At 40.7% G+C, this 217,919-nt stretch overlaps 7 protein-coding genes across 10 annotated transcripts; 4 read left to right on the top strand and 3 right to left on the bottom strand.

Annotated features, from left to right (window-relative positions):
• Positions 1–41,568: 41,568 nt before the first annotated feature.
• Positions 41,569–50,615, bottom strand: pigo (phosphatidylinositol glycan anchor biosynthesis, class O). Its single transcript, XM_038734052.1, is given in 12 exon segments — positions 41,569–42,364; positions 42,832–42,902; positions 43,126–43,310; positions 44,193–44,396; positions 44,512–46,108; positions 46,290–46,355; positions 46,357–46,473; positions 47,725–47,884; positions 48,194–48,317; positions 48,605–48,748; positions 49,697–50,175; positions 50,455–50,615. Coding segments are annotated over 11 exon segments (3,276 nt in total). The 5' UTR covers position 50,175; positions 50,455–50,615; the 3' UTR covers positions 41,569–42,234.
• A 665-nt stretch (positions 50,616–51,280) lies between these two features.
• On the bottom strand, positions 51,281–56,300 carry stoml2 (stomatin (EPB72)-like 2). Its single transcript, XM_038734210.1, has 10 exons — positions 56,141–56,300; positions 54,068–54,220; positions 53,864–53,963; positions 53,703–53,761; positions 53,498–53,599; positions 53,247–53,381; positions 52,926–53,070; positions 52,746–52,825; positions 52,519–52,647; positions 51,281–52,350 (listed from the first exon to the last, which is right to left on the bottom strand). The coding sequence occupies exons 1-10, from the start codon at positions 56,183–56,185 to the stop codon at positions 52,258–52,260; spliced, it is 1,041 nt and encodes a 346-aa protein (XP_038590138.1). The 5' UTR covers positions 56,186–56,300; the 3' UTR covers positions 51,281–52,257.
• Positions 56,301–57,652: 1,352 nt separating this feature from the next.
• LOC119914513 (protein unc-13 homolog B-like) lies at positions 57,653–134,331 on the top strand. 4 transcript variants are annotated; one of them, XM_038733853.1, is made up of 41 exons: positions 57,653–57,906; positions 68,757–68,786; positions 75,646–75,745; positions 78,898–79,015; positions 79,439–79,562; positions 83,118–83,191; positions 83,507–83,564; positions 85,002–85,215; positions 99,291–99,584; positions 99,692–99,782; positions 111,709–111,755; positions 111,972–112,050; positions 112,325–112,330; positions 112,959–113,033; positions 114,129–114,348; positions 114,617–114,844; positions 114,967–115,108; positions 115,364–115,533; positions 117,438–117,553; positions 118,150–118,313; positions 118,740–118,890; positions 119,080–119,148; positions 119,581–119,670; positions 119,868–120,005; positions 120,179–120,309; positions 120,550–120,635; positions 121,898–122,024; positions 122,221–122,317; positions 122,563–122,706; positions 123,129–123,206; positions 123,457–123,534; positions 127,872–127,960; positions 128,078–128,224; positions 128,533–128,656; positions 128,771–128,824; positions 128,952–129,029; positions 129,588–129,735; positions 129,948–130,004; positions 130,771–130,863; positions 130,979–131,138; positions 131,783–134,331. In XM_038733853.1, the coding sequence occupies exons 1-41, from the start codon at positions 57,885–57,887 to the stop codon at positions 132,060–132,062; spliced, it is 4,791 nt and encodes a 1,596-aa protein (XP_038589781.1). In that variant the 5' UTR covers positions 57,653–57,884; the 3' UTR covers positions 132,063–134,331. The 4 variants fall into 4 exon arrangements, with proteins under 4 accessions (XP_038589781.1, XP_038589782.1, XP_038589783.1 ...); XM_038733854.1 differs by lacking the exon at positions 112,325–112,330; XM_038733855.1 differs by lacking the exon at positions 129,948–130,004.
• On the top strand, positions 108,248–110,608 carry LOC119914514. The gene has a single exon (XM_038733857.1). It carries the CDS (start codon positions 108,308–108,310, stop codon positions 110,588–110,590), a length of 2,283 nt encoding a protein of 760 aa, XP_038589785.1. The 5' UTR covers positions 108,248–108,307; the 3' UTR covers positions 110,591–110,608.
• A 13,289-nt stretch (positions 134,332–147,620) lies between the features above and the next one.
• LOC119914499 (phospholipid-transporting ATPase ID-like) lies at positions 147,621–167,356 on the top strand. Its single transcript, XM_038733828.1, has 28 exons — positions 147,621–147,984; positions 149,461–149,544; positions 149,740–149,798; positions 149,970–150,083; positions 150,424–150,522; positions 150,706–150,767; positions 150,911–150,983; positions 151,577–151,647; positions 151,766–151,848; positions 153,098–153,256; positions 154,127–154,215; positions 154,812–155,005; positions 155,127–155,335; positions 155,446–155,489; positions 155,597–155,762; positions 156,203–156,391; positions 156,617–156,732; positions 156,844–157,008; positions 157,430–157,541; positions 158,133–158,238; positions 160,455–160,605; positions 161,293–161,476; positions 161,593–161,816; positions 162,299–162,382; positions 162,528–162,773; positions 163,003–163,141; positions 163,363–163,493; positions 165,230–167,356. Exons 2-28 carry the CDS (start codon positions 149,490–149,492, stop codon positions 165,494–165,496), a joined length of 3,591 nt encoding a protein of 1,196 aa, XP_038589756.1. The 5' UTR covers positions 147,621–147,984; positions 149,461–149,489; the 3' UTR covers positions 165,497–167,356.
• Positions 167,357–174,425: 7,069 nt separating this feature from the next.
• Positions 174,426–185,737, bottom strand: stbd1 (starch binding domain 1). The gene is made up of 3 exons (XM_038733208.1): positions 185,320–185,737; positions 182,461–182,822; positions 174,426–178,032 (listed from the first exon to the last, which is right to left on the bottom strand). Exons 1-3 carry the CDS (start codon positions 185,597–185,599, stop codon positions 175,618–175,620), a joined length of 3,057 nt encoding a protein of 1,018 aa, XP_038589136.1. The 5' UTR covers positions 185,600–185,737; the 3' UTR covers positions 174,426–175,617.
• A 4,534-nt stretch (positions 185,738–190,271) lies between these two features.
• LOC119914145 (heat shock protein 30-like) lies at positions 190,272–191,240 on the top strand. The gene has a single exon (XM_038733207.1). The coding sequence runs from the start codon at positions 190,540–190,542 to the stop codon at positions 191,206–191,208; it is 669 nt and encodes a 222-aa protein (XP_038589135.1). The 5' UTR covers positions 190,272–190,539; the 3' UTR covers positions 191,209–191,240.
• Positions 191,241–217,919: the final 26,679 nt, after the last annotated feature.

The following is a 217,919-nucleotide window of genomic DNA, read 5'->3' as shown; positions in this document are numbered from 1 at the left end:
AATGGTCCAACTGTATAAAACATACAGTTAAAAATGCAAACAATGAAGCATAAATTGAACCTAGTGGCTTATCCAAGTAAGGAAGCTAAACAACCATCTAGCCTATATTAGAAAGTCTGATCTCACATTATCACTTATTGTACTTACTGACATACCTATAATACTAGGTGTAACTAGCCTTACGCTGCAATGCTTTTTCTTTATTTGTTCCTATATGTCTTTCATGACACAGCTACCCAGCATGACTTTTTGTCTAAGGCGTGCATGTAGCTATCAAGTGCTTGTTTATCTTTTACAGGGTTCTCCACTTAAAACTGGAAACATCAAAAAATCAGAAATTGACGGTTGAGAGAGCAATTTCAACCAACCCATCAAGCTAGTGTTACCCTTTGGTTTGAGCATTAGTCTGTGGATTGAAACCTGAACACAGCTTAGAGACATTTGACAGACAGCGTTCCATACCAGATGAACTGTGGATCCCGGATGGAGACGATGAAATGATGGTGGAAGACATGACGAACCATGTGATCAGTTTGGGGAGTTTCGGGACAGCCACAGTCTGAAAAGCTTTGGAGAAGTGAGCAACTACAGCAGGGTCTCTCTCATCAGCATGTTTTTAATCTTTCTGTGTTGTTGCTGCCATTACCTGGGGGATTGAGTCTGCAGTGAGGGAGGCCCAGCGGTCACAACCAGATCCTGGCAATGGACCTCAAGACTGTGTGTTTGTGCCAGATGCCAGATTTTTACTCAAGTGAAATCACTCATTGCTGGTGTACTCCGTCCTCTGCCAGTTCCAAGTTGACCGTTGTCTCGTATAGCCCTTGATTTTGTGACTGGGTTACCACCATCCCAGGCAATACAGTCATTCTCACTATAGCTGTGGTAGAAGTTGGCAAAAGTGGAGCCGAAGTGGAAAGCCACACCCAGACAGACATACACACAAGCAAAGTCAGAGAGACACACACAGGGAAAATTCACAGGAAAACACAGGGGAGAGGGAAGCGGCAGGATAACAAAAGGAATGAGAGCGAGATATAGACCATGACATTATCTCTTTAATTTCTCAGCTCACGTAATTGAACAACATAGAAAGTCAAAGATATAGAGGCCCAAAGGCAGTAACAGCTGTAAATGCCAAACATTATCTACACATTTATTCAACATTTTACAGAAAGATCTTGACTGCAGGGGTTTAGCATCAGCCAGAGTGAAGGCTGTGGATGTTCACTTATTTTGCTCTGTTTAGAAATTTGCTCTTTTTCATGTTTTATAACTTTTGGCCTACTTTTATCATTAACTTCATAGCCTACTAAGGAATATTTACTTTTCATTCAGAAATCCATGTCGCATAGATATGGTTGTCATGTGTAGTCTCCCTGAGCAAGGCTTTAAAGGCTGTAGGCAGGAAAAACCTGTTGTTGCTAATGCCAACACTGTTGCCAGGCAACTGATCTGTCTTGCAACCGATTTAGATCCACTTCAATTCAGCCAATTTTCTGTTCCAAAGTTTGAGAGTGTGAGTTTAAGATTTTCAAAATCAGTCAGTCAGACAACAACTCGTCTTACACAGCTTTGTCTCTCAGGAGAATAACTGCAAGTCAAGCCTGCCTTCACACTTTTTCATCAAAATTTGTGTTTAGATTGATTTAACTTCCCAGATGTTTCATATATTGGTAAATGTAACAAAGAACTTGGGCTTTAACTTGGGAATTACATTCTGAAATTATTTGAAAATGTTGTGTTTATGAATTGTGTAGCACGTATCATTTGCAAGCAGAAAAAAAAACAACACAAGCCATTTCAAGGTAAACAGCTTATAAACATGAGCAATCTGCGTTGGCGCAGGTACTCAAATCTCTGAGGGGGAGGATGTTGTGAAGATCATACACCTCCTGGTTCCAGGTAAAAAAATGTCTGTATTCAACATGTGCAATCTTATATACAGTATATATTATGGCCTCTTTAATTTGTGCTGTTTTCTAATGCATTATACTACATATCTCTATGCTGAAAATGGAAAAAATTAAAAGGGTGATTTTTGATAATCAGTCTGATTGCATTCCCATAAATTGGCAACATTAATATTAGCTACAAGAAGGAGGTGACAGCTGCACAAACAACCATTTCTTTTGGGCAGTCATGTTTTTGCACAGAGGATGTCATTAAAACATTCCAGCAGGGACTTCTTCACTTTTTGAGTCAAATCAGGTCAGGTTAGGACACCACAATAATATATGGCATCAAACTATAAATCTGAAATAGCAGTCTCTATTGCGCCACCAGATGTGTTGAAGAAACAGACAGCAAAGCCAGAAAGTCGTAATAAATAGAGGCAATGGGGATGTTGAACTAGATTTAAAAACTGGCCTTATCTCCGACCCATTTAGTTTTGTTCTGCTTCTCTCTGCACTGTGCCCTATAGCCTTAAAGCAGTGATAATAAATATTTTAAATGGATAGTATGATAGCTTGTACATTTAAAGAGTTGCTCGTAGTAAAGAACTGACTGCCCTCAACTCTGCAGAGCTTTATAGCATCTTTCAACTTAGCTGGTTTGGTTCACTGTCACTGCTCTGACCAACTGTGTTTCTAGACTTAGCAGGCAGCTGTTAAGTCTGTACTGACTGTACACTACATGTCCAGCATCAAGTTCAAAAGAGCTAAAAGAGAGTTAACATTGGATTTACATCCGTCAAGTGACCAGAAACAAATGAATGAATGCTGGACATGTTAACTGTTTACAGCTTGATTCCTGCTGCCCCAATTGCCGATAAAATCAGTTAATACAGCTTTAAAGGCATATGTATATATTAAATAAATATTTGTCTTCCTGTGCAATTGTTTTAGTAATATTTATGCTAATTCGTCCTGCACTGGGGGTGTAGACATACAACGTATCCAATCAAATGTGAGTCTGTGGCAGTCAACCTTTCAAAGCCCAGCAGTGCACAAACTCAAACAGCGTTGGTTATTCCATTTTTTTATTTTATGTCATCTCCAAAACCTTAAAAAAGCTCTAAGTACAATTGGTGGCTAAACGTCCAATAGCTGTCCAACATAGAAAAAGTAACAAAGAATGGGCCGTGTTTACAATGACTCTGTTAAGTAGAGGGTGCCATCCAGGTCCTGCTTGTTATGGTTATCCAGAGATGTCTACATCATGCTGCTCACACACTTGTTTCACTCAGAAATACATCCAATTACAAAAGCTTAAGTTCCAAATTATTTCTTCATTGCTTTTTAAATGCAAAAATGACTGCATATTGTAGCTTTAAATTGTATGCTTGCACCCTTTACCCCTAATGTCTCTACTTGGAGTAGCTTATCCCACACTCAGAAACCCCTGCATGAGATGATAAAATGAAGTGATAATTGGATTTCCAGCCTCATGCTGAAATCCGATAGACTGTTGCCAAATGCTAATCTCTAGTCTGCCTGTCCATCATTGTAGAACAGTATGACAAAGCAGAGATGAAGAACACTGACTCCTCCAGAGCACAGCTGCGCTTTGTCACACTGCGGAGCTCATTCAGCGACATGTGGTTTACCTCCTGACTAAGCACAGTAAGTGTGAGTTTATCCAGATGCTACCTGCAATCTGATGCTGTTAAATCAAGACCCAATAAGACCAAACCCTGTTTCCTTCTCCTTGTCAATCGAAGGATTTGCTCTGATAGACTGAGCATTGTTTACCTCTTGGTATAGCAAATTGGCCGTCACGTGTTATACAATTTTATATCGTTCTCTAAAGTGTGTACACGGCCATTTCCTCAATCCTCAAGGTTGATTAATGATTTAGAGATGTTTTCTCTTCTACAGACAATTTGACGTCTCCGCCTGACAATGCAGATTTATTACCAGATCTGACAAAGCCCCATTATTCAGCATCAATCCCCAGTGCTGACACAGTGGATCTGGCACCGAGGCATTATGGACCACAAGCATCCATTAGGATCAAAAAAAGGGAGGGCCAAACATAATGTCTGACAGCTTGAGCTTTTGAATTTAATTAAATGTGTCACAGGTTTCTGCCTATTTATGGCCTGGATGGAGTAATAGGGACAGGCTATAACTCCTGCGAGCACAGCAAAAAGATTTACCTCATTTATCTCCCACAGAGAACAGAGAGCTACATACTTTCAAAATGTGAGCACTTGAAACAGTAGATTTACCAAGGTGCCAGACTTGTGACATAAATTGTTAGAGAGAAGATAAGAGTGCTATAAAAACACAGTTTGCTCCTGTGTGTGCCAGCTCCTAATAACAATATTGTACTCCTTAACAGAAACTTAATTTAGTGATTTAAACTCCTTCATACTCTGGAGCCAATATTTGTGAATAAAAAGCAGCTCCACAGAGCCATGTCTCCAAATTGTACCAGAAAGCTGCACAGACAATAATAAATCAGAGGGAGATTTTATGGATCCATATTACATTTGTCTAAGTATTTGCAATGAAATGAACTTCATTTTCTGGCAGCGATTATCAATCTATGCAGAAAAGAGGTATACATTATCCCAGCAGATTCAGGAGCAGAGCAAGCTTTTGTCTCTGTCCTAAGGCATAAAGGCTGAATAATGGTATCTGAGGATTGATAATCGTTCATGTCTTGCTTTAATATCATGCATTGCACTACGCAGTGTGATTTGATATTGAAATGTTGTGCTTTGTCGTTTCATTTTCATTTAATTTAATGTTAATTTGATAGGGGCAGATACAGTATGCGTAGAGAATTTCAATTATTGCAATAATTATCCAATGCAATGTGTCACATCATTTATAGCTACTGATAAATTCCATATCCACCCCTAGAAGGGCCTTTAAAATAACATGTTCACAGAATAAACAGATTCTGTGTTTTTCACAACACATTCCCAACTTTTGTTTTCGTCATAGGGGTTTTTCTTACCCCAGAAGCCCTGGTTGATAAACATTTGTGCTTAGTCATCCTCCTTTCATGGCCTAAATCTAATTTAGCCTGGGTTTGTATCGATGACCTACATTTGAAGGCTGTATACTTTTCACTTTGCCCAAAGTTATGCAAAATCAAAAGCTTGTTGATGCAATTTTATGACAAATTGGATGTAAGAGCAGGGACGGCAGCTGTAAGTGGAAACAGTGGACACGGCATTAAAGGACTGATCTGTAGGATTTTTTTATTTGTGAAAACGATGTGCACCCTATCACTGCATTGAAACTGAGATAAGATCTACATTAAACCATTGTGAATACATTTACTTATTAAAAACATCATCTGTACATGAAGAGTTAGCAGAAATATAAAGCATGGAATGACCATAAATACCTCAGTAAAGAAGAGATGTTTATCTACTCCACCATCACCAGGAGTACTCTCTGCTTACACCAGCATGCGTAGAGATGTAGTGTGAGCAGTCGCTACCAAGGTAACCTGCTTCTGCTGCAGAGGGCTCTGAAAGGACCTGGCAGGGTTAATTAATTAGACATGAGGTGACAGAAACAGAAACAACCACCAGAGACAACGGGCAGAGTTAGGTTCAGCCTCCCAATTTCAACAAAGAATGGGAAGTCTTCAGAGAGGTTTCTTCATCTCTGAATATACGGAGGTTCATTTCTGTGCACTCCGAGGAAGGCAGTAATGAAAGGAAAAGCCATTAGCTGTGCATAAAAGAACCACCTCCCTGCCGCTTTTGTGATCCAGATCTTAGAAATCAAAAGAAGATAATGTTTACAAATGACAGCCCATATTTCCATGGCAGCAGCCCAACAGAGCATTTTAGCACAATTTTAATATTTGATAGGACCCCTTGATGGGGGAAGAACACAACAGACAGGATGTGTTCAGCAGTCTGGATGTCAGCTACAAAAACAAAGAGGACAGACAAAGTAACCACAAGTCATCTACTTGAGTCAACACACATTTTTGGAGCGTGCTGGTGGGGGATGGTGTCTCATGAGTTGTTGTTTTAAGGGGTACAACGTGTCATTCCTGGCTACATGCTCCAAACAATTCGTGGGCAGTACTGTGAAAGATTTAAGATGGTGTACAATTAGACATGCTTAAAAAACCTTGCATTGTCCTCAAAAATGTATAGCGAACTTTCCAAACTTCCAATCTTGCCTCATCTCATAACAGTAATGTCAAGTGGTTACAATATGGTGAACTCTTGATTTGTGGCGTCGGCCTATAGTTTACGTTATAGCTTGCTTAGCTCAGTTTTAGCAGGACCGTAGTAGCAAGAAAACAGCCGCATCAAAACCATATATTGACGCCATTTGGAATGTTTCTCGGTACGGTTTGCGTTGTCAGCAGTTGCACTAAAGGTGTTACTTAACAGTTCGTTCTTTTCTTTGCCATGTTTGTGTTTCTGTGACACTAACCAGGGGCTGTAAATTACTTCCAGCTTTTTATCCTCGCATCGCCAGACCTATCTTCACTCCACCGCACTCAACTTGACAGGCCCTCGGGAGCAGCTCTACTTCTTCGTCCTGTCATGTTGGGCAGACTGGACGCTACAGTCACTCACTCTCGTCTCCCGAGGCACAAGAAGACAGGACAGGTTGGGGCTAGCAGGTTAGCGTGCTAACTTCAGTAGTCTCTGCAACAAAATCCACAGATGTCTTTGGCGTGACGTCAACATGGTTACTTCTTCACATTCTGTTGATCACGTTAGTTCATTTTTTGAATGTTTTAAACTAAAATTCTGGCCAGATCTTACACATTGCACCTTTAAAGCAAGAAAAACACAGACAGATACGCCATTGCTTGAAATCATAGCTGTTCTCCAAAAGCACCCCATGGGCATTGTGTAGAATCTATTGGGACACCCAGTGCATATTAAACAGATCATCATTCAACGCTCAGTGAATGATCATAAACAAAGAAAATTTAATTGGACTATATGGACTAAGAAGGAGGGATATGACAAACCCATTTAGAAAAACTGATGAAAAACAGACAGCTGCAGGCAAAACACAGCGTCTCAATGATCTAATTACTTTCTTCCGCACATCCTCCACAATTACATACAGCTGCCTCCCCAAATCACTGGGTATGTTAATAAGTAAAATATCTCATGCTACAACTCTATTACATGGAAATAAAGAGAGATGTTGCTGTCTAAGTAGGCTGGCTAATTTGAGCTCCCAAAGAAGTCCTTAGGTGTTTATAATGTATTCTTTAAGGTATTTAATTTTGATATATTGTGTGTTACTGTTTCGTTCCAACCAGACAATGTTAAATGTTAAAAAATTAATATTTCCTAAATCTGCACTGGGGGAAAAATAAGATAATCAAAGCCTACTTAGTTTCAAATAAATGAAATATCAATGCTTAAGCATAAAATCATATTTTTGGCGTCCACATACTTGTCCAGTGCAAAAGAAGACAAATAGTCTGTAGCCATGCTAGCAGCACTCTGAGACTGTACTTTGTGTTGTGACTATACCTAGATACTAGTAACACATGTATGCTAACATGCTCACAATGGCAACGCTAACATCATGATTGTTTACCATATTCACTAGCTTTTGCTAATCATAATTCTTGCAAAAAGCATTTAGTAGAAAACAGAAAGTACAACAGAGGAGAATCACATTAGTTCTGTAGATATTCGGTGGCTCTAAAGGAAAAGTCGGGGAATGAACATTTGGTGATATGTCCAATAGTTGCGACATTTCACTAAAAGCCACAAATGTCTACCTGCTGGTTGTTATACAGCGTGCAACCAAGTTGAGCTTCTGCCTAAGAATACGGAAGTTATTTGAAATAAAATTTGTTCCAAAGGAAATGGCTAAAAAGTACGTTTTGCAGACCCTGTCCACAGCAGCACATTGTTTGTGGCTTCCATGCCAGTTCAAATCTGCTTCTCCAAACTGGGGACGTGAAGACCGCCATCTACTGCAGGTAATGCATTGACTATGGATAAATAGCTCATACAGCCCCACTTAAAAAACCCAAACTATCCCTTTAACATTTAAGACTCAAAAACTAATAATCAGCATCATCAGAACTGTGTGGGTGTGGTTTGATCAGATTTGATTGACAGTGGCTTGCAAAATACTGCACTCAAATCAACTTAATTGTCATCAGATTTTGATTCAAATATTGCTAAATCTTAATTGCTGTGTGGATGTTTTCAACATCACCTTTTTCAATATGAGCTGCATCCTCTAAAAAAAAATGTAATCTCTCGAATGAGTACAATTGTGTAAACATGGGAGAATGTAGGTTTTTAGGGCTTTTAACATTATCATTAATGCCAGGATTTTGTGTAGCTTACCAATCATTTTGAGGTAGTCTTTTCAGCCTCAGTGAGCTTGGCTTTGGCAGGATCACTAAAAATGTATTGTGGGTCACATTTGTAGGTTGATGAAGACTACAACTACTCATCTCTTTTAATTAACAAATGAGTGAATAAACAAGAGGATTCCTCTTGACACTTAGTCTGACCATAAGTAGGAGAGAAATAAACCATGATGATGACACACCATCATTGTACACAAACGCCTTGGCGCCTTGCTATATCAGCCGTGATGCTCTCATGTACTTGAGTAAGAAAGGCATGCTTAGCTTGCATGCATAATTGATCAAGTCACTGCGTTAGATGAAAGACGGATATGATGTTTTGCACAATGAGAGGCGGAGAAGAACGTTTCCCTTTGGCCCTAATGTGAAAGGAAATGGACTGCCACTTATCGCAGATGCACTGTTATTGATATCTTGTTTCTTGGGCAAAGCCGCTCTGGCTGTTGCTAAAATGAATACATGATGGTCAAAAGGTTAAGAAGGATTTATAAATAGGACTGCGTATCAAGTCATATGCAGAAGATTCAAGCACTTATTTGATTAAGAAGAGTGCTCTCTGGGTGATGCATCCACCATGTTGCTAGGCCTTGAATTTGATTGCATATCATTCCTCAATCTGTCCCAGTCTGTCCTGGATCACTCGAATTTCCAATGTTTTGTCTGCATTCTGTCTTGGATTGGTGTGGTCTTTTCTATGCTTTGACAGACAAGGGACACTCATCCACAATATAACCTGTGATGCCTTTTTGAATAAATTATAGCAATTTGATGTGAGTTTTTCTTTAGCAACGTAGCTGTTTTGATTTACGGACATCTATCAGATTAAAAGCTGACAGAGTGATGACCCTTGTCACAAATTCACATTACTTTTGATTAATGAATGACTTGGAATAATTTCCCTAATGATGTTTTAAACTTTTTATGGACAAATGTATGTATGGTGCTTCAAATAGTTCACTTTAGTTCCTTTAATCTGCCTCTAGACACCGATGGGTCCCTCTTCCCACTATGGCATTTTAATTTTTGACATCTGAAAGAAAGAGTTCATACAGCACTGTTCATCTTTCGCTGCTTCATCCTGAAAGTTTCATTTCATGTTTTATTGAAGCTGCTTTATTGCTATTCTATGTAATCTGTCATCTTTTGTGCCCACCAGTTCTACAATCTGTCTGTATAATGCTGCAAAAATGGATTGTGGAGGCAAGTTAGTCAGACAGCTACTTGAATAAAACTCTCAATAGCATCAAAAAGTTAGACAGCCGCAGTTTTCCCCCATCCTTTATTTTCTTCCTGAGAGGTTTGTGTACGGCACGTGGCTGTTGTGTGTTTTTGTATCATTCATTGGAAATAGTACAAAAGGGAAATTGTGTTTCAAAAGAAATTGTGTTTTTATAGTTATTCATTGCGTCTGACTGATGACTTTCAGATAGCAAAAAAAATGCTGCAAACAATGGCATTTTGCCTTTTTACAAACCCAGCAGAATACAGCAGCCATCTGGAGTCATCTGCCTGGCCACCTGATAAATGCAAGTCCAATATTCACTGTCTTTTTATTTCAGATTCTGTGTTTTTGTGTCTTGCATGACTACATGCTGTTTTATGCATTTACTATGTATTCATTAAATTAAACATTACATTATGATTAAAGTACTTATCGTGCTTTCCATTATAATGGTAGAATTTTAAAAAAGCGTGATTAGTGATTAAAAAGTGTGATTAAGGGACCAGCCCTACTTAAAATTCCTCTTATAGAGACATGACACTCTTGCAGATATCTGATAGATAATGCTATATTCATATGGACCGTCAGATGACACTGTTTTGAGAGCTTTTAGCAAGAAAATCAACCTGAAATTATAAAACTCACTTTTTCAAAATCAGGAATTAAAAAACAATTATGCCCTAGCATGGCAGCTTATTTATATTTTACCTCAGAAAACTACCAGAACTCCTTGGCCAGGTTTACTGTGTGCCATTAGTTTAAAGAGGTGGTATTATGCTCATATTCAGGTTCCTATTTAGGGGTTGTACCAGAACAGGTTTACATGGTTTAATTTTCAAAAAACACCATATATTTTTGTCATACTGCACATTGCAGCTCTGCTTTTCACCCTGTGTTTTAGCTGTGACACATCTTGTCTCTAAATGATCTTTGTTGGGAGTTGCACATGCGCAGTTCCTAGTTAAGGACTAGCAGAGAAAGGCGGGTCAGCGAAAAGACGGTAAACAGCTTCGATTCAGCTGTAGGCTACATGTTGCCAACCAGTTTGGCAATTTGGACTGGAGCAAGAGTTTCAGAGTGGTGAGTTATTAATCTGTAACAAAAGTATCTTTCATCCATAAAGTTGTAACTGAGCTGTTTTCAGGCAGTTCAGAGCAGTGTTTTCTGTGGGAGATGGGAACTCCCTTTGGGGTGGACTTTGGGCTTTTTCACTTTGCAAACCTAGTACATACACAAAAAAGATAGAATGGAGTTATGTAAACTGAGGTTCAGGAACAGGACCACGCCTCCCTCACTCATTCCATCCACCTGTGCTTCAAAATCCAGTCACATGCACTCACGTATATAAGGCGTCTAACCCGTCGTCTCTCCCATTTCTCAGTTACCACATCGTCAGTTCAGACTTAGACGCACACCAAAGTTCTCAAAAGTGCTTGCTTACCTTAAAAACAGATCACGAACCGATGTCAGCCCCTCCGTTACGACGACCTTGGCCGGTCTCTAATCTCCTCCGTCCATAGTTAATTTCACTCCCATGCGGCCAGCCACTCGTCCGCTGCGACAACGCTCCATCATCCAAGTTCTAGACACCGCATCGTCCAACTTTCTCACCCAGCAGCTCCTGTCTGACCCCACCGAACACACACACAGGCCACAGCCGACTTCAGGTGAAGTCGTGTTTTTCCAGACGCCGACTTCCGACAAGCCGCACAACCGAACCGCGGCCGCACACCGGTCAACCCGATTACGGCTCCGTCCAACGCCATACCATCTTCAACAGACAGGCGCCTGCCTCCAGCACGCATTCTAGGAAAATACCTTTCCACCCAAAGTTCCAGCTTACCCAGGCACCTTCAACAGCCTCCAGCACGCCGTTCACTTCCGCATTCCTGATGCAGTGCCACGCCACCTTGATGACGTCAGGTCTGCGATTGCAGACTCCAGTGGGTAATCAGGGCACCTTGGGGCACCCAGGGTCAACTCTGGACCCCGTTTATAGGCATTCTCCACGCGCCACATGCAGGCAACCTTACAGCTGACACAAATATCTGTAGAGATACATACATGCGGAATAAACAACACCTTCCTCCCCTTTCCCAATCCACCGCACCAGCCATCAGTATCACCACCAGGACTACCACGGCATAGACTCATCTCCCTTTTCCCCCTGGCACCACTACGCCAAGCACCAATAGCCCCATCCTCAATCCCATATTCCAAGCACCATGCAACCCACCCACATGACACCAATCTCAGCCTTCTTGCCAACCAACACTCGTTTGGCCAATCCGTCACTACCAGCACTTCCCTGGCGTCGCCCATACAACCAGCTTTCCTTCTTTGAGCATTCTTAGAATGGTCTTACTCAGTCTTCAATCCAAGTGGGCTCTTTCTCTTCACATCGAAGAGACAAATTTATTGAGGCCAGCAGAGGCAGATAAGACACCTCTGCCAAAGCAAGCTCTTCTTCTCTTCTTCAATCTGAAGACAGAAACGAAACCTATCAGCTAAGCCGACCTCACTAAGATGGGGGCCCGCCTGATGGTCTCCGTTGATACAAAGGACCTCCGTTTTTGTACGGAAAACAGCTAGAACAGCGAAAATCAATTACCTGGTCCAGTACCAAGAGGTTAATCCACTCCCTTTCAAGCCACCTTCCCAAGCTCACATTTCTCCATACATCCCAAACTATCTCCCCCATCGCACTGGTGTTATTCCAAGCACCTCTTTCTCTCTCTCCATTGGACACCTAAACTCCTGCATCCGCATCATCCCACAAGGCCGATCTGTTCTTTCCCACTTACCGCAACTATCTGCCGCAGTGCAGTCCGTCCACGATCACACAGTATCCAACGTCACTTCCTTCTTCTTGGAAGGCATCCCTTTCTTACGAAAACCACTTAGCCCGACACGAAGACATGACATTACACAGAGGCAGAACCCTCACCATCGCCGCGGTGGCGATGCTCAAATCCGAGCAGCCACCAGAACAGTCATCACCCTCCTCCTTCCACCACCCTTTCGAACCGCTGCCATTTTTTGGGGGGCACGAGGTCCTGCCATCCTGGCACACAGACAGCCACACACTACATTACCAGACCGCTCTGGAACGGCCACCTTCACCACTGAATCAGGCAGAGCCGTCTCACGCTCCTGGTCGCCATCTCTGCCTATCCCATAATTCAATATTCTTCGGACCCGTACCCCGGTCACTCATTCCATATCGGGCACTAGACCACACTGCCGTATTCTCATCCGTCTCTCTTCCCACGCCTACCATAGCTACATCCGCAACAACCATATAGACGTTCTTTGAACCAATTTCCGTTCAATCCGTCATTCTTTTGGGGTTCATAAGACCAAACTGCTTATCGAGACGAGCCCCCACCCTGAATCTCGACTCCTCGGGTTCCTAGCCGCTCCGGCCACCAAACCCTAAGCAACCTGCTTGACCCCTTCATCCCTCTTCTCTCGACCCCTTCATCCTTCTTCTCTCGACCCCTTCATCCCCCTTCCCTCGACCCTTTCATCCCCCTTCCCTCGACCCCTTCATCCCCCTTCCCTCGACCCCTTCATCCTTCTTCTCTCGACCGCTTTTTATCCCTCCCCTCTCAACCCCTCCTTCCATAACTATTCATCATAATAAACAACTATAAAATCTAACATTGGCGTGGTCCTTGTTAGTGAAATGGAGTTATGTAAACTGAGGTTCAGGAACAGGACCACACATTCAACTGCAGCCATTTGACAAGTTGTTTTGAAACCAATCTCTGTCTTAAACCACTAGCCAAGGAGTGTTTTGGAGCACTATGTGACTCCACTTACCTGGTGTTAACACATGACTTAGTTAATTAAATTGTAACCAGAAAGCACTTAACCAAAAGGAGTAAATGCACCAAAGGCACATCGAGAATGGAGTGCCCACACTACCTCCAGAGGTGGTCAGGGACATATTATAATGTACAATTTAAAAACGCTGTTTCTCTGAAATCTGATATTGCTGAATGTAATACAAGAGAGACGTGTATTATACAGTACAAGGACAATTTTGCATTAATAATGTCTGACATGTAATCTGCTCCTCTCAAGGTAAACTCTGATAAGTGAGGGAATCAACCTTCTCAATTGTCAGGCTCCTCTTCAGTGCCAAGCTTATTAAGCTAAGCCAAGTGAAAAAGAATAGTCACCAACTGTGTCCACCAAGAGGTGTTCATGAAAAGTCAGAGTTTGGAAATAACAACTGTATATGAAGGAAAATGAGTCTATTACCACTGTGACATGTTCACGTGTGTGAACTATTCCATTCAGGTAAGTAAACACTACATTTCTGCTAACTTTGGGACAAAAAACACTTTTAACATGACAACCATACACACTCAAGATGGCAACGGATGTAGCCTAAAGGTGCGTTCAGATGGAGAAAGATGTGTGAATTTTTCCATTCGCGCAAATTTGACCCCTGGAGGGTTTGTGTTTATTTGCCCTCAACAGCCAATGTACCAGCTCTACAGACATCACACATGGGGGGGTTGAAACTGCAGTTCTTTATGTAATTTACCTCCAGTTGCTCTCCTTTTTCTTCTCTTCTGTACACACACATTTTTCAAAATTTCAACTTTCATGGTCTTTGTGTCTTTGCATCTACTCGCATGTTGTCACAGACTTTGTATACAATCACACTGCCTCTAAAATCAAATGACAAGAACAGGAAAAAAGCCAGTTTTTTAACTTACATTTTTAGCAAAAGACCAACACTAAAACTAAATCACAATCAGCCAGCAAACTATACACTGGTCAGTACCAAAAAAGTACTGTGCTTTGATATTATATTCCTATAGAAAATAAGAATTTTACAATTACTCTTTATATATCTCTTCTACTTTTTTGTGAATATTGTGAACCCTATATTACATTAATTGATTTTATTATGTCTCTGGCCCTCTTTCAATTCTTCCAGACTCTCCTGACTAAACGAATTTTGTCTTGTCAAATCATTATTCATCATTAATCATTACTTCAATTTGCAGTTCTATTATAAAAAAGTTACTGCTAAAAATATCAATACCAGGTATGGCAGTAAAAATTCCCATTACATGATGAAATAAAGGAGTTAAAAGCTTCCTCTGGCTCAGGAAAAGCATTAGAGATATTTTCAACAAAGCGGAAACAAGAGAAAGAAAAAAACGTTAAAAACACTGTCCTGCTCTCAGTGTAAATGATACCTCTCCTCGCTGCAGTAAATCTCACTAATTGTATTGATCTTCCTCCCATCTGGAAGATGGGAAGAAGTGACTGAGGTGAGAGAGCCTCCACCATGTTGTTTTGCTCTCACATCCGTCTGTGTTTCCTGTTGGCTGCCTACAGTTGCAATAATAATATAAATGTGACAGACTGCTTCAGGCCATGTTGGCCCCAATTCCCAATGCATGGATTTAGATTATGATTAGGCGTGTAATGATACACCAAATCTATGGTTCGGTTCAGACCTCGATTTTTGAGCCACGGTTTGGTTCATATACGTTTATTAATAACGGTGAGTTTATAAAATGTACTGCTGATGGAGAAATTCAGCAGAGACACATACAGGGAGAGAGAGACAAAAAGAGGCGGGGCCAGCCGGCGTGTTTGCCGTGAGAGACCAGAGGTGCTGGCTCGCTGTGTGTGCATGTGTGAGTGCACTAAACACTAAAACTAAGGTGGAAAATTACCTAGAATAACCTAATGTCAATACAAATAGCGTTTCTCAGTCAGCAAGTCTACATTTGAGAGTGCAGGCATGGATTTGTCGGACTTGGGTTTGCAATCCCGATCATTCGCAAGTTTTTGCTGGGTCGGGCAGCTTCTGAGCATTTGAGATCCAAAGAGTTTGCTTGCCAACCATTTATGACTAGAATACTGCAGCAGGACACACCCACATCTGAATGTCTTTCTGAAGGTTCAAGTCTTTTTCAAAGTTAAAGTGCTCACAAAAAATCTCATCTATGTGCCTACAATCTCAATTATCATATCCCCGTACTGTGGACTAGTTTTTTTCATACCAGTGTGTTGTATTTCCACCCCACCTATTTTGAAAATGCTGTAATGCTGAATGAAGCCACAGCCCATAATTGTATCATTATTAATAGCAGTATTTGTTTCAACCATTAGTTATTTGAATCCAACATGGAGTCGGATCAGATGACACTAACCCAGCCACCCTGTATCGGGCTCATTGGAGTGCAACATTCTGCTCAGAAGTGACAATGCAGCAAGGGCGCTAATACCCTATTGCTGGCTCAAATCTCATTACCCAATTCCTCAATGCATGCTCAAATCATCTGTTACACCCATTATTCTTGCCTTTCTCCAGCACAAATTCTGCTCTTACAAATCCGAGCCTGTGCTCTCTCAAGGTTTGAATTGAAGAATGAGCAGCTAATTTGTTTTGTGCTCTCTCAAATTTTTTGTCATCACTATACCTCCATATGCACCTATGCCCTAACTTCTTAAGAGCCCTTAATTTAATTCACTGACCTGCAGTAAGAAAAATTATTTCCTATGGTCCACTGCCCCCATAACCTTTGACTCCTAAGTATAAGGCATTTAGTGCTTCTTAAAGGTGAGCATCACTCTAAAAGCCAACAAGTATGACTAACTAACATGCCAGCTGGATGACGAAAGTGCACTTTGAAGGTTGACAAAAGAGATGCCAGCCCATTATCACACTGGGCAACAAAAGCAGCCTATTCCGGTGATTCTATCCAACTGTGGCTTTGCAAATTATTCTCATTAAACCGTGGGACATACATGCACCCTCCTGATCATCAGTGAAAGCTGACGAGCATTATCATCAATTCAGAATCCTGTTTCAGTATGCCAGTGTGGATGTTATCCTTTCTGCCTCCGCTGCCTAAACGGGTTAGCCACTGGGAGTAAAATCAGGGGATGTTACAGGAAGTAAGAAGCTGTCATAAAATGAGCTCAACACAAAACTCATATCAAAGTCTGGCTACAAATGTTGTTTGCCTTCCATGAACCCACAAATTGCTTTCATGGTTAAATATGGGTGGTGAGGGTGCAGTGGATAAGACAGATGCCTTTGGTGTGAGAGACTGGGGTTCAACTCCCCACTGTGACCATCCACCATTGTGTCCCTGAGCAAGACACTTATACACATATATGGCAATTGTAAGTCGCTTTGGATAAAAGCATAATGAATATATATATCAACCAACTAAATATATAAATCAGCTTTCCAGAGAAACTGCTTCAGTAGAGTATCTGTTGTAGCCCACCTTGAATCAAGGTGAATCTACCTTTCTAATGGAAATGTCACCAAAACTACCAACAATATCAACAATATCAATAATTCTCCTCAGTTTACAGAATCCCGTAAGGCCTCTATTGTCACACTTCACCTCTAAAATAATGTGATGTCTCATGATGCTGTCTTTGCTGAGATGACCAGTTTGCTGGCTGATTGTGATTTAGTTTTAGTGTTGGTCTTTTGCTAAAAATGTAAGTTAAAAAACTGGCTTTTTTCCTGTTCTTGTCATTTGATTTTAGAGGCGGTGTGATTGTATATTTACCAGTTTATTAGCAACTTAAAAACACCTTTGCATTGTTTACAAGCGGACAGAATATTTTAAAGAAAGACCTTCAGAACTTTTCCCCCCCAAAGATTCCCACATTTTTACGAAACCGGACACTTATGTGACTCCAATGTAATGGTAATGCAGGAGAGGCACATACTGGGGTAGAATGACAAGATGCTGCAGAAATGGTTCAAGTTTCTATGGAGGCTTTGATGTGCATTGAGACTTTATTGCCATGAATGCAGCTTTGAATCTCACTACAGCTGCTGTCCTTCACGAAGGAGCAAGCAAAACTTTTCAGAACCACCTTTCAAACCTGAAGGTGATGACAAATATATTTTTGGTGGAGTATTCCTTTAAAAAAGCACTAAAGAACAATGAGGGCTGAATCTTTTTACACTCCTTTGAGTTTCATTATAATATTATTGCATTAGGATATACCAACATTTTTTCAACGAAGGCTTCAGTCCATAACTGATATGAACCTTTCTCAGACCTCAGACTTGATCTCCTTCAGGAGAGTTTTCTCTTTGAAAAAGCACCCATAAAAAGCATCCCAGATAGTCTCTTAGGGAGGATAGCAGCCTGCCTTGACTGGATGATACATTAGTGCGCAAAGGTTGTAGATGGTATTTGGAGGCTGTGGGGTTGAAGAGCAGTCTATTGGCTTCATCCATTAGCTTAATGTGTTCTTTTCTACTCAGTAGCTGTTCCCCTCAATGCCCCAATGATTACTTTGTCATCTGCTCTTCTCTTTTCACATCTCTGTGTGTTTGAGGAGATGAGATGCATCCTTGAAAAGCCAATAATGGGTCAAAGCTGGCTGTCTCATTGCACCTATAGACTGGATGTACATATATCTTTTGCTAGTTTAACTTTATCCTTTTATTCTCTTACTTTCACCACAAAAATCGTTTCCACACTGGCTGGTTTGATCTTTCCCCCAGACACGGCTGGCCCATCAAGTAGAAAATGCAAATGTTATAGAAAATACAGTTCGTACGATGACTGGCGATTCTATCATCATTTTAAAGCTGCTAATTATATTTGTTGCACATCTTAGTTTTCAGTTAGAAATGTAGTATCTGTTTGTCCCAAATCCACCGGAACAAAGTAATGGGCCTGAATCTGTCTTCGTTCATATGCTAATGAAAGTGTCTTTACCATCAAACGGCATCCAGTGGATGTGCCGCTGCGTTAGCTGGCATCTGCCACAGAAGCATATGCCTCACAGCTGTCAGTGCTGCTGAGAGGTCCAGAGCCCACTCCAGGTTTTATGCAAACCTGCATGCAAGGGAGAATGGGAGAGACCTGACACATTTAATGGTATAAGTGAGAATATCCTGCTCACAAGTAGAATGTTACTAAAATCAAATTTATTATGCCTGATAATGTGCTCTGAAAGTAACGTACAGTATGAACACAAAAAGGCAATTTGGTCCCAGCTGGAGAAATACTGTAATGAACATAGGTTTTGAACCTGTAATGAAAACATATGAGAAGGTTTTTAAACATTCCCAGGTGAGCAATTTTTAATGTTGACACTAAATCTTATTGTATGCTTTGCAGTAATTGGGTGGATAATTATACTAATGTTTGAATATACTGTATCTGTAATATCACACAGTACCGTACGGTAAGTTAATATCAACCATAAATGTTTGTGTTTCTACCTAAAACCTGCTTTTATGTTTTAGCTATGCTAGCAGTGTGGCTTTAGGGAAGGAAATCAATCACTCAGTCAATCTGTCGGTTGGTCCAGACTTAAATACATTAACAAACTATTGAATTCTTTGCACAAAATTTGGTACAGATATACATGGTACCCAGAGGATGAATCCTAGCGATGTCCTGACTTTTCCTGTGGTCACAGTTTTCACAATCTGGAAAATATCTTAACATCTACAAGATGTTATACAGACAAATACAGATTTGTAGAGACATTCCTGGTTCTCACACGATGAATGCTACTTTTATGAACCTCTGACTTTTCCTGCAGTGCCACCAAGAGGTTTGCATTTGTGGTTTTGACACTTACAGAATGGGTTGCCAGGAAATTTATTTCATAGTTTGTGATTGCAGGTGATCCTGCAACTTTTCATCTAATGCCATCATCAGGTCAAACAGTCCATTTGTCCAATATTTTGATTAATGACTACGTACTTGCAAGTACAGTGACCATCCCATCAGTCTGTACTTTGTATGTAATGCTTATTAGCAAATGTTAGCATACTAACACTGTAAGCTAAGATGGTGGACATAGTAAACATTATGCCTGCTTAATATCAGCAGATTAACATTGTAATTGTGAGTATGTTAGCATGCTGACATTAGCATTTAGCTCAAGTACAGCAGCTGGCATGGCTGTAGACTGTAGATTATTTGAATCAAAACAAGCATACCAAGAGGACACACACCACTTACATCCACAAACAATTAGACAGTGCTGCTACAGCGCTACACGGTATGTCTGAAAATAATGACTGTCATTAGCTAGGTTCAGCCTCCCATTAGGCGACAACCAAGTTGTCCAGGTGGGCAAGAAATGGGCTCCGTATATTTGAGGATCTCTTTAGGGGTTTAATTATCGTAAACCTGAGTATTTCTGTTTTTGTAGGATTTATATCATCTCAGTACAGCGAGCCACCTCTGGAAGCTTAGCTGAGCATCAAAGATTGTTGTGCAGCTGTAGGCATGCCTACGTCTGTTACCACTCCCTGGGTGCTCTCTATGGGTCCATCTGTTTGTCATATCTAAATCGATGATCTTATTTTTATATGGTCTGAAAAAAGTTTAAGTAGAGTTTAGAGGAGATCTCGCTGCCGTATGTGCCCCAGGCAGTGGAGAGGCATCTGAAGTGCGCTTGTATGTGTGTTTGTGAGTTCATGCTGGAGGAAGCCTGGGATCTCAGGAGCCACGGAGAAGAAAAATATTCCCCCAGAGAAGAAAGACGGACAGCTGAGACTAATTTGTCAGATTACCTAGCAGCTGGGGAAAAAGTAACATGCCAAATAACCCAAGAGTTTTGCTGTGTAATTGCTTTCATTTGCAATTCATATTTATGTGTGGGTGAGGGGTGGAGTGTGGCACCATGTCTTTCACAGGTGTCATTGGTTGCAAAAACAAGACTACTTTCCTTGTCAGTTTGTCAATCTCAGGAGTTTTCTGCCTGCCAGCATGATAGACAGACAGTCAAATCAAGCATATTCAACAACATGCATCTGAATGAGGCCAAAGGTTTTTTTTGCCAAAAGAAGAACAGCAGCACCAGGGTCATTTGTACTGGTACAGGTGAGATTCTTTACTTTCAACCATGGAGTAAACTCTTAAAAGCAAAAAAAAACATCTTGAAACATGTGAACACTTTACAAAATGTTTTATACAAAAATATGGATGGAAATTGGATTGCTTTTTCTTTTTTCTTTAAAGTATTTAGTGGGATTGTTGGGCATAATCACAGTCTGATTAACATCTTCTTGCAGCAGGATATAAAATCTAGTTGATAATTAATATAAACTGATCAGTTTCTTAAAAGAAATCTTAGTGTTTTTCTATGAAAATAAGGTAAAACCTTATTATAGACTCATTCTTCCAGCATGATGGACAGCAACACCACCAACTGAACGTACGGTAATTTTGCTCCCATCATTTGAACAAAGCACAGTATTTCTACCAGAGGACAGTTAAGTAAAAAATGTCAGTATATAAGAACTTTTGGATTTGTGTATGTACATGCAAAATTTAAATATGTATAAAATGATCCATTAAACTGATCTTCGTAATTACACCAAAAAAGGGGTCTGGACCATCATCAGCATGATTAAAAAACAAAGAATCAGTCACAAATCAGAGTACAGTCAGACATCTGTGAAGCAGTTTACAGTTATTTGATGTGTGGATTATGATTGTCTCTTTGAACAGCCCACAGTGGAGGGATTGTTTTTATATCAATGCAAAAGGCATGTGAAAGCCAAGAATGACAGGTTGGACCAAGGCAGGCTGGCACACAGATAACTGAGCCCTCCATAACACAGCATCTCTCAAACAGCTGGTGCCTGGCTGCTCCGTCCTGGAGTGCTAAGTCACTCCTGTAACTGCAGGAAATGTTGGTTGGTGATTATCTGATCTTTTCTGGCATGATTAGATGATGTATTAAAGGCACAGTATACGTGTAATGGATTCAAACTATATGGGTTAGAGTGCTCTCTTAAACTACATCTACTGCATACTAAACTGTGCAATGCATTGCATATGTTATCACAGGTTGTCCCTGGATGCACATGCAGAAACCTCTATAATATTATAATTAGTGTTGCACATTAGTTATACACCCACTGTGCACTGCCTCTAATGTTATATCAGTTGATAATAATTGAAGCCAGCAACAATCAGCTCCCATAGGGCTAACCTCGAATAGTCGAAGATTCGATGCTTCAATGGGCGGAGCCTGATACGATTGTCAGTCTCACAGTTGAAGCTTCGCAGCGGAACAAGGATCATGCCATTTTGGCGATATGGGAGTGCTCATGTCTGATTTTACATAGAACTACCAGTTTTCTCCCAATAAGTTAATATACAGCCTATTAGAATATACATTTCAAAGTTTAATGCTGTAAATAAACATGTCGACTATGTAAATCCTTAGTGGGTGACAGCCCTTGAGCAAAAACATATTTGATTAATTTGGGAAATCTGTCAGCATCACCCACCATTAAACAGGCCAGCTTGTCTGATCAGGAGGTAATTAAGGCTGTTTGCTGCTATAATACTGAGAAACATCTGCATCTACAGGTGTTTGTGTGTTTATGACTACACATCACATTGCTTTTTCTTTCTCTTTCTTCTCTCTGTCTGCATTATTGGATGAAATGAAAGACACTGATGTATTCTAGCATACACCCCAGAATCACTCACAAGCGTTCTCCATGCTCTCACTCACCTCATGGAAACACTAGATTGTACAATAGCAAACACTATAGGAAGACTCTTAAGACAAAAAGAACCAGAAGATAACATCAGTGACAATCTACCTTCAGAAAACTTCACATTTCCAGAGTTCCTCATCTCACTTCCACATCAAATAGTAAGATTTCATACATTTTGGCCTGGTGTCTGGTGCGTGCCTCCATCTCATGCATGAACATTTAAACAGTGGGAAGTCAGTCAGTCAGTGAGGGACATTAAGCTTGATCAGCCCACTGAGTGGCCTGGAAAAAATGGTACTTACATTATCTCCAGGATAAGGAAGGCTATAATGTAGTCCATTCATATGGTCAGTATTATGGTCATATGGTCATATGGTCCAGTGTCTCTTCTACCTTTTTCATCCAAAACTATTGAACGGGCAGTATTCAAACAGGTCTCAGAATTCCTCTCAGGGAATGACCAGTCTGGTTTTAAGAGTGCCCACTCTACTGAAATGGCTCTTCTGTCTGTAACAGAAGCCCTAAGGTCAGCTAAAGCTGCAGCCCAATCCTCAGTTCTTATCCTGCTTGACCTATCAGCTGCCTTTGACACAGTCAACCACAGGATCCTGCTATCCGCTCTCTCAGCAATGGGCATCTCGAGTAAAGCCTGGTTTTTGATCAGCCCAAAAGGACTCATGTCACTCCATTACTCAATGACCTCTACTGGCTCCCCGTGGCCTCCAGAATCAAATTCAAGTCACTAATGCTTGCATACAGAGTGACTACTGGGTCTGCACCCATCTACCTAAACTCCATAATACAAACTTACGTTCCTTCTCGGCCGCTACACTCCTCCAACGAACGCCACCTGGCTCTGCCATCCCTTCACACAAAGCAATCCCAGTCCCGGCTATTCTCATCTGTGACACCACGATGGTGGAACGAGCTACCACACGCCATCAGAGCAGGGGCGTCCCTCTCTAACTTCAAGAAGCTCTTGAAAACTCATCTCTTCTGAGAACACTTCCTCTTATAACATCTCTAACTCCTAACCTCTAACATGCACTTCCTGTGCTCTTCTTCTTCTGTCCCCTACAATGATCTTGTATTGATTGCACTTTTTGTTTTGATTGCACTTTTTGTTAACTCTTACTTCCTTCCCTAGGTATCTACCCCATTGATGTGATATGTACTGTGAGCTCTTACTAGTATTTATTGCTGCTCTTACTAGTATGTATTGTCAGTTTTAGATCTGTAGTTGATGCTCTGTTGATGCTTTTATGTTGTTCCTCAAATGTAAGTCGCTTTGGATAAAAGCGTCTGCCAAATGAGTAAATGTAAATGTAATGTAATGTATTACAATCAATAGGCTAAGCCCTCATTAATCTGACTCAAACTCAGTCATCTAATCTGAGCCCTTTCAGGCAAACATGGCTATCATCCAATGCAAGCAGAGTGGAGTGTCATTCCAAATATAACACTACATCGCTGACAGCAGGCACGTGCACACATAGACATCAAAGGGGGCTTCAGCACCTACCCTTTTTCTTCTTCAAGAGAAAGTGCCCTTTTTTCTGGGATGCTTTTTAAAAATTTTTATAAATGAATATACAGTATATTTATTCCTGTTTGCAACAGATTCCCTGTCAAACAAATATATTTATTGGGGAAAAAATCTAAATAGGCTATCACGTCGGAAGATGAGACTTTGGAGTTCCGATGCCCTCTCTCTCTCTCTCTCTCTCTCTCTCTCTCCCTCTCGCTCGCTCTGCATCTCACTGCGCAACCAGAGCGCAACACACAGACAGACAGCAGCCCCTCCAGCTTCTCTCCCAGCACAGTTTTTCTTGGCTTGTGTGGAGGTGAGTGGTGGGTACCAAAATACTAAACTACCAGTGCCTCGAGTTTACCGCTAATTAAATAGAAGATAATATAGGCTTAGGCCTGTGTCTTGCTAACGCATGACTCATGAGTTGAGCTAATGTAATAAGTTAGCTGAAGTTTAGCTAAGGCAATATCTCATGGCCATACAACCTAATGTACTGATGGAGACACTACAGGTGAACACAGTAACATTTGTGTCTAATAATGTCATCACAATCGCCACATTGATATGCAAATTAGATGTTAACTAATTAAAATAGGGGAGAGCGGGGTAAGTTGTCAGGTGTGTAAGTTGTCACACTGCTCATAACTCCAACACTAGAGGCTCTATGTCAAAAATCAAATAGCCATTTTGTGTGACTTCTTTTTCTATATTCAACTTCCTGTCCATTTTTTGCTTCAAAAATACATTTTATGTATTCCAACCTTATTAGGTATGAATGTTCAAAATGATAACTTTGCACAAAGTAGAGGAGACAATAACGTGTCTTTTGATACTTCAGCTGAAGTGCTGTGTTAAGCTAACCTTGAGATTTAGCCAACATTAGCACACATGTTAGTTTGGGGCAAGTTGTCTCAATGACTTTGGTACAAATAAACACATAGAAAAATGTTCAAAAAACTATGTGAAATTGTGTAATTACCTCTGACACTAGTATTAAAGACAGAGAATGACAATAAACCACCTGACATAATGTTAAAGGCAGTCAGGCAGGTCACACCTCATGTCTGATTAGTCAGATAGTAGTAGGTCGTACAAAAATTCACATTGTTGCATTAGTGTGTTTAAACACCACATCTGTTAGTTAAGAACTTATACATTTAAGCAAGTTATCTGCAGCATTACATTCACTTACCATAGATCTATTTGCACTCCAGAGAACATTTGATTTTAAAGTTCAAAGAAAGAGGTTGTCCCACTTAATGTCTGCTCCGCCAACATTTTTGTTTTGAATTAAATTATTTATTTTCCAAGTTCTCTAGGCTTGATTGTTGATTGATTTTACTTTTAGTTCTGGTTACAATTTGAAATTGAAATCAATATTCACAATTAACTGTTTGATAATCCAGTGTGACAACTTACCCTATGCAGTGTGACAACTTACCTGCCGATGGGGAAAATTGTCACAAGTGCACACTCTCTATTCAACAGTCTACAGCTCCATAATGAGATGAGCGCTGAAGATGTAATGAATACAAAACTTCTCCCCAAGACTTCATTCTTTCATTTGGTATGACATTTGTACCATTGTGATGTACAGTGCTCAGTAAATATTAGATGGTGTGAAAAGTGTGACAACATACCCCGTTCTCCCCTACGCCAATTTGCACACATACCGCAGAACTTCCCCAGTTAATGACTTACATCAAGAGTTGTCTATTTTCCTCTGAAATGTGCTTTGTAAATATGCAGATTAGCTTGGGTAATATAGAATAAATCTACAGATGCAAATAGACCGAGGGTATTAGGCTTAAAACCAACACCATCTAAAAGTGTATTCTTGAAGTTTTATTTCCATTAGAGTAAAAGAAGACATGGAAGCAAAATAGACCAAAGTCTCAAAATTGACCACTCCATGAAAAAGCACCTTAAAGAGTAACTTCATAATTTTGATGATAGGCTCCTCATCTAATAACTCTCCATTCTATTAGTTTGTTGTATGCTGATAGATCCTTATATAATACAGACAGCCCTCCCTCAAATGTGAAACTAAGAACATGTCACCATCAGTAATTGTGTATGTGTGTGTGCGCATGTGCATGGTAAAAGTAATATAATAGAAACAATAATAAAGTATTTGATCAATATATTAATGTATTCAGGCAATTCAGTATTCTGTTGCTTGGCTGTGTGAAGCTGAAGGTTATCTTTGCTCATTTGGCATCTTGCTTGTGAAACAAAAAGTAAAAGTATTTAAATAACATTTATTTTAATTATGCCTGCAGCCCAATGCCACAGTTTAGTGTGAAGATGTATGTGAAGTATTATATATTCCAGTAACACCAAAATAATTGAAACGATATATTGCCTTGTGCAAAATAAACAAATTATTAATGAAACTAAGTCATAAATATATACTTGAAACCAGTAGCATAGAAAACATGCACATTGTGGCATAGTTTGCTTTGCTGTCGCCTGCTCCTGTGATAAACCTAGTGAATACTAAAGAAGACCGTGGTCTCTGTGTGAACTGATTATTCTGTAGAAAAGTAAAAATGTTGTTGAGTTAATATATTTGTCTTGTTTTAAAAAATGCCCTTTTTTTTCATTTGAGCCCCAGCCCACCAAAATGTCTGTGCACGTCCCTGGCTGACAGTGATCCCACCGACTCCTTTCAAATTGAGACACTGAGATATTTCACGCAACCACAATGGTTGTGCCGTTCGCCCATATGACAGGAACTTAAATTTTGGCTCCTTCTTCCTCATGTGAAATGGTACGTTGTCAGAAAAACTGGACACTGAAGTCACCATTTCATATGTAACACATACTGCAAAAGAAATGTCCGTCAGAAATCTTCCTCAGAAATATCAGACAACATTATGCCTGCATAACATCAGCATGTTAGCTTGTCAACGTGGCCATGTGAGCATGCTAATGTTAACATTAAGCTCAACTTTTCAGCTGTGTCTGAAATCCTCTTTCCCTTCTTCGCTATTCCCTCCATGATTGAAACTGTAGTAAGCAGTAAATGGAGATATCTAATCGATCACCATCATTTTTGTGTGACATCAGTGACAGCTATAGTGTTGCGGTGCCATGGGAATTTTTTTTAAAGGGCACTATATGGACCACACATTTCACAGTCAGTATTCTGACACTAAATGGAGTGCTCTATAAATGGAGTGCTGCATATATTACATAGTGATTTCAGACACCACTTTCGTCTGGTTTTCTCTTTTCCCAGTCTGCCAATCACTGCTCGTCAGGGAAAAGCACAGGCGTTAACTGATCACATTAAAGGTGCAAATGAGGCAGCTAAATAGAATTCAGCCTGCATGCATTTTATTATTTGCACCTGTGTTTGCTGTTGCATCTCAAAATGCATTCAGTGAAAAACAAGGCCTATTTCAGAACATGCCATTCCCTCCCTCTTCCTGCACTAGCCGTCAGTGTACCTCTTAGTAGGTAAGTAAGTAATGTAAGTAAGTAAGTAAGTAACGTGTATTTGTTATATAGCACGTTTCACAGACAAGGTCACAGAGTGCTTCACATAAGCAGAAAGAGAGAAAAATAAAACAAAAGACACAGCAGCCTGAATATAGTAATAAATAATATCAGTCAAGCAACAGCCACTTAAAACTGTTAAATGATCAAGCAATACACTTAAGCAACAACATATATATTATATTACCACCTGTCACCATCATCTCATCTCTACACCTGCTCCCAGTTCCTTATTCAAACCCCCAGTATACATAGCTCTATGTCATATTGTCTATTTGTGCTGTATTCCAGCCTTCTTGTGCCGTTATCCTGCCTCTCTTGTTTTTTTGACCCTGTCCTCATGGGCTTGGTTGCCTGTTCTGACTGTGTGCCTTGTTGCTGACCTCTACCTTGTTTTTTGACCAAGTAAAGCTTTGCTTCACCTTTCTGCCTGTGAGTCGTGCTTTCGAGTCCTCACTCTGTGTTAGTTACTGAGTCGTTTCACATGATAGTTCAGGGAAGATTGGAAACAACTAAGGTGTGCAACTGACTTACTTTTGGAAATGTATATCACGTCAATAGATGCAAACTATTTCTGTTCTTGCATTTACTTATATTTCTGATCATCGCTGATATTAATAAACACACTGCAATGCCAAAAAATGGCATTAAGGCTATGTCTTTGTGATTTTCATTTATGCCAAGCCTTTCTTTCAATTGTGATAACAGATTGAGAGATCAGCACTGATTAACTTAATGCACATACGTACTGCTAATTTACAACCACAAAACCACAGCCAGCTTTCCAGTTTCTTGTAATCCGAGCTGTAGCTCAAGGCTTGTCCAAAAAAAAAAAATTCTGTACGCCCCAAAGGATCTACGGTGTGAGAAGTCAGGGATATCCTTAGAGCGCTCTGAATCATGACTGAGTCAAATACTGGATTCTGTTTTAAGGTGGAAGTGCTTTTATCATCCAAGGAATAATGTCTGGTAGCATGGGTTATTTGTTATTTGGAGTTATTTGGAGCTCAAGGATACTGAATCTATTTGATTCATATGAAAGGAACCTGAAAACACATTCCTCATAAGCAAGTCAAGTTTGGAATTAACTTGGGTAATGTGCAATACCACAGTAAGTGGAACACAGGAGAGTTGATAGTGCTGTATACCAAAATTATTCAGTTTTATATAAATAAATAAATATGAAACCCACCACTACTGATGAGTTAAATGTTATTGATTTATAAGAAGTCTTCAGATTTATGGAAAAATGTGTGTATCATTAAAAACTGAACTTGCTGAATTGTTTTCTCTCCTGAAGAAATAGTTTCAATGTTACAAGAGTGTACAGTCAGTTATGTGCATTTACTTTGGGAGTTTTTACTTTACCTGAGCTCAAGCCTTAGCAACCTAACCTTTGACCTTTTTTCCTCTGGAGGATGAATAGGGAATCACGAGGTCACTGTAACCAGCAACTCATCTATCTGGTCTTTCTTCCACTTCAGAGCACCAGTGGTGAAGTAAAATTGCCTCAGCGGTTCCTTTTTGGCAGCTATTCGGGAGTTCTGTGTAGAATCTTCACCGTTCTGTGACCTTTTATAATAAGTAGGGCACAGACGCAAGACAAGCTGAGGTCTCCCACGAGCATGGAAACCTTTACCAGCTTTCAAAAGCAGCAATGAAATCCTCTTTCATATTTACACAAATAACGTTGGAGTGGCGCGTTATCTTATCACAGGCAATACTTCTCTTTCACACATCAAACGCCTACAGGCAATATCTGCTCGAAGGACGGAAACACAGCCACTGACCTAATCTTAAACCTTTTGTCAATTGTGTGTCTGTTTTTGTTAGGTGTTTTTTTTTAGTTCCAAATGATATCACCATTATCCTCCTCCTCCTCCCGGGAAAATCAATTTATAGTATGGCTCTGTACACTGCGGAGCACAAGGCATGATCAACTGTGAACATAATCCTGACTACAAAGATATGAAAAAAATATTAGAGCTGTGGAAAGAATATGTTGAAAAAGACCACATAATTGACTGATCAGAGAGGTGAGACTTTGTCAACTTCCACAGGATGCTGACTTAAACTCTCACAGTGGGAGCTTTCTTGCAGTGTCCACTTGATGCTTTAATGCTAAAGGTCTTTTGCCACTTTGAAGAGGAATCTCTTAATGTTCATTATCAAGCAGCAGCCAGTGGCCTTGTGTGTGTTTGGTGCCAAGTGGGCAATAGAGCATTTGCCATCTGTTACATCAAATTCACAATGCATTAGCATCCCCAACTCAAGTCTTGGCCTCCACCAACGTCTGAGGACACCATCTGGCTCATTAGCTATTTGTAAATGCTCTGCTATTTACACCTGCTAGTGGCTACCTTTGTCAGTTCACAGGACAGGTAGCATACAGTGGGTTTATAGAGTTAAGAGCTTTATCATCAAAAACAGCCGCCTGCTATGGCTCGATAAGTCGTTTGGTGAAAGTGAACCATAACAGTAAAGTTACTGGCTGGAAAACCAAAATGATTTGCAAAAATACACTGGTAAAGCACAGGAACTGCAGAATTGGCTATTGTCAATGTTAAAAGATATTATTAGTGCAGCTTTAGTTAACCTTTTAACTCGGTACATTCTTCATCATGGTTACTCATGGACAGATTTAAATAATGGACCTGGTAGGGATGGGGATCGATTCACGGTTCTAATGGGACCCGGTTCCAAAATGTCTTAAAACCCGAAAATCGATAAGGTCCAAGCTTATCGAAACTGCTATCGAGACTAACGGGTCCTATAATGTAACATTGCGTCTCGAGCGTCAAATCTGGTTTAACTTTAAACGTGATGGATAAGAAAGCCAATGTTTTTTATTGATGGCACCGAAATGCGGTGTTAAACAGACCCAGGACTGTTTATCATCAGGCTGCAGCCTCAGCTGCTCTCTTTCTGCTCCTACATACACAGACAGCGGCAGCAGAGCAAGACGCCGCTCTGTATGTTTTATACAAGCACAGCTAACGTTCACTTGGCATTAGTCAAATGTTACAAACAAGCTAAATAGAAAGCTGTCTGTCTGTAGCATAGACTGGTCTGTAGTAATTTGGCACATTGTTAAATACTCAGCTGCTGGCTGAGACAAATCAGACGATCCTCCTTCAACCTTGTAACGTTACCTGCAGGCAGTGAATAACAGCAGAGAGGAGGAGGAGGAGGCTGACTGAGTTTTTATTCTTTCTAAACGTCACTCAGTGTTGTGATGTCAGATACTGACTTTATATCTAGTGACTTTGCTGTCGTAAACATTAATGTTGCTGCTCTAGAAACAACATTTCGCTGTAATTAAAATATTAAAGTCTAATCGTATAAATCATTTAAAAACAACCAGGCAGTTAATATGCACACTTCAATATTTGTTAATTTGTTGCAAGTGATATGTCACCTCAATATATAACAATGTTATCGCAGATTTAATATTTTCCTCATACCGTGCAGGCCTACCTCATGCCTGTTGGGTCTGGTCTTACCAAATAACTGTGACCAAATAATAGTAAAGTATTGATAGTGGTATCGATAAAGAATTGGATCATTAAGCAGTCTCAAGGGTGTCAATATCAATAAAAATTAACGATCCCCATCCCTAGTACCTGGACACATTTAATTGACACGTTTTATTGGAATTCTCATGTTGGACTTACTATGTATATCAGTGTAACTATTTTTAGACTACAATTAGTATAATCTTATACAGTATTGTAGTATAATCACATTCTAGTATTTTTTTCTTTTGTTTGTTATGACTTTCTGATAATTGTTTTGTAATAGCCATTTTTTGCACTGTTGCATCCCAAACCATCCTGACATTTCTTCCATTATGTGCACATGTGCTACTTTTTCCTAGTTTTTCCTTTTCCTTGTTGCTGTAGTGTGTCTAAAAGCATTGCACACTGTGTGATATTAGGCTCTAAAGATAAACATGATTTAACTTGACTTGAGTTAATGTCTTCCCAAAGTGAGGCACACTTTTTTAGTGCATGCACTGAAAAAACCCACACCTACTCCCACAAAGTAGTTTTGGGATTGAAGGCTGAAACCTATCGAATATTCATCAGAAAGTTTCTAAACTACCTTTGGAACTTTGATTGCAAAGTTGTCACATTTTACCACGTGTAATTATCTGAGTCTCAGAAAAAGTAACTCTGCTAACTCAGAGCATTCAAGCAACAAATTGTTTCCCTTACTGGATAAACACATATACCATTTTGAAAAGTAATATATCTCCCTGGCTGAGATTCAGCTCACTGAGGCAGATCTCACCTACAGAAAGATGCCACAGGGCCAAAGCCAACAGAAGTGCACTCGTGCAAAAACATCGTATCTTATAGTTCCTCTGTGTATGTCTTTCAGTTGTTGATGTGTGCGGTTGCTGTGACCCAGCTGATTGGTCAGGTCCCGGCATGCTGCTACAAATCCCTTCAAGCGCAGAGCTTTCACTCACTTGAGAGTCAGATTCCAATTTTGTGTAAGTCAATGCCATTAACCCTCAACTGGAATAAATCCAGTTTATTTTATGGTCTGTCTCTCTGGGTGCTGCATACATCTGCATTTCTGAGTAAGTAAAGTATTACATACAGTATATTTGTACATGTGCTTGGCAGTGGATTTGCCTGTCTATTCTGGAGCCTGGATTATGTCCATACACTGGTATGCACAAAGAAGTCTTTTCTGTCCATTAGCTCTTATCTGCGGTTGAGTATTATGTTTCCATTTCTTACTGCACATGTATTCACATAATTACAGTAAACATGTACATTTTATATATTACAACTTGGTTGTACAGTATGTATACACATGAATAATTAGAGATGGGGGAGATCTGTAACTTAAAAAAATAACACAATATGTTTGTTACGACTTGACATATTCTTCCTTAAGTCAGTCTTTCAAATACTTTTTAAAGACTTTTCTTTGGCGGACCATGTAGTAGCAAGATATCAGAATCGGTCAATAACCTAGAAAACGTTGTACCTTGTAAAGAAATATTGATGTAGAAGAGGGAAGCACATAAACCTTATTTGATTTTTAGTTATTGCTATCATGACAAGTTAAAATTTCCCTTCTTATTTCAATGTAAGTTGCTGTATCAATAAAATTATTACAGTTACATTGGTAGTAAAATTTTGTTGGAACATCAGAGTTGTGTGAAATGTGAGGGTCAAAGTGTTAATTTTATGTGTGTGTTCTAGTTCCTTTAATTTTGCCAGGGCCATTTTTGTTTCTTCAAAGGACTGTTTGAGGGGTAAGACTTGGTTTTATGGTTAAGTTTAGAATTATATTTAAATAAAAGTTAGGGAACTCATTATGTCAGTGAGGGTCCTCACAATCCTGCTGTAGCGATATGACATTATCGAGTAACGTGTTCACATATTCACATCGTGGCTTGATGTATTTCACAGCCTATTTCCTGCTACCCAACATTTCAAGCTTTATTCTAACTGCCCCTTTTAGAAGCAGTCAGCCTTTTACTTTGAACATGTTGCTTATCTTGAGTATGTTGAGCCCTCTGGCAGGTCTGCTGACATGATAAACCTCAGTGGCATCAGTTTCAGGTATAAAAGTATATAAACATTATCCCTGTACACTGAAAACAGATTTAGAGAATTAAACAAATAAAACTGTATGAAATTCTATTCAGTAAACATATCTGTAACCAACAACTTCTGTTGGTTATGTAAATGCAGGATAATATTTTCTCACTAGGAGCTCAAGCTAGAAACAAACTTTACCCACAAACAACTTTTTAAAGGGTATTTATCACAGCAGTGTACACTGCATTATTACTCACACAGAAAACAAAGTTATAGTGAAATTGTTTTTTTTTATTTAAATTTACAAGTCAGTTTTTTTTAAAGGCAAGATCAAACAATCAAACAAAACTGAGACTGTTTTACTAATCTTGTGCAGCTTATAAACATCCCCCAAACTGTTTAAAGTGATGTATTGGGGGCGGGGGGGTCCACACTGAACTGTGCTCTGTTCAAAAAAAGATCTGATACATGCAGGTAAACTTGGTTTGGAAGAGAAATTAAGAGACAGATTACTGATTATATACTGTATAAAGTGAAATTCTCAGTGACGGAGGTTTGTTTTAAAGATGGGTAATCCAAACAGGGTTAAATTAGTGGCAGCTGGACTTTATAGAAAATACCTAAAGATGTTTCCCCTCTCATTCAAGAGGATTCCTTAGTTCTGACTGGCAGGGAGTACCAGGAATTTAATCCTCTGTGGGGTCATTATCAAAGTTATGTATACCACTGATTCTTTGGTGCTCCTGGATGTAACAACAGTTGTTGTGTTGTTGTGGTTAGAGTCACCTGAGGCGAAGTCTGAACAACTGTTGCTGGCATTGTCACGTTAGGCCAGATGTGAGTGTTTGTTCAGTCTCCAGGGAAGGGATGAAAGGACAGCATTTTAAGCGGGAGATAAGTGGTGTTGCAAACCCATTGAGCGATGGCTTCCTTCACTCCTTTTTTAAACCATCAGTCTTCACCTGAGGAGTTGGCCCTTCAAAGCTGAGCCATGCATTTGGGTAGTGGTTGTTTACTCTCCCAGATATACGGGTCTGTGCATTCCCTATGTCTGTTCATTTCTTCAGAGACATATTGAGGACAGGGTTTGCTGTAAAAGTACAAATTCAGATACATTACATCCTTGTCATGAGAATTATATGCTTCTTAAAGCCTGCAGATTAAGGAAGTGATTACTCAGTCTCTGTGATTACATAAATCCAGAAATGTGTATAGAGTGACGTTTGAATATTGCAATTTGCAATAGCGTTGTAATCACCCAATCACCCATTGTCCACTATCACCATCATTATAACTCATGATGTTAAAATAGGATAAATGATTATATCCCTAATCACACAATTCACTGCTACAAATCTGCTGACTTCAGATATGTTTAATGTGTATAATCCAATAATTTATTTTCAGACACACATAATCTGATTGTACAGCCTTTCTTCTCTTTCATTAAAATAATTCAAAAAGGCTTTTACAAGACACCAGAAGACCACTACCATTGGCCTACTTAGAAATTTGACTCATAGCCTGTATTTCTTCAGCAATAGCCATTAAATATATTTGCATTCTGTAATAGAGTCCAGCATTCCCCTCTTTGACTTAAATGCATGCATGTAATTCAGTGTTACTGTTTGTAATTTGATCTTATTTATGCAGCCTTACTGCTTAATGCTGACTCTCTCACAGCCATATCAGAGCTGTATTAAGTTACTGCTAATGCAAACCCAACATTTCCCACTGTTTCTGCCACCATCAAAATAACGCCAATCATGTACTCTTCTCCTCTCAGAAAAGCAGAAAACGTGTCCTTATCCACAAATAAATTATGTGATTTGTTTGGCAAGCAAATGTTAGCCTGCTATGCTGAAACCATTTAGGATGATTCAGTCCTAAAAATGCAGAACTGATTGGAAAGAACTAATGTAAATTTACTTTTACTTAAGTACAAGCAACAGATAGGCTAATGGTACTTTCATTTTGAAAGACTAGCATTTTCCTATTTCAGAGGGAGATATTTTACTTCTTATCAGCTGTTAATGCTGGCTGCAGCTGTCAGCAACTTTGCAGGCAGAGGTTGTAAAGCAATTTTCTGGAACTTTTGCTTAACAGCAGCCACTGCCAATAGTTGGTGCCAAGTGAAAATTATGGGATCATCGTGAATGCTAATGTATCAAAAGTTAGCTAACATAGACTGTATGCTAGTGGTCACACCAGGCCAATTTAGCAGCCAATATGCTTGAATTAAGAAAAGGCATGTTTTATTGCTTATTATTTGCAAGAGCAAGATATGGTTTTTTTTCTTTCAAAAGTTAGTCTCACAATATTAGATACGTTAACAAAATAATCACTTTTAGCCACATAAAATGTCTACCATACTATCAGCTTTACGGACAATTCTAAAATTCAAAAAACTACACAAAAAACTTATGCATTACTGATTTCTACACTTGAATACCTACATTTTACTGCACACTCTTGATTTGTTTTACTTTAACATTTACAATGTAAGACTAGAACTACTAGCCAAATGGTATTTTTTCATTTTGGTAGGCTATTGCTTTAAAACAAATACACAAGAAAAAAAAAAACTTCTGAGAAGTGTCCACTTTGACTTTTAGTTCACTTCCTATGTATGTCAACTAATGTTTGACTTGCTGTTAAATATTCTGCCAGAAAACTGAATGAAGGGTTACTCTCATTTTGTGTGTGCTGAGAGAGTAGCTGGTTGGGGAAAAAAAATATTACTCTTATTATGAAACAGGTTGTTCAATTAATCTCAGCTGACTGGACTGGCATTTTTCTGAGGCCAGGTTTGTGCACTCAAAGTTTGCCTTTAAAGATCCAGTAACTGAGCCTTAGTAAGCGGTGTACTGGCTGGAAATGTTAAGCCCATAAATTCACTCTGAGTCTGCACATATTCATTCTCATTGGAGGAGCCACAGAAAGTTATGATGGATATCATCAAAACAATGTTATGTCGAGTCCCCTGTGTAAAGATCAAACACTCTCCCTGAACTCAGAGCACAAACATCATACGGCAGCTGGATGATTTTCCATCCCCATCACACAAATTAGTCTGACTTTAATAGTTGATGCAAGCTGAAATGTGGGGATTGTTGTCCAAAGGCCTGCTCATCTGAAAATGAAGAGCAATTACAGAAGTACTAATGCTTTCAATGAAAGCTTGGCAATCTGCTCCCCTGCTTCATAGTGATAATGGTGTTTCACAACCTGAAAAATAAGAGAGCCAGTTCTTCAAACAGCTAGTGATGTTTCCTAGATGTTACTGTGAAGTATTTTATATGGATAAAACCACTTAGTGTTATATCAATAATTATAGATAGCACATGCTAATATCCAAACACACCACAATGGGATGAAAACAAACTTTTTAAAACTACTTTTTGGTTGTTTTTTGTACTCAATGCAACAGAAACACAACATATCGAGTTGGTTCACTTTTAGCATTTAGTAAAAAAACAATACAACAGTCTAACATTAAGCCTGGGGAGTGATGGTAAAATAAAGAGAACTATTAATAGCATTTTACTGTCTGAATACAATCTACAGAATTAATATGGTGAGCAAGGCCATTATTGCTGGAGCCATTTCCTTCTACATTTCTATCTTTAAAGCTTTAGGAATGTGAATTATTAACATAGATAATTCCATTATCACATTTTGCAAACCCATTCATCCAAAAGGAAGCATGTGTGGTGGTATCCAGCATCAACTTATACTGTTGTTGCTCCACACTCAAATGTGCGCCTAAATCATTGTGAAATAATATTAAAATTAGTTGCAAAGTAAAATGAGTGAAAACACAAGTCTAAGAATTTGTATTTTCTATGTTTGGCATGAGTTTCCTCCAGCAGACAATTAGGATTCTCTCCCTTTAATTATAACAAAGTTTGTTCATATTACACAGTTTTATATGGCTGTAACACCAAAGCCATTTACCTGAGAAGGAAACGGTTTTATAGAAGTCATATTATGCTTTTTGGCTTTTCCCCTTTTCTATATTTTGTTATTATGGGTCTCAAGGAGCCCTGCGATGGACTGGCGACCTGTCCAGGGTGTACCCCGCCTTGCGCCCAATGTCAGCTGAGATTGGCTCCAGCCACCCCGCGACCCTGTATGCAGGATAAGCGGTTGACGATGGATGAATGGATGGATGGGTCTCAAGGAAGGTAGTCAGTTGGACTGCTATTATTTTTTGTAGAGTTTAGTAGAGTTTAGAAATAAGCCTATAGTTCTTAAGGTCGGATGGGTCCAGGTTAGACTTTTTAAGTACTGGTTCAATGATTGCATGCTTAAAAGAGGTAGGGACCATGCCACTCAGGGTGGGGGTGTCACTGAGAGCAGGATTGGAAGGAGTTTGGGAGACATTTGCCCTGATATCTGCAATCCTATTTACAAAGAAATTTAGAAACTCATTGCTGTCAGTTTTACAAAATACAGCAGCTTCAGGGATAGATGGGGAAACAATAGTATCAGTGGTGTCAAACAACATTTTGGGGGTTTTCTTATTTATCGCTATTATGTGGGAGAAGTACTGGGTTCTTGTGTTCGTCAGCAGTTCATTTAGTGAAGCGATTTGGTCCTTGAGGTGTAGTCTATGAACCTCAAGTTTCGATGTTTTCCATAGACGTTCCACCTTGCGACAGTTTCTCCTCATTAATTGTATGGATTCGTTCATCCAAGGGCAATGCTTTTTGTGAACAATCTTGGTAGGTGTGATAGGTGCCACTTTATCTAAAATGTCTATGCATTGGTTGTTAAAAGAGTCAATAAAAACGTCCACATCGAGGCATCCCAACAACATACCGGGTTCAAACAAGACAGTGAACTTCTCGGTGACATCCTTATTTATGATACGTCTTTGGGCCCTGGGTCTCAGGGGCAACGGGTCCAATGGGAAGTTAAGATGAAAGAATACACAACTGTGGTCACTCACATGTACATCCTCCACACAGACATTACCTATCTGGAGGCCAAGTGAGAAAACTAGGTCCAGGGTGTGGCCCTTAATATGTGTGGGCCCTGAGACATGTTGAATAAAGTTAAAAGCATGTGTTACAAGCTGTGTTACATATGACATTGTCGACATTTAAAATCTCCAACTATTAGAACCCTCTCTAGTTTAATTATAGTGGATAAGAAGTTGTTGAAGTCCGTGAGGAAGGCACCTGCGGGGTCAGGGGGACAGTAAACTAGCACACAGTAAAACATATCCTTTGAACCTATTTTAATTATCTGTGACTCAAAAGAGGGGAACTTTCAGAACAAATTGTTCTGCATAGGAATCTGTCCCGATACAAAGCGGCAAGACCTCCACCACGACGTGCCAGTCGGGGCTTCCCAATGATAGGGCAGCCTGCTGGACAGTTCTTTTAAGTGGACAAAATCCTTGTCTCTTTGCCACATTTCAGTAAGGAACATGAAATCCATGTTCTCCCTGGTAAACAGCTCATTTAGAACATGTGATTTATCAGAGATGGAACGTGCGTTGAGCAGAGCAATGTGAAGTGGTGGTTCCTGGCTTGCAACCTCTGAAGGTGGTTGAGGTGGGATTTGCCATAGGCACCTTATATGATTTGTTGGTCCCCAGCTGCATCTACTGGTCACTCGCGGGTCATACTGGGCAGAGGCAGACCCATACAATGACGTGTTCCCGTCAGCACAACGCAGGGACAGGAACGATTCCCGACCAATAGGCGGGCAGAACAGGTGGTGAGGTATCAGGGGAGGGTGACCACTCGTGTTGTGGAGTGAGATAGGCTGTAAACATTGGGTCCACTCAACGTGATGTGGCCCAGACGTGTTTTTGTCGACTCTCTGCAGCCCTCGATCGCTTCTTAGGACGACCAGAGCCCCGGCTCGTAAACAGGACCTGGTTCTCAGGTGAGGAGGGCGGGCATGTACAGTAAATGGAGGCGGGAATGAATGTTTGTAGCTATCCCGGCTATCAAGAAGACTTTCCATACACACTCTGATGTTCAACAGCGTGTGCCGATCGTAAGTCCAAGCAGCTGAGGCGTAGGCGTAGGATGGCAACACAAATGACGAATGCAAACAACAAAAAAATCGCCGGAGATGCAGGGGAGCAGCGGCCACGCCAAACACAGGCGCCATCTTACTTCTCTCCACAATCAGTTCCACTTAACAGCACCAATGCTCACCTAGCGGCTAGTGTGGCACGCCCTCAAAAACACTGGTGGAGAAACACACTGAGTTGCAGCACACACAGTGACAAGACGTCCACTCGCTGCCTCCCCTCACCCTCCAGGGTCAATGGACATACATTTATTGCTGTGATGTAGAGACAGTGCACAGTTAAAATGTTACATCTGAAAGATCAATTTGTTACAAATTAATAACATGAACATATACGGTGTCAGAACCAAAGCCGTGGTAACCGGCTGAATAGAAGTGATATGCTTCACTCAGTAGCTAAAACGCAGCGGTCAACACACAGGGTGAAATGAGGTGCTGCAGCAATGTGCAGTATGAAATAAAAATATGGTGGTTTTTGAAAATTAAACCATGTAAACCTGTTCTGGTACAACCCCTAAATAAAATTAAGAACCTGAAAACGAGCATAATATGACCTCGTTAAGAGAGTTTCTTCAAAATGTAAAAGTCCAGTCATTTGATGTTATCATTTGCGCTAATTTTAAAGAAATTATGTAGAAACTAAACCACATAATAATACTAATACTAATGATAATGATAATAATAATGATAATGACAGACCACAGCCATATAATTATGAGCCTGCTACTCGTCTAATAGACCAGGAACAGACAGGAATTAGGAGAACTAAAGGCCACAGGCAGATTGATTAATCATTTGATTTACTATACAATTAGAATAAAAGCCTCGTTGACCAAGGTAATAAAGTACATATTGATGCTGAGTGTTCAGCAGTCATCTAAATCCAGAAGTCACTGCTTTTATTTACGTATCAGCAAAGACTTGATCTCAAGAGGTGTCTCACCCACATATCCATCCATCCCAGTGTTTGTCTCCAATAGCCAAGAGATAACCATATCTCTGTGGTGGTTTTAAGACCTGATCAATACAAATAACTTGATTGTTACCTTGGCAGGTACTTTTTCCTACATTCTGTTTTCACAAAATTTCATTTTTGTTTTGCTGTAAACTGAAGCAGTGCCAGACATCTGGCTGTTAATTGCAAATCAAATTAGTTGTAAATCCTTTGTCACACCTTAAATTTGATCGAGTCATAATTTCACACTTGTAAATCATTTTTTTTATGTACTTTCAGTTGCACATTGTGAGCACAATGAAATATGGGAACATTCAACCCTGTCCAGTATATATATGCTCTAACCATGTACAAATCACAGTCTGTAATTTGCATTTGAAGGGTGAAAATGTAACAAAACAAATTTACAAATGAATTAGAATAAGGGTCATTCTGCATCTCAAAGTTGGTCAGTAGTCTTTAAAACGAGTGTAATTTATTTGCTTGGAAAAACAGGTTTTTAATTTGCAGCTCACTCTCACTGTAGGGGCCCATTTTCTCAGTCATCAAAACGTGTCATGTTTCAGGTTTACCCATATGGATCAAAAGCAGATGAATGAAAATGGGCAGCTGAAATAACAACCCATTGTTTAGAACAGATTTAGAGGTACATGAAGAAGTGATGCTACTTTTTGCAGTTTCTACATGAAAGATCACGGTGTGCCTTCATCTCTCATGTAAGAAATGCAATTTGAGCCGCTCCCTTTATAGGCAGGCTGAGGCATGCTTAGAAAGTTTTTTGAATTGGATCCTGTTCTTTGCCTGTTTGTACAAGTGAGATGTTTGATGACTAACAAACTTATGGGAACTGGAAATGTGGAAAGCCCCAGTGAATAATGAATGAAGCACCTTGACTGATGGACATTAAAACATATCTCCCTCCATCAAGTCCTTGGATCAATAAGCAAAACATTAATGATTACTTTTATGAACCATAGAAATAGTTTGCACTGCAACAATAAATAATTTTAAAAGTTGAAACATAAACCACAACAGGGAATATGTTGAGACGAACCTAGATACTTAAATATAAGTGACTGTGAGGTCAAGATGTCATGTAAAAAAGTTTTATTACATTTTTCAACAGAATGTAAAATAATTTTGATTAGTCAATTATTTATATATTAAACATTTCTGAACAGGAAAAAAACAAAACAAAAAAAAAAAGTGTCCCATCATCACGCAACCTAGCCAAACCCTCTCATGGGCTGATGTCAGCAGCCGCTCTAAATCACCACTCACTCCCATACATCAGCCTGAGAAATGCAGTACTATTGCATTGTAGCTATTTCAACCTGAGCTCAACAACCCTTCGATATCATGCATTAGCTAACGAGCCAACACTGACTCAGACGTCCTGCAGAAATAAATTAACTGACGGCGTTTCTGGAGGTCCTGGATTGAATGACCCTGCCAACTTAATGACATCGCACACACACGCATACACACACAAAAAAAGTATTACTTAAAGCTAGGCACCTATTTCGAGGTGGAAAAGGTGTATGAGGCCTAATTAAGACAAAAGATTAATTTGAGATTAACGTACCATCCGTGATTTAAAAAGTGAATGAATTATAAATAGGCATTAGAGTTAGGAATCAAAGACCAGGACAGATTAAGAACCCAAAACTGTGTAAAAAAAAAACAAAAAACAACAAAAGAACATTATATGAATTGGCAGTAACCAGACACGCTAGTTATTTCAATAACTTGAAAATACAAAAAAAAATTAAAATGGGGAAAGTTCCTCCAGCAGATACTTAGATGATAGACAGTAATGCACTTGTCCATGTGGAGTAGACCAGCTTGCAAATTGATCATGAAGTAGCTCCAGACATTGGGTGGCAGATTGGCTTTGAACATGCCATCCTGTAGCTAAAGAGTCACAGATTCAGTTTCTGCAGTAAGACGCCGAACCGTCATCTGCTCATTTATTGTAGTTCTCTGTGGAAAAACAGCTTAATGGCTTCAGTGTAAATTTGACTTTTTTTTCCTCATAATATTAAACAGCCATTCTGTTGCACATACATATGTCAGCCTCAGTTATGAAGTGAGAAAAAAAAAGTTAGTAATAAATGCTGAAGTTGCTAGCCAGCTGTGACAGGCATAGCTAGTGTAAACTGTTTATCATTTTGTGTATTTAGTGAAGCTTTTTGACTGCTGCACTATGAAGTACTTCATAACAATAATCAAGATTTCATTCATGCTGTAATTTAGAAAACAAGGGTTTTGGGAGAGACATTCAGAAACTGCTGTCCTCTCTCTGACTGCAATATGACCTCATCAGCTGAGTGAGGTGGTTTAAAAAAAGAACAGATACTCAGAGTTCAAAATTGGACATCCCTCTGGCTGAAAAGGAGGCAGCCCTCAGTGTCAGTAGTGCCCCCAAAAGAGTTACAGTAAGAGGCAACCTCACATAATCCACATGTTTGTGGGGATCCTTGTGTGAGACACCGATGGCAATGTCTTTATATAAGAACTTTGCAGTGAACACCCTGTCCATTTTCTGGGGCACAGTGAGCTCTGGTGGCCTTCTGTGGAAAAGCAGCAGCAGCAGCGGTGGCAGCGGCGGTGCCGTCGCTACCTGGATGTATCAGGGAGAAGTCTCTTAAACCAGCGGCCCACGGCCACGTCTACTCTCAGCACTAATGTGACCCCGAGCAGCAGAGATGCGCTGCCCACCAGGAACCCTGAGGCCTCAAACATTAACCTGGAAGGAGAAAACAGGGGACTGATTAGAATTTAAAATCACCTCCAATGAGCTTTGTACTAATAATGGCTGTGCAATACACCTACATAACAATATGATGATATAGTACATCTTAACTAGATAATAAGCAATTACCAATCATACAATGCAGCTCCAAGACTACATTTCTGTAACATATTTATTCAAAATACTTATCTATAAATCTTTTGCACAATTAAAATTATTTGGACAAAATCTTTCAGAAAAAAAAGAAAGAAAACAACACTGCACCTTCACAAGCATTCACTAAAATTCACTGGACTGGGAATAACATGCACAATAACATTAATAAAAATAAAAGAAGGAATTGCTCCTTTGAGATAAGCAGCTGAAATATGTCATTTTGGCAGTTACAGCATGTCCATATCCTCAGAAGCCTTTACTGTTAGTGAGTTTGTGTGAGCTGGAAAATCCATTCAGGCACTTACTTGGGTGCAAAAACCTTCCACACCATTAGGTGTCTCCTGAGGATAGCAGCTGCACAGACTGAAGCAAAGAGCTGTGAAGAGATGCACAGATACTGACTGGTGTGATACACAATGGGGGGGAAATGAACAAAAGAAAGAACAATAAAATAAAACACTAAAAAGGGACTTAATCCCAGGTCATAGGTTCCTGAATTAAAACAAATGTTTCAGATTGGTGACCAAACAAACAGTTCACAGACGATCATTTTGTGACTCTAATGTGTGCATCTGCACAGACCGAAACAAACGACGTACCTGTGCTCCGTTGATAAAGAGGTAGCGTGTGGCGAGCTGTAGAAGAGCAGAGCTGAACTGCTGGGGGTTTTCTCTCAGTCTCATCTCCATCACAGCGTCCTCTCCTTCGTCCCCGCATGCTCTTCCTCCCTTGCTTCCGCGCACCTCACACACCAGGGGCCAGAACAGCAGAAACGGACAACCCACTGAAGACAACAAAGACATGGACACGGATACAAATCAGTGAGCAACATGTTGGTGGATTCACATCAACTCTATACATTTGCTGCTTTGTTTGATTTCCTTTCTTTTTAGATTAATTCCATTTGCTCTCAAGTTTTTATATTTCCACAGCGCACCGTCTACTTTTCTTTGGTGGGTTTTCTGGTTATAACAAAAAATGAAGAAGAAGTGGTACTTAACTTAAGATCTCTGGTGTAACAAACCCATGCTTTACCAGCTGAGCTGAACTCAGTGCTGCAGTCGCCGTGCAGGTTCACTGAGAATTTACACAGCTGTGGTGCATGATAGCACGCTCTGTTTGTTTACGCTCCTGGGGACCAACCATCAGATTAAACCTTTTACGCAAATAGACCTCTAATGTTCCCAAATACTGCACTTTAATGTCCCCTTTAATAGATTTTAAACATTGATGGGACAGTATTTATCATAACACTTAAACCCACGATGCCAAGCTTGCACCCTTACACCCAACAGAAAATCTTCATCATTTCTGTAAGTGTCAAAGTTAAATTCTTAACTTGATCTTGACCTCTTCTTACAAATATGTTCTCTCATTTGTATTTTACAATGACATTTAATGGTTCAATGTGTTACATTTATATTATGCTAAGAGACTAATAAAATAATACTTTTAGAACATTGTATTTTATTTAGATTTAAAAAAAAAATCTAATTTATTTTAAATATTTAATCTTTTATATTGCTTATTGTATATTCTAATTATTTATTATATAATATCCTTAACAGCCTAATTTCCCTAAAAAGGACCATGATTTTTTAATCATATTTTTTAATCATATTAAACTTACTAATCCACTTATTGCTTCTACAATATTAATAACTACCTGCGAACAAGATGTGTGAGGCAAAAGTGTTGAGGGTAACCAGCGAGGCGGGCAGTATGGTGCCTGTGTGCCCATCAGGGAATCCCACGAAGGCAGCGCCCCACTGGATGGAGGGGAAGGTAGGAAGGTGACCTGTGGCGTGGAAGAACTGGGTGGCAGCCAGGGACCACAGCACTACTGGTGTCCAGGGCACATTAAAGCCACCTGAGGGAAACAATGAGAGGTGGCTGAGCATTGCAGATTTGTTTGTTTTGTTAGATAGACCACATCATAAGAGACAAACCACAAGTGAAAAGATGTGTGATTCTGAGACTCTCACCAGAATATGAATCATTCAGGCCACTGAGGGTAGTGGAGGAAGCGTGAATGTGCAACAGAGCTCCCATTTCAAGCAGCAGCAGGAGGAAAGACAAAGCCATGCCCTCTGGGTGCAGCAGCAGCAGACCAATTCCCAGCAGGCCACAGAACAGCAGCAAAGGGGCAGAGTACACAGTTCCCAGTCCGTAGGCCTTCACAGCGGGCGTGTTGTCCACCTCACCACTCCCGCTCAGCTCTCCGTCGTCCAGGGAACGGCGCATGCGCTGGTAGATCTGGGGGATGAGGTGGTGCAGCTCAGCTTGGGGGCTGATGCCGGTGCTCGCTCGGTAGCTGGGCGGGGGTAGAGACGAACTTCGGGATGACGCTCCGGACCTGGGCTTCATGAAAACAGTAAGAGGATCTAGCCAGATCAGGAACAGCCCAAGTCCCAGGAGACAGAAGGCGGCCCTGGGGAGGGCCAGCTGGGCCAGGCTGATCAGCTCGGCTAGGTTCCTAAAGCTGTCCTCTGAGGTGGCACTAACAGCCCAGTGCAGCCCCAGGCACACAGACAGCAGTGGGAGGATCCAGCGGGCCGTGAACACCGTCCCACCTGAGGAGTTGAGGTTACCGTAGTGGCGGAGGCAGCGTCTTAGCAGATATGTCCACAAGCCCAGGGAGAAGACAGAGAGGACATAGTGGAGGTTCTTCAGCTGGCTGTCCTGCAACCGGGAAAGAGGAGACAGGAACGGGGAAGGCTGGCAGGAGCCCTGTTCTTCCCGACAGCCGTGGAAGGAGAGGGAGAGGTAGAGGCCGCCAACAAGAAGTCCTAAGCAGGCTAGCAGGGTGCTGCTTTCTTTCCTCACAGTCGATGGGGACAGGGTTGCGGAGGGCAGGAGTCCTGCAGGCTTCAGAGGGTCGTGGCTTGAAGGGAGGAGCAGGCCATCCCAGTTGAGATGGATGGGAATACAGAGAGCCAGAGAGAACAGCAGAAAGGTCACTGCACGGCCTTCAGCGATCACGTAGCTATCTGAGAGCAGGGAGGCACAGCGGAGGAGCAGCACCAAAATGGGGGGGGCGAGGAGGCGGCATGGAGTCAGCCAGCTGGCACACTTGAGAGCTTTAGAACCGTTCTTTGCCACAGTAATGATTCTGGATTGACGAGCCCTCCAGAGAAAGAGAAGTTCAGAGCTGAGGGCAGCAGCTGCCAGGCACCACGCTACCTCCATGTAGCCCTGTGTGAGCAACTGACCAGCAGCCATGCAAACCCCCGCTGTCAGCGCCACGATAACCGGGGCCTTCAGTCCGGGACCTGTCTCCCTGATCAGCACAAGGGACAGCTCAGACAGGACGAAACACATCAGGCAGGCAAACGCCAGGATGGCTAAACCTGCCACCATCTTGAGTGGGTTGAAGCGAGCCCAGGTAGCTCGACAGGTGTCTCTGACGGAGGTGAGGTAGGCCTGCAGGGAGGCGGCCAGCTGCGGGGAGGGTGACCTACCCTCTCGAATCATGGTGAGGTACTCAGAGGAGAGGCGGGAGAATTCATCTTTCAGCTGAGAGAGGCTCTGTGGTGGGATGTCTTTGGCCATTCCAGAGTACGTCTCCAGGAAACGGTTGACCTTTAGAAACACAATGATCACAGGAGGAGACATTATATGCACAGAAAGAAACAAAAATACACACAATTACTGAACGTGCTCCAGGATATATCAAGTTTGAGGTTGTTCTTGTGTGAGGACATAAAAAACACTGAAAAAAAAAAACCCATTGTGGTAGACAGCTCCTAACTGAGCAGAGTACCTGTTTTGCGTTGATCCACAGTGCCTCCAGCTGGCTGAGACCTCTAACTGCGCCCTCTGTCTGCCCCGTGAGGAGGGAATAAAGGCAAGAGCACCTGCCCCACACTGCTGTACGGGATGGGAACTCCAAGCAGCAGAGCCAGGGTGGGCACCAGGTCTGTCTGGGGCACCACATCTGGATCACTCTTCAAACATGAGAAAACAAAAGTCTACTGTGTTAAATCACTACTGCATTTATCTGCGATTTAAAGGGCTGCTCTGACATTTTAGAAGATCCTCTGTGTAATGAGAACACTTCAACAGAGTGTAACCTTTGAAAAAAGGAATAAGTCAGTCTTCTTCTTACAATGAAAGGTTCATTTATAAGCAATAAAAATAACCCTTTTGGCACTAAAGCCCTACTTGGTCAGGTAGGACCTGTCGGTCATGATGGCATGGCTAGCCGGACCGCTATGTAAAAGCATACACAGTTGTGGGATTATGCTAAAATATTTTGTTTAGTATGAATGAGCGAATGAGGCATTTTGACATTCTTTAATATTTATTTGATCTGTGTGTGAAAGCGGCTGACTGTATTTTATTTTGCTGAAGTTCTTGTACAGCTGCTTGTTATCCAGCCCTCATTAAGAGGACTGGCAAAATAAATGTTAGTGAATTTCTTCACTCCATGTGAAAAATAACTCAATGGATAATAAGAGAGTGTCTCAGTGTCTAATAGGACGTCATGTATAATAATGTCGCCTTTCCTTGTAGTAGTGCTATTTCTGAGTGTATTATGTAACGCTCCAATAACACTGCAATTATGGAAATCAGCGCTGAAGTTCACTTTTCTAGTATGAGATCCAGTTTCATCCCTGAGAAGGCGGAGACCACCTGCCAGCATCAATTAAGCGGATTCAGGGAACTGCACACCCGACGATGAACACAAAAAGATAATGCATGGAATGGTTGGATGTTTCATATTGATGAGCCAACTACTCTGTGGATCTGGCGAGGTAAGCATGATATAAGTGGATATTTGCTGATAAAATGTTAATACTAATAATTGTCCTTAATTAGCTCACTGTCAACGGTTTGTTTGCCTGTTCTGTTAACAGTGCTTATGTCTCACTCTGAATTTCATTTACATCTAGTTACTGATTACTGGAATGTGGCATTTAGGGTTAGAGACAGATTAGGAAATCCAGTCAGCAAATCTAGTCTAACTGAGCCAAGCCTGGGCCTATTATCAATTAGATATGTTATAACTAGGGCTCACACCAACCTACCGTAACCCCCCTTCCCGTCGTTCATTCGTTCGTTCAAAACATGGTTGGATACGCCACCGGAGCACCAAGAGAAATATTATACTTTTTTATCATCACTGTTTATTCTTACTACCTTAATTTATAACTCATCTCAAGTTAAAAAGTGAAAAAGGTGGCTACTCTACTGACCTGTGACGGCGGTTGAGGAAACAGAGGGGTAGGACTGTAGAGGAAGATAGCAGCATCGGTCTCCTTCTGACTCTCTCCCCCATGATCTCCGGTGTCCGTCATCCCGTGGTCTCCCATCACCACCAAGAGGGTGTCATTCTGCAGACGGTCAATGACAGACCTGGAGGAAAAGGATAAACAGGGTCAAAGTTCCTGCAATTGAAATCAATGATTTTGAAGAAGAACTTTCCAATTTTAATTATTAATTAAACATGAATTTTTAGCAGCGCTAAAATGGTGACTTGTGCATTCTGCAGTCACTGTTAGCAGTTTTACTCCTTAAAAAAAAACAACTTCGAGTACAATATCAGTGTTACTAAGTGACATGACATATCTACAACACTACAGGTGCACTATGACAGCACACGATGGCGAGTGCAGCTGGGGGATGCTGTGAAACAAGCTCGCAGCAGCTGTACTGTCGTCTGACCTGATGACTCCATCCATCTGGGTGAGCTTGTCGGCCATGGCCGGGTGGTCGGGACCAAACCTGTGACCGCAGTGATCCACTCCAAGGAAATGAGCGACTAGGACGTCCCAGTCATCCCCAACCACTGTCAAAACCAACAGCAAGTGAGAGATGGAGACATGTGAAGAGCAAGTACAACACAAGACGGGCACAGACGTACAGAATAGCAGTGGACCTAATTTTACAATTCTACTTTGCATACCATTAACAATGTGTCAATTGCTTATGGTCTTGCATAGCTCACCAGTAAAAGTACTGTTCTGCCAGGAGTTAGAAGTTTCTTTCTCACTGTAGCCAGCACATAATGCACGTTAAAATGTAAAAACGTACACTCTCATGGCACAATAAAACCCATAGTAAGTAAATACACACTAGTTGTGTAGAGGTGCTGGAGGATCCCGTTGTCCACAGTGTGCAGGTCCTTGACATTGAAAGAGGGGAAGGGCAGAGAGCGGTGGAACTTCTTAGGGAAAAGACTCTCCCACGTGTCATCGCCCATGAACACCACTCGCTTGCCTGTGAGGGGAAACACAAAATCAGACAACGGTATTAGTTTGGTCAAACACATTTTCACCTAGTTTTTTTAAACTGGGTTTGAAGGTTTGTAGGCATGATTAAGCGTGATGTAAGCGGGGGGGGATTACAGTGCGACTGTCTAGATGCTTATTTTTCACAAGTAGCATCGAATGTGAGATAACAGTGGGCCAACATCAACAACAAAAAAACAAAAAACTAAAGAACTCCTCTCGTTCACGCTTTTCAAGACTTTCAAATTCCAAAACGTTCAACTGTGAAAATTATGAAGTTCAAAGTCTTAAATTAAGTTCATCTTATTCAATATTGTGATAAAAATCTTTACTTACCCTCTCAGTTGCTAAACTTAACTGAGAGGAAGCCTCTTTTGCAGGAAGTCCCCAGTCACATTCGCACAGTTACACATTCACACCTGGAAGCTGCCTAGTACAACCACAGGCTGATCTGCTGGCCACTGAGCAGCTCCACTGGAGCAATTGGGGTTAAAGGGGCATGCTCAAGGGCACCTCAGTGGTGGTAAATGAGGGAGGGCAAGCACTGCTTGTTCACTTTTCCACACCCACATTTATCCTGCTGGTCCAGGGATAGAACCGGTCACAAGCTCGCTTCTTTAATGACAGTGAAGACGAGGTATATTCTTCTTTTCTTACTGATATCTTAAACCCTCCACTGTTCTGGGCAGTTCAGCTAAACAGTAGCCATTCAGCCGACGTTCAGGTGACGTTTTTCCTTCAGCTAATGGAAATACATGCCCTGATGTCCTTCACTGTGGTGTGGGTGAGACCTTCAACATGCTTTAAAGTTTAAACCTATAGAAAGCAGTGTAGCAGCAGTGTTGTACACTTTGACAGTCACTACTTCACCTCAGCTGTCTAATAATCATAATAATGAATGAGTGTCTTTTAGTGTACCCCCTGTGTAACTACTCACCCACTTGTCCAAACTGGTGGATGAGGTTGTCCTCCAAGATGGCGCTGGATGCAAAGTTATTACCTACATCCACGAAGGTAGGCAAGGAGCCAGTGGTGAAGCCTTTGATCCTCTGCATGGTGGTCGTAGGGGGGTCAGCACGAAAAGGGTACAGGCGGCTGTGGGAAGGCCTGAATGAGACAGTCTCCTCCATCACAGGCAGCTTGTTCTCGTAAGGTCGGGGCGCCGTGTTGTCGGGGTCAAACCGGGCGAAGTCAATCTTGAGGGCGTCGATGATGAGGAGGACAACCCTGCGGAAACGCGGCTGGGAGCGGCAGAAGTCCACCGGCTCCACTCCGGGCTGCAGCACGTCTCCGCAGGTGCTGGTCCTGTTCACTTCCAGCCTCACTAGCAGGAATCCACCCACGAACAGGTAGATGCCCACAAAGTACACCGCACACACCCAAAGGAGCAGGGACAGCACTGGGAGCCCCTTCATCCTACACACACAGTCCACAGCAGTACAGTTAACATTCAGGCACACCTGTTTCACACCAAGGTAAAAAATAAAAAGGACCAGCTATGGGCGACACCTGCTACAAGAGATGCCGGTAATGTGTAACTTGACAGAAACCTCAAGTAAGGTACACTTAAACCAATAAACACGACACGCGGCGTTTGGACGTGCCAGGTAATATTAACTAGCAAACATTAAGGGGTTAACGTTGGTAAGTTAACGCTGTTAGCCGAGGCTAGCTCGCCTCGCTCTTGTCACTGACCTTGTAGCAGTCGGGTTTTCGTCCTCTCTCGGCCGGAGGGCGGACGTTAATGTGTGCGTTAACAACACGGACACCGGTGTCTCAGGTGGGTCAGGTAAACAGAGAACGACGCGACACCACGCTCACCTTCATTGGGGCACTGTGCAACCCGGCAGGAAATATGGGGCGGACGTTAATCTATGTAACACCTTATATTGGAAGACTTTGCCCTGAAGTTAGACTCTCAGGCACACCTTGCGCTAACCTTTAGACAGTAAAACTGAGAATAAAATAGTTTTTCTTTCTAAATGGCCTAATCAATTTCGAAACTCATTAATTTGATCTAAAATGCAATAAAATACAATATCAACAAAAAATAACAGGCTCGCCTCAAGCTGTTCACGTTATTGTGTCCATATCGTCTGTAAGGCAAAGACGAGGACTCAAACAACCGCAACAACGGAGAGGCGAAAGAACCAAAACCTTAGTAGTGTGTGGATTATAATCTTGTGGAAGTAAAATCTAAAGCAGATCTCTTTTGTTAAATTAATAAACAATAAATAAGTACATTCTATGTAAAATCTGTACTATCTCCATTATGGCACCCTGATTATTATGCACTTTTACGTCTTCTCATATGCTGCCAAACCCTTGTCTGCAATTTTTTAATTAATGCTGTTAAATACATTTGATACTTTGGAACTCAAATAATGGTTTTAAATCATAATATGCTGAATTCTGGTGCTTTGCTTCTCCCGGTCATGTTCTTGTATCATCATAGCTCTATGGATTTAAAATCATAGTGGATTTTTCTTTTTTTTTTTTTTTTTTAATAGACACACAGACCTAGTAAACCAACTTTTATTTTATTTTATGGTAATGTAACATGGCTGAACCCAAACAAACAGTGACCCAAAACATGGATGTCAACTTTAATATCCATTTTCAAATCATACTGCCAATGTTTCTTCATCAACAGTCAAGGTCTAACAAACTTTACATTTGAAGTCCAGTAGTTTTTCATGAGTTGTTCCACCCCATCTTGTTCCAACATAACTGTATATTTAGAGAAGTACTTTACGGCATCCCATGCCACCACGTAATAAAACTACTCAAGTCACTACTCTGTGAAAGTTTCAAATGACACATATGTGCCAATTTCATTTTTGCATTATTTTTCATAAACCTTTAAGCATCAGTGAAGTCATTGAAACGACACGGTTGCTGTCTTCACAGAGAACCATGTAATTAAACAAAAATATTCCATAAGCCTTAAGAGGTAAATACACCACCACCAAACCTGACAAGAGTTATTTGGGCCAGCCTTGCAAAAGTAAAAAAAACTGGATGTTTCACTTAAAATCTCAATGTAGAGCAGTCAAATTCAAAAGCTTTGCATCCAATTCTATTAGGATTTATGCAATGATACACAACTTATTTTTGCATCAACTTGCCACAATGGCTGATAAATCAAATTCTCTTGTGTTTGTCTGCCAGAGTCGCTGGTATGCGAATATTTGGCTGAAGGCTGGCGTTAATTTCCCAATCGGACAATAATAATAATAATAATAATGACATAAACAATGGTCAGCGAAGACTAAAAATCCTCTTACAAAAAGGGGTGGTTTTCCCAGGACTCCAAGGCAAAACATCCCAGAAGTTTGTAAAGTTGTTCCTTCTGTCCTGCTAGTAGAAGGTTATGAGAACTTTGCTCAGCGATGCATTGGAGCCCCGATAACTGAAACATCATCTGCTTCTTCTGGTTCTGTGTCATTTTACTGCTTTGAGTTCATTCACTGAGTCCTCTTGCTATTGAGATGGTGCTTATTGGTTCACAAGCTCTTCGCTCTTCTTCTCCACCACTCCTGGTGCCACATTTGGGCTCGTCTTTGCCAACGTGCCGTAAATGGCCATAGCCTGTGAGTGCAGGAAAACAAAGTGAGAGCCATTATTGTCATGACTGAAGACATCCAAAGGAACAAAGATACTCCATCTGGTCGCAACTAACATCTAAATTCAAGAAGAACTTATAAAAAGCAAGCATGCTCTAAAAATAAATACAGAAAATGATGCATGTATACATACCTGCGTGACCATTCCGCTAATGTCACCAGTATTAGAGGGCAGGAGGATGGTGTTTGACTCTTTGGCGAGGTTGGAGAAAGCAGACACGTACTGTTCGGCCACGCTTAGCGAGGCCGCTGCACTTCCATTCTGTACAATGCACAATAAAAAAAATTCAGTAATTTTTAAATGAACTCTGATGAATAAGACTGTGGTCAAGGTTATGTCATTAAAAACTACTACTTCACCTGCTCAGTCAGAGCCTCTGACAGCATTTGAATAGCCTTAGCTTTTGCCTCTGCTAAGGCTAAGACCGCCTGGGCCTCACCTGAAGGGAACACAGTAATCGATTAGTGATTGATTGATGATATATAACTTGTGTTACTACAGAGATTAAACAGCTAAACCTTGTCTCTGAGTTCACCCACCAGCCGCTTTATTGATCTGCTCTGCCTTTTCACCCTCCGAGGCCAGAATCTGGGCTCGTTTGCGACCCTCAGCGACATTAATGGCCGCCTCCCTCGACCCTTCGGACTCCAGCACTGTGGCTCTCTTCTTGCGTTCGGCTTCCACCTGCACAGGGGGAACAAAAATGCATGTTAAAACCCTTTTTGTAATTAAGACGTCTCTCTTACATTATTTACTAAAGGCGTATGATGAGTTTACAACCCTTTATTAACTGGCATGAGAGAAAACTTAGCTGTCCATTGTTTATCAAACCAGCAATATATTCATTCTGTATGCCCCACCTGCATCTGCATTGACTCTTTGACACGAGGAGGAACATGTATATCCTTGATTTCGTAACGGAGGCAACGGATTCCCCACTCGTCTGATGCTTGGTTGATGGAGTGGACCATGTTGGCATTGAGGGACTCCCTTTCCTTAAAAGTAAAAAAAAAAAAAAAAAAATAAGAGAAACACAAATTTAAACATATGTGAAATAACCTTTTAATTACAAGTCTACTGAGTGTGAGACACAGCACTAGTCTGTCTTTACCCTGAACACTTTGTCCAGCGTGAGTTTGCCAAGTTCTGAACGCATGGTGGTCTGCGCCAGCTGTGTGACGGCATATTCTGGATCCTCAACACCGTAGCTGGCCTGGGAACAAGCAGAATTGTTTATTTATATCAATTGATCTGAGTATAACAACACAAAGAAGCACACAATCACTCCAGCATTTTGAAGCATTTCTGATTCTTACCTTAAAAGGGTCAAGGATCCTCAAGTAAAGCACGCCATCAATCTGTAGTGTTACATTGTCTGTTAAAACAAAGCACATTTATTTTAATTATACCGTATGTCTGTTAAATTATGTCACACAAGCTTGACTGTACATTAATCATCAGTTTGTGGATCTCTCACCTAGAGATACAGCAGACTGCTCTGGGACGTCAATGACAATCTCTTTGAGACTTTGCACATACCGAACTCGGTCAAGTATGGGTATGAGGAAGTTCAAACCCTAAAAGAGAGGGGGGTTATTGAGCTTTTGAAATGTCCTACTGTAATATTTGACACTAGCGCTCTTTAATGAGGACACTTTTAGGGGGAAAAAAGGGGTGGTACCGGCTCTAAGATCCGGTGGAAGCGGCCCATTCTCTCCACCACCCAGGCTTCCTGTTGGGGCACAAACAGGACCACGGTGTTCATGGGCAGGCTGGATGCCCATCGCTGCTGGGCTGGTGTAACCCACAACCTCGGCACGGTCCGCTGGCTTTGCTACAGAGACACACGGTTATGCCATCAGTATAACTTGATGAATTAATTTACTATTTTCAAATCTATCCTTTAAAGAGGTGGTAGACACTCCCTCAAAAACACCAGAGGAAAAACACTCTGAGCTAGTGATCTTCAAATCTCGTTCTTTAAAATGAACTAATCTTATTTGAGTTATTTTGTTCATTTGAACTAGGCTGGTTATTGAGCGCAGTTCTCAAACACAAAACGCTGAAATATGTTGTCAATAACCTGCCAGGCTGTTCACCAGTCGAGATCTGTGAAACAACAGCACGGCTCTGTTGATAAATAAAAAGTTATGTTACGTTCTCTGGCGGACCCGGATCAGCTGTTAGCTGTCAACACACCACAGGGCTGATGTTAAGGTTGCTATTTGGCTATGTTTTAATGACGTTTGTTTTGGAAAGGAGACGACCTTGGAGGTAATTCGGCTCCAGGTAGAATCCTGTCAGGGCTCTGAAGTGGAGCGGACCCAGAACAACTCTCATCGGCTGTTAGCTGTAAACACTAGCAGGACTAAAGTTACGGTACGACTGTGTTAAAACTAAAGCACAACATCACTCTGCTGTAATAACATTATGCGTTATTAACTGTCACATAAATAACAAAATAGATATATAATGTCAGTCCAGCTGTTACCTGACAACCGACTTGCCTCTCATTCTCCGGCGCTGGCAGTAACTCAGCCTGCCGAATGAACGAAAGCCTGAGGACCCATGTGAGCGGTGAACGAATAGTTCATCCCTGTTCCACAGTAGCCGAGCTGTCACGTGACAAATGAACGACTCAAACCCAGAGACCCACAGTTGAGAGTCATGAACTTATCAATACGGTTTGCTGCTCTGATGGAGCCCATGCGGCTGCCATGTGACGAGTGATTGTAAGAGTCCAAGACTATTCACGCATGCCTGAAAATGAACAAATTACTCACTCAGACTACCCGTTCCTCCTGAGTCATATACAAGATTAGGTCAAATGAACGAAACGTTCTTTGAACGACGCAACACTACTCTGAGATGCAGCACACATTGACAAGACTCTGCCTCTCCTCTCCCTTCCAAACACTAGCTACCCTCCAGGCAGTCAATGGACATAAAGTTGTTACTGTGATGTAGAGACAGAGCTCAGTTAAAACTTTATGGATGAAAGATGAGAAAATGAAAATGAGCAAAATATGACCACTTTAAACAGGCTATTCAAAGCCAAGTCCTGGCTGAAAAGATTGTCACTTTTATATCATTAAAGAAGGCTATTCTTTTCATTGTTCTTTTTTGATTCCTTGATTAATCGTTTAGTCTTTAGAAAATGATAAAAACAGTTTAAAATGCCCTTGTCAAGAGCCAATTCTGGAAATCTTCAAATGGCAATGGACTTAAGCGTAATCACTCCAATTCTAAAATAAATAAAACCCAACCTAAATAGAGAAATAAAAAAATCTCAACCTGAGTCTTAACAACTGCTCTGGGAGGTATAAACTACACACAAAAAAACATTGAAATAAATAAATATCAATTCAGAACCACTTATTATTTTCCTTCTGTGCACTTTTCTTATTCTTGGTTAAGCTCCATGCATTTCCTTCCTTTAAAATACAATACGTTATGTAAGTACGTTATGCATGTTTCCATGCATATTTATATAATAGGTAAACAGTGTAACGTTAAAGGTTTAACATGGGCTAATTGTACATTTTCGACCCAGAATGAATTAACATGTCAGTCAGTGGTCAGCTATAAAAAAAAAGGTGCTTCCCTTGTTAACTTAGTACGCACTCAGTAATATTTCTATCAGGATAGAGTGAAATTTCGTGAATTATTAACACACTGAATGACACCAAACGGCTTTGGAAGAACTGTAAGCACGAGCTAACAAGCCGGAAATTATTATAACGCTCCCATTTACCTGCAGGAGGGCCCCGCCGGTCCTACACAGTGTCCGTAACATCATTTCAACAAAGCAAAGTGATTGTATAAAGAAGATTCAGCTTCGTAAAGTGGTTTGTAACTAAACTCAGCACTCATGTGTATGACCCTTGCCGATCTGGAAATGAAAGTTACATCATTGGTGCAACGGTGTAAAAACTCCGCCAGTGCGGGCAACGAGGACCAAATGGCTATGGTTCCGCTATTACGTTAATGATATCTACACGACTACTACTACTACTACCAATAATAGTAATGATAATATTAATACTACCATTACTATTACTACTACTAATAATAATACACTTTTTTTCTTCATAATTTCCACCCTTGTTGGACACTAACCCTTTTTGTAGCAAGTAGATATTCTAAAGCCAAAACATTAAATGCAAAGCCTCATTTCTTTGTTAGGTCAAACCTTAAAAAGCCCCATATTTGATGGGAAGGGAAAGGAGTTAAATAAAACTGATAATCTGTGTAACAGTGGCATAGTGTTACTAAAAATAGATTACTACATACCTCAAAAACTCGGATTTAGGCAAAGACGGCTAACAGCAGTATATGTGAATCTTTAGCACATATAACTTTGAATTCGCTCTGTTATTCAGGTTGTTGTCTTTTTTATCCATTTCTTCCATAAATGATTCAATCATCATCAGTTTTAGGATCCAATGTAATGACTCTCTAAACACACAGGGTGGTGATGTTGGTTTTGTTTCAGCTCTTAAGACCTTGCTCAGATTTACTCTATTCTAACTTCTGTTGTTTGGAGTCTTTTGGTTTATGTCATGGCTTTTCAAAACTCACACTTTTGAATGGGGCATATATATGAGTCAATAAACAGTATGTTGTCAAATGGGAAGGAGGTGTTTTTCTGTTGATTAGCGGATGGGCTGCTTTTCTTTAAGGCTCTTTGAGATGAAGGGGTTGATAAACCTGACCTGACTTGCCACTGCTGCTAAAGCATCTAATCAAAAACACTGACAAAAGCTTAAACTTAAAATAATCAAACCAAAGAAAAGGCTACAGTAATGCTGCAGATAAAATACATGGAGATAGTGCATTGATAAAACTGAGAGTAAGCAGAACCATGATCTGAGAAATTGAGAAAAGAATTGAGAAACTAAGAAATCACAGGTGTGACACATGTTGCAGATACATTAGGAGAAGTCAAAAACCCGTAATTGTAGTCACAATTCACATTCTAAGTAAAAAATAATTTAATAATAAATAACAGCTATCTTGTTTTAAAGACACGAAATAGCTAAAATTTCACTCTTACAAAAAAGTTACACGTATTTGGTCCGTTTAGAATCCGTGTGCGTCACCTGTTTCTTCCTCCAACCTGTCCCTCTCAGCGATTGGTCGGATTTCATTAAGCGGTTACCCCCTTCAGCGCCGTACTGTATTCTCATTGGACATATCGGACGCCAGTAACAGGTGCTGCTCTACCCCGCCTTCCCCTGTCTGTGCCCTCAGGTTGTTCGTCGGTCAGAAAACCTGTGATGAGAGTTTTAACAATGGCGTGGCCGTGGCGGGGGGCTGCCGCTCTCTCCCCAAGTCCGGCATCACAAAACCACCTATAAACATCGACTTGCAGCTTGTCAGCGGTTTGAAAAGTAATTTTATGGAGGTACAATGATACCGGACAGAGTAAATCTCCGCTGAGAGGCTACCCGACAAACTGTGTGAAACTACTGGAGTGTGGCTGGAAGCGCTTTGCCATGTCGTTACTGTGTGTTAGGGGTAAGTTTTAGCTTTGTTTTTATTTCTTTATGCGGTCAGAAACGTTTTTACAACGTGTTAGTTACACGTAAAACCCGAGTTTGTTGAATTCCAGTGTCAGAAAAGGTTTTGATATATAGATTGAGAAAATGAAAGGTTTTTGATTTGAACTTGAAGGATAAATAAATCACATGTACAGCAATGTTAATGGAACTAATGGGTTAGTGTATCTCTAATATTTGCTAATTTAGTTTGGCAGATATTTCTAATGAATATATAATAAGGATAAAAGTTTTTTCATGTATTATGTATTGTATTTCAATAAAACCAGTAATAGTAGTAGTACCCTAAAATGACTGAGCTTTTACTATCCCCTCAATGTTATCCTCCCAACACTAGCAGTGTACATTTGTATCATTCAGGGGTCCCTATTGGGGAAAATTTATTTATTTTATTATATGGATAACTGTTATCTTCACATTTTCAAACAGAAATACAAATAAAACAGATAAAGTGATACATTCAAAAAACCTGTAGGTGTCCAAATGATAATAGCAATATATTAATAATATAAAACAATGTTAAAGTCTTTACATGGACACATTTCTGGGCTAAGACCAGGCTAAAGCGAGCCAGCCTGGGGTGGAGGACAATCCTCGCTTGCTCTAGCATAGTATACAGCAGCAAAGCACATTATGCAATGTTGTATTTTGTGACAACAGCACTAATTTGCTCCAGAGCTGCCAGAACGGGGGGAAATGAGACAGAAAATGATGTTGCAGAGCTGCATGGGTGACTCCATCATTGCAGATGTAGCCTACATGTGTGCATACATGTGTGGTTAAAAGAAAAGAAACCCACCAAACTAATTGTAATAAATATTTTTTATATAAAATTTGGCATGTTATTAAATAGTATAAATTTTATTTGGCTTATGTTATCAAAGGGTGGTTTGGTGGTGCAGTTCTCCCCATGTCCACGTGGCTTCTATCCAATCCAGGGTGTACCCCACCTTTCGCCCGAATTGGTTGACGATGGATGGATATGATTGTATGAGTATAAATCACAGAATGAATTCCTTGCGTAGTTACCTGAAGTGGGCAACAAATATCCATCCAGTTGTGTTCTCTGTGATAAATGGAGACATCACATTGAAATGGTGATGCCCTTTGTAAGGGTTTCAAAGACTGATACCCTGACAGCAGAACTTTCAGGCCTCATTTCAAATGAATACGTTGTGTGCCCATTTATCAAAGAACGGCCATTATTATAAACATCATAACAGTGTATTTATACCTGTCGGTCCTATCTCTCATCTATAGTACCCTTTACTGTGGTAGTTTTATTACCTTGGCTGTCAAATTGATGATATCCTTTTTGGAAATGATGCATGAAATATCATCGAGCATTCTTCATAAAGTGAAGTTTTGTTCGTTAGAGGACTTGAGGTCGTAGTGGACTTCAAGTTTAAACTGCTGCTAAACCTTTAGTAGGATTTGCTACTTTCTTTTGTCTCAAAGCAGGAAGTATATTCCTCTAGTTGTTTCTCTTCCCGTCACAAAACTTCCGTCTTCCCTGAAACAACAAAGCCAGCATCCGTACAGTTGACAAAGAAGAAGGAGGTGAACATATGGAAGAAAAAACAATATGTTTTAGCATGTCATTTTTATTGTATTTTTATTGCTTATATGATTTTACCTGCAGGTGCTAGCCACAGACCAGGCACAAGTCTGTTTTATGTTGAGAATAAATTATACACTTGCTGAAATATCCTGAACATTTCTGAAAGTTATTATTGTTGGGGTGTTAAAAGCTCCAAATTGTGGCTATTTCACGTATGAGTGAATTACTTACCGTATTCTATCCCACCATCGTTTGAATTAGAATAGTTTCCCGAGGTGTCAGACTTCATATCTCATCACAGACAGGTAATCCTGTTCAAACATCCTCCAGATACCTCCACTCGTATGTGTTTACACAGTCAAGCAAACACCTTCTGTTGTGATCGGAAGTTTCTTTAATGCCTTTGCAAATCTTATAGAAGTCACTGTCACATATATGGTAAGATAGACATGCAGGGCAGGAATCCGTTGAAGTAGCATAATCCTAAAATGATCTTGCTTGTGCGTCTGTCTGCACATGCCTGTCTGTGTTTCTGATAGTTACTGGTTAAGTCAGAGAGACAGTTATCTAGAAGTAAGGTGGCTAATAGATTCACTCTTTAGGTACATAGGTACATCTGTTCAATTGCTTAACACAATTAGCCAATCACATGGCAGCAAATCAATGCATTTAGGCATGTAGACGTGGTCAAAACAACTTGCTGAAGTTCAAACTGAGCATCAGAATGGAGAAGAAAGGGGGTTTAAGTGACTTTGAATGTGGCATGGTTGTTGGTGCCAGACAGGCTGGTCTGGGTATTTCAGAAACTGCTGATCTACTGGGATTTTCAAGCACAACCATCTCTAGGGTTTACAGAGAATGGTCCGAAAAATAAAAAAGATCCAGTGAGAAGCAGTGGTGTGGACAAAAATGCCTTGTTGATGTCAGAGGAGAATGGACAGACTTCGAGATGACAGAAAGGCAACAGTAACTCAAATAACCACTCGTTACAACCAAGGTGTGCAGAATACCATCTCTGAACGCACAACATGTCGACCTTGAAGCAGAAGAAGTCCACACCGGGTGCCACTCGTGTTGGCTAAGAACAGGAAACTGAGGCTACAATCCACACAGGCTCACCAAAATTGGATAATAGAAGATTGAAAAAATGTTGCTGGTCTGATGAGTCTTGATTTCAGCTGCGACATTCAGATGGTAGGGTCAGAATTTGGCTTAAACAACATGACAGCATGGATCCATCCTGCCTTACATCAACGGTTCAGGCTGGAGGTGGTGTAATGGTGTTGGGGATTTGTTCATGGCACACTTTGGGCCCTGTGGTACCAACTGAGCATCGTTTAAATGCGACAGCCTACTTGAGTATTGTTGCTGACCATGTCCATCCCTTTATGACCACAGTATACCATCTTCTGATGGCTACTTCCCGCAGGATAATGCACCATGTAACTCAAATCATCTCAAACTGGTTTCGTGAACATGACAATGAGTTCACTTTACTCCAGTGGCCTCCACAGTCATCGGTATTCAATCTAATAGAGCACTTGTGGGATGTGGTGGAACGAGAGATTCGCATCATGAATGTGCAGCTGACAGATCTGCAGCAACTGCGTGATGCTATCATGTCAACATGGACCAAAGTCTGAGGAATGTTTTCAACACCTTGTAAGTTACGATGAAGTTTGCAAGTCATGTTCACAATTAAGTGGCATACTGCTACTCAGGATCCTTTTATCCAATATTAGTATTTTGACACCATTAACTATATAAAAGAAGTGAACTTATTCTCTTATCACCCATTGTTATTTGGACTAACGATTGGAAGGTGCATCTTTAATTCCTGACTGTGATAGTAATTGGGATGCTAACTTTGGCTGGCAAAAACAGACTTAAAACTAAATGTAACACTTAAAGTGTCTTTTTGTACAACCAAATGCTAAACACTATGACATTTTAGGTGACCAAACTGCTACAATTAACTGCCATGAATTTAAAACAGACTGTGCAAGGGTCAGACAAGCCACGACCCAAAAACCCAAAAACAAGTTCAAGGCTAGTTTAATGTACACAGTGCGATTTGCCTCTATCCTAATTGACTATGTCTATGTGGTAGAGACTTGTCAGTCACAAGGTAGCCACGCCCTAAAGCATACCCTGCTTTATTGTTTATTTTACTCTACAACTATAATTTACGAAGTGAACATCATGCTGTTTTGGAGAAGACTTGAAACTAGTGATTGAGGCCATCAACTGATTAGGAAATGGTCACTGAGGTAGAAATAAATCAAGTTAGAAGTAGGGTCCAATGCAATTGGACTACTTTTTGCAACAAGCGGAGTTGCCCACTGCTGGGCTGCATTAGAAATAATGCAGGTTGAGGGCAATTAAGCATTGGCTTTACTTTTTCAGACTTGGAGGTTCATGCTTGTTTGCACCTCCAGGTTTTCTTTTTTCCCAACATTGCATCATGCTGCTCTGATTTAGTTACTACAAAACAAACTTGATTAGGCTAATCAGTCAACTGCTGAGCTGAATCAGACAGATCCTGACGTTTTTCCATGAAGCTTATTACACCTAATGTTAAATTTCATAAAAATTTTATAATTTCTTGTGACGTTAGAGAAAGCGCTCTTTATTTGAGGCTGAAACTGTCCCGGTGGTGCTCGCGAGCTGACGAAGTTGAATTGTCTTTAACTTTTTGTACGTGACGCGCAGCACAAATCGTTGGAAGAGAGACCGATCCTCGCTATTTGTGAGTTTCTAAATAATAATTCTAAATAATCTTAATAATCTAAATAATTATCAGGACATCCACAGGAGGGAATTCGAATGGCAGAGCATCCCTGCAAAACTGGATGTAGGCTTATCTGGTAAAGTTATGTAGCCTGTAATTTTAATTTAAGTTAAATAGGCTACACTGTGTAGCGCACAGAAGCCGTTGCCATGGTTACTGCCGTTAACTCGCGGAGGGCTGTCTTGTGTGTGTGTTTGTGTTCTCCCTCACGCTGACGAAGCCTCGCTCCACTGCTTGTTTGGGTGGGTGATTTGCAGGCTGATCAACATCCCACCCCTCCTGTGACCCATAGTTTAGACTGTTTCAAAATAATAATAATTTAAAAAACTACGTTAACGAGCAAAATTATTATTATTGGCTGCATTAATTAATTAATGCGTTAATGGGTTAAAGCATTAACATGCCCAGCCCTAATTCACATATATCAGCCCCTCCATACATGGCACAAAGATAACTACAGATATTCCGTTAAGGATGGGCAATTTTAGATCATCCTGACATCACCATTTCATAAAAAGAAACTACTGACACTGTGATCATTGTTGCCTTGCAGCAGAAAACCCAAAAGCTTTTGGATGTGTGTGGAACATAAAATCCAAAAGACAATCAAAATCTGTCTATTTCTTCCAAAAAATAAAATAAAAGAAACAAATCTCTGTATTTCTTTTTACAAACTGAAGACCACGAGTCTCAGAAGTGATTTGGGCATCAATACACCAAGCTGGGAAAAAGAGAGGCTCATGGCAGGAAAAAGGTCACAAAGAGGCAAGTCAGTTTGGTCCCACTTCCTTCAGAAAGTTCATCCCAATGGCCCTGGCAATTAAGAGTTATTGTACAAAATGGGGCCTTTCTTTCTTTCTTTCTTTCTTTATAAAGCTTACACATTGTCCATTTATTGATTATGGCAAATGTAAGCTGGTAGGAGTTCTGCAGCCCATAGATAACTGGGAAAAGGGTGCCTGAGCAGGGCCAGTATGATTAGCTGATGTTGTGACTCATCCCGTGGTAGCTCACCTCGACAATGTTGCTTATTTATTGCTAGTCGAGAAGCTTCATCTCCATGGCGATGTCTTTACACAACAGATAAGTGGTTGCCCTTATAAGTGGACATGTGGGCGAGACTCCTGCTGGGGATCAGGGCAGGGGCGAGTGGACACGTGGCTCACATGGACCCCATTATTAGGTACTGGAGGTGTGCAGATGCTGTTTCAGACATGTGATCACTTTAGTGACAGAATACCTCGTGTTTTTTTTCTTAGGCAGGAGAGTGGCAGGTTACAAACGGATGTTTCTGGTTTTGAAAGAGGAGGAGTCAGGCTAAGTTGGAGATCTCACATAGCTACCGGAAAGGGAGCTTTTTTTTTGTAATGGTTGGTCTTAAGAGAGTCATGTGGTCTCCTGCGAGTTTGTGGACAGCGTTAATGGCAATATTTCCTTTACTGTCTATCAACCAGTATGTCCTGCTGTGCATTGATGGAGGACAGCTAACAGTCAGTGATGTGCTCACAACGCCCTGGAGGTTTTTGTTGGAATATGAGGCGGTGGCAGGCAGACGTGAGCAATTAAAGCAATTAGCAGGTTAATGTGTGTTGTGTTACATGAATGTTTGCCAAGTGAAAATGAATCATGACTTTAATGTGTTGGACTGATACTTGGTATCAGATGATAAAAACTTTTTATCACAGATAAACTTCATGTTGATTGACCCGATTAATCAACTAATCGTTGTAGCAGTATTTATCAGTGAAGAGCTTCTCAGCTGCATCAGATGCAATTGTTTGGTGGTGGGGGATTGGCTCCATGCTTGCTGCATCGGCCCCAGGGTTTTATTGCTGGCTGAACAGTGTCCACACAGGATGTTGAGCTTGTTTTATGCATCATCGCGCCTTTTGTATGCCGAGTCTTCTGTTGACGTACGGTCAAATTAGTTTTACTCCTCAACTGAACACGATGATGTGGCACGGCACACACTCCTGTCACGAGTTAAGAACGCCGTCACAGAAACTGCATCGCACTAGTTATCACAAGTGCATAAACACTGTTTGCCCAGAGCCTGCTTATTTGCTCTGCAGCAGACTGAATAAGGGAGGAGATATTCCAGGAAAATAATTTAATAAAGGATGAGAAACAGAGGCCCTGCAGGACTAAAAACAACCAAACTGCTGGCAGAGTGGTGGAATTATGAGGGAAAGAGGCAGAGTGAGACAGAGAGAGCGCTTAGAGATTGTGGGAGTAATCCCCTGGCCATCTGTTGCTCTCTCCCTCTTACATTGGCCCCACCTGATCAGATCCAACAGCCAGCACAGAGCAGAAGCACACCACTGCCTGTAGCAGGTTCTGGTGTCACTTCCTGTTTCTACTTTTCCTGCTTCATGCCTGACCTTCTAATGATGATTTCCTTTTATTTGGAACACGTTTCTGATCAGAGTCCTACATGAATACACAACTTTTTGCAGCAAGACACTTCTGTATTTGTTTTTCCTCTGTGCTTTTCTTCCTGGTTTGATGACAGTTGTACTTTGTTAATGTTGTCAATAAACATAGGTATGCAGTACCTATGTTTATACACAGTAGGAACACAGTAGTTTAATTATCTTGTCTAAAACTTTTGCTTAAGAGACTGAGAGCTACCTAAAGGATAGAAGGTAATATTGTGGGGGGGGATACAATTTAAGCTGTGTTGGCTACCCCTGGCTTATATCATTTTAAGGCCTGTAGCGTTATTTATGATATGATGTTATCCACTTCATGTCTAAAGCTAAACAACCAAGGAGTGCCTCAGAATCAACTACGGTCAAAACACGTGCCTGCTTAAATATATTTAAAACAAGTTGCAGGCATGCTTAGAAGAAAGTAAACATACTGGGAAAAGAAAAAAGAAAGTGAGCCCAATGGCCTCTAAAGCCATGGAGGTCCCAGGACAGAAAATGATAAGCATCAGTTTCCGCCATTGTGGCCCCCTGCTTTATTGCCCTGTGCTCTGTGTACCAAAGCCCTAAATAACATCATGCAAATTGGTACGTAAGGCCACAGTGCCAGCTCATTTGCCCCAGTGACAAAGAGAGGGAGCCATGGCTGAAAAGCCTTAGTGGAAAAAAAACAAATTTCAGACAAGCTGCTTTCTCTCCACATTTCCACTGCTCCATTTCCTTCTCACAGTGAAGTGTGTACAAGACAGGAAACGCTTCGGAAGAAGTGACAGTTTTTTTCCCTCGGCTCCTCCTTTGTGATAACAAAATTACGTTTTTCCCCCCTATTGTTATCCTACAAGGCAACACTGGCAAACAGAACAAACTCTTTGGGTTTTCTTAGCTTACTTTTATTTTTGTGGATGTTTGTGGCTAAATTGTGACATCAGGGAATCACTACTGCATGTTACTGTTTAATTCAAATAATCAAAAGTGTTAGTCAGACAAAACGGAAAAAGAAATAAATACTTTCTGCCGTGTAGTCGTTTTGTTGTGCACACAGAGAGAAGACAGACGTTACATGAAAATATGAAAGCGTCATTTGTGCCTCCATCATCCCGTCCTGCCCATCTGCCATCTCAGGCTCCAGAGGTTTAGTGGGCTAAATGCCTGAACACACAACCCTGTCACTGCAATCACAATTAATCCCCTCCAAAGCTCTTCGAAATCCCATAAACGTTATTGTATAGATGCATCAAGGGGTTAAAAATTGCAGATCTAAAAATAAACCAAAACACACCAGAAAGCATCTATCACTTGAAATAATTTTTTTAGGTTGTTGAAATGGCTGTTGACAAACCTTTTTTTGTTTTTTGTTTTGTTATCTTAATACCCGTCTGCCCCGGTCCACTTTTGCCATTGTTTGTTTACCAGCTGTTGTGTTTTGTGATACAGCTGTCTAGGCTTATGCTTCTTGATAATATTAAAGAATATGTTATTATGAAAGAGAAAAGGTGAAGAAAAAAAAAAAAGATCATGAGTGGTGATGTTTGTGTTTTTGTTCATCATAAAGCCTACCAACCAGGCGAGGTGACGCATGAATTTCAACAAAAACATTGGAGTTGTTTTTTTTTAAATAACATTTTGACCACAAAGCTGCCCACCACAACAAGTAGCTCATCTATTTTAATCAACCTGGACATGAAGTGTTCCTGCTCTTGCAGACAACAACGCTGATGTGTTTGTGTGATTCAGCTCATGGCTCTCTTGTGTGCATATAAATGAATTTGCCAGGCTTCAATAACATATGTTTACATTTCTGACCTGTTTTTCCCTACTGGTTCATCAGTGTATATATTTATGATTACACCAACATCCGATGACCTGGCCTCTATGTATATGGTGCTCCTCTCAGATACATTGAATCATCTTGCCCCACTCAAATCACGTAGAACGTCCTTCTGCCACTGCGTTCCATGGTTTACACCAGAGCTATGCAAAACGAAGGCTGCCGGTCACCAACTAGAGCATGTCAGCAGGAAAACCGGCTTAAGTGCCTGTGTATTAACCTATGAAGATCAGGTTAAGGACCCTTACGTCAGCCCGGCTAAACAATTTCCTGTTGCTGCTTCTACTAAACTATGCTGTGATTTCATGGACTTTCACAAAGCAAAATCACTCAAGGACTATCATGCGTCTTCTTGACCTCATACCTACTCATTTTTGCTCTGACCCCTGCTGACACAAATCATGAATCCATCTCTTTTATCTGTCTCCATTCCCTCAGTGTAAAAATCGTTGCTGTTACCCTAGTCCTAAAAAAATCTCCAATTCAAATGGGAGATTCGTTCCCTGTGTTAGTGAGCACTTCTTTGCCGAGATAATCCATCCACCTCACAGGTGTGGCATATCAAGATGCTGATTAGACAGCATGGGTATTGCACAGGTGTGCCTTAGGGGGGCCACAATAAAAGGCCACTCGAAAATATGCAGTTCCATCACACAGCACAATGCCACAGACGTCACAAGTATCGAGGGAGGGTGCAATTGGCATGCCTACTACTGGAATGTCCACCAGAGCTGTTGCCCGTGAATTGAATGTTTATTTCTCTACCATAAGCCGTCTCTATAGGCGTTTTAGAGAATTTGGCAGTACATCCAACCAGCCTCACAACCGCAGACCATGTGGAACCACACCAGCCCAGGACTTCCACATTCAGCATCATCACCTCCAAGATCGTCTGAGACCAGCCACCCCGACAGCTGCTGCAACAATCGGTTTGCATAACCAAATTATTTCTGCACAAACTGTCAGGAACCGTCTCAGGGAAGCTCATCTGCATGCTCGTCATCCTCATCGGGGTCTCGACCTGACTCCAACTTCAGCCATTGAAGAAGAGACCAACATTCCACAGGCCACACTCAACAATCTGATCAACTCTATGCGAAGGAGATGTGTTGCACTGCGTGAGGCAAATGGTGGTTACACGAGATACTGACTTTCCGGACCCCTCAATACAGTGAAACTGCACATTTTGGAGTGGCCTTTCATTGTGGCCAGCCTAAGGCACAATACCCATGCTTTCTGATCAGTATCTTGATATGCCACACGTGTGTGGTGGATGGATTATCTCGGCAAAGGAGAAGTGCTCACTAACAGATTTTGACAGATTTGTGAACAATATTTGAGAGAAATAAGCCTTTTGTGTACATATACAAAGTTAGAAACTTAGATCTTTGAGTTCAGCCCATGATGAATGGGGGCAAAAACAGAAGTGTTGCGTTTATAATTTTGTTCAGTATACTTCGTCGAGATGCCTTTAACTTTTACTGTTATGCAGACGACACTCAACTCTACATACATACCAAGCCTTTGGACACCAGCCGCCTCTTATCGTTTTTATGTAGCGCTTTAGCAACCGCATTGGCTCCCAGTTAAATACTACCTTTGTTTTAAAGTACTTCTTGTTGTTTATAAATCTCACCATGGCTTTGCACCTCCCTACTTATCCAATCTTCTCGATCCCTATGGGGCGGGGATGGAGAAGGGCCGGCTGTGGCTCAGGAGGTAGAGCAGGTTGCCCACTAATCGGAAGGTCGTGGTTCAATCTCCAGCTCCTCCATTCTGCATGTTGGCAACATTTGGAACCATTTGTGCCATCACTATTGGAATGTGGGTGAAAAGCACTGTGAGTGGTCGGAAGACTACAAAAGTGCTAGATCACCATTTACCTACAACCCCAGATCCCCCCCCAGCACTGCACTATGGGTGATGGGGCCTTCAGAGTGGTCAGTTTAGTGCTTCGGAATATGATATATTCTGATATATGCCATGTATGTGTATTTGGTTTCTTGCCACTTCTATCTTTAATTGTATTAACCTAGTTTTTGTACTACTGTGTAAAGTGTCCTTGGGTGACTTGACAGGCAACAAGTAAATATATAAATAAAATGTATTATTATAAATTACATCTACAATTATATCACATTTCATTAATTTCCAAATATGTTTTTCAACTAGCCTAATGATTGTTTTTTGTGTGTTACAGTGAAAAAAGCTAAGCTCCAAGGACCTTCAGGTGAGTACTTTTTGTATTCTCAAATCTGTTACTTTTTATGAACATTTACTGTATTTATTTATTTTTTATGTCCAGTGACAACTACAACTCCCTCACTCAAAGTCGAGCTGCTGGGAAATTGACCCTAAATCCCAAATAATGCGGCCATTTGCAATGTATAGAGCCAGACATCTTCACAGTTCAACTAAATGCAGATTTGCTTTTTTGTTTTTGGAAATATGCTGTATGCACCCATTTTCTGATGTAGGTTAATCAGTCAAATTCTGGCAAGTCACTGAAAGCTGGGGTTGATTTTGCTTTATGTAATCCTGTGTCCTTCTATGCCAGGCCGTGCACAGGTGAGCTTAGATCATTGGCGGCTAAGTCCAAATCCCCACACACTCCACCTAAGCAAATCCCTCTAGCGTTCGGCCTCATGCCTTCCTTTAAGCTCTGTGACGTTTCTCGCAAGAGCAGGCAGCGTGGACACAAAGTCACCGCTACTTTGGATCTGCTGGTGACATTTCACTCCCTTTTTCAGTCTCCACTGACCCTGTGTTTGTTGAAGATAATTGTTAAAGTTAATTCTACAGCAGCTCTCTACATCTACTCAATGTGTATTTTTCTTAGTCCCTACTCTTCATCTTTGGGGAAAAGTTCATCTTTTTTGAGAGGTGTCTGCGTTGTGTGACAAGCAGCTCTGTTGCACTATGATATTGGTTTTAGATTGTCAGCCTTTGCAGGCCGTCTGTGATCTCCCTCCCTTGCTCTTGTCCCAGAGCAAACATCAGGGATAATTCAGTTAAGCCTGTCGTCTCTCCCTTAGTCGAAATGTAAACATGAGTCGTTTTTTTTTTTTTTGCTTCAGGGCAAAGAAGGATTTGATCAAACATGTCTCGCATGACATTTTGAACACCAGAGGTTTTGTTGATATTTTAAATAATTTTAAATATCAATTTGTTTTGCAAATGCTACTGTAGAGTGGAGTTCAATGAGCCCTGTGTGTATGAGAAGCCAGTCTGCCTTGTTGCAGTGCTGTCATTCGAGGTAATTTTTTCAGGAATGGCAAATAACTTAAGACCCTTCATACAGCTTATGGTTGTCCAGTGCTTCTGGAACTCACTGCAGAAATCAGCAGAATCTATCTGGCAGTGTATACCTAAATCATTGTCACTGGAGATGTTTTGGTGGATATTTTGCAGATTTTAGATGTTTGTAAAGAGTCTGTCATTCAGGTCATAGTAATCCAAGGTGGGTTAATATCAAGGGAATATAGCATTCTCACGACAGAACACAATTATTTAGCTAGTATATACGTATTAATGTAATTTTTGGTGGGCAATATTTCAATATTATAGTATATTTACTTATATATGTATGTTCATATGAAAAATCGTACCATTTAACAAACTTCTGTTGTCCGAACTAATGATTGCAAGCAGGTTCGTTATATTAAGTTGTACATATGTGAAGAGACTTTTGTCTGATCTAGTGATCAGCAGTAGAATACAGTTCATCGCAACGAACATCAGTTAAATTATTTTTGTGTTTTACACACTCGTGCGCAAATGTTTGGCATATTGAAAACGTTTGAAATGAGCCTGAATAGGATTTTTATGAAAGGAAAAAAAAATCAACAAATGTTTGTCTCATTATTGTAAAGCATGATTTTGGCACATTTTACACTATAGTCAGGTATTTTTAAGAATTTTCTGCCATGCAGATCATTTTTATCCAATTTCTCCTGATCCTTAGGCCACATAAAGTCTGGAGGTAACAGATTGCTGTGTAGATCTGCACTTTAATCTTCTCTTTGGTTATAGGAAAGACATGTTGCTATTAGATTACTGGAATTCATGCCATTTTTTGGGACATTAGGTCATCGTAATTTTCATTCTTGCTGGAATTCAGCCTTTGTAAAGACCTAGCCCTTTCCCTGTTTTATTCAGATTTAAGAATAAATTAGGCAAGGCAACTTTATTTGTATAGCACATTTCAACAGCAAGGTAATTCAAAGTGCTTTACATAAAACATAAAAGCAACAGGGAAATATGAAAAAGTTTAAACGCAACATAGGGAAATTGAAAAAAATACACATTATAAAATAATAAAAGTGTACAATCAAGGTTAAAAGGTTAAATCGAAAATAAAAACAGGCTGAGGGGTTCAGCAAATAATTGAGTTACAATTATTCTGAAAAGAGAATAAACAAAGAAGTACACTTAATCTACTCACTCTAGCTAGTCTGTACTCGGGTCCATAGCAATCTTTGGGTCCGCTGAAACTCCAATAACCCTCAGACACTACAGAGAAACCAGGACATGTCTGTCAGCAGGCCACTTTGATCCAGTTATACTCTAGACCAACCTGCGCTTTTACAGGTGGACAGAGGGTCCTGCAAATCACTCGGGCGAGAGATTTAAGACCACTTCCTTCACTCTGTTCAATCTCACTCTCATTATGTTTTCACTCAATTACCTACTCATTTCTCACTGTGTAAATATTTAATTTAAAGCAATGGTAAAAAGCTAAAAACAAAGAAAAAGAAAACAGGACAGTAAAAGTTACAGTGCAGTGTAACTTATTAATCTACTAATTTTTAAATTACTTATTTTAATGACAGGGATTTATTATGAGTTTACATAAGACTAGTATGGGATGTGCGTTTGCACTGTGTTTTCACCACACCTTCAGATGGGTAGCTTTTAGGCCTTACTTTTCTGGAGAATACTGTAGAACTGAAGGTGACCTTGGGTGGGCAGTGGCTAGCTGTCTGACTTTCCACTGATTGCCACAGGAAACTAGGGCTTGATAAGGGTTGTGTTGCTGGATTTGTGTGTGTGTCTGCCTGCCCACACATTTACTAGGTATGTAAGAATTTAGATTTTGTCTCAACAATTCTAACAGCAGAATACCAACCCAAGTTATACTGTTATGTTCAGTCCAGAACTCTATGTACTGTAGATGGAGAAATGTCTCACGGGGTGGTCCCAGCAATGGTAGGAAAGGTTTATGTCTTATGTTGCATGCAATATTGATGAGTGGTCTGAATTTGAAATGTCAGCCTTCCAACTGTCTGCATTTCCCTGACTAATTTATTGAAAAAAAACAAACTCATCATCAATCAATAATAGGTGAAGACACTTGACTGGGGACTCAGGGTTGAGTGGGTGGTTCACAGGCAGGAGCAGTGAGTACTGTCTCAAACATGGACAGGACAAGCAGCCACTATTCACCTCAGCTGATCCTTCCTCTTTACAACACACTGTCACACTTTCACTCTTTAACCTTGTGTGTATTTTGCGTGTTTGTGTGCCAGGATATTGGGAGGGCCAGTATTATCAGTCACTGTTGCATTATGGATATCAGTATGTATATGTTGTCAAAACATAGACGCTGCATGTTCAGTATAACTGAAACAAACATTTTGTAGAAGGATTCTTTAAGCAAATGTAAAAATATGTACAACTAAGTAGAATATTTTGTATTTGAATTGCTTTATGTCCCAGTCAAGTAGTAATAACAAAGTTTCCAGTGAATTTTCCTGTTAAAAGTTAATTTACTTACTTAATATGAACTTTTAGCCAACTGTCATTCTTTATAAGACCTCTGCACAACTCTTTATTGTTGTGTAGAGGTCTGCATCCAAAGTGTTTTGTGTTTATCTTGTTAATGTTACAGGTGAAAGAAAGTCAACATTTGTATCAGCCTGACAAATCCAGATTCAGTCAGGCTTTTGTGTGCAGGCATATACTTGGTGTTTTTACAGGCAGTTATTGCTGCTTCCTCTTCAACAGTGCAGATTGTATCAGCCATATAGTGGACAGCACCTGCTGTAAAGGGGCCACAGCCACTAAGTGGCTCTTATCTAATCCATACATCCTCTTCCCTTATCTCATCTCTTCTATTCGTGGGAGCTGGCCCCAATGTGGGACAAGGCATGGACTATCTAATTAGGGAAAGGTTTGAGCATCCCCCCGGCTCCTCTGTAATAATGCCTGTGTTTTGTTGCTACTGTCCTCTCGAGACACTAATTAGGTCTGTGTCCTGTCACTCATAGTACTTGTAGGATGGATGATGCTTTCAGGCGGTGTCACAGCAGTGGGGTCTTTGGCGGCTTTCAGTATAGCTTTTTGTTTTGGGGCCTAATTAAGTCTTTATGTTGTTTTGTCAGTGGAATGTTGTAAGAAACCACCTGTGTCAGCTGTTTATTGTCTCATTGTATTTACTTATCTGGCCGCTGTAGTAAAGGCTATGTGCAGAGTAAATGTTTCAATATGTTGCTGGGGCAACCAGGAAAATCTTTGTTTAGTGTGGTCAGGTGATCAGTCTACATAGGAGCAGCTGATGCCTTGCTTTTATTTCCCATGGACCAAAAGAGAGAGTGTGTGCACGTGTGTGTCTGTGCATGAGTTTGTACTGTACTGTACTGTACTGTACTGTGTTTGCCCTTGGGTATGACCGTGCTACCAGTTTTTAATAATGGTACATATTTTGTACTTTGTATGCTGAAATTTCAACATACAAGCATGTGTCATATCTTGGTTTTAATTTTTTCATTATCAGTTTTATTAGATATATCTTAAACTGTTCTTACTATCTTTTATTGTATCATGTGTATTTTAAATCACTATTCTTACTGTGGTTTGTAAGATTTAGAGCTAAAAGGATTATTCAATTAATTTATTAGTCGATCGACAGAAAATGAATCAGCAACAATTTTGATAATCAATTAATCGTTGGTCATTTTTCAAGCAAATCTAGTTACAGCTTTTCAGCTGAGAGGATTAGCTGCTTTTATTGGTTGAATAAAAACCCAATGGGAACACCTCACTTTGTTATAATAACGTGTGTGGAGACTTTACTGATACCAAGGTAGTTGTCCCTTTTAATGTCTCTGAATGTGCTGCGTCATTGCAATTAACAAATCAGTTAGCAGTAGTACGTCAGTGTGATGGATCTTGATTTATCAGGTATTGAATTCAGTGGATCAGCCTAAAACAGACATCCCCGCCAGGTTATTTCATCTATATGCAGTTTCACAATTGAATTACCCGAAAATTTCCCAAATCATTAGGGTCGGGTATTGTTTAAAATTTTACCATACCAGCACTAAAACCAGTATCCTTAAAGTGACACCTGAAGCAGCCGCAGCTGCAGCCTGAGGCTCCGTGAGTAAAATCAGCTGATCGATCTATGACAAGTGATGTGAATAGCAAATAAAAATGTACAGAGAAGTGTTAAATGATACCAGAAGATGAAATCAATGGAAAGCCAAGATTGTGGTGATAAACTTGCAACAGTGACGAACACGCCTGAGACCGTAGCCGAAGGTGAAGCGGCTGTTAAAGCCATAATATAAAATTTTTTGCCATGATCTAGTTATAAAAAGTATCGAATGAAGTACTGGTTTGACTGGAGACGTTTAGATTCTACTTGATACTGGGCTGTTTCGGTCGATAGCATAAAGGTATCGACTAAGGATACCCATCCCTATAAATCATACTATATTTATATGAAGTTACATATAATGTGATCCATCCCAGTAAATGAAACAACCCATACTCAAGATCAGCATTTCAATCTAAGCTGCTGCTCCAGCTCCTCCAGATGCTCTTACACCCAGGTAGGGGGTAGGATTTATGCCGCTAGAAAGGGCTAGTATCAGGGAGGACCACTGGCGGTGCAGGGTTGGTAACTACCAGAGCGAAACTGAGCACATCAGCAGGCACGTGTTGACGCTCCCTCGCCCTACTGTGGGAAATGAAAAGTGGTGGCTGTGTCACGGGCCGCCTAATCCCCTTTCACCCCCCTCACCCACCCAGCATTGACAGCTGGTGCAGATGGTCGTTGTTGCTCCGCTGTTAAACACTACTGGCTGAGAGGAGGCTGACGGAGATCACTGGGTGTGAAAGTTGTCTATGCAGACTGACAGACTGACAGATGGACAGACTTGAATCCATGTCTCCACTCCCAGTTTCAGAAGCCAACAGAGTTCCAGCAGTGATCATTTACACCAAAAATAGCCAGCTTTCATATTTAAGCTTTGTTTGTACATCACACTGTTTGCAAAGGCTGCTTTCACCTTTGACCTTACTAAATTTCAGTTTTAGTCCTTGAAGGTATCAGGAGCGGACAGAGACCTTTCCGCAGTAGTAACAGGTCAGGAGTGACTTCCACTTCATTACATCATCAGTAGACCTCCGTCCTCTGTTACATTCTCTATGTTTAGAGGGCAGTTATTAAGAGTAGATTTAAGAGAAGCTGTAATTCAGACATAGCATGCAGTTGGATCCTTCTCCATGGGTTTGGCTCTCTTTGGAGATTAACAGGGTCAGGTTCCTGCCCTGGGCTGGCCGGGGTTGGCTTGGCTCTCACTAGAGCTCCTGATGTATTTTACCCCTACACAAAGCCAGGTTAGTATGGCAAGCCGTTTTAATACTTCTTTAAAACTTACTCGTCGCTATTTAAAAGCTACTAGTACTTATTTATTAGTTACTAGTAAGCGAGTGAGTTAGTTAGTTACTCGTAACTGTAATAGTTACTCGTAACTAATAAGTACTAGTAGCTTTTAAGTAGCGACTAATAAGTTTTAAAGAATAAATGTTAAAAGGCTTGCCATAGATTAGTGGCCTGGTTACTATTACTTCTATCAGTTTGAGTGGTCTGCCTGTTTTCAAGTGTGTATTTTGACTCGGTTGTGACTGATAAATGACCATGCAGATATATTAACACTGTACTAATCATCTGCATCTTCTCTACCGCTCATTTACTCATTTTCTTTGCAATAGCCATACATAATTATCTGCCTAAGAGGCCCCTCTATGATCTCAGTGTATTCCTAATTTAAACTATAATCTCCCCTTTCCTTTTATTTCAGACAAGTTCAACACCTACGTGACGCTGAAGGTGCAGAATGTCAAGAGCACAACTATCACTGTGCGTGGGGCCCAGCCCTGCTGGGAACAGGATTTCATGTTGTAAGTTATTAAACACAGACACAGCGGGGTCAGGCTTCAGGATTGATTTAAGAAATTCAGTTTTAATTGTTTGAGTACACTGAACACTTCAATACAAACTCCTGCTCACTGTACTAGACTGTAATGTCGTGAAAATCAGGGGCATCTTTCCTTCACTGGGAACACAAGTTTTTGGTGAAATTTCACTCCTTGGATGTAGTGCCCTTCACAAGACCAGTACTTGGTGCGTCCTTCTGGGTCAGATGCATACAGTGTATTCACACCATCCCTTGAGCTCTTCAATAAAAGCAATTCGTCAAACAGATCCAAAATGGAAACGGTCCAGGAGCTCTGAACCCCAGTATGAGCTATGTTTTTTGGGAAGGTGTCTGTTTTCACAAGCTGTGCAACTTTTTCTAGGAAAGTATCTTGATAAACAGCTGCTGTTAATTTCCTCCATATAATTCATTGGTTTAATTTCCTCATTTTCCTTTCCCTGTGAAAGGTATCTATGGTAACGAGGGAGCCAGCGCGTTGTTGCATGTGTGTCATTGTTTGTCTTTTGTGAACTCCCTCATTGCAACAATGTTTGTTTTTCCAGACCTTCATCCTTCTACTGTCCATTAATGATGTGTTGGCTAGGTCTAATTCAACATAAAACACAATCATTCATCTGCGTTTCCAGCAAATGTTCAGCACCACCTGTTGCAACAAAACGTGGCTGTTAAACATCAAGAGATGATGACTCAGCTCAAGTAACCCCAACAGCTAACTTGCAGCTACTTCTGTTGGATTTCAAAATATGCTTGAAAGAATTTACCCCTATCTTTTCTGAGAATAATCTAATTATTGCAGCAGCAGTTGCAACATTTTTAATGTGAACGATGTTAAAAACAGCTCGATCCTTTTGACATTTTTCATGATTTTCATTATTTGTCTTTTGGATGACATTTTTTGGAAAACATAGCACATAGTTTCTTTTTGGTATCAGACAGAACAACAGAGAGCTTTTTAAAGTTAAATGAAGAGTTTAGTATTTTGGGAAATGCACGCATTCGCTTTCTTGCCAAGAGATAGATGATAAGATTGATGACCACTCATGTGCATACAGTAAATATGAAGTAACCGCCAGCAGCCGGTTATCTTAGTTTAGCACAAAGACTGGAGTCAGATGGATATTGCTAGTATGGGTCTGTCCAAAGTGATCCACCTATCAGAAACAATAAATCACACAAATGAACATGTTACATTTTGTATGTTTAATCTGTGTGAACAGTACAGTGTCAATAGCACAAGTAGTGGGTTTGGATCATGTGGTGGACTGTCTCTTGACCAGGAGTATTGACACATGCTAGTCCAGCACATACCCTCAGCTTACAAACTTATGAACTTGTTGCTTTTATACATGTTCCCACAGAGATATAATGTGTTAATTACTGAGCTTTAGTGTTGCTGGTAGGCAAATTTTCTTATCTTCTGACAAAGCCAGGCAGGCTGTTTCCCCTTGTTTAATATTCAACTAGTTGTAAAATAGTCTACTAGTATGAAATTATGACTATAGTTATTAGTATATTAACACTAACAGTGTGCTATTGACTGAACATTATACTACATACTAACTTTTTTTAATGTTATAATATTATACTACTAATTTTGCAGTGTTTACAATGTTGCAAAATCAGTATTTTTGGACTGGTGGCAAAGAAAAAACTTTATTTCTTATGTTTGTTTAACTTTGATTTGACAAATACACATTTCAAAATGTCAGTATATTTGTGCATTTTTCTTGATAAAGAAAGGAGACGCATTATTTTTATAATAATATACATTTATATCGCAATCGCAATATTGTCCACAAGAATCGCAATATGACTTTTTCTCTAAATTGGGAAGCCTTACTTTGTGCTAAGTTAACTGGCTGCTGTCTGCAGCTTCGTATGAAGCATACAGACATAATAGTGGTATTAGTCCTCTCATCTAACACCCGGAAAGAAAACGAAAAGTGTACTTCCCAAAACTATTCTTTTAAATGTTAAAGTAACTTGGGCCAAAAATAAATACATTTAATAAAAACAGTACTGTATTGCTTTGATTATATTTAAACGCCATGGTGCAATTGAACATAGGAAAGCAGCCTGTATGCTTTCATATGCTATGCAAATTAGTCCCTTTGTTGTCATGTGACTCATTAACAGCTTGCTGATTGTCTGCTTACCTAACTCTAATTTTAGATGTCGTGTGTTTTATTGTTGTTCCAATGGCTCATTTAACATCTGGCCAAGGGACAACAGTTTGAAACTAGCCCTTGTGTTGTCCCTGGAAAAAAAAAAAAAAAAACAAATACATCAATGCGTTTTTGAAATGAATAAAGTGGTTTTTAAAGTGATATGGAAATGACAAGTGAGAGACTGCTTACTGTCAGGTGGACATTTGCCAGTTGATTTTAGTCTAGACAAAAGTGGATTTGCATTCTTATTTTATTTGTGTTTCAATAAAATAAAAGGCATGGATGATAAAATGATGAAATAAAAATATACCTGATTGGATTACAGAATCTAAATGACACCTAAACAACAGAAGTCTCTATCTTGCTAGATTCATTAATTCTGGGCCATTTTGAATGAGCACATGATTTAGATATATCTATGCACCTGGACACCCTGGATACTCAGCACCCCTCCCCTGCAATTCTCTCAATTAGCTGTTCTCTTTGATTATCTTTTCTCTCATCTTCCTTTTGTTTGGCCCGTCGGTAGTTCGAAACTGCCACAGATGAGAATATGCAAATGCATTTGTCGCGCGGCCCCTTTTAGATTTTATATGGCATTTTATTGATGTCATCAAGCTGTTTTTGAGCCCTTTGAATAGCATGGTGAATGACAAAACAAGGCTTGAATGGATTATGACAGCTAATACACAACAAAAAGAGGAAGTAGCCTTTGTTATCAGCCAGTGGTAGGGCCTGGCTGTAATTATGTAGAAATTTCTGCTTGATTGAGCGTGAATTGAATGACATACTGGAAAGTTTTCTCCCCATTTTTTTAATTCTGATAACAAAGCCTCAAACTATAAAGTTTCTCTCTTTTTATCCACTGACATTTCCCACACTGTTTATCACGAAAGGTCTTTAACAAAGCCCGACATTGCTTGATACCTGAATTCTTTTTCATTAGTGAAATCAACCGGCTGGACCTCGGCCTCATTGTGGAGGTGTGGAACAAAGGCCTCATCTGGGACACTATGGTGGGGACAGCCTGGATTCCTCTAAAGAGTATTCAACAATCAGAGGAGGTTGGAATACGCACCCACACACAAATCACACAGTCTGGGGGGGAAAAAAATTTAAAACGGGTGCTTTTTTGAATTTCCCTACTGACATTACTAGGTTTCTCATTTGTAAAAAAGGTACAGCGTTTCACTTCAGCATTCTTTTTACCTCCACAAAAATTCAGATACAGTGGGGCTTCAGTGTTAACTAGCTTCAAAATAATAATACAGAGCATTTGTTTTATTGATTGCTGTTGGGATGTAAAGAGAATTTCAATAAATATAACAAAAGTGCTTCTGAAATAAATTGCCCAGCTTTCATAAGACTAGCTGATATACTTGCATATTCCTCTTGGAAATTATAATTATGATGTAGGTAGAAGAATTGACACAAGGAAGGTCCAATTGTCTAGCAAGGTAAACATCAATATACATATCTAATTGCAGGAGGGCTCAGGCGACTGGATCTTTCTGGATTCAGAGGTCCTGATGAAGGCGGATGAGATATATGGCACCAAGAACCCAACACCTCATCGAGTCCTACTGGATACTCGCTTTGAGCTGCCTTTTGGTGAGATTTTATGGTTGCCAGTCCCTTTTGTTATCCCGTCGCTTTGTATTTTAGCTGCACATTGAACTTCCAGAACGAGGAACACCACATACCAAAGTTTCAGGTGATTATGTGATAGGGTTGGGCTGCTGCGATCCATCAACAATGGTGAAAGCCCTTACTTTCTCCATCAAAAGTATGTTTTATAAAGTCGGCCAAATGACAGAACTCTCTTTTTTCCTGAGTTGTCAACATCTGTTATCACGGGAGCAGGTGAGCTGTGTGTCAAACGATCAAAACCAACATCTGCATGACTTAACCCCCCCGAATTTTGTGCAATTTTGTAGACATCGCCCAACCCTATTATGTAAGATGTTTCGTAATGCTGTCATCTCAAGTATCTACTCTGTCAACAGTGAGGTAGAGAGAACATTAGTGATTCTGGTTACCGCAGGGCAAATCAAACCTGGATCCACTGAGCTACACAAAGGCCACATGTATTTCTTGGTGAAATGTCAGCAGTCGGTTTCTGAGGCTACACAGGAAAACGTATCCAGCCTGAGGCACTGTGTAAAAAATCGGTGATGCCTTGTAACCTGGTGTCCAGTAGTCTTATGCAAGCGTACCTTGCATTGATCCGTTAACTTGATTAGAAAACATAAGGACCACATGGACAACATACAGTACAAGCAGTACATGCACTCTACATGAGTAGAATATGAAGTCATATTTACATAACATACATAACATTATCTCATAGCATGATGTGAAGAACACTTATGTTGAAAAACTAATGGCCAGAAACAGGGCACTCTCAGACATTCGTCTTACTGTCTAATGTCCTCTATGTGGTTCCATTTGGGATGAGGAGTTTCTGTTCTGCTTAAATTGAGGGCACTGACTCATCAATGGCAGATTCCTCTTTATTAACTTAGGTTCAGTAAATATAATTTTGTCTTTTCCAGGTTGATCCATTGTAGCCAACAGGATTCAGGAACCATTAAGAATGCTTTTTATATATATATTGCTAACATTAGGAAGAGGAGAGTATGTCTGTGAGAGAGACACTCAGTCCATTAACCACTTACTCGTTGGTGTCTGGAATCACCCACAGCAACATTTGCTGCATTTATTGTTTTTGGGGAGGATTTCTGACTTGAGAAAAGAAGATCCGCTCTTGCTGAGCATTATCGATCATACTAACGTTTGAGTCCCTTTGGACATTCATCAAAAGGGTTTTCTGACCAACTGGGGCCAGAGGAAGTCCACAACAAACTGACAGGCACATAACTATGACATATTTCCTTCTTGTAACAAGTTGTTACATGTTAGCAATCAATTGCCTATTTATACATCCAGCAACAATAGCATTCATTTGGAGATGTGTCCACCGGAATAAAGTAACATTATGTGTGATTTTGCACCCTTGCCATTTCAGAGTATAATTCACGTCTGTCGTAAATAAGGACAGGTGTACACATGCATTGATCATTTATTTGTTATGATGATACTTACTTACACAACTTTGCTAACACAGCCAAACATCAAGAAAGTTTGACAACACAAGAAGCAATATCACTTACTAGTGCAACAGAAAGAATGCCATCTTGGCATCTGTCTTGCCGCCTTTTATTTCATGAAGCTCTTGGCAACGTCCAGAGGGCCCTCGCTTGGTCAGTCTCATTTTCTTCTTAGATTCCTCCTTCAACGTTCTCTATGGTCTCCTCACCTCTGCTATTAGCTGTCCATACAGGCTGCTGGGCCCGGTTATGTTGCCTGTTCGCCTTCCTCCGGCACGACACCAGTGCCACTCTCCACCAGCAGCAGCATAATATTACTTCCAATTTGGGTGGCAAGCAAGCCAACAAAGCTAGTCAGCAACCGATGCAAAGCCACATAGAGTATTGTTACTTATGTCAGATTGTGTTATCTAGAAACTTTGCTAAGATCAACTTGAGGTTTGTAGTCTGTGAAAACTCTGGCTGATTTTGGCCGAGTTGACAACTATGCTAACACATGCAAACATCAAGCAAGCTCAACAACACAAGACACAGCAAGCCAGCTGATTAAGCAAGTTATTACTTACGAGTTCAACAGCAAGAAGGCCAGCTCTGCATCTATCCTGCATCCTGTCGGCCCTTTTAGCTAACACCGAGTGTATAAACTCTTTATCGGTCTCTTGCTTTCTCTTTTTCTCTTCTCGATTCTTCGTACGTCTTCTTTGGTCTTTTTGCAGCCTCTGACATATATTATACTGAGAATACCAAGCTAGCTCCTTCCAAAGAAATTGCATTGTACTTTATATACACTCTTTGCTCATAATGTTGCCTTAATGTAAGATCAAAAGTTAACTCTCCCTTTGTTAACTCTTTTTTTAGTCTCCACTAACTCCTGAGAAAACTGTCTGGGTCTTTAGCTGTTAGATGTTCTTCTTTCTTCACCAGCTAGCGGTTAACATTGTCTGTATGCTGTTTGGTGCTGGGGATTTAGTGTATGGTGAGTTTTATCAGAGCTTTTTTGCTGAAAACTGCTGCCTGCTGTTTGAAACATGGCCATAAAATAAGCCATAAAACCAAAACAATCAGTTAAAAATTCACTGATTGTCAATACAACCATCCCCTTTTACAATACATGTAGTAATATGATTTGTTGTTAATATATAAAAATATTGATCAGGAGAGCTTTCCTGTCTTCCGTAGTGGTGGCCACAACCCACTCACTATACCTTGTTGGACTGCATTTATCAGCCAGTATGTTAGACCCTATAAATTGATTAATGTGATAAAAAGGATTTCAGGTTAAAAGTCCTGTTGATAATTAACAGCATGAGGTAATTTATGCACTTAATTTCATATCATAAAAAATTTCCCAGGGGACTATTCAATGCTCTTCAAGGGTGAAATGTCCCCTGTGCTCTTCCTGCTCTCTGTGTCTTTCGACCACAGGTCTACCTATATATCTAGTATCGGCAGCGCTGCATATGGAGCTCAAGCCTTGTGATCAATAGGCATCAAAGTTAAAGCAGGGTGTCTGTCCACTGAGTGGGAGAGGGCCTCTTCCTCTGTTTTAAGAAGAGACCTTTCAAGGTTGCAGGAGGCCACCATGACTGTCTGTGCCACCAGAGCCATTCATTAAAGCTGTGGGTCGGTTGTCTTTGAAGCCCTGGCCTTTGTGTGAGTGGCCTTTAATGTGTATCTGTCTACAGAGCAGCACAAATCCCCCTATAAAATAGGATTGGTGAGAGTTTTTTTTTTTAGGTAGTATTTATTATTATGTGATACTTTACTGTACTTGTACTGCCTTGTAAAATGTGTTTGGTATGGACATTGGATCTCTGTCGCTATGATGAAATGTTCCTGACATTTCTGATCCTCCTCCCCTTAACAGTTTGTGGCCACTGCTAACTAACTGTTTTCATTTCCTCACTCCTGAGAGGCTCATGAGAAATTAAACGGGCATCCATTTTTCATGATGGCATCCTGGAGTAGGATGCTTGAAATCAGAGGGAAGAGGATGTTGACTTTAAACACAGTTTCACATTTATGTGCGTTTGTTGTCTGCATATTTCTGTACCAGACATCCCAGATGATGAGGCACACTACTGGACAGGCAAGCTGGAACGCATCAATACCATGAGAATCGATGATGAGGTGAGGTGCAAATTACAGAGATTTTACTGCTTTTATTTATATGAAGGAATAACAGAGCATCAGTGTGTAAAGCAAAGTAGAAGAAACAAGCAAAGTACATTAACTCAATACAGTTTTGGTATCTTTTGAAAAACAAACAAAAAACTACTTGTATGTTCCTGTTTACTACTACTACTCTTGTGCTAATGACACACAACTGCTATAGTTATTTTTGTTGTTAATGCTGATGGAGTCGTGCTAGGAAATTATTGTGGTAATAATAACAACATGAAAAACATACTCGATGCCTGCTGTTTTACTCTCTCTCGTCTGCAGTACCCTCTTCAGGATGACGTTCAGAGTCGCCCACTGCCATTTGCGGCTTCCCAGTGCTGTGAGTGTGTCTGCCCATGCTGCTCTCGGCCTCTAGATGGAGCCAATTCTCCACCCTTGTTCTACTGTCTAATGCAGTAACAGTTGAATCTTCTTAATCGGAGTTGAAAATTAAGACTGTACATTTCAAATTCAGTCCATATTTTTACAAACCCAAATTCATGTTAAAAATGCTCACTTTTTTTGTTTTCCATTCTGAGAACCACTGATGGGGTTCCCTCATCCTCCCACTATTACAGCACAGGGACACTTTTTTTATGTTTTCACATCCCTTACCTCCTCTGACTGTACCTCTCACTTGTAACGTCTGCACTTTCACCAGGCAACTATTTCGGATGGGCTGATCCACTGAGTATGTAAAACAGATTTTGATGAAATTCTCTCCCTGGCCAATCCTCAGTGCCCTCTGCATGTCCCAATGCCCCATAAACCCCAATAACTTGTACTCTATAAAGGTTTCCATGCATTTTATGATCATTAGTCACTTTAACACTTGCTTTTATTCAGTGTTTTCCTTTAACTTCCTTTCCTGCTGTTGCTGTTTTCCTATTTTCTATGCCCTGTGCTGATGTCATATGACCCATGTATACTTTATCCAGAAATTATTGGTTTAGCACTCATCCTAGAAAAAGAAAAAATAGTCAGGACAACTCATCAACTCATCAACTCATCGTGTTTTTTCTCTCGGTCTGAAATGGTGCTCCACACAGCTTTTCAGAAACACTTTTCAAAACATCTTTGAACATGATTAGTTACACCTATATAAATATTTCTGAGAGTCTGCTAAGCAACAGGAGCCTATATCAAATCTTTTAAGTGTAGAATTGCAGTTGCATCACTAAACTGATAGGTGTCAGTATTTGCTAAACTATATTTAGACATATCACCTTGACATTTTGTTGTTCTTACACTTTACTCTATATCAGCACAATCAGTTTATCCTTCTCCCTCTCACTTTTGAAAAGCGCTTTGAAAAGATAAACCCCAGCTGGCCCCTCCAGCAGACACCAAAGTCATGGGTAGCTCTTGAGAGAGGTTTTCTAAGGGCCATCACTGGGGCTGGCAAGGTCACAAGTGTTATATGTAGGTGCTCTTCTTATGACCAGCACGGGTCTGTTGTTATAACTGTGGCAACAACTGCATTTTATGATTAGAAGAGTACTAAATTATATACAGTTGCAGCTATATCAACAAAGTCTTCCATTAATAGGAGAGCTTGCATGTATAAGGGGCTCTTTTAAAAGTGCATGACCTTTGCCCTCGCAGCCACCCTATTAACCTAGCATTCCAAAATTTGGACTGAAATCCGTCAGCTTTGACATGGATAAATGATAAGCAAGTATTTTTGAAATATGCTTGCTGTCACACAAAACTAAAAACACTAACTAATGTTTCTGGGAAGATTAATTTATTCAGCTGATCTTGATGCCTGTTGCAGCTCTGGATGACCAGGACAGCGCTGTAGATGACCGGGATAGTGACTACCGCAGTGAGACGAGTAACAGCCTGCCTCCGCGTTACCACACAACGGCTCAGCCCAACTCCTCCATGCACCAGTATCCCATGGGGGCACGGCAGCAGCACCACCCAGACTCCTGCACAGACTCTATCCACAGTTTTGACCTGGAATACAGGGACCAGAGAGAAAACAGGTACACTGAGTATACACAGACCCATACACACCTTGAAACTCACTTTGTCACACGGTCGAATACATGTATTACGATGTAGGCATGCTTTGCCCACCCCCCTATACATACATGAGGGAGACAAAGGGTTAGAAATGCTTCTCCATATACACTCACTGCCTACTTTATTAGGTACACATTTCTGGTACCAGGTTGGACCCCCTTTTGCCTTCAGAAGTGCCTTAATTCTTTGAGGCTTACTTTCAACAAGATGTTGGAAACATTCCTCAGAGACTTTAGTGTGAATCTCCCGTTCCACCACATCCCAAAGGTTGCTCTATTAGATTGAGATCTGGTAACTGTGGAGGCAATTGGAGTGGTGTTGTCAACCCGGTGTTGTCTTCTGCTGCTGTAGCTCATCTGCTTCAAGGTTCGACCAATTGTGCTTTCAGAGATGGTATTCTGCATAGCTTGGTTGTAACGAGTGGATATTTGAGTTACTGTTGCCTTTCTGTCATCTCGAAACCAGTCTGCCCATTCTCCTCTGACCTCCTAGAGAGACAGAGAGAGCAGAGGAGAGAAGCAGGGTGCTCGTAAACGACACGTAAATCAAAACATTGCAGTATAGTTTTTCTGTTTGTTTGGCTCAAATGTTGTGAAAAAGACGCTTATAATGATGGGGAATCACATTTTAGCAGATTCTGCGACATTCCGTGTAACATTATTTTATTATTTTAAATTATAGGGCCCTACCTGAAAGCATCAAGTTGCTGCCAGGTGATTGGCTGATTAGCTATTTGAGTTTACAAGCAATTGAATAGGTGTACCTAATAAAGCGGCCGGTGAGTGTATGTAAAATAACAATGAATCAACACCTCTGACACAGCGTCAGCAAAAACTGAACCTTAGTGGTCATTTTAATTATTGCAGTTTCCTTTTGAATAGTTTGCCTGGCCAAAAATCCAACATGGCTGGAGCTTTGTGCTTTCATTTTTTTGTCTGTGAGCAGGCTTTCCTTTGTGCCATAGTAGATGGTTCACTCAGCAGCTTCTCTAGAGGCTGAATAGATTTTGTCACACCGTGGATTCTCAGCTTAAGTGCTGGAGTATATTCAGCTCTTTCCAGCTTTTTAGTTAAAAATGTAAAATAAAATTTATTATTGTTGTTCTCTACTGACTTGACATCAGGAGACACATCAGTCTGTTGTTTAGTAATATGAATTAAGTCAGAATGAGTTGCCATTGTGTCTTTACGAAGGAAATACTACTGCTATTACATAACAGTACATTGTTATTATTTTTATTATTACCACTACACAGATATTTTGAGGCCAATTTTGGTCCATAAGACAAATGGTCTCGGCACAAGGAGTCTACTTTTGTTCAATCACGGATTGTCATGGAGTACATGTGTACCAGTGAGACTGCTGCAAATCTGCCTGTGTGGACTGATAGGGAGTTGATCCGGATAATTCTACATTAGAAAAAAAAATGGGACTACAGCCAGGGAAAGCTCATTGTTTGTTTTTCTTTTTGTCATGAGGGTCTGTTGTGTTGGTTTAAGTTCTTGGTTGAGTTTTAAAGGCTCTGAACTTGGTTAACCATTACAGAGGAAATCCCTATATCACCCATGGAGGGAGTGGGTCAGCAGCATTCACACATTTCTTTGGTGATTAAAAACTTATTCAATGTACGCCATGTGGTGTTGATTAAGCAGGCATTTCTCATGAACACTGGCAGTCAGAGTGTTGAAGTGCTGATAAGCATGACTATTGCTGCAGGGATTTACAAAGGTCTATATTCACAGAAGCGCACACTACAGTTTTATTACTCATGCACACTAAAATGTGCAACAAGGTATTTTAGGCAATTTCTCTTATTAAATTTTTTCCTTAGTTTAGCTTAGCTTTCTGATGACAATGTGTAATAAAGCTGTCCCCAACTCTTATATATTTCTTTTATGCTTATTTGTCCTGTAATCTGTTAAAAATGTTGTAATATTATTACAACATTGGTTACTAAGTAGAAGAGCATAATTGTTTCATTTGCATGAAACTGTGATTGTCTTAATTTCTCCATTTATCATACTGCTTAACTTGTGTTTGCATTTTTTCTTCTTGTTTGTTTGCTTTGTCTTTTCTGTCCCTGTATCCTTTCTCCATTTCCTTTCATCCTCCTTCAATCCATTTTTCAACCTAAATTAGATCATTAAACCAGAAAGGAAGGGTCAGAATTATACCAGTAGATTCTGGCATGGGGGTCGAAGATTGGGAAAACAAATACAAAGGGCAGGGCAAGCCTCAGCTGTGTGACTTTTTAGATGAGGAGGAAGACAATGTTATACTGCGAATGGGAAAACCCTACCCTGAGCCATCACTCGCGCCCATCCGTCAAAATACTCAACGTAGTGGTTTTCTGCCTGCCACCTACCCTGAGGGATATGACACTATTGATCGTCGGCGAAAGAAAAAGTTAAGGGACCCAGGAGGGTTGCTCAGTACAGAGGAAGACAAAATGAGAGAAGAGGCTTTTCCCTCTGATCTTGCACTTCTCCGTGAGAAGAGAGGGGAGCTGTTTATGCGGCAGGTAGCAGAGATGCAGGAAGAGGAGGAGCGTATCACATCATGCCTCAGGCCATACAATGGGCTTCTGTACAAGACAAGGATGTGGGCTAAAAATGAGTTGGACAACACTTTGGAGAATTATGTAGCATACAAAAAAGAGCAAGATGCTAGAATGAGGGCACGGTTTGATTTTGATTTAGAGTGTTCTGAGGATTTGCACTATTCCATAGGAGCAGATGAGGATATTGATGACATTGCCTTTATAGCAGACGACTTTAAGCAAGAGAACGCATTACATTACAAAGACAGGTATTCCTTCTCCTATGAGGGCCACATAAAGAATTCTCAGGGTTTTCGAGAGAAGAAGTGTGGGAAAGCTAAAATTGGAGGATGGGCTCCAGAGGCAATGCTGTCTCCTGTAGAGGAACCAAGTGATGAATATGTAGACCCAATGGATGAGCTCCAGTGTCTAGTTGAAACAGTTTCTGAATACCTTGCTGAGAAAGAGGAAGAAATCAGCAGGTACGGTTCCCTTCCTAAATCAAGCAAATCTAGGCTATCATCCCAGGGTAGCATTAGAACCGATTCTTTTGGAGAGGACCAAAATAGTTCATCAAAGGATCCTAAAGGAGAAACCCAATCACACACTCCTTCTGACCAGAACATCTCAGGAGTTAAAAATGCCATGAGCTCATTATTTAGTTCTCTCACTGACAGAGTTGGAGGATGCCCCAAACAGCCTGTCCCATCTCAACAAGCACCAACAGTACAACCCTCACAATCTGGACTAACAAAACTGTTTTCCTTTATTCCTAAATCAACTAGCTCTGCACCTGTAGCTGTTGTATCTCCAGTAGAATGTTCTCCTGAAAAATCATTCAGTATTTTGCTTTCTAAGCCACCATGTGATGCCAGTACACAAGGTCATAATCAAGAAACACAAACGAGTCAGACTCAAACAAGTACAAAAGAACATGAACCTGAGTTTGTAAGCAAACCTCAGAGTGGTCCAGGAAACTCAATCATGGGCAAATTGAATCCTTTAAACCTTTTTTCAGCAGGAGATAATAGTCACTTAGCTGAATACAAACAGGGACCAAAGTCCAGATATCCTCAAGGCAATATACAGTGGGATGAGAAACATGTTCATCAAGGTAAACAGTCGATGATCACAGGAGGAGGTGGGAAATCAGAAACAATAAGTTCATCACAAGAGAAACATTTAGGACAAAAACATGATGAAAATATAAATGGCAGACAAAATCCAGTGAGTTACAAACAAGAAAATGTGCCTGTTCCGGGACCAGCAAGGCCAGCTGGCCAAACACAATCAGCAAACACTCGATTCTTTAGCCCTTTGACAAAGTCATTAAGTTCATTGATCACACCTGCTGTGCCCGTTCCACCTCAGGGAGCTCCACCTGTGGCAGTTTATCCAGTGTTTAGATCCACAGAGGATCCCCGACTAGATAAACTAGCTGAAGACCCATCATTAACTAGTAAGCTTAAACTGCCTTTCCTCTCCTCTGAAAGTGTCTCCACTCAGCAACATCCTAAAACAGAGGGAGGCATACTCTCTGGTTTTTTAAAGTTTGCATCCAGTGAAGATGTTAGTGCCTCCGTGAACACAGATAATACTGTGCAGCCATGCCATGATTCAACTTCAACAACCTCCACCACATTTACACAGAAGTCTGCTGTGCCCCAGGAAAACACTGAGAAAGGATGGTTTTCCAGCATATTTAACCTTACCTCTGCTCCTTCTGGTTCAAACCAGAATTTTACTAGTAATCAGCAATCTCAGAACAGCAAAACTACATGTGGCTCACATGCACAGCAAACATCAAATCAGAAACCGACAGCAGCCTATCATGGAATGCATCATCAAGCTTCCAATCAGCCTGAATCACAAAGTTATTTGACAGGTCTTTTTAAAGGGAGCTCAACTGAGGACATGTCTAATATGGGCTCTAATCAACCCAAACAAGGAGGACTTGTCTCTGGACTTCTTAAATTTGGCTCTACCAGTGACCCATCTGGCAGTTTACCACAGCAGGCTTCCCATAACAATCAGCCACCCAGGAACAGTAATTCCCCACAGTTTTCTCCTCCCCTTCACCCACAACAACATTCTTCAGCTCCACAGCTAGGGGGCCTTGTCTCAGGGCTATTGAAGTTTTCATCAAAAGAAGATATACCACAAAATGTACAACCTTCGGAAGCTGAAAAGCAGAGGAACATCCCTGGCATTTACTCTGGTCAGCAACAGACGTTAGATGAATCTCAGCAAACACAGCCTCAGCAAAAGGGGCTGTTATCTGGATTGCTTAAATTTGCATCCTCTGAGAATATGTCAAGCAGCCAAACAGTTCAGCACCAACAAAGCACTGTTCAACATAATCAACAGGATTTCAGCCAACAGAAAACTCTAGGTCTGAACCAAGGACCTCATCTCAGGAATAGAACATGCAATCAGCAAGTTGTCCAACAGGAGACAAGTAAACCAGGCTTTACTCGTCAACAAACTGTTCCACTTCAGCAACCACAATCCCATGGTCTTTTATCTGGTCTTTTTAAATTTGCTTCAGCAGACAACATAAATGCACAAAAGCAACCATTAGATCAAAATCATGGAATTACCTCAAGTAAATCTAGCCATGAGCAAACGCGACCAAGGGATATCCCAGTTTCCAACCAAAATCAACCACCCAATAGCTCAACACAAAAAACAACTCAAGCAAGTGGTCTACTTTCTGGACTATTCAAATCCCCCTCAGAAAATATGTCTCAACAACAGCAGGCCAAAATAATCCATGAGATGAAACAACAAATCAAGGTGCCATGTAGCCAAACTGCTGAAACAGAGCTAGAGACAGCATGTCAATCTGGAGTGTTCTCAGGGTTGTTTAACAAGTTAACAAAATCACCTGAAAACATTGACACAGCCTGCCAGACATCAACAGGACAATCACTGAATGAGAAAGCCAATAATTATACAGTCACAATGAAGACCCCACTGCAAACACAGTCACGCACTAATTTAACACAACAATCCTCTCAAGAACATGCAGTGACAGAGAAGAGGATTCCACAAACTGCCCAGCAAGGGTTTTTATCTGGACTGTTTAGTAAAAATGTAACTGAGGATCCTTCTACTTCTAAACAAGTAGACACATCAAGTCAGAATACAGAACAACAGACGCACACAACTAAATTCACTGAGTTACATTCAGACATATTAAAAAGTGCTTCCTCAGACTTTAGAAGGGACAGCTATCAAAGAGACTATCTCAGTCCAGGACAGAGCAGACATGCATTAGTCCGTCCAACTACCTCAATTGATACTGATAGTTTAGACTTAAGAACCTCAGCTACTTTTGCAAGATCTCTTCAGAGTCAGGCAACATACTCCTCAATTAGCACAGGTAATTTATCTCAGTTATATTATTCTGGCTCACTACAGTCAGTTCACCCAATGGCTTATAGTACAGGAAATGTTCATTCCCTTTTACAAAACCATGCAAGTTCTTCAGTAATGACTATGCAGCCATATATTGGCAGAAGTAATTCCTCTTTGTATGGATCTACAAGTCAAAATCTTTACCAATGTCAGCTGTCCCCTTTTGGAACAAGTCCTTCTTATGATGAAAACCAGTGGATCCGTGAAAGTGCTCTATGGCAGCAGTTTCAGAATGAATCACTGAATTATCAATACCAGGGAGAGGATCAGGTCTATACACAGAGCTGTGAAGATGCGTCATCTGCTCTTTGCGGCAACTCCTCAAATGTATATCAACCATTTAACTCACCATTGCAAGGTGTAGTTTGTCACCAAGATCAAATTGGACCATATCAGTTGGAGGGACACAGGAACGATGATCCATATTCCAAAAGGAAATTATGGAACAGTTATGAAGACTTGGGAAACATGGAATATTTACCAAATGAGGAGGGTGCTTTGAACTTAACTACTAAACAGAGTAATGCAAAGTTTGGAAAATGGCACTCGTTTAATGATGGTAGCACTTACAGCTTGAATGGAGTTTCATATCATGAAGGTTATTACGAGGAGACTGCGCCAAGCTTATCTTATTCAGCTAACTGGCAATATGGAATGGATAATGCATGCCGACCAAATGTTCATAGTGGTGGCATGATCCATCAGAGTCAGTTTAATTTGAATAGACCTGTAGATTCAAATTGTCCTCCAAGTACCACAACTGATAGGGAAGACTCCCTGTACCTCGAAGACACTGAATGGTATCAGCAGTGGCTTGCACTTTTGGAGCAAGGAATGTGGTGGCCAGCAGAAGATGGTGATTGTGGCTACTTTGTTTACACAGATCATGAGTACATTTATGCCTTGCTTACAGATGCAGCAGGTGAATATGTGTATGCGTGTGCCCCTGAAGGCGAGTCTTTAGATGGTTTTCCCAGTGCTTGGCTGTATAATGAAATGGTTTTAGTCTGTGGCTTTAAAATTCCACTTTACAATGAGGATGAGCTTATTTGGCTACCTGGTCAAGATCAAAGTAATTCACAACTTCTTAATGCCCCCCTGGATTTGTCTGCTGCTTATAGAAAAGGAAATCAGATCATGAATTTAAATCTTGAGCAGTTCTCACAAATGTTTGAAAATTCTTTTCTGTCACAAGCGCAACAAGGTGTAGATTTGACATCTTACAGAATAAACAAGGTCAGGATGGATCCAAGACAGCCCAGTTATATATATGAAGACCAGTGCAAAGATGTTATTGACCTTTCCTGTCGTAATAAAGACCACATTGGCCCGTATTGGAATAACCAGGAAATGAAGACATTTCTTGCTCAAAAGGTTTCTGTTTCCCTAAACTCTACTCCTACTGTGAATTCAAATCAGCAGCTACTTTATAACTGTTATGAACCTAGCCAACGGCGGCGTTCATCCACTGGGGTTACAGTGAAGCATGTAGATGATGTATTGGAGGAAGAATGGAGGAAGAGAGTGTCTCCAGGAGAAGTACAACCTAATCGTCAAGTCAAAAAGATTTCCTCCCTCATTTCCTCTTTTGTGGGCAAAACATCACAGGTGGAATACAATAATACTAGCAAATCCTCCGGTGATCAAGCTTCTGATAAAAATTCAAAGAACGTTCTCTCAGCAGGTTTCCAAAATCTGAAGTCAAAGATCATCAAAGAAGAAACTACTGCTGTTGTGACTCAGCCAGAAAGTGTTAAACAACAAATGCAGAGGCCAGCTACCATGCAGCAAAGAATTTTGCCCACAGTACCAACAACTGCTCATGTGACTCACCCCCCAATACAATCACATACAACTTCACAGAAACCGAGACTGTCACGTCAGACTACCATGACACAACAAGAAACCCCACCACCACAACCCAATGTCACAGTGCCTTTAGGATTAAAAGAATCTCTTAATAAATCTGGTCCACCAAGACAATTTACAGCTGATAAGTCAATGGATATACCAGTGGAGAAACCATCTGAACAACCACAGGCAGGCTTCATGAACTTTCTGAAATCTGCAGTAGGAATAGAAGAACCAAAGCCAGATCCCCAGAAATTTTCTCAGACATCTTCCAATCAACAGAGCAAAACTGGTAGCACTTCTTCCTTACCAGACAGTGCTCCTGCAAATAAAGAGGCTACAGGAGTTTCAAATCTCTTTGGATCAGTAAGCAGCCTATTTAATACTGAACCCTCCCCACCACAGCAAATGAAACCTAGTGTTACAGAGGGTTCACTGACATCAGCATCTAGACCTAAGAGTATACAAAGACAACAAACAATGGATCAAAGTGGTACCCCTCGGCCCGCACAGAACCAACCCCCAAACAAAAGTATATCCCAAGAATTTCCTCCCAAGTCTTCCACAGGCCCTGCTACAAGTAGATCAGAAACTATGCCACCTACACAACAGACAAAACATGAAACGGGAACTAAACCATCTGGTGGACTGTTTGGATTTTCAATTGGAGAAATGCTGGCGGGATCAACAGCATCTTCCCAATCTGGACCCACACCTGCACCAGCTACAGCTCCACAAGAAGAATCACTGGGTAAAAGTATATTCTCACTGTTTAGTGGGACAAATCCTCCGCAGGCTGCACCTAAAACCGGACCCATGCCTCACACACATTCACCTAGTGCAGCCCCACAACCTCCCCAACAGGAATCACTTGGTACAAGTATATTATCACTGTTTAGTGGGCCAAATCCTCCGCAGGCTGCACCTAAAACCGGGCCCTTGCCTCACACACATCCAACTAGTGCAGCACCACAACCTCCCCAACAGGAATCACTTGGTACAAGTATATTATCACTGTTTAGTGGACCAAATCCTCCGCAGGCTGCACCTAAAACCGGGCCCTTGCCTCACACACATCCAACTAGCGCAGCCCCACAACCTCCCCAACAGGAATCACTTGGTACAAGTTTATTATCAATGTTTGGCGGATCAAGTCCTCCTCAACCACCTCCTCAAACCAAGCCTGCTGCTGAGGTACCACAACAGAGAACTGTTCCTCCAAAAGATCCCCCAAATACAGGATTCCTTTCCATGTTTGGTGGTCCCAACACGCAACAGTCTCAATCCCAAACAGGATCTCCTCTAGGGGGATTTCTGCCTGGGTCATCAAGTACAACTGAAAGCCCAATGAAGGGACTGTTGTCAATGTTTAGTGATCCCAGTCCTCCACAGACTCAACCACCAACGTCACCATCTCAACAAAGAGTAGCTCAATCGCAAACTCAACGACAAGGGGAACCTCAAACACAATCTAAACCACAAACACAGCCTCAAGCACAAGGGCAGCCAGTCACCTCTGTTCTTGGGGGGATATTTGGTGGCTTGTCTTCCTCTAGTGAAAGTCCAAGAAAAGCTTTGTTCTCCATGTTTAGTGGTCCCAGTGCTCCTCAGACACCAGGAGCTGGTGGAAGTGCAAATATGTCTACTTCCACAGAGACTGCAGGACCCAAAGAACCTGCAAAGAGTATACTCTCTGTTTTTAATGATGTGTCACCTCCACAGCAGACTCCCAGTTCATTATCTGCTATTGTTGGCAATATTAAAGAGCCACCAACTACTAATTTCCAACAAGGTTCTTCTCAAATGACATCTGTTTCCAGTAGCCATGTCCCAGAGACAGCAGGTACCAGAGAAATATCAAGTGAAGTGTCTGTTGGGCCATCCACTGATACTACTATAGATACCACACTGGGTCCCACAATTAAAAGCACTGCTATTGCTTTGAAGGAACCGAATTCAGAATGTGTCACAGTGCAAAAGGAAACAAGCATAGAAGGTGTACCCCAGGATCCTGCTCCCTCTAAAGATCCACCAACTTCCGGACTTCTGTCAACGATCAGTGGATTAGGCTCACAGGCTCCATCCTCACAAGCTGGATTAATTTCAGACAGTCCAGGAAAAGGTTTGCTTTCATTATTTTCTGGGCCCAGCACTGTAAGTCCTTCACCCACAGGGTCTGCACCTGGACCATCAGGTCCCAATGACCCACCAGCCAAAGGCTTGTTCTCTGTGTTGGGAGGTTCTGCCCCTCAGCCCTCTTCTCAGCCTGGAAGTTCTATATTAGGGGCAATGTTTGGAGGCTCTTCACCCCAAACAGCTTCTCAAACGGGGGGATCATTCCTAGGTGGTTTATTTGGAGGTTCTGCTCCCCAGGCTGCTCCTCAAAGTGGTCCCGCCAAGATTGGAGGCCCTGCTCCTCAGACAGCAGAACCTCAGGCAGGGGCATCCTTACTTGGAGGGTTATTTGGCGGATCTGGTCCCCAGGCTGCTGGATCACAGACTGGAGGGTCTATTTTGGGTGGGATTTTCGGAGGATCAGCAGCTTCAACTACAGCACCTCAGACTATTGGGTCCTTTGGTGGAATGTTTGGTGGGGCAACCTACCAAACTTCAACATCCTCAAATAGTAGTTCTAAATTTGAAGGTATTTTGGGGGGATCATCATCTCAAACAGTTACTGCACAGACTGGTGCATCTAATCTGGGTAACATTTTACCTGGAGCTTCTGCTCCTAATAAGACACCTGATAAAAGTTTGCTTTCAATGCTTGGAGGATCTGCTGCACCTGCAACTCCCACTGCAGTAGCTACTCCAAATCAACCAAATGATTACGGCAAACCTGCTCTAGCTGGTCCTGAAACATCTCTAATCGACACTGCTACTACAAGCAAAGAGCAGACAGAAACACTGCAGCGACCTGACAGTTCAGTTCAGTGTCTCGAGGTAAGCTTAGCCAAAACTCATGGCAATGCCATCAAAGAAGTTCATCGCCAAGATGCCACGAAGCCAGCTGGTTTAGTTGATGATATTCAGTCTAAACAATCTGAAAATTGTGAACAAGAAAAAACACCTGCTAGACCAGAGCTTGTGAGTGGTCAGTCGAGTCAAGATACAATACCACCTAAAGTAGAAGAGGAAACACAAGCTGCTCAGTCAGCAAGTGCTGTGGTCGAGGGACCTCAAAAGCTTCCAGAGCAAGAGAAATCTGTTGGTGACTCGTCTGTAGATACAGTTACAGGCTTTATGTCCTCCCTTTTCAAACCAACAGTTGCTCCCACTGAAGGACCTCAGCAACAGCAGAAGAGCTCACTTTTTGGTCTTGGAGGAACAGCACCCCAAAGTGCTACTGTTCCGCCTGGAGCATCACAATTAGGAGGAATTTTTGGAGGGCCTAACACAGAGACCGCAGCTCCCCAGACAGGGCTGTCATTACTGGGAGGTTTATTCAAGGGGTCTGCTCCTCAGTCTGGTTCTCAAACCACTGCCCCTGCCACTGGAGGGTCAATATTAGGTGGGATGTTTGGAGGAGGATCCACTGCCAAGTCTGTAGGTCCCCAGACTGGTGGATCATTACTAGGTGGGATGTTTGGAGGATCTACGGCAACAGCACAGCCTGGTGGTTCTTTACTTGGAGGAATGTTTGGAGGAGTCCCTGCTCAGACTGCAGGATCACAGACTGGAACATCAATACTTGGGGGTATAGGCGGGTCTTTATTTGGTGGTATGGGACAACCACCTAAGCCATCTGAACCAATGCCAGCTGAGCCCAAGCCAACGCCTGGTACTGCTCCACCATCACAGATTAAGAATGATAGTTCGCCACCAAAAGTATCTCCATCTGACACTGAGACTAGCCCAAATAAAATAGTGGACTCAAATCTACCAGATAACGATCAAGTAAAACCTGGCTGCCTAACAAGTAATAGTGCCATGGAATCTGAGGCTGCTTGTCCAGAAACCTCTGCTGTAACAAGTGATTCAATAAGCACTGCATGTGACCTCACTCATCAGATAGATAACACTGAAAAAGAAAGGTCAGCTGTTGAGGGAGAGGTGATACAGGAGAAGCCTGTGGTCATTAAAGAAGACCCTGAGAGTAAAGAAAGTGACAAATCAGCCCCACCTGATACCCAAGAAACAAATAGTAATATAGCTCCTCCAGCTAATCAGTTGCCCAACAATGCAGAGCCACCTCAAGCTAAGTCTCTGTTTGGTTTTATATCGACACAGAGTGATACGGGAAAGTCTTTTGGATCCCTGTTTTCACCAACAATGCCGTCAGCTGCTCTGTCAATGCCTCAAACAGAAGGAGGCAGTGGTCTGTTTTCAGGATTAAAAACACTTTCTGGAGGCCTGTTTCAAGAGGAAAAACATGCTGCTGGAAAACAACAGCCACCCACCACATCATTATTTGGAACAAAAATAAGTTTTCCTTGGCAGGCAGAGCCACCCAAGCCACAAGCTGTCCCAGTTATAACATCTCAACCCAAAACTAACAGCACGCCAACAAGTGATCAAACACATACTGTACAACAAAAAGTTGCAACATCTGATGCCCAAAAAGCTGAATCGGTAGGTTCCACAGATGATATAACAAACACCCAGATTTGCATCTCCACTCCTGAAGTAGACCCTTCAGCATCCCTAACCCCCAAGGAGAAGGAAAGGCTTGTAGAAACATACCCTCCTGCAGGTCCTATCTCTGGAGTGCAGCTGGACAACCAGTCCCAGAAGGATCTATTGAATGCAAAAAGGCTAGTAGAAGCATAATAAATGGCATTCTCCTTCACCATTTATGATGCATTGACAGCTTGAAAAAATGTATTCCCTGTCCAGCTCTGCAATCCATCTCACTAGTTTAATTTAATATTTAGCGTGAGAGTATGTTCTATGTGTGCGTGTGTATTCTTTGATATGGGTATTTTGTGTGCAGCATTTACATAATTTTGCATGTCATTGCAAAACAGAATTCCAAAACAAAATGTACATATTTATATAATAATGGGCAATTCACAAGTGAATGTGCTTAATCATTCATTAATTCAATAAAGAGGGATACTTTCTTGTGCTACTCCTCTCATAGTTTGAGACTGATTTATGGATTGCCTGAACTTAAATGATGTTAATTTTGATTATTGTCATCATAGTTCTGCACTTACAAATGAGGTAAAGTAATATCTTCTGCAAATGCATATGTCTCAGCAACTGTTTTTGAACTATTCTTCTCTTTTTAGTTTGTCAAGAGGCATATTTATCAAATCAAATATAAGCATGACTACATGCAACATTATAAATAATGTAAATTTTGTTTAAGCATGGAATTCTGATTTTTGTTGTGTATTATTTGATATGGTGAAAATTATTTAGAATTGTTGATCTATTTTTGGAAATAAAATATTGTAAATCCTTACCATTTAACCAAGAAATTCAAATGTTACAAATGTAGCTAATCTGCCCCTAAAAATGAAATGAAATCGGTTATTTTATTTTATTAAAAGGTAAAATTTAAAAAACATAGATCAACTCTGCATATTTTACTGTCCACGTTCATCTGTACTTCATCCCCCTTGCCCTTCATAAGCTTACTAACCATCGTACACTGTATCTGTTCTGTCTTGTGGACAAGTGAAAGGAAAAACATTGGCAATAAAATATGCAGATGTAATAGTAGTTGAGAAATATACACTTTTTTAGTAAGGACTAGTAGTTACTGGGGATTATATACCTCACATCACAAAATAGAGCATACTCTTGTGTGCCATTTCTAATTGGAAATGCAACTCTATTGTAGAAAAAGAATTTGCGGTGTATAATGCACATGCTAACACATTGATACAATTTTCATTATTTTTCAACATGCAACAGCCTCCATGCAAGGTTGGGTATCTTTTGAGGGCATGATGTGGTGTGTGTATGCTATACCAATGAAAATTGGTAGAGGTTATCAATAAAAGTAGACATTTACTAAATAGTTACATAGTGTTTTCAAATAATTCTTAGTAGATGGGTGGGGTTTATTACAACCCAAAAATTATTGTTTCATGTGCATTGACACTATTTCTAAAATAAAGAAGTACTTAAAATGTTCCATGTAACAATCCCCACGTATCTAACCTTGGCTAGAGGAAAAATGTAAACCACAAAAATGTTTAGAAATAGTTTTTCACCCAATTAAAAAAAATATTCTGATTGAATATTTTCCTGACTCCTCTCTCACCATTTTAGTCCAGTGGAAAGTAGTCGCTTTGGGTCATCAGGAAACCTGAGCCAGACCAGCTCCCAGCTTAGTGAGACTGGCCAGGAGAGCACTGGAGGGTCAGAACTGGAGGAGTCCTACCATTCCTACCACAGTACCGGCTTTCAGCCCTCCATCAATGGTCAGCGACGCACCAATGGACATCTTCCCACCAACAGACACTCTACTTTCAGTGAGAAGGATATACATAGGATGTCCCCTGAAGTAGGACGAGGCCTGAAAAATGACACACAATCAGAGAGAGGTTCTTCTAAACTTCAAAGGTATGGTTTTGCTCAGAATTCTACTCAGTTTTGTATGTGCTATGATGTAGGTGCATGGGAACTGAGAGATCTTTCTGCCATTCTACTCTTAAATCCATGTAACTCAGGTTCCACGATGAAGGGGTGCCATTACCCTTTTCCCCATCCAGAGTTCGTTGGTTGAAGGCCATCAATAAAGTCAGGGTTCAGCTCCGGGAGGTAGGCAGTGTTTCACTTCACCAAGATCTGTTATCTCTCACTTCTGAAGACTGACTTTCTTACCATCTTCTTTCCTACCCTACCACACATACACAAAGATTACACATAATACATGCACATATAAACACTCACAATTCTTTGAAAACGGTTGAGTTTGACCTCTTTGGTTGTTTAATATAATGCACTAAAATGTATTAGATTAATATTAAAGCTGCAGCTGTATGCCCACATGGTTACACTCATTCATTCTTGGGAGCTGTGGAGTACACAGACAGACTTTTGAACATTGGCAATTTAAGGATTCAGTGCCTTATCAAAGGCACCCCAGAAAGAATTTTCAAGTTAAAGAGGTGGTATTATGCTCATTTTCAGGTTCAAAATCTTAATTAGGGGTTGTACCAGGACAGGTTTCCATGGTTTAATTTTCAAAAAACACCATATTTTTCTCATACTGCACATTGCTGCAGCTCAACTTTTCACCCTATGTGTTGTACGCTCCGCTCTTGAGCTACAGAGTGATGCATCTTACTTGTACAAAATCTTTGTTGGGAGTTGCACATGCGCAGTTCCCAGGTAAAGACTACTTGCCAATCAGAAGCAGAGAAGGGCGGGTCGCAAGAAACAAGGTAGTGTGATCCAAATCAAAGCTGCTTCAGACTGCGACCGTAACCTAGCAGATGGTATAAGTTGCTCACAAGTCCACAACCACACAACATCATTGTTCCACATCTTATCTTAAACCACTACAAAAATCACCATATTTCTACTCAATTTTACATAAAAATTGGCCAAACAATTTGAACGTTTGCTCAGTAGCTTTCACATCGGGTGTAACATTAGCTTTATAGCTATAACTTTAGCTGTGTTAGCCAACGTTTACAACAACTCCGCACTTGTCACCAACAGTCTGTGAAGTTACATTGCCGTGTTTATTTTAAATATAATTCACAACCAATAAAGCATACTTTCAGGTACTGATTGTGAATTTCCAGGCCCAAACAGAGTCGGAGTTGCATCGTCTTTTAGGACTAAACGTTGAACTGTAGCCAGTGTTCCGACGATCTATGCTGCCTTGCCGAAAAATGCTACCATAGCACAAATCGATAGACTCAACTCTACTTGTCCCTGCTCCGTTTTCCATTGCAGATAGCACCCAGAGATGGTACGTAGCTTGTTGTCATAGTGATGCCACACACAACTGCCGTGACGTAATGTTCGATGTGACACACACACCAGCGATCCACACAGCTTTCTCTTCAACATTCCTCAAAATGTAAAGACAGATAAGCGGTATGAAAACCTTCCAGCTGTGTTTCGTCTGCCGTTGTTGCTGCAGCGGTCTGTGTGACGGTGGGAGCAGAGGGCTCTGTGAGCGAGCGGCTGGCCGGCCTCACACGCTCCTCCTGCGGTTGGTACAGGCTTCCCCCGCAGCAGAGCTCCTCAACACCAAAAATATTCAAACTCATTTTTGTTCCGCCATCACTTCTCGTAAAACTGTCAATATTCGAAATCTACACAGTTGATTTCTCACCTCAAAACTTCTCAGAAGTGGATTTAGTGATGAAATTCCATACGAAAATGTAAAATATAAAACTTTCTGTTGCTGGCCTCTGTCTGGCACATGCAATGATGATGCAGTGAATAGTGCAGTCTGTCGTGTTTTCATGTTACATTTTAGTATCCCTCAGCTCGCTTGGAACCTCGATGGAGGTGAAACTAAAAAAAGTACCTGGAAGCAGGTACAGGTACTATATTTCTACAATGGAAACCCAAACAAAGGCGAGTTGAGCCAAAGGGCCTCCGCTCAGACTAGCTTGGTTTGAGGGCGTGCCTGACCCCGCTAGCCACTTGGCAAGCTTTATGACGCGTTTTCATTGTGACGTCACAAGTAAAGGAAGTGAAGGGCTGGACTACAAACGAGCTGTTTTCAAGCGGTTCAGAGCAGAGCTTTCTGTGGGAGATGGGAACTCCCTTTGGGCTTTTTCACTTTGCAAACCTGTTACATGCACAAAAAAGAGATATAACTCGATAAAGGATAGGGGAAAAGCCAAAAAGCATAATGCCACCTCTTTAAGGGGGAGATTATTTGTGTCAACACTTTTTTTTTTAAGGAAATGCTTAATGAACAAAGATCTTAAAGGTGCTGTAGAATGGTAAACCGTATTTCCCTTGGCATAGTTGAGTAAAAACAGTTCAGTGCATGTAGCTGACATACCGTGAGCCTCAATCTCCAATGTTTCTCCTTCATATGTAAATCTCGCGCACCCAAAATACTCCCTAAAGAAGTTCAAATTCCTAACCGCTAGCTGTTGCTAACAGTAGCTCCTGTTATCAGCTGGCTCTGAACCAGCGGCCCAAAGCTTCTGTAGTAATGTTAGAGGTGTAAACACCAACACATCTTGGGAGCATCAAGCATCCAATCCGGGCAGAATCAGCAATAGGAGGGCTAGCTTCCTGTCCTGGGCATGACAAAAATAATGGGGTGTTTATTTGTGCCAGAGTTTTAACAATCTAATATGTGGGAAGGATATAAGGGATAAATAGGTGGAGCAATTACATCATCAGAGTAGTTTAACTTCTAAATAATTTCACATTTGTGTGTACTGTATCATTTTCAGACAAAGTTATTGACTACATGAGTAATATGTGATAGTCTGTACCATATGGAGCCCCTACTTTTTCTGAAAAATACAGATTTAGGCAATGATTTGTCAGCACATCTAATGTCCTTATCATAAAAAGCTCTGTCAAGTCATATTTGGCTTTTGGTGTCCAAATCAGAAGCCACAGAGCCTCATATTAAACCACTGTAAGGCTACTAATCTATAATACCAATTCTGGAGAATTTGTATCCAGTGCATCTCAAAAGACATTGACTAATCCTGCATCTAAGTTCAACTGGAAATCTTTAATGGGTGGTCATAATGAAAACATCTGAATCTCTTAGCCCTCAGGTTCATCCCCTTGATTAAGCTTTTTATGGCACAGCATTAAAGGAGTAGCTCAAATACAACCTTGCTTGGCTCCATTATGATGATTGGTTTGCATGGACTGGTTGAGACGAACATGTACTGTAAATGATGGCTGATTGAAGACATGAATATCAATGGATAGCAAGGTAAAAGCTGTCTAAGTGCAATTTATGACAGGAGGAAGGGAAACACCTAAGACACAAATCTAAAAGCTGAGAAGACTGAAAGTAATGAATTACAGTTGATGGTTAATATGCCTAACAGTATAACAGTGACCAGCATAATAGGAGTGCTAATCCTAATGCCCTCACATGCTTGCTTACATTCAGTTCAGTTTCAATATTTATATTTGACATGACTGGGCTGCAATCTTTACAAAAATTCCATTGTCTTTACAATTTTCTATTAATAAGGCAATGATGTAAATAAGCACAGGGAATCCATTGCTAACAAATATGTTTATCAGGAGTCTTACAAATATCAGCAACTGGCAGAAGTGGAAACAGAAAAAGAGTCAATGAGACTGAAGGCTGGCAGTCTTACAGCCTCAGATTAGCTTTGTGCTAGAATACACTGCCAGAGGACACAAGGAGAGAGAGCAGAGAAAGCATGCAAGAGGGTGGGAGGGAAGTAGGGATGGCTACTTAACCGAGGGTGAACTGCTGTGTGATCGTGGTCTACCACTGTCACGCTTGCCGTTCCAGTGCTAGAAATGAGGGATTCAGCACTTCTACGTTAGTTCAAGAAGATCTGCTGGTTTGATTGCGGCAAAGCAAGATATTCTGTAATACATCTGGGTATACATATTCAAGAAAGACTGAGATATTACTCTTACTGATCTACTCAGCCACCTTTCATGCGGATTTAATGGATCTTGCAAGGTGATATCTACAGGTTGTTCGTAATTATAATTTTTTCTTAAAAGGTAAGGCTTACATTTTAATGTATTTCTGTCCTTCTATGTACTTAGTCTTAGCTTTGTGTAGACTCTGAGTAAATACATGTAATACATGGGAATACATGTTATAGTGTATGAAGGCTTTTTTTTCAGTACTCAGTTGTTCAAAGCTAATGTCATTCTTTGATAAGAAGTCCGCTTCAAAACTTCAAAAGCAATTTTTTTTTATCCAGGCCACAGACCATTTAGTAAGGAGAGAAAAGAGATTGCTGCAGGCTATTACTATGACTGGCCTAGAAAACCTAACCCTAACCAGACCCTCAACCTTTCTTAATCCTGGACAGTTAATTGGTAAATCACTGACTATTAGAGTGCACACATCAGCCATTGGATCATTGCTGTGCCAGTCATCCCTCAGAAGTGCAGTAAATGTTTTTTTTTTATTATATATCAGAATCACTTTTATTGCCAGGTATGAGTACACATACGCGGAATTTGACTTTGGATTGTACATTGCTCACAGTGTGCTTACTCATACAAAAATACAAAATCACAATAATTAAAATAAAATACAATAAATATGTAATGTGTTATGCAACAAATTTAATTAGCCTGTTGTTCCTGTTCATATTTATTTTTGAAAAGTTTTTAATTAAGTCATCGGAAATGACATTTATTTAGATATGTAGATATTTTAATTGGAGGCATAATTCATTTAATTAATTTCAGATTACATATATGTGATATGCTCATTAGCTTCATTTCAAATTCAGTAGTGATACGAAAACATATTCTGATTGGCTAGATTTTGTCTAACCTGTATCAGGCTAACACACACCTTCAGTGCTCAAGTGCTTATTGGGAGCTCCAGTCCAGGGATGGGTTATTGTAGTTAGAAACTATACACTCTCTGGGATAATTTACTTAATGGAATAGGGAATCCACTTACCAAAATCTTAACAAAAACAGTGGAGGAAAATACCTATAAATCAGCATGCACCCTTCTTAATCCATAGTATGAGGCAGTTAAAAAAACACGGTGTGTGTGTGTGTGTGTGTGCGTGTATGTTGTAATTAAAACCTCTGTGCGAGTTTCATTTTAAGAGCTGTAGCCCCATTTTTTTGTTGTAGAGAGAGAGCGATAAAAGAAACGATAATAATAATTTTATTTATTTTACAATAATAATGATGTTATATTGTAAACATGGTGTTGAATAGTTAATTCAGTTAAAAGTATCAATAAATTCCTGATATTGGATTCTCTAATTTCCTGATATGATTATCTACCTGATGATGCTCAGTGGGTGAAGATGATATCATTGAGCTCTAATACATACTAAGAATAAATTAGAGTGCGGCATAGCAGCTTGCCTATCCTGATTACACATGCGGGCAATGCACCTTGTAAATTATTACAAGCTGTATTATTGTTATACAGCTTGTATAACAGTATAAATTTGCTGTCCCCTCAAAATCACATCACACAGCAATTAATGTCTAAACCGCTGGCAAGAAAAGTGAGGACTCTAAAGGCTCGTGCAGACTACACGACTTTCAGCGTCAGCCGATGGCCGTGCCATTCACACTACACAACTTGTCGTCTTGTGACGGGAGTCTTGAAGTCGTTGTGGCGTTCACACTGTGTGACTGATCGGTGACGAGGGGTCACAGACTACACGAGCTGACAACGACTCTGTCACTCGACGCTGGTCTCCAAACCACATTTTGTCAAGAAAACACATGAAATGCTGGAAGGGAGTAAAAAGGGTTTTGGAGTGAAAAAGTAACTGCCTGCTCTTCTAGCTTCCTGCTCTCATTGGCTAGATGTGGATGTCGAGTTGGCCAGCTCCTCCAGATATTTGGCATGCTAGATATCTGGCAGACGTTGGCGATGTGGTGATGATGTGTCAGGGAGCCGTTTTGACGTGTCGTTGAGTAGTTCACACATAACGACTGGCGACCGGCGACCACCTGCTGATTTACTCCCGATCTTAGCCTGACAGTCGCTGAGGGGCAAATCGAGCTAAAAATCATGTAATGTGAACTAGGCTTAAGTGAAAATGTCCAAATTGGGCCCAAGTAGCCTCCCTGGTGTCATGTGACTCATTAGTGTTACAAGGTCTCAGGTGTGAATGGGGAGCAGGTGTGTTAAATTTGGTGTTATCGCTCTCACACTCCCTCATACTGGTCACCGGATGTTCAACATGGCACCTCATAGCAAAGAACTCTCTGTGGATCTGAAAAAAAGAATGGTTGTGCTAAAAGACGGCCTAGGCTATAAAAAGATTGCCAAGACCCTGAAACTGAGCTGACCATACAGCGGTTCAGCAGGACAGGTTCCACTCAGAACAGGCCTCGCCATGGTCGATCAAAGAAGTTGAGTGCACGTCATTTCCGCACATTATCTTAGGGAAATAGACGAATGAGTGCTGCCAGCATTGCTGCAGAGATTGAAGGCATAGGGGGGCAGCCTGTCAGTGCTCAGACCATACACTGCACACTGCATCAAATTGGTCTACATGGCTGTTGTCCCAGAAGGAAGCCTCTTCTAGATGATGATGCCTGCAAACAGTTTGCTGAAGACAGACAGACAAGGATTACTGGAGCCATGCCCTGCGGTCTGATGAGACCAAGATAAACTTATTTGGTTCAGATGGTGTCAAGCATCAGACCTAAACTTAGTGAGCATCTGTGGGGCATCATCAAATACAAGGTGGAGGAGCGCAAGGTCTCTAACATCCGCCAGCTCTGTGATGTTGTCATGGAGGAGAGGAAGAGGACTCCAGTGGCAACCTGTGAAACTCTGGTGAACTCCATGCCCAAGAGGGTTAAGGCAGTGCTGGGAAAAAATGGTGGCCACACAAAATATTGACACTTTGGGCCCAATTTGTACATTTTCACTTAGGGCTGTACTCACTTCTGTTGCCAGCGGTTTAGACATTAATGGCCGTGTGATGTCTTATTTTGAGGGGACAGCAAATTTACGCTCTTATACAAGCTGTACACTCACTACTTTACATTGTAGGAAAGTGTCATTTCTCCAGTGTTGTCACATGAAAAGATATAATCAAATATTTACAAAAATGTGAGGGATGTACTCACTTTTTGAGATACTGTATATACATAAAATAAAATTTGTCTTAACGATTGACGATTGTCAAGTCTTCATCTTCATGAACTCTTTAACTCAAGTGCAGCCACTGGTAACTGAACTATTGAGTTGTCATGGTGGAAGAGGATAGCATCCACCGTGAATGGCTTCAGCATTGTCCTCTGGTCAGTGGTTTTTCCCAGCAACGCTAAAGTTCATTCCGCTTCTGCTGCTAGCTGGAATGGCCAAAATGCCCTGAGTGCACCTAGCTCAAATAGGGTAGCCCAGCCAACATGACTGAATCCAACCTGAACCAGTCGGCCAATTATTCAGGCCGATATCTGGCATTTTGATATAATTGGTATCGGCCGATGTCTGCACTCACAAGCCCGTTTAACAAAAGCCGTCCTGCTTTCCAGATATCTGCATCAGCCATAGTAAACCTGAAATAGTAAATCTGTTGACCACTAATATTCAAATAATTTCTCATCCTGTGCCCTTTCTATTTTGTAAACAAGACCATGTTTAATATCTTTACCAAGCGGATGACCTGCAGAAATACATTTTGATACACATGTTGACTGCACACCTTCCTGGCTTATGTAATGTCATTAGATAGATTTATGTTACACCGAGGTATTCAATAATCCCTCCAGTGTGTACACTGTAGTTGATGGGTCAGAGTTATCAAGCCATGCAGCTGGTATGGGTGTGAAAGAATGACATGGCCTTAAAGGAGAGAATTGACCTGTCATCTAATTACTGAGCTGCCCTTCCAAAGTATCCTAATTACAGACATCTAAGCAGCTGCATGTTGTTCATTCTGCAAGTTGCTACTCTGACTGAGAGGATGTCAGTTAAAGCAATACTGTCTACACTACTGAGTAGCGTTGTCTCTCACAGTGACCTTAAATATCAGTTTAAGATTTTATATGTGCTTAAATGTATTAAACTGACTCTTTCATCTGCAAGTAAAGCAGCAAATTGCATTTTTTTAAACAAATACATTTAGTACATTGTATAGTTTAATGTAGTTTAAATGTAATTACCTTGTAATCAAGGTGTCAGAAGTTAGAATTATGTTTTTCTCTCAACTTTCTGGTCTGTTGGTCATAAAAATAAAATTCCACTAAATTAAAAAGAAATACGATTAATGATTAAACTATACATTTGCTTCTCTGCTTTTCCATTCCATTAGTTTAGTTAAAATGAAAAATGTGAATTTGATAACTGAGAAAATGCATTCCTCCTTTTTATGTTGCACAAGTAGCACACAAGTTGCTTCCTCATTTGGTAGTTTAATAATTAAGTCTGGTTGAAATTTTATGGCAGTGACATAGAGAGACACGGCAGACATGGTGAACTACCAACCTAATGAGCAAATACAAATGAGATTCATATTTGTAATGTAATGTAATTGACACCCAACAAATACGGATCAGTGCTCCGAGTTTTCACTGCTTTAAAATGTTGGCTTATGCTTACACCACTTTAAGGAGGAGTCACTGAGGCAGTGGTTTGTCCATGTGTGGGAACAGCTGATCAAGAGTGCCACTTCCCAGGGATGTTGCCCAGAGGACACATCAGTGGACAGGATGAACCCTACAAATCAGAGCTACTTTCGCCCAAGAGGGGAGACCTACAGAAGAAGAGATCACAGAGCCCTAAAGTGGGGCAAAGCCTGCGCAGAAAGCTACAGACGTGCCTGCAGGGGCCAGAGGATAACTCCATTCATGACTTGTCATCAGACAACACTACCTGCACCAAAGCTGACCTAAACCCGTCTGGGGAAAGCAGCAGTTCAAATTGCCAGGATGGTATTGGGGCTGTGAAAGATGCTCTACCTAGGCTTATTGAAAGGATTAGAAATGAAGAAGAGAAGGAGGAGATGGAGAATGAGGCGCCAGAAAGAGGGTCTAGTAACATAGTGGAACATATCCTGAAAGAGCTTAAAGGCATTAACAAGATCCAGGAGGAAATTTCTGACCTGAGACAGTATCTAACATCTGTGCGAGGCTCAGTGGATGAAGTATCTTGTTGTGTTGATGCAGTGCTTAGTGAAATAGGTGAGCTGTACTCTGGGGCTTCAGCTGCACCTCATCCTAGTCCTGTTTCTCAAGTATCCCGCATCAGGCGAGGAAGTCTGGGTAGACAAAACGCCATCACATCTCTTCAAGGAAGCGACTCAAGTCCACTGTTGGATAGCAAAGACTGTGGAAAAGATTCAGGATGTATACCATCTTCCAGATCACCCCAAAAATGGCAGGTTGATAGAGTCACTCTTCAATCAGACCATGAATCAGACCAAGAGAACTCAGAGCAGAGTTTAAACATGCACATCTTAGGCCCTAGAAAACATGACCCCTGCTACCTGGAGCTTCATTGTGGTCGTGACTACCAAAGCACCAGCTCTTTGTCATCGTGTTACAGTTCCAACTGTCCAGAAGCAGGCTTTCTTTCTGGTGACACGGAATATGGCAGGTGGCTGTCTGTTGATATGCAGCATAGTATAAGTGGAGAAGGAGGTTGGAGTGAGGAGGACATCTACTCTTGTGCAAACAGTCAAGAAGAGCTAGGGGATTGCCCAGGTGTTTGGGACAGGTGTGCCACAGAGGAGACACAAAGCAGCACACCAGGTCATTCTTCACATAACAGCTCTGAGCATCTCTCATTGCTGTTTGGACACCATTACAACTCTCCTTTGAGTTCTTCCAGTATGGTTGACAGGAGGCCCCCAAGACTACAAACTGAGGAAGAAAACTTGGAGTGCGACTGTTCTGCAAACTGCCCATACTCACGTAGTTCTGGTTACCACACCATGGACGCTTGCGCAAATGAACTTGATAGCGGGCCCTCCAGGAGTCTGAGTTGTTCCACTGTGCTGTTGACAGACTGTGATGATGGTTACCTGGAGCCACATTCGCTGTGCGATGACTGTCCATCGTCTGGTGACACTCTTGATCTGAGCTCTGCAGACAGTTTGGACAGGGAGTGGACAGATCAAAGTGTCTCCAGGGATGAAGCAGGAGACTCTTTGTCACAAGAGTCTTCTGAAATAGATCCTGATAGTGCTAAGACCCCCAATGTAGGTTTTGATGTAACAACTTTTAGCAAGGCTGTGCTCACTTTCAGATCAGCTTTGAAAGGGGCTTTGAAAAAGTTGGATGGATCCAACCCTGAAGGTTTGAAAGACAATAGTGGGTCTGAGGCATCTTCATCCCCTGTCAGAAAAGCGAGTGAACCCAAGGACGAGCAGAGCAGTACAGACTATACAGAGGGAGAAATCAGTCTGATAGAGAATCACACCCAATTTGGCACTCCGAAGGAGGAGAGTGAGGCTTCGGTCTACGTGGATTGTTGTGAGACACATGAGAACCTGCCATGCTCCATTAAAGCATCCCCCCATGAAGCAAGCCACTCTCCCTGCACCTCAACTGAGTATCACTCTGTACAGATTTCACAGGGCAAAGGAGAATGTCCAACAGATGGGGAACTGTCCAACCTTGACTTAACTCCAGACCATTGTCCAGCAAGGCAGGGCGAGAATCCACTGGACCCAGTTCTCAGTACAGACGAGGTGCTGTTAAGTCCAATTAGGGAAAGCCATGTTCCTGATGAGGTAAATCAAGAAAAGTCTATCGACGCCAGTCACAGAGAGCGTATTGCTAATTTCCAGCGCATTCTGAGGGAAAAGAGACAAACCCGACATAGACTGTCCAAATCTGCTCAGGGGTCCCAGGGGTCTCATGGCTCTCGCGGGTCTCAGGGATCCCAATCTCAAGATGAGTTTATCCCAGGTATTTTTAAGGATATTTTCTATGACTTTAATCACTGGCAAGCCCAGTAATAACAGCAAAAAATAATCTCACCGCATGCAATGATCTGATGAAATGTACACAAATAGCATTGAGATTAGATGCATATAGCATTATACAGGTATTAGTGGATTTGTTGTCTCTTTAAATCACAGTTTTGAAAATGTGCTTAAAATAGTTTGCTCAACTACTCCACATGATTTTTTAATCCTTCTGTGATTTATTTTTTTCTTTGCAGAGTGTGGGAGAGAAGATAATCAGGTCACTCAAATAACATTACCTCCATATTTAAGCTACCCTATTTTTTTCTGTTGATTTTGATCGTGGCATAATTGTGTTAATCTTTATCGCCATTACTAGTTGTTGTCAACGGGTGCACTTTGCAAATGGTACAGGTTAACATGGGGGTAGAAATGTAATATTTATTGAAAACTTCATCTTGCTATTCTGGAAAACACATTTGTCCCACCGCTTAAGTTATTCTGTATAATAAGTAGTTGATCATTTCTTTCATTCATGTTAAAGCTTTATGATTCCCCAGTTCTGTTTCTAGTGTTAGTGCAGCTGCTTTATATTTTCCCCCATTTTTTTTCAAACGCCATCAGAAACTTGTGTCAGATACTGTGAGGGTGAACCCCAGAGAGATCTCCAATTTAAACCATCGTCAACCAGTCATCTGTATGCATGTATGTAGAGACACTGATGAAAGACTTTACCTTGAGGAAAAAGTAGAAGAACTTGTGTACATGTGTTGTCTCAGTTTTGGTGGTTTAGTGAAATCCTTTTATCTACTTAAGTTATCTGGGGTGTCTCTAAGCATTAAATGGGCAGTGTTATTTAAGCAGATTTTACTTGCATCATGACCTGTAAAATCGAACTTACTCTGTGGTTTTGTATCTGCATAATGTTGGTCAACCATTACATTTCACAAACATCTTTTACAGTTAAAGAGTTCAAAATTTTTTTTGATCCTGTGTTTTAAAGGCATCGTCACTTTTTATTTGACTTTGCGTGTTCCGTAACATCAGAGAGGTGAAACTCAGCCAAATGCAACTTTCCATTACATCCCTCTTCTCATAATATACTGTGTGAAATGTGTGTCAACCTTTCTAAATCATCAACCTAAATTCTCACATTTTAAATCGTGTAGGTTCGAGATGAAGAACCCAATGCTAGACAGGCTTGGGTCAAACCAGGGTAAGTCAAATATAGTTAACACCTACAATGACTTGGCTTAACACAGTTTTAAATATAATTTCTTCTGAATTAATAACTGAATAAACAACAATACATTTTAATACTAGTTTGACTATAGAAATGTGCCTGTGTTGTGATTACAGTGAAAATGTACTCCTGTGTTATTGTATGTACTGACTTTTAATTCACTTTTATACTATTTTTGTTGGTGTACAGTGGTGGATCTGGTCTGTATGGAATTGACAGCATGCCAGATTTGCGTAAAAAGAAGCCTATCCCCTTGGTCAGCGATGTGGTCAGTACTAACCTGTCATGCCTTTGCTATGCATACTGTATGTCAGATGTCGTCAGATGTCTGTTTCGTTCATTCTTCGTGAGTGCATACCTTTCTGTTTGTGAGACCTCCACAGAAGTCATTCTTTTGCCTTTTGAGCTGAATTTGGGACGAGATTGTTATCAACAAATGGAGACAAATATGAAATCAGTCTGCTAATTTCTCTCTCCCTCCTCTCTTAAACCTGAAACTATTCCCCACAACTCTCTTGAATGCATTCACTCTCCTTGGTCAGGCTATGGTAAGTTAATAGAACCTAGTTGCCACTCCCTTTTCTCCTGAAGTAAAAAATATCAAGTGGGACAAATAAAACAGTAGTTTCCTCAAACATGTATGTCTATAGCATGTGGATCTCTTTGATCGCAAACCTCTTGTTTAATACAAATTAAAACATTTGCATGCATCCTCTTTGTCATGGGTAGCTTTTCTTCCTACTTGATATTATCATTAAAATATATAATCAACAAATCATTCCTCCACCTTTTGGTTCGCATTTTCCTAAACTTGCTGAGCCTTGTACAGACAAATAAAAAAACACATGGATAGAATACAATACTATACTAACACTCCTTTGGCTACTGGTTTTGTTATTGTTTTATGGTGTTGATATTGGAATAACGTTATCCTTTTTAGTATTATCCTCTTCACTTTTTGGTTAAAACTAATAATACTCACATGGGTTAGCTGAATTCATCATTGGAAAAAAATACTGTTATAACCCTACTCACCACCTTACAATGGGCACCTTTTTAACCATACTGACCTTCATCGTTATAGTAATATTTCAAGGTGTGTTTGGTTGTGGGTTGTACATGTGTTTAATAAATGCTAACTTTTTTTTCCTTTGTCCTTTGTCACCTGTTGTTCAGTCTCTCGTCCAAGCCAGGAAGGCAGGGATCGCATCTGCTATGGCTGCACGGTCTTCAATCAAGGATGAGGAGCTTGTGAGTATAACACCATGATGACATCCACAGTTAACCAATAAAATATTTTCATTTTAAATTTCAGTGCTCGTAAAAGGGTAACTTCAGTATTTTTCACCCCGGATGGAGTTTTCCCATGAGTAATTGGGACAACATTTTTTGAAATTGGTCCGGTATTGAGTGAGCGCACTGCAATCTGCAGCAGTGAAACAGGGCTGCAACATAATCTTTGCGGGCAATTGCACCCTGTCAAAGTACATCCACTAAAGTGCTTGTTTTTGCCACTGACAGCTCTGATTGTTATTGTAAGTGTCTGACAACATAATGGAAAGATCCCTACAGAGATGTACCTTTATTTAAAGAGTAGGTTTCTTCTTGTTTATCAAGAAATAGTCCCTATATCACTCTTGTCAAAGCCACCAGACTCCCTTGACAAAAACGTAATTTTACTTGTCTGGTCTATCGCTGCCAAGATCAGTTAGTTTGTGTTCATGTGACTTTGGTGTTTTTAACATTTTAAAACACCAAAGCTATACAATAACACAGACAAACAAAAACAAAGTCACACAATATCACAAACAAACTAACCTACCGAGGCAGCAGTAGACCAGCAACTCCCATGATCTGTGAGGTAAAATTGCTGATTTTGTCAAAGGAGTCTGGTGGCTTTGACGAGAGCGACATACCGACTGTTTCAGGTGAAACGAAAACGATCTTACTCTTTTAAAAAAGGTCTATCTCTGTGGTGATCCTTTCTACTATGTTGTTAGACACTGTAACAATCTAAGCTTGTCACTGGTAAAAACAAGCACTTTAGTGGACGTACTTTGATAGTTCACAATTGCCTGCTATGATTACGTTGCCCATTTTCAAATAAAATGTCCCAATTAGTCCCAAGGACTCAAAAACATGGGATAATAGGCTCCAGGTTGAGAAACATCCAAGTTACCCTTTAAGGTGTCCCTCTTTGTCAACAGGCTAGGGCACATTTCGCATTACTGGTGGTGCTGTAGGTGTTGTATGTTACCTAGCACCATGCCTTCTTTATTTTCTGCTCATTTTATCACTATAACTGAATCAGGAATTCCACATAAATTAAATTTATCCCTTCTGTAGAAAAACCATGTGTACAAGAAGACCCTGCAGGCTCTCATCTACCCCATATCCTGCACTACACCGCATAACTTTGAGGTGTGGACTGCCACTACGCCCACATACTGCTATGAGTGTGAGGGGCTGCTGTGGGGAATAGCCCGCCAAGGCATGCGTTGCACTGAGTGTGGGGTCAAGTGCCACGAGAAGTGCCAAGAGCTGCTGAATGCTGACTGTCTACAGCGTGAGTACTGCCCAGAAAACCTTTAAACCAAGTTGACATGAGTGATCCAGAAATGCTGAGGTAGGCACAAAGGTTCGCGAGTAGTTTGCTGAGGATTGTGAGCAGTTTCACCAAATTGTTGTCAAAACAACTGGTTAAGCATATTTCCTCGCATTGACAGGCTTTCATTTTGTTAAGAGCTTATTTATCTCATTACATGCACTGCTACCAGTGTGACAGGAGGATAGTAATAGATTTAAAGCTGTGTACATTTTTGTTAAACGTTTAGGTGCTGCGGAGAAGAGCTCCAAGCATGGAGCGGAAGACCGAACTCAGAATATTATCATGGCCATGAAGGACAGGATGAAGATAAGGGAAAGAAACAAACCTGAAATCTTTGAACTTATCAGGGAAGTGTATGTCATCAGCAAAGCCATCCATGCGCAGCAGATGAAGACCATCAAGCAGAGTGTACTGGACGGCACCTCAAAGTGGTCAGCCAAGATCACCATCACAGGTATCCCAGTAAATGGATGAATTCAACCACAGCTTAGCATCAATCTTAGCAGTACCATATGTGACACTTGTTAATGCTAATGGTTGTTCCTTGTGTCTTTTGTTTCTCTATCATCGCAATAGTGGTTTGTGCCCAAGGACTTCAGGCAAAGGACAAAACAGGATCCAGTGATCCATATGTCACTGTTCAGGTGGGCAAGACCAAGAAGAGAACAAAGACAATTTATGGCAACCTCAATCCTGTCTGGGAGGAGAAGTTCCACTTGTAAGTCACCAAACTTTCTTGGTTGTAAAATGTGTGTATAAATGTGCAAAGTTCCTTCTAATTGTGCGAAGGCCTATAAATAATAGCAGGGCGTACACTAGCCTCGAGCTGTCTGAAGTTTGAACTCTCTTTGCATTCATGCTTGTTCTTGATAAACACTTTACCAATTCAATTATTTTCCATGAAATTGCATCCTGTACTATACTGTACTTCACTATATATGTTTGTTTTTTTCATTCACTGTTTTTTGGCCAGTGAGTGCCACAATTCCTCAGACCGTATTAAAGTGCGTGTGTGGGACGAGGACGATGACATCAAATCAAGGGTGAAGCAGCGTCTGAAGAGGGAATCTGATGATTTCCTGGGCCAGACTATAATTGAAGTTCGAACGCTGAGCGGAGAAATGGACGTCTGGTACAACCTGGGTCAGTATGCTGCCTTGTTTATGGACATTCTGTACAGCAAGAAGTATACCATCTGTTATACCAGAAGAGGATTTTTTTTTAAATGCTAAGCACTTAATGGAACTAGGCTATAAGTCAATCACAAATGCACTCATCACCATTTAGAGGTGCAGATTCTGCACCACCTGTAGAAAGCAAAGTAATAGCATTTTATACATAAAAATGTAGACATATTGGTGTCTACATATTTGCCTACAGGCAAAGAAAGTACACAATATAAAAAGTATATAATAACTGCTACAACATTAACTCTTGCAGGCAGTAAGAGTTACGGATCCATTTTTTTTCTCCTGGTGGTGTACTGGTGAGAAACACAACCTCTTGGATCCTCATGAAGAGATTACAATATAAACATATTTTATCATGGGGGCTATAAGATCATGAGATGCTACATGTTGTTTCCCATTTACCATGTCTGTGTTGCTTAGTTCTACCTCTGGCTTTATCTCCCCGGCCAGAAACAACCTAGATTTCATTGTACATTACTTTCTCTTAATGAAGGATTGATCTGCTTCTGATGAGGCGTACAGTCTTTCTGTTTGGTGCCAAGAGTTTTGTTTTCAGCAAGTCCAGTCAGTGATTTGTTTGGACCTCATTACCCACGTCTCCTTTGCCTGCAGCCGCTTTTTTGTTATACAGGCAAGAAGTGGCCTCAAGGCCCTTATTGGCCTGCATGACAATACTGGCTTTCCCTGGCAAGTTTATTCTGTATGCTGTCATTTCAGGGGGGAAAACTTGTTTCATTATAATCCCCAGAAATAATCCACTGGGTATGAAGATATTTTCATTAGAATGAAGCCTGCATACAGCCACTATCAGGGCCTGATTGTACACTGGTTATAACCAGCACAAAGTTGTAAAGCTCAAATAAAGGTAGCATGGATTATTTTCAACATACAGACAAACTGCATTATATTTCTGAATTACTTTCCTAATAAAATCTGTCTCCTGTGTTGTCAAACAGTTTTTTTCCCAGACATCAACTTAATGTTGATCCCTAATCATAACCAAGGACATAATTAAAGAAGTTAATTGATAGATTTACCCACCCCAGACATTATCATGTAAAATTGTATTGATCTCTTTAAAGCACCCCTCATCTTTACATTCATGTTACATTTAAGAGAGACTTTCAGCTCTTAAGCACAAAGTATCTCTTGTGTCTACTTGACTAAAGTTCTAAAATTGACTTTATTTTCCACTAGGTGAGTATGGCACTGAATACGAATGTGTCTACAGATCTGCTGTTATTTTAATCTTGAGACATCAATTTAATATCCCTCTGATAATCACATCAATAAAATACTCTTTTCATTAGGAGTTAGAATTCAGAGCAAAATTAATGATCAGTCATATAAGATGCCCAATCTATTTCAACCAACGTTTTCTCTTCTCCATCTCTAGCTTGGTAACTCTAAAGCGCCACTCCCCTGCCCTCCTTCCTGCCCCCCTTTTTCCTCCTGGTGTGTGATTATCAAGTAGCGGCACTCCAGTCGGAAATCGACCGCTCCGCCGACATGTACAAATTACCCCTAATGATGTGCCTGTCAGGGAAAATAGCAGGGGTGAGCCGCCAAGCACTCCACCTCCAGAGAAGCTTCGGCTCATGTGTCTTCTACGATCAGGCACAGATCCATACAGCCCACAGCCATTGTCTCCCTCACTATCAGCTGGAGGACTTCTATAAGCGTTGCCAGCTCTGCACTGCCATCAAACTGTAGAAACAGAACCCCCTACAATAGAACTGCCATGTTAATAATCTGCAATTACTGTTGTGTTAACAGACCTGGTTTCGTATGCCCCCTTGTCACAGATTTGGATTGGAGTTATGAATCAAGGATGTGTGTATTTGTGTTTAATTACAGAGAAGAGGACAGACAAGTCGGCCGTGTCAGGTGCCATTCGCCTCCAAATCAACGTGGAGATCAAAGGAGAGGAGAAAGTGGCTCCATATCATGTGCAGTACATGTGTTTGCATGAGGTATTTGACTCTCCAGCTTCCATGGGTTGTGCTTGTGTTAAGGATATCACTTGAGGCTAAAGTTTTCAGGACTGTATCAGTAAAGTAACGGCCATCTGTAATGTAAATGACCAAGCTGAATGTGATGTTTCTATGTAATCAGTCTCTAAAATGATGAGGTTGTCTGCTACATCTATGCATGTCACCTCACCAAAACATTTCCACATTAAGAGTGTTTTCTTTCCACTAGTTAACTTGATATTCTGAAAATGCAATACATACATTGTATTGTATTGTACTTTGTAATGCGCATTTAATAAATACAATGCTGGAATATTTTGGCGTATTCTCTGCAGATGTGACTGATTTTAGCTGCCCTTACAATTACATAATCCCCCCTCTTTCCTGAAAAACCAAATCAAATTTTGAATAGGGCTTACGGCAAACAGCCTGTGCTTATAAAACAGACAATACCACAATAACACAGGCCAAAAGGTTTTACCCCCTCAAAATCTTCACCCCATATATCCTATTAGTAAGTTAGAAGTACCCATGAGCATAAACCTTCACATACTCATCCTAACATGACATCCACAAAATGTTTCTGTTCCTTACAGAACCTGTTCCACCACTCAACCGATGTGATTGGCCAAGGCGTGGTAAAAATCCCAGAAGCTCATGGAGACGATGCGTGGAAAGTCTACTTTGACGATGTGGCACAGGAAATAGTCGATGAGTTTGCCATGCGTTATGGGATTGAGTCAATCTACCAGGCCATGACGTGAGTCTGAGATATGCCCCCCACCCCGATTCCCCCCCTCCCTTTCTGCCTTTAGCTCTCATATCAAAGTGCCTCTCAGTGCCATTGTCATTCCTGTTGGCCTCCAAATGAAAGAAAGTCAATTCTAAATGGACTGAGGATGGATGTGTCTCTGTGAAATCACGCTCCATACAGATGCCTGTTAGCTAGGCCCATCATTCACAGAAAGCCCACTCCAATGGGCTGTCCCTCAGCCTTAACGTGCCAGCTTGCTGGTGAGTAGATGAAATTATATTTCTAATATGGATCAATAGGACAAGACCCTTGAGAGGACACGGCTGTTCACGTTGTGTCACATCTTTGTAGGTGTGAGTAGATACAAATAGGAGGACAAGGAGGCCTGCTGCCCAGGTCTTTATCAAGCTTTCATTGTGCTTCTCTCTATAGGCATTTTGCCTGTCTGTCGTCCAAGTACATGTGTCCCGGGGTTCCTGCAGTGATGAGCACCCTGCTGGCCAATATCAATGCCTTCTATGCCCACACAACTGCCTCCACTAATGTGTCAGCCTCTGACCGCTTTGCTGCCTCCAATTTTGGGGTTTGTATTATTTTAGCCTGCAAACACACACAAACACACACAAACAAGTATTTTAAATATGTTTTTGTCTCTTCCGTCCCATATACATACTTACACACATACAGCCTCTGTCTTTCTCTCGCATTTTTGTGTATGTATACATAAATACAATCTCTCATCATTTCTATTTTTTCTCCATTCACCATACAGAAAGAACGCTTTGTCAAGCTTTTAGACCAGCTGCACAACTCCTTGCGCATTGACCTCTCAACGTACAGGGTAAGACTTCGATTATTCTAAATAAATATCACTGCCATTGATGGCTGATGTTGCTTTAGCGGTATTGATAGTTATTTTCACTCGACATGCAGACCTCTGTAATCACTTGTTTTCATGAATTTAGAGGATTCATTAATGCATTTTCAGAAAAGAATGGATTATTTACCACCACTGTTATTTATGGTGTCTGCTTCACGTAATGTTACGCAAATGACACCACCGACCGAAGCGCTTACAGGGGAAACCTTTGAATCTAATGTCAAATATATGAATTTTTTAAATAAAAACAAGTACAGACTGTTAGAGCAATCCAATTTATAGCCTTAAACAAGAGTGGTGAGCATAAAGTGGATGTACCAAACGCTTGAAATGGTCATCAGTTATATTGAATCTAGTAAATTGAGCTAAATTAAACCTGCTTTTTGTCTGTAGAACCACTTTCCTGCCAGCAGCAAGGAGCGCCTGCAGGATTTGAAATCCACCGTGGACCTTCTAACCAGCATCACCTTCTTTAGGATGAAGGTAGCTAACAGTGTTTCATGTGATGTATCTTTCTTTTCATTGTAGTTGGCTCTCTGTGGGATCTCGGCAAATGGTTATCATAGCTAGATTTGCCATAGCTTGGCCATGTTCATTGCAAATTACCCTGCTGTCAAGTACGTTAAATGATTGTTTGTGGTCATTCACTGCCAGTGTTGCTATCTCCTTCTGCTGTTCAGGTCCAGGAGTTGCAGTCTCCGCCCAGAGCCAGTCAGGTGGTGAGGGACTGTGTCAAGGCCTGCCTGAACTCTACTTACGACTACATCTTCAATAACTGCCAGGAGCTGTACAGCAGGCAGTACCAACCTGTCGACGTGGTGAGTCACATACTAATCATCCAACTGTGCCAGGTAACCTGCTATGAGCCTGACTGCCAGGCATGACAGTGACTTCATGTCTACTAAAGCGAACATAAAACCCATCATACTGATTGTGTTTAGACTTTATCACTTCTCTTTTTGGCAACTGACTGTGTTGTCTTCTAATCTAGAACAAAGAGGAGCTCCCTTTGGAGGAGCAGGGGCCAAGCATCAAGAACTTGGACTTTTGGCCCAAACTCATCATGCTCATCGTCTCCATCATTGAAGAGGACAGGAACTCCTACACACCTGTGCTCAACCAGTTAGTAATGGGGATACACTCCCGTTGCCTTTATTCCTTCAAAATGGCAGGATATGCATATGAGCATAAACATGTTTCTCCATGTGCAGTTTCTGCTGCATTGAGAGTTCCAAATGTTCAGAACACTTAATATGGATGCAAAAATCATAAATACTCAGGGATATTAAATTTTTGTTTGTTTAGTCTCAGAATTCAGTAGATTCATGTCACAAGTTTTTCAAATTGCCGCCTCTCTCTCAGATTCCCTCAAGAACTAAATGTAGGAAAGGTGTCGGCAGAGGTCATGTGGACGCTGTTTGCTCAAGACATGAAGTATGCTATGGAGGGTAAGTCACACTCAATGTCAGATATCCATTATCCCACTCATAGTCACTTGTCATCAATTCTGCATAATGACTTGTTGGCTGCTGGTAATGATCATCAGCTCCATCCCGTCTCATCCAGATCTAATACCAAACATTGTCTTAAAGTTGTGTGAAAAGGTAGGTAGTGTCTTTGGCTCCCACTTCCAACTCCCCCAATGTGTCTCTGCAGTATCCTGTAGAGCTATACCATAGACTTGTTATTGTATGATTCTGAAACAGGAAATGGCAAGAAGAGAAGAGACGTTCTGGGTTAAAAATGATACAGTGGCATGGAAGAAGTGAAAGAGCGAAATAATGACTGTGCAGGATTTGAAAGCTGCTTATGTCTCTCAGGAGCCTCTCTGTGGTTCATCTCTGCTGTGCTGTACTGTACAGTACCACCAGTCCCTAGAGGCGTTTGGCTTTTATCCCAGCCCTGTCCTCAAGAGGAATCCCTTACAGAGACTGCCGCTGTGAAATCCGTCTCAAATACTAAAGTGCAGTGGTGGCCACTTAATTTTCAATCTGCATTAAAATAAAAAGTGATGGAAAATGTGTTCAGAGGTGGAATGAGTCCTGAGAGAGTTTGCTCCGGAAGCACTGCCAAAGAGAGATTGAAATTTAAGTAGGTCACTAAAAAGATACTCAAGTCCCTGGTTAAGTTTGAGCTATTCATTATTATTATTACATGAATAGGTGGGTGAATAAAAAAGACAATCAAAATTATAGGTTTAGGTAAATAGAATAGGTTCACATTTTCAAATCTGTCGTAAAACAAGTCTCACATGTGCATATGTACGTTAAAAACAGTGTTGGTCGTTTTACTGGTTCCTTCTGTTCTGCTGGTTGTGAACTGATCCCTTCCTAAAGTGATTTCAAAGAAAGTGATGCGGGACAAATTCCATGCACATATGGGCATGTGAGTATTGTTTTGAAACATATGGCTACAAAAACATGGACCTATCCGGTAATCTTGAATTTAAGATTATGTTTGGTGGTGGTGAGATGAAGTTTAAAGGTGCACTCTCGCAAATTAGCAGTACATGTCCATTAAGTTGGGAGGCGTGTGAAAATTTTTGAAAGTTTAAAACAATAATGGCCCAAATCAAAGCAGGGTAGGCATAGATATCCTGATTTTTTTTATTTTATTACACAATATAAGACACGACCCAAATCCTATCTTTCCTCTCATGGCCCAAACCCATCACAAAGCTCACGGGCTCTTGATGTCTTTTTGTCTTCAGAGCATGAAAAGCACAGACTGTGTAAGAGCACCGACTACATGAACCTGCACTTCAAGGTCAAGTGGCTCCACAATGAATATGTCAAGGAGCTGCCAAACTTTAAGGGTGTTGTTCCCGACTACCCATCGTAAGTGCTTTTAATTTATTCAAACATATGAACATTACATTTCCTTTTTTAAAAAACTCTTTTTTGAGGATCCAATTAATAGATTGCCCCCTAACCCATGTATTATTAGTCAGGAGTATAACACCTGTAAAGCTCAACAAGTTATTTGAAACAAAACAATAATAATAACTCTGGCTGTCTTTATTTTTCTTTGTAGATGGTTCCTACAATTTGTGCTACAGTGGTTGGATGAAAATGAGGACGTGTCTATGGAGTTTATGCATGGAGCTCTAGAGAGAGACAAAAAAGACGGAGTAAGAAAATGAAAATTGGCCTTTGATACATTGCCTCTGCCTCTACCTCTTTTAAAAAATTTTTTTTTAATGAAATCAATCCAGTCCATGCTTATGGACACACGCACAGTATCAGCACATGGGCCTCAGAAAGTTTTTTTACAGCATGTATTAGTAATTCTATACATTATAATGAATATTGATAATAACTAAGTATCTTGCATGTATTTGTTTGTTTTACCCCTTGCCATCCTTCACCGCCTCAGTTCCAGCAGACGTCTGAGCACGCTCTGTTCTCCTGCTCTGTGGTGGACATCTTCACCCAGCTCAACCAGAGCTTTGAGATAATCAGGAAACTGGAATGTCCTGACCCTAACGTCATGGCTCAGTACAGTCGCCGCTTCTCCAAGGTAATCCCACTTCACTGGATTTTTAAAAACCTCAAGTACATCACAAAGGGTTTTGATTTGTTTGTAACAATTAGAATGTCTATAATTGGTCATTTAATTGACTATCAATGATCGTATTGGCCTTTTACTTTACTAAAGGCAGTCTCTGACTAATTTCTTTTATTAGAAACATTATAACATTATAATACTCTCCTCCTTGGGGACGGAGGGACAGCACAGTTTTGTGTTTTAGGATTTACTTTCCTGCATGCCAGAGAATACATAAAGGGACATTTTGAGAATGTTTCAAATAGTGCAGTAGGGAGACATGATCTTTCAGACAAGAAATAAGTAATTGGATTTTGAATTGTTTTTAAATAGTTTTGAATTAAATTTGGTTCCATACCAAGTTTTAATGTGTTTCTTCCTCTTTATCTCTGCAGACTATTGCCAAAGTTCTTCTGCAGTACAGTGCCATCCTGACCAAGAGTTTTCCTGCTTACATTGACAAGGAGAAGATTGTAAGTTGACAACACGTGGTAGTATGTCATCGCGTTCTGACTCTTATTCTATGCTTTATATGCTACAATAAACCTCTTAAAGTCACTGCTTTGGTTTATGTATAAATGAATGTTTTCCTGCTGTACATCCTCCATCCAATCAAAGATATTTTACATAGCAGTCACTTCATTCACTTTTAGAGTCCCTGCTACATGTGTGTAATCTCTCCATCCACTATGTCTATCTCTTTTTTCCTGTGTCCTCTCGCAGCCGTGTGTCCTGTTGAATAATGTGCAGCAGTTGAGAATTCAGCTGGAGAAGATGTTTGAGTCGATGGGTGCCAAACAGGTAAGTCTAAAGACAAAGGTGTGGATGACAAGACTCATTTAACAGCATCATGCTGGATGTATGAAAATATCCAGTATGGTACTGTTAATGCCTTATTAAAAACAATGTAAAATGACCAATCAACTAAAGATTTCTCACTCGACCATTAAAAGTTGATATTTTAGGCTTCGTGCTTGAACATCTGTTGTATTTGTGTCTCTCGTGTATCAGATTGCAACAGAGGAAGCGCGGGTATGTGCAGTAGCGATAGTTCAGGCCATTTGAAGTAGATGACTGGTAGTGCCGGATTAGTGCTGGCCATAGTGGAAGCTGTTCATCCTGTGAATGTTATTTTATGATACATTCGGGTTGTTAAAAAGGTTATATACGCCATCCTGATGTCTTATGGGACGCTGTCAATGAAAGCGTTTCCATAGATCAATACTGACAGACATTAGACGCTGTGCCGCTTAGTAGGCTAGAGAATATTGAGACAGAGACTCATGTCCTCTGTATTAGTGTCCTTAGTGTAGCTTCAGTCAGGACATTCAATAGATTCTGTGATAATAGCAATAGCTGTGACCTCCTTATACTTTGAATTCCTGCCATGCTTTTGCATTTAGGCCTTTGTCCTATTGTAGCTGTAGTGTAATATTTTTTAGAAAGTGCTTGGTTGGTTGAAAGATTGTAGCTGTTGGACACTGTAGCCAAAGGTTCAACCTGTGTGTTCACTTTACGATTAAAGCAAATTGAACTGGAGGAAGAGGAGGAGGAGGAGGCAGAAGGGGAGGAGGTAGGTGTCCATCTCGGTCTGAGCCGGGCAGATATTTGTCCACGTGAAAGTACATGTTTTGCTTTTTTAATCAGTTTAATGGTGTGCAGCACTCCACCGTATTGATTATGTCCCCGTCTTCCTCTGGCTTGAACAGCAGCTCATTTCTGAGGATGAGGAAGCAAAGGCTCTGGTGGGTACTGTGGATGATAGCAGATTAAATTCAGTAGAAGTAGTTTGAACTGAAGTTTAGCGACCAGTAGATCGAGTCTTACGTAGCCAACCCGACCAAAAGTCTCTACTATCCCTACTCAAGAGGATACACAGCTGAATCCTAGAATTTAAAAGCATTAAAATGTAGGAAAGAAGAATTTCAGGGTGAACTTTTCTGTTGATGGGTAATTGCACATCCGGTAATAAATTAGTTGGATTTTTTTGTTCAGTGTTCGTGTTCTTGAACCTGGTTGATTTGGACCTTTTATCTTTGCGGTTCATGGTGCGGAGAAGTCACATTATGTTGCACATCATTTACTGCCGTTGCCTGAGTCAGATGATCATCATGTCATGATGAGGGGCGGAGGTGAAATGATGTTACATGTGAGCTCCCTTGAGAGATCAAAAGAGCTTGTGTGTAGAAGTGGGCGGCATGTTAACATACAGGGAAATCATTAGAAAGAGAGCAGGTGATTTAGTGATCGAGGATCAGATTACAGTATTGTCTAACCATGGTTTGTCAGTGCAACAAGTTAGGTTTTTTTTTCCCCCTTAAGCTTCTTTCTGACTGAAAACAATTTAGGAAGTAAATTATTTGAAGGTTTTGTTTGTTTGATACTTGACTTTGCCGTAGGATATTCTTCTCAAAGTGGTAAATGCAGTATTTACCACCTTTTTGTCCATTCAAACCAATTAGTTTAAGGAAAAAAACTATTTTGATTATTTACAATCCATATATTTTAGGAAATAAATGTACATTATCTCTGTTTTGCTAGCTGGATACCTGTCTATCCAAGTACTATTGATATTTATAATGAAATTTATATTATCAATAAACCAACAATTTAACACATTTAATTATGTTATTTAAAGGTAACTTAACCACACCAAATCACATGAAATCTATTAGAGTTGAAAACTGAGATGGCATCCACTGAGACAATAAGCTACTCCCTCATTTAGTAATGTGCAATATCAGACTGAATTACCGTGATTAGTTCGCTGTCAGTAAGGCATCAAAATTGGTCCTTTTCTTTTACAGATAACAGATAGGGAAATATCAGCCGGTACATTTAACTGTAGCTTTAGCTTAGGCTAGCCGTGGCTATCTCACCAGTTAGCTTCCACTTGCTGTAGTTGTGCAGTTCGGTGTCTCTTTGTGGCACAGCTGTAGCCTCTCTGAGCCCAGAGTAAAATAATCCTATGGCGTAATCATTTTTACAGAAAGTTAAATCAAGGTCTGAACTCAATTTTGACCAAACATGTAGTTACTGTATTTTGCATTGCAGGGCATAATTAACGAAAGTGTATTTTTTTGGGAGAGTAAAGTCACAATTTGTTTTTCCTCTCTTTTCTAGCGCAATAAAATACAGGCAAGTTCACTGTATATGCATACATGTTTTGTGATACATGACTGCATATACTTGCATGTTCTTCTCAATACTTACGGATATTAAATATTGCATCACTTGTAAAAAAAAAAAAAAGAAAGAAAAGAAGCTTGATAAGCTGTGTTATTTTGTGTTGTCTCTTTACCACCTCACCTAGTTTGAGGAGAGTGAGGAAGAGGAGGAGGAGGAAGTAGGGGAAGAAGGGGAGAATATTGAGGTTGAGGTTTGTTGCAGTCTAAAGTGGTTTTAACCTATCATTCTTAGAGTCCTAGCCATTCTTGTGCGCCCTGTTCTTCCTACTCCCAGCAACATCACAGTGACACTCATGCCCACTAAAACAAGTGTGGTTATCATGGTTGAGTTTATTGTGTGCAGTCCTTCAGATCATCTGTGTTCCACCTCTAGTTTGACCCTTCTTTCAGTGCCATTTTCCCCAGCCTCTCCTCAAAACTGGTCACTCAATTTCCCCAGAAACCAAAGTTATTTATATTATTTATATACTTTTTTGTGCCTTTTCTTTAATTTGTGTTCTCTTTGCAACTCTTTTTTTGTTTGCAATAGACTGATGAAGAGAAGGTGGGCGCCAAGGTTACAAATACTGCGTATGCTTTCCACTGTGAAAAACATGCAGTATTTGTGTTATTCTTTAAATCTGAATTTCAAGTGGTTTACAGAAAAAGAAAACTGATGTTGTAGATGATGTTTATTTTTGCCTGGTTGTTTGATCATGTAGTTCCTTCAGTATAGAACAGGAGTTTATAGTTTTTTTTACAGCTTTATAATTTTTATTTTTATTTTTATTTTAAAAATCTCAAAACATTCCCACCACCCAAAGATGGACGCACCAGTGGAAAAGGTAGGTTACATGCATACCAGGGTTTATCTGCTGCCACAGCACTTAATATAATGGCCACCGATCCTCTGTAGTTTCACATTTAATGTAAATGAAAATCAAATTCCGATGGGCTTATTATATAAGTTAATTGAGGTTGTCCTGTGTTTACCCTCCACCTGTCTGCGCTGTCACAGACTGAAAATGCATTTGAAGATAAGAAGGTGAGTGTAGGTGCACTAACCTGTGCATATTAATATCCCCACGCACCCAAAAAAGGCTCCCAGGCAAAACAAAACACATATAGCACATTACAAGCAGAACATAATCCATTTCTAGTCGCCTTTTCTTCCCCTGGAGCCTTCCCTTTGTGCTGAATAGCAGAAACCTCTCAGTCTCTCCTCACTAATGGTGCCATGCGACCCTGACAGGCCATGAATCAAAAGGCCATTGGATCATTGACTTAATGAGCCACACCATGACTTCATCCAAATGGCCCTGGCTCCCCTGCAGGCAGTGCTTATTTAGATGATGCCACAGTATACCTGGTTTAGGTATACTGGAGGTAATTCATGGATCTTTTCCCACTTGTTCCCTTCCCAACACCGCCACCCCCTGTCATACAAGTAGTGAGACTCACTACTTGTATGACACACATGTCCTGCCCTATTGAACTCATTTAACGTGCTCCTTTTGAAAGCTGGAGATTGCTGGCAAAAGAGTGGGGGATTTCAGCTGTACGTGTTAAAATGTAATCAGTTTTCTAAGTATGACAGATCGGCTGTGTCGTGGTTCTTTTTTCATCATAATGTGAATTACACACAAACTGCTGGTGATAGAAGTCCTTTTTGCAATCTTAAATTCTTGCTGCAAATTGTAACTTCTCGCTTTTGCGTTGAAGTGCAGCTCTAAGAAGTTCAAAGATAATTTGGGGTATTTAGGCCTAAAGCTTCAAACAACTAAGGATGAAAGCCTTTCTTGCACTGCTGTTAAAGAGCGCCATGTTGTCAGTGTTCAGAGGAGAGGTGGCACATACTTACTCTCTTGAGAATAATTATTTTCTCCGCACAAGTTTTTTGAGTTGAAATATTTATAACTTTTATTTAGAACTAACAAACTGCTTGGATTCTGTCTACCTGCCTTTCCTCAGATGGACACTGAGGCCAGTGACCTACTGAACGACCTGCAGGTGAAGCTGAACAATGTCCTGGATGAGCTCAGCACTACATTTGGGAACAGGTAGCCTAACCCTGACCCTAAACAGACACACAACCACACATACACACACACATATTTACAGTTCAGTCAGTAACCACACATGCATTTGTGCTGCATGATCATGTTTTTTCTTTTTAGTTTCCAGACCCGGATCAATGATTGTATGCGACAGATGGCGTCTCTGCTGTACCAGATCAAAGGACAGCTCAATGCCAGCAACAAAAACCAGGCGGAGGCCGACTCTGACAACATGCTACGGCCACTCATGGACTTTCTGGATGGAAAGTGAGTGGATTAACTAGAATTACACTGTGAATTACACTGCGAACTGTTTGATGATATGACCGTCTTTTCATTTACTTCTGTCCCTGTTTGATTTTTCTTTTTCTGCAAGTTTTTTTTGTCTTTTTCTTCTTCTGTGTCCTAAATCTCTGTCCTGAATTTGATCCTTCACTAAACATTTGGTAAAAATCAAAAATTTTAAGTTAGAGTTCAACAATACTAGCACCAATTAAGGTTAACACACCCCAGCACTTTCTGGGGTGCATGTGTCCCATCAACTTGTGTGTATACGTATTTGCGTGTGTTTGCAGGCTGACCCTGTTCGCCACCGTATGCGAGAAAACTGTACTGAAGCGTGTGCTCAAGGAGCTGTGGAGGATCGTAATGAGCAGCCTGGAAAAGACTATTGTACTGCCACAGGGCAACGATACCTTTGTAAGGTCACACTCAGCATTATGAGTCAAATCAAACCATTATAAGTGGTTTGACTTTTAAGTGCAGAAATAAAACAGCAAAAGAGCAGCAACTAAATTATTTTTTTCCCCCCAGGGTGCACAGATTCTCTCAGCTGCAAAAGAACTGGGCCAGCTCTCTAAACTCAAGGTATCATTAGTATGTTTTACACTGTGTTAAATTTACCAAGCTCTAACCACAAAATGACTTCTTGAGAGTGTGTGAACCTATTTTTGTGGTGTTAACTCACCTCTTCGCTCATCATTTGGACCTGCAGGATCACATGGCAGGGGAGGCTAAAAGCCTGTCTCCCAGGCAGTGCGCTGTCATGGATGTGGCACTGGACACTATCAAGGTCAGTTTATACTGCAGGTTTTGGTTTCATTAGGGTGCAAGGTAGACGGGTCAAATTAGCTTCATCAACTATTCAACTATTCATCCATTAATCAAGTACCCTGAAAGGTTTTGAAAGCCGCTTGTGAACCAAGTTAATTGTTTTAACAGGCCACGAAAAAGGAAGGCGTGTGAAGGAAATGAGGGGCGACATTTCTAAAGCAGGAGTAGTTTTTTTAAAATTATTATTATTAAAAATGCTAAATCCAGGAAATACGGTGATCTTTTTCTTTAAGAATTAAAGGATCATTCTGGATCATTTTCAACTTGGATCTTATTTTGTTATTTCAGTGGTTGACTGTGTTCAGAATGCACAGTCGACTTCACTGTAAAACTTGGAACACTGTTATACAAAGTGAAACGCCCACTTCCAAAACCATCAAAGCTTCCAGGGTGGATAAATCAAACCAGCTTTCTTTACAGTTTAAAATACTTCTTTATATTTTGACCATAATATATTAGACCTCCAGTTGTGCATCCAGATGTGGGTGTGCTGACTCGCTATCTGTTTCCTTTGTAGCAATACTTCCATGCGGGAGGCAACGGGCTGAAGAAGGCGTTCCTGGAGAAGAGTCCTGAGCTATCCTCCCTACGCCACGCTCTGTCCCTCTACACTCAGACAACAGACACACTCATCAAGACCTATGTGACCACCCAGCATGCACAAGGTAGTTCAGACCACTGCCTAATAACACATCTAAAGGAAGAAAGCATTTCCCATAGTCGACCAGGAGAGGGCACTATGTGTTTGTGTTTGATAAACAAAGCTTTTCACTGAATAAGTTTAAGATTCAAATTTTTTTTCAGTGTTTTTGATGCTGAACTATGTTGACATGTTATTGTTGTCTTCTCTTTATTTCCTGTGCTGCCTCTGTGCCAGTGCACAATGGAAAGGGTATTAGGTTAACTCCCAATGAAAAAATACAGACCAGCAAGGGTAGGTTTCATTGCGATCATCTGCCAGCCCTCCTCTCCTTCCCCGCCTGCTCCCTCTTTCTACATTTTGGTTTTGTCACAAAGGTGGGTAGGTCGAACCTAGTGTTGTAGTCAAGACCGCCCAAACCGAGACCAAGTCAAGACCAAGACCAGAGTTTATCAAGACTAAGACTTTTAGGGGCTGAGACCAAGTCCAGACCAAGACCAGTTCCCCACATTACATGGCACACAATAAAATTTGAAACGAGATCATAGGTAGTTCTCAAATTGATCTGAAAGATCTACATTCCCAATAAAACACCCACATACAAACACTCCTTTTCCATGCTTAACATCAGGGGGAGGGGTGACAGTCGTTTACGGTAACAACACATTTTTATTTAGGGTTATATGTTGCATTTGAAGCGATGCGTTTTACATCCAGTCAAAGTTAGGATGTTAACAAATAAATCAGACAATGCAAGAGCAATTTACTGATATTCCCAAAATTATGGTCTTGACTGGTCCTCAATGACCCGAGACAAGACCGAGTACAAATGCGGTCGAGTCTGAGACGAGACCAAGACCATCAGAATGTGGTTTAAAGACCGGTCTCATGACCAAGACCGTTCTGGAGTACTACAACACTAGTAGACCCTAACCCAACCTCTCCACCTGTATCCCGCTTCTAATACTGACTCTGCGTTATCAATTAAAGTTTCTTTTTTGCCTTTATCGGGCCAAATGTAAGCTCACTGGTGTGTCTGTGTGTGCATTAATCAAACCAGGTTCAGGCGTGGACAAGCCGATAGGTGAGGTGAATGTCCAGATTGAGCTGCACACTCAACCTGGGAGTGGGGAACGGAAAGTTACCGTCAAAGGTCTGTTTGTGGTTTTATAAGATGACGCTAAATATATGTCATTTTTAGCTTAGCGTCTTCATCATCCTCTTCCTCTTTGTGTGTCTACTTTTTTTTTACTCACCGGCGTGTTTAGTTGTGGGAGCGAATGATTTAAAATGGCAGACGTCCGGCATGTTCCGACCCTTCGTGGAGATCAGCATAATCGGGCCTCACCTCAGCGACAAGAAACGCAAATTCCAGACCAAATCCAAGAATAACAGCTGGTCTCCCAAGTTCAACGAGAGCTTCCATTTGTAAGTAGTGCAACAGCTTGGCCTGCTTTTGTATATTTATGAATAAATAAGAAACTACCACAGAAATCTTTATAAACTTTTATTATTTAGTAGTTACACAGATGTGTTGACCTTGCAAAATGTTTTATACTTGACCTTATTTAATACTTTTTTCCTTATTATTTGTGAAACTATTCTATGTAATTGTTTGTCTTCACACCGCATCTATTTACATTAAACATGTACAGTGTGGAAACACGAGGAAACTTGGTAATTTGCACACTAGTAACTCCAACTGGCTGTAAGAGGCAGCAGATATTTGAAGACTTTGACCTTCAGTACCCAGAAAGACGTAATGTGACATCAGTAACGTTAATGTTTACTAACTCGGCTAATCGGTGATGCTTTGCTGCTGGTTCTGAGTTTGGATTTCATGTTAAATCTATATTAATCTAGAGCTGCAACAATTACTCGATTGACAGAAAAGTAATTGGCAACTGCTTTTGTTTCAGTCATTTTTCAAGCAAAAATTTCTAAATTCTTTGGCATATATGATAGCAAAAAATAATTGCTGCCACAGTCTGACAAAAGGTTGAATTTTGAAAGAAGAATTCTTGGCTAGTTGACGGCTGTTGTTGAGTGACCTCTCTGTTGTCTGTCCACAGTGTGCTGGGTAACCAGGATGGCTTTGAGTGCTACGAGCTGCAGATCTGCGTCAAAGACTACTGTTTTGGCCGCGCCGACAGAGTGGTCGGCTTGGCTGTGATACAACTAAGAGACATCACGGGGAAGGGCAACTGCTGGCTCCCGCTTGGCCAGCGCATCCATATGGACGACACAGGCCTCACCGCCATGCGAATCCTCTCCCAGCGCTCCAACGACGACGTGGCCAAGGAGTTTGTGAGGCTGAAATCAGAGACTCGTTCTGCCGAAGAGGGCAGATGAGGAGAGCTTGAGAAGGAGGATGGAAGGTCTACGAATCCCCCAGTAAGAGACAGGGAGATCATGTGAATTATTTTCCGTAGATGGCCAGGTGGACTCTTTTTTTAGACCTTTGACGTGTCTTAGCTGCCGTTGACTGTTTGGTGTCGCCTTGCCAAGCTCACTGACACCCTGTCACCTTTACACTTTGGAGAAACTCACTTTTACATGTTCCTCAAACACTAAACTTATTAACCGAGCCACTGTACAGTACATAACCACATAGCAGCCGGCTCACTCAAACGTTACACTCATCAGCAGTTTCACTAGGCAATGACCACTTGCTTAGTCACATAACTTTTTTTTACCCCCCTCCTTACCAGTGCGCACGCCGCAGCCTCAAGGGAACAAAGAAAGCGAGGCCCCTTTGGAGGGCCAAACACGTTCCCACACCTCCCCAGTGTGTGTTGTTGTGCAATAACCCCACCTAAACCCTTGAAACCGTGGCCATGTGTTTGATGCCTTACACTCTGCAAAATGTGAATATGTGAAGTAAAAAAGTTTTTGAATGCCCTATAGCTCCACTGTGACGGTTTGAGTAAATGTGAATCTCATAAAGGGATCTTTTGTTTAGTGAATGAATGACTGGTAGCGAGGAGACAGTCCTAGTATTTTACAATTTATTGGATAGAGTGGAAGTGAAGCTGCTGAAATATCGTACTAGTTTCACAAGTTAATCTCGTTTAGCTAGTGTTTCAAGACAAGGTACTTAAACTAATCAACCTTGATGTTACCCCTTACTTTAAAGCATTGTTCAGTTAAATGTGCCTTGCCATGTTAAGTTTCCATTCCTGTTTCACCAGGAAAGACAACAGTGATATTATCAGCATATAATCTAAGTAGTAAAATCAGCAACAGTATGTTTTAAATACAAAACCTTGTGGAAAAAGAGGCCAATTCACTCTGTACGTGAACAGGTGAACCCTGTATTTATAAGTATTGGCACCAATAACAACTCGTGGCTCACGTGGCCTAGTGTAACCATGATGGTGCAGCCATTTTATTTATTTTTTATACGTATTTATTTTTTAACTGTGCTTTTGAAATCCCGTGATTTAAAATGTCGTTTACTGCTTTGAACAGACGTGTTTGCCAGAACAGCCAGTTTGAGAATTTGCACAGTGGTTAGTCTGAATGCTGCAGTGTTGTACACACAAAACCGCAGTTCAGCTGAAGAGCGCGTTCACAAGATGAGACACTCGCCCTCAGAATAAAGTGACAAGCCCGTTTTTGTTGTGAAGTAAAAAGCAAAGCTGGCGACTCGTGTCCCTGACGGACAATAGTGAGAACGGTCTTTTAAGAATTGTTCCATTTTTGGTAAAGAAATATTACATGTTGAACTTTCAGGTAAAAACTTTTTCTTCCAAAAAGGATATCTGAACATTTGAACACGAGCTGCTCAGCTGCTGAGTTAGAATTACTTATAGTTTACATGTATCTTCCTTCTCTTTTTTCTTCTTCTCTTCCTATGAGTGGCCTTATTGTTTTTTTTAATCCCTGTATTTCTTTTGGCTCTCAGCAATGAGGAATTGGTCACTTTTTTCCCCAAAATGATGTCAAATATGTTTTCCAAGTGATGTTCCTTATCATTTTGTACTTTTTATCTTTGATATTGCAAACGTAACTATATCTAGACTGGGGTTTTCTTTGCAGTCTCTTTAATATGTAGTGTTATGTTCCTTTTGATGTTTTGTAAATGTTTCCCTTAACCATTGTTAATAGTTTGGAATGACTATTGTAAGAGATGTTTCAGTGTTATGGACTGGAGTCATATACAATGAGATGTGTGCCAGTGAATATGTTCATAACTGATGGAAGAATATTAAAATGTTACTCTTCACGAAGGACGGATGTTGCTAGAATATCATGTGTGTGCACATTTTTAAACCGATCACAAAATCACATTCCTCTTTGTTACAGTACTTTATCCGCTGTGAATAATGTGCGTTATTGGTTTATGAGGACAAATGTTTCATAGCCATACTTTAATATACATGTTCCTTGTGCCAAGTTACAAGTGTTGACTTGATCTTTTTATTTTATTTCTATATATTTTCTAAATTTGTTAACCCTTGCACTATCACTAAATCATCGCAATAGCTAACAAGTACAGTATATTAGTCACAGGAACTGTATTTTTGTGGTGTCTTCTTTTTATTCTCACTGCTCTGAAATGTTATCACCATGTAAACATTCCGATTTAATTCATTTTGTATAAAGTATATGAGAAGTATCTATAAATGTGTCCGCCTGATTGTTCCCCAGTACAATGACATTGATTTTTAATTTGATTTGATTTGAATATGAGCCCATTCATTTCAGCAAGGTCAATGCAAGTGCATGGTTAAGAAAATCTTAAATATGCCATGTTAAAAGTTTTAATTGTGTGTCACACAACATATTTTTCATCAGTTTTTGGACAGCAAATTCCTTTTTTAAATCACATGCAAACCATGCTATAACTTATCTTTGCATCTGACTGCTTTTGTCACTTTAAACACACAAACAACTACTACACTACTGAATTTTTCTGTATTTTTTAATGCTGAGAACCGCAAACACGATTCCATTCACTTCCATCAGAGTATGTCTAAACCAAGACATACGATTTTTTGTTGTAATTTGGGTGAACTGACCCTTTAAAATGGAATCAGTGATGGGAGGGTTTCTAGTCGAAGTGCATGAAATTTTTAGTTTTTCATTGCAGCTGTTTCCAACAACTTTAAGGAGCATGCCCAGGCGTTGTAGGGAGGTCATATAGGCACGTGGAGGCCACACACACTACTGAGCCTCATTTTGACTTGTTTTAAAGGACATTACATCAAAGTTGGATCGGCCTGTAGTGTGGTTTTCCACTTTGATTTTGAGTGTGACTCCAAATCCAGACCTCCATGGGTTGATAAATTTGATTTCCATTGATAATTTTTGTGTGATTTTGTTGTCAGCACATTCAACTATGTAAAGAAAGTAGTATTTAATGAGATTATTTCATTCATTCATTCAGATCTTGGATGTGTTATTTTAGTGTTCCCTTTATTTTTTTGAGCAGTGTATCATATTTCAGTTGTTGTTACATGTTTCTGGGTGATTATGTAGTATTCATAAGTATTTATGAGCACAGGCAATATAACTGGAGTAAAAGTGAGTAAAACAAACTAATGATGTATTTGGTTAACACTTTTCATGAGTTGATTTTTCCAGTATAATATATCAAGATTTAGCTTTGTAGAGCTAGGACATTCCTTATTTGGGCAGAGTCACTCACACACTTGGATATCATTTATTTATTGCATAAAATTAGTAGAAATCATAGCTCACTAAATTAAATCAGAAATGCCAGGATGATGTCTCCTATTGGTAACTCTCCTTTAACAGGCAAAAGGATTTCATACCACCACTATGTTATGAAATGCAATATGTTCTTTTACAATCCAGGAATGCTTTTAAAGCTTTTTTGGTCTGGAAATTGATCCACAAGACATGCTTTAGTGTTTCTTGTTGAGGTCAGAGTTTCTTCCTGAAGGCAATCATCGGGTCTAACCCTAATTAAAAATGTGTTGTTCCCGTTAACGACTGTCACCCCTCCCCGTGATGCTTATGTTGATTTCAGCTCTTAGTGTTTGTATGCGGGGTTTTTAATGGGAATACGGATCTTTCAGATCAATTTGTGTACCTATGATCTCGTTCCACATTTTATTGCGTGCCATGCTGGTCTTGGTTGGTTGGTTGAGGTACCCTGCACGGTACCCTGGAAGCCCAGGTATTAAATTCCATTTCTGAAAACAACTGAATATGCACATCAGTCATGGCGCCCAAATATTCAGAGCTGTCATAACTCACTTTTAGTAAGTCATTAAAAAATGTTTATGCTTCAGTGAGATGCCTGGCTTTTCTTGCACATATCCTGTTATGGAGCTTGGACCACTGCCCTGTCTCAGTCAGGGTTACAGTATCCCATGTTTTGGTACTGATTGACCTGATTTTCATAAGACTCCTTTAGGGGATGGAAGCAGGAATTGCAGCCAAGCAACCCATATGGCATATAAAAAAGAAAAACAGATGCTATTAGTGGATGCTTTAGTGGACAGATGATTAATTGCAATTTCCTCCCAACATAAAATCAATACTTGGAAAGTTTAACAACTGCATTACTCAGTTGTTACTAGATGTTACCAAATTTTATTTGCCTGCAGGGGTCATCTTTAGTTGGAGGAATGCCAAGATTTACCTGAGCTGCACAGCGTTTCCGATCGTCCGTCGGCCATCTTGGATTTGATTAATTTAAATTGCACCTACAACGGTTTACCAGAGGGTGACAGTGTATGGCATGACACACTAGCGTCCATTGTAGTGGCTGATATGCAACTAGACCATCAGAACCTCTGCCCATTCAAGAAAGCGGCCTATAAAAAGTCTGTGGGATCTCCTACAGATGGTGATGTCATTTTCCAAGAGAGCTGATTGGTCAGTAGGCAGCGTTTTCATAGTTGATCTCTTATCTGGAACATAACCTGTTTGGAGCGGGCCCATTTATACTCCTGCGTGGGGTCTACGTGCGTAGTCTACGCACATAGCCATGCATATACTTGTGCGTAGGTGTGTCCATCATTCTGCAATTACACCCCCAAACGCTAGTCGGCAGTAGCGCTACAGCGTCCACCGTGTTGACTTTTGCCGGCCAAGCAGGCTAACTTCTGGTTTAGCCCTCCGCTAATGTAAATGGGGGGAAAATTGTAAACGTACGGCTGGTGTAGCCTTTTCAAATGTTACCGACCGAATGGATCACATTCTGATAGCGAAACGAGTCATTTCGCTTGGGTTGCGACGGTCAAATATATTGATTCACTGTGTTACAGCCGCTGTTTTGGCCGCTAGTAAATGTTACTTCAAAGCGCGGGGTACTTCCGGTCAGCTCGGAGGCATTGCAAGGCAACCCAGCCGACCAATCACAGAGCTTACGGTCCACGTCGACTGGACAATACAGTCTATGGTAGTTAAATTTTTGAGGAGGTGCACGTCAGGCGACGGCGTAGGTGATGGAGTAGGCTACATGGCCTAAGCGGGGCGTCTATTTGACGCAGAAGTATAAATTGCACTGCTTCTTCTACAAGCGCTGCTGGATGCCACATGTGTTATAAAGATCCCCTGTTTATTTCTGTTTTTCCCTTTTTTCCCCCTTACCTCACTTCCTTTCCTTTTTTCTCATCACTGATTGGCTCTTATTTTCACCTTTCATTCCTCCTCATTGACCTGATTGAGTTCACCTGTTTTACACTTTATTTAAGTACTGCACTCCCTTTCACTCACTCCCACTTCCACTGGTGGCAGTTCTGGTTTATTTTATTTTTTATTTCTTTAGTTTTATCCTGTTCATGAAAAACTTAGCTTAGATGTTTAGACTATCTTTCCTTATTTCCTTGAGATGGATGAGTTTAGCTTCTTTGTTTTCTTTCAGATGGAACAACATGTGGTGTCTGTTACCCCTGATTATGTTGACAAATACAACCTTTAAGTTGGAAGAAATAAAAAGATGTTCAGAAGATTTTTTCAGAGAAGTTTCCTGGCTTACTTCTCTGCATTTTGTCCGATGCCCCCAATGACAATAGTAAATGTACCTTTTGAACCTCCTACTTTACTCCCAAAAGGCAGAGCCTCCATTTGTGGAGTCTGGATCTGTGGCTGCGGGTCACCTGCTGCCCCCCTGTTCCTGCTCGACACCCTCTGCTGCAACGACTATTGTTGTTAGTCTTATTGTTATTATAATCATTAACATTACGATGGTTACCATTAACACTATTATAAATATCTGTACCATTTTTCATTTAGTCTATAGCAACATCACCTTCACTGTGTGTACCTCTGTGTGTATATTGTGTAGGCTCTCTCTCTCTCTCTCTCTCTCTCTCTCTCTCTCTCTCTCTCTCTCTCTCTCTCTCTCTCTCTCTCTCTCTCTCTCCCCTTCACCCCAACCGGTCGAGGCAGATGGCCGCCCACCCTGAGCCATGGTTCTGCTCGAGGTTTCTTTTCCTTGCCTCTGTCGCCTAGTGCTTGCTCTTGGTGGGAACTGTTGGGCTTCTGTAAATATCATCACAGAGTACGGTCTAGACCTGCTCTTTTATGAAAAGCGCTGTGAGATAACTGTTGTTGTGATTTGGCGCTATATAAATAAAATTGAATTGAATTGAATTGAATTGAAATTTCAATCGGGTGGAGCTATAAATATGAATCCGTGCTAACACGGACCATGATACGCTCTAAAACGCAGGAGTTGAGGATTTATCAACACGTTAACATTATTATTATACAGCGTTGCTCATTCATCATTTACCAGACGGGTATTTCCTTAATGAATGAAAGTGCTGGAATTCTCCTACAGCCCATTACATTCAATTTTAAATAGGAAGGCTAATTTTAATAAGCTGCAACCTGACGGGACTAAATGCCAGTGGCAATCGGCTACCTGATCATGAAAGGTATAGATCAAATATAAGACGCAATATTTGTAAGGTCACAGTCGACCCAGTAGGTTAACCTATTAATGATTTTTTGGCAGTGGAAAATGTGTCTGACTAACTGACTGTAAAGGTTTACATTAATAAAATCTTGTTCATTTCATATTCAAAACACATCCAGACTATCAGCAGGTAATAATGAAAAACTCACTTTTAAACTACATTTAGGCCTATTTGTCACATTATCTCCAGTAGGCCTATGATAACTATGATAGGAAAGATTCCTTTTCATTGATCAGTTTTATACAGATTAGTTTAAACAGGGATCACTGCAGTAATGTAGCCCACATTCAGTGTTTTCAGTAGTGTTGTAGTACTCGACACCGGCCTTGGTCTTAAGACCGGTCTTAAGACCACTTTTTGATGGTCTTGGTCTTGTCTCGGTCTCAACTGCATTTGTACTCTGTCTTGTCTCGGTCTCGGACATTGAGGACTCGGTATTTTATTTCAAGACCAGTCAAAACCATAACTTTGGGAATATCAATAAATTGCTTTTGCATTGTCTGATTTGTTAACTTCGTAACTTTGATTGGAAGTAAAACAAATTGCTTCAAATGCAACCAATAACCCTAATTAATGACTGTCACCCCTCCCCGTGATGCTTACGTTGATTTCAGCTCTTAGTGTTTGTATGTGGGTGTTTTAATGGTAATGTGGATCTTTCAGATCAATTTGAGAACTACCTATGATCTCGTTCCACATTTTATTGCGTGCCATGTAATGCAGGCAACTGGTCTTGGTCTTGTCTCGGTCTCGGTTTGAGCGGTCTTGACTACAACACTAGTTTTCAGTGCAACTGTCCACAGAGTCACAGTGTTATACCTAAAGACAGACAGATTTTATTCTGTGCTGAGGATATATCCACAATGTGCAGAAATAACTCTCTGTCTATACATCGATGACAGACTGATCATAAAAGTGGTCATGTTCAAGATCATGTTCGGGTGAAAAACTAATAACTAACCAGGATTTTAGTTTAGATTAAGTTTGTTTTGCATTCAGATATATGCTTTGATATCGACAGTATGAATGAGGAAATGAAACAGTGTGTCAGACAACTGCCTTAGGTTCCGCAGGAGGAGGTTAGGTTGCCGGAGTTACTGATCTAGGGATTATCTGATCTCGCAGAAAACTCTGAGTTTCCCTTATCTGAGGCTTAACATACTCAGAATTTTCACTAATCCTGCTTTCTTAAACGGGGCCCTGGGCCTTACCACCCAAGCCTTACAATGGCAGGGAATATAATATGACCTTAAAATCATTAAAGATAATGATAGATTATTCATGTTTATCTTTTGTCTTCATTTACAGCTTTTGACACTTGTCTGTGCCATAATCTGTCCCTAAGCCCTAGTGTTTCCTCTGTTTTCATCTTCCTTCCTGTTTTTATCACCTGTGTGTGTGTATGTGTGTGTGTGTGTGTGTGTGTGTGTGAGAGAGAGACAGAGAGAGAGACTGTGGGTGGGGCTTCCCCAGCCCTCATCCCTGGCCTCTAATCTTCTTAATCTACACACCTCTTGGCCATCCAGTATTCAAGACCTGCAGTGTTCAACGGCTCTACTCTCAGTTTGTTGCAGATTGTGAGTTCTCATATGTGTGGCATGCCCTCTTTTGGATTTTTGCTAAATACTGTACTTTTTTATTTGCTCAAAATAGTTTTTCTCACCTGTGTCCCAAGTTTTGGCCTAGAGAGGAGGGTTTTTTTCAGTTAGCCTGTTTGGCTCCATGTGCACTCTGCCCCAGTCTGGACATCACATTTCTTGCAATTTTGTCAATAAACTTCTGTGATTTTTGCCTAGCTACTTCTTCCTCCTTATCTGCATCTGGATCAACTTAAGCTCCAGCCCTGACAATCTTTAGAAATTATTATTTTAAGAAATAGGCAACATTTAGGAACCAGCATAGTATGTCTCCTTAAAAGGTGTTACATGGCCACCACTGTCCTCTCTCTTCAGTTTTTCAGACTGAAAAAATAATGTCAGTATATCAAGATTTACAGTATGTGTATTGGACAGAGTTGTGCACCAGTTGAGTCTTATACCTGATGTTCTTAACACTGGACAAGTAGGTAGTAATGCAATGCAGCTAATTAATGTTTTCATGCTCAGCTCCCAGACCATAGTCAGAAGCCCAGGGGAGATCTTTGCTTTTACTTTTCCAGCAGTTGGGGAAACAACAGACAGGCTTTTGTTTGTCATTAGAAGCTGCATTAATCACACAGTGTAACCTACACTGTACATTCACTGCCAGATTGACAACTTACTGCTAATCTTCCTCTGTGCTCACTTTCCAATAGTGTCCGACTGCAGCACCTCAGGCCCCTCAAACCTCTCTCCTCAGGCTCCCTTCATGCAGGTATTATCTCCACTGCAGGTCAGAGGATGTAACACACATAAATAATGAATTCAATAATATCTGAATATGATTTAGCAGTACACTCATAATCAGCAGTGATCAGCAGCAGTGTCGTTAGGCCTGGGCATATAGCCCTGGATGCTTTTTTGAAAAGACCCGAATCTCAAAAATGATATTTAAAAAACAAAAATAAGTAGCTCCGGATCTGTTTATCATTCCGATAAAGCCCTTGCAAATAATATGTTATTGGGTCTTCTGTCCAAGCAGCAGATTGAACATTTCTTCACACTAACTACTCAAGCCTATTAATCAATAAACCTAGAATAGAATTTAAAATCCTTCTGCTCACCTAAAGCCCTTAATGGTCAGGCACCATCTTATCTTAAAGAGCTTATTGTACCTCATTACGCCACTAGATCACTGCGCTCCCAGAATGCAGAGTTACTTGTGGTTCCTACAGTATCCTAAAGTAGAATGGAAGCCAGAGCCATCAGCTATCAAGCTCCTCTCCTGTGGAACCAGGTCCCAGTTTGGGTTCGGGAGGCAGACATCATCTCTACTTTCCTCTTTGATAAAACTTATAGTTAGGGCTGGCTTAGGTGAGCACCGATCCCTTAGTTATGCTGTTATAGGCCTAGACTGTCAGGGGACTTCCCATGATGCACTGAGCTCCACTCTCCTCGTCTCCCTCTCCATCTGTATGCATTCTTATCCCATTAATTAACATTTTGTGCTTTTTTCCCCTCTCGTCCCTCTTTCTGTCGCTTTCTGCAGGTGTTTCTGGCTCCGAAGCTGTGGATTCTGGATCTGTGGTTTCAGGCTTCCTTCTGCCCCCATGTTCCTGCTTGGCACCCGTTGCTACAATTACTGTTGTTGGTCCTATTATTATTGTCATTAATAGTGCTATCAGTATTAGTACTACTATTCATTTTCTGTTGGGCTGCTTCTCTCTCTCTCCCGTTCCTCTCCCTCAGATGGCCGCCCACCGTGAGTCACAGTTCAAGGTTTCTACCTGGTAAAAGGGAGTTTTTCCTTGCCTGTGTTGCCAAGTGGTTGCTCATGGTGGGAATTGTTGGCTCTATATATATATAATATTACAGAGAGTATAGTCCAGACCTGCTTTATGTGAGATAACTTGTGTTATTAATGTTTAAATAAAATTGAATTGAATTAACGTTAACATTCAGCACGCCTGGATTTAGAGAGGAGAAAGAGAAAGCCGGCATTGGTTTCAGTTTCCGGGCTTGTCAGCAACTACTGAATTGTCCCTAGCAATAATTTTGATCAGAAAATATTACTATTGTCCGTCATCTAGTCAATGTGTTTGCTACACAAACGGTTAACATTCCACTGCAAATTAGTGAGAGAATAACATGACACACCTGTCACTCTGCGTCACTGCTGTTTCTGTCCCTTCTTGTTTAGAGACACCTTTGCTCTGTTTGGGAATGTCTCACTACTTTAGGATGCTTCTCACTGAAGCAGCTGTGAGCTGGCGAGGTTAACATTTGTGTGGATTTGTGGTGAGATTTATACCTGATCAGAATTGAGTTGGTTTGGATATTCCACCGCCATAGAAGAGTAATCAGAGGTGCAATTATCAGGTGAAAATGTGAAGATTTCTGGGCTGGGCTAAGCCCACAATGTGTCAAGATTCTTAAATAACGCCCCTGGTGATCAACTATAGTAATTTTTAATATAAAATGTAGTACATTTCTTGATAGCAGGGGAAATAAATAACAAGGCAGGGTGTAATGTAGTTGTCTTGCAATCTGATAATCAAGCAGTTTGTCGGCAGTTTGGAACCAGGCTTGGTCCATCAATGAAAGATAGAAACCCAGCAAACAACATAGTCCTTTAGAGCTTGTGATGATGGTAGTTTTGCCACATATTGAAAGGTGTATGTATTGCATTGTGAGGTACATGTTATTCAGACGTTTATTGTTTATTTATAGACCAAGATGAAGACATCGAAGGCCCCACAGGAGAGAACACCTGTGCAGAAGATACACGAGACCCAGAAAAAAGGCCGAACAGTAAATAAGAGAGGACATACGGGAATTACGAGAATTCATCATGGAGAGTAAGATCTGCACAATATCTATCTTATTTACTGTTGATTTCTCTTAAAATATAATCTTGTCATATTTTATTGTTGTATTTCTTTAATAGATTTCTTACTCGTACCCTCGATCCTAAGTACAATGTCACTGCCTTTTAGTGATGGTAAACAAATGAGTGTTTGTGTGTGTAACAACAAATCAGTCTTTTCAGGTTTCTGGTCATGAATAGTGACAGTGAAATTCATTTCCCCAAAAATGATCTAGAAAGTATTTCATGTACAAAAGTCATAAATATATTTTCCTTGTCTGCTGTTCACCATGGTTACCTTCTAGATTTAAAAAAACAACACTAACTGACGCTGCTGAAATTTTACAGGGATGGGGCTTGCCCTAGACACATTTATGCTGACCCTTTGGGCCTAAACTTAAACCAAAGAGCTGGCAGGCTTTTTTGTAGGTCTCTGTCTGATACCATTTAGCAATTTCAGAGCTAGACTCAATATAATACAACTCAAATCAATATAAAGAAACAAGCCATACACATATGGATTCTGTGATTAGGTGAGGTTCTGTTTTTGGTTGTGATTTGACAAAGACATGACCTCCTCTGACAACTGAGAATTCCTGAAATTAAATGGAAAGTATTCAGAATTGAGAGCTCTGAGCAGTAGAGTTAGTAGTCTGTGCTGCTGTTGTACCTTTAGGTTGAAATCCATCCAGAGTGTTTGTTTCCAGAAGTACAAGAGGGCAGCATCATGCGCTAATACGGCCACTGCTATGGTCACATGTCTCCTCCATGGTGTCTTTAACATGGAGGCTCTTCTTCAGAGTAACATTAGAGGTACAATTACAGGTACTAATGGTAATATACCATAATATCTGAAGGGAAGGTCAACGCTATTAGTAGCGTAGAGTAAGTTTACCAATTGGTGTAGTGTCTGTTTCGACACATGAATAAAAATAGCTTTATTTCAGTGTTATAAAAGGATGTTAGTTGTACCCTGTCAAGCAATCAAATATTTAAATATAGATATTTGGAAATAGAGTTAAAATATATATATATATATATATATATATATATATATATATATGTATGTATACACACACACACTCACTCACTGGCCACTTTATTAAGTACACCTGACTAGTACTGGATTGGACCCCCTTTTACCTTCAGAACTACTTTAATTCTTCATGGCAAACTTTCAACAAGGTGTTGAAAACATTCCTCAGACTTTGGTCCATGTTGACAGGATAGCATCACGCAGTCGCTGCAGATTTGTCGGCTGCACATCAATGATGTGAATCTCTTGTTCCACCACATCCCAAAGGTGCTCTATTGGATTGAGATTTGGTGACTGTGGAGGCCACTGGAGTACAGTGAACTCATGTTCAAGAAACCACTTTGAGATGATTTGAGCTTTGTTACATGGTGCATTATCCTGCTGGAAGTAGCCATCAGAAGATGGTATACTGTGGTCATAAAGGGATGGACAGGGTCAGCAACAATACTCAGGTAGGCTGTCGCATTTAAACGATGCTCAGTTGGTACCACGGGGCCCAAAGTGTGCCAAGAAAATATCCTCCACACCATTACACCACCTCCAGCCTGAACCATTGACACAAGGCAGGATGGATCCATGCTTTCATGTTGTTTAAGCCAAATTCTGACCCTACCATCTGAATGTCGCAGCTGAAATTGAGACTCATCAGACCAGCAGTCTTCTATTGTCCAGTTTTGGTGAGCCTGTGCAAACTGTAGCCTCAGTTTCCTGTTCTTAGCCAACAGGAGTGGTACCCTGTATTCTGCTGCTGTAGCCCATCTAGGTCTTGTGCGTTCAGAGATGGTATTCTGCATATCTTGGTTGTAACAAGTGGATATTTGAGTTACTGTTGCCTTTCTGTCATCTCGAACCAGTCTGCCCATTCTCCTCCGACGTCTGACATCAGCAAGGCATTTTTGTACACACAACTGCCCCTCACTTGATATTTTCTCTTTTTCGGACCGTTCTCTGTAAACCCTAGAGATGGTTGTGCGTGAAAATCCCAGTATATCAGCAGTTTCTAAAATACTCAGACCAGCCCGCCTGGCACCACCATGCCACTTCCAAATGACTTAAACCCCCTTTCTTCCCCATTCTGAAGTTCGGTTTGAACAACAGCATGTTGTCTTGACCATGTCTACATGCCTAAATGCATTGGGTTGCTGCCATGTGATTGGCTGATTAACTATTTGTGTTAACAAGCAATTGAACAGGTGCACCTAATAAAGTGGCCAGTGAGTGTAAGTATAATTTTTTTTTCTCTTATTAATAGCACTGACTTCAAACATAGAAAGCCAAAGAAAACAAGTGACTGGTAAAGAAAAGTTCACCTGTAAAGGTGAAGACAAGTATGTAAGTGCACAGACAATATAAAGTGAGTAAAAGTAAGTAAAAGAAGAATATGTATTTAATCTACCCCTTTTTTAGATTATAGATACAGTATCTCACAAAAGTGAGTACAACCCTCACATTTTTGTAAATATTTGATTATATCTTTTCATGTGACAACACTGAAGAAATGACACTTTGCTACAATGTTAAGTAGTGAGAGTACAGCTTGTATAACAGTGTAAATTTGCTGTCCTCTCAAGATAACACAGCCATGTCTAAAACGCTGGCAAGAAAAGTGAGGACACTTCTAAAGGCTCGTGCAGTCCAAATGTCCAAATTGGGCCCAATTAGCCATTTTCCCTCCCTGGTGTCATGTGACTCGTTAGTGTAACAAGGTCTCAGGTGTGAATGGGGAGCAGGTGTGTTAAATTTGGTGTTATCGCTCTCAAACAGTTGGCTGAAGACAAGCAGACTAAGGACATGGATTACTGGAACCATGTCCTGTGGTCTGATGAAACCAAGATAAACTTATTTGGTTCAGATGGTGTCAAGCATGTGTGGCAGCAACCAGGTGAGGAGTACAAAGACAAGTGTGTCCTGCCTACAGTCAAACATGGTGGTGGGAGTGCCATAGTCTGGGGCTGCATGAGTGGTAGAGAGCTAGAGTTCATTGAGGGAACCAAGAATGCCAACATGTACTGTGACGTACTGAAGCAGAGCATGATCCCCTCCCTTCGGTATGACAACAACCTCAAACACACCTCCAAGACAACCACTGCCTTGCTAAAGAAGCTGAGGGTAAAGCTGATGGTCTGGCCAAGCATGTCTCCAGACCTAAACCCTATTAAGCATCTGTGAGGCATCCTCAAACAGAAGGGGGAGGAGCACAAGGTCTCTAATAAATAGAAAATAATGGTGGCCACTCAAAATATTGACACATTGGACATTTTCAAAGAGAGGTGTACTCACTTTTGTTGCCAACAGTTTAAACATTAATGGCTGTGTGATGTATTATTTTGAGGGGACAGCAAATTTACACTGTTATACAAGCTGTACCCTCACTACTTTACATTGTGGGAAAGTGTCATTTCTTCAGTATTGTCATATGAAAAGATATAATCAAAAATTTACAAAAATGTGACGGGTGTACTCACTTTTGTGAGATACTGTATCTATAATCTAAAAAAGGGGTAGATTAAATACACATTCTTCTTTATACTATATACTGTGTGTGTGTGTATATGTATGTGTGTGTATATATATATATATATATATATATTCAGCTTTGTATAACTAGGACAGATTCCTTATTGGGGAAAATTCATTCACACACTTGAACAGACATATCGGTAATTTATTGCATGGTTGAATTAGTTAAGTCAGAAATGCCAGTATGATTTTTCCTATTGGTAACTCTCCTTCAACAGATAGGATTTCATACCACTACTGGTATGAAATGCAATATGTTCTTTTACAATCCAGGAATGCTTTTAAAGCTTTTTTTTTTTTTCACTTTGATTGTTTGGAAATTGATCCACAAGACATGCTTTAGTATTTCCTGTTGAGGTCAGATTTGCTTCTTCCGAAAGACAATCATCAGGTCTGTTCCCACTTTGAAAGCATAATGTGCCTGTGTGCATGCACATCTGTGCATACATGCGGGTAGGTGTTTATTCCCGTGTGTTTGCAGGCGCGCACACGCACATGCACATGCACACGCACACACGCACACGCACACGCACACACTCACACACACACACACACACACAATAACTAATTTAGCAAGTGGTTCATGTTGAGGTCCCTTGGATGACACAGCGTCCCTTTGTGTGGGAGCCCAGGTATTAAATTCCATTTCTGAAAGCACCTGGATGTGCTCAGATCAGTCATGAAGTCACAATATTCTGAGCTGTCATAAGTCACTTTTAGTAAGTCATTAAAAAATGTTTATGCTTCCGTGATGCAGCAGATGCCTGGCTTTTATTATACCTATGAATGAGGCAAAATGTGAATGGCACTAAGGGAGCTGATACTGAAAAGGTCAGAGATAAGTCCTCATTTTGAGCATGCGCAGCCATCACAGGGTGTGTTACATACCTGCCCGCCCAGATCACAAGCATAATGTTGGCCCTGATTGGCTGGAGCCATGCACCTGTACTGTTGTTTTACTGTCCCTCCACTCCTTCCCCCTCACCGTCCAGGTCCAAAGATCGATGCACTGTTTGCTCAAGCCCTGAGCTGTTAGGCGCAGGGGTATCCCAGCGCTTCCTGCATGAACCTGAAACCTCTACTGTGGGCGCCTCTCTCACCACCACGCCACTTCACTTGTCGTCCATCCTGCCTGTCTTTCATGCAGCTGGAGGCCCCAGTCGAACCCCCATCTCTGCCTGGGACTCGGTTGGCACCTGGACGTCCAAACAGAGCACAGACGAGGGCCTGGATTTACTTTCTCTGAGGCGGAAGCAAAAGGAGGATTGAAACGTTTTTCCATCTCTTTTGTTTTTTTCTTTTTGACCCTGTGTTCCTGTGTCTATGTGTGTGCAGGATTTAAAGGACACAACAAATCCCTTTTTTGTTTGAGGTATGTGGCAGATTTTCATTTGTTTTCAGACACTGGGAAAATGGTGGATGTACAGCACTGTTGTGGAAAAGGATCACAAAGGCGCACACATTTTAAACCCTTTGTGATGTGAGAAAGATTTCAAATATATGACTAATATATTCAAAAAGTCCAAGCCTAGTAGCTCAGTCACTTGAGATTCACAATAACTCATTCAATTTCATAGTTGTGTGAGTGCGAGTAGAACAATAACAGTGAGTGAAACATGCTAAATCAGGCCTTTTGGTTTGGAGCCATCTTTGGTTTCTAAACTGTACACCAATACAAATAAGGATATGGCTGACACCACATGCAGTGGTGAGAAAATATGTCTCATTTATTACGGAGATGATTTATGATTTTCTTTTATGTGGAAGACTATGATACTATGTTTTGACTTCTGATGATTTTGCATACAGGTGAATGGGTGATTTTGTATCTTTGCCACTGTATATATTTAGGGCAAGGATCAGCCACTGATTTCTGATCTTCTTTTATTGTTATGGATATCACTGTGGACATTTCACAATCTTCCTGTTCCAATTTTCAGAAATGATCTGCTGTTTCCAAAAAAAACAGCACAAACATGGATCAAAAGTTTCTGTTTAGTATCTTGGAAGTCATGGCTGATTCTGAGCAAGTCAAATTTTCATGATCTTATCGCTATTTTAATCTTTGTGGCTGTGGATTATCTCCCATAGATCTCTCTGTGGTACAAAGGGTTGAGAAGGGAGTGGCTAGATGTCTTTACAGCTCTGCATCACAGATAAAGTATTGAGGATGTTGCCTGATATTACCTCAAAGGAAGTCTCTCGTCTGTCTGACGTTTAAATGTCATGTTACATCAACATGTTCATGGAAAGGCACAGAAATATGCTTTAAAATTTTCAATGTATTGCTGTAAGAGCAAACCAGGGTCTGTATTACAGAAAGTCTATTCTAATTGTTTATTGAGCATGATGATTTAAGTGAGGACCTGATTCAAAAAAGTCAAAATACTGGAGAGTTGTAGCTTACGTGTCATTTTCTAGACACAATTTGACTAAAAACAAGAGCTCTTTCTTATTATCAGCAAAATATCAAGCATCTCAGTATGTGAACTCTTGTGACCTTTTATTTGCTGGCAGTTGGCTGTGCAGTCAGTTATATTTACCTATGACAGAACAAGTGGATTGAGAGGACAAATCATTTTCTCATCGAGGCACAAAACTATCTTTACTTATCCCTCATTTGCATCTCTTCTTTGTGACTGTATTTCAGGAAATGTCCTCCTCTGCTAACACTTGGATACCTTGTGCTCAAACATGACCTTCCATAAATCAACTGCTTCCCCCTCCCTTCTGCCACAGTTTCCCCTTTCATTTGCTATCCAGGTTTAGTCCTACTACAAAGAAATGACTCTTTGCTTCACTAACTATGCGTCACTCTGTCATAAGTATACACATGCTTTTTCTCTAGGTGTGAAATATGGAGACACTGAGCTAAAGATGGGGTCGGTAGTGTCATACTTTGAACAGTTGTGTGGAAAGGAGGAAAAGAGAGGTGAGAACTGATGCATACAAACTGTAAATGTTAAGTAAACTTAAACTGAGTTTGTAACATACAGTGAGTGCACCTGTAGCACTAATATGTTTACATGCCGCATGTTGTACTTGACGATTAAAGTGACACTATTCTCCCAATGCTGATGCGAAGTCTTTAACCCTCTCTTGCTCTGAATCTTTTATTTTTTCACAGAGGAGGAGAGACACTTGCGTGCTAATGACAGACCTTTCAACCTGTCTTACCACTATACTGTAAGTCTATGTGTAATATTAACAAAAACATATCCAGATGAGATGGGATGGGGAGCGAGACCCTTTTAGAATTTAGTGTCCGACTGTTATGAAAACTGAACTTTCTTAAAGACAGGTTGTGTTCCATCATATTGCATTGTCACATTGGTCTGTCACTTGCCTCTGATTCAGAACAATGCCATCAAGACCTCCAAATACAACATTTTCACCTTCCTGCCACGTAACCTCTTTGAGCAGTTCCGGAGGCTCGCCAATGCCTACTTCCTCTTTCTCATGGTCCTTCAGGTACATGTTTTAATTTGTTTACCTCCTCCAGTGCTGTGATGTCAAAGTGTCTGGGGGCTTTACACATTTATGGTTTTCAACGACTAAGAAAGCAGTGGATAAGACACATGCCTTGGGTGTGGAAGATCCAGGTTCGATTCCCACGGCAACACATTCCCCAATGTGTCCCTAAACAAGACACTTAACCCCTAGTTGTTCCAGAGGCGTGCGCCCTTTGACACATACATGTGTAGCAATTGTAAGTTGCTTTGGATAAAAGGTTAGCTAAATGAGTAAATGTAAATTAACATATTTTAAATGTGTGTGTGTGTGTGTGTGTGTGTGTGTGTTCTGTTGACAGCTAATCCCACAAATCTCGTCTCTCTCCTGGTTCACCACGGCAGTCCCTCTGATTTTGGTGCTGTCTATAACAGCAGTGAAGGACGCCAGCGATGACATAGTAAGATGAAATTAAAATGATCTATTGGGACAAAAATGTAAAAACTGTGCTTTGTTAAATAACTAAAAGGAAATCCAACTCAATATTAAGACATAAAATAAGGAACTAAATTCAAACGTGTACGTTAATCAAAATATATCTAAGCAAACATTGCTTTCTCTTTACCCTTTATCATCTGAGTAGAACAGACACAAAAGCGACAATCAAGTGAATAACCGCATCGTGAACGTCCTCATCGATGGAGAGTGAGTCACTTGAGATACAAATGTCACTTTATCTGCTTGTAAATAACACATGATGTACAAAGACAGATGTAGAGCAGTTTTGATTTTTTTTTTTGTAAAGCATTCATTTCATGGTATGTTTTATGTTTATATTTTTCTGGTAGGCTGAGAAAGGAAAAATGGATGAATGTTCAAGTGGGAGACATAATCAAACTGGAGAATAATCAGTTTGTCACAGTAAGTATGGGGATGCTAAAATAAAGATTAAAATTATTTTTGCAATTGCCAGGGAATATTAACCGTATGCGAATTTTATAGCATATTGCTGTTTTATACACTGATTCTTTAAGTCGGCGACACTGACACTAAAGCCACATTGACACTGCAGCCCCTAATGCTCAATTCCGATTTATTGCCCAGATCTGCCACAGAGGATTTTCACGGGAGACCCTCCTAGGGTCACAATTCTCCCAATATCCTGTATTTCACCCGATTTATGACAAACGTTCACAAAAGTGTGTCCTATTCATTACTGTTTGTGGCACTGTACAGCACATATAAGCACCACAAAAAAAGCAGATAGCTCGCAACAAGGTGGATTTCAGGTGGAAGAAAGGGAATTTGTGAGCAGATGATAACAAGGATGGGGAGAAAGAGAGCCACATGTTTTATAATGGCTTTTGTGGATCTTTTTCGTTCACCTCGGCTCCAACTAGGGAAGAATTGTGACAACGGTCGCGGTCAGAGTGATAGTAAACTTTATGTCATCTCATTACCTTCTAAACTTTCAGTTGTCTGCTGTGTATCGTGTGCTTTCTTTTCGTTTTTAGGCAGACCTTCTGTTGCTGTCCAGCAGTGAGCCTCTCAATCTGGTGTACGTAGAAACAGCTGAACTGGATGGGTGAGTGTGCAGTACTGTGTGTGTGTGTGTGTGTGTGTGTGTGTGACAGCTGATGTCTCACACTGCCTTAGATTTCCCTCCAGTCGCATCCTTCTCATGTCCTCTTGGTCTCTCCCAGTGAAACCAATCTGAAGGTGAAACAAGCCCTGACTGTAACTGGAGAGATGGGAGACAGCATCGATGCTCTGGCTGGCTTCAATGGTGAGAAGATGAAAGAAGCAAAATTAAACAGATAGAAGTACCATTGTAGGGAATATATGGTGGGTTATTTTTCAGTCAGGATATTTGGATTTCTTTGTCACATCCCAACAGTCATGTCTACATAAATAACACAGAACATTTCAAAGTGACAAAATATATGAGAAGACTTGATAAGATATTAGTCAAGATAATGGGATTTCTCTGTACTTAGTCATTCAAGTAACAAGTAATAAGTAACTTGCCATTTTCAGCTTGTACGTTGTCAGCTCAGAGGTTGTTGTTTCACATAGCAACAGGGACTTTGAAAACGGTAACAAGCAGATAGCGGAAGGGGAAGGGAATGCCAAGGGAAGTTGGCTAATGGTATTCTTTATACCAGTAGCCTACTTCTGTGAGACAGACTACTAATTATCTGATAGGCAAACACTTAATAACTGTGCACACTCATTACTCAGAAGTATACTATGCATATGTGACTTGCGAATGTGGGCCACTTGGGGGGCCTCTTGCAGCCCTGTGATGAAAAACACCAGGTGTAGGATGTAAATAACCACATAATTCCTATTTTGGAGGTGGTGGGTAGGTTGAAAGGTTAGATGATTAGGTGACCTTCACGAGGAGAACAGAGTTCAATTAACTGTGTGAAAAAGCTAACATCAGTTTTTGTTTTTTGTAGTATTATTAGCGTTAGCTAGCTAGCGTTAGCAATAATTTCGGTGTTTTTTTGCATTTTGTTGCGTTTCATGTACCCTTAGCTAGTTAGCATTAGCGTTTCTTGTAGCATTAAATGTTTGCCATTCAACTTTCTGAAAGTCTGGACTTACCGGCCACCATGGTTTGGTGTAAATTATTTGTATGAGTTACACTACCTAGCTACAATCTTCTGGCAATTATTTGACATCATACATAGCATACATAGTCAGAATGTAACATGTTAACAGCTGAATTTTAAAACCAACCACAAACTTCCAGTTTTTTTGGACTCAGATGTCAAATATGGTCTAAAAGATCTATGAGAGGTCTAGAAATTTGAGTCTGAAAAAGTATGGACTTTCGAATGGCTTACAAACATTGCCATTAAATGTGATAGAATAGAGGCTAACACTGTGACATTTGAAGAATTATAGTAACGTTAGGCTATAACTGAGATGCTGAGAAATGTTTTTGACTGTCCTATACTCACCCCCCCCCCCCAAACTTATAAACTATTTTTGATGTGTTAATTTACACTAACATCTGTCTCACTCAGGTGAAGTGCGATGTGAGCCTCCCAACAACCGTCTAGACAAGTTCAAAGGAACCCTGACTTTGAACGGACAAACCTACTCTTTGGATAATGACAAGGTGCTGCTCAGAGGATGTACTCTAAGGAACACTGAGTGGTGCTTTGGTCTGGTCATCTTTGGAGGTAAACTCTCATCACCTGCTAGCTTGTAAGTTAGCTTGGGTCATAGGGTCTACCCTAATGCCTTTCCAAAACACGGACACACTGCAAGTTTGGGATGCACCACTCAAGTCTGCAGGGCCTCTCCAGAGGACGTTCATGCTTACTGTTTACACACAACAGACCAGTTCCAGTGATAAAAATGTATCTATTTTATTATTAGACAAGGCAGACACAAGTAATCAATAACAGTAAAATACAGCAGTGAATAATAATAAATAATTTTTACTAGTAGTGGGAGGTGAATTATTAACTCTACTATAGCTCCAAGCTTCTAATCTATGGCTGTTGTACATTGTATTAATTGTTAGCATTTGGTAAAGGACCAACCTACATTCACTTAACATTTTATGTTAACTTTGGACTTTGGACTGATAAGAAACCACTGGTCATATAAGTTCAATCCTGAATTCACCAGCCTATTCAACATTAAGTGAATGACTAAATGATTGAACCTAAAAGAAAAAATTGTAGAGCAACTAATGTAGGCCTATCACAGAGTTTAATAGCAAAAATTCAAATGACAGGTACGTTTTAAGAAATTATCTAAATCTGTCTGCATAAAGGAATAGGTAATAGGCATTCTCGCCGTCAGTAATAACAGTAAAACCCGGCAAGTGGATTGTTTTTATGTGAGGTTACAACCCCTTCACACACAGGCAATAAAAAAATTATTACTCATTACATTTACAAAAACTACATAAAGCCCCTTTAATAATAGATTAAGAGAATCTGACGCACATTTTATGTTAATACAGTCTCTGGAAATGCTAAAATCATGGCTCTTTCTGCATGATTGTCAGTCTACCTGAACAAGATATTGAACCTTTCCAGGTCCAGACACCAAGCTGATGCAGAACAGTGGAAAGACAACCTTCAAACGGACGAGCATTGATCACCTAATGAATGTCCTGGTGTTGTGTGTGAGTTTCATGTTCATGCACACATACATACATACGCTTAAGCGCACATGTACATTTTAGCTGTAAAATGTTTGGTCTTATACATTGAACTCATGTCAGAGTAATTTGTTAATTTAAACGCAACTCTTGGTATATAAACACACATGTGAATGAATCCTCAAATGGTTTGGCACATTAAGTAAAATATGTAATGTCATGATTTTTAAAGAAAATATTATATAAAGTAGTATTTGTACCGCTGTAGTGTTCTCTGTTTTGAAGTAAAAGTAATAATAAAAAGAATAAAGTTACAATGGCTAAAAATGCATTGCTCTGATGGGGGGGGTGAAATATGATTTCAGGGTTTTGCATTGCTTGATTCTGCACATTACTCGTTACTCAGCACTTCTGTTGTCTACTTGTTTATTAATACTTTGACGTTTTTCCAGTTACAAGATCTATTAGTAAAACTACTGGAAGGATTTTCTTTTTATAATTGTTCCTGATACAGTACAAGTTAATAAAATCCACTGATTACTTAATGTTCCCGCCTGCATTATATTTAATTATATATATATTTATATTTATTGAAATGTGTCATATCTTTAATCTATCAGATCTTTGGTTTCCTGGCATCTATGTGCTCTGTTCTGGCCATTGGCAATGCAATCTGGGAGGTGAAAGAGGGCTCAGTGTTCACAGCCTTCCTCCCCCGTGACTCTGGGGTTGGTGCTGCTCTTTCATCCTTCCTCTCCTTCTGGTCTTACGTCATCATCCTCAACACGGTGGTGCCCATTTCTCTCTACGTCAGGTACATTCTAGCACCGAAAGATAATGGAATCAGAAAGTAACAGAAGTTTTTGGGAGTCAAGCTCCGAGGCAAAGTTGTTTTTTTATCTTTGTGTGCTTATTCCTATGTGTGTGGATGTCAGTGTGGAGATCATCCGCCTGGGGAACAGCTTCTACATAGACTGGGACAGGAAGATGTATTACCCCAAGAATGACACCCCTGCCCAGGCGAGGACCACCACGCTCAACGAGGAGCTGGGCCAGATCAAATACATCTTCAGCGACAAGACCGGCACCCTGACTCAGAACATCATGACATTTAACAAGTCCTCCATCAATGGGAAAGCTTATGGTGAGCAGCTCTGCTTATATAAATATGTACAGAGTTGAATGGACACACCAGCTTGGGCATTCATGGCCATCAAGCATGAATGATTGATTTTGGAGTTCTCTGTTATTCAGGGGAGCTGTTTGACTTTGCTGGACAGAGGGTGGAAATAACAGAGGTGAGAGGAGAACACTGATACACAAATGTAGCCTATATTTTTAGGAATGTTCTATAATGTGTTAATGTTTATTTTTTTTGCTTTTGTCTGCTTCTTTTTCTCTGCAGAAGACAGACAGAGTGGACTTCTCCTGGAACCCGCTGGCTGATCCGAAGTTCATCTTTCATGACCACAGTCTGGTGGAGACGGTGAGAGAGGGAAACCCGAAGGCTCAGGCCTTCTTCCGCCTGCTGGCTCTGTGCCACACCGTCATGCCTGAGGAAAAGAAAGAGGGTGAGCGTCCTCTAATGGATGTCTTTATTACTACATGACAAGTGGCTGCAAAGGTTGAAAAGAGGAGAATTACGTTGCATATATTTTGTCTCTGGTGAGTAAACCCTAATAGAGCTCAGTCCTTAATAATACAGATTTGTCTTTACTAAAATATCTTTATAATAATAATTATCCTATAATATTAATATCTAATATCATCTTCTTTTCATATTAACCATTTAGCAACTCCAGGATAAGATTACATTCCTAAATAATTGTATATAATAAAAGTATTTAAGCCTGCATGTGTAAGATTTTAAAAAGTCTGTATTTGATTACCAGTGGTAGTATTAAAAAAAGGACCTGGTGGCAGGCAGCAATGCATCCCACTGCACACATTTTCACATGTTCACTTTTTATTTTTCTTCCTTTCCTCTCTTGTCATCTTTTTGTCCTGGTAGGGGAGCTGTACTATCAGGCTCAGTCTCCCGATGAGGGCGCTCTGGTGACCGCAGCAAGAAACTTCGGGTTTGTGTTCCGCTCACGCACTCCAGAGACCATCACAGTCGTGGAGATGGGCAGACAAGTCACCTACGAACTTCTGGCAGTTCTTGACTTTAATAATGTGCGCAAGAGAATGTCCGTCATAGGTGAGAAAAAGTTGTGGCACAATGTTGGGTTTTAACTGAGGTTTTTGGTCATTAGCAACCTTGTAAATTTCTGAAATTACAAAATTCACATTATCCTTATACCTTTTCATGTGTTTTTTAAACCCATCCAATCTGTCATGTCATTTAAAATATACCTTGTGACAAGTTTATGTGTCAAACCTCTTGACTATGTCCTCACTAAGCGACATCAACCATGATTTCCAGTGCGTAGCCCCGAAGGTAAATTGATTCTATACTGCAAAGGAGCAGACACCATCATCTTTGAAAGACTGCACCCGTCCTGTAAAAAACTGATGGAAGTTACAACTGGACACCTCAATGTGAGTGATGCGTCAGATTTTGTGGTGTGTCTGCCAATAAATAAAACTACATAAATACATTATATAATTGTCAGGAGTTTTGAACTGCTCTGAACTGTCCAACTAAAATAGGAGTATGCAGGCGAAGGTCTCCGTACGCTGGCTCTGGCCTACAAGGACTTGGATGAGGGCTATATGAAGGAGTGGCAACAGCGTCACCATGAGGCCAGCACTGCCATGGAAGGACGAGAGGAGAGACTTGATGAACTTTATGAAGAGATAGAGAAAGACCTGCAGGTTAGTCCACCTGCTGAATACTTTGACACATTGCTAGATAATTTGATTGACTCAACAATTGGTGGGTTAACCTCTTGGTTGGTGTATCTGGAGAAGATTTTAATATACTTTGAATTCTGTTCGATAACACACTGAATTGAAATACTGATGAGACACCAAGAAATGATGAAACACTGCCTCAGACTAACAAAAAGATCTGACATTCAGACTGAAGTTCCAGTAAAACCAGCATTGCTTTATCACCATCTGTTGTTTTTCAATTGATTATTATCCTGCCAGAGTAACCTGAGAATAGCTTTAAACATTGTTGCTTATAGTATTTGAAAATGTTTTGGGGGAAATGTCGAGATGCTTTTTATTTATTACAGAATGATACATAAAATCATTTTAACATTACCACCCTGTACTCTGTGGTTTGTAGCTGTTGGGAGCGACAGCTGTGGAGGACAAGCTGCAGGACGGTGTGCCACAGACCATAGAGCAACTGGCTAAAGCTGACATCAAAATCTGGGTGTTGACTGGGGATAAACAGGGTTAGTGTCGCGTATTGTATATTCCCACTCAAATCACACATTTCAAGATGGCTGAAGGTAATACAGTAGTATAATGTGAAATTAATTTTCATTTCCTCTCACTGTTAACCTCAATGTGTCAGGAATCCCTGGATGTGGAGTCTCCATGGGTTCACATGACACATCTAAACACCCTGTGCCATCTGTAAATTGTCACAGCCTGGTTTAAATGAGGACAAAGAGGAGAGGACAACACATGACTTTTAACAAAAGATTTATTTAAGTATAAATGTTAATAAGGAACATCATTAGTGTGTTGAGTGTCTGCATGTATACAGTGAAGTGTAGTGAACAAGGAAATCCTTACCCAAACAATGAACCATCCGCCCAGATAGAGAGAGTGTGAGTGACTGAATCCACCATCTTATATAGGATTGTATAGGGAGCAGCAGGCACAGGTGATAATCAGTGATACAGTGCTTCACTCCTAAAAAAGGAAGGACAGCCCAAACAGGGAGTCAAGAGAACAAAATGAACAAGTAAATGTTTGGCGTGTTTGACAGATGAATTGCATCACAGTAATTCTAAATGTCGGTTGTTGTTTTTAAACAGAGACAGCGGAAAATATCGGCTATTCCTGCAACATGCTGAGAGAGGAGATGAAGGAGATCTTCGTTGTGGCAGCCAATACAGCTGAAGGAGTCAAGGAGGAGCTACAGTAAGTCAGCCAGAAAACAAATAACTGCAAGACATGAGGTATCTGCTGACCAGAGGCTGTTTCAGTATGTGAATTTCAACATAACTAGTACAAAAAATACCAATAATATACAATTCTGCAAGTTGCCTAACTATTTGTTCACCGGAGGCTCAGCAATGTGAGCACAGCTAAATGTATTGGATGATAACAGAAACGATTAGTGAGCTGGACTGAATATTATAAATGACATTTGTGCCACCAAGCGGCAACCTCCGGCTCTCGCACAGTGACTACGTCCACTTCTTTTATACAGTCTATGGTTGCCACACTTTATAACAGTTAGATCGCAGTATGTAACAATACTATAGCAAATGGGTCTTCTACTGTGGTGTTGTCCTGGACCATGTTGCGTTATTGTATATTATTATATATTAATAGCTGTATAAGCGGAGTATCCGTAAAATGACAATAAATTTATACTGAATGTTACAAAGCAGAGGTGGGGGACTCGAGTCGCCTGACTTGACTCGAGTAGACTGAGTTGCAAATTTGAAGACTTGAGACTTGCTTGACTAAAACTGAAAAGACTCGACTTCATTTTGACTTGGTATTCATGACTTGGACTTGACTTAGAAGAAAAAAAAAAGACCGTTAACGTTTCGTGTACAACACAGACATTCAAGGATTATGTTGTTGATGACGGTAGGAAGAAAAGAACAACGGTGCGCAAGGTCTGCAGCTCAAAAATGAGTGAAACGACCACCACAACATCCAACTTCATCCGTCACAACAGAACCCATAAAGAAAGGTACATTACATGACTGCGGCTTTTTAGCTAACGTTAATTTATTGGCTGGTTGAACGCATAGAAAGCTACGTTAGCGTAAAGTTTAAGCTACATGCAGTTGTTTGGCTGCAGTTTGCTGCTGTTGTAACTTTATGTGAAAACCTCTTAACATTCCTGGTGGGAACAGGTCCTGATGACAGCTTTTGTAATATGCCCACAACTTCCATGTTAAGTTCATACTCATATGATACACCATTCACAAGTCCTCGTGATTCGACCCAATAGGAGCTCGCATGTCCCGTCCACGGTCTACAATAGAGAGCCCGCGCTGTAAGGAAGGGCCAGCCCCTATTATTTCGTGGGTATGCTGAGCCAATTGCAACCAATTGTGCCGATGACTTGCACTTTGTGTAGCCAATAAATAATAATAATAAATAATAATAAAATTCTGAAAATAACGATATCCAGCTTTAAGTAGGAATTCATGATACCAGCAAGAAAACACATCTGCGTCAAGCTACGGCGTGATGCAGCAGTAGCCCCTTGCCGTCAAGGGGCGGTGATGTTTTGGAAAAAAATAGGCCAAGACTTACCCTTAGAAAAACCGGTGTAAAATATTAGTTTTTCATGGTAATTGGTATAAAATTTAAAATTGGACTAGGTAAGGCTTTGTGCTCTGGCCCCCACAGCTAATAAATCCCAGCTGTAGTTTTTTCAAGGGGAAACAAAAAATATATTACTTTTAGTGTTTAAACTTAGGTTACCATTATTGACACGTGTTTCTATTATTTTTCTTCCCCATTTCAATTATCAGTGAAGACAATAGTAGACTAAATAATAGAAAACCTTTGTATACTTCAATATAGATAGAACAGAAACTCTCACCACATGTTCAAAAATGATCACACAGATGAATTGCCACCTCTCTTAAACTGTTTAAACAAACTGTATTCCAAAGAATTGCATATGACTGGACTTGTGACTTGCTTGACTTTAATCACAGTAAGACTTGAAGGTTAAGACAAGTCAATTGATCTTTAAAAATGTATTTATATATATATATATATATATATATATATATATCCAACATAATTTGGCATATTAAAATACACAGCACAGAGCAGACTCATGTTTACCAGCTTTTATACTGAAAGGAAATTTAAATGATGATGAGACTCTACAAAATGCCACTGAGGAGGCATTGTGTTTACTGTCACCATCCATGAAGAAGAGGAGTGGCTCATTAAAGTTTATCATTAAGCTCATAAAACTGTTATCGGCATGTTGTAAGCCCTACTGGTATCAGGGTTTTTTTGTTGTTGTTTCCAGGTCTTGTGGCAGGTAATGAGTTTATGTTAAAGCATTTGTTTCCATCCAAACACTCTTCTTTTTTTATTTCAGAGACTTTTATGAATTCCACCCAAACATCCCCATGTCCCTGTGTTTTCAGGAATGCAAGAAGAAAAATGTGTCCAGAAGCTGCAGAAAAGCCATCTGTGATAACGGCCCGTGCAGGCCTATTTTGGCTTCAGAAGACACAGTCCGTGCAGGATGAGAAGGTGGATGGAGAATATGGCCTAGTTATAAATGGACACAGTCTGGTAAGAAGGTTTTTTCAGGTGCATTGCTATTTCCAGTAGAATCAGAATCAGAAGGAGCTTTATTGCCAAGTAGTGTTTTACACATACGAGGAATTAGCTGTGGTGATAAGGTGCTACACGTAGACAAACTAACTGTGGTGTAGCAGTGATCCAAAGCGTTCCCCTCTCTGGTTGGAGACTTTATATACTGTCTGTATATGTGGAGTTCTTGGCTGAGATTTCCCCCGTTAAAGTCACCAAGAACAATAACAAGGGAGTCCAGGTTTGTCTGCTCCACACACAGTATCCGGTCGGCCAGCGTGCAATAGCTGCTGAATCAACAAGAAATTGAACTGAACTGAATTGAATTTATTGAAGGATAGCCCCTTGAGATGCAGCATCTCATTTTCAAGGGGGTCCTGTAACAAATACATAATGAACAAATACAAAACAAAATGTTGTCTCCATATGACGCTGATCTAGGAAAAAGTTCTGGCTAGGCCCAAAAAGTTAATCCTTTCATCTGAAAGGTCACCACAGCTACAAAGTACCACATTGATATTTTACAGGCTGATTCTGGTCATTTCAGACTCAGTAAATGTAACTACATTTAGACTTTCTTTATAGTGTATGGTTAAACTTGCGGGATACTTGAGGGATACTTGACTCACAACTTCAGTATGATCCTGTAATCCCTTTCACTCTCAGGCCTTTGCACTGGAGAAGAACTTGCAGCTGGAGCTGCTGAGGACAGCGTGTATGTGTCAGACAGTGATTTGCTGCAGGGTCACCCCTCTGCAGAAGGCCCAGGTGGTTCAGCTAGTCAAGAAATACAAGCAGGCGGTCACTCTGGCCATTGGGGATGGGGCCAATGATGTCAGCATGATCAAGGGTGAGCTCATTCAACTCAGACACTCTTACACGAACCACAGAGTTGTATTTGTAGTTAAACCAAGCAGCTGGAAAATGTTTCTCACTGTGTTTCTTTCTTTTGTGTCTGTCTTTCAGCTGCTCATATCGGTGTAGGTATCAGCGGTCAGGAGGGCATGCAGGCAGTTCTCTCAAGCGACTACTCCTTCGCCCAGTTCCGTTACCTTCAGCGCCTCCTGCTGGTGCACGGTCGCTGGTCCTACCTGCGCATGTGCAAGTTCCTACAATATTTCTTTTACAAGAACTTCACCTTCACCTTTGTGCATTTTTGGTATGCGTTCTTCTGCGGCTTCTCTGCACAGGTGAGGGACATGTACTGGGATAATGTAACATAACTGAACAGGTTACATGCAATGTGAAAAAAATAATGAATCTAGTTAGGCATATAAGTAACTCTATAACTCTAAGAATAGTGCATATTGACTTGTTGACTATATGCTTCGATTATAATGTTATGCTATTATGTTAAATGATGTGGAGAAGTGATGTGAATAACAAGTAGATCAAGGTGCACTTAGAAAATTCTAGAGGTATACAGGTATTGCAGTGTTCAGGAGATGCTCAGTGTAACAAGAAGATCAAACAATACAATGTAACCACAAGACCACAAATTACAGTCAACAAAAATTGCCATAGAGTTGAAACAAGACCTCTCACGGACACAGTTCCAACAAGAACTGAATATTGTAGTCTTCGCAAAAATATTTATTGCTAACCTAAGTGTTCAACATTATTAATACTGTATTTACATCTTTAATGTCGTCTTTGTGGTTCTTGTTCATAGACTGTGTATGACGAGTGGTTCATCACCTTGTACAACCTGGTTTACACAGCTCTTCCAGTCCTCGGCATGAGCCTCTTTGACCAGGTATGCGCTAGGGAGAAAGTTATTCATACGTTTAAAACGGCTCGGATATTTTGTTTAATATCATATCATTTATCAGTAGTTCACACTCTTGTATATGGATCCTCTAGGTTTTCTCTGCTTTATCTATACTCTTCTGTTTCTGTAGGACGTGAATGACCGCTGGAGTTTCCAGTATCCTCAGCTCTACACCCCAGGCCAGCTGAACCTGTACTTCAATAAGAAAGCCTTTGTGCGCTGTCTGATGCACAGCTGCTACAGCTCCCTTATCCTCTTCTTCATCCCATGGGCCGCCATGCAAGATACAGTTCGAGACGATGGCAAAGACATCGCCGACTATCAGTCTTTTGCTTTATTGGCACAGACCTGCCTTCTGGTTGTGATGAACATACAGGTGAGGAATACAGTGCAGGATTTTTTGCATCAGTGTGATGAAGAACCTTTATTTTGTATACACTAGATTAGCCAAAACAGACATTCTCATTTTCTTTCATTTTATCTATAAATGTCTATCAAATCGCCATATATGAAACTGCAATAGAATTACATGTAACATGATATATTTATTGTATATTTATATTTGAATTTATTTTGTTAATTCAACCCTAAATTACATCTTTCAGTTATGTCTGGACACCTATTACTGGACAGCAGTGAACCAGTTTTTCGTTTGGGGCAGCCTGGCGGCTTACTTTGCCATCACGTTCACCATGTACAGCAACGGCATGTTTCTCATCTTCACCTCCTCTTTCCCCTTCATCGGTGAGTATGTTAGATTCAGCTAATTCATGGAGGCAGAAAGCTGGCAGGTGCCCACATATTAAAGGTTTTGTCCTCCAAAATCTGACACATGTATGAATTTCAATCCTTGGTTTGTGCATTGAATTTTAACCCTTTTAAATATGTGCAAATTCCCACTACAACCCATACACAATATTGTAGGATTGTGTAACGATAAACTCTTTCACTATGTGATTCTCCAGGCACCGCAAGAAACTCTCTCAGCCAGCCTAACGTGTGGCTGACCATATTCCTGACTACCCTCCTCTGTATTCTGCCTGTAGTGGCCTTTCGCTTCATTCTCATTCAGCTTCGGCCCACTATAAACGACAAGGTGAGATATCAGATGACACAGACTAATAAAGCATACCGTCTTTTATGCACCCTGTTTTTACCTCTATAAATAAACTGATTTGTTCTCTCTGACTGATAAAAATAAAACATACATATATGTCATTTAAACTCTGCCGTTCTACATTATCCAGTTACAATTTAGCTTTCTGATATGTAAAATACATTAGGATGTGCAGATACAGTACAGATATCTATAGCGTTCATCTTTGCTTAGTTTACTCAAACTAAAATATGTATGAAATATCTTGACATTGGAATTATATATTTCTATATGCGAAGTTAGTAGTATTTTGTTTACACAAAATCAACTATTACTGAGTTATGATAAAAGATATTTGGGCACAGACAACAATTTAGATAAATATTTTTAAGTTAGACACTTTGGTCACATCTAAGATTGTCACAGACAGATTTGAACTTAACAAACATTTTTTAAAGTTTTAAAGTTGAATTTTTTGTTAGCAATTCAAAACGGTGAAAAGACATTTATAAAATCAAAAATCATTCTCAAAAATGCTGATATGATTTAGTCTCCTTGCTCTACAGTTTTTCTCTTTGCTACTGTCCCTGTGTTCTTCTGTTTGGTATTCTCTTTTTCTTTTCTGCTCCAAGATTTACTTCTACTGATAGAGTTAGCATGGTAGACATGGTAGAGTTAGCTTAGTTAGTCAAATTAGATTACTATTTGAAATAATCATAGTATCTTGAGTTATTAATAATAACATAAAGTTCCCCCTTTCTGGTTTGTATATCCCTGCCTCTTCTTAAATTTTTTTTTATCCCTGGTGGCGACAAAATTCCCCACCCTCAGAGTGATCAATGCTACTTCACTAGTGATGCAAGGGATCACATATCTCACGGTTCGGATCGATCCGTGGTTTTATTTTAGAACGTGCTACTTCGGCTCTGATCTAGCTGCTTTTCTTTGTCTGGCCCTCCGTGGCAAATCTGATTGGTTACAAGTTGCAAATAATAGCAAAAAAAAATCTCCCCATCTACTTTTTTCACAAATTGCACCCTGTGTATATTATATATTTAATTATCTTAAATGTTCTATGTGTGTAGCTTGAAGTGACTACAATCGTTTTGTTGCACCTTGTGTTGTATAATGATAAATAAACTACCTTGATAATTAAGTTGTGTAGATAGTATCAATAGAATACAAGCCACGCAAGTGTGTGAAATATGTTAGAATCTATCTTTATAAATTAAGCATTAATAAATTACAGAGATAGGTGGACCCTGGAGAAGCATGTGAAGTACCTTTTTAGTCTTCTTAAATCTTTATTGCAAAAAGAGAAATAAAGTGTACATGGGAAATTAAGAGGTATACATAACTTTGATTTGAGCAAAATCACAGATTGCATAGACATATTTTGCAAACTTGTAATTTCTAATATGGTTATAACGGTTAGTTTGCTGTCCATGTAGAGTGAACTAGATGTTTGTGTTGTTTATATGCTCTGATAATGCTAATCCATCTTTGTAGTAGCAGCCATGTTGATTTCACATTCCAACTTAAGAGCACATGAACACACACTGAAGTCGGAAGAACAACTTCACAACTTGGGAAAGGGAGCATCCGAGGAGCATGTGAATGCACCATGAGCCGCTGGTTGCAATTCGCAATCTTCACGATTAGATGACACTAAAACTTACACACTGAACCTTTAAGAAGTCTACATCAAAGACTTGTCCCCTCTCTCCCAATTCTAGGTGAGACATAAGGTGCAGAAGGAGGCACTACCAGCTCCTGCTCCCCGCCGCCCACCTACCAGGCGTATCAGCACCCGTCGATCTGGCTACGCCTTCTCCCACGCCCAGGGCTACGGTGATCTGGTGACATCTCGGAGGTTCCTGCTGAAACTACCCCTGAGGAGTCGACCGGCCCTGTTTTCCCAAACAGACTCTCCTCTGGCTCAGAATCAGCCACAGTTTTACCGTACTATCGCCGAGGAGCAGGAGGAGTCAAAGAGCTCTTAGACAGGAGGTATGCATGAGAGCAGCATGTTAAGTTTTTATTCTGGAGCCTAGCTCACACTCATGAGAGGATGCACAGGGTAAAGTTCACTACTTGGAGCGTTTCCAGGTCAACCCTTTACACTTTTTCCAAATAATGTATACTGATATCACTGTGAAAATGTTGAACTTGGCAGCACATACAACCTTAAGGGACTGCACTGGTGCTTTTGCATTATTAGCTTAATACAACTGCCATAAATGTTTTCTGCTTTACTGAAGCATACCAGAAGATTTTAAATACATTTTCTACCTTCAGCATACAGAGGATATTGGTTTCAAGTAATTTCATTACAAATACATCAACTTGTGGAGAAATGCTTTAGGTAATCAATCGTAGCAAACATTCAAATGGAGAGTAAGTGATCCAATACACTTTTTGTTAAATTCACTGAATATTTCCTCATGGTTTGCTAGCTCTCTCTTTTGTGTGTGCTCTAAAAAGAAATCTGGTTTTCCCACATAACCCTGCCTCTGTAAATGTAACAAAGAAAGTGGTCTTTAACCTTGGGGAGGGGCGCAGTGGGACAATCTATTCACCGGCACATTTGAACATGCTGGACCGTAGGCACAGTGAAGAGGGAGAGATGGCAGAGAAACAGCCAAAGACGAAAAGGTCTGAAGAGTATAAAAAGAGAAGAAAGATGAAAGTTATATGAAAAGGTTAGGGTGAAGGCAATTCAGAGATTTGAAATTTGGGGAGGCAGAGCTTCTGAGGGAGCACTGAAGGGAGGGGTGTATTTGTTTGGCAGTTGAATTACATACTTTCCCTTTAATTGCATTAAGTTTTGTTCACTGTGGTATTTCACAACATTTCACAAATTGTTTGATGAATAGACTTCTGCAGGATAATTTCAAGTGGTAGCTGGTTTTTACACTGTAAACACACAGTACAACAGTTGACTCTCAAATTTCAGAAGTCCACACTATAAAGAAGAGTTTTTAGAACAGTCCCTACTCACAGCTGCAATTTCCCATTTGACAAAAAAAAGTGTACATCATTTCATACTGTAAGGAAATGAACTAAAAGTATCCTGCAGCCTGGAAGGTAGAACATAAGTAAAAGCTTATGGTAAGCTTTAGAAATGGTCAGACTATATGCAGTTTGTACTGAAACACGCAAAACCAGAAACTGCGATATTAACTTTGTGTCATGCACACCAAATATTTACAGTATTTGTTGTGATCTGTAGAGATTTTTTTGTAAGTTAAGTAAAAAGAAAACAGTAAAGGTTGCCATTAGCTTATCTGGGGAAACTGGATTACCACACTGCCTGCAACATGACGTTGCATTTTATAACTTTATTTTTTCTCAAGTGAATAGTCAATCCTCATGGTGACATTTTGAGAAAGGATAAAACAGTGATTTCAGTTGAAATCTATGATGAATCTCTTTTTACTCTGTTGTTTACATAATTATTTACACAAAGATTTTTAAGATTTTTTTTTTGTTCTGCTCGGTGTTAATAATCTGTTTGTTTATGAAAAGATGTATAATTTGTTCAGTCTGTACCACTTAATTACAGTATTTCAAAGTACAGCCAGGGGTTAGTGTTGTCTTTGTAGCTGTGTTTTAAATAAAGATCTGGTACTGGTTTAAGAGTCATTCGTGGGACAGTACAGCGACCAGCAGACAGCACCTAATACTCATAAAATCCCTCTTTTTAGCCCTTCTACACATTTCGCCACTTTCATTTTATTATTTCGGGTTCCTCCGACTCACCTGAGTGAGAAGATTTTTGTTGGCCGATAGACATTTTGATGTCGGGCGTTCAAGTTTCTACATGAGAGATCATCTGTGAATAAAACAAATAAGTTGATTGACTTGTGTTGCCATTTTTTTTAAATAAATAGTTTCACCTTCAAGGTAAACGAAAAAAACAGGAGTGGTGTAAATATTTTATATATTCATACCCAAGTTCTGCTTTTTCATGCATGTAATGAATTATTTTGTTGTATCAAAGGTCGTCATACAGTTGGAAGCTCCACTGGTAAAATCTTAAACAGGATAAATCAACACAGCAAAGCAAAGAATGGAGATACATGTCTTGCCTTTTTAATTTGACTATAAGAGATTAGTAGGAACTCTATGATGCTTTTTGAAAAACAAAGCAGTTCAAATTATGTAGATATTGTAGATTAACTAATAGAAACATGCATACAGTACAAATCTATATACAAACACACTGTATGACAGAAACTTCAGAATCTCTATGAAGGAAAAAATGTGTGATTATTGTAAATATTTTATGACCTGACCTCTTTTAGGAAGCCTCAACCTAAACTTCCAGATTTCTTTGCATTATGCATGCAGCTACATGTGCTTTTACTCTTAGCATGGCACGGTGCCAGAAAGGCTTTAAGCTTGCTTTTCTGATCCACAAGAAATAGAGATATGGCTTGTTAAATTGTGTCATAAGGACCATGAGAAGTCATAGGCTGTATTCGGAACCGCCTACTACTGGCAACCGCCAGTATGTACTAAATACAGGGGCGGACTGGGACAAAAATTCAGCCCTGGCACTGTAGCCCCGCCAGCCCACCTTACCACGTATCCGCACACGAACACACATTCACTACTTAGGCTACATTTGTTTACAGATGGTGAAATAATATAAGCAGTAGGCCTACTGTATGTAACAGCAAGTGCGTCACTGTGTTGAAAAGAGCTGGTGACATAAGGTCTGAAAATAGGGGTGTGATGAAAGACTTTGGTCATGAGAACAAGACGAGAAGATATAAATGTCTTTATTTATATGAATGGCAGCACAAAATTCAGCAGGTGACAATTCATTCTTGGACACTGCACATTTGTTTCTTCTTTGCATTGCATGTTTTCTTATTGTGCAAATAAACAAAGCATTTTCATTTGTGATTTAACATTTCTTGTTCCAAGCTATTTTTCAGAACATATTTTAACCAATTTCGCTTCTACGTGTGTTCAAAAGTGATGGGAACATGTCCCCGGGGACACGTCCCCAGCGACCATAGTGTAAATGACACCAATGGTAACAAATTTGGAACATTTTATGTATGTGAATGACACACAATGCTCAATAGTTTTTTAAGAGCACACATCAAATTTGCACATGCAGTAAAAACAATAGCTGTCCATCTGAGTATGTTGTAGAGTCTGTGCTCTCTGTGTGTTTGTCTGCTGTTACTGTCTTTCTCTACTGCAGAGTCAACTGCAACCCGAACATTTTTGTGTAACTGTTTTCTTCACACTCCCTGTCTCTGCTGGGCCTACAGTAGCATCCTTCCTCCCAGCACTAGCCTACAAGAAGACCAGGGTTCTCTGGCTGTACAGATTCCAGCAACATCCATGAACACGGTAGCCTACAGAACATTGCAGTAAAATGTTTTCTCACACACTGCTCTCAACATTGGAATACACATGAATAAAAATATTACTCACTAGCCTACTTAATTCTGCTCTCCTTGCCTTCACTTCTAATATTTCCACACATGCACGGAACATACACCTCTGCTGCAAACACAGCGGCTTGCGCTGCCTCTTTCATTTTCTCTTTCCCTGTATTTGTCGGCCCTCTTGACTTTCTCCATCAGCAGTGGGCTGTTTTATGAAGTGGCCGAAAATACACAGCACTCGCGATTTTCACCCGCGGGTGCGCAGAGGAGGCTTGTTAATGAGGAAGCCAATCGAAACCGAAACCAACATTGTACCCAGTTGCACCTGCACCAAAGTGTTCACTGTTGCTTTACCTGGTCCATGCTTGTCAAACATCCACCTTCTGAGTCTTATAACGTAATGGATGATCATTTCGCTCAGTGTTTATCTGCAAAATGCTTAAATGGGTCGCTAAATATTCGAGAACAAGACTGCAGCCGATCTGTAGCAGATGTTTGCTTCGGTATATTGGTGCATAAATAAAAATTATATAAAATAAAAGCAAATAAAAAGCAAGTAGCCTACAAAAACCACAACTGTAACATTACACTAACAATGTAATGTCTATTTAGAATAATGATAATAATAAAGCGACGACAGTCCCCTTTCATACCGCTACTGTTGTTTATTTTTTTATCATAAGTTAGTGCTTCTACCTTCCACAAGCCTGTCCTTCACGAGACAGATGTCTCTTGATGAAAGTTAAAACGTTACAACATTACTCAGAATGTGCGAACATTTAAAATGTCTCACAGCTGCGGGTCTTTCCTCTCACGTTGTTGCTGGACTCGTCTGCTGTGTCGGCTGCAGACGAGAAAATGTTCGAGCACATTCTCGATTCGCCAACAATTTCCTTAAAACTGCCGATATTTCAAATCTACACAGTTGATTTCTCGCCTCCAAACTTGTTTTTAGTGGATTTATTGATGAAACAGCATTTGAAAATTGTAAAACAACTTCTGTTGTTGTCCTCTACACAACACACTGTTTGTTGTTACAGTTCTAGCGCTTTGCATTATGGGCCACAGTACGCGGGATAGACTGGTTCGAGGCATACTGCAGATTTTTCCCGAATCAGTACGCCATCCGGGTATTTTTGGCATACTGCAGATTTTGCTTTTGTTTGCATACTGCATACTACATGCTACATTTGGGCCAAAACAGTACGTACTACTAGTACAGTAGGCAGTTTCGAATAGATTTTGCAATTCAGATATCCATATATACTGGCCATGATGTTCCAATTAGAAAAAATTGAAATTCAGTGTATATAGCTTCCTTCTGCTCCAGTTTAACCCTCGCTTGAAGATACACCCCTCAAGGCAGCCAGTCAGCAGGCTCCACAGTCTCCAGTGAAGGTCACTGAATGATCCCACAGTATTGAACTACAATGAGGCCTGGTATGCTTTATAAATAGCCAGCCTGTGTGGCACACCCAAACGTCAACCACATGATAATTAATTTTGAAGATTGTATTTCTGATTAACCAGAAAATTGCCTATAACTCTCATTACACCTTTTAACATTTTCCACAACCTTACACATTTTATTGAAAAATAATACCAGTGAGAGCAGTGACAAAAAATAAGCCAGTTAAATCCTTTATGCTATTAATAGACACTGACATTTATTGAGCCAAAAATAAAAGCAGTTTGACTTCACACAGAATTTGGAATCAGTCAGGGACAGAAAAAGAGAAGAAAATGAATGAAAGTCAAAGCTCAGTGAGCACTTAGCAGTTAGAGACAAATGTTGTGGCCAAGGGACAGTAAAGTACAAATAAACACACAGGTATACATGCATACACTCTGATATCATACAATCTCCCTGGGTCAAAGTTCAAATGGAAAGGTGCATCCTGGTCTGACTGGTCAGCTTCTGCAAGAGGAGACAGCAGACTCAACTTACAGAGAATTTCGCACTTGGCTGTCCAACTTGGACTGAGGATCACCATGTGTTTCGAGCTTACTAGGCAACAGTCTGCTGCTCTGTGAAGAGACTGACCTTAAAAAGTGACTGACTACATATTCACTCACAGGAAACTAGAAGAGTATCTATCTGATGAAAAAGCAAAGCTCTAGAGAGTTTCTGAATTGAAATTATGGTTTGTTAGTCAGTGACTGAGTCTGTGCATCCAGCACTTTTATCTAGAGAATAATCTTCCATATAATTTGGTATGGAAATTCATAGTCCCCAGAAGATGGCTTTTAATAATTTACTCTCTCACTCTGACTCAGCTGGTCCAAAGTTATCTTAAAATGTAATTTATGTTCTTGAAATATTAATGGATAAATCAATATTTTCACTTTACTTAAATTCAACTGTTAAGGCAAAATAAAATGTTTCCTTATATAAAACAAACGTTAGAATCTAATCTGTCTGATTGTTCGGAAATACTACTACTACTTTTGTGAAGCCTGCAATAACACGGAGGCAGTAGAAACAAGTTGTGAAAACAACATTGCCACATTATCATCTCTTAAGTTGATATGGCGAACTTGTTAGCCAAAAGTTGCTTTTTTACACACAACATAATCATTGATTTGGAATTGTGTTTGTGTCCAGCTGATAAATTGTAATGAAGTCAATTATTCACTCGCTTTTATCTCTATTTTTGTTTTCTACCAATGCCTGAGGGAAATATCTGGCTCTTTAGCTGCTAAATGCTCCACTGTGTTCACCAGTTAGTCACTAAATGTGTCTGCTGTTTGGTCCTGAGCAGGTAGTGTACAGTGGGATTTTAGAGCTTTTCACTGAACACAGCAGCCTACTGCGGGTCCAGACCATAGCTCTCTAAAGCAGAGGGGAGCTGCAGATTCAGATTCAGGTGGTGTTAGGTGCATCATCACATCACATTGTTTTCACATTACCATTAGTTATAATTTTATAAGAATATCTATTATAGACACTTGTATAATGAACCTTGCAACCTCTAGGGTTGTTTGAGGTGTATTATTGATAGGCAAACAGAAATTGCAAACAGAAAAGGCATGTAAAAGGCAAAGGACATAAAGCAATTAAGAAGGGCTATGGAGATGGGATGGGATTTAAATGTGACAATAAGACAGTGATCTGAGCAAACTACAGGAAACAACACCTAAATACAACAGTTTATAACTACTGTTAAAGTAGACATGTTGAAATAAGGGGGGAAAAAGAAGGTGATGGGGTTTTTTTCCTGTTCCCCTGTCAAAAAAAATCACAGGATTTATGAAGTGCCTGGCGTTAAAGAATCTATTGATTCAGTGCAAATAGGATTTGTAAACTTGATATTTCATCAGTTCAAAATTCATTAGTATACACTTTACTTAAAAAATTTAAATAAAAATGGTGTTGTATAGGGTGTTGATTTAAAGCCTTTGTTTACTCTAGACAACCAAACTCTTATGTGAGGAGGAGCCTGACAGAGGCCCGTTTCTGGATTAGACCTATGACTCAGTGTTAAGACTTTTGCCTTAACAGAGATCAAACATTGGCCCAACGGTGGCTCAACTGTTTAGATGTTTCACAAATGGTGTGTGTTTGGTTTATGTGTAAAGTGTAAGTGGTGTCAGTTGTGTCTAAATAAAGGATTACCTTCAACCTTAGAAAGTGCATGCACTCACAGCTGCCACATTAGCACTAGTGAGGGAGTCAGCTGCATTTACACTCCACAAAACCAACACACATGACCCAGATAATCATGTTAACGTTACCAATAACGTCTGCTGGCTCTCTAGTAAGGTGCTTCATCAGGAATATTCTCCAAAACTGCTAGTTCTGATTAGTTATGTTCAGTTCTTCTGTGTGATAGGCAATTCTAATGGACAGTTTATTGTCTGAATATGTTATCCATTTAGGACATCAGACACAGGACTAAAAAACAGTCCTGACATCTGAGGCTGTCAATGTGTTGTTATATTTGGCTCGCTGCACTTGGGTAAACAGGCAAAAGTTCACTGTTTTGAAATAGATAAGACACCAGAAATCACACAACTTACACGTTGGCCAGAGTTCTGTTGACCCCATTTGAGGTGAGTCAAATGAGTCCCTGAGGACTTGTTTGGCTAAGAGGTGCATGGTGATAATCCTGCAAAGGTTCAGGGTTCAATACCCGAGGGGAGACTCCCATTAGAGTTGGTCACTTCAGGATGTTGGGGACTTCCAAATGTGGAACCACAGCAGGGATCACATTTCACATGTCACTTTTACATGCAGATGGCACACAGTGGCAGGTCAACATGGGGAGCATGTTAGTTCTTCTGATTACTATTAGGCTGGCAAAATTTGTGTCACATTCTTGTGTTCTTTGTTTTTACAATTTCATATATTTCTTTTTTACATTTAATGGCTGTTGTGTGCTTGTTTTATTTGTACTAAGCCTTCTTGTTTACTTGCCGATGTCAATGATTATTCTTTCAAAAGTCCTTTGTGAGTAATTACTATACATGCCTTACTGAATTCTTTAATTTGTTGGACTGTCAATGAACCTTTAACATCAAATTTTCAGATGAAAAGAAATCATTCTTTCTTCCCATAATGCATCTCCCCTCCTTATTTTAGCACAGCTCACATAAGGTTTAATCCTCTGAAATAACCTCACAAAACCTTGCCACTCCCTCTAGTGCAGATTAATCATTTAGAGGACAGGCAAAACACTGCATTCATGCATGCTACGTGTGACCTTCCAGGGTCCCTGAACTGGAAGATGAAGAGCACCATCTTTTCAGAAACAGTGGAGTCACCTTCAGGCCGGAGCTGAGTGGAGCTGACAAGCTGGCATGAAAATACGCTTGCTAATGATGCTTTCCCAGCATGAGCCATCTCTGATCCAGCTGGACTCAAAACAAGGTCAAGGCACACAATTAAGGCATCGTTTTTGAGAGAACTCACAAGACCCTGTAAGACTGAATCTGTTTGTTGTTAGGCTATTTTATTTGTTGCAACAGCAGTTAATGATTCACACAAATGTAGACAGCAACAGTGTGTCATTTGTAGTATTAAAAAAATAATACAGTGGACCTGCCATATTGAATTACCAATCACAGAGATCACGCCTCTCTTCACCAATAGATCGCAACCTCCCTTGTCTAGACATAAAGTATATAAATAAAATCTTTTCTCTAAGAGACAATGTAAGAGTGCTTTAATCGTCACAAAACCGTCCTGTCACAAACAAGCTGTACTTTCAGAGAGTTGCTGGTGGAAAATAAGAAAATGAGTGGACCAATTAATAAAGTAGTTGACTGAAGTTAACATTTCCTCATGAGCCTTTGATTGATACCATTTTAAGAGTAGACAGAAAAATCTGGTTTGACTTTTGCACATCAAATGATCCGGTCTACTAAAATACTTCCAATAACTGAAAATTAATTGTCACGTTATCTATAACTTTGTGTGCAAGACACTTTTTGTCCTTCCCCAAAATATGTATAACTCATACTGTAACAAAACTCTTCACATATATCATCTGATTTTGAATTAATTAACATGTACAAGAAATATATCCACAGATATGACAGATTTGTTTATTTGGTAACCAAGTCCGCCTTAATGACATTCAAGAGTAGCATTATCATCACAGTATTGCATACTAAGATAATCTGATATGATCTGAGATATAAATGTTCTACCCTGGTTAAGAACTGAAACTTAAACTGACAGCATCAGTTTTGAGAAAATCATTAACATACATTTATGTAATTCAATAAAAGTTGCTGTGAAACAATGAAAATGATGGCCAGCAAAGCTGTTTTACAAAGACAAGTCACACTGTTTTGATGAATTATAACACATTAATAGAAAAATCATGTTAAAAAGGCACATTAATAGAACAACAATGAGACAATCTTGCATGCACACCGTCCCACGAGATAAAAGCAGCATCAAAGTTACAACTATATCACAGTTTAGTGGTAAACACAAAGTAGTACCTGATAGTATACAGAACAATTATTGCTTTGATTATTGCTGTAGGAAAAGTGAACTATGTGCATTTATTCTCATAGATTGTTGAGGAGTATTCAAGCAGCATATGGACAGTATAATAAAGTCTCCATTTATACAAATTAAACACTTACATTACCATTAAATCACCTACTTTTAAAGAGGTGCAATTTGCATAATCATAAATAAAGATGTTTTATGTAATGCTTCTGTCTTTTTATGGCAATTTTTTCCACTTCCCTGAAGGATCCACTCAGTCACTGGCTATTAGAGGGCAATCCTTTAGCAAAAGTCCCATTAGCTGACTGTTTCATGCCAGTAATCATGATGTGGGAAATTTGCAGGTATTAAATGCCCAAGTTCTGAAAGCCTAAGGTGGCATTTTTAAATTTCTTGTTTGTCTGACTAACACGCAAAACCTTTACAATTACATAAAACAGAGAAAATAGAGACATATTCCAATTTCAAAAGCTGGAATCAGTGTGTTATGTAACCTTGACATCTAAAAAAACAATTTTAACCTAGACCTCCTGATGTCTTTTGACCCCCAGATGTACCAGATCAATGCTTACTAGGACATATCTATGATATGATACAGTATAATTGAGTTTTAAGTGTCATTTTAATTTGCTGTATCCTTGTGTGGGTCTTGTGAAGGGCTGTACAAATAAACTTGACTTATCATTTCCAGTATCACATATGATAGCTTACTGTACGTTCCCCTCTCAATCTTCTCTCACTTCACCTCTTACAAGAATCCCCACAATTTGTGCACAAGTAGGTCATCCCCGTAGCCTGTATCAAGGAGGCGGTTGCCACATTCCTCCCAGCGACATATCTCACCCTTGTCCACCAGCACAAACTTCCACTCCACATGGTTCTCTGCAGGTAGGCTGACCACCGTGGTCCAGAGCCCATCCATGGCTCTCTCTAGCGGGATGAATCCCTTCCAATTCCCCAGCTCCTGCCGGTCCCCTGTGACAGCCACCATCTGGTGTGGTGAGTGGGTGACATAATGGATACGGAATGTCACGTTGACGTTCTGGGGCATGGGCTGGACTGCCACAACCTTTTTGTTATTTTCCGTGTTTTCGTCAAGGGAAACAGTGCTGGTTTGTTTGACTTCAGTGGAAGGTGGGATATCTGTTGCATCTATATAAGTGGTGTCTGTTACAGCAGAGCTGTATTGGCACTCAGTGGGGAGCTGGTTGTTGTTTGTGTGGTCTTGGGCAGAAGACTGGGCAGAAAGATTCATCCAGGGAAGGACTTGGTAGTTACTATCCGTGATCCATTCGTTATTGTCCATTGTCGCCTCCATGATACTTATTTCAGTCTTTTCATAGTCCTCTTCTTTCTCCTTCTCTGCTTTTGACACCTCTTTCTTTTCAACACTTATGCCTGCCTTCTTCTCTTCAATCTCTATGACCTCAACAACAGCTTTCACGTCTGTCTGTGTTTTCAGCTCATCTGTAACGCTAGGAACTTTGACTGTAATCTGTGCCATAAACTGATCCATTGCTTTCTGGTAACAATCCTCAACCTCATGGCCAAAAATGTCTTCGTTGGCTGCAAATGATTCATAATTAGTCCAATCTGTGTTCTCACTGTGGTGTGGATGGGAGTCACATGATGGGTAAGGCTCAAACACCATACCTGCTCTATCGTCATTAATGACAGATATCGCTACATCATCAGCGAAGAGGCTGTTTGGAGCCTCTGTTTGCCCCTCAGATTGTAGATCACTCTGAACGATCACGTCAAACTCATTACTAGTATCTTGCAAATCAGGGCTGACAGCCATGCTTGAAATCCCACTCTCTTTACCAATACCATAAGATGACATGTCATTATCCATCTGCTCACTTTGCTCAAAATACGTCAGGTGAATTTGACACATTGGAGGGCTTATGTTATCAGGCATGACAGGAGCAGCAACACCAGTAACTTCAGAAAAACTATTTTCCATGTTGTCACTTTGTGGGGTCTGGGAGCCACACAACATATCTGGATGATATATTTGTTCTGATATTAAAAGTCCATTATTGCTAGCATTATCAACATTATCAGGATCAACAGCAACACTCGCCTTGTCAAAAACGTTATTTATCATTTTGGAACTGTGCTGGTCTTTGTTGCAAGATTGAACATGAGAGTCAATGTAGTCTTCAGCCAACACTATGGTTGTGCTGTTTTCATTGTTATCAGGCTGATTTTCTGTCTCATGTGGTGGCATTTGAGGGTCAAGAACAGTAGAATCAGTGTCTTCATCCAGAGATGGATCTATCTTATTTTCTTTCTGTGGTTGTTGACTCTGCGTTGACAAGTCAGAGAAACCTGCTTTGTCTGAAATTAGAGCTTTTGCATCAGAGGTGATACCTGAAAGACCGTTGTCATTATTATCAATCTTCAAGGGCATGCTCAAACAGAGCAGAGCAGGACTGGGTGCCACACTTGAACCTTCAAATTCTTCACTACTGGCAACAATGTTGTCACTAGTCAGCCTTTTCTCTTTCACTTGATCAACACCATCGTAAAGAACACCGTCCTCTTTTTTACATCCAAGACCACTTTCCACATTTTTTTCAATATCCACTTCTTGCATGTCTAACTGTGATGAGTGCTCATCAAAACTGACAGCAGCACGTTTGTTCAAGTGCTCTACAACTTCACCAGCTACACCACCTTCTTCATCCAAATCTCTATCCCGAATTGGGGGCTGTGTAGATGGCAGGTTTGATTCTTGTTCAAATGTTGAGGACCATATCTCAGCTTGTTGAGCAGTTCGATGGTAGTCTGTACGCTCTTCTTTTGCCTCCTTATGCTCACTTTTCTTTTGGTTAGAATAACTACTGCAATCCATAATATCTGGATTCTCTCCCTCAAACTCCTCATCTTTGCCATAACAGATGCAAGAGACAGGTACATCTTCAATGTGAATGACAGGCTCTTCCAAGTTGGACTCCACACTGTTTGTCTCCAGTGTTGTTTTATCATCTTGTAGTCTGTCATCATCAACCTTTTCACCCATATGAGGGGTTTGTTTGGAGCACACCGGATTGATCACAGAGCACACAAAGGTTTCCGCCTCTTGCCTGGTTTTCTTGCCAGAAATGTCCATGTCTGTGGTCACATCCTTTTCTTCCTGGCATTCTGCTTCTAACACCTAGAAACATGAATAGAAAGTTAATATCTTCTGTTCTAACTTTGTCAGAGAGTAGATACAAGATACATACAAGACATAATATTAGTAAGTAGTAAGTATATACCAGACAAATTGGAGGTGGCTGATCTAATAGTCTGTGCTACTCTGAAACCGCAGAGAGAATTAGGTCTAAGGGAAATGGATTTGTAAGTGGGAGAGAAATAGTCCCACTGGGTTGGTTCTCCAAATCCTTAAAGAAATAGTTCAGACAAATTGGGAAATCAACTTTCTTGCTGAGAGTTAGATGAGAAGGTCCACACCACTCGTGTCTGTTGGCATTCATTCCCGGGTCAAAGGACTCTGAAGAAGTCACTAGTATCTATCACCTCCAGCTCCGATCGGCAGCAATAGGAACATGACACGCCAATTTCAGCTGTGTGACTTTATATCCGACTTTATGACTTATTTTAGACCACACAAACACCTGCCCAGCGGGGTGCTGTTTAACCACTGTGCTGACACCAACAGGAGGACCAACCCGTGGATAAAAAGAGGCGCTACAGATCCATTTTACCAGTCTGCTTAAGAGTCAAATGCTTATTTTTAGTGGAATGTGGGTTTTGTGTTCATGTTTCCTGTTTAAGTCCATTTTTGGTTCTGTGTATTCTGTGTAGCCTTGTTCATTATTATTCATCTGCATCCTTAAGTTACTTAGTATCGGTCTTGTCTCGTGTCTTAGTTCTTAGCCCTGCACATTAGTTAATGTCTTAGTGTTTACTTCTGCTCTGTGTTCTTATGTGTTATTTTGCCCATGTCTATCTGAGTTCTGTTTTGTCTTTGCTTCAGCCTGTGGTCCTTGTTGTTAATATATGGTGTCTTGCATCTGTAAGTGTCTCTGTTCCCCCCTGCTGTCTCTCTGCCTGTCTGTTTTCCATACTCTCGGCCTGCCTCGTTAGCCCTGATCCCGCTCTCCTGTGTTGCTCCCACCCTGCTCATTAGTCCCTGTGAATATGTATGCCTGCTTGTGTCTCCAGTCTTTGTCACGTCCTTGTGCGTCTTGTTGAGTGTTCTGCCTTGTACTCTGTTTTCCCTGTGTTTTTGGATTATCTTTGTTTGGACTTTGAATCGAGCTCCATGTAAGCTTGTTTCAGTTTAGTTTTTGAATTAATAAATAACCATAAACTGCATCCTCTCGCCTTGCCATTGTCTGCATTTGGGTCCTCACCCAAGTCTGCCAACAGGTTTTTTCAAAAAATGTGTCTAAATGCATGGCCTCAGATCTACTACAAATTGTCAACATGAGCAATTATAGGCCCATATCAAATCTCCCATTTTTAATCAATTGAAAAGGCTGTTTTTCAACAGCTTAGTGCTTTCTTGGCACTAAATAACTGGTTTGATGTCTTCCAGTCAGGTTTTCAACCACACCACAGCACTGAGACAGCTCTTGTTAAGGTCTTCAATGACATCCATTTAAACACTGACAGTGGCAGAATTTCAGTCTTAGTATTATTTGATCTCAGTGCTGCATTCAACACGGTTGACCACAACATATTACTAGACAGAGTTGAAAACTGGGTTGGACTTTCTGGCACAGTACTAAACTGGTTTGAATCCTACTTAAAAGGACAGGGACTACTTTGTGTCTATAGGTAATTACACATCTGAGCTGACAAAAATGACGTAGAGTTCCCCAAGGCTCCATTCTGGGGTCTCTTTTGTTTAACATTTACATGCTTCCACTGGCTCAGATTATGAAAAAACAACAAAATACATTACCATAATTATGCAGATGACACACAGATTTACATAACCATTTCACCAGGGGACTACAATCCCATACAAGCGCTGAGTAACTGTATTGAGCAGGTCAACGGTTGGATGTGACAGAATTTTCTTCAATTAAGCAAAGATAATTATTATTATTATTATTATTATTATAGTTATTTTTTTGGAGCCAGGGAGGAACGATTGAAAGTCAGTGCTCGACTTCAATCTGTAATGTTAAGAACCACAAATCAAGCCAGAAATCTTGGTGTAGTCATGGACTCAGACCTGAATTTGAGGAGCCACATTAAGACAATTACAAAGTCAGCCTACTATCACCTGAAGAATATATCAAGGATTAAAGGACTCATGTCTCAGCAAGACCTGGAAAAACTTATCCATGCATTTATCTTCAATCGACTCGACTACTGTAACAGTGTCCTTACAGGGCTCCCTAAGAAATCCATCAGACAGCTGCAGCTGATTCAGAACGCAGCTGCTTGAGTCCTCACTAAGAACAAAAAGGTAGATCACATCACTCCAGTTCTGAGGTCTTTACATTGGCTTCCTGTATGTAAAATAATTGATTTCAAAATTCTGCTGTTAGTTTATAAAGCACTAAATGGTTTAGGGCCAAAATGCATTTCTGTTCTTCTGCTTCGTTATGAACCATCCAGACCTCTCAGGTCACCTGGGGTGGGTCTGCTTTCTGTCCCCAGGTCTGCTGAAACTGTCAGTTCTTTTAAATTAAGACTAAAGACTTTTCTTTTTACCATTGCTTTTAATTAAAATATTTAAGATTTTTATTTTTACCACTGCCTTTAACTAGTAGATTGATAAGTTACACTGCACTGTAACTTTTACTGTCTTGTTTTCTTTTTCTTTGTTTTTAGCTTTTTACCATTGCTTTTAATTAAATATTTACACGGTGGGAACTTAGTAGGTAATTGAGTGAAAAGATAATGGGAGTGAGATTGAACAGAGTGAAGGAAGTGGTCTTAAATCTCGTGCCTGAGTTATTTGCAGGAACCTCTGTCCACCTGTAAACGCGCAAGTGGGTCCAGAGTATAACTGGATCAGAGGCCTGCGGACAGAAATGTCCTGGTTTCTCTGTAGTCTTTTTTGTTTTCCAAAAATTAACAATATTTCTCCAGGGAGAGCAGTAATAGACAGTGGCAGCACCATGCTGAGTCCGACAGGTCTGACTGTTTGTCAGACTTAGCAACAGTAACTAAGGGGGACGTGGCTTAGCAAAGGGTCAATTGTTATTTTACACATAGTTTTTTCACGCATTAAGCAAATACAAAATACCATGTTTATCAGGGAGTTTAAGAGGTGCTGGTAGGTTGATTTTGTTACCTTTGGACAGAGCCTCGTCTTTGTGCTAAGCTAAGCTAACTGTTCCCTGGCTGTCAAACTATTCCTTTATAGCTTGAGTGTATAAGTTTTTGTGGCATCTAGTGGTGAGGGTTTGCGAATTGCATCCAACGACTCAGCTCCCCTCTCCCTTTGCAAGCACGTAGGAGAAACTAAAATGGCCAACAAGCTCTGTCGGCTCTTGTGCGAAATAATGTGTCCCTCTATTTGTCCAAATTTCACTTCTCTTCTTGCTTATAACAAACCAGACGATGACTACTACTACTACTTCTACTGCTTATTCTTTTTTGTATGTATTCAATGTAGTGACAAAACGCTATCTATTGAGCAGTTTGTTCGTTTGGGCTACTGTAGAAACATGGTGGCACAACATGGCTTCCATATAAGGGGGACCCACGGTGTATGTAGAAATGGCTCATTCTAAAGGTAATGAAAACGTAACGGTTCATTATGTAAGGTCTTTATACACCACTGAAAACATAGTTATGTATATTTTATTGCATTTATGTCAATAGATCCTCCTAAATATTACACACTGGACCTTTAAAGCTACATTCATTGATTAACTAACCAACTGTTAGCCGTAACTAACAGTTGCCTATTTACGCATCCAACATTAGCATTCATTTAGTTTCTGGCCACCTGATGAATTAAAGTCCAATATTCCTGTGTTTACACGTATGTTGAATAACAGTCTATCTTATTAATTTTAAATTTGTAAATTAATTGTCTTTCCTCTTTTTATACTTGTATATTGTATATTTCTATGTACATGCAGCAACCATGCAGTCCAAAACAAATTTCCTTTCGAGGACAATAAAGTATACTACTACTACTACTATTACCTACATACCCTAGCTATGTTCAAACAAATTACTAGACCCTTTAACTGCTAGCTGTTCCACTTTCCTCATCAGCTGGTCAATAACTTTGATTGCCATTTGGTGTAGGGTCAGTGGTGCACTGCACAGACTTTTGTTCAGAGCAAAGTGAGACTGAACCAGTATATGTGGCATAAAACCAATGCAATGAGATGAAATAGGCTTAAAAGCCACAAAGAACTGCAGCATTCAAATTACGCAGTTATATAATTTATTGTTAAATATACTGTAGTGGGGCTTGAGGTTCATACAGTCACGCTCGTACTTCACCCATCAATAGAGAAAGGGACTTTTGAATTTAGCATATTTGTTCATGCCTCTGAAATGGCATTTCAGCTTTTAACCTAATGGAGTAATTGTGACGTATGATGTTTTAATTTCTCTGTAGTTTGCATATATACTATAGAGACAAATGGCTGCTTACCTCCTCTTTCTTCTTGTGGTTCTCATCATTAATCGTCTCAGACTCCTTCAAGTAGCTATCATCATCAATTGCGTCCTGGTGGCAGTCAACAGGAGCCTCGACCGCCATTTCAGCCACAGTGTAAGTATCACTTTGCAGGCACTGATTGGCCTCTTCTGCAAATGCCTCTGCTACTTCATTAGAGACCCGCACAGCCGCCATTTCCTCTGTATCACCTGAAGTGGTTTGCTTGTTGTCTGGTACTTGGATGTCCCTCTTCGGAGGAGAATAAGGTGCATGTTTCTTGTCAACAGCAGCAGCAGTACGGCGGTGCCTGAGTTTGAGATCACTCTGAATCAGATCAACATCCTCCGCACTCGTGTCTAAAGTCACAACAAAATATAAGGTTGAAAAGTCCATATGTTAAACAGTAAGAACACTTAAAATAAATTGTATAATTTATTATGTATTGAGGTTATTTTTGATTAATTTCTAGGTTGTATTCCTTTTTTTCCCCCCCATAATAGAGAGGAGAGGACCCTGGACCTACTTTATTGGTGCGTTCCATTTGACATCTTTTAATCAACCGTCGTATCAATAGCTAACCTGGCTAGTTGTAAACAACAGCTGGCTGAGCGTGGTTTTCCGACTCGTTAACTGGAACGCTGTCAACTCGGGTGTGACGTCATTCCCAGCTCCGACCTCCGACTTCCAAGATAAATGGAACTCAGCATATGCTAACGTTAAGGATGCATACATACAGCTCTTCCCCCTCCCCCCCTGGGCAGGTCAGACCACAATCTGGTTTACATCAATCCCTGCTATGTGCCTCTGGTGAAAAGAATTTAACTGACAGATAGATGACACATAGATGGGCTTACTGAGTGTATCACAGACTGCATTAACTTCTGTGTGGATTGCATTGTCCCAGCAAAAACTGTCCATTGTTACCCAAACAACAAACCGTGGGTAACAAAGGACATCAAGGACATCCTGAATGCTAAGAGGAGGGCTTACAGAGATGGTAATAGGAGGAGGTGAAGACGATTCAGGGGGACCTAAAGGTGAAGATCAGGGAGGCTAAGTACAGGAGGAAGCTGGAGCGTGAACTCCAGCCGAACAACATGAGGGACATCTGGAGCGCCATGAGGAACATCACTGGCTTCAGACCAACTGGCAGCAGAGGAGTTGAAGGCAGTTTAGACAGAACTTAATCTGTCCTTTAACAGGTTTGATACTATGGCTCCAGCCCATCCCCCCACTAACTCAGCCGCTGTCTGCCCTCTAAACACCTCCAAGCCCACTACTCTCCTCCTGGGAGACCCCGGGGCAGCAGTTTGAGGGTAGCGGACGCTAACAGGCTCAACAAACTGATCCACAAGGCCAGTGACTTTGTGGGGATGGAGCTGGACTCTCTGTTGGTGATGTCACAGAGGAGGATGCTGTCTAAGCTACATGTCATCTTGGACAGTGTCTCCCACCAACTCCATGACGTGCTGCTTAAACACAGGAGCACTTTCGGTGCAAGACTTCCCCAAAATGCACCACAGAGCGCCACAAGAAGTCATTCCTGCCTGTGACCATCAAACTTTATAACTCCTCCCTCTAAGTGTCTGACACATGGACACTTAGTTTTAAACTGGACGTTATTATCTGGGTTTTTTTTGCAATACTACCTGCTTAAATACTTAATATGCGATATTCTCTGCTGCAGTTCTGTTGTTGTAAATATTAACTATGTAAATATTGTACATATCCACACTCCTTTATATTTTCTTTTATATTTTTACTCTGATCTCTATCTACATACATACATACCTTTAAATACCAACTTTTTGATTCTGATTTTGTCTGACACAATGACATGAATAACATGAGAGGTCAGTGTTAATTAACTTACAAACATTTAATTAAAATGGTGAATGTATATTTGACAAGTATCTTTACTGGTTTACAAAGGAAAGACAAAAAAAAACAGAACAGGTAAGGTATTTTTAACTTTGTCTTTTCCACCTTTGTACTTTGTTAAATGGTAGAACAGCAGAAGATCTAATCACAGGATATCACCGCTATCAGCAATTGTTTGTTGGCTGTACAGCATCTCCTCCATTTAAGGTCTTAATTGACCTGGCCAGTCTTGTACACGCTTTTAGTTGATTTATCTCAGTGTGGCTGAGTACAATATATAGTATTACTATCTAAATGCACTTATCAGTCACAGTATCAAGTAACTTATAATTCAGAAAAATTGGTTCCTGTGAGTGTTATTTTATTACATCACATTTTCAACCATGCATCCAATTTTAAGAGCTCCTTAAATGTTTGGTTGTAAGTAAAATCTCAGTCTGGAAAGTAACCAGTAACTCCAGCTGCCATATATATATATAAAGTAGTAAAAGTAAAGAATTGTAGTAAGGTAGTATACAGAAGCATGGGCACAAAGTAGTACAAATGTGTAAAGTACAAGTATAGGACTGCAGTTAATGTAGGCCTATGTGGACTGTCAACCCAATATTTGTATTACTTCATCCATCCTTTAAAAATCTATTTGGATCAGTAGGCTATATATGAGGTCAGACATTGCTAATGGCCCAGAGCTAATAATGGCTGTTGAATACATTGTGATGGCCTATTTATATCTCCTAATGATACTGTAACGTTACCCAGGCTGAATACACTAACATTATCTGCAGCATTACCCCATTATAGGCCTTACTTTTAAGTTTATGATGTCCCTCTGAAACTGTCTTTCCTACAGTGCTATAATATTCCTCCTCGATCACAAAATTTATTCCTATAGTGACTTGACTTGTGAATCCCGATACCTGTAGACAGCAGTGGCCTACTGCCTGGTCACATTATTGTGGATATTTTTTTTACCTGTTGACTCCACGGAGCTTTGTGTTTCCTCCGGGCTCGGCCGGATCACCGATGTGTCTCTCTCCGCTCCGGGGCTCTGGCTGTCACCGTCGGCGGCTGCGGCTGTGGCCTTCCTCCGCTTCCCCCTCACGGACCGGTAGATGATGAATCCCGCCAGCACGGATAACATCGCTATTACAGCCAGAGCCACGGCGGGACCATGCCGCCCGATCATGCAGAAGAGCGAGGCCAGATCGACGCGCCTCTCCACGGCCACGGTGTTGCCATTTTTTAGCGGCATTGCGATCTGTCGTTTAAAGAGCGAGCCCTTCTGTTATGCCTCTGTATGTGCGTATTGGCCCTTGCTGATCCGACTGGCTCTGCTGCAGGCTGTCGCTGTTGTCCTCCCTCTCTTCACGCTGAAGTGTAGTGACCTCTTGTTGCTGCAGAGCTGCAAGGTGGTGCAGGTCCTTGCCGCTCATTGGCTGACTGGGTCACGGGGACTCAGCATTCATTCATAAAAAGAGAAAGGGACTTGGTTTTTGCAGCCAGTTTCACACGCACCGTTCCTACCGCCATTCATCTTTGCTAGGATGAATCAGGTAGGCTATCAATTGCAACTGTTCACCTCCACTCAGGATGGTTATGACCACACAGTTTATTTGTGTTCCTGCATGAGCAGAATATGTTATTCCAAAAACCGCAGGCCTACTCCCTAAATTTGGTGAAATAATAGAACAAATTTTGGGGTTTTGTCCCCACAATGAGTGCACTTGTAGTGAAGTTAATATTTCTAGTATTTATGGGTTCTATTTTCAAACACTACTTTCATAAACCAACACAAAATCTATCTGACACAGAATCAATAGTGTTCATAGATTTGTAAGTTGATGCAGTGCTGGAATCCTAACACTTTATCCATGGCTTATTTTGATATAATGAACTCTCCATTACCTCACACTTTCCTTATTTGAATGACTAGATGTCTTTCAATCAACGCATTCCAGAAAACATGGTTAAAAGCGCAAGGCAATGGTATTGACCTGATGACTACAGTTATAGTTTTTACTATATACTATAGGAACATATCAACCCAAAAGGCTTTAGTTTTCATGATACCCGAGGTAGAACCAAAGCACAAGCATGTTTTTTCCTAACTTTAAAAGGCTTGAAATTTCAACACTTGTACACGAATTATAGGCGGAAATTGAATAGGAAATTAAAAATCCAAAAGCTTTGTCAGCTATGTATCATTAATGAGGTCAATCACAAAACAACTGTATTTATATTTGCTGAAGACTGTTATCTTATCATAAAAGTAGGTTGTTTGACTATTGACTTCACCTTCTCATGTCACCAGACCCTAACAAGTAACTAGTACAGCAAGCACTTTAAACCGACACATACAATGGGGCCCTATTGGTGTAAATGCGTGAAGAGGACACAGAACATAAACTACATACACTATAGATTATAATATACAATAATTAACATTTCTTTATTATTATTCTAAATACATTCTTGGAAAAAAATCAGACCTTTTTGTTAAAAAAGAACATGCTTTTTGTTTGTTGGATTACATTGCAGCCCATGTCCGAGCTGTTGGCTGAAGCGATCTACTGGACCAATTCCAAAACCTATGAGTCATTTAAGCAATACTAGAAAATACCAGAAATACTCTTTAATACAGACCAAAGTGTCTGTTTTATGTTGATGACCTTGTTCTACTGTCTCCCAATGAACAAGGACTACAGCAACAGCTTGACATAGCAGAAAATTCTTGTCAGAAGATGATATGAAGATAACTAATGTCATGATTTTTCAAAACCCCCCCATATTTACCAGTTTACCATAAATAATTATATAAGCGAACATAGAATGAGTTATACTTGTCTTGGTATAACCATAACAGCACCAACATGACAGTAAATGCACTAAAACAAAAAGCTTGAAGAGCTCTAAATTGCAATCAAGAGAAGATTTTATAATTTCCAATAAATATTTGACAGTGTCATCGAGCCTATTGCTCTGTATTGTAGTGAAGTATAGGGTCCACTCAGTCACCATAGCAAAACCTGGTGGGACGAACATCTAATAGAATCTTTACATACAGATCATGTATGTCAGTCATGCGAAAAGGCTGAGTGCAGTCAGAGAGCAGAGACGTGTGGACCCAAATGCAGAATCAGGTGAGGAGGATGCAGTTCAAATGAGGATTTAATAACACCAAAAGCCAGGCTTGTGCTGGGAGCTCAGCAGCAATTGTCCAAACGGGAAAATACTCCAAAACCAAACAAAACATAATCCAAAAGGGCAGGGAAGGCACAGAACACTCAACACAGACAATGCAGACAATACAAGGACGTGACCAAGCCTGAAGACAACTGAGGACAATATATACACACACAGGTAAACGAGCAGGGAGGGAAGCACAGCTGAGATACATCAGGTAATCAAACAAAGCTAGGTAAGGACACCAGGTACAGAAGATGACCAAAATAAAACAGGAAGTAAAGTTCACAGGAACACACAAGGACATATCTACCAAAGTAAAACACAAAACATGGAGAGACAGCAAAATCAGGACACAGACAGAGACGGAACCAAACAGGAGACAAGACTACACTAAAACATGGAGATAAGACTAAGGAAAAGACAGACCATAATGATAAAACAAAGAAGTACACAGATCAAGAAAACACTAAGCATGAACTAAAGCACAGGACATATCACAAAATGTAACAGATCAAAAACAAACTAACTCAGACACGAGCAGACTAAACTAAAATAATGCAGACAAGGAACCTGAAGTAACTACTAAAACATGAACCAAGGCACAGGACTGGGAACAAAGACAAAGAACTAAAACACAGGACCAAGAGTATACGCTAAGACACGGATGTGAATGCAGGACATAACTAGAATATGAGACAAGACAGATACTAAGAAAACTTAAACATGCGAATGCACAAAGGACTAGACTTAGCTACAAAACCCTAAACATGACAAGATCAAAATGAAGCTATAGGAACACAGAATCCAAAAAACAGGCTAAAACAGAAAAGACATGAACACAAAACCACACTCCTAATAACACAACAACAACCTGGACATCCAAACAGGAAGACACAAAAAATCCTGGAAGGCAACAGAAAACTGTTGGACAGGTGAGGCTGAGATGCACTTCCTCCTACAATATAAACATTCAGTGAACAGAGGAACATTGAACAACTCTGTATCTCATCTTAAAATCTTTAATCTTTAATTCAGTTCAATTCAATTCAGCTTTATTGGAATGAATGTCAAACAACAATATATATATAATATTGTAACAATAATCTTATCTTTATCTTATTGTACTATGTATAGTTTAATAACAGTTCTTCTGTTTTTGTAGGCCTACATGTTTTTATTTCACACTTTGGTCATCTGTTTTCCATGCCAATACATCTACATTGAATTTAACTGACAGATAGATGACAGATAGATGTCAGATAGAGTCAGAATCAGAGTTAAAGGTCCGAGAGTTTGATTGACCTTTGTCTGTCACGGGATTCTCATATTGGTCATAGAGTACTATCGTTCAAAATCAGTTTCAAACCAAAACACAGACGTTAAAAGAGCACAACAAAGACAGACTGATGTCATCTATTTATCAAAATGAGTCTGTTTAGCTGAGTGATATAAATGCCTTAAAAATGTCCATCCATCCATCCATCCATCATCAACCGCTTATCCTGCGTACAGGGTCGCAGGGCCTGGAGCCATGCGCTATAAAAATGTATATTACAAGTAGTACATTAGAAGTATCTGTATAAAACGTATTTGTGTTATACACTCACCTAAAGGATTATTAGGAACACCATACTAATACTGTGTTTGACCCCCTTTCGCCTTCAGAACTGCTCTTAATTCTACGTGGCATTGATTCAACAAGGTGCTGAAAGCATTCTTTAGAAATGTTGGCCCATTCTCCTCTGACCTCTAGCATCAACAAGGCATTTTCGCCCACAGGACTGCCGCATACTGGATGTTTTTCCCTTTTCACACCATTCTTTGTAAACCCTAGAAATGGTTGTGCGTGAAAATCCCAGTAACTGAGCAGATTGTGAAATACTCAGACCGGCCCGTCTGGCACCAACAACCATACCACGCTCAAAATTGCTTAAATCACCTTTCTTTCCCATTCTGACATTCAGTTTGGAGTTCAGGAGATTGTCTTGACGGAAAACTTGGCCAAAAAGAAACTGTGACTGTTTTGTTTTTTTTTAGCTTACGTTACTTTTTTTGGACAATGCACATTTGTTTCTTCTATATTTTAATTACACTGCATGTTTTAGTAAAATGCAAATAAACCTTTCTAATAGCATTTTCATTAGTTATTTAACTGAAAGCTATATTTCAGAACATTTTAATAAATTATGCTTTAAAAAAGTGGTAGGGACAAAAAGTCATTCAAGAAGTGGTGGGGACATGTCCCCAGTGTCCCCAGTGTAAATGACACCTATGCTGCATAGTATTAAGACAAAAATTGTGATGACTGTAAAGGGGGAAAAAGACCCCAAAGATACATGTTAAACAGCTTCATCTAGTGGACCCTATAAATCATTGCAGTTAATTTAAAAGTATGCTAAATAACCCAAAGAAAAATGTTTATTGATCGACATGTTGATTGCGCACTGGAATTGTTTTAATAATTCAAGCATGAAATATAAATATTTGTAGATTTGTATGCAATTACTGAGGCACAAGTGAAAACTCATGTATACACCAATAATAGTTTTTGTGATGAGTTGATGAATGATGTGATTATATGTTTTTTCTGTAAATTTATAAATTTGGATATTATGTTTATTCGGATTCTTCTTTCAGTGTTTGTTAAATTTGATGAAAAATCATGACAATTACAAATGTGTTATGACAACAATTAATATGAATGTTAAATCCCTCTGTTATGTCTTTTTCTGCCTGCTTGTTGAATTTAACATAAAATGTAGTTAGAAACTTCCTGATCAAACAGGAAGGATCCAGAGACATCAGCACTCCTGACTAACAGCTCCACCCAGTGGAGAGCTGTGGTGACGACAGGAAGGTTCCTGAAGACTCTGGAGCTCCTCCAGTTAGAATACAAAAGCTGGGGCAGTCCCACTGCTGAGACAGAAAGCAACACAGAAGAGGACAGACACTTTAACAGTGTTTCATCTCAGATCAAGAAGACTCAACACTAAACACACAGTGAAGATGCTGTGCTCTCACGGACTCCACTCTGCCCTCAGTCCAGTCATGGACTTGTACTGGCCTGTGCGCAGTCTGTGGCCAGAGGTCAAGCCTCTGCTCTACCAGCAGGAGCTACTGCAGAGAAACCTACAGGAGCTCCGCAGCAGTCTGGAGCTGATGGACAAACTTCAACACAACATCCTGGAGGAGACGGAGCCTTTCCAAAGCAGTGTGGCCCTGAGACCGCTCTCCTACCAGCTGGAGAAAGAGGGAGAGCGCTTTGGCCTGACCCTGGACACTCAAGGCTTTTCCCCAGAGGAGCTGTCTGTCAGGCAGGTGGGCAGGAAGCTGAGAGTCAGCGGGAAGACAGAGAAGAAGCAGGAGGAGGGAAAAGGCTCCTACTCTTACAGACGCCAGGAGTTCAGACAGGAGTTTGATCTGCCTGAAGGGCTGAACCCTGAAGCCGTCACCTGCTGCCTGGCTCCAGACGGGAAGCTCCACATCCAGGCGGCCAGAGCTCCATGTGTTGAGGAGGCTGAGAGAGAGCTGACCATCAAGAGGAGCTCGGAGGAGAAACCACAGCAGAGTGTGTGTTCACACACAGAAGGCAGCAGCACAGAGACACACAACACCACACAGGACAAACCTGAAGACATGGACTCAGCTACATGTTGTTCTAACAATGTGCAGTAAATGTTGCTAATAAATGTGTTGAATGATGATTATATGAGCATTTTGTTTATTAGTGAACATACTCAATAAATATATTTATGAAATATATAAAAGACAAACTTACTTCTTCTTATTGGGTCACAGTTTCACTGAGACATTTTCTGAATGTGTTAAATGGTTAAATCAAATAACATTTCTTAATAAACACAAATTGAAGGGGGAGTTTATAAAAGTGGGGCAGTCAACATTTATCATGCTTTCTTTCTCTCTTTCTTTCCATTGCTTTTGACTTTCTATTAAGTTACCATGAATTTGAAGTTAAGGTAAAGGTACTTTATTTGTCACATACATGTAGCGAATTTCATCCTCTGCATTTAACCCATCCCTGAAGGGAGAATTGGGCAGCCACTGTACAGTGCCCGCCAACTCCAGATTGCCATGCAGTGCCAGGTCAAATGGCACTGACTGGAGAACCTACCTAACATATTTTTTGATGTCGGGGGAAACCGGAGCACCTGGAGAAAACGTCTCGGGTTACATATGTAACCCTTGTTCCCCGAGAAGGGCGTCGGCAACGACACTATAGGAACGCCTCTGGGCGTGGCAGGGCAGAGCTATGAATGAAACTACTCCAATCCTATTGGTGTTACTAGAACGGTAGTGTGTGACGGCGTAACCGGAGGGGGTATATAAGCACGCCGGCACATAGGACACATTAGCCCTTTCTATGAAGCAAGGCACTCCAGGCGGGGTGAGGCGGACTGACGCAGTGTCTCGTTCCCCTTCTCGGGGAACAAGGGTTACATACGTAACCTGAGACATTCCCCTTCGAGGGAACTTGAACTGCGTCGGTGACGACACAATGGGAACAAGATACCCACGTAGGCCACGCCGAAACCCCGCCTGCCCCCAGCGTGCAGAACCTGATGGCACGACTAGGAGGAGAGCGCACGGGTGCCGGGTGCAGAAGGAAGGTCCAGACTGTAAAACCGGATAAAAGTGTGAGGGGTGGCCCAGCCAGCCACGTCACACAAATCCTGGAGTGACGCCCCTGCGAGGAGGGCCCTAGAAGCCGCCATGCCTCGAGTAGAGTGTGCCCTTACGACCACAGGTGAAGGCAAACCGCGCACCTGATAGGCCAGGGAAATAGTCTGAACGATCCAGTTGCTGATGGTGTGTTTAGAAGCGGGGAGCCCAGCCTTGGGGGACCCGAAACACACCAGCAACTGGTCTGCTTTCCTCCACCGGGAAGACCTCAGAGTGTAAATACTCAGTGCTCTGACAGGGCACAGCAGATGAAGTCTCCCGTCCTCCTCCGTCACATGAGGTGGGGGATGAAACGCCTGTAGCAGCGTGGACCCTGCCAGTCTGGCCGGAACCTTAGGGACATAACCTGGACAAGGGTGCATGATGGCCCTGACCCTCCCCGGGGCAAACTCCAGGCATTGGGAAGAAACCAAAAGTGCCTGGAGATCCCCCACCCTCTTCAGAGAGGTGATAGTGAGGAGAACGGTCATCTTAAGGGTCAGGTGCTTGGCCTCAGCCGACTCCAGGGGTTCAAAGGGGTCCTCAGCCAGCGCTTCGAGAACCACTGCCAGGTCCCAGGTGGGAACCCTGGAACGGGTCACGGGTCTCATCCTCTGGGCTCCACGGAGGAAGTGCACGACCAGTGGAAGCCTCCCCAAGGGCCCATCACTTAGAGGGGCGTGGAATGCTGCAATGGCAGCCACATACACTTTGAGCGTGGACGGGGAGAGGCCAGCGGAGAAACGGTGCTGGAGGAACTCCAGTATCATAATTACCAAGCAGGTAACTGGGTCCACCGCCCGTTCTCTGCACCAGGTGGTGTGCATCCTTCTCGTGGACGGGGCTCTAGAGCTGAGCAGCGTCGCGACTGCTCCTGTCGTCAGGCCCGCCTCTAGGAACTGCGCCCCCTCAGGGGCCAGACCCATAGCTGCCACAGGGCGGGGTGTGGGTGAAAGATCCGGCCCTCCGCCTGGGACAGCAGGTCTCTCCTCAGAGGGACCACACTCGTGCCGGCCAAAACGGGGCTACTAGTAGTAGACTGACGCCGTCCTGGCGGACCCGCTCCAGAACCCCCGGGAGCAGAGCGACTGGGGGAAACGCATACAGACGCAGCCTCGGCCACGTCTGCACCATGGCATCCAGCCCTAGCGGGGCTGGGGGCAAGAGGGAGAACCACAGGGGCCAGTGCGCCGTCTCTCGGGACGCAAACAATTCCACGTCTATGGGGCCGAACTCTTCACATAATAACTCCACCACCTCGGGGTGGAGTCTCCATTCCCCGGGCCTCAGCCCCTGTCTCGACAGCAGGTCTGCTCCTTGATTCTGGGTCCCAGGGATGTTGGGAGCTCTGAGGGACAGCAGTCTCTGCTGGGACCACAGGAGGATCTGATGTGCCAGTTTGCATATTGGGCGCGAGTGCAGACCCCCCTAGTGATTCAAATAGGCCACCACTGCCGTATTGTTGGTTCTGACAAGGTTGTTGCGATCGCTGAGGGCGGGCAGAAAACTCCTCAGAGCTCTGAAAACCGCCAACATTTCCAGGCAATTTATGTGCCAAGAGAAATGATGCTCCTCCCAGGAGCCTCTTGCGAAGCGGCCGTCCTTGACCGCGTCCCATCTCGTGAGTGAGGCGTCTGTTGAAATAATTGTTCGGCGACAGATCGCTCCCAACACGGGACCTTGGGACTGGAACCAAGATTTCCTCCATGCAGACAGGCACCCGCTCGTAACCCATATCAGACGGAGCGGATTTCCCCTCGGGGAGAATCCCTTGGATTTTAGCCACCACTGCAGGGCTCTCATGTGCAGTAGTCCGGAAGGTATTATACTGGACGCTGATGCCAGGAGACCCAACACCGTCTGAAAGTGTTTTACAGTGATGGTGTGGCCTAACTGCACTCCGGTCACTGTGGACAAAATGGACTCGATGCGTGCGGGAAACAGGTAGGAACGTAGGAACGTAGTCCGTTGGGCGGGTGTCAGCACGTTCTTCTTCGCGTTGAGCCGCAGCCCCAAACGCTGAATGTGGGTGAGGACGACATCTCAATGCCGAACCGCTAACTCTTGAGACTGGGCCAGGACGAGCCAGTTGTCGATGTAGTTCAGTATGCGGATGCCCTGGAGCCTCAACGGAGCCAGAGCTGCATCCATGCATTTGGTGAACGTGCGGGGAGATAGTGCTAGGCCGAACGGAAGAACCCGATACTGGTAAGCCGTGCCCCCAAAGGCGAAGCTCAGGAACTTCCTGTGAGAGGGACGGATGGAGATGTGGAAATAAGCGATTTTGCGTTGTGATCCCCAGGATCGGAGCCGCCGCGACGCCTCAGCGACCGCGGGACCTGTGCCACGGGGGGAGAGCAACCAACCATCCTCTAGAAAAAGAGCCGCTCGAGACCTCAGCACCCTCAGGGGCAGGGCCTCGCAATGGTCGCAGGCAGCCCCGTCGGTAGGCAGCTGCCTGAGCGTGCGACATCCCCAAATTTTCAAGCATGAATGAAAATTTAAAAATTAAACATGTCCTTGCTTGAATACAGTTATCGAGTGAAAACACACATATACACCAATAATAGCTGTCCCGGTGAGTTCATGTAAGAAATAGTATGACGAAATTTGTTGTTATTGCACATTAAACAACTTTCTATGTTAATTTGGCCTCAACATATATTGTTAAAAAAAATCCTAATTTTACTGTAAGAGTAGGTTATGACAACAATTCTGCCTGCTGGAGACTGGACTGTGGGACATCCAGTCTATGGTGACTGACCAGTGACGTCGGCACTCTTGACTAACAGCACGACCTAGTGGAGGGTTGTGGTAACAACAGGCAAGATCCTGAAGACTGGAGGGGAAACTTTACTGCATGCCACACGTTGTTCTAACAATGTAAAGTAAATGTGTTTAATGCAAATGCTGCATATGTGACATATGTGCTCTAAATGTTAGAAGTTGACTGTAAATACTAAATGTATTTTCTATTATTTTTAATATTTTAATTCAATGCAGGCTCAAAACTAGAAGACCTTATCTTGTTATTATGCCTAAGTATCTCATTATTAGGATCTGCCTTTAACTATCACATAGTAGCACAGTACAATATCTTTATTTTACTTTCAATAATTATGAGATATTTTAACTTTGTATTTACATTACAAGTTAAGTTAAAGTGAATTTTCTTTTCTTGACCTTTACCTTGCAGGGAATTTTCTTCTGGACGTCATAATGGGATTTTTTTCTTTATCTTTGTGTGTTTATTTTATTTCATCACTACAGTACTTTGCAGGTTGTCTCCCCTAAAGCCTGGGAAAGAAAAAAAAAGAAAGGATGAAGCATGTAGTAGCCAATTAACATCCACTAGATGTCATATTTCAGCTGATAAACAGCTCTGACCATCATTGTCATGGGAACGATCAACTGCTGCTCTGTCCATACCTGCAATATTAAAGGTTCCTAAATCAAATGATCAAGTCGATTTTACTGTATTGAGTATTGAGGATCCTCTCTCTTAGCAGGTACTGTATAATTTTTAAATATTTAAGAAGGAAGTTTCTCTGGTTTGAAAACAGGCAACATCAACAACTGTTCATAGGTTCCAGTGATGACGGGACACTGCACTACATGTACTGTAAGACTGTTTATGTTAAAACTCATGCCTTTGGTGTGAGAGACTCGGGTTCAATTCCCCACTGTGAGACCGATGTGTCCTTCTGACATATATAACAACTCTAAGTTGCTTTCGATAAAAGCTAAATGAATAATTGTATTGTTATAGTTTCTAATGATAAGTTAAAAACAGACTTGCAGGCACGTATTTGTGACATCACAGAAGACTCATCTCCTGGGTAGCAGGTGTGTTACAGCTGTTAGAAGTTTGCATGAAAATGTGTCTAATTATCCCGAGTTTTACCTTCCATGTGTGACTCAAATCACATCATAGGAGATAAAACAATAACTCATTGGTTAAGACTGTTGAAATAGTCAACTAGTCTCTCCTGGGACCGTAATCAGTCTTGATCAGCAAGTTAAAAAAACAGAATAAACATTCAAAACAATATTAACCAACGTACTAACATTGTACAGTGAAACAGCATTAATGACCTCTCCCACCCATTTTCTTTCTCCTTTTCTTGCCCTACGTTGTTTACAAGTTAATGTCAGCTATTACCATGGGTACTTGGTCTCTGACTGGCTCCCGTCTGGCTGTCAGGGCTTTTCTTTTCCCAAGAATAGACGGATTGTCCCGCAAACGTGGCAGCACAGGGGCGGAGGAGGAGAGAAACTACTTTTGGGACTCAGCTTTTGTTTGATTTTCTATTTTTGGAGCTGCTCTTTGTTCTGTATTTTTTTTAGGGAAAGTGCTGACAGAATGCTTCTTCACTGGATCTTTAAATGTCAGACGGTGCCCTTCTGTTCCCCTCTTCATTCCTCCATGTCTCCCAGATAAGAATTATAGCCTTCATCCCTTATCCTGTTGTGTCATTTCATATCTTCTTGTCTTCAGTCTTCTCTTCCCTTATGCCAGTGCCACTTCCATCTCCTCCTCACCATCCTCTCCACTTCCTTTGTCACAGTTAGGTTGGGCGTTGCCATGACATCCCCTTTTACACATTATCCTTTGCTTTCATCTCCTCACTTCTCACTAGTGTAGGCAACAGATGGGAACATTTCCTGACTCCTTTATTCCCCCCCCCCCCCCCCCTCCTCCTATCATCCTTCTCCTTCTTCACTAAAAATCTCTTTACTCTCTCTCCTCACCTCCCACCCTTTTGCACATTCACTCCATCCACATTTCCCCCCTCCTAACCTTTCCACTCATTCCCCCGCCATCCCAGACACTTTAACTGACTCTTAATCAACTGGGTGTGTTTGAAGCAGATGGCTTTTATTGCTATTACCAAATGCCATGAGTCAGTCTTTTGTGTGTGCGTATATATATATGTGTGTGTGTGTGTGTGTGTGTGTGTGCATGTGTCTGTCTGCATCTGTTTATGTTAAAATGATGTAGTACAAATGCAATATGGTGCCTTATCTAATGTTATATGAAAAAGCGTGCATCGATTCAACAAGTAAACTCCACATTGCACACTTGTCAAACACTTTCTGAAGAATTATATAATTTCTTAATTTTAGGATTTTTCCTGCACTTACCTAAACCTCCTGGAAGCATGCAGGGAAACACACAACCTCTGACGCCAGTCCTTTCCCATTTCACGACCAGCATCACACCCAATAAAACAGTCAGTATGGATGTGTTACAGACAGTGCTATATAAACAATGTTGTTGTATTGTGGGAAATGTAGGATCCAGTACTTCGGAGCTTGACCCATACTAGGGACTAAAAGTGGGAACATACTATCTGCCTGTTTTTTCGCTGCACTGTTGTCCCTCAACTGAATGGAACTTTGCACTATTTAAGAAAGTGCAATATTAAATTGCTGGAGTACCACTTTAATGTGCAATGCAAGTGAATGGCCGAAAACCAAAGCAAACTAAACAAAACACAATAAGAATATTAAAGCTGCAAGCAGCGTTGGGCGGGCCCTTGCACATGTAGCGCATCGGGTTGTGAGGCAGCCGCATTGCATATTCTGGAGCTCTGCCGGTGCGGCTGTGAATTTGCTACGCACTTCGTTCGCTGCATGAAGGTGTTAAACCTCACTCCCTGTGTCCCCTTTGTGGCGCTACATAGCACTTGGCGCTATGAATATAAATTAATATTGCCGTGTAGATATGTTCAGGGCAGGACAGCTATCAAGCACGTAAAGCTTTATTCAGATGTGAGCATGTACACTGAAGTTACAACAACATCCTGTGTCATGGAGAGTTGATCTTTGACACCACGCCACGGACACGCCCATTGACGAATACTCACAGATAGCACAACTTTTCATCGTCAGTGCCTTTAGAAGGCACAGCAGAAATTTGAAATCGATCCGACTAAATCCCTAGGAGGAGTTCGTTAAAGTACGGAGTGTGTAAATCACCCAAAAATTGCCGTAAAATTCAAAATGGCCGACTTCCTGTTGGGTTTAGGGCATTGCTCCAAGAGGCTTTTTGGTACGTCTGGACATGATACATGTGCCACAGAAATTTCATATGCGTCGGGGGCTGCTTCTTTAAAGGTCACTTCCTTTTGCCAGCAGGTAGCGCTATGACTGTGAGTGAATGTCGGCATGTACATGTGTTCAGGGCGGGACTCTCATCCTACATGTAAGGTTTGGTGCAGATGTGAGCATGTACACTGAAGTTATAATAATAACTTCCTGTTTCATGGCGAATCATCGAGGCACAGTATTTTTCAGAATTTCATCCATATTGGATCATTCTGAACCTCAAGATTTACGTCCAATGCCAATTTTCAGTGCTAATGCAGAAAGTAGTGTGTTCTATACTGTATGCATTGAGGCGGAAAGAGCATTAGATCAAGTGTTATTTTGTTGTTTAACCATAACCATACACAGGTGTATCCTTTTTTTTTACAACCATATTTAAGTTTAGCTTGGAAGAAATAGCGACAGAGCTTTCACTATTGCAGCCCCCTCGCTCTGGAACTCCTTACCCATACACATCCGAGATTGCAGCGACATGGACTCTTCCAAATCACTTCTCAAAACCCACCTTTTTAGACTAGCTTTTAACATCAAATAGAGCCATTTGCTCTCATGTATTTCCGCACCACATGTTTTTATCTACTGTTTGTATATTTTATATTATGCTATTTATGTTTTTAATTGGTTTTAAATGTACATAACCTATAGAAATAAAATGTATTATTATTAATATTATTTTAGCTACTATTTCCTTTAACATATTCTATTCACAGAGCCATGAATATTTTAATATAAAGTAGATTAAGTGAGATCCCTTTACTATTAGTAACACTATCATGCATCAACAATTTACTGTACGCATTGGAGTTTTATAACTGGTGTGTTTATTCAGTGTCTATGGCCTTTAGGAGTAACATTACAGCGGTTACATGACACATTTTCCCCTGTCACTTATTGTGGGAATGCGTTATATGCAGCGAAAAGGTCAAATATTTTTTTTATTAACTGCACTCACAAAAAGCGGCTTCTGTAGCATGCGCACACACACACACACATGCACATACTCACACATATTTCCTGTGTGATTATGAGGGTCTCTGGTATTTGAACAGATGTAGGCAGGCTGAGTGTGCCTGGATCCCCCCCCCCCCCCCCCCCCCGACCCGAACGTGCACTTCCTGCTCCGAAAGCTAACACCCAGAGAGAACAATCATAGTCTGTACCCTCTGAACACATGCGCACACACACAAACACATACACAGTGCACAAAGGGTCAGTATGCAAGCCATAAACACACATAAAAGCACATGCTCACAGATACTTTTAGGAGTGGACACACACACACACACACACACACACACACTCTCTCTCTCTCTCTCTCTCTCTTACAAAGCAGTTAGTGTGTGTTGTTTTCAAATGGGGTGGAAGTGAGAGTATAGTGTTGCACTGTTTTCAAGGCATCTCCACCTCATATGTTTCAGTGTATGTGTACACACATGTTTAATTAGCTTCTTTCAGCCTCTGTGATGTGTAATGTGTCACACTGTAATACTCAAATACCACCATTTTGCATATATTTTGAAAGTCAAAAAGTGTGTGTGCCTGAAATGTGGCGATACGTTCCAGTTCTCAGCTGGGAGATGCAGAGTGCTTTTTCTGTATGAATGTGAGACATCAAGAAAATAAAAGCTGAGATGGATAGCTGATGTCAAAGCATGAGGAGTGAGATGGACCAGAGAGAAAAACAGTAGAGAAGAAATATGAGAACTACATAGAAAAACAGAGGGAGAGTGCATGAAGAGAAATGTGTGTCATAAATTAAGACGAAATGCACTGTTAAAGAGACAAAGCAGGACAAGTGAATTAGAAATTAAGAAACACAAATAAAATCAAAGGAAATAAATGGATTGAATGAAACAGAACAGAGACAATAAAAGTCAGCGATGAGGAAAGAAATATACAAAAACAGTGAGCAGAAGAAAAAGAAAAAGTAAAGACAAAGAGGTCATGGACTGTACACTGAACTTGTGCCAGTAAGGCAGAATGGAAAACTAGAGCCAGTTTGGATATGTATCACAGGGGGAGGAGCAGATTAACAACACACACACACACACACACACAAAGACACTAACATCAAAATGAAACTACTCTTTTTTTTATTCATCTGTTTTTAAAATTTGGATTGAAAAGGTCCCATCGGGCATAAATAACTAGGAATTTAAACATAGTAAGAAACAGTAAATTTCAATGTGGTTTCACTGGTAAAAGGTTGGCAAGTTAGCAATGGACAACTACACAACACAAGCAATAAAATGTGGAATTATTACACTGAAGTTCAAGTGAAATTCAAACATATAAATCATATTAAATTTGAAATCTATCAGATCAGGGCTTGACACAAGATATCAATAAATTGCGGCCACAAATGGCTATCCTGGGGCCATTTCTAGCCAAACATTTTCTTTAACCTTGTAACAGGGGGATCAACTTTTTGTCTGAAAGCTATAACAAGGTCATAAAAAGATTTACATTAGCTGTTCTCACGAGAAAATGTCTTTTCCAAGAAAAATCTTCATAAAATCACACACAGAAGGTGAAAATATTTCCTGCAGTATTAACTGTGTTTTCTTTGGTGGAAAAGAAAAGAAGAACTGGGCAGCAACAGCCTTCACAACTAAATTCACAACAAGAGCTAGACCAGTAGAGGTTTTTAGTCACGTTATACCTTGGCTCTAGGGATGATAATGTCGGTCAATTGCCATTAGCCTCAGCTGTATTTTGCTACTAATGCTAAGTAGCAAATGTAAGCATGTAAATACACTACATTCAAATGGTGAAAGTTGTATTTTTTTCCTACTACTTAACATTAGTATGTTGGCACTGTCATTATTGTAAGCATGCTAGCAGGCTGTAGCTAGCATTTAGCACAAAGCACTGGTGTGCAGCCTCACAGAGATGCTATCATGGCCCTAGATTCTTAGATTTTCAGCCTTGTTAAAGAATCACCACCCCCACCTCCTTACTGTTCACACTGGTTGCCATACAACAGAACAAACAATTAAACTAATTAGTATGAAAAAGGTGTTTCATATAAAGCATATCTTCATTCTCTAAGCACATGGGTTTCACATCATTATTAACAACTGAGCCCTGCTCGCAATTGAGTCGGTCCCATGTATGGATAGTACTATGAGATCACAGCTCCAACACCTATCACTACTGCAGATTCCTTTTCCAAATCAGATGCAGAGTTGTCAAAAATCTGGTGAGAGGATATTTTACCTTAATTTTTGTACAGAGGGAGTAAATGGAGAGGCATCGTACATCTTTATATACAGTCTATGCAATGGACTAACATGTGAATTTGTGTATCCGTACTCTACTAATTCATCCTGAGTGAATAAGCAGCTGTGGGGCTTTAAGCAAAAATGTCACCACTTTTCAAAGGAGGCAGGATACCTGGTTGAGTGAGACTGCCTTCCTGGCTGAGAACATGCACAAAGCATCCGGGCTGTGGCTTTTATTCAGTTACTCCTTTAATAACACTTACAATATTTTGTATTATACATCGTCTGTGGATTCAGGTGTTGGGCTCTGTAGCCTCCAATCTAGCATTGCATTCATCTGTAGTGGCCACTCATGTGGCTCGCATAAAACTCACATTTGTAATACAGAGCTTGTCCAATGCCAGAATGTAGACAGCAGTCACACGGTTTGCTTTCAGGTGCCCTAAAGGTGGAGTGTATGTTTGTCATTTTGTTTTCATCACTGCCATGTGATTGTTCATAAATCTGATGTCTGCTGTTGTTTTGTGACTCTCTGAACTGAACATGCTTAAAGACCGCAGTGGTTTTCTGTGATGTTTATGTACATTAGCTGTGCTGCACCATGCAATTTTTTGATCAAGAGATACAGCATGGTTTGCAGTCAGTCATAAGCCCATACTCAAAATACAGTAAATTTCTAGGTAACTGGGTTGCTGGCCACTTTTTATAAGAATGATTTGAACAGATTGATAACGAAGCAATCAGAAAAGCAACTACAAATTATATATTAAATAAAAATAATCAAATGTTAAAATTTGTCCTCTTTTAAAGTTAAAAGTTAATTTAAAGTTAGATTTTTCAGTTTACCAATCTCAGATGAATTACAAACTTACAAAGCCACTGTAGTAAAGTCCAAAAACCCACTATAAAATAATTCAGTATACAGCACAGTTGACACAGACAGCTATGTTAATGACATTAACAGAGTGCAAAAGAAAACCTGATTTACACAGACATTGTCAGTGTGTGTGTGTGTGTGTGCGTGCGCACATTTGACTGTAAAAGACAGACAATCATGACATCACTGTTTCCACAGGAAATCATGTTTCCAAAACCCTGGTTTTCCACTCTGTAGCCTACCTCATACACAACTCACATGTCTCTCTATGTCTCTCTCTGTCCCACACACGATACTGCATAGTGGCAGCAGTGAACTAAATCAGTTTAATTATGCCTTAGTGCTGTTGTTCCCACCAGCAGAAGTCGTATTGTTTTTCCATGTTTGGCTGATGATTTAAAGGAAAGTTACATTTTATTACAAGATGGATCTTATTTTCATTGTTTTGGCCACTGTCACAATTGGTAAACGCTGAGATCTGGGAAAACGGAGATATGACCCGTATTGAAAGCAAAACTGAATAAAAAAGATACAGATAAAGGATCCTATGCGATTCTGGGGAAATCCAGTGCAGGACAAATGATATAGAGCGAACACCAAAATATCAAGAAATTAACGTTAGCTCAATTGTGGGTTTAAACAAAAACAGTATATCTTGGCAAACTAGAAAGTAAGCTGGGCAAGTAATTCAAAATTAACTGACAGCTGAAATGGCTGGAATAGTGCATTTACATAGCCATATCAGTGTAGAAACACAATTCTTTTACATTGCACTCACAGAACAGACAGCTAGAGGGCCGTGAGGAGGAGGAGGAGATTTTCGCTAGATTTGACAAAAAGACATGTACTGGATTTGAATCACATATCCCACCTTTAAGTGATCATTATCTAATTTTAATCTGTCAGGACTTGTTTGTGAGTTCAGAGAAAGAGAACAAGGAGTGAAGAAAGAGTGGAGTGAGGGAAAGGAGGGAGGGCAACAGAAAAGGAAGACCGAAACAGGAAAGTAGGTTTGGAGTAACTTATATGAAAATGATAAATACAGATTGCAGCCTGAGACACATACAGTACAGCCAGGGTCTAAAACTACCTTTTTTGGTGTACTTGCCAATGGCTGGTAAACTGAAAAAAATGTACCAGCCAAAATATCTTTTTCCGATTAAACACTATAGTCAGCCACACATAGGAAAACAGTTCCCTATTAAAAGTTCGATCATATTCTCTTATAGTCTTATAGTCTGCTTGATTGCACTTGCACACACACACAAAAACACACAAAAGTCTGTCTACCAAAGTGGTAGACTTAAAGTTAGTTCATAGCACACACACCCACACTCACACAGCAGGCCCAACCACACATGCAATCACTTTGCTGCCACAGGCGATACTGTGCAAACATTTAGATCCAATCATTTGCAGATAGAAACTCCAAGATCTCTGTGATATGTGTGTATAAAGTTGATATGTGAAATCAAAGCAGAACTTATCGAGGCCTGCAATCACTGCAGCGTATAATGGGTGGTTACTGTATCTTAGCGGTAATGTCTGGTGCTCTGCTGGCGAGTCAGACTGAAGGAGTGCTTTCTCTGTGATAGAAGGGCTGTGAGTAAGAGAGAGGGCAGGTGGCAACAGAAAATGAAAGAGAAGAGAGGAAAGGAGGGAAGATGGTGGCTGCTTTCCATTCGGTTATTTATGCCTCCTCCATCCTCACGATCAAGGTTTGCCATCATCGAAAGGTGGCTCCCAGAGGAGCTCGGAGGGAGGAACCACAGGTGTATCCTTTGCGGAAGTTTTTCAGCAAGTAACACCCCAGTGTGTTGCTCAGCTGATCTGATGGGACAGTAAAAGAAACTGCTGTTGTGGAAATTGTAATATCGTTATTATTGCATCATGATTGCAATTCTATTTGACAAACCAGTAGTGCCTTATGTTTATTCATAAAATATGATTTCTTGGATGTATGTGTAATTCAAATCATAAATAAATCATAAAAACATAAAAAAAAATTCTTCCTCACATCTCCTCTGTTCTTTCAGGACAACCATTGGTGTTTTTGCTATCAGACACATTTGTATTGAGACAGCAGTCATCAGGCATCACATGATACTTAACCTACTTGATAAATACAATCCCCCTTCCTCTCACATGTCATCCCCCTTGCTTGCATCTGTGTTCTTTCCATCTGGCCACATTACTGAAATGGAACGCAACCAGGATATGGGAGGAAATGGGGAGAATGGGGAAAAACAAAGAAATTCACTTGGGGTATCCAACAGTTGCATCTGCTACCAACATTGGTTACTTTCAACCGTGACCTTTTCCTAACCTTAACCAATATTCATTTACATTTGACATATAGTATGTGTTTCTGTCAGCCTGATCACAAATCTAATTGCTATTCATCTGTCTTGGTTTTCCATGGTTGTATGCAAATATGGATTGGCCCTACTCCAGTCCAGATGGTGGTGATATTGCACCTGAAGCGGTTGGGTGACTACCAACAACACCAGAAGAAGTATAACTTCTGCTCTTTAGCAGTTTAGTTCCAACAATAAGTTCTTTCTGAATGATCCAGATACTCCAGATCCGAAAAGTAAAGCCAATACAGAAATGCCATAAACCTGCATTCCTTCTAATGGTCAGCAGGGGGCAACTCCACTGGTTGCAAAAAAGGAAGTCTGATTATATATATATATATATATGTCGCTACCTTGGTGACCTTTCAATCAGGATAGAGGCAAATCATCTGTTTCTGAGGAATCATCTCTTAATTTTTACAGAAAGCAGACAACATTTAGTTTTAAGCCTGTTTTATCGCAAGCCAAAATAAGCATGCCAATTCAATATCACAGTTAACGTGAATGCTAACCAAGCTTGTGTCCAAATATGGTCACTTTAATGAGACAAGGAGAAAGCTGGCTAATTTCAGAGTGACTTCAGATGCCATTACAACTCATTTGACTTAACTAATAGTATTTTTCAGAAACAGAAAATGGTGACCATGCGTTTTTTGTTGGTATGAGAATGATTCTGAATGATTGAATGAGAATGATTTTTACAACAGAGATCTTTTTGACAGATATACTCAGACATGGAGGGATAGACAAGCTTAGAGGCAGGGAGAGAAGAACATTTAGAAATTACCTTGACAGAAGGGAACACAGTGTGTTTTACCCCGACCTCAGATTGAACCAATGATGAGAGTGATGAAGGCCTGAGTGCCAAAACTTTGCTCATGACTATGCCTTTACTTCTTATTCAAAACAATGGGCCGCATGCAAGAACATTTTCATATTCTTATCTTAACTTTCTCTTACTTTTTTCAAATGGTGATTAAGGAAATGCTCCTAACTTAAGATAACTGTGTAAATGACCCATGTAAACATGGTGAATGTAATTGAGCATTTGTTAAATTTTAAATTAGAATAATGAATGCCGCAATAATACAATATAAGGCTACGCCTCCTTGTCCATGTGTCAGGAAGTATTCATATACGAAAATGACATCGAAGGTAGGAGTTTGGAGATTGAAGTCCTGCTTTTCAGAATCAGAATCAGGTTTTATTGCCAGGTACATTTTCACATACGAGGAATTTGCCCTTGGTATAAGTTGGTGCTTACAGTACACATGAACATAAATAGAAATATAAATATCTAAGAAGTAAGGAGGTCAAAAAATATACAAGTATACAAAAATTACAATAACACTATAATAATACAATGCTGAGGATGCTGACTTTAGAGATTCATAAAGGAAATTTTAGTCATTTTTAACAGCATCAGTAGTGGAATTAAGGGAATAGGTTCAGACTGGTGTGTCTGTTTGCGGAGTCGCATTAGCGCATCACAAGCATTGTTAGAATTGCCAGCGGCCAGGCCTGGTGGAATCCATCCTCAAGGCATCTTTCAGATTACACTTATAGTTGACCTTTTTACATACATGGACAAATTGACCTTCTTGGTGTATAATTTCCGTTGTTTTGATATTGTAGTGTTACATGATAGCATCAATAATCAATGAATCATGACATAGTTAGGTGATATGTATAGATTTGTATTAGTTTCAAATTGCAGAAATTATATATAATTTGATTTGTAACTTAATAATTTTAGAGCTTGTTCAACAGTTCAATAAACAGTTTGTCCCACAGCAAACAATGATCTAGATCCAGCGCTTACACCCATCTTTTCACTGTTTACATACTTTTGTAAACAAACTGAGATTCTGGTGTAGCACAAACAGTTACAGGGCATCTGACAGTCCTTTACAGACAGTAAAGAGCGAAGTGACTTGTGTATTTCATGGTTTGTGCCATATACACAGTTTTTATATTTATAAAGTTAAGACCACACCTCCTCCATGCTGGATATAATAGTATTAATGCCAAATATAACAAAATGTTTTAGTATAGGATTATTGACTTAAAGGTTCAGTGAGAAAGTCTTAGTAGCGTCCAGTGGTAAGGTTTGCAATGTGGATAGAAATGGCTCATTCTAAGGTAATAAAAATGTAATGGTTCATTATGTAAGGTCTTTATACACTACTGAAAACATAGTTATGTATATTAAATTGTGTTTCTGTCACTCCTAAATATTACACACTGTACCTTTAACAGAAGGGATGGGAAGGATCTGTCTCCAGGCCTGGATGTGCACTGAGGATCATTATCAGTGCAATGGTGTGGTTGCAGTGAGTTGATGTTTTTAAAGAGGTAAAATGACCACATCTTACTCTTTCTCTTCCTCCCTGATTGGTTCTTCTGTTTGCCTTGGCCAAAGTACAGTGTTTTTTTGCTGCTTGACTCAGATTTCTTCCTCTATGTATACACTATCTGTGAATGCACATTCATCATGTTCATCCTATTCCATTTTCTCTGTTCATTTTTGTCATATTGCTTTCGTTTTTTATTAAATTTTTTCTCCATTGTTACCTGCTACCTTTTTACTCCCTTTGTTTCTCTCTTCTCTTAGGCCCTGGGCAATTCCTAAGACTCTGAGCACATTTTAATCGTAATGTACGCAATTTCAATAGCGTAAAATAACTTGCAGTATATTTTCACAAAGCATACTTTACTTTAGACCACTAATATGTCCTTTATTATGTGCACAAATTTAGATGTAAAATGTAGTTATTTTAACCATACATTGGATTTTGCCTCATTCAAGGAAGACGAAAATCCAGTTCTAAAATGAAAGCGCAATTCTAGAAGAGCTTAAATGAATTCAGAGACAGCTCTATAAATAGCCTACATATACACCAGCAAACATTCACAATCCAAACAAACGTGAATGCGGAAACTAAAATAAGACAGCTAAACAAGGGATTTCCTCTGTAAATAATCTATTATTGTAGCCACCAAGAGTTGTTTGCATCAAACAGACATCCAGGCCAAACGCTCTTCCCAAACACTGAGCTTTGCTGACCTAGAAACACTTTACTTCTTATTAAACAAACTTTTGTGATAGGATTGACAAATACTCATACTGGGCTTTTATGATGCAATGACAATTAAAATGTGTAGCAGGGGCTTTCTCTTAGATGTACAAGTATGATTAGGCAGCAAGATTCAAATCCTGGGACAAAACCATTCCAGGAAAAAACAAAATCGAAGTTAAGTGACCTCAGTGTTTTAGATAGAATCATCAGTAAAAGCAAACAATCACGTTTAGCATTTAAACACCTAAAAGGATCATATTAAGCCTAGTTCATACTACACGATTTTTAGCCTGATTTGCCTGAGCTCAGCGAGCTCGGCGGTCAATCGGCGGTCACCAGTCGTTATGTGTGCACAGCTCCCCAACACATTTCTGACACATCACCAACGTCTGCCAGATATCTAGCATGCCAAATATCTGGAAGAGTCGGCCGATTCGACATCCACATTCAGCCAATGAGAGCAGGCAGCTACTTTTTCCACCGCAAAACACTTTTTACTCACTTCCAGCTCTCTCTGTAGCACAGACAATCCCTGCTACCTGTGTGTGCTAATCCATCCTTTCACCCAGATTCTTTGTCTTTATAATTGCTATCTTTATATAACAAACAACAGCAACAGCTTCCCATTTCCCATTTCACTTGTTTTCTTGACAAAATGTGGTTTGGAGACCAGCGTCGGGTGACAGAGTCGTTGTCAGCTTGTGTAGTGTGACCCCCTGTCACCGTTCAGTCACGTAGTGTGAACGCCACAACAACTTCAAGACTCCCATCACAAGACGACAAGTTGTGTAGTGTGAACGGCACGGCCATCAGCCGATGCTGAAAGTCGTGTAGTCTGCACGAAGAATTAGAGAATGCAGACGTGAGCTCCTTTGTTTTGGAACCATAGATGCCAACATAGGAGAGAGAAGCAAGTGGAATGAGAGTAAGAAGAAGGGGACGAGTTAGAGCAAGACCAAGGAGGTCCATAATCTCTGATGAGTTTCTTGCCCCCGTGGTCTCACAATGAGGGAGGCAGAAAGTAAAACCAAACTGTAGCAGGTTCACAGTAGCATCCATCGTCCAGACTTTCCAAAATGAGAATAGGTAAGAAGTCTACTCTCATTACAGTATTGAAGTACTGCAAATCAATACAGTACTCATTGATTAATGTAGTACAATATTGCAATTGGACCACAGTGCTATAAACAGGGTTAGGGAACTGTATTCCCATCTACACAGTATTTAAAGTATTTACTACTTTTATCCCTATACCTCTTCTACAAAATATAGGAGATGTATGTGCTGATACAGCTGACCTTTTCAGGGCTGGATTTGCCATGCTAGACGATACCTCTCCTGCTGCTTGGCCAGGGAGAACATTGTCGGCGATGTTGATGAGGTGCTTAAGAAGTCTTATTTTCTTTTTTCTATTGTATGAAGAACAATTTAAAAATCCAACTGTGTTTGCTGTGATGCATACACAGAATAAAAAACATTCTGTTCTTGAATTTGTGTGTTTTATTTTTCAGTATGAAAGCAGTTTATAACAGGATGCCCATACAGTATGTAGTGTAATGCTGATCATAGTGTTTTCCATTGAGCACATCAGTGTATCATTTGAAGACAAAGTTTCATTTTGAGAAATCAGTTTTGTTTGTGTGTGGGTTTTAGGAAAACGAGCCATGCTTTCAGAAAACATGTGTAAGCCATTGAGAAAAACTGTTATAGTATTGTGAAAACAATTAGATGTATGTTTATATAGCACAAGAGTGCCGCACTTTGCTACAAAAAAATCAGCAATTTGCAAAAATAAAAAAAAATACAAATAGGCCAATCAAAGCTGATTCCCATTTTAGCTGAGCATCCACCCAGGTGATTATGCTTTTCACTTGACTATAGATCTATTGAAATCGGCAAGACTTTGGAATTAGTTGTTCTCACTAAACATGAACCCAGCCAGACACAGAGGAGGAAGAGTGCCCAGGAGAAGGAAAGTACTTATGCATGGTGCAAGACAGCTGAGAGGAAGAAGACCGGGAGCTGTAGTCTCCGATGAGATGGATCATTTACTCTGCTGAGTACTCTCCTCTGGCAGGCAAGGTCAAAAACATTTTCCTTAAACACTGGAATGTCCTCAAAAGTGACCCATTATTAAATAACATCAACTCTGTGCCTCCCTCTATCAAGTTAAACGTTGCAATCTGTGAGACAGGCTGGTTGTTCTGACACTAGAAAACCACCTAAAAATGTGTTCTGGCTGTCTAATCAACGTACAGGTTTTTCCCACTCTGGCCACTGTGCACAATGCTCTAACTCATCAGACACCAAGTACTTTACACATCCTTCATGAACGGCAGCAGCATGCATGTTGTCTACATGCTGAAATGTCCCTGTGATCTGGTTTATGTCAGACAGAACAAAAGTCACCCTCTCCTAGAAATAGAGACATTATCAACAGGGCGTCAAATACCGACGCTTATCTGACCACAAAAGGTACCCTTCAGCGTCTGTATGAGGTGCCATGGGCACGACTTTTTGAGACATTCCCGGGCAAGTCTGGATAGGAAGGGTACCTTTAGCATCAAATAACGACACTTAGTCACGCTGTCTGAAAGCGTCGGTAATGACGCACTGAGAAATGTGTTGTAGAGGGATGTTGGATTCACACTCTTAACACAGAGCCTTTTGGCTTCAATGAGGGACTGTATTTGTCATTATTCCTCCAATTTGTTGTATTTGATGCATATAGCACCTTTTTTTTAATTCTCTGTAATTGTTATTTCTGTAACTTTTAGATGAATCCGTGTTTTTTTTTTTTTTATCTCTGATGTGGTGTTTCTGTAATACATGGGATGTGGCACTTGGACTTGGACATTGATTATGGCATCCCTCACTCTGGGATTCATTATCCATCGGATTTGAAATGTTTACCTGTTTTAGGTTGACTATATATGTTGTTTGCCTAAAGTCTTTGTCCATTTTGACAATGATGAAGACACAATAGTGTTGAAACATTAGTCTGTTTGTACAATTAAAGGCTGCAAATCAATCATTGTGCTCCAGTCTCTCTTTTCCTTTGAATATAATGCTACCTGCTGTTAGTGGTTTTCTTTAGTCTGTTTTGATTGTTTTAGGGCGTTTTGGTTGTGAGAACAACGGTTCATTACCTGTGCTGAGCTGCATGTCATTAGGACTATGTGAAGAGTTTTGAGAAAGTATCCTCAGTATAGAGAAATCTGATTCAGCAACTGTAATGCTGTCAATGGGCTGTAGGCCACAATAAGTGCCATCAGAACATGCAATAAAAAGGTTTGAGGAAGTAAGACTCAGTAAAACCTGAATAACATCTTGAAAACGTCATTCATAACAGTGATCAAGTGAACATTCCCTGCATCTGCATTTATAGCTTCCTCCAACCTCTCAAGCTACTCAGTGGTCTTGGTGATGTTGGTCTCTAGGCCAGCTATTTTAACCTATTTAGGGTACTGAATGGACCCGAAAGCATTGTACCAAGTTTAAGTCAGCAGGTAAGCTTGTTGATTTGCCTCACAGAGTGTCGGCAAACTCATTGACAGATAGAGCCAGCAGGCTCATTTGACCTTGTGGCACGCAAACACTGCGACATATGCTCCCTCTATTTCTCCCTTTGATTCTCTCTCTCCGCCACTCACTCTCCCTTTCTCTCCCAGTCTCGCACACTCATGTAGACACACACACACACACGCGCGCGCGCACACACACACACACACAGACACACACACACACACAGGAAAGAGTGACATTCTCATCACCCCTTTGACGGTGGGTGATCTGCCATGGTTGACCTCTTATTGAAGTTGGGTGCTAAATGTCACCACTTTGATGTAAAAGCACAACGGCTCCTGTGTGTGTGTGTGTGTGTGTGTGTGTGTGTGTGTGTGTGTGTGTGTGTGTGTGTGTGCGTATGTGTGCAATCACACATTCTTAACATGCCACAAAGAATGTCACACAGAGTTACATACATGCCCCCTCCTTGTCATCCATATGTTAAGGCAACCCCCCCACATCTCCACTACCACAGCATACACGCGCACACACACACGCACACACACACCTCTCTGTGTAAGTTTGATATCACACAAACATTTAATTTTCACCAGAGACTTCAGTTAGTGTAAATGTTTATTCCAGCACCGGGCTGTGACAGTTTCAGTACTGAAACACATTGCCGTGTTTGCTTGTACCTTATCCTTATTTAGAGTGATACAGTGCTTCCTCATTGGAGCTATCCAAATGTGGGACAATTCAAGGTTCATGCAGGATCTAAATTACAGGTACAGTATATTCACGTGTAAAATTAAAGAGTTTTAATAATAGATTAAAACAGTCATTGCAGGTTTCAGCACTTTTAAAGTGTTGCAACAGGGCCACATTTGTCACACAGTCTGTTTTTGTTTATATTGAAATATATTAATCAATGCATCATATCTCATATACAGTCTCATTATACATAATCTCACATCACATACAACAGAGAGTATGATCTATTTATCACATTTATCACACACTTGTATTTCTTATATATCACATTATCTCATATTATTTCTATTTCCACTTCTGCTCTCTTTTCAAGAGAGATGGGATTCACCCAAACAAACTGGGCTCACAAATGCTAGGCACTAACATACAGCATGCGGTGCAGTCCTCTTCACGGGACTGACTGTTTACACTCCAGACGCACACACAGAGCGGATTCTCCTCTTCTTCTCTGGTTTCATCTCAGGTCACTGTTTCCATCGCTAGCTGCTTTCCAAGTCACTGGGGCTTTCTTCTCATTTGAACTGCAGATGTGGTTTTCAAATCCATGTTATTCTATGTTAATTTACTGTTCCCTGGTTCGAGTCTTTTAATTTTCTCCAGCACGTGTCTGGTCCCACACACCTTGGATCTTGTTTTTAAGCTTGCTTTAAATATTGATTCTATTTGCTCTGAGGGGCTGCATGTTACTGACCATGGATGTGTTTTGTTCAACCTCTCTTTTAAATTAGATTCTCTGCCCAGTAAACATAAAAAAAGTCCCTGCTCGGGGGTAGTACTTTCCGAAAGTACCAGTACTTTGGGGGGGGGGGGCTTTAAATCGAGCATGTCGGCTGTTTTTCTACAACTGCTCCTCTTTTCTACCTTTGTTTGCAAACCAATAAATCACAGTCAACAGTCAAATAGCCACACAAGTCTCGCCGATGTTCGCCTGAGATCGTCCGTCGGCATTAAATGTATTGCCTGAAAATAGCAGCCAGTGTGCAGCGGTATGTTTACAGCTTACAGCTGATGCAGTTACACTACATACTGGGTCCGGACTTGTTTTCATCAGTCAGCAGGTTTCCACACAGAGCCAAAGTCGGTCTCCTCTTCTCCAAAACAAATGGAACAGCTGATTACAGCAGGTAATGAAGCTCATTAAACATCACGTTCCTCCGACCCTCAGGTGGACACAGGTCCTGCAGCTGGTCTGCTGCTCTTGTCGCCTGGAAATGTTTTAATAACCTTCCAAAATATCGCACTTTTAAAGTTTGTCTTTCTTTCTCTGTGCTGGAGTTATTTTATGAACTTGATGGCTTTATCCGGACAGCGCAGTGGTGTAGTGGTTAGCACTGTTGCGTCACAGCACGAAGGTCACTGGTTTGAACCCGTGTCTGCGTGGGTTCTCTCTGGGTGCTCCGGCTTCCTCCCACCTCCAAAGACAGGCGGACTAGGTTGAGTGGTGACCCTAAATTGTCCTTAGGTGTGAGTGTGAGCGTTTATGTGCAGCCCTGCAATGGATTGGCGACCTGTGTCTCTTCATTATACACAAAAAAGCTGTTTTTAAAGGTTAAGCATAATTTTTTATTCGTTTTTTTATTATATTCCAGTCAAATCTGATGTTCATTTATAAACTTTGCTCATAATTAGGATAGTGGTTAATAAATAATGATGCCAGTCCATCACTTTGTACGGTGTAAGCTTGTAGCCTACATCAGCTGGTTAATTTGCCTAATCTTCGCGGGTCTTTAGACCACGCTGAAAACGCACACAACAAAGGGGCTGAAGGAACCTTTTAGTTCCTTCAAAAGAGATCCCTTTTGGTGGAAACGCAGCTTAAGCTGCCTTTTATCTATAAAAAAAAAGTTGTTGCCAAACATCTCACTGCTACCTTGACTACACACAACATTTTGGATCAATTCCATTCTGGTTTCCGTCAGAAGCATTCCACAGACAGCCCTTTAAAGAGTCTCCAATGACTTAATGATGTCTTCTGAAGCAGGTGAATGATTTGTTTGGTCCTGCTTGATCTTAACACAGCTTTTAATACAATAAATCACAGCATTCTAACTGAAAGGCTTAAGCAGTAGGTCATCTCTCAGATATGAGTTTTTTGTGTTGCTTGTCTGAAACTGCTGCTCTTTCCTGTTGTGTCCCTCAGGGTTTGTCTTGGGTTCTGTATTATTAGCTTTGTATATGCTTCCCTTAATGGTTGTTTGATCTTTTACTGTTTCACAGTGTTTTTTGTAACAATTTGTACTCTTGTGAAGCACTTTGTGACCTTGCTCCTTGAACGGTGCTATACTAAATAAACTTTATTTATACTTGACTAACCTATATGTCAACTCAAATCATCACATATGTCTTATCACCCTCATATTCATATTTTTTATGTATGACCCATAGACTGTATAAAAGAAATAAACATAGCCACCGTGACGTCACCCAATGGTTTGTGGGTTTGAAGAACAAGAACAAGTTTAGCGATTGTATTTCCAACACACATATTTTTGTCAATAGTTGTCATAGTATCTCCCCACTGTCTGCTAGCTGTCTGTTCTGTGTGTGAGCTGAAAAAATGTACACAGCCCTGGCTCTGTAAACAGGAAACAAACACAGTGGCAACCCGCCTCACAACACTGTTCCATGTGTACCAGCCAGGGATGGAAATTAACACCCACCATCCACCAAATGCAGGTGTATTTTCCGTTTGGCGGCATGATATCGCTTTATAATATCTATTTGACAATAATTAGCATCATAGATCAGGATTAGGGGAGTTAATTGGTTGTTGTTTGTGTTCATGTCTTGTTACTTGTGTTTGATTGGCATAGATTAGTAAGGGGGTGAACGTTAGGGGGCAGGAGTCGGGAGGGAAAGAGGGGAGAGTGAGAGTGTAGCCGCTTTCATACGGAGATTAACGCGGGAAGAATATACGCATACAGTATGTCGCATTTGCTTATTTATACTGAACAAAAGTTTGCAACATTATGCCGCAACCATGTGTGTTTCACACAGTGGTCTGGCTTTACCAGAACCAGCGGCGTGACTGTTTGTGTGTCACAACACCAGCATGTAGGCTGTGGCTTTTCACACAGAGTCTGTCCCGTCTCTGTCACCAACTTTCACGGCTCAGAGGCGGATAAAATTGGCTCCGTACCTTTCAATTAAATCTTGCTTCAAATTTCACGCTGGCCTCTTCTTAAGTTTGTATTGGACATAATACCTTATTATCTCAATTAAAAGTAAAGAAATTAATGTATATTGGACAATTATATATTTGGCAATTTTTTTATTTTGGCCGGTAAAAATATGTTTGGCCAGTGGATTTTTTCATCTACCAGCCACCTTGGCAGGTGAGCCAAAAAGTTTATCTCCACACCTGGTTCCAGCCATGATTTGTGTGTCAGGTAACCTTAAATTACTTGCCCATGGACAGTCAGCTTACTTTGTAGGTAAGATATGCTATTGTTGTGATGTTGGCTGTAGTAGCAGGAGAGTTGTATCACTGTTTGGAGCTGGTGTGCTGATTCTGGGACCATCTCGTCCTCTCTGAATGTTAGCTTTGCAGCTGCAATTGTAACGACAGTTTGCTAACCCACAACTTAGCTAATGTTAGTTACATTGCACACTGTGTCACTGTTCGCTGTATATCATGGTATTTGTATTGGTGTTGGATTTCTCCAGAATCGCCTATTTCACCTTTAAAGAGGTGGTATTATGTTCATTTTCAGGTTAAATATCCTATTTAGCATGCGTTGGCGTCTGTAGCTACCTGTCGGAAGCTCCGTCTTAAACCGGACTCTTATCCAGTTTTAATCCACACTTTTTCGTTACATTTTTTATATCCTTTTTATTTAACTTAAGTTTTTAACTTAAGTTTTACGTGGGTCAAGAATTTTAATCATCCGACATGGATTTTAAGCTAGATGACCGTAAAAATGCTATCAACACTACTGACCACAACAAAGCTCCGGCGGCTATGCTAGCCGAGATAACTCTGCCCCATGAGGACTGCACACTCCTTAAGAAAGCGAACAAAAAGATTGCTGACCTTATGGAAGACATCCGACGACTTTCAGAGGAACTCAAAGAGAAAGATTCCCTGCTGACTGGCTTTATGGATGTGGCTTCAGTACAAACCAAACAGATTGTTTCTCTTAGCACAACCGCTAACATCCAGGACACCATGTTATGAGACTCCTCTAGCCTTCCCAGGCTTTCCTCCTGCTCGACTCTGAAACATCAGTCAACCTGGGCTGAAGAGGTGGTCCGTGGCTGTAAGAGAGGCTCGGACAGGGCTGCCTCTCCTCCGCACATCGGCCTCTGTCTGTCTAACGACACTCCGGTCCATCCAGCGGATGCACCTGCGGCTTCGAGTCTCCCTGATACGGATCTCTTTCGGCGGACAGTGTCTGCCGACACTATTGCATCTCCTTCACCGGCTACATCTCCTGCACTGGCGGCAAACATTGATCAACTGTGCCGCCGGTCTGCCACTGGGCCTGATCGGCGGCCGTCATCCCGATCAAAAACCTCCGCTTCCCAACGTAGGATCCTGAAGGAGGCTGTGATCAGACGCTCCGGAGGCCGTCTCTATCCTGCACCGTCGGGTAGCCCTTCTCTCAGGTCTGTTACTGCTACTCTAACACTCGGCAGCTCACAAGCTCCATCCTCAGTCCGCACGCAGTGTTGAAGCAGATTCTGCTCAGTCCTGCTGAACCCTGGAACCCCACAACCGGCATCTCCTCGTCCTCTTTTCTCCCCAACCACACTAATAATTGGTGACTCCATAACCAGAAACATCCGTTTCTTTAACGCTACCACTCACCGCTTCCCCGGTGCCACCACAGCTGACATTTTAAAAAAACTCCAGGACCTAATGCCATCGCTCCCGTCCGTGATAGTTCATGTGGGAACAAATGACACAGCTCTTCAGCAGTCTGAGCTGACAAAATCAGATTTTCTTTCTTTCTGTCTTTTTAACTTTTTAAAGCAGTGTGGAAAGTCCGTTTTTATCTCTGGTCCCATTCTCACAGTTGGTCGCGGTGCTGGCCGCTTCAGTAGACTCCCTGGCCTCCACGACTGGCTCCTGTCCGCCTGCAGGGCTCACCGTGTGTGTTATGTGGATAATGTTAATATTTTCTGGCAAAGAATGTCTCTTTTTTTAGACAGACGGACTTCACCCAAACAAACGGGGCTCAGAAATGTTAGCTGCGCACATACAGCATGTGGTGCAGTCCCACACATGTCTTACGTGAATGACTAATCATTCATGCAGCACACCTGGACACACCACCGCTCACTGAACAGATCTCTGCCTCACTGCCACAAACAACTGTCTCCACCTGCTGGCATGTAAAACTGTCTGCTCCCAGCGTTGTTCCAAAGACTTCTATTCCTGTCATCATCACGCATAGACCAGTAAACCGAAATGTGCACATCCCACACAGAAATAATAGTAATCTCTTAAGGATTAGGACACCTGCAACAACTCCAGCACCCAGAACAAACTCATTTAAAATGGCTCTCTTCAATGTGAGATCTCTGTCAAGTAAGACTTGCAAATCTAGATTTTATGTTTTTAACTGAATCTTGTTTGCGTGACTGAGTGACTATAGCTAGCTGAACTGTGTCCGCCTCAATATGATTGTTTTAGTCAACCGAGGATCAGTGGTTGTGGTGGTGGGCTAGTGAGCGTGTATAGGAAAAATTTAAAATGTCATCAAGTATGCTGTGATGAATTTAACTCCTTTGAAGTTCTCACTCTTAAAGTTGGAGGGCTGCAACCTATCAT

This window comes from Micropterus salmoides, unplaced genomic scaffold, assembly GCF_014851395.1.
Source record: "Micropterus salmoides isolate LMB-PRFRI ecotype aquatic unplaced genomic scaffold, ASM1485139v1 Ms_hic_scaffold_20, whole genome shotgun sequence".
Classification (NCBI taxonomy): domain Eukaryota; kingdom Metazoa; phylum Chordata; class Actinopteri; order Centrarchiformes; family Centrarchidae; genus Micropterus; species Micropterus salmoides.
The sequence above is the reverse complement of the archived record's forward strand: the minus strand, read 5'-3'. Positions and strand labels throughout refer to the sequence as shown.

Bases quoted from the DNA above. Each gene is read 5' to 3' on its own strand.
- stoml2 (XM_038734210.1), bottom strand. From the start codon at position 56,185: ATGATGTTACGGACACTGTGTAGGACCGGCGGGGCCCTCCTGCAG. The intron at 54,221-56,140 runs GTAAATGGGAGC...GTGTCTCTGTAG, and splicing joins CCGGCGGGGCCCTCCTGCAG to CAAAGCCAGCGGACCGTGCC. The intron at 53,762-53,863 runs GTGAGAGATCCA...TTGTTTTAACAG, and splicing joins GCAGTCTGCTGTATCTCTAG to ACAATGTAACACTACAGATT.
- LOC119914514 (XM_038733857.1), top strand. From the start codon at position 108,308: ATGTTGCCCAGAGGACACATCAGTGGACAGGATGAACCCTACAAATCA.
- LOC119914513 (XM_038733853.1), top strand. From the start codon at position 57,885: ATGTCGTTACTGTGTGTTAGGG. The intron at 57,907-68,756 runs GTAAGTTTTAGC...TGTGTGTTACAG, and splicing joins GTCGTTACTGTGTGTTAGGG to TGAAAAAAGCTAAGCTCCAA. The intron at 68,787-75,645 runs GTGAGTACTTTT...CTTTTATTTCAG, and splicing joins TAAGCTCCAAGGACCTTCAG to ACAAGTTCAACACCTACGTG.
- LOC119914499 (XM_038733828.1), top strand. From the start codon at position 149,490: ATGGGGTCGGTAGTGTCATACTTTGAACAGTTGTGTGGAAAGGAGGAA. The intron at 151,648-151,765 runs GTGAGTGTGCAG...GGTCTCTCCCAG, and splicing joins GAAACAGCTGAACTGGATGG to TGAAACCAATCTGAAGGTGA. The intron at 156,733-156,843 runs GTGAGTGATGCG...CAACTAAAATAG, and splicing joins TTACAACTGGACACCTCAAT to GAGTATGCAGGCGAAGGTCT.
- stbd1 (XM_038733208.1), bottom strand. From the start codon at position 185,599: ATGCCGCTAAAAAATGGCAACACCGTGGCCGTGGAGAGGCGCGTCGAT. The intron at 182,823-185,319 runs GTAAAAAAAATA...TTGTGACTTTAG, and splicing joins AAGCTCCGTGGAGTCAACAG to ACACGAGTGCGGAGGATGTT. The intron at 178,033-182,460 runs GTAAGCAGCCAT...TCATGTTTCTAG, and splicing joins ACCACAAGAAGAAAGAGGAG to GTGTTAGAAGCAGAATGCCA.
- LOC119914145 (XM_038733207.1), top strand. From the start codon at position 190,540: ATGCTGTGCTCTCACGGACTCCACTCTGCCCTCAGTCCAGTCATGGAC.